The 202,426-nt window shown below is 39.6% G+C and overlaps 2 protein-coding genes across 2 annotated transcripts; both read left to right on the top strand.

The window, feature by feature from the left end:
- Nucleotides 1-20,953: 20,953 nt before the first annotated feature.
- On the top strand, nucleotides 20,954-183,227 carry CHN2 (chimerin 2). Its single transcript, XM_032695241.1, has 13 exons — nucleotides 20,954-21,409; nucleotides 88,639-88,677; nucleotides 95,939-95,994; nucleotides 111,858-111,889; nucleotides 115,019-115,132; nucleotides 116,693-116,981; nucleotides 159,183-159,260; nucleotides 165,344-165,428; nucleotides 167,792-167,965; nucleotides 169,768-169,845; nucleotides 176,672-176,809; nucleotides 177,774-177,879; nucleotides 181,374-183,227. Exons 1-13 carry the CDS (start codon nucleotides 21,361-21,363, stop codon nucleotides 181,543-181,545), a joined length of 1,410 nt encoding a protein of 469 aa, XP_032551132.1. The 5' UTR covers nucleotides 20,954-21,360; the 3' UTR covers nucleotides 181,546-183,227.
- A 7,570-nt stretch (nucleotides 183,228-190,797) lies between these two features.
- On the top strand, nucleotides 190,798-194,538 carry PRR15 (proline rich 15). The gene has a single exon (XM_032694233.1). It carries the CDS (start codon nucleotides 190,807-190,809, stop codon nucleotides 191,170-191,172), a length of 366 nt encoding a protein of 121 aa, XP_032550124.1. The 5' UTR covers nucleotides 190,798-190,806; the 3' UTR covers nucleotides 191,173-194,538.
- The last annotated feature ends 7,888 nt before the right edge of the window (nucleotides 194,539-202,426 follow it).

Below are 202,426 nucleotides of genomic sequence, written 5' to 3'. Positions count from 1 at the left end.
CCCTCTCTGAAATGCAGAAGGAAAGGGAAAAACCATCTAATCCTCCTGATGGAAGCACTTTGCAGGCAGAAAAAGGCTTCCTAAGTGAAAAACGAGTTCTAGTTTCCCATTAAAAAATTTTCCAAAAACGCACCTATCCCTACAGGAGCACAAGCCTTATGAGGAGTGACTGAGGGGAACTGGGGTTGTTTAGGCTGGAGAAAAGGAAGCTCAGAGGAGACCTTCTTGCATTCTACAACTAGCTGAAAGGAGGTCATAACTAGGTGGGTGTCAGCCTCTTCTCCCAGCTAACAAAAGACAGGACAAGAGGAAATGGCCTCAAGCTAAATTGGGAGAGGTTTAGATTGGACATTAGGAAAAATTTCCTCATGGAAAGGGTTGTCAAGCATTGGAACAGGCTGCCCAGGGAAGTGGTGGAGTCACTGTCCCTGGAGGTATTTAAAAGACATGTAGATGTGGCACTTAGGGACACTATTTAGTGGTGGACTTGGCAGTGCTGGGTTACCAGTTTGATTCAATGATCTTAAAGGTCTTTTCCAACCTAAATGATTCTATGATTCACAGACTGAAGCTATTCAGGTCAGAGGTCTTTTTCTTCTGTGTATAAAATGCCCTACAAAGCACTGCTCAGGAGCTTGAGACTAAGACAAAAATACTGAAGAATCATTTTAGCTAGAGAAAATCTCCCAGGGGAAGCCTCATGGACTTGGTAACACCAAAACAATTTTTAATTGTATGTTGGTTTCAAAGAAATATTCACCTAGCACAGCAAAATAAGCTCTATAATTTCTGACATTATCAAAGGGAAAAAAAAACAATTTAGCTTCATCTAAATCTTAAACAGTTTTTGTGACTATTCAAGAATTTCTAGCAAACAAAAGAAAAAGCATATTTTATGGAGTTTGGCTTCAGAAGTTATTTTAACAAAAAGTAGATAGCAAACCTTTCTTGAGGCCTTGTCACATTAGATTTTACAAAGGAAAAGAGGGACAGATTTTTACTAAGTTCATTTATATTTCTATAAGGATTAAAATAGTACAATATAACAAAAGGATACCAGGTTCTGTAGAAGGTTCAGCATTTTCACAGCTCAGGTTTTGCGAAAAGGTAGTCCACAGATGGATGTAGTTCCACAACACCACATGCACATGTCTGGCAACAGAAACTAAAACCTGCTCTTTGTTTGAAGACAGGAACTGTGGCAAGGTACAGCTGCTTGTTTGAGCTAAAACACTGAAAAATAGACCAGTTAACCAGCAGCACAAGTTTACACCCACATCTTAATGTACCCGTTCAAGGCTTTAATTGCATTTATAACACAGACCAGAAAATATGCTACAGGAGGGCTGCAACAAAGACCAGCTTCTGTGACTGAGAGAAAACAGACATATGTGTGCTAATTCAAAGGGCCAAGAAAACTGTGTGAGGTGGAAGAGGATGGGAAGGAGGATAGCAACAGTCTGCAAACAGTATTATTATGGCTCTGTGAATAACTGATAGTCTTCTGGAGACTGTCTGAGTCCTGGGGAGAAAGAGAAGGAAAAGGTATTTGTCATTGATGAAATGAAAATCTGAAAGAACTATTCAGTGAGCAAGGTCACTTGGTGTTTTTGGACACAGGATAGTCTATTCAGCCTCAACCCTTTTGGATCTGAGTCCAGAGAAACAATCTAAAGAAAGGGTTGGAGTCACAAAGTTGTTGGGGCTGTTTAAATGACTCACTAGCTAAAACTCTAAGCCAGCAGAAGAGAGTGCCAGATTTTATTGATTTCTGACTTTCAGAGGCTGAAACCAGTATTGCTTGTTTCTCAGGGATATTTTCCTGCCCATATGAAAGGGCTACAACAGGCTCCATGATAAAATAGTTTACCAGATAATATTTGAGTGAGAAACCAGAAATCAAAGCATCCTCTCTCCACTCCATGGAGCAAACAGACATCCCAAGGAAAACAAAGAAACAGAAGAACTTCTACACTCATCTACAACTCCAGTTGACTGAAAATATTCACAGAGTTACAAAATGTTGTAGATGGAGCCCCATTCATACAAAGGCTGAACTGTATTACAAGCAAAGCTATTTCTTTCATGTTGTTCTTTATAAATTATGCTATAGGCCTAGACAGGTTAGACAGGGGCCTCGGTTAATCAGTGGATTAATTTGGGTCCAGCAATTACGTTGGAAGACAGCTGTTCTGTGTTTCGTAACCTATTGTAGTATTCATTTGGACTGTAAAGGCTGTATCAGAAGTAAGTTGGTGGTTACACCTCCAGATATTTCTCAACCATAAAAGGAATATGAGCTTATACAGTTCACTTGATCTGCCTTTCCATTTTATGCCTTAAAGAAAACATTGCAGGAAAAAGCAGTTGAATTGCAACATCCCTAAAATCTGAGAAAAAGCTGAAGTTTGCTTCTGCATCTGGATTAGTGGAAGTGATTCATTTGAAGATGATACTAGCTATTCATTGTTCACTGCCTGATTTCTTTACAAGGCAGGAATCAGTACGGAGTACTCCATTCACCGAGCACAAATCATTACAATTTAACTTGTGAGCACATTCTGATTTCCTGACATGACCATTCCACAGACTGCTCTGAAAAGATTTCATGCAAGTCAGCCTTTACTATTGGCTGAATGCTAATTATACAGATCATGGGAAGAAGACAGTTGAGAGCAAATCCTTGTGTTAGCACTTCTTGTAGCACAGCCGTAAGAAAACACGGCTGGGAATCAGTCTCTTGGAATTTCAGATGCATGTTAAAGCTTAAAGAAACATCCACTTTCTGATTAAGGTTCTTATAGTGCTAAGACTGATTTAGCCTGCTTATGAAAATTAATGCCCATTGGATAATTAACTGATATTAAAGGAATTTGGTAGAAAAAGCAACCTGCTGGGTTCCTCTTGACCACAGTCCAAAGATATACTGCTCTGCTTGGTGTAATTAGTAAGACATCATTACCCTACAGCTATACTGCAGAACCATTAGTCCATATTGTTGCCTCTCTCCTGGAGCAGCTGTAAGCAGGTGATATGGATGAATGCTATCAGTTAATATCAATTATTATGATCTCACAACAAAATCACACATGGCAGGGTGGATTTTTTTAATGTAATCACTTTCATATTATCATAGAAGGTTAAAGTCACACTTCTAATGCAAAAATAGGTGCTAAAGTTCTTAGTAAATTAATCTCTTTTCAGATGCCCAAGGAAGTTCAAGTGTGCAATAAAAAGACTGGTTTTTTTCTTCTGATAAATCCATGTAAAAACTGAATATGGTGGAACTAAGTATTTAGTATTCTAGGCCATATTCCTCAAATCAGAGCAGCTACTTACTACTCTGCTGCCAGTGTAATCTATTAAGCAGTCTTAATCTGACAAATGAAGGACAATAGCACTTTAGTAAAGGGCTTTCTATCTGCTTAGGAAGCCTGCAAAGGGGCTCTGAGGACTGTCACTCTCATCACACCCCAGAAGCAGCCATACAGCTCTCCCTCCCTGAGCTCTTTGCAGCTGGGTGTGCAGGACAAGAGCAGAAGATCTGGCAAAGCTGTGCTTCCCACCAGCTCAACCACACACTGAGAGCAGAGTGCTGCCTTGCTCGGCTACACATCAGCATCCAGCTATTGCTTTTCCCTGTGATTTGGCTCTTGGAAAGACCAAACTGGCAACGTGACTTTCTTACACTGGCAAGGCTAAAATTCATTTATCCTGCTGATTTCAGAGAGGGTGTTAGTCACTCTGTCAGGACTGTTGCCAGCCCTCAGGCATTCTTCCTGTATGAGTTACCCAAAGAATGATTTTTAGACTGTGTGTATGTGGGTCCAGTGCTTATTTTTTGTTCTTCTAAGAATTTTTTAAATTCCTCCCTAGCTCAGCATGATGATACCTGATAAAAAGCAGGGGGTCAGGAGGCCATTCAAATGCCCCTTGCCCAGCTGTGCAGCAAGACTGTGCTACTTTCAGTCTTCTGCGGGTAAAGCAGATGAATCAGAAAATAATGCTAACATTTTTGCAGCAGTATGAGAAGCACATTAGTTTCACTCATACAAAACCAACCAACCTTTAGCAAGCAGACTACCCATAACTGGGCGGTTTTCAATGGATTTAAAGAAGGGAACAGGTAGCAGGAAGGCTTGATCTTAAAAACACAAATTAGAGACTAGACAACCAGGGTGTCCCAGGCCCACTTCTGATACAAAATAACAGCGAAACACTTCTCGAATATTCTTGATTTAATCCTGTGTGTGGCAATACAGTCATCTTGCAGTGTTTCAGTCATCACTCTGTGTTGTTCTGGGTGCAGCACTCTGAAAAGACTGGGATGCTTTTATTTCACGGCCTTTGCTTTTTTGGAGGCTGGGGTGGCTGGGAGGGTCTTTCAAATTCACACCTGTGGAAGGTCTAGTTGAAAACACAGGAGCACACAGAGCAGTGAATGAATGCACCAAATCAAAAATCAGGTGCAGTATATAGCTGGATTATCACAAGTTATACAGCTCCTTCTTTTTAATCCATTTGAAACTGCTGCAACCTTTTGACTTAGGAAAGAAAGTTGCAGCAAGATGTTTCTGCTGAAGATGTTAACTTTGATAAAGTTAAGTCCCTGATGCCAAGTTAGGGAGACAAGTGGAGTTCACATCAAAATGGGAGCCCTTGGTTCAGCAGTATGCCTAAAGACAAGCTTTCTCAAGTGGGCAAAATGTGCATCTAATATGTTAGCTAGATGTTTTGACAGCGTGGTGTTCATGCGTTGCTTGTGTTCTAACCATCTGGTGAGCACATTAATTCCTCCAGAGAAGGGAGAGACAGCAAGCAACAAGCACGGCAGAGGTTTGCACAGTTTACATTACAGCTTTACACCCAGCCGTGAGGTCGCAGCACTGCACCCCTAGAGCAGAGTTTGGCAGCAACCAGCACCACGTCAGAAGAGACCAGACACAACCCTTGCACTCAGAGGGACCACATTTCTTCCTCTCTTGGCAACTGACACAGATTTCCGAGAGCACAAATATGAGAAAAATAACCCTGAGCAGACTGTCTGTGGGAGGTGCCATCAAGGCTTTTGCAAGTGCTACCACAGCACACCATGATGTGCCAGTCTGGTTCAATCACTGTTTTCACAACATAGTAGGAGCAAGTCACAGGAAATTGTGTGAAAGGAGTAACAGCATGGAGAGGACACTAAAACCTACTCTAACATGGGTTAGGGGAAACCAGTACAAATAAAAGCTGGCAGGCTGTAACCAGCAGGGTGGAAGATCTGCTTTCAGAAAACAGGCAGGAAAGGTGTGAGGGAATTTAACTTCCTTTCATAATTGTTGGTTCTCCTACCTTGGCACAAAAAGAAAGCACACAGATTTTATCCTCTGACTGACTCTGACTGGAACAAAACACTTCCTTTAATTTTAAACACAACTGCTAAACAAAATTTTGATACTCCTACAAGAGGTACTCATAGGTAAATTTTCCCCTTGTCAGCTCTCAGATGCTCATAGAGGAATGCATCAGTTAGCCTGGCTGGGGATGATACAGTTTCAATTTTTTTTTGGCAATGGATATTTCTGTCATACCCTGGTAACTTCATTTAAGGTTTTGCATGAGGCAGAATGGTCACTCCCTTAACTAATGTCATCCACATCTCCTCATTAGCTTCCACTACTTGCAGCCTAGAATGTTAAACAGGTTCAGCAGGTTCAGGTATAAAGAAAGGTGTATCTAAAATCCTTCACTGTGGTTTGTCATTACTTGCAGTTAAGGCAATTTTTTGTTTTGGCAGTGTCATCTTTAAGTCATTAGATATGTCACCTCATTTCATTAAAAGCAGTCAAGTTTTTTTGATAAGGTGCACCAAGATGACTAAACTATTGATATTCAGGACTTCACATCTCAAAGCGCATGTGCCAGATGAATATCATAGAAGGATCAACTAACTGACTTTAAGAAAAAAAATTTGGGTCTTTCTTATTGCCATTAAGAAGCATGGAAATGCTCAAAGCTTTGGGGGATACCAAGTTACAGTTTTGAAAAAAAAAGATAAAATTCCTCTAGCATAGGTCTTTCAGATTAGTGCAAACCAATATATTGTTGAGAGAGTAGGTAATAGACATTGGACATAGATCCTCCACACAAACCTTTGTATTCTCAAAACTTTACACTTAAAAAAAGTTATTTTCACTGTTGGTTTTATGTGACTATGTAGAGGGGATAGAAAGACAACCCTAAGTGATATGTTTCATGAGCACTTCTGCAAAGGTGAAGAGGATAAGAATTTGGCATCGAAAACTTCTAACTTTACAGTGTGTCTCATGATAAGGACAAGGCAAGACACTTCTTATGTCAAAGTTGTTTCTCAGGAAGCGAATAAAAGCAGAGATCTTGCAAGAAGCTAGTTTAAGAAGCTTCAGATTTTCTATATATTTTATGCACAAATAATCAGCTCACTGAGGAGTCCTTGGTTTTTCATGTGAATGACAGACTGTGAACTTTTAAAATGAAAGTTCTGTGCAGAGTGGATGTGACACAGTGAAAAATGAGTAGTCACGGTGCATTGCCATCGGTTCACAGCTCTGACATAAATGCTATTTCATTCACTTCCTTCTGCAACCCTAAATAATACACAGAATCCAGCTTACAGAAATTAAATTTCTATATAATTAAATCCATAAACATGGAATTTGATACTGCACTCAAAACCAATTTATTTCCTTTATTTTCCTGGGCAAAAGCAGAGTATGAAATTTCATCATACATGTTCGTTCCTGCAAAACTATTACTATAATTAAGGAAGGATCTTGTGGTTAAGACATGAATAAAAGGCAGCAGTGATAGGGGGTGAGTACAACCGCACTACAGCTTACAGAAGTTCTGGTTTGAATCTGCAGAATGAAGATAATTTAATCATAACAAAAATTAGACATGATAATGTGTATTAAAATCCACCTGCAAAAATAATTCATAACTGTGTTTTATACTATACACAAACTCAGAGCAAGAAGCCATATTTTCTTTTATTGAAAATGCATTTTACACATTTTAATGAATATTAAAGGCATTAAGAAGTTCAAGGCACTGCACTGGGACTTGATTGCAAAACTTTCCTCTAACATTGAGAGTATTTGATTTAGGAGGTGTTTTGATTTTTTTCTACAGTGTAAACTAGAGAAGTTTATGGTCTCAGTGATAGACAATTAATGCATTCAGATTGTTAAAACCTCATGTTCCAATGTATGCTCAATAATCAGAAGTCCAATGTCATCTCTGAACACATTCCAACTGCACTTAATGCAATTAATTGGTTTTTAGAAGAACAGAACTGTAAATCCAAGGATACCTGGTGGACAGAAAGCAAGTATAGATTAATCTCAGTTCAAGGGGGGAAAAAGGAATAATTCTTTGCTGCATAATACACTTGTCATGTAGGCCTCTCCTTTAAATAGCTTTAACCAGAGTAATTCCATATTACTCACATGCATATCAACTGCAGTGAATCAAGACTTGCAAATTGGAATTTTATTAGCCATAACAAAGTTAACAAGTAATCTTCCAGTGTAATACTTCAGCATCACTTACTCTTCCATTTTATCTGACAGCAGCTCCTGATACCCTCAGGAAAGACAAATCATTCACCCTTAGTGACCACCATCAACACAAGTGGCCAATTGGTCTTCGCGAATGAGGAAGACACAGCAGCAAAAAGACCACTCACAAACACAACTGCACAGCTTTGTGTCCTCAGCAGAAACCTGAAAGCTTTAAGCAATGAAATTATTGTATATTTCTGCAGCAAAATTTCCTGATTAGTTTTGAATGAAAGTCACAATAACCAAAAATTTCCCCCCTCAAGGACAACTGATGGTATTCGTTCTTATGTGTTAATATGTTTGAAAAAAAATTGCATTTAAAAGAACAAAAAAGTGCATTGAGTGCTGCTTGTAGGGGCTGGAGCTACATGTGTGGTATTTGTTATCAGCTTGTGAAACATATCCAATATGATAGTGAGAGTTTCAAAGAAAATAGCTAAGAAATGACTACATCGATTTTCTCACAAGATGCCACTATAGATGTGCATTTCTAGAGCATAGATCAGACTTTGACTCTTGTGCAAAGCTCTACATCTCTACCCTGTGTTGCACCCACTTTTCTTTACTAAAGAAGTCATTCTGGATATTGGAGGCTCTTTAACAGGAAAGGGTTTATCAGCCTGCTGTTTATTTTAAAACTGCTCACATTTCACAAAGTACCAGGATTCTTTTCTGAAAAGTATTTTGAGGCAGTGACTTTACTGGAGAGACTTTGTGCCAGCACCAGTTTAACTGGTGTGTTGGCTTCCAGAATGGTTCCAACATATCTTTATGGTAAACTCATTTGCAGGACATTTTTTGCCAGGGCAGACTAAGAGGCAATACTCTCCCCTTGAGTTTGTAATAGATTTGGATTCTGAGATTTATATGAAAAGCAAATTCAACCACGACTTTGGCTGGAAGGATTTGTTTGTCTTCTATTTCATTCTGAGTGCTGAAAATGCTAGAAACTTTTTTTTTCTTAAGGAAAGCTTAAGATTCACTAACTCATTCTTTCATTAAAATGGTATGAAAAAAGCAACAGGGAGAAGGGACTCCAGTATGGTGTGGGCAGAATCTAAGTGGAGAAAAGGAAGTACCTTCTCTCATTACACATACCCAGGCCTGAGAATTCTTTAACCCAGGGAGCTTTGCAAGGCCTGGGGAATACCTGAGAAAGTGCTTAGCAATGTCTACTGCAATGGCATTGAACTGGCCAAGACCATTCTGGTTCCTCAAGTCCAAATGTTTCAGCCACTGAAGGAGTCCTCTTACACTATAAATCATAAATCTCTAAATAAGCAGACTTAAAGAGGTTAAGATTATTCTCAAGCATGGAAAAGGCTCAAATAGAGGAAATAAGTCTGCACATAATATAGCTTACCTCTGTCATACTAAGACCATCACAGGGCAATTGCCTGAAATAAAATGCAGTAAAGAGAATAGATTGGCCTAGTAAAACAAATGCCTCATTCTAATCAACTGGACAAAAATCAGTAAACCAGATCCTTATCTCTGGACTAAATAGCTGGAGTTTAAGATGGGATGTTTAGAAGAACCTCTAATTTTTGTAAAACTCTGTGTAGGACTCATCTACTGAGGGGACTCAGTTGCAGCAGAGCAGAATTAGCTTCCTTCTGTAAAACAGACACCTATTACCTGGGCAGCTGAACGGCTCTTTGAGATCCAGTGATGATATTGACAAAATCTTGATTTACTGTAATGGAACCTAAGTCACTAAAACATTTAGGTGCCTAAATTTAGGTGTCCTCATATTGTGGATCTCACTCACTATGGGGTGACTTAAATGGTTCATGTCAAGCCTTCTCAAGTCACAGTCTCTCAAATTAGAGCATTTGAAGACCTAGAAGATATGTCAAATCCCAGTTAAGCCTGAAAGACATGCAGAGATCAAACCAAAGAGTAAAAATAAATGTAATAAACTATAGTTTGTTTAGTCACAAACTATAGTTTTCTCTTTCCACCATAATTTGAGATATATTACTGCAATCAGAAAGAAAAAAATTAAATAAAATATGGAAAGCAAGTAAAACTAGACATCAAAAAGATTGTATCTCATTTCAAGGTCTCAAAGATATTCTGAGGCATATTGAGTTTATAACAAAAAAGCAAAATCCTATATTTTACGAGCACTAACTATAGTTCTGAGAAAAAAAAATCCAAGTCAAAATGGTTTGTGAATTGCAGTGAAAAACTGCTGTTCATGTTGCTAAACATTATAAGAAATAACACTGAAAAATTATGCTGATTCTGGATTTTGATAAATCTCTGTATAATACAATTTATACTCTGATAATTTGATCATCAGTTTTTATCTGCTAATACTGTCTTGATTGATGGGTCAAGTAACTTCGATGAGTCCTGTTTCTTGGCTCCATCTATGGCATAGGTACAAGTTCTTTTGGCTTCTTCACTTTTTTTAACGGTAGCTTAAAGTTGAGTTTACACAGGTTTTATTCACTAGAGTTCTGTCAAATTATTTTCCAAGAGTGTATCTAAAAGAGGTTTCTGATATTACAGAATCCCCCAGTCTCTCAAGTTGTAGACATTCACCCATCTTATGCCACTTCTGGGACGGTTTGGCAGGCATTACCGACATACTATTCCTCCTCCATTCCTCCTCCATTCCATGCAGCTGCAGCTGCATCTCCACTTCTGTCCTCGGAAGTTATAATGCTTAATCATTCTTTGCTACTGAGCAATCCGTAGGGGATGCAGTTTCTAAGATGGTCCAATTTATTTGATGTCATCAACCCTCAGGGAATTGCTTTTACAGCTGAGTTGAATGTTAATGATCAGTATTCCATATTCTAAAAATGGCAAAAGGTCTATGGAATAATCTCTGTAGCTATTTCTTGGATGCAATGGATAAATATTAATAGGTCTGCTAAAAATATAATCATTTGCCCTACAAAAACACTTCAAAGAGTATAAAGAGTATAAAATCCATCCCTGCATCTTACATATACCAAATCATGCACAATAATGAGTCCCTGTATAATGACGGTATTAAATTGCATCTCAAATTCGTGTCACTGAAAATTCATTTAGCGTTTTTCACTTACAGGCATCAGAAGAAAATGAGTTAAGACAGTCCTGCTACTGGCTGTGACAGAAACATTTGTCTTCCAATGCTTGTAAATAAGGAAAAAGGAAATAAGAATTGATTGATAAAAATTTGACTGGAAAAGAGTTTAGTCATTTATTAGTATGAAAAAACTACTGTCACAGATCTAGTCTGTATAATGCACCATACTGGGAGGAAAGGGTTTCTGTATAGCCCAAGGACGAAATTAATAGTCACAAAATCATACCAAAACCGATGCCTCCCCCAAGTTCAGACTGAAGCTTTTGACAACTAGTTTCTAATTGTAAGAGAAGTAGGATAAGGTCTTTTAAGAGGCCAAATAATTCAGGAGTCATTTAGCGACTAATGATCTCTATTTCCAATACCATGAGAACAACAGTATGTGAGCTAATTTTAACATGTGGAAAGAACATTTAATTTTATCAGAAGGAAACAATGAGGAATCTAATTCATTCTCCACATGTGTGCATAACCCCCATTGATATTAATAAGAGTTAATCAGCCTATGGAGAGGAAAATAGGGCTCCAGATGTGGCAAAATGTTTTAAGAAAATTACACACAGCTTTCTAATGACCACAAAAATTATTTCTTTATCAGTGGAGAGAGAAAAATGGCTTCATATCCAGGCAGTCATGACACGTTTCTGGCTTTCTCAAGGCTATATTTATGTGAGCGGTGGTACACACATAGACACACACACACACTCACAAATGTGTATATGGATGGTGTCTCACAGACACACAAGCATATTCTTCTCAGTTGTTGTCTTTTTCCAACCAAGGTGATCCATGGCACAGGGTTGTCTGAAATTCCACTGCTCTTCCTACTGGCTGCTTTTCACAACTAGGAGTAAAGGAAGAAAAATTTTGCTTAATTCATTAATTTTTTTAACTGAGTGTTTAAAGTGCTGTCAGAGGTAGCCGACAGGACAAATAAAGGCTGGTGAAGAATCTTCTTTGCCCTGTGCTGCGTTTGGCTGTAATTCTACTAACTTTGGTGAGTGAGGAGGGTTAATCTTGATTAGTCATTGGCAAATTTCCTCAGTTGCCTATTGGTATTCTTGAAGCTGGATGTGCTTTGACTTAATCCTTAACATTTGTACCAGTCATTTCCACTTTCTTTTCAGGATGAACTTTGATATAAGAGGTTGATCTTCAGCAAGTCATTCCATCTAATTATTCATTCTTCTGAGGCATTTCCTTCTGAACACATAAAAATACTTTGCTGTTTCTATGGTGGAGATCTTTCCCTTCGTTTTCTGAACTTTTTGAGAGCACAGCGCTCCTAATGCTGTTGGATAAACCAACCATTGCTAAATGGGACCTCTGTAGAGCCTGAAAGGGTCGTCCTTTTATTGGTGTTCACAGCAGAATTTTAACTAAATGACATTCAACTTTCTTTTCACACCACTTCCTGGGGAAGAGCCCAGGCCTTGAAATCCTGCACTGTATGTTCTCTGTAGCCAAGAACCTGCAAACTTGAACTAAATCATCCCCAATGTTTTTACAGTCCCCATTCTGTTAAGCTAAGCTTATGATGTGTTAATGTTATTTGCACGCAGATACTTATTGATGACTCTTTTATATAGCTTTCATCTAATTTTATCTTTAATACAATGTTCAACTTTAGAATCATATAATTTGAAGCCTTTGTCTCTGATAAAATTCCCTAGAATTTGCATTTCACACAACGTTTTTGCATGTTTCAAAATGTCAGGATAATAATAAGAGCAGGACTACTGGGGTTTTGTTTCATTTTACACCTGTGGAATGAAAGGCAGGTTGGGTACAGGCATCTCTGTTTACTTTTCTTTTGAGTCATAGACAATAGGATATTCAGTCACTGATGAGAGCTCATTTGTACTCTCAATGTTTTTCTGTCCACTTAAGCTGATTTTATGTAACACGCAAAATTACTATTCAATATTCATTTAATTATGCACCAAATACAGTAAGCCAAAGAATTAGCTTAATCAAGCTTTTTTCTTCCTCAAAAAATCTCAAACAAACCAATGAAACCAGAAAAAAAAAAAAGAACAAAACCAACAGATAAGAGCTATGACAGGTATTGCAGATAGGCTCCTGACTTGACTATCAGGAAACATTTGTTCCTCTCCTGGTGTGGCTGTTTACCTCTGATGCTGATTTTAAACTGGAGATTTCATTTTGCCTTCGTTTACTTTGTCAGCTTTTTCCATTGGCAGTCTAAGATAGTTACTTAGCAAATTTCTACTTATGGTTCAGGCCATATATATACATATCTATATCTGTATATTAAACTATTTATGGTATAGACATACTCTTTACTAGATTTCATTAAAATGTTCCCTCAGTTGTGCTTTTATGTTTGTAGGTGCATTTGTATATATATATATATATGTATATATAAAAATATATATATATAAATATATATATATATATGTATCTCAAACTATTTATGGAATAGACACCCTCTTTACTACCTATTAAGTTGAGCTTTAATCTTTGCAGGCCAAATATTCCTCCCAAATCACAAACAACAGGTTTAGAAATACAGATCTCATCAAAGTACTACTGAGAGTTTTGGAGGGGGAGGTTTTGATGATAGTGAATTTGGTGAAGGTTTGGTTTTAATGACACTAGGACCAAAATCTGGCCTTCCCTTCAAGGTAAGGGCTGTCACATATTTAAAATGGACCTGACTTAGGAAATTAAAAGGGGCCAACAGCCCAAATTGTGAGTTCCTGTCACTATTGCTCACTTTCTCCATTCATCTGTACTCTATAATCTGCATACAAGATAACTTCATCCAGTTCTGAATGAGAGACAAAGCTTATCCTCTTTTCCTGGGAATTTGGACAAGAGCTGGTTGCAGGATAGAGGCGGTTCTATTTTTATCTTTTTAGTAGAACTTCATCATATTATCCCTTATATATATTTGGTCTGGATGCTTAGAACCACAGCAAAGGATCTCAGGCAGAAGACACATGATTGGGAAAAGTCAACTAAATAAGCAAGGTAATCAATGATGCCATGGATAGCTAAAATCTTACAAAAAAACCTTACTAAACTCTAGGTTTCCTCAGGATAATGGTTCAACACCTAAGATCTGCAGAACTTGTTTGATACTTGCTTCTTTCTCACAAACCTCTTAGAGCTCAAAATCCCATTTCTAACCTTCTTTGAGACTGAGAAACGATAAGAACAGATATTTTGGTAAACCTGTGTTTACCTTGTGGTTACCATTAGTGGAGTGGTACTAGGCAGGTGTATGTGGGGTTTTATTGCTTCAAAGGATGCATTTTCATTTTTAAATGCCACAAAACCCCTGAGTTTTTGAGTAGGAACATATGCTTCTCCTGGTTTATTTCCTCCTCCCACTACTGCATAAAAATATATATTGACAGTGCCTTGTGGCATTACAATTTTTACTGTGGCGCATTATAGTTTCCAAAACACATCACTTTTTATGATATGTGGTAGCTTAAAGGGAAAAGCAGTATCCAGCAGGGAAATGAAGGGTAAAACACTGGCCTCTTTGAAGTCAGTGAGAAAAACTATTACTGCATTCAGTAGAGGCAAGGTTTCAGTCCAAACATTCAGGGAGAAACATGGAGCCATATATATAATTTTATCTCCTGGGCAAAACCATAGAGAAGAGAAGAGCAGTGCATTCATCTGGAATCTAGGATGCTTAATGTCAGTAGGCCTTTCGGAAATTGCGTTACATAGATGAATGGTATGTTGGTCCAATGAAACATCCAAAATCTTATTTGACTTCCAAGTCTATAAAAGAAGAAAAAAGGACCCAAAAACATTATAGCCCGTAAGATTTCTGTTTACATATGTAACACAGAGCCAAACATATCTGAGAATAGAACAACCAAACTTGAGGCTTCCCCAGGCTATATTAGTACATTGCAAAGTATACAGAATTACATTTAGATGGTATTTTATAAAGGGGCAGTAAACGTTTATAAATAAAAACCATATTAATATGGGAATTCTCCTCTAGTAGCTGCCCTTCTATAATTTAAGATATTTGTAGCTAATTAAGAGAATCTAGTAACACAGTTAAACAGGGAAAATATTGAGATAAATAATTCATGAACATCTGAAGTAAAACACTGCTAAAAAGATATTTTGACTAATTTACTTCTGACAAATAAATGAGCAAAGCTTTGTTTTTGCAAGAGCCTAATGAACACAATTTTCACTTCTGTAGCTGAAACAAAACTTATTTTGAACAACTGCCAGTTTAATTTCTAAAGGCTCATAACACACAACTTAGATAACAAATCATGCAGCTCCACCACTATTTGTGAATTTTGAGTATATGAACACATTTTTGCACTGAACAGTTCTCAAATCCATCAGCCAAAATGTCAGTACCAAGAAACAGTAAGAATGCTGGAATAGCAGCTAAATTCATTAATTAAATCTTCATAGGTTGGCATATAATTCACATACAAGGAAGAAAAATGACGGGAGAGTTAAAGCAGTTCTAATCTGAGCCCCACTCTTTTTTCCTTTTTAATGAAACAGTAAAGCTGAGGCTTTGATATCACTGCTTTGTCATGGTAATTGGGAAGCTTGAATTCAACAGGATGACTTTACTGTAGGTTCAAGAAAGAAGAGATGTTGAACTATAAGGAAAAGAATTTATTTAAATGTCAGTCTAGATAAAAGGCCAGAGGTTAATAAAAGCTATGCATTGTACCTTATGGAGCTTCTTTTTTAAGTACAATCTACTTAAAACAATTCTATAAGAAAAGCTCAGTTTAGGCCCAGTAGGTCTATATTTCATATTGAGTTTGTTAATATACAGTAACATAAGACTTAGAATACTTGGGGTAGTGATTATTGTTGTTAAGTTCTTCAGAATTGTTTCTGTCCTTGTTTTTTTCACTTCCTCACCTACATCAAATTCTGTGGTAGTGCAATTGTTTCCAATAATTATAGAAAAGAGGTTGAGAGTAGCTTTTATACAAACATGACCTTCACACTAAAACGGGATCTTTTCTGTTCGGAGAAAGACAGTACAGAAACACGGAGAAACCTCCTCTTTTCCTAGATATGTAGGTCTTGTTTGATACTTGTTGCCTGGACTAACAAAGCGCTTCAATGTTCAAAATTATGAGTGTTTATGGTAAAATAATTAAATATGTGCTTAAACATTCAGTATCTTGTGTTCAATTTCTGGAAAAATTCAAATTAAATGCTGTCATGTTCCAAAGTAAGAGTTTGATCATGATGTAACGGAGAACTATACTGCAAATAGTTTGGACTTTTAAATTCTGTTCTCTAAGGCAAAAGATTTGAAATTTGCTGATTATTATTAAGAAAGGAAAAGCACACTGAAGTTCAATTTCACCAGAAATGTTTCTGTACAATTTATATTTTTATAATCAGGTCTAATGGCAGTTGACTGGTAATTTCAAAATTTTTATCAACTTCCAATTACAAATTAGAGATCCACTGTACAAAAAACTTTGAAAACAACGTAACAAGGAAATTCTCTGCCTCAGTGAACTCTCAATCTGAGATTTAATTAAGCCAGGCTGTATGAGACAGGAAGAAAGAGGAAAGGACAAATAGGATGGATGTTCATAAATTAGTCATAGCAGCAGGTTTAGCACTCTGAAGTGATGACCAGCCCATTTGCTGTATGTTTTTAAAGAGATAATAAAATTCAATAGATGCCTCTAGTTTGTTCACCAATTGAAGGCACAGAGCTAAAAATTGCACCAGGCATTAAGGGTCTCAAACCTTCCTCTGGAGTACGAGGAAAAAAGTGAGAAATCACAGAGAGTCTTGAACTACATCACCACCTGCTGTTGCAACCATTATGACTCACATAATTTATTCATACCCAAATACAGTGTGCATCTGCTATTTATTGATATTTTGGTTTATTTTTTCTTACTATAGCTTCTGCTTATATAGAGTGAAGTTTCCAAGTACTGTGGAGAGTATATAAATATGGATTATATATTGCTTATAAAGGTCTTTCCCTTTCACAACATCAAAGAATGATAAATGCATTTCCTCCCTTTCCAGCTAAGCAACATAAACATCAAAGGAAGGATAAGCATTTTAGGTCTTTGCACACTAAATCTTTGTGTCATATGTCTTGCTGTCTTGCACATACCATTTATATTTCTATACCTATTACATAATCAGAGCAGTGGGCCAAACATCTTTACTTTCCTCTCATTTACATAATTAATTAAATCCCAACATTTTTGCCAAGTTATCTACACTCACACTGAAATAACAACTGCCAGTTTTCATCCTGAAATAAATTTGTTAACTAGGATTCAAACTCCTGTCCTCCCTGTCAGGCAAAAGTTTATGGCACATAGTAAGCCATTACTCCTCTGCTGTAATAGCCCAGCAGTCAGATATAGTGGATTATGCCAGATTCCATAAACTGAGATGCTGTAAAACCAGAAGGGCTTTAAGGATTGTACTGCAGCCACCTACAGGGGCTTGGCTTCTGGAAATCAACACGAAGTGTATTGGATGGAGAGGGCTTAAGGCTGAAGAGACTCAGGACATGCTGGTTTCAGGCCAGATTCTTTTAGGAGGGCTCTTATGAAATGGCTCCTGTATAATGGAGATTTCAACAGCTGAAAGATAGCGACATAAATTATTGTCTGCCTCAGATTAATTTTTTTCAGATGGAGTAAGCCAGGCTGATACAGAGATTCATGTTGCTGCAGGCCCTATCTAGTGACCTTTTTTTTTTCTATCTATACTTATATTTTAGATCTCTTTTTTTGCAGCAGGAAGCATTCTGCCAAGTCAATAAAATAAAAGAAGTTCTAAGCAGAGGCCTTTGCCTCCCCTGTGAAAATACCTAGTATGTCTAAAGTTGAATGAGAGGAAACTAGGATGTTAAATTCCTTGATACTTAGCTATGCAATAATCCATTTGGTCAATAGGGGAAAATCTGGCTTCTTGAAGGAAAGAAGCACAGTTCTGCCCACTTTCCTTTATTTGTTATTTCTAGGTTTTCATCCTGCTGTCCGGGGGAAGAGTGACTTTCTGCTTGCTTTTATCACATGGTAGCATTAAAAATTATATATCAGCTGGGATTTGCCTTCACAAAGTTATTACAAGTTAGCTATGATACTAATGACCAAGCAGCAAGCAGGTGGCCTACCTAATAATCTACCGAGGCTTTGTTTTGAAATAAGGACACAAACCAGTACATACCAGTCGTCTGGGGAACCAAGGCCACACCAGAGGCCGCTCCATAATGCAAAATCAGCACAGTCATGTCCTCAGCTGTCAAAGTCACTATGTTTTGCACTGATGGCTCTCCAAATGCAGGTCCTCATCCTGCTTAGACTCACAATTTCACCAAAATACATTGTTCCATCAGAATTTGTGCGACAATGAAATTGTGCATGTACCCACATGTCAGCAGGTTCAGAATTACACTGTGAAAGTAAGTTACTTCCAAACGCAATTTTACTTATTTTTGTGTTGGGTTCAATAGTTCTTGGGCTGCAACATTTATTGTTTGCTGTAATTCCATGGTATTTACTAATTTTTGGTTATTGGAGAATAAAATGTGTGTAAGTTCTAGCTTGAACAGGAATTCTACCATGCAGAAATATGAGAGGGGATTATTAAGGTACGGAAATAACCTTTAATGTATTTTCTGATATTTCCTTAGAAATATTTTTCTGAGTTCCTCAAAACTTTCAGAAGCTGGGACTTCTCATCAAAGTGCAGACACCATGGAAGCAGGCTACATTTATTTCTATAGGGAGAGTAAAGTGGACTGTTTTTATCAGATTTATATGAAGCACACACTTGTGAAAAGCCCAGGAACAGTTTACATCACAGTATCTAGTTTACAATTTAAAGTTTATTCTTGATATCTGAGTATTCGTACCACTAGTAATGGATGAATCTGGGCTCTGCACAAATTACACTAGGACAGAATCTGCTCACATTTTCTGCAAAATAGAACTGAGATTATATTGGAATCTCTTTACTTTGCACTTTTTACACATAACAAGGCTACTTTTGCGTCCTTTAAATTTGCTTCCCCTTTGATCTAGTAGTTTCCCCTCTAATTTCATGGCGTTTATGTTCTTTGCTCCTAACAAGAAAAAGGCCATCCTGTCTTGAAATGTGCGAGTTTATTTTAATCTACTGTACATTTCACTTAAATTTATTAATTTACCTTTCAGTGTTGTAGAAATTGAGGTTACACAACCTTGTACCTGCAGTTACCACAAAGATTATCAACAGTTGCCTGTCCTTCAAAGGTATACACATTCATAACCAGACACGTACAGACTCACTGGCTTTGGACAAAAAATACTCCATTTGCAATTATTGGAATACCTGGATTAGTTACTCTTTGAAGAAATTCCTCTCTTGATTTATCCAGATTTATGGCTGGAAAGAAAATTTAAAATTAATTATGAAAATTCTTTCTATCTGCAAAGTCTCAGCAGAGTGAGGAAGTTTTCTCTCTTTTAGGTTATTTGCCCTTTTCCCTGCAGATTCTGCTGGTTTTGTTAGCACCAGTCGTGTGGGACACATTTCTGACAGCTGCTGGAGAGACACGAGGGCAAGACAGAGCTACACTAGGGAGGGGGAAAAGAAGATATAACAGACTACAAGGAGGCAAATACTAGAAAGAAAGATATAGCAGGAGGAGCAGGAAAAACGACCACGTAGGAGACAAGCGAATACTATTCAACTATTCAAAACAACACAAACACTGAGTGAACAACTTACTAGTACAATCTTGATGTTTACCATATTATTACAGTATTTTCCTACATCCCAAGCATCAGCCTGTTTTTATGACCTATCTGCCTTTTTCAGTTTGTCCTCAACATTCAATCTTTAAAATGCATGACATGAAATATTTGGCCAAAGACCAAAAAGCAGTGACACGCCTGTGCTGTTTTTATGTCTGTACGTGGCAATTTACAGATTAGTAGGAGTTGCTTTAAAGCTCGTTCCTTCTCGCACGGAGCAAGACGTCATTCCAAAATAAAACCTGGAAAAGCAAGCTGGCTGCAGCCGCGTTCCCACCGCTCCCGTCAGGAACCCCGCGGGCGGTGCGGGACCCAGCGCCCCGCTGCCGCGGCAGCGGGGATCGCTGCCGCTGGTGTCTCCGCCGCTAGAGGGGGTCTCGGGACCTGTTTTCCCGAGATAAAAATGGGAACCGACTGCAGGGTCTAGGGAGCCCGGAGTGGATTTTGGTTGCGGGAGGAAAGGAAAGCGGCTGGGCGCGGGTTACAGAGCGAGCAAGCGGTTTGCACGCTCGTCTGAGACACGGGGTAGCCGGGTGGGTAAGGCTTAGATTACCAAAGGAACTTTAATGGGCTTCCTCGCTCCCGAAGTAACTTTGTCTTACAGACTCCCTGTTACGAAACATGGAAGGCTTTCATAAATCAGCGTCATGGCAAATAGGTTGTAAGCTTCTTACAGATCCCGTGCCAGCGAGACTGTGCCATGCCACTCGGGGGCCCACCTTCCTGTCGTCTTCCCAGCCCCGTTTTATAAATTGAGATGGAAGCTTTGGCTGGCGATAAAGCGCTGCAAAGGGAACAAGAAGGGCAGGAAGAAGCCTCCAAGCGATGCTTTCTTGGCTCTTCCCCTTTCCCACTTGCACACTGAAACACAGGGCAGCGGCCCAACCTGGCTGGCCACAGACCCATCATAGCCCCGTTGGATGCCTGGCAGCCGCCCCCCGTGCACCCCCAGAGCCGCAGGGACCGGGAGTGCTCCGGGAGGACGTGGGGGGACAGATCTTAATTGTAGCCGGGCCGGGACGCCGCAGCACCCGCCGTGCACCTGGAAGGGAAAATCCGGTGTTGGTGTCGGCCGGATTTCTGTGGTGGTTTTTTTTTTTTTTTAACAAAACGGATGCCAGGAGGGAGGAAAAAAAAAATAGAATAAAAAGGAAAAAAGTGAGAGTGGGAGCGTGCCAGGCGGGAGGGGGAGAGCCGCGGGAACGGAGGGCAGCCCGCGGGGGAAGGAGGCGGACAAAGGGCGGCGGGGCGCGGAGCCCACACTGCGGCACGGGCGAGGGGGCGCCAGGCCGAGGCGTTCAACAGGCGCTGCCGCCCCGCCGGGACGGGCGCCGGCACATGGCAGGAGCCGCGCTCGCCGCCAGCCCCGTGCCAGGCGGCGGCGGCGGCCGGGAAGGGGCTTGGCCGCCGCTCGGCGGGGCTGCCGCGCCGCCGGGGCTCGCCCGGCCGGGACCCACCCCGCCCGCTCAGCCGGGGCCGGCAGCCCGGCCGGCAGCGCCGCCGCTTCCTTTGTGTGCGTGAGGGGAGCTGCGGCGGGTCCCCCCGGCGGGCTGTCAGAGCTGCCCGCGAGGAGGCGGGGAAGGGAAGGGACGGGAAGGGAAGGGAGGAGGCGAGGGAAGGCGCTGGCAGGGCGGCTCTCCCGTCCCCGTCACAAGGTAAGCCCTGCTCCCCAGGGCGGAGAGAGGCGCTGGAAGCGCCGCGGGGCCCTTTCCGTGACCTGCTGAACGGCTTCGCCCAGCCCCGGAGAGCGGGTCACGGCCGCCTCCTGCTCCCCGGCGGCGCGGGGGGCCGAGCGCGGGCTGCGGCGGCGGCGCTGCGCGGCTCCGGCACTTTGCGATGGGCAGGCGGCAGCGGCGGCCGGACAGCAGCGGGGGCCGACGCGGGGCTCGCAGCTAAGGGGCGAGGAGGAGGGACCATGGCCGCATCCAGCAACTCCAGTTTGTCCGGCTCGTCGGTTTCCTCCGGTAAGTTTCTCCGGCGAGCGCCGCATTTCTCCGCTCCCTCCATTTTAGCAGGGAGCTACCTGTGTGCAGAGCGCCTCGCCGTCCCGCCCGCCCCGAGCGCCCCCAGCTCCGCGGCTACCGCCGCGGTGCGCCCCGAGCCCCGGGCGGGCGGTCCCCCGGGGAGCGGCGGTGCCCTGCCCGGGGTCGGGTGTCCCTCAGGCGGCGCCGAGGGGGGAAGCCCGGCCAGGGGAGGCACGGCGGGGCCCGGCTCGCCTCCCCGCCGCCCTGCCGTGTCTTTGTGTGGGGCGAGGGAGAGGGAAGCCCTGCTCCCTCTCCAGGGGAGCAGCATACCTCCTGGCTCGGGCAGGGGCGCGCCCGCGTCCCCGGTGCCTCCGCAGCGGGCACGTTACCGCGAGCTCCCGCCTCGGCTTTTGGGCGGGCGAGGGTGTTCAAAGACCACCGCACCCTGCTGACGGGCATCCCCTGCCGTGCTCCCCGCGGGGCGGGACCGGCCCCGTATCGCGCCCCAGCGCATCGTGGTGCCCGAGGTCGGGCGGGGGGGTGCCAGACGTGCCCGTTGCTGGGCGTCGTGGCACACCTCGTGTTTTGAGTACTTCTACAAGACTGGGAACAATTAAATTCCCAATACGGATAAAAAATGCTCCGGGTGACGGACCGCCCCAGGGTTTCCGCCGCGGAGGCCGTGCCGCGGGTGTGCGGAGCCTGTGCCTGCTCTGGGTTTTGGGGGTGCTGGGTTGAGCGGCGGTGCGGTACGGCTCGCTGCCCCGCTGCCCGGGAGAGCTGGCTCCGCTTCAGACCCGCAGGAAGGCAGAAAGTTAGGGTGCATTTTTAAGCAAGGCAGCCTGAAATTGAAAGCTCACAAGCTGTTAATACTTAACTTATGAGAAACTGGCTGAGAATACCATCCTGGCATTTTAGTGGGCTGAAGAAGTAAATAGAAGCATGAACAACTTTGGGGTTCAAGGGACTTGTGACTCAGTGTTTTATTTGAGGTGCCAGATTGAGAATTTGTGAGAGCGCTTCTTAAACATAGCAATATGTGCTGTGAAAAGCAGACAAGCTCCTTTGACTATCAATACAACTCTAGAAGAATATAAATAAATCTAAAAGGCAGCTATGTTTTTTTAAAGATGATGTATGTAACTTGCACAACATATTCTATGTCACTGTTCCAGCCTGCAACACTTACAGTCAGATCCAAAGAAAGAACTAGGTCCTAAAAATAAATATTTATTCCAACACTTTTAACAGAAAACACAAACACTGCAAGCCCTAATCGTCTTAACTAGAAAGTACCTGAAAGAAGTTGGCACGAGAAATTCTGCCTTGTGTTCACATTCACGATGCAAGAGTTGCAAGACTAGAATGAAAATAAGCAAGAGTCAAGCCAACTTCATAGCTTCTTAGTTAAGGTACTCATTTGGGCAATGTGATTTGATTTTATGCATCATTTGTATATTTTTACATCTAAGTTATGTCATAAAACTAGAAACAACTTTAAAAGCCCACACTGGAACCTGGGACTCTCTTCCTTGATACTTTAACCATTAAGCTGCAGAAGGGTGTCCCCAGCTTGGGGCAAGTGTGTATCTTTCTTGTTCCATGAATCTCAAGGTCTTTCTTGCATACTGTTCCAGTGTCTGAGGAAGGATGCTGGGTGCATATCTCTGAATCCCTCTGGCTTTACTTAATCTAGGCTCAAAAATCTGTCTCATGAATTGACAGATGTGTCTCCCTTCCACTCTTGGTTTAAATGCCTGAAGTGCGAGGAAGAGTGGGAGTTCAGGCACATCCTTGGTCTGAGCAGTTGAAGTCATCCAGCTCCAGGTGGCCTGCTGTTCAGCAGGTAAATCTAGCACCAAATTAACATCAAAGCAAAGGAACCGAGCTCTGGGCTTTAGATGTACATCATTAAAAGTCAGGGTGTTTGACACTTGACAGTACCCTGCTTTTGTATGAACCCTTAGCTATGGCTTACAACAATTTATGGTTTATCTTTTGTTTTGTGTTTTTACAAGGATGAGCATAGCTGAGCGTCGGCTCGTGTTTGGGGCTCTTAGATGCCATGGTAGTACAAGTAACAAATATTGTCAAGTACTCCATAAAATAACTGAGTACCCTTGGCTTTCTTAACTTATGACCTTGGAGTGTTTTTTTTTTGTTGTTGTTCCATTACATTCAGCCTATATTTCTTCTGTGAATATACTAATCGGAAGTTAAATTTGCTGCCGCATGATAAAGTTTCCAATATTAGCAGACACACCATATCTGACTGTGTGCAGCTGTATTTTGGCTGGCTGTGGTTTCAGTTCTCAGAACTCAGCAAGTCTTACAGCATTCTATTTACATGATCTAACCAAACAGTCTTGCTTTCAAGTTTAATTTAGTGGAATTTATATGCATGTTTAACTTGCCAATATGAAAATTTACAAATAGTACAATTATTCCTATTCCACAGAAGAGGGAAGGTTATACTACCACAATATATTCTGCTAGTAGAAAAAGGAAGTGAAGTTTGAGGCTGATAGCAGAATACCACACTGCAGAGCTCAGCTCTACCACTGACTTGATGCTTGGCCTTGATCAAACTGTGTTATGTATTGCAATCTTGAAGAGCGCTTCAGAGTTTGTCCATCTCATAGGGAACTTCTGAAGCCAAATTAAAGCATAGCTCATATAATCCTTTCAGATCTTGAAATAATCTAGAAATGATTACCATATTTGCAAATGCGTTTTTAGCTTCAGAAAAAAAGTCTTTTTTTTTAAAAAAAACACATGCCCATATACAAAGATTCTGACAAGTAATTTACCTGTTCATCTTGAGACCATATAAATAATTCAAGTTTGAGACCACTGTTAGGGTTTGCTGGTTTTTTGAGGTAGCAACTGAAGGTATGCGTCGTTTCTATCCTTAAATTAGTGTCTGTAACATCCAAATATATGATTAGAATTCAGCATTAGGACATGGTACTTGAGAAATTATAGGTGTTTTAAGAACTTCTGGGGTTAATAGCTGACTTGTGTATGCATGAGTACAAGTTGAATTGGTTGCTAGCCAGGTTCTGGCCCATCTAAACACAGTATAGTGCAGAGCACCTCCAGATTCCTTCTAGTCTCATCAAGCATTGGGTCAGCTTCTGTTGCCTATAAGGAAAGACAAGGGCTAGCTAGAATCTGTCTTAAAAGAAATAGAAAGTTTTATTGTCTGAGTGCGAGTAGTGGAAATTAGAGTTGAGTGGCAGATGGGAATTTTCATTCACTTTTTAAAGAGATGATTTCTTCTATCTCTGACCCACCATTCTTAAAATACAGATAGTTCTTCTTCCTTAGGCAGTGGCTGTCTCTAATATTCTTTACAGGTGAGCACAGATCATTTCTGAAGTAAGGTTTCTGCTTCAATACTTACCAGTTCATGTCAATAGGAAAAAAACAGTTCAAAGATATTTAATGTGAGGAAGCTTCCCAATAATTTTATGGTGTAGATATTCTGCTTGCCTACTTATGTTTCTGTAAATGTTCAAATGGGATTTATGGTCTTCACTTGAACTTCTGTCTGCATTAAAAACCAGAATTTGGTTCTGTTCTGGAGTGGTCATTTATAAGCACATGAGTGGCACGACAGGGTGGTTAGCTATAGCTTTTGTACAGATTGGGAGCTAGCATGCATGGAGAGCTATGACTTCAGCTATCAGCTAATGGTAAAGCAAGTATTTGTACTTAAGAGTCTGTTGCTCTTTTGATTTCACAGCTGGAGGATCAGTCCCTTCTTCAGAGCTTGTGCCTGTGGTCTGTATACTCATCTCAACAACCACTGTGAGGCTGCTAATTATAGCAGTTCGATAGTATTAGCTACTTGTCATAGGCTCCATCTGAGGGAAGCCTACGAAGGACTTTTTTCAGTAAGCTAGCACTCGCTGGTAACAAAATCTACAGGGGAGCCACGGGTATTTGTATTGTATTTCTTCATATACAGCTCTCTGCTTTTGGTAGCAGAACTTAAGCTGCTCTGACTACCAGCAGTTGTGTTTGAAGGTGGCTGGGGTAGAAAGAGGCATGAAATGCTGGGGGAAGAAGGTGGGCTTGATAAGCAATAAGTTAAGTATTCTTCTTTGGACCTTGGGTAAATCTGCACACCATATGAAAAGCTGAAATTATAATTACTTTCATTGGGAATTCCACTTTCCTGTAATCTCTTTTTTAGTGCATGCCCAGGTGATCTATTAGCTGTATTCCTTGCAAATTCCTAAATTTTGTTCTTCTCCCTAGATGGAGTGCTGATTTAATCACAAGCAGCATCTTTTCTTTCTGCCCTGTCCTCTAAAGAGAACTGTGCATGTTTCTGTGCTTTCTTTCATGCTGTGGTCTCCTTAAAATAGACATTCCCTTGCTGTTCCCCATCTTAGTATTGACCTTTATTCTCACTCATTCTGATCTTTCTTCTTTAAAACTTTGTTGTTGTTGTTGTTGTTGTTGTTGAAACTTTTCAGCTTTTTCCTGGCAAACAATTCACCTCTCCCACTTTGTCGCCAGCTGCCTTCAGTTTCCTCCACCCGGTAGCCAAATACTGATTGTACACGATTGATGAACTTGAGACTCGACTTTCTGGAATGTAAATAGAAGCTTGAGTGAAGAGACCTTTGTGGCTGTGCCTGCTCTGCTTCTCGAAGAAGCAATAAATCCTAGCCCAGCTAGGCTCAGTGCAGTGGTATTCCTAAACATTGAACATCTTGGCCTTCGCACCATCCAACAGTAGTTCAAAGGGGCTGTAATTCCAGCTGCCTTTAAAGCTTCAGTTCTGCTTGAAAAGTCTTGTGCCAGATACCCTCCCTGTAACAGGTGGATAGGTTAGATAGCTTGGGCTATTTATCAGGTAAGGGTCCACACTGAAGGTGAATGAAAAACCAAGTTTGCTAAATGATAGTGTGCAATCAGATTTTCTCTGACAGCAGGACTGAGAATGCGCCAAAACCTTTACATGAGTCTGAGCCTGTCTGCGAGAGTGGTAACACTGCAAGACCTTGGATAAAGACCCAGACCCAAGGCAAATTATGTAAATATATGTGCCAGTGTACCCAGTATTTTGCTTTTTCTGTGAGATCCAAAGACAAATTTGCAGGTGTTAGGCTGAAGGGATATTTCAGCACCTTTCTTGTTCCCATCTGCATTGACGCTTCTTCCTGTGCTGTAAGCATTTTCAGCAATACCTGTCATTAGACCAGGTGATGGAGTTGAAACACATAGGCAAGCTTTCTGCTGGGGGCCTGGAGAAGGGCTTGTGTGTTTTGTTGAGGTACTTTTACTTTTCAGCTGTGTCTGCTGCTCTAATAAAAGATAGCTGCTTCTCCCCAACCTCTTGTTTTTGTAAACTCAGATACCTGTGTAGAAGTCTGCTTTAAGTCTTTTAAAATCACCAATTATTGATGATTTTTTTTAATTGAAAATCAAAAACTTTTTCTGTTTTGAAGCTCAGGGAAAAAGGCCTTTAAGTATCATTTGCACAGTGATCCTCATTTAATTAATATTGAAGTTTATGGTTCATAAACTAATACTTGTAATAACTTGAAAGGCAACAAAATTTTTTTTTAATAAATGAACATATGTTGTTTAAAGGAAGCATAGTTCTCAATTATGTATTTTCACATACACTCTACATTTTGAGAAGGATTGAAAAAACTTACCAAGAGAAGAAGAAAAATCTTTGATAGTTCCAGTTACTTAACAAGGTCAAAATAAAATATTAAAAGCTCATGACTCTCTGGGGGTCATGGAGGTGCTGTGATGTGAAATAGGCAGATATACTATAAAAATGAAAATCAACATAGACTGATTTTAATTAAGATGCAAGCAAGTGAGAAGAAATGAAATTACTATCGTACAGAGATTCAGAGAAATTCTAATTGGGAAAAAAGATTAGTAAATGATTTTTATAGATGTTTATTCTCAATGATTTAATAGAAATAGTGTTGTGAAAATGGCACATGAAAGCTATTTAAATAATGCTGTCATTATGCTGATAAGGTGCTACTTTTGATTTTTAAAAGGGCAGTAAGAGTTCTTTTTATTTCTGTTCCTCATGCCAAGCTTCTGCTGGCCAGGGTGTTCTTGTCTACATTAAAGCTGAAGTCTTTTGTATTTGATGATTATAAAGAACTCACCATTCTTATTAAAAATAATAAAAATTCAAAATGGAAAAATGCCAAAGTACTCCATTAGCTTATACTGGTACTCTGTAAATCAAAAGTCTTATTCTTCTTATGGATCTGCTTGTCTCAAAGACATATGTGAAGGATCAGGCAAACAGTCTTTCATGCTGTCATGCTGATGACCTTTTTGGATATCCGTTCTATTGATGAGTGAGTTCTTGCCTTCTGTTTGATGGTTCTAAGGAGGCTTAGTTATGCCAAATGCCCAGCAATTGTAGGCAGGAGTATTTTACATTAGTGAGTCTTATACTGAGTCCTCTTGCATCCCCATGCCCACAGAGTTTTACGTGTGTCAAATTATAATAATTTGGCTATTATGGCGCACAGGTAAGTCTTAAACCTGGTGTTTTAGACAAATAATAATCTATTTTTTTTTAAGTTACTTTGTTTATATACATGCCTTTGGCTAAAAGGCAGCAGTGGTTGGATTGGCCTCACTTGCAACATTGAATGCTGGCAGAAGGTGTTCCCATGCTGAGGAGCCAGTCTGTTGTCACTGTTTTCTAGAAAAGGAGGAGATTCTTAGGAGATTAAATATTTGGAGAATTGTGTGTTAGGGAATGGCACATCAATATTGCACAAAAAAGCTTTTGTTGCAGGGAAATGCAGCAGGATTTATACAAGAAGCTATAAATATGTAATTCTGTATATATCACATTTTTTACAGGTGTAGTCACAGTTCATCTAAGAATTATATACAGTATCTAGTGTAAATATATAGTTTTAACTGCTATGAATAATAACCCATTCTTGCTTTCTTTTTCTGACCTTTGATTATGAGAATGTAAATTGGAATTTTGCATTTGGAGGTGGTTATTACCAGCAATGAATCATGCAGAATTCAGCAATAATAATTTCATCACCCTGTTTTACTCAGCGATAGTCCGAATCCCAGAGCTGGAGGGTGAGCGTATCTTAGCAGGAGGAAACTGATGTTTGCAATAGTGTTCCCATAACATTAACACACTTTAAAGTTTGCAGATGAAACTTGACAACATAGGATGATGTGTTTGATAAGGTAAAGAGCCTTTTAAGGTTTTTTAAATTCAGAAGAACGCGCGAGTGTCACACACCTTGCTTCTGGTAATATTGATCAAGATTAACACAGAGGAATTAATTTAGTAAATAACACAACTGTTCTGAGGATATCTTTATCAGACAGTCCAGTTCTCCAGAGACAAGGTGTTTCCCATATGGTGTTATTGCTGACAGTGTAGGAAGTACTCGGTGGGCCCTTTCTCATCATCAGTAAATCACGTGTCACCTGCTGTGACCTGTGTGTCAAGTCAGATTTCTCAGTTTCTTCTTACAAGATTGTCGTGTAGCTATTCCTCTCCTTCCTTCTCACCTTCTTGTTGGGTGTTTAAACATTGCTTGTAGCTTTTAGAAAAAAACAATATGAAGTGTGTCTGTGGTGTTACACTTTTTATTAAATTGAAGAAGAAAAATGAATGTTAGAAGAGATGGAGATCTCATTTTTTAAATGAGGCTCAGTTGGTGAGCACATGTTTAATTGGTTAAAATTTGTCTTATCTTGACAGAGCAATTGGTTAAATATTTGGCTTTGCGTATGGCAAGGAAGAAAAATGGCAAGTACACATCAGGTACAGGCATACTAAGAACAGCCACTGCAAAGGCAAGCAGAAGTTCCTTTGGGAAGGTACTTCTTCTCCAGTAGTGTGCTGTGTGCCAGAGGATCTGTGCTGTAGTCAAAAGCAAAAGAAGTCTAAGAGCTCTTTTCAGCATTAAGTTTGCTGTCAAAAGTCATGGAGTATCTGTTGTAATATTTTTCTGCTGTGTGAAGCTGCACTGACTCCACCTCAATTCCCCAATAAACTAGATCAGAGTGCCCCAAAGAAAGAGGAAAGGATGAGGAGATCATGAGAGACTCAGACAAATTCTCTGTTTTCAGCTTTTCTGAGGCATCACTGTGGTTGTTTTTAAAGCCATTGGGGGGTGTGTGTGTGGCTGAACCCTGCCTTTCTGTGCATGTAGCACTGTACTATTTTGGCATATTACATGTGCTGCGGCCCGACCAGCAGTGCCGCACTTCCATTTTTAAGCAGTTATGTTGTGTGTAGGTGTGGGTAGCTTAATAACAACCACATCCTATTCTGGCTGGGAGCTCAGAGTTAGGTTCATCCTAGAACAGAGACATATATAAACTGTGTATCTCTTTGGCATGGGAAATTAGAGATACTGGTGGCTGACTTGGTCTGTTAGGACATTTAGATAACTTTACAGTAGAAAGAACCACCCAATGCTGTGAAGCACAATGATACCACCTCTGCCTAAAGTCCCTGGGCAGGAGACTGGTAAGATATATATGCTATATAGCTCCTGTATCCTTTAACACTTCCTTATGCATCCACTGATAGTCACTTTGGGAGATACAGTGATCTGACCTGTCGTTGCCATTCTTATGTACATAACTGGTAGAGTTACTGCTGAGTCAGCACACCTTTACTTCTAGGCCCTGCTTTCTAAAGCCAAGGGCTTCTAAAAGACAGGAAAAATTTGGGGTGGGTTTGAAACAGGGGATGTTGACATTCTGTATTTCAGGTTAAAAACAAAATCAAAATCCACACCTATGTTACAAGGAGATCTGATAGGAAAATCTTATTAATAATGTGCTGTATTGAACAGTTTATAAATTTGTCTCAACCTCCCTTTCTTCCTTGGATTGAAAAGCTTTTTCCCTCTTTTCCTTTGCCTTATGAATACAAGATCCAGCTGGATTTATTATCCAGCTACAGCTGGATCACATTTCATTCTTTTTGATTCTAGTATTAAGGCTAGCAATTGATGAACTTTCAAGAGCTAGAACAGAATTTTTCATATAAGGTTCCTCAAAGCTCCAAGATTTAGTGCTTTACAAAAAACCCAAATGTTGCAATCAAATTTTTGTAGTGCACAGAATTGTCATAAAGCTGAATTAATGACTTGTAAAATATTTTGGGTTCTTTAAATGAAAAACCCTTTGTGAACACGAGGTGTTAAGTCCTGATCCTTCAAGCTGCCCAGTACCTTCTGTTCCCACTACGCTGAGTTAGTAAATCAGCAGCAACTGGACTGGGTAGTTGCTTATCTGAGTATTTTTATGCAGTTTCTGTTAAAGCAGCATCTGCTGTTATGATGGGGCAAATTATTATAAGCTGTGTAGTAAACCTCCCCTCCACCAAGTACATGACATATTTAATATTCAGTGGACTTACATCATATATATATATATATATATATATAAAACATATCAGTTCATTGGTCATGAATTTCCAAGGATTATGTACAAGACTTAAATTATATCTAATTTGTATAAATACCTGCTTCTTGAGAGAGCATACTCTCCATAACTCCTGATCTCCTGCCAGGCAAACCAACATGATGGACAGCTTTTAGCATCATGCTGTGATAACTCTCTATTTGTTTTATTTTGCAGTCTGAAGCATGTAGTTAGAATGTTCCATGCTGACAAACTTATTTCCTGAAAGAATATTGAGACCTTTGATTTCTTAACAAAAACAGATAGACAAATTTCAGTTCTAAGCTTCCTCATAGTCATTTGTGTCTAACATATTGTGGATGTTAGAAACTGTGCTTAAGTTTAGAGAATAACAGTAAATAATGAAATAGAACTGGTTGTTGTGGATGAAACTTATGGCTGGAAGATAAATCAAGCCGTGGAAATAGTAATTGACAGGCATGCTTTTTTCTCCTATTCCATTCTGATACTAAAACCAGGATTAAATAAGTAAATCACTGATAAATAAAGTTAACTGGAGGATGGAGGTAAGTAGATGTCAGATTGGTGAGAATTTACAAAGTTATGTAGACGAAAAAACAATAGATGTTTTTATTTAGGTTGTACAGAGAGAAGAATAGGATCCTGAACTTCTTTTACAAAGCATGTTGCTGTATCAGACCATGTTATTTAACAGGGGAAAAATTTCATAGGTTTTTAATGTAGAACCTGGTCATCTAAGCATGGGAGAGAGAAAAGCCTTAGGACTGATACATGTTGAACACTGGGTTCAGGCATCTGGTGTTTCAGAGTGAGCACATGAGAAGACAAGCTCTAAGTCACTGGCGATAAAAAATTAGGTTATAACCCCTTTTCCTCCAACTGAACCAACAGTCGACTGTCAAAGTGTATAATCATCCTATGCTGTGGTAGCATTTTAGGTACACATGTGATATGGTAGGATTTGTAGGATAGAAAATTTCAGGTTTTTATGGAACTTCCCAAGAGCTGTGTTTCCATCGATGCAGTGCCTGGAGTGACTGCTGCTGTGGCTTTCCATATTGCAGTTTGACTGATTTCTCCAGCAATTTAAAAAAATATTGTGAATATAAGAGGTTTTCTGGGCATGTTGTTAGGTAACATGGCTATTGCACATTGTTAAACAGTTGTTTTATTTCCTTTCAGAATTGATAGATTAGTACATTGAATAAACTACAAGAAAGAAAACCCATTAAATTCTCCTCCCAAATCCATTAAATTGCCTTATACCATTGATTTTAAAAATAAACCTGAAAAAAATGAGGTGTAAGTCTAAAGCAAAATTAGAGTTGTGTATTATTTTTAATGATCAATGTAACAGTAAACCTTTAAGCGCTGACAGTTTAAGAAATCAACACATAATGTGTGATTTCTTCTAGGACTACAGAATATAGTAGATGTGTACAGGTTATATATGGGCTCATTTGCACATAAAAATTATTTTAAATTATTTTAAAAAAAGGTCATAAGAACTATAATAAAAAAAATGTTCAGACATGGAAATATTATGGAATAGTTATTCTGGAACAGTTATTCCTGTTCAGTTAAGTTATAGTAATGTAGACCATTGACTTGAAAGGTGTAGAAATATAGCATTAATTATATTAATTTGTTGAGTAACACTAAGCTACTCTTCTTTCTTTTTCCTTTCTCCTGGATGTATTCTTAAAAGCTCATTGCTCCCTTTTTTCAGAGGCAGAATGCATTCTTGACATCAGAAATTTAAATCTGAACCTGCTGTTTTCAAGGTTTTTTTCTTCTTTTATTTAATTTTGTGTTGTTTAGCCCAGGAGCTGATCACATGATGGTTTAACTATAAAAGGATAAAACGATGTGAAGATAAAGATAATTCATTTCAGAGTAAAACTTTGCTAAACAAGTCATTATTAGTTAGAAGCATTTAAATCATGCATGTGAGAGGTGCAGTCAGGACTGGAGGCCTACTTTACTGATGTTGTTGAACAGAATATTGCAATCACTGCTGTATCATTTATGCTGACAATACATTTATAGAGAGGTTGGGTGAAAAGGCCACGGGGATGTTGGTACTTATATAAATATAGAATAAATGACAGTTGGGGGCCCAAAAATCTTGTGACTTGAAGAATGCTAAAAATATGATGGTACTGGGTGTAAACTGCGGTGGAAATGGTGAAGAATTGGCACACTATTACTAATGACATGTATCAGAATGTGTGTGTATGTTTAAAAAGTAATTTAAAAAATGAGAATATTTAGGAAAATAGCAGGAATTTGCTCCCCACTCATCATGAGCTGTTTCTTCTTTAATTCTGTTAAATAAGAAGAAGGAAGCACATTGTCTTTAAAGAATCACTGCAGAGAGCTTTGGCTCATGAAGACCTTTTTTGTCTTGTATTTGTTTTAGATCCTTTGATCTCTTTTGGTTTGATGAGTATGTGTCATCACTTGGTATTACAATTGCTTCCACTTGCTCAAATATGACAGTAATAAATATATTCATGGAAAAGTGCAATTTAAAATTTATATTATTCACAGTTATTGGCAAGTACTGTCGCCTAAATGGTGAAAATGAGGGAGAGTCTGGTTCGTGTTGATCTTTTAAAAAATAATTTATTTGACTTATCAATATGCATAATAAGCTAATGAAAATAGACTTTTCAAAAATTAAGTAAGAAAAAACTCAATATAAAATGATTGCATGTATAATTGAGTGGTGTAATTTACTTTCACTTTGCAGGAAAAGGCTTTCAGCTCCACCTTTTAAGCAGCTTTAGAAAACTGCACACTGACTTCTGGCAGTAGTATATTGATTGAAAGCATCCAAAGCATCAAGAAAGCATAAGTGTACATAAATTCGTCTGAAGGGGATGTGTTTTATAGAAACTCCATCACTGTCTAGGGTTTGTAAGAAGTATATAAACTTCAAAAGTATACTATAATATATAATAAAAAACTTAATAATAGTAGGATTTCTTTTAAAAACTGTTTTTCATCACCCTGTAAATACTTAACTAATCTTCACAGTACCTGTTTCACAACTGGGAAGAAATTAGGCAGAAAAATGGAACAACTCAGCTACTGTCATGGAATAAAATTAAAATCAACATGGAATAAAAATAGAAGATTTTTCAGGAAACATTCTCAATTCATTAGAAAATGAACTGAGGTTTCCCCCTTGGACTTCATTGGGAACTTTGGCTCTTATAAGGGATGTATTTTTTCCCCTCTTGGTATGGTTTACCTTACCTTATTTTAGTTTTGTGTAATAGTGTGTCACAAATTTTTTATATACATTTTTGGTTCTTTTTGTTATATCAGTTTAGGACATGCTTTGTCTCAGTAAAATGTAGATAGATTTCTTTTTGTTTGTCCTTCCTTGTGTGTACTCTGTCTCCAAATGTAAAGCTTTGCTGTGCTTAGGCTTGGGGTTGGGTAGACTTATGCTTAAACCAGTTAAGTAACTGCAAGAAATGTCAATGATGTGAACAGTGTTACCCTGGATTTATGTTCTAACAGTTACTTAGCCTGATACTGACTTTCCCCACCCTTGATGATCAGATTGTTCCTAGTAAACATTTCAGAACAGATTTGTTCACTGCTACGTACTTAAAGAAGTTGATGCTGTTCATTTCTGGGGCTGTTGAGCACCATTTGGAACAGCAGCTGCTGAGGTAACGATTTGGACGTGTCCCCTACCATCCCTGAAAGGAGAAACATCGTGGGCGCACAAAACCTTTCCAAAATATCAATGACATGCAAGCCTGAAAACATTTGCATATTTTATTTTAACAGATTTTTTCCTACCATGAATATGTTTTATCTCGCTTGCAGATACTGAGTCGGATTTTGTGATGTCAAGCAGGGCCAAATTCAGGACTTTTTTGTATATCAAAGGCTCCCATAAGTGCATGAGCAAGGGCATTTTCTTTCTCATTACCTGCCAGGTTGTGACAAACTTAAAGAAATACGGTCTTATGGGTAGCACTCAGTAGTCAGCTCAGTTTACTGTATCTTGTGATTTAGTGGAGCCTGCAGTCCATGTAATGGGAGATGCCAGCTCTCATTTGAGGGAACTTTAGGAAAGAATGAGAAACTTGCTTTCAGGCCTGGATCAGCTTTCTGAAATACTGAGAAAAAAAGAGTTTTGTAGTGAAGTTATTACTTGAAACGAAACCAAATTTTAGGCCAGTCTGTCTTCATTGCACTACTCCTCCCAAAATAACCCACACCTCCACCCTTCTACCTAGTAAACACACCAATCTTTATTCCATAATCCTAAAGAATGAAAGCTTTGGCAAATTCAGCTGAGTCCTACAGTCAGAAAGTCTGTAAGTTTTCTATGAGAAGTTAATTCTAGGACTAGCTGACCTATCAGAGTAATGTTAAGTTCACATCAGTACAGATGTGCTACTAAATGGCTGAATCTGTAGTACTGTTGTTGGTTTCATATTGTCAGGGATTTTTCTTTGGACAGGCTTAGTAAGAGGAAAAAAAAAATCAGCCTTTCAATGGCACAAGTATAAGGAGACTGTCTCACTTTGCCAAAATGTCTTGCTCGTGCTGGTCTCTTGCACTCCCTGCCTTTGGAAATAGCAGAATAAATGTAGCAGAAGGTAGGTGAGCTGAAAAAATATGAAATCTGTGGCTTGGAAACTTCCTAAGACAAAGAGGTGGACTCTTAAGTGTAGTATAATCTTTTTATTCTTATATTTGATTTTATGAATTTGGTAAGTTGTTCCGTAGACCCATGTAAACTTGAACATCCTGTGTGGAAGACCTCCAGACTTTGAATATGTTATGCAGAGTTGCCTTTTTCAGTTGTTTTTGAACTTGTCATCGGCTTAATTTCATTCACCTCACCTTACCTCTTTTAGTAGAATAAACAGCGAAAATTAATTTTTTATACAAGTGTGAAATCAGAAAGTGGCATAACGCCTTTTGTCATTGTGCCACAGTCAAGTCTTTTCCAGCCTGAAGAGTCAGAGGGTACTTGACCAATCCTTGTATGGGATAGCCTCCCTGTCTTTGGTCATCCACATTGTCTCCTGTTACTTGTTTTCAGCCCTCAGGTAATCTTGTAAAAATGGACCAGAAATTAAAACAATTGTCAAGGGTTGGATGCATTTTATATTTATTTCACTGAAATTAGGATCTGTTTTCAGTTCCTTAATATATGCTTTTCTTTTTCATTCATGGTATTTTCATGCTTTTAATGAGAGTTGTGTTGACTTGCCCAATAAATATAACATGTTATCATGTGTCTGCTAGTATTGTTCTTTTTAATATTTTTGCCAGTTTGCCCAGTGGAGATATCAGACTACCTGAATTTTTTTGGCTTTCTCTTAGGGACCACCATAAAATTGGTGTGGTTTAAGCCATTTGGCAGTCCTGTGATTCTGAGGCAGTTTTAAAAGAGACGGTTACTCATACTGCTATTTCATCCATGAGTTCCTTAAGAATGCTTTCATGGTATCTTCTGACCTGTGCAAATTGTTATTGTTCATATGTTTGTTCTGTAGCCTCTTCCAGTGAAATCTCTGTTTGAAATGGACGATCCAACCAGTACCTCACAAAGACACAGTTCTCCAAGTTCTGGGTTCTCTGTATCCAGAACTCAAAATACTTGATTATTTTCTACTGTAAGTGCTGCTTTTATCCTTTGATTGTGGCTAGACTGTCAGGCTTTGCATTCAGACATGAAAAAGGGACTGAGGTTAGTTCTTCTGTCTTCTGATAGTCACTTTTCAGGCTGTCTTTTGGCTTGCCTAATTGTGGTTTAGGTTTGCTTTCATTTTGGCTTGGGTATTTTTGTTTGTTTTTATTGATTTAACCTGCAAGAATTAGGAGTCTTTCATGAGCTCATGAGTCTTTATACTTCCTTCATTTGGACATGACTCCAGCTTTCAGAAGGATGTTTTCTTGTTTCTTACAGCCTTTCATACCCTGTTGTTCTGCTACACTGGCTTCCTTTTCCACTTTCTCAAATCTTTGTTTGCTATGTGTCATGTATTTGTGCTCAGCCTCCACCGTGGTATCTCTGTTTACCATATTGCCTGGGAAGGCTTAATTCTCTTAGCTTCTCCATTTAGCTAGCTTCCTTTTAGCAAGATTTAATGTATCCTCCAGGGTGACTTAAAAATCAGATTTTGAAGGTTTTATCAGTCCTGTCAAAATTTCCTGGTATGTGTATATCAACACTAGCTTCAGTTACAAACCCATTAAAAAAGTCCAGACTGTAAAAACTGAGTGCAAATTGGTAAGCACGTGTGTCTGTTCATCATAGATACGGAGCAGATAATCATTCTTGACAAGAAGAGTAATTCTAGGTGTAGAATCTAGGCAATCAAAGCTGGGTTTTGTTGGTTTTTATCAGGCTGTAAATTAGCAGAAACTGTCCCTTTAGATGCAATGCTTCTGGCTCCAGCACCTGTGGCTGCCTGAGGGTCAGCCAAGCTGCCTTTGCACCCAGTGAGTCTGGGAAGTGAGGTCTCAGTTTTGAGCTACTGCAGTTTGGAATTTGGATGGAGATGTTCTAGCATGACAACTGTACAATTAGACATATTTTTTTGGAACCAAAGTGGAAGAATCTGGAGCACTCCTCTAAAATGGCATGTGTTTGGCACAGCTGACTATGATAGATCCAGCTGAGAAGTCAGTAAGTGTTAGTGAAGGGCTTTGATAAGTGTGGATCCATGTGGTCTACACAAGCTTAGTAAAGTCCTGTCACTTAGCTGTGGTATTTTTTTTTTAACAAAAAAGCTTTTTAGAGAGTCAGAAATGTAAGGGTAATTGGATTGCATCATAAGACATCACTGACACGCTGCTGCTTGGAGGGAGGAAAAACTGAGCGGAATTTGTGATTTGTAAATATGGTTCTAGGAGAAAGTAAAAGAATTTCAGAAAATATGAAACAGTGAGCAGACATTCTTTCTGTAAACCAAAATGATGCAGTTTGTTTAAATTTAACAGTAGACTACATATACATGTACTCAGAAACTGTCACATTACCCAGCTGTTAATCTTGATCTGACCTGTTCCAGGCAAGAAGCGCTTGCTCTGTGAACTTTTTTCTTTAAACTTCAAAGGTGAGCTCTCTTAATGATAATATAATATTTTCCATCCTGTCTTTCTGAACCCTCCTCTGTGTGTTTGAAATTTACAACACTGAGCTTTATCTGAAAGTGAATTTATTTTTAGACCTTGCAAGAGAATAGTTCAGCTGTGTGAGTAATGTGCAAAGACTGAACAGCCTAGAAATATCCCTCTCTGAGAAGCAACTCTTCTTGTCTGGTCACACCTACTTTCAGTTTGCCCATGACATGAAGAGGTACAGGGTACTTGCCAAAGTACTTATTTCATTTCAGGTCGCTTATTTATGGTTTATTAATATTTTTTCATACGATTTTAAGGGGTGGGGCTCTGTGTTGATAAAGGAAAAGCTTATACTGAAATGTGCTGCTGTTAATGGTTATGGGAGGTCTGTTTCTGAAGCAGCAGAGGTACCACACCAGAGGCTTTCCTCTGACTGGATGATGTGTCCTCACCTCTCCCTTTCCACAGGCATCTCCCTGGGGAGTATGTTCCTCCTGAGTGCACCTGCCCTGCTTTGTGCAGCTCCCCTCCGCCTTAGCAAGCCCTGTGCCCTTGCTCATTTTCACCTTGATTATGGTAAACCTTTTCACCTTGCTTATTTTCACCTTGATTATGGTAAACCTTTTCACCTTGCTCATAGTAATCCCTAGCACTAGAGAAGATGTGTAGGAAAACAGAGGAAGGGTTTTTTAAGCCTAACTTAAATCACTGTGGAATCACAGTGTGAAGATCTAGGAGGCAGCTTGAACAGACCAAACATCTTGATGCTGCCAGAGAGAGGGGGTGTCCCAGCCTGCTGCCTGCTCCTGGTCTCTGCTCTTCCTGCCGTCGTGCGAGGCTCTGGCACTCATCTTGTCCTTCTGTGAGCTGGCAGCCAGCATGACTTGAGAAACAGGGCTGACAGTGAAAAGCAGAAATCTCATTCTAGCATTTGCTTAGCAATGGTCTCCTCTCCTTAAATATGCTTTTTTCTTCTCATCATACACTTTATGTGACATGTTGAAAATTTCCAACAGCTTTGCTTTTCAGAGGCTTTTCAAAATGCCCATGCCTTTCTCTTCAGTTCTTCCACTTGCTCCCCCTCCTTTCCTGTGCCCCTCATTCATGACTGTAAAATCTTTTGGTGCCTGTATAATTCCTTTCATGTAAGAAGCAATATTAACCTTATCGACTGTACATGGATTTTGCTAATTCCTTAGCATCTGAGCCATTCTTAGAATTTAGTAGAGCATCTTTGAATATTTTTTTAAATTTTAGCACAGCTGATCATACTTGGAGCCTTCTGAGAAAGAAAAAAAAAGGACAATATTCTGTATTACAAACAAAGCAAAAATGGTGCTGAGGAGTGTCTATTACCAAGTGAAAATAAGCCATAAGATTCCAAAGTTGAGAGTCTAGGTGCACATTTTCATGGGCTACTGTCGACATCAATATTAAAATGTAATTATCAGCCATATGATGTAATATTACTTTGCAAAAAATAAAATACACAGTTTATGCTTAGGATATTGTCAAATCTCTGAAACACTGCATTTTATTAGGTGGGTGAGCTGTAACTCAAGAAAACTATTTAAATTAAATGTGCTTATTAAAAAGAGAGAACAATACTCCTATAGCACCAAAGGATTAAAAAACAAAAAAAAAGGAAAGGGGGGAGAAGTGTACTCATGCATGAACATTTTAGAGTCCTGTTTTGCTGCCTACATGAAAAGACTTAATTTTTTTTTTCTTCTAAGAAGCAGGTTTTTTTCTATCATCTTTTTCCCCTGTTCCTTTGAAACAGTGGACTAGGAACGATGATATTCTGTGACCTATTGTATTAACCTGGGCTAGTGCCAAGGAAACTTTCCTACCTGGAGAAATAGTGCCAATTTTCAGGTTCAATATTTCATACTACCTGGGTGATAAAAATATTGTGAATTTCTGTGCAGCTGACAGTTTTTCTTTCCAATTCAATAAAGCTGTTACTAGCAACTGGTTAATTATTAATCGTTGCATCATTGCTTTCTTTTTTTAATCCAAACTTTCTCTTGAGCAGCTTTAGATAAATAACATCTACTGGGGGTGTATTTTGCCTAAGATTTTTCAAACCACAGATTTTAAATGCTGAATGAATAACTGCTTTCATATATAAAATATTTTACAACTGAGACTTGGATCACTTTAAAAGCAGAGAGATTATCAGTCATGTAATTTTAGGAAACAGATTCCTCTAACTTAAACACATTCCTCTAACTTAAACACATTCTGCAACCCTTTTTTTTTTTAATCTGTCAGTAACATAGAGTATGATGACTTGGAAGGGTCCAATAAGGATAATCAGGATCATCAAGTCCAACTCCTGGCCCTGTGCAGGACACCCCAAGAAACACACCATGTGCCTGAGAGGGTTGTCCAAATGCTTCTTGAACTCTGTCAGGCTTGGTGCTGTGACCACTTCCCTGGGGAGCCTGTTCCAGTGCCCAACCACCCTTTGGGTGAAAAACTTTTTCATGATATCTAACCTAAACCTCCCCCAACTCGGCTTCATGCTGTTTCCTTGAGTCCTATCACTGGTCACCAGAGTGAAGAGATCAGTACCTGCCACTTCCCCTCACGAGGATGTTGAAGGTGAGGTCTCCCCTCAGTCTCCTCTTCTCCAGGTGGAACAAACCAAGTGACCTCAGCCACTCCTCATACAGCTTCCCCTCCAGACCCTTCACCATCCTCATTGCCCTCCTTTGGACGCTCTCCAATAGCTTAATAACTTTCTTAAAGATATTAAACTGCACACAATATTCAAGGTGAGGCCACACCAGTGCAGAGCAGAGTGGGACAATCCCCTCCCTGGAGTGGCTGATGATGCTTTGATTGATGCCCCCCAGGGCATGGTTGGCCCTCCAGGGCACATTGCTGACCTATACTCAGGTTGCCATAAACCAGGACTCCACAAGTCTCTTTCCACAGTGCTTCTCTCCAGCCTCTTGTTCCCCAGTCTATACACACAGCCAGGGTTGCCGCATCCCAGGTGCAGAATCCAGCACTTGCCCTTGTTAACTTTATACAGTTGGTGATTGCCCATCTCTTTAATTTGCCGAGGTCTCTGCAGGGTCTCTCTGCCCTCAAGGGAGTTGACAGCTCCTCCCAGTTTAGTGTCATCAGCAAACTTACTTGGTATTCCTTTGAGTCCTGTGTCCAAGTCATTTATAAAGTTGCTGAAGAGAACTGGGCCAAGGATGGAGCCCTGTGGAACCCCACTAGTGACTGGACACCAGCCTCATGCCACCCTATTCAGTCTTTGTGCCCAACCTGTGAGCCAGTTGCTGACCCATCATGTAACTTGATAAGTTAAAATTTTCAGATGCACAATGATCTTAAGTGACATGATAATAAAATAAGGAACATAAAATCTTTATTTGCACAAAACACTTTGATCCCATTGAATCTTGGGAAACAACTCATTATACAGCCAATAGCCATGTAGCGAATTTGAGAGATGACACAGATGTTAGTTTAAACTTTGGGAAAACAGTTTAAAAACATAAAACTTTTAAATCTTTTCAACAGGGACTAAATACCACTTATACTTAAATCTCTGAAATATCTTCAGTGAAGCAGTAGAAATGCTTTGGAGAGCAGTAAAAGTGGAATTGGCTCCCTTGTTCAGAATATTAGATCCATGCAAATGCTCAATAACAGATAATGAGGATATGTGAGAAATTCAAGCAGGAGTGTAAAGAGGGGCTCGTTCTTGCAATGAGCTCCATATGGCTACACATTTCTGCCTTTGCAGAACATCGCTTTTATCAGCAGGTCCCCACATAGTACATGGATCAGCTGTGTAGAGTTGATTGCATCATCAAAATGAAGTGACAGCATGTCTCAATTGGTCAGCTAAATGTTGTGTGATATTTTTCATCACAGGGATAAAGCCTGTGGTTATTTTGTTTCCCTTAAGTGTTTCAATTGTATGTTTCATCCATTTATTCTTACAGTCTTTGTTTACTGTCTGGGATAACGCAGGCCTAGACTTTGATTTGAATTGAAACTGTTTAGTCCTAACAGCAATTACTGTGGAGTTTCTGGTGGACAGTTTGGGGAATGGGGACTAAAATAAGGAATTCTGTGAATAGATTAGTATCTTAATGCCCTTTATCCCAAGTCCTCTACGCACTACCATGACAGCAGGTCCCAGTTAGATACAATGTCAGACTCCAGCTGTAATGCTCCAGGCACTCTCACTATCTGCCTTCCCCTCACATGTGCTCATTTTTCCCCTCTATCCATCTCTTTGCAGCCTCGCTGGTTTCTTCCACCTCCTCCTAAATCTGTAAGCTCCTTCTTGCAGTACCCTATAGAGTTTGGTTGACCAAAAATCACCCTGTCCTTTTGTTAGTCTCTAGTTATATATACACTTACTCGTTGGGAAATGTGTGCGTACCTGTCGGGTGAGCAGCAGAGGGGTTGTCTGTCTGTCTGCAGAATGATGTCCCCACTGGGGTTCTGCCCTCTAACACTATCAGTGGTGTTAAAGCATTTGAGTTCTCCCCATCTTTTACTGAGTTTCTGTCCAGGTGTGGATTTTCATTAAACCTACAGACACTTCATGTCTTTAAAATGTGTCACTCTCTGTTAAACTGAATAGTAACTGGGCGATGAGTTACAGTGAGTCTCATTTGCCTGTGGGAAAAACAGGGACTGTCATTTTGGAAGTGATACTAAGTCGAAACTAAGTTTCTAGAGATGTGAAAGCTGCTTTATTGTATCTGCACGAGTGACTGAATGTGATGCCTTTCAGTCTGATTAGATACATGCATTAAAAAAGGGAAAAATGCATTTATTAGCATTTGAAGTATGTCTGTGAATGAAACAATATCAGTATTAATAAACCTGGTGATTAATTAAAACATTGAGAAACTTCAGCTTCCTGTAACTTCAAGTCAGAATTTTCCCCCTTCATCTTGAGACTTATGCTAGCAATAATAAGTAACTATATTTTAGATAGATCTAAATTGAAGTGTCTATAATTCAAATTATCTTTAAATTGTATCTATTTAGAAAAGTGATTTGTTGTTAAAGCCATTCATTCATTTCTGTGAGAGTTCCAGTTTTGGGGCCAGGTAAACACTACCAGCTGTTTTGACTGATGATGCTGATACCTTATGTTCATGGAACACATTTAATCAGTTGGGAAATTAAGGCATCTCACTGCCTCGAATACACTAAAAGAAGAATCTGGGGGTTAAGTGCTGCCATAACCTTCCAGCACAGAGCAAAGTCAACAGTCGATGGTTGAAGTCAGAAAGCATCTGCTGTTGCAAAAGAGTTTGCAGGGGAGCAGAATGCAAGCACCCCAAAGGGGAACTTAGCATCAATACTGAAAGCGTTGCCACCACTGGTGTAAAATGAGTCATAAAGCAAACAATCCAGTGTGCTGGTTTGTTTCTAAAAGCTGACACTGCAGGCGTCACGTGCAGTTTGCACACTGTGCTGAGAGATCAGGCCAGTGCAAATGCAGAGGATGACATTATCGTCACCTTCAAACTGAAGACACAGACTTGGCACTTCCCACTCCAGATGTTTCATGAGCAGCTGTGATTATCATCAAAGTCTGTCACACAGTAGTTACATTTTAAGACTTAAGAATGCATTGACTTAAACAGCAGAGGTAGAATCTGCCACATTTTTCTGTCTAGACATGCGTTCAGCTGCAGCATCTGGAAATAACAGCACATAGATTTGTAAGAATTGAAATACAGCAGATAGTGTCTTGATATCATGGTTGGAAGGGACTGCATAACCATTTGATCATAATGGGGACACATGAAAACAGAACCTGGTAGCTGATGCTAGGGCATGGGCTGACAACTTCTTCCCCCACAGCAAAACTGTCCTTTTACTTCTTGGGTTGAGTGATAAATGCTCTTACTGAAGCTCCTGGTTAATTTTTTTACATACGTTTCTGAACTCTTTATTAATATTTTGCAAATACACTCAAAGCATGAAGAGTGATTTATAAACTACTAGCCTTTGACAATTGTAAGATCCACATTGAAAAAAATACCATTCAGTTTCCAAGCTAAAAAAGATACAAAGGAATGATGGCTGCATTGTACTATAGAATTTATTTTTACTCCATTGCAGTGATTGTAGCAAGGCTGAGGTAGCTCTCTACTTTAGTTTTTCCTGTTTGCAAATGTTAAGAGAAGCATATCTGACAAGGACAGGTTCAAACTGGTAATAAGAACTACATACAATCTCGAGGGAGAACATCTGTCAGGAACCAGGATTTCTACAAATTTTGGGTGAGACACTCTTGACACTTTTGCACTGGAGATATTAGAATCAAAGTGTGATCAGACAGGAGAGAGATCAATCCTTTTAAGGGTGGAAAAATGTTGGTATCTTTTCCAAGGAACAAGGGATAGGACAAGAGGAAATGGCCTCAAGTTGCACCAGGGGAGTTTAGATGGGATGTTAGGAAAAGTTTCTTCACTGAAAGGGTTGTCAAGCCTTGGAACAGGCTGTTCAGGGAAGAGGTGGAGTCACCATCCCTGGAGGTATTTAAAACCTGTGCAGACGTGGTACTTAAGTTGACCTGGCAGTGCTGGGTTAATGTTTGGACTTGATGATCTTAGAGGTCTTTTACAAACTAAACAATTCTATGATTCTATGTAATATATTCCAAAGAGGTATTATTTATTCTGAAAGGAATTTGGCACACATTAGGATTTTTCCTTCCTTTCTCCCTCCCCCCACCCCCCTGCCTAGTTTCTTGTAAAGCACTCTGGAAGTTTTCACTAACAACTTCTGTCTTCTTAACTGACATATGGAGAAGACACGATGTTGGCATGAAGTTATCTCCTGGTAACAGTGCCAGGAGAGTGTTATTTTGCAGCATTGTTTAATACAGGGAACTGCTTTGCCTTTTGTCTATAATTTCAGTTTTTCTGAATGTTTGTTTTTATATTGATAATGTTAATATTGACAGTTTCTTCTGCATTTTGAAATGTCTAATAAAAAGGATAATGGTATCAGGAAACATTTTTTGTTGATCTTGTATTTCTTTTTTAATTCTCTCTCTTTTATGTGTCTTTAATGAGTTCTCTGGGGCAGATATTGAAGAATAGCTATTCTAGGAAAAATTGCAATATAGACATGGCAGCTTTTTATGTCTGAAAACCTTCTATTAGTACTAACATTAACATCCATTTTAGCTGTGTAACAATGAACTGGGTGCTTCTCTGTTAACACAGAAGTCAAAACTCAGTTCAGGTCAAATCCTGATTCTTTGCTCACAACAGCAATAGGCAAGTCAGGAAGATGGGAGTGGGATTTCCACATCCCTGCTTGTTTCCTGACTTACAGACTGAACAATTTTGATTTGGGAAGTAACTGAGCCTAAGCATAAAGGCTTCAAAATCCTTTTAAATAATAACAGCCAACATTTTTGATAGCAAATTGTAGATAAAAATCCTGGCTCTGTTGAAGTCAGCATTAAAACATCCCACTGGCTTGAGCAGAGCCAGGATTTCACACCGGTGTTCGAAGCACTATGAGGACATTGATTGATTCTCTCTTGCCCTGTCTAAGAGGTGGGTTGTCTTTAATTTGCAGACCAAGATAGCAAAATGAAAGAACTTGGTCCTTCCTTCACAGGGAGTTGGTAAGTGCTAGGTCAGGAATTTGGGGTTCATGTTTGTCAGTTCATGCCTGACACCGTCTTTTACAGAGAACTTTTGCATGGTATCCCTCCATGTTATGTTGATACTCCATTCTTTAATCTTGTTTTCACTTGACCATCTTTTTACTGACCGTTTCATTTATTGTTTGCTTCTCTAGCACTTTTTCCCTCTAGTTAATTTACAGTGGTTCTATTTCTGGCCATTAGATTTCCTCTCCTCCTTTTACGGTTATAGCAGAGCAAACACATGCAAATCATCCTTTGGACTGCATGTACTGGCTGTTTTCTTGCTGCAAAATATGAGCAACTCTGCCCTGTCACAGTTATGCACTGACATGTAGCAGATGTATTACTGTTGTTCCAAAAGTACTATTTTCTTACCACTTTTAAATGATTTTAAAATAATTTCACTAGCCTTCAGTCTCTCTTCATGAACTTAATAGATGCATTCTAAAATGTGTAAATATTTGTTGAAGCATTTGGAAGTAATCTGTACAAGCTTAATTTTTATATTCCTGCTGGTTGCTGACTATTAGTTGGGTGATGTGAAATTCATTTATCTGTCCTTGTTGTATATTGTATTCTACACAAAAACTTAAATTACTTCTATAACAAAGACATCATATGAACAATGGTGGACATGCCTGCTGTATCCAACATCTTATGCTGTGCTTCTGGGAACAAATAATACACTATCTTTTTATATTTCCTATTCATTTCCCCAGTCCATTCGTTGTTGTACTTGTTCTCAGTTTAATGCTGGCTTCTTTCCTCTATCAAATGAGATCTTTTGGAGTACCTTGGCATGTATTGTGATTTAATAGTTGTTAACTGGGTTTTCTCTGTGGACAAAGAAAGGCTGGCACAGCTAGAACTCCCTGGGTCCCTCCCTCCTTTCTCTTCTACCCCGGCACCTTAAGCTCCAGCTTTTTAACAGCTGAGGTCTTATCTGTGTTCCCTGATATTTGACATGAGGGTTCATCACTTGGAAAAAGACAATACTCAGTTGTTTAAGAGTTGTGTTCAAAGATTTTGTAACAGCGTCAGATGGCTCAGACTAAGTGAGCTGAATCTGAGTTTGAACACAAATTTTCTATGGTTGGTAGTCCTTATCGTTTTGTTTTTCACTTGTAGAGCAAAGCCATGCTGAAATTTGCAAGTTTAATTCTTTATAACAAAATGTTGAAATGTGGCAGCTTCATAATTGAATTGCCACTTGCTTTCTGCTAAGCATTATAATCAGTTTTGGCTCCAAACTGAAACCTGTTCTCAAGTACTCCTACATTTTGATCTGGGACAAGTCCAAAATGCACAGAGTTCTTGTTGGTTCTTGTTGGGAAGGCATCAGGCTCTGCCAAGAGCGGTGATTTTTACCAGATATCAATGTAAGAAGGAATGATGTCTTTGTAACAAATAATTCTGTGAGATTTCTACTAATTTGGTCCAGCTATTTTTCAGAGATTCTGCCTTTCCCATCAGCTTGGGTTGCTATTACTGCCAAAGCAGTTGCTTGATCCAGCCTAAACTCTAGTGTAAAACTTACCGAAGTCTGTACCCAAACTAGTGCTTCTCAGTATACCTTTGCCTGTGTCAGTGATGTCACATCACTGTTGACATCATATATTTCCAAAGTGGAGGGGAGGGAAGGGCAGAGGAGGAACTGCCATCTGTGTGACCAGCTTCATTCATTATATGCTCAGTAACACATTCTGTGACTGTGGTGGGCTATTCATTTTAAATGGTATTATTGCTGTTCATGGAGGCATAGCTGAAATGCTAGTTGAGCGTTAGATCGTGTATATTTAAATGCTAACAGTTGTAAAAAATGGTAAGCACTTCCTAGCTCTGTAATTTTTTACTGAAATGATCGCATGGATTGGTACTATTTTCTTATGTGTTTGAATAATCCATATGTTGCTTCGACTCAAAAATAGGAATATACATTTGTATGTATATACCTGGGTATGCCTAGGAGAATGCAAGTCTCTAGAAATTTTGGAAATCCATCCAGATAGATACAAATTCAGTGATTCTTCAGGTCCCTGAAATATTGACTGATATGTAACAGAAGATGATAGCAGGGTTCATTCAAAAATTTTTGAGTATTCATTGACATCTAAGAGTGCTTGATTCTGTGGGTAATTATTGAAATACAAGTGCTTTTTATGAAGGAATTCAGTATTACTGGAAAACCATTTACATCATTGCTCACTCTTCCTGCATTGTGAACAGGCCAGATGGTGCTTTGCTGCATGTGAGCACAGTAATAATTGCAGTTCTCAAAGAGAATGACTACGTTTTGCAGCATGACACCAATTTTAGATGAAAATGAGGCCTGGTGTATTGACAGGCACAAGCAGAGAGAAGCCATGGCCCACAGAGGGGGAGTGGACTTGCTTTCTGGCTATTCCCTCTTATTATTCCTTATATACATTAACAAATGTCTATGTAAATTAGGGCCATTTGAAGAGATGTTTGAGTGGGGTGAAGTTTCAGAAATTATTCCTTGTCTTCCCCAAGGCTGTGTGTTTCAGGATCCTGACAAATTTCTTACAGTATTGTTTAAAGGAATTAAGCGTAATAGAAGTTAATATGTATTTTGAAATGCAAGTTTTGATTGGTAGAGCTGGAGAACATTTTGCTGCCAATTACCTATTATCATGTACTCAAAAACATTTGTTTCTTAGCTCTACACCAAGTAGTTTTCATTCTCCAAATAATTTGACCAACTTAACTGTTAAATGCATTTTTGCTCCCCTATTCTGCCCAAAGTTTCATCACTAGTCTCCTGGTCTGCTCAGAAATTAGTAAGCATCCATCCTTGCCTCCCATTCCTGCTCTTCTCTTTTCACTTTATGCCTCTTCCAGGACACCTTTTCTCTCCTCTCCCTTCTGTTTGAAGTTGCAGTGTTCAGCTACCTGGTCCCTCTGCTTCCCTTGTCCTCTTTTGAAGTCCCAGACTTGCCTGGCCTTTTTGGGTGGGAGGGGAGGGGATGTTGGAGGCAAGTTGTCAGCTTCAGCAGGTCTTAATAGGAGAGAGAGGTGGGAAATTGGGAAAGGGAAGGGGGCTGGGGTGGAAGAAGGTTGCTAGGGATTAGGTTTCCATCTGCCAGTCTCTCATCTGTCCTTACCCAGGTCGTGGACTGCTAGTGCTCCCCTCCTTTTTCTACTGTTGAAAAGAAGGAAGAAAGCATGGGCTTTTGTTTGTTTAAAAGCATAAAAGAAAGAGGGAATTAAGCTCATTAGGCCTCCTTATTAGTCAGCATTGAATGTAGAAAGTAAGCTTGAGTAAATGCAGGCTTGGAAAATGGTGTAAAATCATTCAATAGCAGCATTTAAGGGGAAGCTGAAAGTCCTTTTTTTTTCTGCAAATTTGAAAAATTCTGAAAGTAATGATTTACATCAGAGTACAAAAATTAAAATCTGACTTATGAATTGTATCAACAGTTGATTGTTTCTCTCTTACTGATCATCTAAAGAATCTTTTGAAGCAAAAATTTTAATTCATACTTCAGTTGTTTCTGCAGTACGCACTACAGACTTGGGTTGTGTATTGCTGTATGAATTATAAGAGCAGATTTGTTACTTTAAATAAGTGCTCTGAGGTAATGTATATGAATACATATGTCTAAAGTACATGAATATTCTCAAATAACTATTTATGTTTAGTAGGATGTTGTTTTACTTGCAAGGCAATTTTCTGTTTTCCTGCTCTTGACTTTATCTTTGATCGATGCTATGCTGGAAAATAGACCAAATTCTGTGTTATCTGCTCTGATAAAAAATGTTTTCTTGATTTTAATCATGGAAAGAGAATTCCTGTTGACAAGTTACTGGATTTACCATAATTAGAAATTAGCTGGGTGCTGAGAGTGCTTAGTTAACTTAATATTTATGATATAGAATGTCTAAATGCATTATGCAGGTTATTTGCTAAGATATTTTGAATGTAACAAATAGGCAGCATTTGACAGTGAAATAGTACAAAGTTTCAAAAAAATGCAAAAACCAGCTGGGGTGCTGCATCACCATCATGGATAGCTCAAGTGCTGCCAATAAGTGTCTGATGGTCTCTTCCAAGCTACTGGCAAGGTTTTTCTCTGGTATGTGTGTGTGGGAATCCAATTTTCATCGAAAATTCTGTTAACTTAGTGTGGCGGTGGCAGGTGGAGGTGGTCTCTTGCAAGCAGGACATGTAGAAAAGGGAAATGGGCACTATTTTCACTTCGTAGACAGTACAACTGTTTTCTTCTTGTTTTGTTTTGAAAGTAGTTACTTTTAAAGATTTAGTATAAATGAGGTAGTTGCTCCTGGCAGTCTTTGAAATTCTGAGTGTGCATCATTAGTATGTCTCCATGAGCTACATGGCTCCATTGTATTTTTCCATGATTTGCTTGCTTTTGAAGGAACCAGTTTTAGTGAAGACATTTTCACACAGGGCTTTAAGAAAATAAGAGAAAACAGACAGTTGTTTACAGTACTTGTAACTACACCTTCATTGACGTGTCTCATTTTTTGGTATCCTTTTATCTACATGTCTAAAATTAAATTAGGTCTCCATTACTAAAATTAGAAGAGTCATTGGATTAGAAGTGCTCTCTTTCTGATCCTCAACTGAATGAAAGGAGCTTCTTTTCATAAAACTGTAATAGAATTAAATGCTCTACATCTCACGTCCCGAAATCTTATGGATGGAGTATTAAGTTTATTATATCCATCAGACTAAAAACACCTTAAAAGGTGGGACAGAATTCTCTGAACAGGGAAGTAAGGGTTTTGTGAGTAAGAGAGAGTAGTCATTCAGCCCAAGTATTACCCTCACATACTGGATTTTTGTTTGAGGTAGCTTTTCTACCTTGCACAAACAGAACTCCTGTTGTATTCAACACAAGTTTTACTTGTTTGAGACGGCATGCTTTTCATAGGTTTCATTGGATTACACTGAGGCTTAATACAAAGCTTGTGCATACGTATTTCTACTAATTGGGACCACAACATCCAACATAATTTAGCTCTGGCATCTTTAATCTTCAGGATTAAATCTGCTTCTTGGCGCTATTACTCAATATATGGGTTTTGTATGATTTAAGTATTTGTATATTTCTAAAATAATTTCTTTTCCACTCCAGAAATTATTTATTGTTGAACCCCGTCCAGGTTATTTTCTACTGAAGTTTCTGGCTCAGAGGCATTGAGTGAATCTTCACTAAAAGTGGTGTAGGGGAAAAGCAACAATCCCAAAAGCAACAATCCCAACAATACCTTTAACAGGTCCGAGCTTGAGAATTGAATGGAAGCGTAAGAAAATAGGTTCCAAACTTCACATTTCTCGATAAGATATACCCTGTTACCTGACCAGAAAATAGTATTAAAAGCCAATATCATCTGTCAACAAATGGCTACATTTTTCCATGATTTAAAAGTAGCAAGATCAAACACCTTCAGAGCAGTTGCCCTTAGGAAGATGTAAATCCTTCAAGGTTGTTGGGGTCTGTGGATTCCTTTGATGTGAAATGGACTCTGGACAAGGCCTTTACCTCCTGCTTCTGAGAGGCCTCGGCGGATGACACTGAGCAGTGGGTGATTGAAAAGTGACCTTTTTTTGAGCACTTTGACTCACAGTCTATGCCAGTCCCACACTGAGGTTATTGGGTGAGCTGGGATGATGCAGCAGGATATAGGATGGGAAAGATTTCTCTTTGGAAACAGTCTAGTTCCTTATGTACAGGAAATGGCATTTTTGGGCCCAGTTGAGTTTCATCTGGACAAGGCATATTCAAGAGGACCCTGAGTTCTGCCCACATTTTTACAAACAGTACTGCAATGGAGTGCCAGCTCTCATTTCAAAACTATTCACCCAATCTTGCCAAAGAGCTAGGGCTCAAGTTAAGAGGACTACATTATAAGCCTACGATGTAGCCATGTGTGCCAAATTTTGCATGTACCCTAACATTCAAAGTAAAGAGAATGAAAAGCCATTTTGGTGACACCATTTCAATTGTTGAATGTCTGTTGGGGTGTGAAATTTATACATCTTTGAATTTATCTATGAACTTGTCTTTGAAATTTATGAGCATAATCAGCATTTGCTCTTCTTATAAACTAAGTGGCATAGGAGGGAAAGTTGGTGTTTAAATTTCTTTCTTATAATTGGGTTATTCTCCACGAAGGAATTTTCTGACTGCACTTAGGTTATTTAGCATGATGCAATGTATTCTGTAATGTGAGCAAGTCTCTTTCATGTCTAATGTGTCACTTTTATAAACAGAACTATAGAGGAGCACCTTTGAAAACTGCTAAGGTGATATTTGCAGTTTTCATCACCTTCTTCTATTAGTGGCTATTCAAGCTGATACATCTTTTATGTGAGCAGTTCCAAAACTTACCTGCTTTGGACTCTTTTCTGCCTTCCAGCCTTGAAGCACCATTTCCAGATGGAAGTTGCACTGCTTCTCTGAAGCTGAGATTATCCTTGAAACCCTTTTTCTGATTGCTGGGATACCACATTCAGACCTGACGCTATGTGCAGAAGTGTTAAAGCCTGACTGGCCTTGCTTTAAACTGCTGTGATATACTGTTGTGTTTGTCACAACAGGTGACAACTGTGAGATTTATCCAGCAGGAGAATGTCCAGGCCTGCATGAAGAAGTCAGTTTGTTGTCATTCAGGGAAACAACAGGCATCTGCTAGAAAGAATGAGAAAATCTAAGGAAAGGTGCATTGGGAGATGCTGACTATGTAATGGTGTCAAGAAGCTCAGAAGAAGCAAGGAGTGGGAGCTTTGAAATTAAAAACTCATCTGCAGCAGGATAAATGAACTATGGTCTGTACATCAGGAACAAGTGAGGCTGTAGAAGTCATGCTTCACAGTTTACATAAGGGGTTTATTCAGAAGGGTTGGTAGGAACATACTTGTGGTGGAAAAATGTGTTTAGTAAGAAAAGCAGACAGACCTAAACATAGATCAAGCAAGTGTAGTACCCAGGTTATGTAGATATAGTCTTAGACTGGGTCTATCTAATTCTAATTTTACATTTGGTTTTAAGAAATAAGGTAGGTTAAGGCTTAAATCTTAGGCAAACTGCTAATTACAGAAAGTGAACTTGCTCCTTTTATTTCTTTTTAGGTTGGAAAAAGCTTGAAGTGGTAAAGGCTAGTCAAGTTCACAGAGGGGCAGGATGTAACTGGAAACATTTCCTTGTGCATAGTGAAGCACTGATCTAAAGAGGAAGTGTTTGAAGGGTGGATAAATGCCTGCATGTATATTTAGCCAAAACCTCTGTGACAAAGGGCAGCAGGGACTGGAAGGATTGCCAGGACCTTGGTGTGCAGCAGCGGTGGTGGAGGAGCCAGCTATCTGGAACAGGCAGCGCCCAACCTTCTGTCCAGGCTGGGTGCTGGCAGCAGGGTCTAACCTCACAAAATTTCCCTTGTGTGCCCAGTATCATTTCAACATCAATATAAATTAACAGTTTAAAGAGTATTATTTTTCACATATATTTATGTGAAGGCTGTGAAAACCTTTGCAAATACAGCATGTTAACTAATTTGCAAAATCTGTGAGGTGTGTACCAATACACATGTTTAACTGGGTTACTGAGGGAAACAAATGTTTTGGGGTTGTGATCAATTTTTTGAAGGAAATGAGTGTTGCAACTGCAGCAGGAATTAAAAATCCAAATTCAGTTTTGTTAATTCAATAAATAGTTAGGTCATTCCAAGACAAAGGGGTTCTAAAAGACAGTCTGTGAACTAAAAACTGTTCATAACTATAATGTTCTGTTTATTATATATGAAATACATTTTTTAAAAAAATTTCTGACTTGGAGATTGTTTATTTGAGGGCAAAAAGCTAACTCTTACCTTTTAGAAAATGCAGTGTTTTCTGGAATGCTTGGTTCAGCAAATATAGAACTATATTTTGAGAAATTTATTCTACTTAACTCCATTATAAGAAACCTGAGCATCTGGCAGTGTAATAATAAAATCTGTAGTGTGTTTCTCTTCAAAATACAGCTGAATACAATCTCCCCCCAATATTTTGATGAGTACGTGATAGCTTTATCAGCTATTTCTACGTTACTTATTGTGACAGGTTAACATTTTGATGGGAATTTTCCATGGAGTGAATCTTTTTGTAAACATGTACTTAATAAATTAGAAGTTGACTAGCAGGTAGTGATGACTAAATCATTATGTAGGAAGTATTAATATTACAAAGATTCATGTATCTTAAGAATTATTTGAGTCTGTGGTCTCTTTGCATATGTTGCTGTTACCAGAAACCAGCCAAGGAACAAACAATCCATCCCCTTGGTATATTTTTGCTAGTTTCCAGAATGATGTCAAGTGAAGAACTGCACACTTTCATCTTCTAAAAGCAGCTTTACCCTCCCATAGAAAAAAAAATTGGAAAAATCTCATTTAATTGACATATCACAAAACACAATTTAAAAAGTTATATCCATCAGTACTTCTTCTATTTCTTGTATTTGGGTCTTTAGTGTTTTGTTGTCTTTCAGGTATCATTTTCCCATATATAGACCATTTCTCCTCTTAGAGCACCAAGAACATACATATGCTGAAGGCAATATTTGGCATATGAAAATCATGTAACAATAAAAACCTTAGGAAATTAAACTAGGGACCAAAAATGCTAAGATATGATAAGATGTTGCATTGCACTTCAAAAAGCAAAGATGTTTGTTGTTTGGGGTTTTTTTTTTAATAATGAGCATATGTCAGACAAGGCTTTTTTCCTGTTAAAACGCATAGTTGGATTAGCAGAAGAGGTGGTGCCATTTGGACAATGTATATGCTAATTTATAAACACTTGAAGTTTATTCCTTTTTCCTCCTTGATATGCCTTCTTAGTTGATGAGTAATAAATCACTTTTAAGCCAGGGCACAGGGGACTATGGCACAGAAGAAAATGCAAGGATGACAGGCTCATTTACTGGCTTAGCACACAAACATGTTGGGCATATTGCCATTACTCATCTTGAGTTTGGAGTTCAGTTCAAAGAGATGCTTGTCAATGCATTTCCAAAAGGATGCGTCATTTCCATAACGATGCTGGTGGTGACTGCACACTCAGTAGAAGCTGTGAAGAAGCTGGAACTTCCTCTTTGTTCTTGTTTTGACATGGGATATATGGTTTATACAAACTAGGTTATAGGGTATTAAAATAAATGAATAATTGTACATTGTTTTCTGACTAGAAGAAAGTTGAAAGCACACTTTTCAAAACAGCAAGCTTTGCCCAGACTTTGTCTGGTACATTACCAAGGAGGACATGCCCTGATTTGTTGGGTGGATCACCTTCATCGAAATGGACTTTCTGGGGCCACAGCTGGTCAGAATACACTGAGGAAAGGAGGATGCTGAGGAAGCACTTGTAGATGGCCCTGTCACATCTGTCCACCATCCTTCCTGCTCTCCTGTTAAAGAAAGGCAGTGTCAATGAACTCTCATTGAATGATAGCTCTGAATAAACCTTATCTGGGTGACAATTCTAGAGAAGTTCTAGCAGAGATTTAGAAATGCATGTAAATGCATGTCATAGGGGAAAAAAATTAAACCCCAGAAAATGAGTCTTATCCTGCACCCCCTAGGAGAAAGTGTTCTAGCTTCTTTTCTGTCCTGCTTGCGAGCATGAGGGGTTCTGGTCATCCTGCAGAATGATAAATCTCCCTTTCAAAGAGCTGTTATGGTCAGTGGCAGGATGTGGTGATGCCATCAGAAAACCTTTACTACATGCTCTTTCAGGAATAAAACACAACTTTAATTTCTCAGAAGAAACATTCTTTGCCAAGCAAGAGGAAGGAGTAACTGTAGGCTGGATAGATGGAGGAGGAAAAATCCTGATAAAGTCCTTGCTATGTTTTGATAAAGGATATTTTAACAGTTCTGATTCAGCAGCTTCTCAGTGGCCATAATACTTATCTGAAGTTTAGTTGTGGGGCCCTAAGTATTGCGATGGCCAAGCCTATATATGCACTTTACCTGACCCATGTGCCATAGATTATACTATAACTGTTTTATTGTACTTGCAAAAAAAATATCTCCCTAGATGAATTAAACTTTCTAATGCTTTTTCAAATGTATAAAGTGAACTATATATAAATCAAACTCTTTTTAGATAAAATTTTATGTCTATGAAGTCTTTCCTCCAAAACATCTGAAAATCAGATCAAATTCTGTCTTCTTCCAATCTTTGTATTTAATAGTTTGTGTTTATTCCTTTGTATCTAAGTTAATTTATTTTAGCATCGACATTTTACTACCTACCACTGAGCCCACAAACATCTGTAACTTCCCTAACAAATTTTTTTTTCTAATAATAAAAAGGGGTGGGGTTTTTCTCTGTAGAAGCATAATCAAAAATTGATTACACCAAACCAACTAAAAATTTCCATGGGAGCTTGAATCTGAAGAATTCCCAATACAGAGAATAGAAATGAAGTGCAGCTAGATAAATGTGACTCCTTTTCATAGTTATTTATATAAGTAACAGGAACTAGGCTATGCTAATAAGCAAGTCAGCCTTTGAAGTACAAAGCATATGCAAATGTGTTAGCCAAAATTTGGAGTTTGGAATGTAATTAAGTGAGCAGAAGAAATACTGAGGGTGCAGAAAAGTTACAGAGCTTTGGCCCACTTTGCAAGTGGAATTTTCTGAACCTTGTGAAGTTTTTCATCATGTCCCACATCTTTTTCATTCTTCTAAGTTTAATTTCAGGTGGTAAGTTATATCGTAAGCTGGCAGTTCATGGATACATGACTTGTATGTTAATGTTCATACATTCTTCCTGTTGTTTATGTAAATAAGGGATTTGTGCATTTACCTTTGTGTTACTTAGATCTTAGCAAGCACTGTGTTTTTGGGAATGCTCAGGCTTAGGTAATTTTGCTCCTTAATTTCTTTTAGCTTCTTTCCAGCATCAGCGTTGAGCCGATATGCTCACCAGCTGTAAGGGGAATTTAAAGGGAAAGGCTGGCCCAGACCTAGGGGAATGGAAAGGTGAAGGATGAACATATGGACTTTGAATATTAGGAAAATGAAAAAAACTACTTGTGAATGGATATAACTATTTGTAGAAGAAAAAGCCAATAGAGAGAGTATAGAAAAGGGAGAAACAGAAGGGCAAGAAGGGAAATTTTGAACACTTGAATAGTAGCAGAAACGAGTAAATTAATTTAAAGAAGAAACGTATCATATTAGTGGTAGGAAGCTAGTGTGTCCTTTCAAAGCAACCCAATGCCTCCTTAAAGGCATTTCCTATCTCTGTTGATTAGCACAGGTCACAGAAGTAGCTGGTGAAGCCCAGCAGGAAACAGTCATGTGTAGCCCCACACGCTTTCACTCCTCTTTTAAATGGTTTGTATCCTGTTTTTTAAGCAGGTAATGATTAAATGTCTCACAGAAAAAAACAGAACTTGGATGGTGTGATATTTTAGCTTTGCTTTAAAATATTTTAACATGCACGTCTCTTTTCTGGAACTGGCAAAGTTTTGACTAACCATGTTTATAGTCTGGTGTTTTATTGCCATACCGCTCTATAATGTTCAAGCTGGGATTAGGAATCTTGTGGGATAATCACTGCGCAAAACACCATTTACCACTTCAGAAAACCTTATTCATTCTTTATCTATGTCCTGTGTAGTACAGAATACTTCTTTTGGCAGAAGTGATGGTAAGTTTCAGGGTGTTAAAACACCATCTTTAAAGAGTATGCTTTTTATGCAAATTCTTGTTCCCATTTGTTCTTTGCTCAGCAAAACCACCTGGGTGTCAACTGTACAGTGTGGCTTCAAAATCATAATTCTTCTGCTGAAGAAAGACATTATTTACCAGACTTTTCAAGAATGTGACTGAAACCAAAAAATATGTTCTGATTTCTGTTCACATGCACAAGCTGTGTATTATTTTCTCACTGAAAATATGATTTTTGTGTGCTACAGCATTATTTAGAAATGGCTCCTTTGTTGCCTGTACTCCAAGAGTGACTGTGAGTGGCAGTAGGAGGTTTGGGAGTGCAAGGAATACACATCAGAACCATTCTGCACAGATCTTATTACAAACCAAGTACATAAAACACTGAATCAGATCTTCACTGAGACAAATCACTGAAGGTCTGCAGAAAGCTGCCATCATCACTGGCATCCTCAGAATTAGAATGAGGTTGGAAATCTGCTGGCTTAGGCAAGCTGTCTAGTCCACTTGGATGGTATTAAGGTTTTGGACTTAGCATTTTTTGGCAAATTTACTCTTGGGAAAAATGTTAGTTGAGCCTGATGTAATTGGGTAATGTCATGTATGAAAAAAATAGAGCGATTTCTGAGAACATTTATACAATAGCAAGTTTAAATGCTCTTAGAAATCAAAAGTTGTTATGACTGTCCAGCCAGAGGTTCTTAGAGCATTGGAGACCCCAGGGTGCTACAGAAATCTTTATGCTGAAGCAGCCTTCCCTCATATTGTCTAGGTAGACTGACAGTTGTTGAATAGATTACCAGTCCAGACAGGAGCTGGTGGGATGTGAAGAACAATTTTTATTTTGTTTTGGAAAGGAGACAACTCTAGAGATGTTGTGAAGAAGTAGCACTGCATGAACACTGATTGGACAAGGGAAGAAACAGAAAGTGCCTCCAGCTTTTTGAACTTAACTGATAGAATGGTGGGTGACACCAGGAAATCACAAAAGGTATAAAGCAGAAGGAGTTTCAGAGGCGAAGGAGTTTTATGTTTAAAAATAGAAAGGTCCTTTTTGAAGATTGTCTTTTAGAACCTATTAGAAATGGATGTGTTAGACTCTATCTTTCTTTTAATGAAATAAGACCTGAGTGTTTTATACAATAACATACATTTGCATGCTGTGGAAAGTGATTTTTATGTTAAACATATTTATTCTGTGAGTTCAGACAAATGCCTTGAGGAATGAAGCTGGTATAATCAACTTCAGTGTGAACAAAATTTTCATCAGGGAGAGGCTGTTAATGCAAGCTTAAAATGAAAATTTTGCAATTTTTTATTAAGAATTCAGAATTCATTGCATATCTCATACTGTCCATGTTGTTTGAAAGATACTTCATATATCCCATTGTACTTAAAAATTGAGCAGAAAGAAATCAGTGGTTTCCCATCTCCAACAAGAAGCCTCAGTACCTCTCCCAGCTTAATCAAGCATTCCAGATTCAATAACCCAACTCAGAACAGTTTGGCACAGCCACATCCTGTGTTAAGGGATGATTTACTGAGTGACTTGCTTACTATGTGGAGTAGTACGTGAAGCCACAACAGTATAACTACCATGGGTCTCCTGCACAAGGTGACAAGATCGTGACAAATCCCCAAGTTCTCTTCAGTGAATGTCTTTATTCGACATGAGAAGTAGAGATAAATGCTTCATTCTTGGTTTAAAATTTAAGATCTGGGTAATCCATACAATACAATACAATAATAATATGCCAAATATTGCTCACACAAATTCTGGGTTCCCCCTTCATGTGGTGTTACTGGAGTAGTGAAGTTTTTGTTTCTCACCCTACTAGCGATGCAGTCAGGAGAACACTTTTTGTAATAGATTGACTTCTAGCTCCATGTCCCAACTCTCATTTACCTTTAAGTCTATAATTTGTTCTCTAATGTCTATTATAAAGAAGGAAAACATGACTAGATGCCTTTGAGAAATCAGATGTGTAAAGTGTTGTGAAATAACCAACCCAGAGCTATTAATTGCATTTTTTTAGTTTAATGCTTCCTGTATTTTTTTGTCTATGTTACACATGAGAATTTTTAATAGGAGGCATGATTCTGAAAGCCATGGAGCATATCAACAATGAAATAATTGTTTTAAGAGACACTGTAAGGCTGATAATCCCCAATTTTACCTATATGTTTTTTGTTTACTTTATGGGCTTGATGCTAGTCTAGACCTGCCACTAATGCTGCTGGCTTCAAAGCCTCTTTGGTACAAGAGGAGCCTCCCTCTGCCTCTTTTACCTCCGGCAGTGTGGTTGTTTGAAGCTGTTCTTTGTTTTCAGTCTGCACATCATAATGTTAGTCTGCATATAACACAGGCATTTAAGTTCTTTCAACTCCGTGTAGTAATCAGATTTATGAGAATGTTGTTAGGGTTGTAGTCAAAATGTTCATTGATAGTGTAAAAGCACATTGTTACCTTACTTGTAACTTTCAAGTCACCTCACTGCAGGAAAGTGGCCCCATTAATTCAAAATGACTGAAATACAAGGATAAAAAGAGTCAAAGCCAAATACAGAATTAATTTTGAAGATTGAAAGTATATTTTGATGATGTGGAGCATGCTGGGTGAGGGCAGTTGGCAAGCCTCTGGTGATTCTGTTGCATGGGTATTTAGAATAACTAAGCAATTGAACTTTTAGGGTCATAAGCATGCAACAGAGAACTTCAGTGCTAAGCACTGAATATATATGGAGATTTTCCCTTGACAAAAAGAAGATGAAAATTTGAGATAAAGCAGTGACTTCAGTAACACCTGATGATTAGTGTATCTAAATTTTAGGTGAGCAGTTTGATACTCTGAGAGCAGCTGGTTGAAAGTTTCTAAAGCTGAAAAACTAGGACTCAGAATCTCTTGAAAACAGGGCCAATGTCCCAGCTAACCTCAAATTTGCAGTGCTAAGTTCCTAGTATTTGAGAAGTATGAGCAGTTGGCATTGTGCTGAGACTGACAGGAAGACAAAACTTGAAGATCTCATTTTTAATACTTGCCACCTGAACACAAATATTTACATGTATTTTGCTAAGTAAACACTCATTGTTTATAACACAGACTTTTTGGTGATAGATTTGCATGTTATTTTTCCTTTTATTTGGTTCCAAAGTTTAATATGTTTTTAAATGTCTTGTAGTATCTAATTCAGATATCCTATTCTCTCATAGGTTGTTGACTTTGAGTGTGATAAGAGTCATTTGCTCTTAATAATCAGGTGTCATCATCATCATGGCTGGGCTTCGTGAACGAAGATTAGGAAAAGGTCTCTACCCACGTTTGTCACAAGCGCACTGTTGGCTAACGAGGCCAATACGAGACAGGCATGACCAGTTGCAAAAGGCACAGCAGAAAAGACTCCTTAGGTGGTAAATTCTGCAAGGCACGATTCTTTCTGCATTGTCTTTTCTCCTCTAGAGTGATCCTGCGTGCGTTCTCAAAGGAAGCAGCAGCGTTATAGATGGTGTGTCTCCAGGCCTCCCGACTGGAGGCCAGAGTAGACCAGTTATGTTGATCAATATGGCCAAGGCTGAGATGTTGTTTCAGGGAGTCCTTGTATCTTCTCTTTGGGGCTCCTCTCTTGTGGCAGCCAGTGGCAAGTTCACCATAAAGCAAGATCTTAGGGAGGCAGTAGTCCTTCATCCTGGAGACGTGCCCTGCCCAGCACAGCTGTGTTCTCAGCAACATGGCCTCAATGCTTGTGACTGCTGCTTGTTCTAGAACAGATGTATTAGTCACATAATCTGACCAGTGAATGTTTAGGATTGTACGAAGGCAGCATTGATACGAAGGCAGCCTTGGTATCAACTCTGCCATCAATCAGGTGTAAGCTAGAGAGTATATGGCGTACCATTTAAATTTATATGTATTTGCTGTATCTTCATCGCCCAAACAAAAATAAATAAATAATAAGAGGGGAACCTGGCAATTCCTACCCATGAGTAACATGGCTGGCAGGTTAATTGCAGGCTTAGGCATGAATATGCAAATGCAGGGATGATTCACAATTGCAGGAATAAAAGGACAATGAATGAAATCTTTGGCTAGATGTAGGGTTGTGCCTGGCACTAGAGAGGATGAATATAATACTTCCTCAATTGGGCAATCATCATGATCAAGAACAAGTTGTTCCATGAGCAGAACAGCAATAAAACCTAGTTTTTTACGGGTTCGTAACAAACCCATTGCACTGTATGACTTCACCTCCTCACCTTGTGCTTCACCCCAGCGTAGACAGCTACAGTTCCCATGGTCTTCAGTTCTCCCTTGCCTCAAAGTAGTCCCCTGTACTCTTTCCCTGGTCCTATTTCCTCCTCCCCTCATGCTCCCTTGACTGTCAGCTATGCAGCTATGTAGCTATGCATTCTTTTAAATTTAACAAACCAAACTCTTAAATCCCTGCTGTGGCCTTTCTTGCACTGGAAAGTCACAAATTTTAAGCTTTGTTTTTGAGAATGCCACTGATACAATGCAAACCTGAAGACACTTGTAGCTTAAGACACTATTTAGTTGGGAAGGAAAAATTTGAGAAGTCTGAAATTCTATTGGACTATAGAATCTCAGTGGCTTTTAAAAATCTCTAGTCCTTAAGATGCAGAGAAACCCTTGACTAACTCCTGATTAACTCTCACCAGCTTAGGAGGAAAGGGAAGATTTAACCTTCACTTTCTATCAGTCATGTATTTGTTCATGGACTTTTAAGTTTTGCCACTTCTTTGGTAACTTCTTACCTGTGCTACATTATGAACTAGAGAAGTTCTTTTAATATGCCTGTTTTGGATAATATGAGTGGTCTGCTCTTGTGGTTTTGTGACTATAAAGATTTGCAAAATGCTTATTTGCAAGGTGCCAGAATAAGATGAATCTGAACAATTTTCCTACACAACATGCTTTTAGCTGCAATAACCCTTCAGAGTTAATCTATCATCAAGGTTATGGCAGTGGCAGGTTTTGCTATTGTTTCAGTGCACCACAGTTATATTTCTCTTTCTCCCTGGTTTTGCTTTATGCTCTGTGACAGTTGAGACACTTGGTGAGTGTCGATGAGCTCTGCTTTTTTTTGTGGCTTTTCAAATAGCCTGAGTGATGAAAAGAGCTGGAATGAAACAGGACTTTGGCCCTATCTGTGCTTCCTTGCTGATTTTCTGAAGATTTTTTTTCAATGTAATTTCAATGTGAAACAGAAGATAGTGTGGTGATCTGAATAGGTTTGAAAATTAATATGACATTTACCAGAAAGTACTTGTGAGGAATAAAAACTGAATTGGGTTTGTGACTGTTTGGGTTGTAGAGGAATGACACTTTGATCAATAGTCTTTCAGTACACAAAATTGCTGCCGATGTTTTTAGTGGATGTACATAATAAGGAGACAAGGCAGGTGTGGAACACTATGATCGTCTGGACGAGCTGAACCAACCTGAAGAAAAAAAACCCTAACGTAGTTTCTGTTTTAAAGGATGGTCTCTGATTGACTGTGTCAGAATGGGGCTACAGTGTCCCAGCAAACAGTGACTGATATTTTTTGAAAATTGATAGTGAAAACACAACTTGAGAGAGGCTTTGACAAAATGAGCTCATAAACACTGAGAACATGTAAGTAGGGCAGTAACTATCAGGAGCAGACAAATGGCTTATGGTATGACTGTCACTGGTGCTAGAGTACTGAGTCAGTCCTCCTCATCTCCTTCAAAAAGGAAGTTGTAAAAGTTAACAGCAAACAAGATAGACACCAGATACAGGTCCTGAGTAATGAATGAGTCTTATACAATAAATGTAAAAAACACATGAGGCTCATTTTGTCATAAAGGAGTTTGAGGGAGAGCTAGATTACAGTGTACAAATTCCTCCACAGAGGAGATATGGAGTGCTAAAGGCTTTTTTAATTTAGTGGAAAATGAGTCATAGTCATAAACAGAAACCAGATAAAGTCAAAGTAGAAATTAGGTACTCGATTAAACCGTGAGAAAGGATGAATGAGCAAGGGAGATGGTGCAGTGTCTATCCCTTGATTTCTTCCAGTCAACACTGAATGCTTTTCAAGAAGGTTCATTTCCATAAAACATTAGGAAAAATAAGGATGTGAAACTTAATAAACTTAATAAAATGACCAGATCACTTTGACTAAAGACAGTAATATAGTGGTTAATCCAAGAAGCCTATATGCAATTAAGGTTAATGTGCCTGTTCTACACACCGACTTGTTGCAGTGCTGAAGTCCTTCAGTGCTCAAGCTCATGGTGAGAATTAGTCACAAACTTATTTCAATCTAACAATTTCTATTTGTCTTTTAAACTACTTATCATCTCACAACACTTTTCTTTGTAAAGCAACATTACTAATTAGTATACACGTGATACACATGAAACCATTAGTAGGAAAACAGTGCTGAAAAGCCGAGAGAGGAACGGTAAAAATACTGTTTTATTTGCAATTCACAATTGCAATTACTTGCTTTTTTAAAATTGAATGAATAGCAATGGCCTTGTGGATGCAGAACAAAGTGCCTGATGCCATTTTACTAAAAGTTTATGGCTCTAGGAGCATCTCAGGATTGGAGAAGGGCAAGTGGGAGGGAGATGGGTTTTTCCAAAGCATTAGACAGAAAAAATTCAGAAGGTATTTTAAGGTTAGATGGTTACAGAATTAGTACTGATGACTGTTAGAGGAATTGCAAGAACTTTTTAAAATGTGACTATTTATTCTGAGTTTATTTTCTTCTGAGGTAGGCTTTCAGGAAAGATTTTAGGACTTAGAGGTATAAATTCATAAAATTTACCGCACAAATTTTAGGAGTGAGGAAGACTTCAGTGACAGTGCAGCAGTCAGAGTGATTTTTAAAGCATAATTTAATGTTTGGTTATTGTTATGAGGGGTTTTTTTCCTTGGCTGTATAGCCTTTGCATTTCTTTAAAAGTAGCTGCCAGGAAAGGTCAATTGAGGGAGTACAGCTGATGCCTGCTGAGAGGGGGACATAGCTTGAAGTACAAAATACCTGGTCTTTAGCACCCTCCCCAGAAGCATCTGAGTACTGTAATTGAAAGCAGTGCTATATTTTTGTATTCAGCTTCAGTGTTGCTAAGTGCTAAATACCCTTACTTTTAACTGTACTCAGATTTGAAAATGATCAGTTGCAGGAGCAATTCATGGTCTTACACATTCTGTACCTTGTCAGCCTTTTAATGACATCTGCTCTGCCTCTTGACCTCTACCCCTTGCACACTGATCTCTACAAAAAGGACTAGAAGACTGTTATATTTAATAGAAGGGACATAGCAGGAAACACTAGATGGGTCTGGAAGAAGAGACCTGTCTGTAATACCTGGGATTTGATTGTAGATCAGGTACAGTCCTCTAGTATTTTATTTTCTGTAGTTCTTTCTTGCTCCAGAAGTTGTACTATGTTAACTGCCAAGGGAAGCAGTAATTCATTGTTCTTATTTTTGCCATCCTAACCATTTAAAGCTAAGTTTGGGTCACGAATTAGAATAATCTTCTGTTTCCTTCCCTATCATTAGTGGGCCTTTGAGTGCTGAATGGTTTTTTAGGAGACTTGCATTTCCTTTTATTTTCCTCCCTGGCAGAGTGGAAGAAGCTACAGGTGGGTGAATTTTATTTCACTGAAGTATTCCTCTTCAGTAAAATGAAAACTGTGCCACAAATCAAGCCCCAGGTATCCAGTCTGGGGCAAGGCCAACATTTGATAATGACTTTATGAGTTCTAATGGGTTGTGTGACAGTTCCTGTTTGCTAGAGCCATCTTTGTGAAGGTAGCCCGACCTTCTATAGACCTGGGAATGAAGAGGAGAGCATGTTCAGTAAATGAGTATGACATGAGAGGAAAAAGTAAAACTTCATTATTGCCACTGTTCAGTTCATTTGAGGAAAAATTGTATTCTGATGTCAGACTTAGTGTTGCTAATTGTCATTTATTGTCACCATTTTCCATTTTCTTTGTTGAAGCGTGTGCCCACTAAAAAATGAGTGAATGTTCCTCATGAGGGGAACTCCTTAAACTCAGGATTTAGAAACTAAAACAGTGATTTCCTGTCTCTCTGTCAGAAGAAATCATTTAAGTTATTTACAATTCTGTTCCCATTTCCTACCTTTGTTTTAAAAATGGTCGAAAGAATTCTTAGGTGAAATAAGTACAGACGGAGATAATTTTTAAGCAGAGCCACACAACAGCCAACATCTAATTTATAAAATAAGATAACGGGTCTGAGCTGCAGGGAGCATGGAGGTCTCCTTTCCTTTAGGTATGTTCAGTTCCTTTAGCATGTTTTGTAGAGGTCCTAATGTTAATAGGAACTACAACAGCAAAATATGAAGCAAAATTTTATGTTATAGATTGGAAATTATTTTTCTGTGGTGTTTTCACATAAATTAAAACGCTTGAGGGGCAAACTTTGCACTCCTCTGAAATAAGTAAGGTGTATATGTATTCATCCAGGGATTAGAACCAATCCTGTGGGTTCTTTTCTCTATCAGCATTCTCTTAATTCACATGGGCAACAACATTTCAGTTTTAGACAATTGAAAGTGCAACTTTGCTCTGAGCTATGTGCATGTATGTGTTGTGCATATCATTTATGTATGGACAAGTTCAGGATCTCTTCATAAGGCTGGATGAGAAATTCTTGATTTCAGAATAATCACCCTTCCAAAAGTCTGAAAAATTTAGTTAAACAATATTTTCGTCTAGTATTTATCTTTTATCTTCTCTTCCAGCACACAGTCACATAAGCAGCAGAATCTGCTGTAGAGGTAGAGATTAAAATCCTCTCAAAACCTCTACCATGATGGACCACTTGTCACAGTGTTCTGAAATGGCTTCTTCTTTATGGTAGAAGTGGAGAGATGTAGCTGCCTCAGTGGGAGGAAAAGGGAACGAAGAGATGATTTATTCCATCCATCTTACACAGGACTCAAACACACCTGGAAGCTTCTCTCTAGACTGATAGTTAAAGTAGCCTAAATGACTAGGTGAGACCTAGTTGCACAACTTCTAGATGTTTAAGTTGGGAAAAGTCCCTAGAAATATTTTGTTATGCTCACTCTGTCCAGACATAGTCTTTGGACAATCTGTGGTCTGACAGGGGGACCAAGCCAGTTTGTCTCAACAGCTTACCAGTAACTAGTGGGTTTGTGTCCAGATGTCTCAATGCACCGGTATGTCTTAAGTGTGGTAGTAGATCAGATTAATCTGTTTTAAATAAGTATAAATGACATGCCAGTCAGAGCCATCATTTAATTGGCAAATTCAGGCAAAAGGTAATGTTGATTTTATCTTCTTTGAAAAGAATATACCAAGGACAGTATCCGTGTGTTGTCCTGATTTATTCTTTGTGATTTTTGACATGGTTTCAGCCACTGGATTATCTCTGCCAGTGCCATGCTATCCGAAGCTATTAGCTAAAGTTTTGGCTGTTCTTGCCTCCTCATCCACTATCATGACAGCATTTTACTAGCTTTGCACTCTGTATACCTACGTTCATTGGATCTTGACAAATCAGTTAATTGGATCTTGTTAATCATCTTTTAACCTGGTTTTATTGGAGATCTTTGGCTGAGATGTCGAGACGGTGTCAGCATGGTTGGCGTTTCTGCTTGTATGTAGCATAATAAATTTTAAACTCCAGATCTGATGAGTTTCACTGTTTGATGAATGTAATCTTTGTCAGTGAGCTGGACCTGCCCGTTTGGCTGGAAATCAGGAAAAAAGAGAACACGACATGAAAGTTCTTGAAGCTGTTTGTAGTGCCACTGCTGGTAGATAATGAAGGTATAGAGTTCTTGGCGTATAGAGAACAATCCTGGCAGAAGCTAAGAAGTGCACAGCTACTTACATAGCAGCTATTCCAACTGTGAAACACGTTGCAGCTTTTTTTCCAGCCCATCTTCAATTGTTTATGGTGGCTGTAGTGCTGGAAGTAACTATTTTCTCAGATCTTCCCACAGATATGCTCATTTAAGATGTTTCCTGACCTTATTCCATCCAAAACAAGCTTGGTTAATTTATGCAGCCTGGAAAACAGGATTTTGTTTAACCCTACTGCTGCATTTTTGTGAGCTGAGACATCTCAGGTTGGACTTGATGATCTTGGAGGTCTTTTCTAACCTTAATGATTCTGTGATTCTGTAGTCTGGCAGGAGGGCTGTGCCAGGGAACTGGTCAATAATCTTTTCATTGTATCAGAGAAAAGTTGGTTGGAAGGGGCCTTTGAGTCAAGAGGTCTTGACTCAAAACTATTTCCCAGCACTAAGTCTGGTGAACCTAGGCTTTGTTCAGCTTAGTCTTGAAAACCTCCGAGAGTAGATGTTGCACCATCTCACTGGACAGCCTGTTCCACTGCTGCCCAGGTTTTGTTAATCACGTTTTGTCAAATCTGAAGTATCTAAGCTGTAGTTTGTGATGTTTGCCACTAGTTGCATTGTCTGCTACTACTGAAGTGAGTTTGTTAGTACTCCAGATGCTCTTTAAACCATTGTGGGCTGCTATTAGATTGCCTCTTGACCTCCCCTTTGCCACAGTAATAAAGCCCAGTCCCTTACTCTCTCATTGTGGGTAATATGCCTTTTGTATGGTGTTTGTATTGTTTGTGAAGAAAGCACACTGTTGGTTCATATTCTCTTTGGAGTGCACCATGACCTACAGGTCATTTCAGCGAGGCTGCAACACAAGCAGTCAATTCCCACCCTTGAGGGATGTATGGAGTTAGTCTGCTCGGAGGTGGAACTTTGCACTTCTAGTTGAACATGTTTCTGTTGTCCCAGGTCTCAGGTTAAGGAGCATTGGGACCTCATTGGATTCTCAACTGAATCTCTCAGGGAGAAATTAAGCTAAAAAGTCATTTACTGTTGTCCACAAAGTTGCTGATAGATCTGTTTTATCACTCAAGTAGTTGATGAAGATATTGAACAATATCAGCCCCCTATTGATATTGGGGTACTCTGCTGATTACCAGCTGCAGAGCAGTTGTAAAGTTTCTTCAGGACTGTCAGTCCAACCAAATAATTTTCAACAGACCTAAGAGTCTGTTCTTCTAGCCCTCACTTCCTCAACTCCCACAAGAGTATGGGAGAGTCACAGTGTCAAAAATCTTAATAAGTAAAGATATATCACATCCACCTCTCTCTCCTCATCCGCAGAGCAGGTCATTTCTGTTACAGAAAGCAGTCAGCTTGATGAAGCATGGTCTGCCTGTGTTGAGTGTTTTTGATTGCCTTCTTGTCCTTCATGTTGGGAAGTAGACTACAAGGAATATGTTCCCTGCCCTGAGGGGGGGACTGAGGGGAGGCTGACCAGCCTGTGTGTTCTCTTGGTCCTCCTCCTTGCCTTTCTTAAAAGAGGCATATCAGCATTTTTCCAACTCTGGGGATTTACCCTGATTTTGTGCGTTTTCTCGGACGTAGTGGCCACACAATCACATCAGCCAACTCTTTTGCACCCTTGGATGAATGCTATCCAGTTCCAGATGTTTGAATAAATACATTGAATTTTGCTAACGAGTCCCTGACGGTTACTTCCCTGCCTAAACTTTTCTAAACTGTAGAGGTCCATGCAGTGGACTGGAAGCAAGCTTTTCCATATTGCTTTTCTGTTCCATTCATCTCTGGGCCTCCATTTTCCCTGAACTTCCTTTTGCCTCTGGCATTGCTTGTGGAAGCCCTTCTTGTTTCCCTTTGCCTAGCTGGCTAATGCAGCTGTAGCTGGCCTTTGACCTTCTTGATGTTAACCCCTAGTGACTGAGCAATGTGTTTATACTCCTTCTCTGTTGCCTTTTAAACCAGCAGAAATGCTTCTTGGAGAGGATGTGTGTCTGCAGCTTGGGTGTTCATTAAAGCACAGGGAAGCTGTAAGTGCACAGACAGTGTTCCCGTCGCTCTCCCTCCAGGGCAGAGGAGTGCCTGCTAAAGATACCATCTTAATATTTACATCATTTCAGTCACTTGCTTTTGTACACATGTAATAGGTCATGAGAAACTATTACTTTCCATATCCCTGATGGCTATTTGCAGTATGCCTAATTTATCTCAGCAGGCACTCTATTATAAATATGTATTATATTAGGATACTGGTGTAAATGGCCATGTTGTTCAGAGGAATTGCTCTGGTTCAACATAATACTTTTACAATTGCACTGCAGTGTTACTGGTTTCGTATACAGTGCAGTTAAAGTGTCATAAAATTGAAATATAGGAAGTGAACCTGTCTGCAGTTTGCGTATTTTTTACTTCAGAGACCAAATAATGGTACTGGTTACAATCTGTATTTTAAAGTTAAAATAAGGTAATGCATACATAAAACTTTTCCCATGGATTTTCTGTATTGGTACTGATGTATGCCATGGGATTGTTTATGTCCAAAGCACTTCAGAGTGAGTGAGTATGATGTAGCTGTGATGCTGTCATGTGGGCAGGAACCTCCTTCAGCTTGGTTGTCATGCTCTCAAATTCTTTGGAAACGTTGGGTGAGATGAGCATTTTGTCTTCCCTTGGTATTGCCACTTGTTTGTTTTCATGACCTTTATGTCTTGATACTTTTAACTTTGTCTTACACATATTTAGTTCAAGGGAATGTGTTTTCTAGTACATTTTGTTAGTAACTAGAATTTATCAGTAGGATGGATAAATAAAGAATGTTGTGAAAGCTTTTCATGTCAAACTTTTGGTGCATGTGTTTGTTTTGTAACGCATTAATGGCAGCAAAAATATCCACTATTTCACTGATTTTATTTCTTATTTAAGCTGAAATGGCTTGTTCCTGGGTTAGTTTCTGGTACCAGACAGCAACAAAATAGCAGTTGACTTTGACCTTAATTAAGTTTACTCAACGAGACATCAGTGTGCAAGGTCTGCTGCATAATTGTGTTTCAAAATTATGTTTCTTTTAAGAAGACATCTCAAAGGTCACAAGAGACACTTCTCCAAAGATTTTCAATAACAGCTTGTTTGCAAGATGAAATTCCAAATCCATAAATGAATAATGAATAGAGTTGGAATTGGGTATATAACAATAACTTTTAGAAGTGGGTAAGGTAAATATGTCCTTGTCCAGTTTGAAGAGGATAAAAAAGTACATGACTTGAAAGAAAAGACACCTGAACTATACAGCCATTTGAGACTTTTTTTCCTGGATAGTTCTGTCTGTCCCGTCATACTTAGAGTTTTCTTTTTTATTTTTTCATTTTGTCTCAGTATTTCTGTTACTTCCTGCACTTTTCTGCTTCTTCATGGAGTTAGGGAGTACTTTGTTATTCATGAGGAACTAAATCAATCATCACTTTCTCATGTCATCTTGCATTGCATCAGCTTCCTTTTTTAGATGAAATGGATGGGTGTAGCTCCCTATGGAGTTTAGCAGTGCTGTTTGCTGGGTTGGTTTTGGGTAGTGGTTACTCAATAGTAGCTTAAGCATTTAAACACTGAAGTTAATTTATGTTTATCCATGCCAGTGCAAGGCTTAGAGTTTAAGCACCATTGAGGTAAATGGGCATTTTTACTGCAGTAATGTTGTACCATTATCCCTACAGTCATAATTGTAAAGATTTGCATTTTCAGTGGAAGTGGGTAAGGATTAAGAGCACAAACAGGAGAGAGGTGGGTTGTAGAGATATAAGTGAGAGAGTAATTTGTCCTGCCAGCATCCTATAATTGCTAATGATGCCTTGGAAGAAATAAAAGAACTTGGGATTGTTGTTTGCAAGATTGCCAATTAATTTGTTTACCGGGGGGTTGATGAAACATTTTATGGGGTATGAGAGCTGCCAGGTAGTAAAAAATACCTTATCATGTCAAGTTTACTTTTCAGTCTGGAGCTGCATTAGGGTTTGAGTAGAATTGAAATTCAATTGAAACAGAAAAACTGAGATTTTCTTCAGTGCATTGTATGACCTGCTCCACTCTGATTTAGTTTCCTTATGGCGTAAGGCTCTGCTACCTAAGTTATTACATTAATATTCATTGGGTAGATCATTATTGCACTGTTGGAGCCAATAAATTTTGGTTTAGTTTAAAATGAGAGATGATATTTTATACATTATGTAAGCATACAATTTTTATTAGCATATCAGACTGTGAAAGAGTGATGCATTGCAGTAAAAAGCCAAGTATTTCAAGTTAATTGCTGTTCTATTAAGTAGAAGTGTGGTTTTGGCTTAAAAGAGTGTAGAGAAATGTTTGGCTAATGAAAGGAACGCTCACAGTGATAAGTGTTTGATGTAGTGAAGCTGCTGGCTGAAAATACTCACCTCAGTAGTCAGAACTGAAGGCCCTCAGAAGGAGGTGGTGAGATGAGACTAGTCCAGCATGTAGAAGCACATTTGGGATGAAGCCAAGAGGCAGTGGTGCCCACCAAGCCCCCATTGAACTTCTAAAGATAAATGAAGAAATAAAGAACCGCCAAGATAAACATTCAGCAGCAAGTTTGTCTGACCTGACCTGCTCTTTTTGTCCACAACATGTAGTGTGAGAGAGCAGAAACCACATTAAAGCACTTGGTTAGAGGGTAGCTGGTAGATGCAGGCATGATCCAGCAGATTCTTCTGCATCCTGCGGTGCTGGTGCACTGCCAGCCCACACAGCCAAGCATCTCCTCTCGCAGGGCCACAAGTGAGGGCAGGGAATCAAGGCAGGTGGTTTTCTTAACCACTTTCCTTCTCTCCTGCTCATCCTCCTGCTGTACTTTGGGCAGGTGTGGAGCCTTGCTTTTTGGACTGTGCTGCCAGTCACTGGCACCTCCTGGCCAGTTCCCCCCAGTTTATATACTGAGCATGATACTCTGTGGCATGGAACATCCCTTTGGCCAGTTCGTGTCAACTGTTCTGGCTCTGTTCCCTCCTGGCTTGTGCATCTCCTCACTCACAGAGCATGAGACACTGAAAAGTCCTTGACTTGGACTAAACACTATGTAGCAACAACTAAAATATCTCATTATTCTCATCCTAAGTCCAAAACACAGCACTGTACAAGCTACTAAGGAAGAAAATTAGTTCTATCCCAGTTCAAGCTCATTCTTGATTTCCTTCCACATCCACACCCTACAACTTCTTACTTCCTCTACCATGGCGGGGGGGGGTGAGGGGGGGGCGGTGTTGCAGCTGAAACCAGAGTGGAGGGAGGGAATTCAGCTTTTGCTGTCTGCTATGGAGGTCTCTGTTTGGAAATGTGATACATTTGGACTCATAATGCAACAGCAGTTTCCTTCCCTGTACCCCTCTTCAGTGATGCTCTCAACAGCTACCATGGATTTCTGTTCCCTCGTTGGAGCACTGCAGCACAACTGGGCTGTTTTTGTCAGAAACATTCAATCCACTGAACTTCGCATTGAAGATTGGATTGTTTACTTTAGTCTTCCTCTCTTTCTACTCTACCACTGTAAAGAGCTGCTTGTTTTTGAAATGTGCCCTTTTATTTGAGGCAGCAGATGTATTTGCAGCTCATTTTGTGATGATGTCAAAAGGCCATATTTGAACAGGAATTCTGCCACTGCACAAGGCTTGGGGTAAGTTGGCTCCATCCCCAGGCAAGCACAGAGAGGTGATTTTTCTCTCTCTTATAGGGATGGAGCATAACACAGACTATTTGGAAGTTAGAAATTAAACTCAAAGTCTGAAGATTCAGTACTATCCTTTAATTGCAAATCCATTCTTTATAATTTCTAGATATCAGGGTGTTCCCTCCTGTTATATCCCTGAACTGTGTCACTGGTTTCTCTTTTGTCTACCTGGAGCCATGAAACTCTGAATAAAACATTGGTAAACCCACAAAATTTATTTAGGAAGTCAGTGCAGAGAGGGAATTATGAAAAATTATGGAAAATCCACTGAAGCCATAAGGATCAAGAGATATTCAGAAAAAAAATTTGGACTTTGATAAACTTTTTCATCTGTATTAGAATGTAGTCACTGGAATTCATCCATTTTTAAATCTGTTTGTATAGTATTGGGGTTTGGTCAGAACTGCTATGTTTTACTTTGGTTATAGGTGAAGATTCAGCTTTCAGTTCTAAAATCTAGTTGTCTTCACAATATTTAAGGATGAAGGAATTGGACTTAAAATGGATATGAATTTAAAAAGTGTTTGATGCTGTTTCTATGTTGAGATTTTGGTAGGTTTTTAGCTTAGCTTTCAAAGAGGTTTTCAATAGGGGTGTTTCTTTTTCATCAGGGTAGATACTTCTTTCAGTGATCGGCAGAATCTCTATTCATCCAGTGGATAGGTCAACAAATATACTTCTGTAGTTCCATATGCCATTTTAATCTTCACTAATTTAGTGGTTCATGCAAATTCTGTCATAGGACAGTACTTCTGTAGATCTGGACATGAAGTCCACACATAAGTCAAGTGCCATTTCAGTGGCAAGAATTTTGGACTGTAAGGGATAAATGAGAGAATAACAAGGTCTAGCTAGTATATAGTACATGAATAAAATTATTATAATTGATAAATATAAGTTCCCGATGCTTCAGAATGAAGTAGGATATGTTGCAGTCACTGGTACTGAGTTTACTGAGAAGAGCCTGAGAACCATCTGCAGTTATAACCACTGGGATTTCTGAGCTCACAATTCTTATATATTGTAGAGGTCAATAACTAATCGATCTCAATTCAGGGGTAGACACTGGAATATTTATTGAACACGCATCTTGCAATTTAAGGGTCTTGGGGGCGGGACGTGTTAATGAGGAGGATGGGTTATGCTAACTAGGGGATGGATTATGCTAACTAGAGGATTACACAATTTCCTGCTACAGTTACACAAGTGGTTAATATTTTCCCTTAGCTAGGACCACATGGGGGGAAGAGAACAAAGGGGTCTCTACATGGTCTGACAACATCCTCACAAAGTCTTTCCATATCTTGCTGAAGGAAACAGGACAACCAACATGGCTAAGTATTAACAGGTCTTGTGATGAAGGTCTGGTCCTCAGGTGATGGGATTTCTCTCAGCCTCTGTTGCCCAAGGCCGGCTACTCAATCCCATCAGACTCCTTCCTGCTGACAGCCGAGTTTCGGTCCTTACAATATATAACTCTGGACAGCTCTTTGGCTAAAATAAATCACTCTCACCCTACTGAAATCAATGGAGAAGTTGTAAGTTTTATAAATCAAAGTTTGGCAATTTATGATATAAAAATTTTTATTGAGTTGAAACACCATGTTTCAACATGGTGTTGAAACACCAGTCATAGGCTGCATTAATTTTTTTTCTTCTAGGAGATGGTTCTTTAGTATCAATTATACTAGTTTAATCCTAATTAAATTCACTTCTTGATAAATTTAAAGTTAATACATATTTTGTGGTACTTTTTAATTAAAACATGCAAGTATTTGTCACCTATTGTTTAGAAGACAATTAAGATAATAATTTAGATGCAGAATAAGTAGTGCAGGAATGTAATGCACCAGTCTACAATATGCAAAAAATAGTATGCCTGCTAGGTTAATGCTTCTGTACACCAGCAGGAGCACACAGGGCACAGCTCTGAAATCCTGATTGGAACTGATACAAAAGGTGCCTGTACTGTGAAGGACATTGCAACTTAAAGTTGAATCTGCTTTAAGAGAAATCATAAGAGCTGCAAAGCCTTTCTTCAGAGATGGCATCAAACCATTTTGACACCTAATCAGTTGTTTCTTTCATTGTTATAAAAACACTGAAGCATTTTCAAGTGAGTACTTTGAGACTAGCATTTGTACAAGGCTCTCCTGCTGTATTAAAAGTGCCTGCAAAGCGTTTCTTGGGGAGGTGTGATTTGCAGCTAATGATCATGAAGCACCACCTCATGTTGATATTCTTCTAGTACTTTTGGGTTGTTAGATGGAAGCTCACATTTCACATCTCCTTTTATCCAAGGGTTATGTCATCCTAAATTGCCTGCAGCAGAACTTGGCATTCTCCTGAATTTCACTGTCTAATGGCACCAACTGGGTACCTCCTGGACCTCATCAGATATACATGACTGCTCTCAAATCTGGCCTCTCTTCCATCAGGGAATGAGTTTTGGACCCTAATGAGTGAGAAGCTGGGAGGAAATGTAGTTCTTCTAGACAATAAATTAGGGTCAGAAAAGAAGCATTTATCTGTTTACTCTTTGGGGACTCTAGACCAGACTTTGCACAGCAGCAGTGTAAGTAAATTGACTGGCATCAGATAAAACAATGCACTGAAATCCAACTGTTGAGCAATAGGCTATAGGCATATTTTAAAAATACAGTGAAGTCAGCTGCTGTTCTCTGATGCACCTTAAGCAGGGAAGGATATGCCCAGGGTGAGCTGCAGTTTGTTTTGGAATAATTCAGTCTTCAGTAGAAATAAATTATTATAAAACCTTGACCCAGAATAATTTTATTATTTATATGATGTGTCACTTCAGTAAAAATGTAACATAGATGTATTGAGGTTGTTTTTTCTCATTCTCTCAGAAGGAACTAAATCTCCACCATGTTTCTTAACATTTGTAAGCAAACCTTCCTCATATAACAATAAATCAGCTTATCCTAAGTTATCCCTAGTGTATTTATGTGATGCTCTGTGCTGCTTAATTTATTTTTTTAACACCATCTTCTTCTGTTTTCTAGTAATCTTTTCATTGCATTCAGATGAAACTACTCTCTTAATAGTTAGGAGAGGATGCTGTGACTGGTACTTATGACTCTAACATGGATAGCAGTCCTGTTGTCCTATTCCTTTTTCATCTCTTTTCCTTTTATCTGTTGGATGCTTGCCACACACTATAATCACAAGCACTTTTAGGTCAGCAACTGCTGTGTTTTATTTTTAAACTGTACTGGTTAGCAGTTGGATGTAACACCAAACCTAATTTTGGGTTCCAAATGCTGCCATAGAGGGAATATTTAATGATAATAAAATGCTTTGCTTCTCTCTCATTTAGAGTTCCACCTAATCTGACTAAGCAATCAGCAGTTAGTAGGTAGATCTAAATGAAATGTTATTACTCTATAAAACTGTTTAAATTTGAATTACCTTTTATTTAAGATGCAGGAGCATTTTTCCAGCATTTGGACTGTTAAGCAAAGTATATGCTGTAAAAGAAGCATTTATTGCTCGCTTGTAAAAATAAAATACAATATTGGTAAGTTAGCTGGAAGCTTGCAGATATCTTAAAAAGATGACAAGGTAAGATAAGCAGTAGAGCTAAGCTGAAATTGCTCTGGAGGTCTTTCTGAATAGCTGTCAGTTTTATGTTCTCCTAGCACAATAATGGGCATTCCCAGGAGGTGGGAGTCTCATGAGATAATTATTCTTCTGAGGTTTAGACTGGTTTTGCTATGCCTTTTCCACAGATTGGTAAGACTGCCTTATAATTATTCTGATCCTCTTACATTAGATTTTTCTAATGTAGAAATTAATAGAATTAATTTTGTATACATACACTGTACTTATGTTACTTCGCCTATTAATGAATTTCAAGCAATATTGAATGCTATCAGATGGCAATAGTAAGTGGTCTGGTTAGCTTTTATCTTGCAAATTGGATTTAAGTCGCACTGCCCTTGCCTCTTGAGATGTGTTTCTTTTTAATATTCAGGTCTATTTTCTGCTATCATAAGCAGGCATATTTACTCTCTCAGACTGGTTTACCTTTAACTATCCTTGAAAATAACAAAAACTAGAAATAAAAGTTTAAAATAAATCTGTATTTTATAGCTGTTGAATATTTTTATAGTTCCTGGTGCACAAAGCTGACACAGTTGTTCACTGTCTCTCTGTGAGCATTAAATAATATTGAGGAAATGAAGAAAAAACCTGGCAAAACCTCAGTTTCATTTGGGGTGAGTTGTAGGGCAGCACACTGTCTCAGTCATTAGCTACAAACCTTTGATGTTGCCAATAAACCACAGACAAATAGCAACCTCAGCCTCTGGATTCTCAAGTAAATCTATATTTTTGGAGGTTTTGCTACTAGGATGATCTGACAAGCTCTGACAGGCTTTCCTGTATGATAAAACAAACATATAGGAAAAACAGGAAAAACTTCTTTTTTAAAAAAAGGTTACACATGGATTGGTGTCTTTACAAGTTGAAATACCCATGCGAGCTGTGGTGATGTTGGACATGAGTGAATTAGATCATATTTTTACCCAGCTTTCCCAGCTCTCAGGATGAGAACAGAACTGTGGTGTAGTGGTTGCTACTAAGACTTGCAATTCTTGCTCGGCACCAACCCTTCCCCTTAGCTTAAAAAAATTGCATCATTTTGCTTTGGAGATTTGCCAGATCTTTCCAAAGGAAAGGCTTGAATTTGTTTTGTTCTCCCCTCTCTGTGCTCCAAAGCAACATTAGTCAGTTTTGAGTCTCTGAGCATGTAGACACATGCTTGTCCTTTGGGAGTAACAAAATACTTAAACATGAACCTTGTTTTGTTAGATGAACATTGGTATGTTATCAGAAGAACAAAGCTCTCCTTGATTTCATTCCTGGGAAGCAATTGATGGAAAACATCTTTTTTGTGTTGATAGTATTGATCTGCCAGAGTACTGGTACCTCCATATGAGACCTGGGAGCTTCGACACAGGGATGAAACAGCTCCTGTAATTCTGCCTTGCATTTAACCAGGTTTCATCGTCAAGGCTGTGGTTATGTTATGGCATTTAAAGAATTCTGACTCGCTGTTTAAAGCTCTGCTGGATCATATGGATCAGCTGCTGATTTTGGCCCACAAAAAAAAATGAGGATATCTGCTGTGTAAACTTTACCACTCAGAATATAAATCACAGCAGAAAGTGTACTTGCTTAATGGTATCGTACTGAATATTGTTTATTATTTAGCTGCTGGAAGATTACAGCAAATACATTTGCAAAACTTCTGATGACTATTGCTTCTTTTCCCTGTGCCTCTGCCATGAAATATATTAAATATTTTTGTGCCAAAACCATAACCTTATTAATAATTAATTGTCCCTACACAAAGTGTTCCAGTGGGATGAATTAGAGGGTTTGCTCGAAATTGCAGCACTTGTGTGTATCTTTAAAAATAACAGGAAAAAAGAGGGTATTTTTTCTTACTGGCTGATTTTATGGCTAAAGATGCGATGGATGTGCTTTTAAGAACTAGCTTGACTGTCTTCTGAGTCTTTCTGAAAGATAAGTGGGGTAAGAAACAAATGTTATTTCTTTATTATTTCTGCAAGGGTGAAGAACAATTCCAGAAAAGTTACTGAGAAAAAATATGCTTTCTCCTTCCTTTGTAATTTATTTATGTAAAAAAACCAGCCTATCTCTCATTACACAGAAGCAAAATCCATTTTTAAATGGGAATTACTGCTTTCACTGTATTTGTTTTGCTTATGGCATGTAAAGAAACTTTATGTATTTTAAAACACATAAATACAGTATTCTTGTGTTAGATGCATATTTAAAATTTGCAAAGTAGCAAACTGGGATAGTAGCCAGGCTGCAGTTGCACTTTCCTTTATACATTAGGGGTGGCTAAATTCTGTCCTCTCACTCAATGCCCCTGGAGGTACTCGTACCTATGAGCACTGTTTTGGAATTGTTTTAATTTGATGATGAAAATGTTAGAGAGACATGGGGTTGGCTTCTTATGACATGCCATTAGCCAGTGTTTCTCTAGGGAAAATGCTGTCAACATTGCAAGTTACAAAGAAAAATTGTCACCTGTGCCCAAGCATCAGGATATTCTGCACAGCCCTGCTGGTTAGTTTTATAAAACTTGTGGAAGACCAAAGTGTACTTTAAATTTTATAGTGTTTCATACAAGGTATTTTGTAAATATATTATACTGTAAGAACTCATTATCAACTGTAAAAGTGCCAGGCTGTAGTAAAAAGCTCTTAGAAGAATTATAGACTTCCACAAGGCACTTAAAATTCCTTCCAAGTAAGAAAGCAATACATAAACCATATTCTTCTAAAGGGAAATAGTCCATGATAGTTTTCTAGTAATTTTAAAAACTGGTAGTAATTCTTTTATGGCTAAGATTGCAGAGAGAAACGTGTAGTTACATAGACCTTTCTGAGACAAAAGACTCTTGTCAGCACAAACATATTATGGAACTGAGTTTTAAGAAAATAAACATTTCTCTAATATTTAGGTCCAAAATAGTTAGTGCGGGAACAGGCCTACTGGGAGAACAGTTCAATGGTGGGTGATGATACAATAGAACAGACTTGTGGAGTGTTGGCCCATTTGTACAACATACCTGAAAAGTCTCAGTAACAGCTGACATTAATCCAAACCATTTTTTAGAAGTGATAAATTGAAGATTCAGAGACTAACTTCACATAAAATAATCATTCAGTTGGCTTTGAATGTAGTTAACACACTTAGATAAAACCGTCCACCAAAGAATGCAATTACAAGTGTCATGTTTCTGTAGTAGACAAAGTAGACAGGTTGCTTCTTATCCTAGGAGCCCTGATTATTCAGAATTTTATCCAAGAGCTGTGGGAATGATAAATATACTTTGCAAGTGGGTGGTGTTTTTCCTGTTTTTCATGTTTTAATGTATAAAAGCAAATACTGCAGCAATACTACAGGACTTGTAAAGGAAGCCAAAGTCAAGTCTATTTGCTCAGCTTTTATTCTTTTGCAGGTCGTTGTGCACGCTCTGAATGACAGGGTAGTTCTCATCTCTGATGTCTGAGGCTTGAATTTGTGTTTAGGCCACAGAGTTCAGTAAGGTCCCTAGGATATGAGTAGCTTGTCTGCCAAGTGCAACACATTCTGTGATTTTTGTAAGTTACCAGTGTAACTTCTCTGATTCCCATGGCTTTGCCACGTGAGATAAATTACTGGATTTCCACTTCATTCTGAGTCTGCAGTTTCAGTCTTTAGAAATACTTTTACTTCTGTATCCAGAGAGGGGCAAGTGTGGGGCGAGAGGAGGAAGATGGAGATGATTTCTGAAAAGCTGATGAACAGCCTCCAGTCAGCTGCAGGACTAGGACCATCTCATATCCTTGAATAGCCAAACACTTGTGCCCTTGCTTAGTGAGATGATAAAATGGCACATGTCAAAAATAACAAAGTTTCCAAAAGCAATGATTTGGACTTTGCTAAATGTTAATAAGTTTTCAGGGGATGTGCTGGCTCTGTTGACAGATAAACAGGTATCATGTCAGTGTATGAGTGCATTTCTGGAACAGGGAATGTGCTGGCACTACTTCAACATAAATGTTCTAATTGAAATACTTCATGGTGATCATTTTAATGCCATTTTTTGTTTTATTGTGGTTATTTCAGTCATATGCTTTTTCCTACAATGCCTGGACTGCTTTGCTGAGTCCGGGGATCATGGGCTAGAGGGTTGAGGGGTGGTGGGTGTTTTTTAGATGCAGTAAGTGAGTGAGTGGAAATGCATTGCCACATCCTGCACACTGGTAAATTATGGTAGCAGATCTATTGTCAGATATGCCAACTGATTATCTGGGTTTGATTTTTAGCCAGGAACTAACTGGTCATTGGGTAGAAGCTAAAGTATACATGTGTAAGATAGGAGGTCCGATAATGGGACTGATATTTTAACTTATGTCATGTGTTTATTCCTACCAAAAAAATGTCCAGTCTCTCAGTCAAGCAGAGCCCTAATTGTCCCATTATGATGCCAGGATACCTCTGGTTTATAGAGTAAACATGTGAAAATGTGAAAATAACTGTTACATTTTAGTTAATTGGCTTTAGTGTTAAAATAGAGAATGGCAACAATCATTCGGGTATAATTTTTAGTGACCAGATTAAATTTAATGGCAGCTAATAACTTAAACAGATTTTTTGACAACGAAGAATGAAAGACATAGTTTGTGATATTTTTTCATTGTCTGTCTTTCTAGTTTTTAGACATAAATCTTTAATGACTTGCATAAGGAAATTCTCCATTGTTGCTCTGTGAAAAAAAACATTTCAGAGCACTTAAAGCATGGAGGTTCTTAAAGGCCATCCAAGGGCAAATAAATTCAGTGTGATTCACCATTATAAAGGACCTACCTGTCAAAGATTAGGTAGTGTGAATACCTCTCTGCACTCTTAAATCTTACACATTTCTCAGGAAATATTTAAAGCATTGAGAATATTTTCATCAGCTTACTTAGCTCCCTGTCAGGCTCTTGGATGTGCACTCTGGAAGAGCCTCTTTAATTCTATTTCTTGGGCCCTAAGAAAGACTAGTCTCCTAAAGAGAGTTCTAAAACTAGAACTGTACAAATACCTTTCCCTTTTACATTTCTGCTATTACTATTGAGAACCTTGATTATTCCTTCTCTCAATTTCCAAATTTAAAATTATATTTTCATCACTTTTAATTCACTTTAAATATGTGCAAAATAGAAAGGGAGATTTTTTAATTAAATGGGATACTGCTCCAATCTGGTGGTCATAGCTGGCTAAACACCACTCACTAACTGCAGAACGCGGCTCCTTAAGATTTTGTTCTACAAATTTAGCTGTGGATTCAAAAATTCAAATCTCCTGTGATCTGTTGGAGTAGGTCCCTAATAATTCACTGACTTCGCAGTCATATTTTATTTGATACTTGGTAACTCTTCTAAATTACTAAATTTACCTATTTGCATGGTCTTTTATCTGGATTCTAGTAAAACAGAAATGTGCATTAAACAAAATTAACCATAGACTGACCACCTGTTTATTAGTGGAAAGATACTGTTTTAAAATCTGAAGCAAAAGCAGGAGAGAGCACAATTGGAATGACCCTGATTCACAGAATGGGCTGAATGAGCTACCTTTACAGCAGTGGCTTCTAATAGCAAGTTTGTGGTAGGCAAAAGGAAAAGATTCAAAATAGCTGTCAGTTTATATTGTGGTTATTAAAAGCTTACTGTCTCAGTCTAATTGCTGTGCAAGAGAGAACTCCACCCCTTTTGTGAGCATTTTTTGACATTTAAATTACACACTATCATTGTTTTTTTGGTTGTTTTTTTTTAAGAGAGAACAGTGCAGCTCCCATCATCTAAATTAATACACCAATTATAAACTGTGTTGCAAGTAAACAATTTGATCATTTCTGTGCCTTACGCTGAAATCTGAGGTGTCTCATTAAGACAAGAACTGAAGTCTCATTCCATATTTTAGCTGTCCATTTACTGATGATGAGAAAGTTCATTGATAAAGCTGGAAACTGCTCGCTCCTCCATGGGCAACTGTGTGTTCTGAATGAAACATTAAACAGAGTTTTTGACATGCTGAAATGTTTCAACAGCTACATTGCTAATTATTAATTGCAACAGACTTAATTTTGTTTTTCAAAGGAGCAGTGATTTTTCAGGAGTTAAAAAGCAGGACTCATTTGAAAATATGATTATTTGCAACTTAAAAAATAAGAATGTTCTTTCTCAAAGTGTACTCAGATGTGCCTACAAGGACAGTTGCTGTATGTAAAGAAGTAATCATAATGCCCAAAATGTATGCCAAATGACTGCAATCAAACATAGACAAAAGTGCTAATTTAAAATAGTTTGCAAAATGACTGCAATGTGACATAGTTGTATATGTGTATATATTAATTGGTGAGAGGGAAAAATAAATGAAAAGGACTAGCCATTAGGGGATCAGACAGGATGAAAATGAGCTTCTATACTTGATATATTTTAAGCACAGAGTGGAAATTAAATAATACAATGATGTTTTACATGCAAAGAAAGAACTGACCCTACCAAAGCAGCCTCTTATTACTCTTTCCCTTTAGTCTCCATCCACCAATATATGCCAAGGACTACCCAGCTAGAGAACAACTTGGCAGAAAAGGACCTGGGGGTCCTGGTGGACACGAAGCTGAAAATGAGCCAGCAATGTATCCTTCTGTTAAGGAAGGCTGAATGGATCCTGGGCTGCATTAGGAAAATGATTGCCAGCAGGTCAAAGGAGAGGTGCATGTTCCCCTCTGCTCAGCACCAGGGAGGCCACACTTGGAGTGCTCTGTGCAGTGCTGGGTTTCTCAGTATGAGAGAGAGATGGAAATGCTGGAGAGATTCCTACAAAGGGCCACAAAGACAATGAAGGACTGGAGGATCCCTCCTATGAGGAAAGGCTGAGAGAGCTGGGACTGTTCAACCTGGAGCAGAAAAGGCTCAGAGGAATCTTATTAAAATGTATAAATATCTGAAGGGAGGATGCCAGGAGGACAAAGTCAGCTCTTTTCAGTGATGCCCAGTGACACTACCAGTGGCAGTGGGCACAAAAATGAAACACAGGAGGCTGTGTCAGAACATTGGGAAGCACCTTTTCCCTGTAAGGGTGACTGAACATTGGCACAGGTTGCCCAGGGAAGTTGTGGGGTCTCCATCCTTAAAGATACTCAGAAGCTGTCTGAACATGGTTGTAGGTGGCCCTGCTTGAGAAGGGGGTTGAACCACATGACCTCCACAGGTACCTTTCAACCTGAAACATTCTGTGATTCTGTAATGGCCATCTGTATTATAGTCAACTGAATAATATAATTCTGTCTGTAGGAAGAAAAACATTAAAAAAATATATGTGCAGGAAGAGCACAAACACTGTTTATCTTTCACAGAGCCTTTTACTCAACAGGTTTATGTTATTGGTCTATATATAATTATCTATACAAAAAGAAGAAAAATGTATTTAATAATATATGCTAACAACGTTTTGGAAACAAAGCAATAAATATGAAAGTGTACGTGGTAAACATGTGAAAAAACTCTTTATGGGAAATATACAAAGGGCATTAAAATACTAATAACTATTAGTCTTGGTCCTAAAATAACAAAGAAGATTAAAAAAATTAGTAACTAGAGTTGTTTATCTGGTGAATCATTTATCTGCACACTGCCAGTAAGCCAGTGGCTTCCAGATTGGCTCTTCTTCACACACAAGGGTCTTTCCTTGCACATGCAGGTCATAGTTTTAAAATTAGTTGTTACTGGAAAGGAAGTCCAAAATTCAGACAATGGTGGCAGAAAATCTAGTCTGAGAAAGTTCTTCCAAGGTGAACTGCAAAATGGTTTTTTATAATCCTTTAGGAAGGAAAAGGCAAAAAAAGAAAATCTTTACTCCTTTTTCATAGTGACTATAAAGAAATTAGCAAATGATGACAGTTCCCATTTGGTAACTGTCCTGCTGCTTGTCTGCATAACTCTTTACTGTCATAGGATTCATTAGTACTTTTTAGCATATCTAGAACTGGACACGGCATATAGCTGCACTATGGATATTTGTTACTGTTCTATTTATGACTAGAAATGCCACTCAGAAATACTTGATTCGGTGACATAATTTGTGGTCTTTCCTGTAAAGCAGAGTTTCCTGTTTCTAGTGCAATTCCCAGTGTTGGTAATCAGAAGAATCAGTTTGAACTTAAGTCAGTTTCTTATTGGACCTGCTTTAGCTGAGTCGGTCCCAGTGCTGGTAGCACAAAACCACACGTGTCAGTACTACATCATCATCTTCAGAAAGTACAAGGAAGCAGTAAAAAGCAACTCAGTCATTCCAGTGTCTTTTACAGCTACATCCAGAAAGGTGTCACTTTGGTACAGAGCCAGGCTCAGTGAAGAACAAGGGCTGAAGTCCATGGATAACTTTACTTACTATATAATTACTGTAAGCCCATTTCCCAGAAATTGCTTAAGAATGGCTCTGAGTAATGTATTAACCCTGTACTGCCCATTATTGGCAGTAACACTGTATTCTGTCTTCATGTTTCTTTGAAAAAAAAATCTTATGCAGTTTTACTTTTTATCTGTCTGCTTAAAGCTTTGCCAACTTTTCAGTAGTCCCTTTACTGTAGTCTTTCTACATTTACTCAGCTTCAAGGGCTCTATCAGCTTTATAAAAGTATTTTATTCCTAAGATCCTTTTCATCCTCTCTACTCTGTGAAGAGTAAAGGAAATAAAGTGAAGAACTAACCTGTTTTTCCTTATTTTCCAATTCTACAGTATCATTTTTGGTTTGACAATTTTCTCCAGTATCTTTTCATATCAATTATGCATTATGAGAAACCTTCTGGTAGCTGTAATATTCCTCAAGAGTCAGCATTCAGCATTCCTTTTCCCTTTCTGTTTAGCATACAACTAACTTTTAGTACTTTTTTAGGTCTAATAAATATTAACTTTCTCAACTGGTATGTTTCAAAGTTTTTAATTAACAGTATTGCCTGTAATATTATTTGAGGAAGTCTCTCATGCTTTATTTCCAGTTCCTAGTCTTTCCAGTGAGTACTCAGGTTTTCTGGTTTTGCCAAGGTCATTTATGATACAGTTTTGATAAGACTCAAAATAATTTTAAAAAATACCTAATCTGGACATTCTATAATTCTTTTACAGTAAATCTCTCTTTTACAGTGGGACTCAGAAAGGTGTATCATAGCTGACCCTGGGACATTTTGTTGAGTTTTTCAGAACTGATTCTCATTTTGTGATCTGAGTTTCTCCTGTGACAACTGCTTTCAACCTTATCTGGCACAGTTTCTGAATCTAAACAAGAAGTCACTGTTGAAAATACAAAACTTTCAAGAAAACAGCAATAGAAGAGACCCTGTCTTATCATATGAGAGTGTCTCAGTGAATCCTTTTTCCAGTGCTGCTAGTCCCAGTTCTGATAGGCATTATGATCAAAGTTCATATTAGGAATATCATTTAATGAGAGATCAACGCAGGGCATTTGTCATTTGTGTGGCTCAAAACCGAGGTGCGTTGTCCTTGCTAAGACCATTACCATGTACAGAACTGAATGCAGAAGGTGTGTGAGTTGAGGTGTCAACTGACCACCCAAACTAGTATTGACAACTTCTGTGAACCAGAACTGCTGTATTAAGTCTAGTGATAGACAAGGAGCATGAGCTCTGTGTAATAAGAAGGACTAATAAAAAATAGCAGAACAGAATTTTCAAAAAGGGCAAATAGTAGTAATCAAGTTTGCTCAGGCAGGAGTTGCCTCATTTGACCTCTGACTTAAGAAGGGTTGAAGTTCAGTCTAATCTAGTCAACCAGGATGAGAGTGCTAAGACTTTATCATGCAAGGATGAGAGTGTCTAAACGGGGGCCCCGCATCCTCCTTCCACAAAGGGTACAAGAGGTTTCCTTCTGAGTTCCATTAAACCTCTCCCTGATCCTCAACTGTGGCCCTTGTCTCCAGGATGTATTTAAACTAATTGTTTTTTATTTCCCTACAAATGGTTGCCATCAAATGCATGATAGCTTGACAATAAACTCTGTTAATACTATCACCTCTATGGCATCCCTGTGATTTAGGGACAGACGTGCTTTCAGCTGAAGGGATCACAGAGGGTGTTGCAGTACTTTGTAAGGGTGAATGTGGAGCCAGTGACTTGTGGTTTTTCTCCGAGTGTACTATCCTTAAGAATTATTTTACCTACTGAAGAATGGTTCTTTCCACTCTTCCTGGGCTGACAGATTCATAACCATGACAAATCAAATGCAATCATTGGGAGTCTTGTTTTATGACTTATCTCCTGGATGATTGCTCTCCACCTAGGCTGCAGTGTTTCCTCACCATCAGTCTGTCTCAAGCTAACAAAGCACTTTACAGCCACTTGTAGATCAGCTTTCACTGTTGAATTTACTGTGCACTTTCTAATTAATTTGGAAGACTAAAGCAACAACTGATATTCACTGGTTTCTCATTGTTTCTCCCTCTGTTATTTCCTTATCTGAAGTCACAAGTATAGATAATAAGATATTTGCATTATCTCAATGTTTTTTCTATTGGAAAAATATAATAAGTGAAGAAGGAAATTCAGAAATTCTCTTGCAGTGGTGCAGAATTATGACAGAGGAACTTAATACACAATATTATGGTGTTATGGTAAACTATATGTGAAGCAACAGATGTATAGGGAAAAAAAAGAGTAATATATTGCTATTATAATGTAAGAAGAGAAAAAATTACTCAGCTCTTGTATGAATAAATTTCAGTGGTCTCATGAATAGCTTCATATAATTTAAAATACGTATTCTGCGTAATGAACTTGCAACCTAATTACTCTTGGATTGCCACAGCAGAGTATAACTCTGTCAGTCGGGGAGCGTTTTGAATTTTGCCAAAGTTGTGAGGTGGATATAATTGAAACTGAGACTGAATGGGTTTTCCAATCGATATATCTACAAATTGCTGCAGAGTATTATTCCAGGGAGTAACTGTGATCATTGCTAGATTTATCCTCTTTTAAAACAATAGAGTTAAAAATGGCAGATGGTAGTTAATGATTAACATTCCTAGTAAACAAACTTTTTGCAGGGTTATATTTAAAGTCGTTGTATGTATGTAAATAGACAAGGAGCATGAGCTATGCAACTATAATTGAATTATATTAGCATAACTTAAGGAGAAGTTCAGTAAATAACAAACACCCCAATTAGCTTGCACAGTATTAGGAGGTTAATGACATACCCTCGGTAAATGACTCCAAAGTGTTTGGGTAGAAGACAGTTCAGAGCCAAAGTAGTACCTGGTGCCCCACCCTCTGTGCTGGTGTATGGTAACTTAACTCTTACCACTCAAGCTTGGCCTCTGTTGTGATTTTTGGAGGTTGCAGCAAATGGCTTTTTTGCAGAGAGCTGGAAGCCCCCCTGTGGAGTGGGACCATACAATCCAGCTGTAAACTTGCTTGTGGAGTGAGCGCTAACAGAAGATACCAACTCTTCATGCCCCTTCAGTCAATAATGGCAATAATTGTCTGCTTGTAATTACAGGGTTTGCAGTCTTTCCTTTTTCTATATTTTCTCATTATTTTTCTTGATGCCATTTCTGGAAAATATGGCAATTGCATATTCCAGTGGGTTCAAGAAGTGTAATTGAATCTCATTGAAACCATCAGATCTGTGCATCGTAGTGCAGCCTGAGCTGGGTGTCTTTTTAGCTCAGATGTATGTTGTTCATTGATACTCATTCTCAAATCTTACTAGTGGAGTTAGAAGGCTGATTGAAAACCAGTAGTGATTTCTCTGTTTATCATCCCAAATAAAGGAAATTAATTCGTTACCAGTCTAGTTAATTATTTTAAAAATACTGGTGAGTCAGGAAACTATATGCAAATTAGTAAACATTAATTTCTGTTACATTTGAGTAAGTTGGAAAAGCACATTGGATTCACAAGTGTTTGAAATTTATATTCTTCTCTCACATACGAAACTGTACTGTAAATAGGCCAGCATCTCTCTGGGGAAAGAAATGTGAATTTTGCTGACAAGTAGAGGTCTCTCAGCAGAAAAATACATGCTGACAGTTTGACTCAGTGGCCAATTGACTGATTTCTTTCCTCCTTTTTGTTTCTATTTTAGATGCTGAAGAATACCAGCCTCCAATATGGAAATCATACTGTAAGTATACAAGAAACTTGAATAATCTTAGTACCTTACTGAGGTGTCAGTCACTGTTAAGTCTTTTCCCTGTCTTTATTTAGAAGGAAGACAAAAATGTACTAGGTGCTTGTAGAAATTAATGTATGGGACAGCAGCTAAACCTGAATCTTTTTGTATTTCCATGAAGCAAGGGCAGCAGGGTTATGTGTGCCAGACTCCCTGGGTTGCCTTACAAATGTGGAAATCCTGGGTTTCATGGTTTCTCTGCTGAGATTTTCAGGAAGGATTTCAGAGGTAGAGGTTAATGCTTCATGTGTTTACTAAAGGTCAGGCTTGAGTATACTTGTCTTTTTATATGGGTCACCAAATCACTTTAAGATAATAATATTTTTTGATCCTTAGCAATAGAAGCTGATTTTTAAAGTGGTGGTTTAGAAGTTGGAGACAGCACTATCAGTTCTTTGAACCTTCCTGTCTGCCTTTAGAAAAATCATTTGCATAGTGTGCAGTGCAGAAGTGCATATTTTATGCTCCCTTGCTTTGTTCCAAATGTATTTTCTAATAGAGTAGCACAGATCTAAGAAAAAATATTGGCTTTTGAATCCCTTGTTAAAGATGGCCTTTAAATTTGATCTTTGTATTTTAAACCCTTACTGGAACTTTAATAAAAAGTGTAGCTTTGGGTATAGAGGCTTGTTTTATTTTTTTGTTTTCAGATACAGAACTGTCTTAAGTGTCTCTTTTATTGTGGCAACTCCAAATTCAGTACAGTGCCATTACCAAAATGGAAGTACAGAAAGACAAGGATAACAGTAGTTACATGCATGTACATGTATAATTTTAAAGACTGGAATAAACTTGCTAACTTCACTAATATGCACATTAAACTACCTTGCTGACTTCAAAGACATCACCTCTGTTTTACCCGAGAATGACATTCTGCCCCAGAATGGACTCAAGAGTTTTTCAACCAAAATTTGAATATGCCATTAAATTACAAAAATTGCTTTTTAGAACACTGTTTTCTGGAGACTTTGTTGTTGCTATTGTAATGTTTTGAATGTGTAACAGAAACCTTCTAAAAAGTCAGCAAGAGTGTATCTGAGTTAGACCATTCATGCGTACTTTGCTGAGTACTTAGAAAGAAGCAGACAGTTGAGTGATTTTTTTTTAAAAAGAGGAACCTGGCTTACTCAAAATCAGTGAAAAAGCTCCCATTGACAAGACCAGTATTTGAAATGACAGATGTTTCCTTGTTAGCAGGAAGTTTCCGTTAAGAAGTCAGGAAACAAGCATATACCTTTACTTACCTGCTCTTAGTTGGCCTAATGGTGCAGCAGACAGATCGCTGCATGCAGTGAAAAGTTTGGTTGCTTTTACGTGATAGCTTACAAATAGTCCAAGAAAACATTTTTTTTAAATTAAAAAAAAAAAAAAGAAAAAGAAAAAAAAATTAATTCATGGTCTATGAATATATTTCCTCTTCTGCTACATGAAGTATGCCAATATTGTGGTAATGACAAAGTCATGGCCTCAGCATCTGAACTCCATGCATGAATGACTTTGGAAGAAGTTACACAGCTCCAAAATGCAGAAAATAGTTTAAGGTTACAAAAATTTACTGCTGAGACTGCTTAGCTACAGATAGACATTTTTCTTTTCAATGTTAGGTAATGTATGCTTCTTTACTCAGCTAGAAAAATCCTAATCTGGTAAATTAATTTTAGAGGTTATGTCTAGCAATAGTGTTCGTTTGTGATTCAATCCATTGTCCTGTCTCATCACAATTTTAACTTAGTGTATGAATTTCATGCTTAGTACTCTGTGTTTACTGCCGATTTAACAATTAGTTTTGGTCTATTTTAGCAAGTAGCTTTTAAAGTTTGCTAACATATAGTAAGATACTTTGCATACAGTTTTGATTTCTGTTTTAAGCCCTGCATAAATTTAGGTGCACTATGTTGCCTCTTATTGACATCATGATCAAGGGTTCAGTCCTTCTAGATTATCAACAAAGGCAGATTTTCCTGTTTATGCCAAGTATTCACATAAACAGTATTGCACATGTCCATGGACAAATGCTAATCAAAGTGGAACAGTTTTCAGAATTGAAGCCTTACTGTTTTGTCATAATGCACAAGTTTGTATTCAGAAAAGATGAACCCTTCTAATCAGAAGATCCTCATCTGCTTATGAAGAATTGTTAGAATTTCACATAAATTTCACAAGTTACAAAGTTTTTCAGACTTTTTCTGATAGCCCTCGGACCCAAAAAATAAAAGAAATGACAAGAATAATTTTGTAATACCAGGAAGGGACTTGGGAAAAGAGATCTAGAAAGTTTCTAGCAGCCAGCAGGGTCTAGGCAGTGGGTTTGATTGCATTTATACCTGAGTAGCAAATCAACAAATAAATATCAGATAACTGATTTCTTTGTGTAGTCTGCTGTGTGTTAGGCGTATTATACAAAATAGCATTTTGCCTTTTTACTATCATTGAGTTAGTAAAGAAAGGAAGATAAGAATCATAGAATGTGGGTTGGAAGGGCTTCTGGAATGAGTTAATCCAGCTTCCCACTCAGAGTATGACTGTTGTCAGGTCTAGAGCAGAACAGCCACGACTTTACATAACAGTCCTGAAAACCTTCAGGGATTGAGCCTCTGCCATCTTTGTGGGTAACATGCTCCAGTGCTGCACTGTCCTCTTAGAGCAGAGACAATGATCTTACCTGCTTCATGGGATGAGTAGGCAATTTGTTTGGCCGTTGAAACAGGGTAGTCACTGGTTTCCAGCTACAGCACGTATGTGCTTGAATTTTGAAGAGACATAAAACCACTCTTTTTCTCCTTTTACCACTGTTGAGATTGGCATGTGCTAAGTCAGTCATGTGTCAATGCCACTTCAATGTCTATTTGCATTATTTAAGATCAGTATGCTGGTGTGAAGCAGTGTGGCAAAGCCCAGAGCATCAGCTGATGTGATGCTTCAGCTCCTCACGAAGTTTCTGTGCCTTCTGCCCTTCATCAAATAATAAGCACAGTGTCCGAGACTCATTTTTGTTAGAAATTAAGTCTTTGTTTCAGCCAAGCACTTAGGTTCCTAATTAAGCATGTGAGTAATCCTGCAGAAATAGGACAGCTCATATTGTTCAAGCTCGGCACATGGATAAATGCCTGACTGAGATGAGGCCGAGGAGGTAAAACTAAGGAACTCTGCGAAACATTCTCAGAAGAAGGCAGTATGTTTCCTTGATGCTTTATAAAACCGATGATAGGAATTTTTCCTCTCTGCTGGAGCATCACTGAACACTCATCATAGGTGAGTTAAAGGAGAAAGCTCGAGGTCCTGACACACTGCAGAATGAAAAAAAAAATATGAAGAAATTGCTGATAGCCCTTCTTTCCTGGCAGAAGAGGAGTAAGTGTTATTTTTTGCATGTCAGCCCTTTGTTTCTTAGACAGATTGGATTTTCGAATTAGACAGTTCTTCCTAAAACATATTGTAGAATTTCCCTTATTCATCCCCTGAGACAACTCACGCTGTAGCAGGAACAAAAGAGAGAAGGATATATTCTAACCAGCTACTTTACATCTCAAAGAAATGTTCCTGTAAAAATTCAATAATAAATTAGAGTTTTGTTAACACTGTAAGTTCGGACGTGATTATGATACTATGAATGCAGGCAAACTCTCTGAAGTCTGAAACTGATAAAGATGTTCAAGAGCCAATTAAAAGCTACAGCATTTTTCTGTAGCAGTGCTGCATTTTTGTCTAATATTTAGTGTGTATTATTACTGTACATTTCATTTGCATCTGATGCTGAACAAAAAGCCACTCCCAGTCTGATGCTCTTCTCTGAGCAGTAATAATACATTTTCTTTTTGCATGACATTGATTTTTTATAAGATTCATTTTCTCAGGGCTAAGATAATAATGCATCATTATGTTCAAGTGTCATCTTTTTTATGATCACAGCGGGTTTGTCTGTAACCTACCTGTCAGTTCTAAATGCTGGAAATAGACTGGGTCAGATGTTAATCACTGCTTACCATTGTATTAAATTAGTGTGTTTTTCTATTATTTCAGTTAACCATATTCTTATACATTGGTTTCTGTTTTGAGATTTTCAGAGGTGGAGTTGGGAAAATGAGGCAGAAAGGCAAGGCTTGTTTGTCATTTGAGCAAGTAGATAGCCATGTACCTTCTGAATCTGACCTTTCCCTGGACTGTGCTGGGGTCTCAGCAATGTCAGCTACAGTGTGAGTGCCCAGCACTTTGGAAAAAGTGTATAATGAAATCGGGCAGAGCTGCAGGATGTTCAGCACTTCTGAAAATGAGGTCACTTAATGAGGTGCCTGTGCTCATTGGAACTTAGCTGTAGGGCACATTTTTCTCAAGTCACCTTAGCCATAATATTGCACTTGTATTCAAAGCCCATTAGCAGGCTTTCACATACCAATCATTTGAAGCAGAAACAGGAGAGACCCTTTCTAAAAGTGAACACAGCTTTTGGTAGGGTCACACTGGCTTTGCTCCCTAATACTTTAGTCTGTGAGATACTGCCTTTCCTTGTTTTCCACTTTTTTTACCTTCTTCACCCTTACATTGCTGTGTGTCTTTTTTGGGCATCCTTGGCAGCTGTGTGTCTGTCTGTCTCTTCTCTGTTGTTTGTCTCCCACTGAACTGCTTCGTGTCCCTTACCACGATACCACTGGTGGTTCTCAGTTCTTTTCTCTGTTCCTGATCTGTCTTCTCTCCCTCCATCTGATGGTTCTCTATCTCTCTCCTCTTGTTGTTCCACTGGCTTGACTTTCTGTCAGCTTAATGCCTACCAATTTAAAGCTAATATGGCCAAATCTGAATTCTTTATGTTTCACAGGAAACCATTTCCCATTCATGACATTTTCTGTGATTACCACCATTCACAACCTCAGTCGTGCTTGGGCCATTTTCTCATCCTGCACACTTAGCATATAATTTATTATTATTTATTTGTATAGTAATAATCTTACCACATTTTCTTCTGATGTATTTCTAAATCAGATATATTTCTCAGTTCATATTATTGTGCAGATTAATTACCCATGTCTCTCTGAGAATGACAGCAACCTTTTCCAATCTATTCAAAATACAGTTGTTAAGAGGATTTGTCTTCCTTGCATTCGTCATGAATCCCTGCACTGATTCATCCCACTACATCCAATCATCATCCAGTTTTTTGTGTTTGCTTTCAAGTCTTTCATGTACCTGCTCTTTCCTGTTAATCATTCCTTCCTTTGTTTTGTAAAATGCCAACTCTTCTCCCCCACCATTGCTTCTCCAGAGTTATCAGCCTCAGAGATTCTTTTGGTTATTTGAGAGACCTCTTTGCTTTTTTCGTTTCTTATAAATGCAGCACATCACAAGATGGGCTTCCTATGTGATCTTCAGACCAACTTGTTTTGCACCACTGCTAACAAATTTTCTTAGAAACAGCCACGAGCTTAATATGCTGTATCAGTTAATGTTTAACAGATTAAATTATTGAAAATAGGATTTTTATGAAGTATTATTTTTCAGTTAAAATTTAAATGAATTAATTGGGATGATTAAATGAGAAGCAATCATATTCTTGCAATGTTTTGAATCCTTAGAGTTCTTTCTCTCCATTGAAAATGTATGTGGGAAAGAAAAAAATTCTTATTTTTTTACTATCTTTAGTATTAAGCACCCCTAGCTTGCTGAATCAGTGGTTATGCTGATTTCAGACATTCAGAAATTAACTCTAAAATTGGGCTCCAGAATAATCAGAGTTTTAAAACATTATCTGTGATTTTTGAACAAAATTTTCATGCTTTCTTTGTCAGTTCATTTGGATACACAAATCATTTGGTCACAAAAGAGTAGAAGTAAGTCCTTAAATCTTAGTTACATAACTGCAAGAGGTAAGAAAGACCAGAAGTTATCTTGTGCAAAAGTAGTGGAAGATCTGACAGTGCTGAATGATGCAGGGTGTATCCAAAGCCTGAGTACAAACTCAGAGCTAGATCACATCCATATGCATTAAAATTGATAGAGAATATAAGAAATCATGAACTCTCTGTGCCCCTCTAAGGAACCAGGGATAAAGCTTAGGCTGGGAAAAGAAGAGGTTGTGGGTTTTTGCACTTTGACATGAGTAGAAGGGAGAAGCCCTCAAAGCTTTCCCATCCCCTGTGTGACAAACTTGGGTGTAGGCTGAAAGACTTCCCCACTTTCCAGATTTCATCACTTCTAGCCCCATTTAAAGAGAAGGTGCACAAGGTGCAAAAAAGTGCTGAGGGCTAACACCTACTCTTTCCATTCACTTTCTGCAACAGGGCTTCTGTGTTTATCAAACCCACAGGCATTTCTATTCCTCCCATAATCTACCACCTTTCAGGGCATAATTCTGAGCTTCACTACTATTATGAAGAAAATCATCCTAGAAACTCAGTCTTTTAAAAAAATTCATAGACACAACATGATCTTTCCAAATACAAGAAGGTCAGCATACAGAAGGCCTTTCTCAAGGGAGGGAATCCAAACCTCTGGGATTTTTACTGGAGTTACAGAGAGACAGTCTGTCTGTGCTGGAATTGATTACTGTCATTGCATGTCAGCTTCTTCTCACGACTCTGGAGTGGAAGGGAGGGAGAGGATCTCATTAAATACATGCAGTGAAGACGCTGGGGCCAGGCAGCAACTACCTCTAGCCTCAGGTCTCTCTGCTCCAGCCCTCAGAAGATTTGCAAAATTGATTCAGGGCCATTTGAATAGGACATAATGGCTCTGAAAGGAATGTTTGCTTGCTCTTCAGTAATTGCCAGCAAATCTTGAAATAAATTATGAGACTGTGATGAGCTCTTTCAAAGGTACTGAACTTTTTCTAGGCCTATCCAAAAAACTGCTGGTGCTACTGGTAAGCAATCTGTTCTTGGGTTGTTGCAACACAGTATATGCAAAAGTGGGATTTTATCCTGAGATACATCTAATAATTGGTATCTGTTTCTCGCTAGTCTTCCCTAGTATAAAAATGTAAAAAACAATACAAAAGGAGATAATACTTCTAAAAGTTAAAGCATTGGTCGCTTTAGTTAGTTTGCAGGTCAACAATCAATTTTCATATAAATTACTTAGACACACTGAAATACCTCATGTTGCTGTCATATTCTTTACATTTGCATTTTTCTCTGCAGCCCCCGGCTAAAAAGGCTCATCTGAATAAAAGTTTGTGTATGTTGCCATCTTCTAATGATCTGTACATTTTTGTGTTTGACAGTGTATCAATTGCAACAAGAGGCACCACGTCCCAAGAGAATCATCTGTCCTCGGGAGGTCAGTTTTTTTCCTCTACCGAGTTATATCTGATGAATTGTCAGCAGCATATGACTACTAAAAAATCTTTTGTGCAGTCTGTGGGTAATATTTGCTTTAATTTTTCTGTGCCATTGTTTTATATAATCATTTTTCTTAAGGTGGATTAATTAAAGCAGATTAATATCTGCTAATTAGGCATGGCAGCCTCATTCTACGACTAGAAGCACCTTCATTAGACAAATGCTTATTAATCATTGGTTAATGTGCTTTTCTGTATACTACCTGAAGTTTTACGTTTCCTTGTCTAAATGAAGGTGTATTTTTCTTCCTGAATCTGCATAATAACATCTGTGTGATATGTTTCACCATGATACATGTAGCTTCAGTTTGTTGAATGCCAAGTATTATGTTCAAGTTAAAATACTGAAGTGATACCCAGAGAGCTCTGTTCTGTCACAGAAACTTTAAAGGTTATAGGATATTTAGAAGTCTCCAGGGCTGCAGGTTTGGCTGAGTTATCTTGTCCCCCTATTTTCTTCTTCTGTATTTCTTCCATTCTACTTACTTTAATATGTCCGTTCCTCAACCTGCATGGCAAAATAGTAATGGAACACATATGTAGATGTCTCTGCTCAATCAATAAGACTGTGATAGCCTTACCTTCTATAATGTCAGGGACGAATTTTGTGCAAATAGACACGTAATACTAGTAACAGAAATACTAAATGCATGAAGTGATTGCATAAGGTATAAAAGATGATGTGCAAGAAGACAGAAACTGCGGCTCATGGCCTGATATGTAGTTGTACTCCCAAACATCATCCTGAGCTCTGTCCTGCTTCCCACACTGTGTACCCATGAAAGCAGAGTCCTGGCATCTGTCAAATATTAAGGTACTGTCTCAAAACACTTTTGTGTGGGGCAGGAGGTTTTGTATCAAGGCACAGGTACTTGCCTCGGTTTGTGAAGAAAATCCATTGCAAAGCCAGGAATTGAGTACAGTTTTCCTGAGTCCACCCAGTGCCTTAACTAAAAGGCCATTGCATTTTTCTCTCAAGTGCCATTTACCAGCTTCAGGGCAGGGAGAGCAGGGTCTTGGCCTCAGACTGGAAGTCTTCAAGCCCTGTCAGTTTGGGATGGTCCCAAAACATATACACAGGATGCTAAGAAGGGCAAGTAAAACACCAGAGTGGGTGAACTCATGTCATTCTTTCTCCCTGTCAAAGACAAGGCTTGGGGAGATAGAGCACGTGCTAGTCCTGTGGGACTTCAGTGCACATGTGCTGAAGGGTTTTATCAAGACCTTGCTCTCTGAAATCCTCATGCAATCTAAAAGACAGTTCGCTGTGGCTGGTATTCTTTGAAGGACAGGACATAGTTGAAAATAGTTAAGATAAAAAATTTATTTATTTCCAGCATGGCCTTAGAGGAGTTTCTCTCTTTGTGCGAGACAATGGTTTATCTAATATTTTATTTATCTATTTCATATTGGAACTACTTTGAGGAAGAACTTGTTTTTAGAAAATCTGATTAGTAAGCACTGAATGCTTAGGAAACCATGTTTGCAATTTAAACTCATCTTTTTGGGGCTACAAGTTAAGCTGAATAAGTTTAATCCAAAATTCATTGTGCTCACTCAAAGCATTTTCTAGTTTGCCTCCATGAGTGAAAATTTAAATCAAGGTAAAATAGTCTGTTGAAGTGGAATAGCAATTGTATTCTTGTTCTAGGAACAAGATTATCTGCACAAGTGGATTAAATGTGCAGCTGTGAACTCTTTACCGGTGTGCTGTATTGAACTTATTTCCTTGAACTCAAGAACATATTACGTACAACTGAAGTTATCCTTTCGCCTGATGCTTAAAGACCATATACATATTTAGTGCCTATTCAGGTCACTTCCAAAGATTTGCATAAAGAAGCTAAGATCATGTTAATTAAATTAATACATCAATGACAAAGCAGTACATAACAAAATAGGTAAAAACCATCTGTTTCACATGATCTACGTTTGGTCCTGAACCATTTTTAGTGGCTCACTTCATAGACTGCAGAGTTCTATTTTGAGTTGTTTTGATTTTGTTTTTAATTTAGTTAAACAGCTGAAAATGCAGACACTTTATTTAGGGGTAGGTATATAAAGCAGTATGAATTCCCACAACTGTGATCTTTGGTTCTTGTTACTTGGACTTTGAATCTTTGTGTAGCTCAGCTGTATGTGTTCACAGACTGATTGCTGGAAACACAGATTCTCTGACTCGAGCCATAAAACCACTAAAACACTGCTGATGTGCTTTACTTTTGCATATAGTTGGAGGAGTGGGGCAGATGGGGTGTCCTGATACCTAGATTGCTCCTTGTAGTTCATATTATTGGTTTATTAGAAAGCAGAACTACATAGTGGTTTCATAGAGCATCACAGATTATTTTAGAGAGAAAATTCATTTATTTTAGAGAGAAAATTCATCACTATTTTCCTATGGCACCTATTAGCTTTTTTTTAGCACACAGTCTCAGTCTGTAAGAAGGGTGTTTTGGGGTTGTTTTCTTGATTCTAGCTTGACTTCAGTGTGATCTGATGACTGTGTAGGCTTGCTTCACTGAAGACGATGTCTTATTAATCTTTAATTTGTCAGTTACATAGAAAGATCTCAAAATCTAATTTTGTGTTGTGTGTGAAAATATATTAATTAGAAATACGGTAGTTATTTAGTATGCAACATGATGCTCATCCAACATCTGGAGAGCAGGTGTCAGTGGGATATGTGACTGACAGGAAAGATTTCTCTCTCCATGTGCATATCATAGGAACTGGACCTTGTTGAGAGTGTTCACTTGTTTAATTTAGTATTCAAACTGCTTCAGACAAATCTAAAAATTGCAAATAATTTGAAATCCTTCATGCCTTTGGGACAATGCCTTTCATTCACAGTTGCTAAATTCTACACTGTTTGCAGAGGAGTTGAAGCATCTGCTGCAAACAAAATCTGTACATCAACAGATAAACAAGTGTTGGAGGTTGTTTTTTTTCTCTCACCACTTGGCATTTTCATCATGCCTCCATCTTTTCCATTGCCATCTTTTCAATTCTCTGCATTCATTTGCTCTTCCATTACCTCTCCATAGTCACAGGGGGTTTAGCCTCAGATCTCTGCCCTTCTATCATCTAATTTGTGTGGATTTCTTGATTAAGTATACTGTGGAGACAGAAATCCTGATATGCAAACCACTAGACTAAAAGCTGGGACTGTAAATAAACATGAACATTTATATCTTTTACATTTTTATATTTGTGTCTTTTAGCTTTGCTATGATGATTTTCCTTTTTTTTGCTTGCATAAATATCTTGTCTAGCAAAAGCAGGTTGTTCCTGCAATGGGAATATATTGAATTAACTGTTTTGGCTTCAGGTATCTAATGTCTTTTAATTAATCACCACTGGTAGTGGGACTAATACAAAAATCCTACATTCCCAATAACATTGGATTTCTGCCAATATTCTCATTTGTAACCATATTTCTTCCAGCAGTGTTTTAATGATTTATCTTTTAAGTAGAAAAAGTTCCATTTAAAAGCACAGTTCCAGTGGAGGAGTAGCTTTTAAATATTGAGCAAATTTGATGATAGGCACCAAAGAATTAGATTTGTGTTGTAAGAAAGTCATATTATGAAGCATCTTTTAGGGTGTATTCTACAGAAATGCTGATGAAAAATTATATTCTCAGAAAATAACTCAAGCTTTCAACTTCCTTATTTTATTCAAAAGGATAAAATTCTTAATTTTAAGAAATATTTCAAGAGTAGATTATTCAAAGTTAAAATATCTTTTGAAGAAATGGAGCCTTTAACAAAGTAAAAGAATTAAGAGAGGATGGTGACATCACTCTGGACTATATCTGGTTAAACAACAGGCACATTATAAATTTTCTTCAAAGAGGGAATGAATCTTACCTATGAGTTTTTGGATTATTTGTGTAGAAATATTCATACCTGTGAATGCTATTTCCATTCTGTTCCAAGAAAGCCTTAATTGCTGATGGCAATTTTTGAGGCTGCAAATTTGTCTGCATTAGACCTTCCACACTCCTAACAATGCCTTGGCCAAGCCAGTGTCAGCAACACTGAGAAACTCATCTAAATTTCCCTAGTGTAGGCAAAGCCTTAGGGCCCTAACTTATATTATTATGTAGAAAAATGTCAGTTAATTGCCTTCCTCATCATTCTGAATTCTAAATAGGTTGTGTCAGAAGCGGTAAAAATTATTGTCTCTGCCTTTAAAACATAAAAATTATGGTTTCTTGACTGAAAGCAAATATGATTACAAAAGGAAGACTTCTCTGAAGAAAGAAATCCCTTTTTCTTTTTGCTTAAATAATTATAAGAGACTAAAATAATGGTGACTGTACTGCTCAGGGTTTTTCACTCAAACCATCCGGAGGGTCTGGAACTCTTTTGACCCTCTGGATATCCATTACCTAGACTTATCAAAACAAGAGTGTACATAGTGGCATTTCATAGAACATAACTATTGAAATGGTCACTAGCAGGTTTGTAATGCTGTTGCCATCTCGTACATTACTAGCTGCAAATACACAGGCTTATTGCACAGTTCCCAAACTGAACTGCTGCAATTTACTCTTTACTCAGTTATCATCAAAGTTTCTTCTGAAGCATGGGATTCAAGCTAAGAACATTGCAATTAGAAGCGGATAGTTTAAACAACAGCAATATTAAAAACACTGGTTAAAAAGCTTATGACTAGGTAAGCTTGAGCAAGGTTGTTAAGATTCAGCCTTAGTAAAATGTTTGCCTAGTATATCTGACTGGATAATAAGTATTTAATCATTGCAGTGAGTCTTCCATGAATTCCCTTATTCTGCTCACTTAGTGACCTTTACAAGCGGAATATTTCCTCTTTCTCTCTACCCTCATCTTTCTAAGAACAATGTCTATACTGTGGTGAAGTAGCAGAGAGCTGTAATAGGGCATTAAAATTAGCCATAAAATTGGTGGTAAATAACGGGAGCAAATGGGAATTTTCATGGCACTTGTTCAAATCACTCTACTGCAAAAGTCAGACACTGCTATGAGGTGTCTCTTACTGCCAAGTCGTGAGAGCTTATCTGAGATAATTCAGAATATTATGTTATCTTTCCCTTAGAAAGAAACCTCAGAACACACACAGTGACACACCAAGAGACCCTATTAGCTAGCAATTAAGTGAAAATGAGCAGAATTGTGCTGAAAACTATTTTCATTAATGGAAATGTTTGCACATGTAAGACTTAATGGAGCCCATATTTTCAAATTCTTATAATATTGCTGATGCTTTAATTGTGTTTTCATAAACCTCTTTATGATAGAAACAAAAAGATACAAGGAGGACACAGCAGTAGTCTGTGGGTTGCAAATGAAGTTAAGAGCAATTTTGAATAGACATTGACAGAAAGAGGAAAATTCTTCAGCTGAAATCCATAGCAAATATAGAAAGCCTGGCTGCACTGGTGGTGGCTCAGAGCAGTTGAAAGCCAGGAAGGCTGTTCAGCTAAAGTGGTGCAGAGGACCCATGGAGTGAATGTCAAAAGGTATTGTATCCAGCAGCCCTCAAAACTGGCTATATGCAGGTTTTCCTATATAAATTAAAAATATGGGTTTACACCGAGGTCATTTTTCTGTAGTATCTCCGTAGTGAATTTTGTCCTGCAAAATGCCTGCAGTTTGCAGCAGTGGAGGAAAGAAAGAAGGGAAGATGGAATATTGCTTGCCCAAAATTCCCTTGTATTTATCACATCAGAGAAATTTGCTGGTGGTTTTTTCCAAGGCACTTTAATGACTGACAGGAAAGCTCATCTCTCCTAGAGTCCATGAGTCTTGCAGTCTCACTCTGCTGCAACAGTAAGATGGTGGAGCACTCAGATGAAGCCACATCATTTTCATTTTAACAGTCCATTGACTACTGAACGGAGGAGAAAGCTTTCTAATTATTCTGCAGATGTGATAGTAAATATTTCATTTATGTAGTTACAGCTAAACAAAACTAGAAGAGGTTTGTCTGTTTCACTTGAATTTCCTCAGGTTTGATTTACTAATGTTCTAGGTTATGATTTGCAAATTAGATGAGTGTTGATCAGTGGAATATGGTATGAACCAGTTAGTGTGCTTATTGATCACTGTGAAATGGAAAAGTTAAAACCACCTTTTTGGAAGACATGATGGCAAGCTCTGACTTTTTTTGATACAGTTTGATGAGCACAAACTGTAGGTAGCTGTCTTTAAGGACTGATGAACTTGCTAATTATTCCTATGGATTTGCTTGAAATCTTTGCAAAGTTTCACCCTCCCTTCCATCTCTCTTTGGAAGTGGGTGATGTGTGTGTTTGTGATTTTGCTATTTCCCTAGTTTTTTATTTCCCTTTATCCTTGTTTAATATCACTCTCTTCATCTAGGTTTTTTTTATTTAGACATGGTGTTGAATGTAAGCAGTTTTCAAGCCAAAATAAACAAAAGCCTATTTCATATCTCCACCTAGATAAAGTTTATCTATAAGCCTATGTGTAGGTGTTCTAGAACAAGCAGCAGTCACAAGTATTGAGGCCATGTTGCTGAGAACACAGCTGCGCTGGGCAGGGCACGTCTCAAGGATGAAGGACTACTGCCTCCCTAAGATCTTGCTTTATGGTGAACTTGCCGCCGGCTGCCGCAAGAGAGGAGCCCCGAAGAGAAGATACAAGGACTCCCTGAAACAACATCTCAGCCTTGGCCATATTGATCACCATAACTGGTCTACTCTGGCCTCAAATCGGGAGGTCTGGAGACACATCATCTATAACACTGCTGCTTCCTTTGAGAACGCACGCAGGATCACTCTAGAGGAGAAAAGACAATGCAGAAAGAATCGTGCCTTGCAGAATTTACCACCTAAGGAGTCTTTCTGCTGTGCCTTTTGCAACCGGACATGCCTGTCTCATATTGGCCTTTTTAGCCCCCAACGCGCTTGTGTCAAACGTGGGTAGAGTCCTTTCCCTAATCTTCGTTCTCGAAGCCCAGCCATGATGATGATGATGTGTAGGTGAAAATGCTAAGTGCTTGTACAGATTTACATACCCGCTCAAATTCAGGCTAGTATTCATCATGTCTGGTTAAATAATATGTAGAAAGGGCTCTGGATGTCTCTGCTCTCTTTATGTCTGGTATCTTTTTTCAAGTTTCAAGATGAGGCATTGTTGTGGTTTAACCCCAGCCAACAGCTAAGCACCACTCAGCCACTCGGTCACTTCCCCACCAGCACAATCAGGAAGAGAATTGGAGGGGTAAAAGCCTGAAAAATCATATGTTGAGATCCAGACAGTTTAACAGAGACAGCAAAAGCTATGCACACAAACAAAGCAAAACAGGGAATTTGTTCACTTGCTTCCCATGGGCAGGCAGGTGTTCATCCATCTCGAGGAGACCAAGGCCCCATCACACGTAAGAAGACAAACACCATCACTCCAAATGTCCCTCCCTTCCTCCTTCCTCCCCCCAGCTTTATATATTGAGCATGATGTCATATGGTATGGAATATCCCTTTGGTCAGTTTGGGTAGCTTGTCCCAGCTGTGTCTCCTCCCAACCTCCCATGCACCCTGAACTTCCTCGCCAGCGTGGCAGTACAGAAAGCAGAAAAGGCCTTGGCTCTGTGTAAGCCCTGCTCAGCAATAACAAAAGCATCTCTATACTATCAACCCTGTGTTCAGCACAGATCCAAAACACAGCCCCATACTAACCACTGCAGAGAAAATTACCTCTACTCCAGCCAGAAACAGCAAAGGAACACAGAGTATTGAGCACATGATTAATTTGTATTTCCTAATATGAATAAATATAGAAACTTTACATATCTCTCTATCGTCCTTCCTATACTTCCTGTACATGCATGTATATAGCTACAAACACAGAATGGTCAAATCAGCCAACTACACACATCTTTTTGGAATTGTGGACTGTTGTGGCATGTGTCATAGGAATGTTTTAGTGCTTCTCAGTTGTTACAGAAGAATTCAGAGCATTAATGTGGCTTACTGCATTTATCTGCTGCTGAGGATATTTTTCCTCCTATTTAAATGACTCAACACATCATTCTTGGAAAAAAAGGAGTGCAGTTTAAATGTTATATTCAAATTTTTCACTTGCATTGAGAGTAACATCGATATTCCTTTTACATTTAATGATGCCCTTACTGTGTGAATGGAGGCTGCATAACAAAACAGATGACTCCCACTTTTGTTGTTGAAATTGTTTGAACCTGACCCTGCCTCCTCCAACTATTTAGCAGCAGGCTTCTTGATTAAGATTTATTTCAGTTTATTTTAGCTTATGTTCAGAAGCCCATTATTTTCCTCACTAGGCACGAAAATATTTGGATTTTCCTTTCTTGTTCAATCTTGCTCTTTTCTGTCAGAGCTGTATATATACAGAGAAATATTCTGTTTTTGTAGCAGATGTCCATGTTGGGGGAGATTTTGTAACCTTCTAGTGTTTATGGTGTTTTGTCTGGTATATTGATTATTGGCTGCTGGACAGTTTGCTCAAGGTCATAGAAAGGAAATAAACCTGAGTTAAAATTACCCTCATAAAGGATGGTTTAAAGCAGCTCTTTTGAAAGTTTGGTACAAGCAAGTAAGCAAATAAGCACATTAAATTATTTTTTAAATATTTGTGTTTAAAAATGGTAGAAATAACCTTGATTGAGTGGAAATCAGCCAAGTGCCACAGTAAGTGTCAGAGCTTCTGAGCTTCCTGTGTTTCTTTGTGATTCATTATCCTTCTGCAAAAGGGTCGCTATGCATTTTACTTTCTCCATGGGTTACAACATGCCACCAGAGCAGAGAAGTTGTGCAGCTTTGAACAGCAGTTAATAAAAGCATTCTTTTCATTTTTCCTAGTGGTGAAGAACACTCCTACCTTCTCCCCGGTGCTGTAAATTTTTCCACAGAGTATTTTTTAGAAGATACCAAACACAATTTGGCACTTCGTTATGGTGATGGATTGAAACTGAGTTTTGTTACTTAGTTAAGTGGTGACAAGTTTATCACTTGAATGTTTGGCTTTCTCCTCCAGAACAGTTTACTCAGTCCACTGCCTTCTGGGTGCTGCCTTCCCCCCTGAGAGCCTCATAGAGGTGGGCTGAGTATTATTGTGGTTTTACAGGTGATTTTTACAGCCTATTCAAGTCTGCTCCCTGCTAATCCCTATCTCCTGAGAGCAGTCTAGGCAGAGGTGAGGACTAGGCTGGATGGGGTATCTCAGGGCCAGAAGAAAGTCAAGAGGTTGTCATTCCTGTGTCAAGAAGAGATGTTTTGCATATCCACTTCTTAAAGCCTTGAAAAAGGTTTCATGAAGATTTCTCGACTGCCTCTGCTTATTTATTTAGTGCTTAATTATTTTAACGTTTTTCTAAGTTCTATCTTTTTTTTGCAGTTTAAGCCTGTTTCTTCTTGTCATGTCTAGCAAGCACACAGAGAACAAATTTATTTCCTCTGGAAAGCAGCCTTTTTCATACCTGTTTGCTACAGCCCCTCTCTATCTTGTTTTCTTTGGGCCAGTCTCTTTTCGTGTCTTTTCATGGTTGCTAAATCCCTGCTTACTCCAGTTATTTGCTCCAGTCTTTCTTGAGATGTGGTGCCCCAGCCCACAGTCAGTATTCCATCTAGAGGCTTTCTGAGTAGACATTGCAAGGAGAGGATTACTCTGATGTCTTCTTGGCTGCATACTTGGTTTTATCCTCCGTACAGCCTTCTGGTTTTGGCAGTTTTTGTTACAGACAGAATCAGTGATTCAAGTTCATTTATTGATCTGTAACAATGCCAGGATCCTTTTCTGCAGAGACCTCTCTAGTCAATGCGCCTCTGGTATTTTGAATGATTTTGACATCTTGCTCCCATCTACTTTCTTGGAGGCTGGGAGCCTCCAAGCCTGTAATGCATGGCTGAATATCCATCCCTTAAGTGGTCATAACATGTGCATCTCCATGGTTCTGTGACTGAATGACAAAAGGAGATGCACGCTTCCAAAACTATTCATGTCCCCTTTCTCTCTGGACAGCCTCTGAAACATGGGCAGAGCAGGTGGAATAACTTTTGGGGACTTGGGCATTGCTAGTTTCTTTCTGAGGAATGTCTTTGCTCCTACCTCATCACACAGTCAAAGTACATGAACACTCATGAAGTTATAGGTGCTGGTTAGGCTTGTCATGTGAAGACTGCCAGATCAGTCATGCTGAATGCCATTGACTGAAAATCTTAGGGGAGAAGACCATCTTTTCATTATGTATGTACATAGTAAGTACATACATACTATTATTGGCCTGTCCTTGGCCAGGGACTAGAGATGTTGCATTGCTGCTATTCCTACTAACAAAATTAGCAACAGACTTTATGATATGACACATTTTGCAAAAACAAGAGTTGTTTCTCTTTGAAAACATGGGTGTCAGAAAGCCTGATAAGGTAAGAGAAAGAAAGTGGTTAAAAGGTAAAAAAAGGTTGATAAATATTTCCCATCCAAAAGAATCTTCTCCCAATTTAAATTGCTTAAGAGTCATTGATGTGAAATAATTTGTCCTATTTGGAGGGAATATTAGACATGCTAACAGATCTAAGTAGAATTTTCTTCAAGAAAAATTCCAAGGCAAAAAAAAAATTTTATAGGAGTAATGAAATACAGCGTATTCTTCATTCCGTTTAATGGGGGCTTGCAACTTGCCTTAATCCTTTTTGGTTGTTTTTTTAAGTGTAAAGTTTGCAGTGGGCTTATGATAAGTCTACCAAAAGTTGAACAATACAGACAATAAGCTCCTTTTCTCTACAGTCTGTTTTTACTGGGCTTGTCTTGAAAGCTTCTCTTCAAACTCTTCTATTTCTCTTTATGTCAAACTGAGCTGAAAAACATATTTATATCCAGTCAACCAGAGTTACTGAAAAATAATTAAGATTGTTCCAAACAGAAAATATATCAGATTAAACTTCCTTTGGGAAAATGCCTCGCTGCCTGCTCTGAGTAAACACATCACCATTATTAACTCGTGGATCTTGTTTGTCTGTTCTTTCTGTGTATTGAAGAACAGAGAGCCAGGTGCAGCTCCCCATCTTATTGTTTCCTTCCCCTTTTATATTTTCATCATGGATGTATTAAGGCAGTGGCTGAAGTCCACAGTACACACTGTTATGCTGTGCTGGCCCTTCTGAATTACAGACAGATTGCTGTCCTGGAGGGATTTCTAAACTTTCATTGCAGCATTTCTAGATTTTGGCTTTGGCCACTGGATAAGGAAATATGTCTTGTGCAATGAAGCTGAAGAGAAATCAAATTTTGCTGAAATTAGGGTTATCCTATTTCTGTGGTAGTATTTCTATGCAGAAAGAATTCTTCAGGGTATCTTCAAATCTTTGCTGCAGTGTGGCTTGGATGTCAATGCTTGCAATGAAAATCTGTCACATCAGGGGATGCTCACCTCCTGCTTGCATGATTCCCAGTAGTTTTGTGATGAGTTATCTTGCAGAGTTGTGGGGGATTTTAATACAGTAATCTGTACATTAGCAGGAGTGTGTCATGCCAGGGCTAAACCATCCTGGCCAAAACAGGAGCTGCAAGTCCCAGTGCATTAAATTCAGTAAATTTCAAAATTATGTAAACATAATATATTGAATTAGCTCAGATATCTAGTTTATTAGGCAGAGTTATTTTCTCCTCAGTCTTGACATCAAACCTGAGTGCAACTAACTCCACACCTTGAAAAACATGCTGTAACATTGTAAAAAGTCTTGTAAAACTAGACTAAGTGTACAAGTAAGGATTTTTATTTTTGGACTGGGGAGAGGCAATCAGGTTTGGCAGGCTTGCAGTCAAAGCTGAAATGTGCAGAGTCTCTCAAACGTGAGCTTCCAAAGGCCTCTGTTGAGTGGCAGGAGAGCTGTGCTGGGTTTCATTTCTCTTTGAGCATGCATTAAGATTAGATGTCAATGAATGTTGCTGGCTTTGTAAGATTACTGGATTAGTAGTGATTTAGCTTGTTTTACCATACATCTTATTTCCTGATCAATGTGACTTTAGTTTTAAACAATTTTGGCATTCACTGCTGTTTCACAATTTATACAACTATGAATTTCAGTAGTGATTTTCAGCATTTTCCCTGTGGTTTCTGGAACAACATCCAGAAATGCCTACTCTGCAACAACATTTTTGGTTTGAAATTGGCAATAATACCTTTTTCTAAGCCAGAAAATTACCATCTCACATTTGAATTGAAAGTTGCCACATACTTTTAGTGGAGAAGGCACAACCATTTAATTTATCCTCTATATGGGAGAAGTAAGAGCAAGCTGTGGTGCTCTTTAAGGCAAAATATATTTTCACTAGTGAAGACCTATAATTTGTCATATGTAATTTTCCTCGTTTGTGTACTTTGTTTATGTCTGTTAGCATAAGAGTCCTAAAGGACTCAAGCTGTCTGATCTCCCCCCTTACTCAGTGTCTAGGAAGATGGGCCAGGGATGCATAAAACCAACTGGTCACCTGGGAAAGGTGGCTCTTTTTTCAGCAAGGAAATTGTGAGGGCTATATGGAAAATGATGAAAGTGTGCTTTACAGCCATTACCTATGCAAAAAACCCTAAATGTGTGTGTCTTCAGAATAAGGACTCCTACCACCAGGAAACAGTCACTTTCCTACTTGTGGATTTTCTGTTCTTTCCAGCACTAAGAATTCTCTTAGGTGGATTTGCTTGACTTTGTGTGTGCAAACCCATTGATAGCAGGAGAGGGAAAGCTAATCCCAACTGAATTTCAGTCACCTTTGCCTTCTGGAATATATAGAATTTCCCTTGAAGTTTTTACAGAATCTGCAGTCGCGCAAAACAGACCTACTGGCTCCTTTGATATTTTTAAGCCTCTGCTTCATCAATTGTGCAGGCTTTTGGTTTATTTCCAAGTTCAGACCAACATTCTGGTTTTGATCTGGAGACCCTGATGGTATTTTTGATCTTTTATCTTGCTTTACCTTTGTTTCCTTGTGTTTTCCTAGTGGTGAAGTTGGAGAGAAATAGGAGAGAAATTATTATTTCAGGGTAAAGATTGCAGTGAGGACACGGGGGGATTTTTATATTCTGGGGCACTTGGATGGTCTGACAGATCTGGAGCTTCATTTCAGGAAATGCTACTATATCTTTTCTGTCCAAAGCCAAATACTGAAATTGTGGCTATTTTAGACACACGGATGCTAAAAGATGTTGGAGTGAAGGTTCCTGTTTTATGAAATAGGAGGAAGAATAGAGGAGTAGATGGGCTTTGTGTGGATTCTCAGAAGAGCAAATCTTTTAGTTTGTGAACAGCAGGAAAAGTGAAAATCACATTATCCAGGATGGCTCAGTCAGTTGCTAGTTAAATGATAAAACTTTCACAGATAAATTTGTATTTTTCTATAAATGCCATGAGAAGAATAAAAAAGGTGCCTCCATTTGTTCAAGGAGTTATTTCCAGATTGCTTTTATACTTTATGTGTATATTTAGTTATATGGGGGGGAGTAATTTATATTTGGGGGGAACTTGCACTTAAAGCTAATTTTGAGGGGGGGTGCTACTGCTGTTAATTCATTTTTCTGAGGCAGATTTGAAGTGCTGGGGTTTATTTAGTGTATAAACGCAATCAAGGTAAATCTGTATCTTTAAATAGAAGGAGATTCTGACTACTAAATGAAAGTCATGCTTTACCTTCTATAGTCTAAAGGTTTTATTTGACCTTCTGTGGGAATGAAAGAGCAATTTGTTTGCTCCTTGTCCCAAATTTCAATATACTGAGTGGCCTTTGATTCCATGAAAGAGAAAATTGTATGTGGTGGTCTTACCTAACCCAGCTTCCCATACCCATTTTTTAATTGAGTTCCCAGCTAAATATATGCTTTCAAGGGTTATTAAGGTTTGTAAGGATGACAGGAAGGCTGCTCAGTTCCAAGATAATAAAGTCATATAGTGCTATTGAAGATTAATATATGAACAACGTCCTTTTAGAGGTAATATGTCTTTTTCTTGATATTATTTTTTTTACTTATAAAAATAGAAAATTTAAAAAATTGAATTCATACACTTTCTTCTCTGAGTTCTCATATATGCACATAGAAACATAGAACCTGCACTTGGCAATTCCTTTGATTTTGCTCTCTCTTCACTTCTGTGTTTGCTTCCCCCTCTTATTCCTGCCCCTCAGAACTCAAAAATGTTTGTATCAAGGTATTATTCCTAGGCAGGAGTTTCAAGGGTATGATACTGCTATTGTTAGTGCCGTGCTAGAAAAGAAATGCCGAGCTGGGAAAGAAGCACAGTAAGGACTTGATTGAACTCCCATAGGTCTTCCATTGAAGATTCTCATTATCTTGTACAGACTTTTGTTCATCTTGTGCTGTGTTGTAGCCTCAGTGACTGCAGGGTAGAAATTCAACTGCTTCGCTTTAGTGCATGGCGTGTAGATTATTGAATCAAAAAAAAAAATGTGACAGTTATGCATTTGCTATTCAGGAAAAGAAAAAAAGAAAAAAGGAAAAAAGGAAAACCTTCATCAATTTAAAATTTTTATGAGCGAAATAATGAGATATCATGAAAACAAGAACAAGAGCTCTTGTTTCCAGCCAGATAAAATGGGGTAAAATCACCTAATTTTTTTTTTATGCTAAAGGATGAAACAGTTTTATGCTAAAGGATGAAACAGTCTTGAAACCACAATTTCTCTACGTGTGTGTTAGCATGCATGAAGTAGTAATTCCATTGATATAGACTTCTTTATTGAGATATACAGGCACTCAGATAATCTTTTTCAATAATTTGGAGAATTTATGTGTATCTTCTATGAAGTTCTGTCCTGCTTCTTGTATGAAAGCACTGACTGAAGCTGCAGCGCGGCGAGACGACACCATTGAAAAGTGCTGCAGCCGGGAGAAGGGGCAGCTCTTTATAAAGCCACCTCTATGGGAATACGCCTGAAAAAAAAAACCCCAACCCTGTGAAGTAATTAGCGACGGCCGCGCGCCTGTTAATTGGCCGAGCCCCCGTCAGGGCCCGTGCAAGGCGGGGGAGCGGCGCCCCCTGCCGGCCCCGCCCGGCCCCGCCGCGGGGATGGGGGGACACGGGCCGAGGGGGGACACTGGGAGCCGCTGTTTTGGGAGCGAGTCGCGGTGCCAGGCCTGCCCGGGGCTTCTGGGTGAGGCAGTGACCTCCCTAAAAGTTGGTTCAACGATCTTTGAAATAACTGGGAGGCTTTCCGGCAACTTGGACTGTGCTCTGGGTCCGGCCCGCAAATTCTTGAGACTTCTAGGATTTTGAGGCTTATGTCTAAATAAAGAAACCTTTTTTTCCCCAAGAATATTAAATTTTTTATCTTCCATCTGTAGCCATATATAGGCAACATTTGCAAAAAATGCAAATAAATGGTATCTAAATGTACATAAATATGTATAGTATATGTACATATTGTATATATAACATATATAAATGTATACAAAGTGTATATAACAAAAATAGTCTTACTTTATATTATAAATACTAGATTGGCAAAACTGTAGTAAAATATTCTTTATCTGCTTGGTCAGATTTTATACAATTAGGTGTAGTTCTATTTTTTCACCACTGATACATGTTATTTCTCCCAGAAATCCATCAATAAAACCATCTCCTCTGTATTTCATTTTTTTCTTCTTCTGCATTGTCACACTCCAGTCACCGTTTTAAAACTGCAGAACTTCATCACTTAGATGGGTGCAGTAGTCCTCATTAATATACAAGTATAATTTATTTTTCTGTAGTTGATTTTAAAATGAATATGTTTTTAATATTTTTTTCCTTTCTTTCAAAATTTAGGTGGAGAACAGGCCAAAGTATTATGGAAGAGAGTAAGTATTTTCCTCTTTCATATATTTGTTGGGTGTATCCAAAAGTTATTGTTCTAGAACTAAAAAAGAAAGACACAATAGAGGTCTAATAAAATATTTAATTTTACCTTTCACTTCAACTAGGAGCCAAATATATTGAAAGCCTAATGATTTAGCTATGTTTCAGTCCAGCACTGCTGCTCACAATCCATGGATTATGCTGCTGTGTGAGCCTGCATGTTTATTTTGCTTTTCTCATGAGAGTTTGGGAAAAGAAATATTGTCTGAGGTACTTCATCCTTTTTTGGTTTTGGTTGTCGCTTATACGTCCCAGTGGTCCTGCAATGGCCTAGGGAGGAGAGAAGCACGTGTCTCTCTCACTGCCTTTTTGTGTATGTTCCTATGCTTTCCCCATCCTACACGGCTGTGGAAGTGTGTGTGTATCCTACTGCATGTGTAAATGCTGTTCTCCCTGCTGAAGTTACGAGGTTCAAAATACCCAAAGAAGAGGTGTATTTTTATTGTAAGGAATATAACAAACCACTAGAATATAATTCCTTTGTGCTCAGCAGTCTTCTTGCCCCTAAATAGCTTGGAAGGGGCTGGGTCATGGGTCATGGGTCATAGCATGGAGATTTGGGCCGGTGAAGTTGAGGGGCGTTGCCACCGCAGCAGCCACCCAGACCTGGCATTTGGCCTTTACTAATCTGCTGAGACCCAGCCCTTATCTCTTACTTAGATCCCATGTTCTCCTTTTCCTCCCATCCCAGACCATCTGTGTTTAATGATCCTTTTCTACCATCAGAAACCTCAAGAGCCAGTAGCTTTGCCCCTAATTACCAAAGTTTCATTTTTTAAATATTGTCTTTAGCAGCAAGGAATTCAGATCTAGCCACTGGAGTACAACAGAGCTGAAGACAGTACATAGTTGACTAACACATCACATTTCCTACAGCAGGACTTGTAAAACCATTGCTGGAGTCTCTTATCCAGGGACCCACCTGGGTTTGTGGAGCAGCAGGGCTAGTGGAAGCTGTAAGATATCACCTTGGTGAACCTGCCCATGCGAGATCACATTATTTGTTATCATACAGAAAGAAGATTTCAGAAGCACTGGGGAAGTTCTATAAAAACAACTGACTCAGTGTTTAGTGGTGCTTGGAAAGAGAAACAGGAATTTTTAGGTAAAGAAACTGAAAAAAAATATTACTATATAAATCTGTGATGTGGCTGCATTTTAAATAGGGCATATAGTTCTAGTGCCTCTCTACCCCTTCCTCCTCTATCCTTTTTACAGAGGTTCTACAAGAAATGAAAGGTATGGCGAAGGACAACAATGGTGGAGTAAAGGGATGCAACTAGGGATAGCAGCTCTTACCACAGATAAAAATGAACAGGTCTTCCTCAGTGAGTGTCCAAGAGAGGGACATGCACAGTGTCCTTCTCAAGTTCGTTGCCATGGGCAGCTGCAGAGACCAAAAGCACCAAGATCTTAAAGGGCTTACAAGTGAGATTCTCAAATTCATGAAGGGTAAGGTCACAACTGATCAGACACAATTGTGGCTAAGCCAGTGATGGATGGACAGGGATGTGAAGTGAAAGAAATATGTCACTGCTTCCTACAGTCCTTCTGTAAGCATTTCTTGTCAGCTGCTGTCAGAAGCAGGCATCTGAGTTCAGGGGAACTTGTACCCTGTACAGGCTGTTTTCATGCTCTTAAAAAAATGTACTAAAATATCTATAAGAAAGCTTGGATTACCCAGTGCTTACCACCCATGGATAAAGAAATTTCACAGGTGCCCCAAGTATTTGTGAAATGGATCACAGGGGGAGCTTTTGTCCGAATATCTAACCTACAGCCTGGTATGTTTTATAATACATTTATTTTGGGGAATAGCTTATGCTCATTATTTGTAATTAGAATTATGAATTGCCTTAAGTTTACTCGTAAAGTCATGCTTAAATTATGTCATTTAGGGGATGATCATTTCAATTTGGATGGAACAGTGAGTGTGTTCCCCACCTGTAGAGACAGAAAAGATTAATCAAGTTATGTTACTTTTAATAAAAAGTCACTCTGGAAAGGTCACCTAAACCTAATATTTTCAACATATATTAGTTATGAAAAGACAACATAAAGAGGACGGAACAACAATTGCATTTACATCCAACGTGTTTTTCTTCTCTTTCACTTCCTCCCCAGAGGCAGTGTTAGGGATGTGCCACTTCATATGTATTGTCAGAAAAGATAAAATGCTGAAGGCCAGTACCTTTTAATGCTTTTTTTCAAACAGCAGCAAAAATAGAAACTTTCAAAACTGCTGAAGAGACCCTCAGAGATTTATCAGCTAGCAAAATGTGCGTAGGAGTTAAAACTCAAACTGCTGTCAAGACTGCATTTATACTGATGGAGAAATCACTGCTAAATATTGATTATCATAAGGTTAATTGTGCATCCTAGGCCCTCTTTCTTTCTTAAAATAGCAATGACAAAAGAATCAAAGAAGTATTGCTTTTCTCCAACACTGAATGAGGACCTCATTGGAATGAAGAAAACAGTGTTTTTCTCAGTACTATTCTGTACCTTCCTCCACTTTAATATATGCAGAATGGAATTTTGAATAATTGTTTCCATTTTTGTCTCAGTTTCCCTTACAAATTTGAGGAAGCATTGTTAATATAAAAATTAAGCAAACTGATAATAAGAAAGACCTATAATTTTAATTATATTTAAATATTTATGTATATATATAAAAATAACTACATACTTAAATATAATAATTCAATGTTTTAAAAATGCCTTTGTGCCTAGTTTTCAATTCTGTTGTAAGGCCTCTAGAAAGGAAACAAGGAATAGGAGTATCGACTCGTAGAAGAGAAAAGTTGTGAAAAGACAGGGCATTTACAGAAAATAATCTTTGGGTGCTGTTGATTGTTATATTGACTGAAACTGCATATAGAGTGTAATTTTTGTTTTGTCTCTGTGCTGAACTTGTCCAGGCTGGATGACTGTTCTGCTGCTTGGACACTCTCCTGATGGCTTGGATCACAATGCTCTAGAGTGCTGAAGTTTTTGAATGGTTTCTGGGGTGGAGGAGGAGGTGTTTCTGGTTGGATTGTTGTGTAAGTCACCGGAATGTCTTCCCTTAGGTTTCACGGGATCATTTCTCGGGAGCAAGCAGATGAAATACTTGCTGGCGTAGAAGGAGCATATATTCTTAGAGAAAGCCAGCGGCAACCCGGCTGCTATACTCTTGCTCTCAGGTAAATGGTGTTTTAATAGAGGCTTACAGTTCACATGTAAATGTGTTTAACGGAGGGGATTATATCAGCTTGTTGTAGAAATACATTGTGAAGCATGGAATGCTGCTGCTCGAAGAAGTAAGAGTCTATTATTAAACTGAAGGAAAAATTCAGTTGTAACCCTAGCTACAAACTCACTGCCCCTCACAGGTGCCTTTCCTTGAAAATACGTCCACTCCTTGCTTAGCTGTGTCATTCAAAACCTGCCCACGCAAGTCTTAAAGATGCTGTGGGTTAGTGGCAAGAGGACAAGATACTCAGTTGGGTTTTGACAAATCAAACTCATTGGCAATACTTTGCAATTTTTATAGCATTATTGCTTCTGTGAGACATGCACAAACTAAAAGTCTGCATTTTTACCCTTCTGCTGGTAAACTAGGAGGAAAAATCCTTTGAGGACTTACCCTAAGTGTCTGTGATACAGTGCTGAAATCATGCTTAAAATTTGTATTGATGTGCAGATGGTAAAGCTGGAAAAGCTAGTGAGTCATGCCAACTAAAAAGTGGTGTAAATTAAAACCAACTTCTGTCAGCTGAAAAAGAACAAACACAATTTTTTAGAGTTTTGGAGAGAGGTTTCAAAATAAAATGTTGAAAAAATACTAAAGGAAGAGAATTGTGGCAAAATGCCTATTGTTTTGATGCAACAGCATGATTTCTAAACCCATACGGATAATAATTTGTGGAATCAAAACCTGAATTTGATTATAAATTAGGAATTCATATGAAAAATGTGGGTGAAAAATAAGAGACTTAAACACTTTGATTTAAATTCCTAATAAAGTATGCAGAGATATGCAGTTTTGATGCAATATAAGGACCATTTAACCCAATATCATATCTTTGAATCCTTTAAGCAATAGTGGGATTCCAACCTCGGTGTTGCAAACTGAATGTGCTACTACAGCACTCTGATTTTTAAAACATTTTAAAAAACCCCAATAGATTACACCTGCCATAAATAGGACCAAAGTTTTCCCACATAACTTTAGGTATTTAATTGGGCCCTGAATTAGGAGCTTTGTCTCCCTACCTTCCTCAGAGAGCGTGATTCAGGCCCTTAGAATTTGAATTACTTGCTAGAGATGCCCATCTCTCTTCATTGAGTGTAAATATGCCCATAGTGGTTAAGCATGGGCTTTCTGCACCTCAAAAATGATTCAGGATGGAAAAGCCTTTAACACAGTTATGCATCCCAGTGTAGGGCCTTGTCAGTGCAAACCTGCCTTTCCAATTGCTGTGCTAGTTCCCACAGGAGTTAGATTTAATCACGTACATCTGGGTGACGTAGCTTGTCGTGGAGACTTGGCCTCAGCTCTGTGGTCCAGTCCATGTGATGCAGTCAAGTTTGGGTTCAAACTTGGGTTGGTCTCTCCACAGAGATCCAGTTGCAGCTGTGTGCATGTTCCATATGTAATCCAGACATATAGGTTTGTCAGTGAAATCATCTCCTGAGTGTTTTGCCAGTCTGAATTCTCTCTCTCTTTCTTCTCTCCCTCCACTTTTTTTTGGTATTTGCAGATTTGGTAATCAGACCCTAAACTACAGGCTGTTCTATGATGGGAAGCACTTTGTTGGGGAAAAAAGGTTCGAATCAATCCACGATCTGGTTACAGATGGCTTGATAACATTGTATATAGAAACAAAGGCTTCTGAGTATATTTCCAAAATGACTACAAACCCCATATATGAGCACATTGGATATGCCACTTTGCTTAGAGAAAAAGTGTCCCGGAGGCTGAGCAGAACAAAAAATGAATCCTCAAGAAAAGCAAGTGTAACAAGTGAAGAAAATACTCCAGTTGAAAAGGTAAGTATTCGGTTTCAAATCTGGGGAATTAATACCAGTCTTTCTATCAAATCTAAGAGGAATACTTTGATAAGTATTGCTATCCCACTGAAAAGTTTACATCCTGTTAATATGATATTGGCTCCAAACTCATATTTGACTGGAGCTTATGGTGAAAACTCCAGTAAGTACCAAATGCAAATGTTTTCACCATGAAAATATAATGGTATATACCATTTAACTTAAGAACTGCATCTAAAATTGATCACAAGTTATATTTATCCATGTATGCTCAAGCATTTTCCACAGTAGGATTGTGAATCTGGTTCCCACTGACCCTTCACCACAGCTCAAGTTTGTTACCTTTCTGTACATGGTCCAAAGCTCCTCTTCTCTGCCAAGCCTTTGGTGGATGGGTCTCAAATTGGAATACTGTGTGTTTTCTTCCCTTTCTTCTCATGGATCTTAAATTGGGATGTTATCTGTTTGCTTCCATTTCTTCTTGCTCTTCTCATTTGAAGTGGGCTTTCCTTGATCTCCTTCTCATGCACCTGTATCCCATAGCATTGTATGGACTAGGACTTATTTATATGATGATAAATTGAGAATTCTGTGCAATTAGGAACCATCTGAAGATGTAAAATTAGGAATTATTTTACATATGAGAAACAGCCTTGTAAGCAGTGATGTGGATGTTTTCACTTCCTGGGTGGTAACTTTTTTTTGAGTCTGGTCCTTGTGCTGAATTGACTTACTGACATTTGTTAAGTGCACTTCTGCAGCATGACTGTTGATTTTAGTGTTTGGTATGCTGGCTGGCTAGTTGAGAACTAGAGACAGTTTGGGAAGCAGGGAGTGAATTTGCTGTCATGCAGTCATGAAGAACATGAAAATAGATCAGCTTCTCTGTATGTATCCTCGTCTCTCTTGGACATTTCTGGCAGAATTATCTGTTGGGTTCACATATCTGCATTGGCTGATTATGTACTGGTTTGGATTTCTCAGTAATAATAATTTCTTGAATAATTGATCTGACATGTAAACATCCTCTGTAACAAATTAATTCCATTAACAATGACATTTTTTAGGGAAGGTGTACTGACACAGGGAAGGCCTTTGGAGAGCGGTACAACAACAAGTTCTCCATTCACGTTTTATTTCAAAATTGACCTACTGATGACAATAGCTTTTGTTTCAATTGAATGGTATTTTAGTATTTGAGAGGAGTAGATGCCATTAAAACATCCAATGTTCCTTCAGTTGATTCCTGTGATTGGACACTAATTGATATTTAATTCTGTAACAGGCATAAGAAAGGGAATTTTTGCTTTATTTAAGGCACAATAAGAAGTAGACATAGTGCAGTGTGACAAACTTTTTTTGTGTTGGTGTTTTTGTGTAACAGAATGGTCCAGAGGTCGTTCTGGAACTGGACCATCACTGGGATGATTGTAAATATTATTACATTACTGTAGTGTAATAAAGCAATCCTGACAATCAAAGATCGTGCTACATTCTCTAGGAAATCAGGAGAATTTGTTTTGTGCAAGGAAATATACAGTTTCAAAATTGTTTCATTTTACTTACAGTTCTTGCAGTTGAGGAGCAATGGTCTTTTGTAATTCTCAAAGGCCTCAGAGGGATTTGCTCTAGTACTGTATATTTCACAATAGATTGTCTTTTCTGTTGTGCTCGGGGTTGGACGTCATTCTTAAGGTTGGTACTGTAAAAACTCTTTTAGGCCAACAGAAGGCAAACTGTTGCTGAAGGGCCCTGTGCCCTCTCTCCTTCATCACCGCCTCTTTGCTGACCTACAGTTTTATGCAGCTACACAATAGGTGACACGAAAAAATGGCTCTAGATTAAAACTGACCCAGCTAGAAGAAAAAACACATGAATTTTCAGCCAGATCTGCTACCTGATCCACCTCACATGAGTGGAAATGCAGCACAGAGGAGAAAGTAAGACTCTTCTCTCATAACAGCTCAAAAAAATTATCATCTTGGCTTAAAGTGAGTGGAGTGCTGCATTCTTAGTTCCAGATACCTGTGCTTGAAAATGTTTGGACTTGTAACACACTGTCAATAGTGAAAACACATCTCTGGACCTCATTAGTGATTGTATTAGGTCTTCTTTTGTATTGTAGCTGAATGAAATTTAAATGTTTAGAGTATTATTTACCTCTGAGGTGGTTCATGATGTGAAAGGCAGTACCCCAGGTCCTTACCCTACAAGGACTGGTGTTCATATAGATTTCTGTATGCGCAGGCAGTAGCAGCCTGCAAGGCTGGGCTGTATGGCTGTGCTGTCATATAAAAATAGCTGGCTTCAGTTAAGCCACTATATTGTTGGCAACCCTTTCTGCCTTCTTCCCACTGAGGGGAAGAGCAGAAGGAGGAATAGCAGCTGTCTCTAACATATTTTCCTTGCCAGGAGAAGTAGGAGCAATCACAGCTATAAGAGGAGTGGGCTAAATAGGCAAGGGAATCTGCTCACAAGCTGAAGACCTGGTGTAGCAACTGAAGCCTGTGTTGATGGTCAGGACTCCCAGTGGGCTTCTCTATTGGTACCAGTACTTTTCTAGTATCTTGTGTGAAAAAAAGATCACATCAACTAAATTATTAGCAACTGTAAAAAAGCTCACAGAAGTCTGTATGGTGAAGCCTACTGTAGCTGCTTTTGATTCATATGTTCCTGGGGAAAGCTCACGATAGGTTTGATAGCAGACAAAGACTCAGGGGTCATCTTCCCATTTGTTCCTTTCAGTAGCCTCAGATAAAGTATGGACTGGGCTTTGGAATAAACTAGTGAATTTTCGAGCATTTGTTAGTACTAACATATAGGGACTAAGGAGGATAAAGGGAACGTAATGTTTGTTTTTATATAAACTTTAGAAGTCCTCAAATACAACAATATTAAGGGGAAGTAATAGTTCAGTGAGAGCTGTATCAGATGTTTTGCTTGAGGTGCCGTGTGTTGTACAGCATTTTAGGCAAAGGCCATGGTTTGCCCACAAATCACAACCTTCACTCACTTCAATTACTGCAATAAATTTCAGACCCCTAGAAGTAAGTGAATGAATATTCAGCATGACGTTTTTCTGCAAAGCAAATTCTTTGCTGCATGTGTGAAAAATCATTGGTTTTTCTTCTCTGGCCAGTTTTACAGGTAAAATGTTGTTTTTCAGTTACTGAGCTGGTTTATTTGAAAGTGCTGCCTAGAGTATTTTGAGTGTTTCAGAAATGGTGGGAGAAAGCCATACATGCAGGACAGAAACTTTCATTGTATCTCAGGAATAAGATGAGAATTCAATGCTTTAAGGTTAAGCATCAGTACTCCTCTTACCGATTAGGCTCTTTACAAGTGAGATTTTGTTTCATACTGAAACAAATTCCAGAGTGTGAAAGTGCAGCTGAAGGCGTTCATCTCCTTAGTGGGTTTGTTAACGCCATCCAGGGAGTCTGTTCTTTCTGTCACCTCCCATGATGACAGCGGAGATGATTCGATGTCTCAGTCACTCCAGTGCCATCGCTCGCCATGGGGTAGGTCGGTGGAGAGGGGCCACCAAGGCACAGGCTGGCAGGAGGAGCCAGCATTCAGATCAGATGTCTTGGTACTGCCTGGGGTACCTGTCTGTTCCCATAATGATAATTTCTTTGAGGTTGTAATTAGTGGAGTCATGCCCATTCCAGAAGGGAGATGCGATAATTGGGCTGGATTAAGCTGTTGTTGTTCATGTCTTCTTATCCAACACTTTTTGCAATAGGCCTAAGAAAACATTTATGCTTTGAAGTATTTAATGCGGGTGTTTCATCCAGAAGTTATTTCTGTCTGACTTTAGGTATCTGCTTGATTTTTAGACACAGATTCCAAATTTTGGTCTGAATAGTTTAACAGATGCTTAATCTGAAAGGAGCCATGATGATTTTAAGGAATGAAGTGTTGTGGGAGAACAGCGTGCTGCAAATACTTTCTTACTGGTGTAGGCACTTGTCATTTTAATGGGATCCAGCTTCAACAAGGATTTTGGATAGAGAAATTGGGGTTTTTTTGCAAAGAACATTTGAAGATCACATGTTGTCTGTTTAGGATTATGATTTAAACTTGGGCAAGTTGTGATCACCTGCTTTATGTTTGTTCTGCTTATGGAATATGCTGTACTTGCGTCAAATAAACACATACTAGAAGATGTAGAGCAGATAAGTACCTGATATTGGTACATACTGTAATTAATTGCCAGTAGTTCAAGTTAATGGTGAATGTAGAAGAAGTGTAACTTGCTGTAAGCAATTAATCTTCACATTTAGGAGAGAAAAAATTGCAGGAGACTGTCAGTAAAATATGTAGTTCTGAAACATTTATCGCTATTACATTTTCCTGCAAATGCTGCTCTTAACTGTGTCAGCGGTCTTTGTGTCCCAGACAAGGGGAAAAAAAAAATCTTCCATTCTAATCTCTAATCCTACCTCAGCAAGTGTAATTTGGGAAAATATATTCAAAGAATTGAAATGTTGGAAGTAAATGCAAGCTGGAGTTTCATGAATGCTCTGATCAGGTAAAATCTGTTGCAGTTGCTGATGAGAAGTCATCGTGGTTCCCTGCTCTTGCACTTTCAATCCCACTCCTGTGACCTGCCCTGTGCACTACTGCAGCCATCCCTTGCCTTGGGTGGGACCTGGATGCCCTGTGTCAGGCAAAGGCTTTGCCCCACACCTTGTTTCTTTGCTAAGCTGGTCTGATGAGAACAGTAGGCTGGAGTTAAAGAAAACCTTTGGCAGCATTTGAGCTTAATGTGTTTGCAAAAAGAATGATCTTAACCTATCTGACAGGGGACAAACTGTTGAGAAATGCAGTAAAGATTAAGGAAGGCTTTTTCAGTGCCAGGTCTCTGCTTACATGGATCCTGGCAAAGCTCCCATCAACTTCTCTCCTAGTCAGATCTGGCTCAAACATACCAGCTCAAAAATACTGGCTCAGTTCAAACATACCGGTTGTACATGAAATATGAGTTTGCTTGAAGCCTGAGCTGGAGTGTTTGTTCTGCTCTCTGGATGAAAGTACATGCCAGAAGCAGCACGAGACATTTAATGATGATGGTCTGTACAGAACAGTGTAGCAGTTCGAGCTAAACCAAGAGCGAGGTGTATGTGGAGTCTACACTTCACAGAAGGACAATGCAGAAAACTGTTGCTGTTTGACATGGTAACCTCTCTGTATCTGTTTTGCTGTAACTCATAACTGGACCTTGAAGTGCGAATGACAGAGCCCATAGTTAATACTGCAGCTAGAACTAAAGAGCTGAAATGATAAGCATATTATGGAGTCTGGGAGGCTGTAGATTTCCTTGGCAGAAAATCCAACACCAGTAATAGACAGATAAGAAAGCTATTCCTGTTAAGGCAAAGGTGACAGAAAAGGAAGAATAACTTTGCTAGCAGTTGTAGTTGATATTACTGTCCTCATTAGTTATGCTGCTCACACACAGTTTCCCATAGAAGAAAATGCAGGACTTCCAGGAAAAAATATTTTCTAACATCTCCTAATTGAAGATGTAATCTGGTTTGGAAACTATATTTTAGGGGCACTGCAGTTTTTCTTACATCAAAACTCTACAAGAGACAGTCAATTTTAAGACAACCTCTGGTTTCATTCAATTTTTGTAAGTATTTGCACTTCTACATTGTTATTCACACCACGTTCCTTTCTGAAGGGTTTTTAGCCTCATACTTGCCACTCCAATTGAAAATTGGAGTGAAAATTCAATTCTTCATTGAATTTTCTAACTGCTGTTAGCCAATAATAAAGAAATCTTTTCAGTCTTCCATTTATTCATTATTCTTCCAATTCTGCAGCTCCTCTAAACCTCTCATGGTCCTATTACAGGTTGCTAGATAGTGTTTAATTCTCTGCTGGGATGTCTATCCAGATGCTGAGCATTTCCTTCCACAGGAGGGCTGCAGGGTACTGCGCTGTCCCAGCAGCAGATCTTGGGGTTAAGAAGATAATGAGCAGAAACATCTGTTCCTGCAGACTCTGGGCTAGAAACACACTGATAATTTGACGTGGTGTGTTTTACATTGCTTTCAACTCCCTGCTTTTTGCAGCATGCTTGGTCAGAACAAATTAAAATGCTCACTTCTACATGGTCATTAACAACTGACCATCGTCTTTTATTAGAGGCTATAATCTCACTCCTGTATGCACAACCACAGAATTCACAAGGGACTTCTCCCTGGCTGTACTGATTTTGCCTAGAAGATGCTCAGACACCACACTGATAAAAGCAACATAAAGCCTGTTCACAGAGGTGGCCTTTATCTGCAGAGTTAAGTAATACATGCAGGGATAAAAGGTGTGTGGCACTTTTGCTGCTAGAAGCAACAAACTAATACATCAAAATGACTTTGGGAGTAATGAATTCCTCTCATCAGTCACTCGGGCTTGTCCTGCAAAAGTAGTATTCTACACACAGGTTACTTACATGTACATACTTAATTGCAGCGTGTCATGACATGAGTACTTAACTACATACCTGACTGTCTTCTTTAAATGTTAGCAATTCAACAGTGATTCCATCCAGAATATTCTTTGGTATTATACCACAGCGAGGAGGAGTTTATATTAATACAGTAGATCTACTAGCATATGTATTTTAGTAAACAGTGTTGTATTTCAAATGACAAATATCATCACACTGAAAATATAGTCAGCTGATCGTTTTCTTTTGCCCTTCAATATTGGCATTCTGTTGTGTTTTCCAGCTGTGTCTCTTTACAGCTTTTTGTTTGTTTAAAGCATCGTAAATATAAAATGGGCAATATATAAGATATAAAAATAAGAAAGCTACCATAGTACAATCATGGAAAGCATCTTTCAATTCCTTCCCTCTAGCTGTCTATGTTTCTGCACAATATAAGGGACACTGCTTTGTAGTTGACTGCGGCACTCCTATTACCTAATATTTTGCCTCATTGAGCAAGGATTTCTGAAAGGAATAATTTGGATTAATTTTAACAGTCGTCGAAATTGAGGGATTCAAGAGAAAGAGAGGTTCCATTGCAAAGTATTTGCTTACTTTGCTTCCCTGAACTGTTAACATCTCTCCAGGTTCCTGGTTTATGTTATGTTATTACTGTCAGCTTAGAATTCATTTTTGCCTTAAGCATATAAGTGATATGATTATGCCTGAAGAGAGCTTGTAAGTTGGAGACAATACTGATTTACACAAATGACATGATGCAGTGGGTATAATCTGATCCAAATACTTCTGAATTAAGGGGAAGACCCCCAAGGATTTCACTGAGTCTTGGAGCAATTCAGGGCATCGCTAAGCATATGGAGCAAAGGTAAATATGAAGTTTGTTACCACCAAAGTGCTTCCCAATCCAGAGTTTTTGAAAGGTAGCCAAGTGGAGGTGATGTGAAACCTTCATGTCTGAATACCACAACTGTAGATTGAAATTTTCTTGAATGAGAATGTCAGTTTAGTACTAAAAAATTATTCGATACACCAGAAGCACTTATAATAGTCTTAAGGCAAATGCCACTTGGCTCTTCAAGTACAGTACTATATCTGCAGCTAGGCTTTGCTGAATACATAAATTAATCTTTTTCTCCTGGGTATTTTCCTGTTATGAGCATGTTAATAATTCTACCAAAGCTAAATGTTTGTTGCATAAAACTCATGCTTGCTTCAATGTATTAAAAATAAAAGCTTACATGAGGGTATTTTATCTTAGCTTTTATATTCTTTACACAGTTTGATGGCATTAAATTCGTACAAACAAACTTCCATAGGGATTGGGATGGAGCCTTCAGCATAAACATTTCATTTGTCTAGCCACTGGAAAATGAAAAGACATTTTTTAAGTAAAAATCTGTACTTGATTATCTTGCATGAATCTTGAGACACTGTGTAGGAATAGGCACTAAAATTTTACAAGCACCTTTGAACTGCCATGTTTTGATCTTGGAAGACAAGTGTTCCACTTCTTAAGTATAAGAGAGGTATTAATTTCTGTTGGTGGAGGACTTTGAATTAGTGTCAAAAGGAAAGTATTTAAATAATGACTAGTATTTTTTCTTTATATTTTGTTTAGAAAATTTTTTGTCACTTGCATGTTTAGGTTATACATTTTCTTGGCTAATCATAAAGAAAAAATAATCTGTCCTCTGTGTTCCTGATGGACATGACAAGAGATGATAGAACTGAAATACAGTGATGGACATTGCAGATTAGCTATTAAGGGGGGGCAAAAAAAACAACAGTGAAACACTGGGATAGAGTGCCTGGTAGGGGCTGACAAAATCACCCTCATTGTAAGGCATAGAAACATGTTAGAAAACATCTGGAAGAAATGGCATGGATAGCATGTATACCTGAGGCAGACAGGAGAAAAACTGCCTACAGTGTCTTCTAGTCCTTTTCTCTCTGTTTTTTTGGATCTGAAAATACATTATTTAGGCTCTGATTCATCTTGGCTAGATCAAGACATCTTACTAATAAAGCTAAGGAGCAGTTATTTGATTCCTCCCAATGCGAGAAGGGTACATCCCACCTTCAATTCAGAATTGCCACTGCACTAGAGAGGAATTAACGGCAGCCACAACCCTAATGTCCAAGGCTTCCACAAAAGGCTTAATGCTACCCACGATACACTAAGTTCTTCCTCTTCTATATCCTCTACAGACCTGCCAAGGAAAGCCTGGTTTTCTATGTCCCTATGTGCTGACTAGCACTTGTTCCATCATGCTCTAGATATTATCCTTTCTGACCATAAAATGTGTATGTCATATTCACAGAGTGTCTTCTTCCATACCCCAGGTGCAGTAGGTTTCATCCCTGAGGCATGTGGGTACTTGACTGAACTCAGGTGCAGAGCCCCAGCAAATGCACTCTTTTTGTCTGGGCTCTCACCACAGAGAGCCAGGTTAGCAGCCTGCACTCACACCCTGCAGCTGGGATACTGGGAATCCAGGTGCAGGTATCTCCCTGGTCACCTTCAGGCTGGGTCAGCAGCTGTCAGTCGGGCACGGTCTCAGGTAGTAGAACTCGACAGCGCTGCGGGGCAGGAGAAGGCAGCAGCCTCAGCAGAATGACAGCTAGTACTGGCCATAGAGAAACATGTGTTGTTGACTGTTCTCAGCAGAGTTTTGACTACAAAGGTCGGGAACCACCAGTACTTTTTATAACTGCTCATATTTGGAGAAGAGGACTCTGTGGTGTGAAAAATACAAATCGTAACAGTGGGCTCTTTCTTGTAATGTATTCTCAGCCCTGGAGAACAGTGGGACTGCTCACAGTCATCAGCATGGCTTATAAAGAATGAATACTGCCAGTTAGACTTGATTGCCTTTTGGTAGATTTACAAAAGTACAGAATGAAAAGAATGCAGCAGATGCAGAATAATTGGATTTTTAGCAAAGTAGTACAATGTCTCATGAAATCGCACTCTTGACATTAATTCAAATTGGTTGGCTCATGAACATGGTTTCATGGACCAAAAATAGGTAGAGGAATTTCAAGCAAAGAATAGAGATAGACAACAACGTGATAAGCTGGGGAAAGGTGGCTGATGAAGTACTGCAGGGACAGGAGCTTCATTTAAGATTTTTATTGATCTGGAAAAAGTGCAAATAAGATATTACCAAAAACTCAGGATGGGTTGGGCTATGATGTCACTCAGTATAAGAATTTAATCCCTAGGAACATAATGCGTGTATATGACAGAAATATCAAGAGAATCTCAATTAGAATTCGTAAGCAGACAATTTGGCATGTTTTAAGCACATAGAAAGGAGCCAAGCCACATACCTGCAGTAGCTCTTCTTTGGGGAGAGTCATTTGCATTTGAGCCAGGTGTGCCACTATTAAGCAGGGGCTGGAGGTGACAAAGGGGAACACTGCCATACCTTCAGGAGAAATTGTCTCCACTGCTTGTGGAGATGTTACACTTTGAAAGCCTCTTTCCCTGATTTTCTACTGGTTCATCCATCCATCAAAACAGTACCTATTGCTGTGGTAACTCATCCCCTTTTGGCAAGCTGTAAGGCAGAAATAGTGCTTCACCTTCTCAGGTTAATTGTGCTCAGTTAATTGTGCAGGGAGAGGTGGAAAGTCCAGGCCAGGTGCCATTTGACTGATGGTACAAGGCAGCTTTTCTGAAGTCTCTAAGGCTTCTTTGGGACCTTGACAGCAGGAGTGACTCTCCAGGGTCAATTTTCAGTGCCTTTTGGATTTCTCATGGCAGTCTGAGCTGTGGGCTCCTCGAAAAAGAAAGACGGGCTGGGAGTGTAGCTTGGCCATTTGTCAGAGTCCTTCAGGAACAAAATATTCCCTCAACAAGAAGTTGAGATGGAGCTTTTTGGGGAGGGGAGGGATGGGACAAATCTGAAGAAGGCTTCTGCATATAACTCTGCTATACTCTATACAACCTAGACTTGCAGGGAACAGCTTGGGAGGAATCAATCAAGATGATTTGTGAATGAAATTGTTCCAATTAAACACTAGGTGGCATATTTACGTTAGGGTTTCCAGGGACTGAATTAGGTGCTGACACCCATTTGTGCTTGTGCAATGAGTGGTTTCATGGGAACATGACCATCTGATGCCTTTTTTTAACAACAAGTATTCATCTTGTTCTTAAAAAATGTGACATGAAGACACCATTGCTTACTTCAGCCTTAAAGTTAGTCTTTAGCTTCTCAAAGTCACTTTTGTTTTAAAACACAGATTATGAAATGTGCAATTGGGAATAGGTATGTACACGGCAACAGTCGACAGAAGGGCCCAGTCTGAAAGGACTTGTGTAAATAGTGAGGGGGTTAATATGCAAAGACATAGTATGATTTACTTGTTTTGCTTGTCTGAAAGGCTGGATATATAATGCATATATAATGCATTTAAAAATTCAAATGAAGAAAACCTAATATTAATCCTTATGTGAATGAAAAGCACAGCTTTTGATTTCACGGCTGGTGTTTTAAGGTAATGGCATCTAGTGGTTAGGGCTAAATGCTCATTGGCAGAAAATATGCCTTTATTCAGCATGTCTGTGTGAAACTTGCTACATCAACCAGGCTGCAGTTTTATGTACGTTATTGCTTCTCCATCAGTGAAAGAATAAAAGCAGCTCTCTTTTGTTGTGTGAAGAAATGCCTTTTCACAAAGTTCATTGTTGAGAAAAGCCAATGTCACAGCCATCACCAGCGCAGAGCACTTAGCCTCTATCAAAAAAATCCTATATTTAGTATGTCTGGTCTGAAAATTCTTATTTCTTGCTATGGATATTTTAAGAAGACAAATAGATACTTTGAACTAATTGCAGATACTGTGTAGTTAAACTTCCTTAGTACAAGAGGTATCTGTAATGCTGGTTGCACAGGTTATTGCAACTCTCCCTGGAAGGGAGTTGTAGGTTGCTGACCCACATCCCCCACCAGCCAGAATTCTGGGATGAACCCTGCCGTCTGTCAGCCTGCTTTGCCATAACTCATGTATGGATCTCTGAGTTGACAGAACTGGTTATAGCTATTTAGTGTGAGCTCTTACAAACAAAATTGGCCATGTAAAAAGGGGGCTAAATATATAGGTCTGAGCTGGGGTATGCTCATGCCAGTGCTGAGGAGTGTGGCAAATAGACCTTGCCATGGGAACAGGATTATGAGGATACATCCTTTCCTTGCTAACACTAATTGTACCCCAGACATGCCTGTCCCCTTCAAAGGTAAAACTTTTCCATCCTCTCCTCATGCGCAATAAGTCTGTAGCTAGTACACTATATGATGCCAGAGAATGTGGTAGGGCAAAAGCTGGACCTAATTGCAGCCTGCCAGTACCTGAAGAAAGCCTACAAGAAAGATGGAGAGAGACTATAAGGGCATGTAGTGACAGGATGAGGGGGAATGGCTTCAAACTGATTAGATATTAGGAAGAAATTCTGTACTGTGAGGGTGTTGAGACACTGATAGAGGTTGCCAAGAGAAATTGTGGCTGCCACATCCCTTGAAGTATTCAAGGCCGAGTTGGATGTAGCTCTGAGCAACATGGTCTAGTGAAAGGTGTCCCTGCCCATGACAGGGGGCTTGGAATTAGATGATTTTCAAAGTCCTCTCCAACTCAAACCATTCTATGATTCTGTGATTCTACGATTTTAACAGCTTGCCTTAGGACATCAAAACTGTGTCCAAAACATCTGTGCTCTGGCATCAGGAGAGTCTGGTCAGGTTTGTACCACAAAAATTAATTGATGCCTATTTCATTTTCAGTAGTTTTGATGCCAGTGTTCTCTAAGGTTTTTATGGCTGTTGTTTTTGCAGGTCTCAGAAAAATACTAGTAGACCAGCATGTAGTTTGGGCAGTGAACAGCTGTCCTACATGCAGTGGCTGGATCCCTGGCTGCTGCTGGGCTGCATTCACAAAGCTGTGGTTTACAACCTAGGTACATAGAGAAACACCTGGGCAACTCTTTCAAATAAATTAATTCTTTTTATTGATATATTTTAGGAAGTAGGTGAAAAATAATTTCCCTTTATTTCCCTCTTTCCCTCCCTTTAATTTGATCAATCCAACCAATGCACTTTCCTAAATCCATCTGGTCTATAATGCATTGCCGAATGTGAGGCCAAGTGAATTTACAGACAGAGCTTAAGGCACTTCCAGAATGACTGAAAATGAAGTATACTGCCAGTGACTGGACTAAAGAGAGTGTATTTTCAAGGACATTGTTCATATGATTTGGTTTCTTGTAGACCTCAAAGTACTAGGAATTAAGGGAAAAGTCTGGATTGTGGTTTCTTTGTGGGCTGGCAGAATCCCAGTTGAATAAAGTCAAGTCATCATGTGATATAACTTGCTTTTTATGAGACACTGCATGCAATGTGGGATTTCATATAACTTCAACATGATACTTTGTAGGGAATTTTTCCATGTGTGGTTTTTTTAATGAGCTCTCAATTCAGTGGCTTGTTTTCCTTCTCCACATGCGAGCAGTGCACAAGCTCTGTATCATCCGCCTATAGACAGTGAATTTTGTGAGAAAATACAAAACCTTCTGTAATTTCCTTTGTTCTATTTCTCACTAAATTTTATGTAGCAAATTTAAAAAAAAAAAAAAAGAAAAAAAAGTAGCTAGGGTACATGTAGCATTTTTTTCCTTTGCAGGTCACAGCATATGCTCTCCAACAGAGGTGCGATACTGCCCCAGTTGAAATGAGAGCAAGCCTGCATAGCCATGGGTCGAGGCACATTGCTGTCCCATTAGAGCTGCCCAGAACTAGAAATGTGGACAAGTATGTTGTGATATACACCCACAGAGTCCAGCCTGTTAAGCAGTTACAGCATAGGCAGCTCGTACAGCCATTCCAGGCAGCTTGTTCAATCCATCAGCTCAAGTGCAGTTCACAGAGCATGTGGGTTAATGCTCTGACCAGGTTACCTGGAGATTTTGGCACATGCATCTTACTGGATGACAGTAATGGAGAGATTAAAGCACTGCACATTAGAAGTGTCTTTTAAGTAGAATTTTGTACTGGGAATAAATCAGTCCATTTAGTTCCATTTAGTATCTAGAGTTTCTACTACACAAGCAGAACATCTCGCTTACAGTAATATTCAAGATTGGACTTGGGAATGAACTGCTATATCAGCTAGTTGCCTGAGCTATCTATGGAATAACAAATATTCATATCTTCTCAAACTCAGAAGAACCCTCTTTGTGCTAACAGATGGAGATGGCGAGCTTGATTCTTCTGCAAATTATATTTGAAGTAGAAGATTGCAAATAAAGGGACAGTGACTGAAATGTTAATATTTTTCCATTTTATTGCCCGTCTATTTTCCTTTTACATGAGTTCAAATAGTTGAATAAATATAAGAATCATGACATTAATAAGAAAAAGGAGATTAAAAATTTCAGCCATCAGCAGCCTTTCTGAGTGTATATAAATTGGGTTAACAGTTGTGGAGGTTTGCACTCTAACACCACCACCTACTTTTATCTTGTCAGGTGCTGCTAAGAATAATGTAGTATTTTGAATAGTTGTACTTTTAGAGATGTGTGCAAGAATCTAGGAAATGTCCTTGAATATTTAATATTCCAATAAACAGATGAAAAAATAAGTTAATTCAGTATTTGATAGCACTTCCAATCCATCATAACATACTCAGAGCTAACTGAGAAAAGAATATATTCCTATAAGTTTTTGTTATTTTTTCCTTCCATAAAAATTTAAAAGATAAATTTGTGCATAGAAAATAAGTCTTGATTTTTGCATCTTCATATTACTTTAAAGAACACAAGTTCTGCATTATCTTCAAGGGAAAAAAACAAATACAGTAGAATTCAGCAAAACTGAGTATTTATTGCAACAGGGAAGATGCATTTTTCACAAGACTTAAAAAAGAGCTGAGGAAGTAGGAGAGGGTTACTTGTCTCCCTGCAAGAGAGAAATTGGCAAATAGGAAACAGTTCTATAATAACTCATGTGGGACTGTGGAGCATTTTGGATTAGCTATGCACCACAGGTAATACTAGTTTATCTTTTTATTATTGTTGTTTTGTTCGCAATTCAGTGTATTTCAAGATGCTATCCATGGCCTTTTGGGGTATAATTACATTTTTCACTTGATCTGTAATTTAGTAGCTGGAACAAGAAGACAAAAGGTTATTTGGAATCAGACCTGACAGCCAGGAGGCCGAAGTGCTTACATTAGTCTGCCTTCTGACAGGTCTATGCCTCATGTTTCGCCTATGCATGTGTTTGTGATATATCTAAAAAGCAAGAAACTTAGTAAAAAGGATTCTCAGCCCACACATAGGTACAGGCAAAACACACAATAATGAGCATTGAACTGCCTTATTTTCAGCAGGATACCTGTTGGTTTTTTTTTTGGCTTGCTTTCACTGAACCTGATGAAAACAAATGTCACACAGAGCATCAAAGGATGCCTTTTTCCTTCCATTAGCAGTGCATATTCTGTTGAACTTGAATCCATGTTATTGAGCTGGTTGTCTGCCTTACCATTTTTATACAGCCCAGTTGGTGGGTTCGTCCTGTTGCCTGGTGTATTGAAAATCTGTTGTGTTGATGTGTTTGGCATTTGATAGCCAAAATAGTGGGAAGTTCTTCACTATCCACCCTTCACCACTGTAGAGTTAAATGCTGTACCCAGATGGATTAATGTTTGCATCTCAGCAGTAGGAGAGATCCCTTCTCCTGGCTTCCACTGAGTCCTTATCTCCTCTGCTATTGCACAAATGGCTTTACATGTTGACACTTCCTTCGATTTCCAGAAAGGAAGGCAAAGATACACAAACAGAGACTTTAGGACAGAAATGCAGATCTGTCTTGTTCAAGAGTCATGTGTCAGTGGCTGTGGTAATTAGGGTTGTTTTGTAAATATGGTCTCATGATGGTTTATTTGTAATAGTGATATTGATGCACAATGTATTTTGTATACCTAACTGCCCTCAGAAGTCAGTTTGTAGAGGAGTGGGCTTGGTGAGAGGATGTTAAGGAGACACACTTGTGCTAGTGGAACTGCCACTGAAGGTCAGGGTTGTACCGAAGCGTGTGTCCGTGACAAGACAAGACAAGATCAGGCCTATTTTTGCATAGTAGTCAGGGCCAGTGAGGTGTTGCAGCCAAAGCCTCGGATAAATCCCAAAAGAAAAGTACAGCCTCTAGCAGATTTTCCTTTCATTAACATCTCTTTATTGATCTCAGTGGCAAACACAGAAAAGACAGCTATTGGGAAAAAACTACAGAGCCATGAGAGACAGAAACAATAGCAGAAATGGCATTAAAAAGGTTTAAAAAAATTATTTAGTGTTCTCAATCATCAGCCTTTTTTCCTTGAACATTCTTCTGTGGCACAATGTCAAAGTCAAAACATTTTTCCTTAATTAGACTTTTACAGAGGTCTTGATAGTTGAGACTTCTGGATCTAAAAACTGCAGAATTTTTAAAACATCTGTATAGGCAAGAGTAAAACAAATGCAGAAAAGATAGTGCTAGAAATTTCATCAGATTTAGTTGCCAAAGCCTGAATTTCCAAATTCCGCTGACTTTAAGGAATCTTCACTCAGGTGAGTAGATAAGCATGTGATTTACATTTAAACATAGCAACACAGGGATGTGGTGAGACACTGACTGTGGACAGTGAGGTAGAAGCAAAGCACAGGTTTGAACGTAGCAGCTTTTGGCTCTTAGTTCATCCCTTGGTTCAAAAGGTCCCACTACGTCAGCTTTGCAGCTCTGAGTAAGATTTCGCAGTGTGTGCTTAGGAGGGACTTACTAAGTAGAGTGTCCTTTTTCTAGTTAAATATTTTGCAGCTTTCTCATCTTTGACTTTGCTAAGGCCTCATGGGTGTATCTCCGGCAATGGTGCTTTGAGCTTTACCTTCTTTAGCTTTGGGCCCTTCCATTCAGTCTAATTACTTGCTTTTACAGGGCTTTACTTTTTCCTCTCAAAATCAAGCTTGAGAACTTCTGGTGGTGTAATAAAGGAGTCCAGGGAACTTGTTCTGGCAAAGGACACTGTCCAAGCCAGAAGCTGAGGAGAGTGGTTTTGAAATACAGTCTCTGAAAAGAATTACAAACATGAATGTGGTTAGATTCCACATCTTCTGAAGGAGATACTTCAAAACAAGGAACTATTGTTGAATCTGAACATGTGGTTTGTATATGTTCAGCCTCAGTAATCAATTTTTTCTCTATTTTAAATCTTTTTAAAAATGCAAGAGCTGTACTGTCACTTCAGGGGAAGTTCTGCTGCTCTGTTCAGAGCAGCAATAAAATTGAACATTGTCTTCCAATAGCGCAGTCACCTCAGGCTGTGCTTCAGCCTCTTCCACCAGGCAAGACGGACAGGAGAGGCAGTGATTTGCAACCAGCCTGTCTGCACTCCTGAGCTGATGAGCAACAGGAATATTAAACCACTGGGTTGTTAGAAAGCCCCATATACTAAATGCTACAAAGAGTCACCATCAGTTTGCCCCAGAAGACGAGACATTGAATTACTTCCATTGCCACCCTTCAGTGAAGGGGAAGTTTCAGCAATTGGCCGTCACTGATAGAAGAAGAAATTCAGATGTCTGGACCTTAGGAAGAGGCAACACCAAGTTCTGACATACTGTTCCAGCCTTTGCTTGTCCATGGGATGACCAAACTTGATAAAAATCGTAGCTGTGTTGTGGCTAGTGTAATCCCAGAGAAGGAAGAGGGTGTTAGCACCAGCTCTTATTTTTACCTCTTCCCATTGGATATTTGCAAATCTTTCCCACTGTTTAGATGCCACCATGAAGGGCAGGAGGTCAGCTTCAGTCCCACTTCTGAAACTTGCATCTCTCACATGGGATGAAATGACAAGTAATTTTGGCACAAAAGGGACTTGAGGTTTATCCAGATTCTGTTGCAAAGAGAAGCACATGATCAGAAATGTGACTTCCTGTTGCTGCTGCTAAGGAACAGAGCATTAATAATTTCTTCTGACAAGTGACATCACTTCCAGAGAAGCAGTAAGAGAAAAAGTAAACATCAAAAATATGAAATAAATAAATATCTGTCTATTGATAGATCTTAGTATCCATTGACTTCTCTTTTTGTTTAAACAATGTAGACACATTTTTAAACAAGCTATCAAGGATCAAACGTGAATTATGGGAGGATTTACAGAAATTGCCTTCTTATCTGTCTTTAGTCTTAAGTGGTGATATTGAAGGCACAGCAACAAGTAGAAAGAAGTCTTCCAAATTCAGAAAAAAATGGCTGTATCTTACAGATATATACATAATATATAATGAAGCTAATATATAATAACAGCTAATATGTAATATTAAGCTACAGTATTTATTTTCAGGAACAGCCCTTTAAAATATCTGGGAATGTTGATAAATGCTGTGCTTACCATCATTTAAAGGAACAAGATTATTAAGAAATAAAACTAATTATTTTTGGCCTCAAATGTATACCATAACTATTATATGGATATTGAATATCACTAATATGTGAATGTGAAAATTACAGGAAGCAAAAGAAATTCTGTATTAAGGTACTGTTGGAGCACGTTCTCCGGCAGCTTCCATGAGCTAGAGGCTAGTGTAAGATCTGCCTGCCAAAACCAGACATTCCATTGGAAGCATTATTTTTGTGGAATATATAAAATTTTTTTTACTTCTTACAATAACTTTTAAGGAATTCTCTGTCCATAACATCTCTCTTTTTTCTAGAAAACCAACACTTTTTTTTTAGTGTGTATTCATACACACGAATAGAGAAAAAAGCATTGGCGCTGTTGTCATTGCCCTTTTTTAACTTCCTTAACAAGCTCACCCAGTCTGGTTGTGGAAAACCCTCACTGGGGAGTATTTTAATATTTTGCTTTAGGTGTGTGGCAATCTCAGCTTTTCCCTTATTAACTAAGGGAATTATGGGCATCGCAACGTGTTGGTCATTGTAGGATTAATCAGAGCAACATCAGAACTGACAGTTTCTACAAGGTTGCTCAGCCCTTGCTGCCTTGTTTCAGAAGTCAAAGTGGAAATGGGGACACTCCTGAAGATCTGGAGAGAAGAATGCTCAGGAAACATATATGAAAATCTTTTTAACCCAGTACATCACTGGGTTTCCTTCCCTAAAGCACATGCATATGAGGAGGCATGCTCTTTTATGTGTAACTTTTTTTGGAAGAGGAGCATGGAAGGAAGAGGAAAAAAACCTGGTGACAGCAGAGATCCAGACTGGAAAAAAAGGCAATTCAGAACTGCTCCATGAAAAAAAAAATAAATGCACCGTTTCTTTGGGAGCCAAAAAAATCAGAATTACTGAAAACACGGGTTGCTTTGTGTTTTTCTCAGCCTTCTTCATTCACTGGCAGCAAGCAAACATGCTGAGCCTCAACATTTCAGGTCTCGGACTGGGGTTCTATGCTGGGATTCTGCCTGCAAAGTTCTCAGGTGTTGCTCTGAGTAATCTTGGAGTAAATGACATTGAAGACAACTTTTGCCCCAGTCAACTGTGATAAAGTGCAGCAAAGGTTCCAAATTCAATTCCTATATAAAATTGTCTCTCTAAAGCATCCTCCAGTAGGGATTTTGCCTTTACACACTAAGAATTTAAAGACAGAGATCTTCTTGGAAAAATGTCACTTGAGAAACCAACAGATTTGTCTCCAATCTGAGGCACTGAAATATCTCCCCCCTTATCTTGTGGTTTTTCCTTTAATCATTTTTATTTCTTTTATTTAAGCTATCACCATAAAAACCACGCTATGCCACCCTTAGTTTTCCTCATTATTTCCCCTCTTGCCTTCCCAGGACAAGAAAAAGTCTTTCTTTTGGCTTTTTCCCACTCTATGCTTCAGAAACCCCAACACAGATACCCTGGTTTCCACCTATGGAGCACCGGCACAGCAAAGGAAAACGGTCACCTTCTGCCGCAGCACAGAAGATGCAAGAAGGACCAGCAGCAAAGGGGTTAAAGGGAGTCCCATAGCAAAGATATGCAATGCCTTGAAATTTTAAGTACTAAAATCTATGAATATATTAAAGAATAAATCTCTGAAATTCCAGATACTTCTTGTTGACACAAAGCACTTGGAGCCAGTTACATAGAGGGTTTTTTTCTGTGAGCCTGGTTTCCTATTCACTAGTGTTCTGTCCTTCTGCACACCTTACTCCCACTTCAGTAAGCCCAGTCGTCCCTCCAGACCTTTCACACATCCATCCCTCACCCCCATTTCTCCTCCTTTACCCTCTTCTCTCCTTATTTCTTTTCACTACCTGTGAAGGAGGCAGAAGACACTGCTGCCAGACTAGTCAGGAGAGAGAGATCATAGCAGCTCAGATTGCATCTCACCTCAGTCCAGCTACCAGATTTCATGGTACTTATACTCTTGCTCCATCAACTTCAGCTAGAATCAGTCAGCAGGTTCAAAAGTTAGTCAGGGCAAGTGGCAAAAAAGATTGACATACACTTCAATCATGCTTCTAAGGCAACCTGGCTAATTTGAGGCTGATATTACTTTTTAGTTTTAAAAATATTTTTTTAAAGCTCCATAGGTACTGTTTCCAGGCATATTTTTTATCTTCCTGAAAGTGTAAACGTAGTGATAGAATACACCTCTACCTTTTTTTTTTACCCTGTCTTTGTAAACATACTGCAAAATACGTGGCTGCAGGGGCTCCACTGGTTTCCACTACTGCTATACAGTCTGCTTTTGGATGTTTGTGACTTACCAACTTATTATATCCCACAGACTGGCTTCAAGTGGCTTAAAAAGAAAAAAAAAATCCAAATTTTGCTTTTCCCTGAATACCACAGCTGTAGCTGACTGCAATTCTCACTACTTGATAGCTGCTGGGAGAAAATGTGCCTGTGTGTGAGCTGAGCACCTCACCAACTGTCTGAGACCTGCTCATTTGAAATTGTGAGGTGGCTGACTCCTTCCTGTCCAAAAAGTTTCTGGTGTTTTTATATGGCGGGGGAGGCTTTGTTCTAGCTGTTCCTTGCGCTGTTGAGTAACATAGAGCTCTCAGACTCCTCCTCTCTTTTTGAGTGGACTGAAAGGAAAAGAACAATTACTCCCACCTTTGGCACCTGGGAATAGCAGCTTTCAAAGGGCCAAAGAGCCCCTGCCTTTACCAACAGAGGATAAAATTGAGAGAATCTCTTTCCTTTTCCTTTTCTATGAGAGATCACTGAGAAACTTCTCATTTTTACCTCCTTCAGTCAAAATGGGGACTCGGGATAGATGGGTCATCACCCTTCTGTGATGGAGTTAGGTCCCTAGCTGAGGAGCACACACTGCATCCTCACAAAAACAGTAAGAAGGGACTCCAGAGTAGATCTTTCTTTTGTACCTGAGTAGACCCTGTAACATTCAAGACAATCTGTTTTGAACCACTTTGCAACATCCAGTTCCCCTCTGAGTTCCATGTGCTCAGCCATATGAAAAAAATATCTCACAAAAACATGCATCAAGTGCTTCCAGTTTGGTTTGCTTTAATTCTCCAATTAGGCAACTTCTAAAACTTGTTCTCCATTTTTCTGACTACTCTGATTCCAAGATAGATTGAGCTTCCTTCTCTTTTTTAATGAGACTGTTCTCCCAGTGAGTTACTGTCTTGGTTGTTCAGAGGGGTAAATGCCTGATCTTCTCCATTTGAAAAATGCTTCTGCTCAGCCTCAGCCATTTGGCTAGGAGGTTTCCACATCACATGTCAAGCTGGCTTTTCTTCTCTGACTGCAGAAAATTGCATACATGAGGTTGAGGGAAAGTACAAGATTTTGACAGCACATAGAAGATTCCAGCTAATTTAGTTCATTGGGAATTTTTCTACACAGCACTTTTCTGTTGGAAAATGCCAACTCCTTGTGGAGGAGGCTCACTTCCAACAAATTGCTCACTTTAACAGATACAGCCTGAAGGAGCCCAAGGTCAAAGAGGCCACACTCAGGCTGATGCCCAACATGGTGGTATTTGTACCCCACAACTCTCTCCCTTACAGGGCTTAAAAATTCTGCATCCTAGAGTCTCATCATTGCCCAGCTGTCAGCAAAAAAATTGTGAAAATTCATTGATGCCTTCATGCTCTTCTTATGATTCACCCATTCACAAAGTTATTGCCTGCTCCTTGCTGAGCTGTGCTGGCTCATACTACAGATGTCTGTCATTTTTTTAAGCTTTGGTCCAGTCTGGGCAATTAACTATATTGGGGTCATTGGGGTTCCCCAGTTCATATTTTCAGCTAGAGAAAGAGGTTCACATTGTTGCAGGAGTTGAAAGAAAACAGATGAAAGAGTCAACATTAAAAGAGCTTTGAAGGCACAAAATTAAGTTAAGGAATGCCAAACAGGGGGTCACCAGTACAACCTCAGCTGTACCTTTACATGACAGTAGAGGTTTTAGTTACAGAATCTCGTTTCTTTCATGTGGGGTTCCTGCTTCGCTCAGTGAACTGGAGAACCTTTACTCAGCTAAAGCAGCATGGTTATATAGTTAAACATGCTGTAGTCCTTGGGTTGGATTCAAGGAGTTTAAATGCAAGAAGAATTTCCACATTTTGCCTTCCTCTGAATGCCACAGCTATAACTGACTGCTATTTCTACTGTTTCCACTTCTTGGTGATTATTAAGTCATGGCTGTGGGTGAGTGGGTGACTGTGGGTGAGCAGTTTTGCATTGCTATTTATGGAAGTGAAAGGCATGTGATTAAAAGAAAAAAAGTCTACTGCAGTGATGAAACTGGTTGAAAGTTGCACAATGGGCTGGATTACATTCCTGCCCAGAGCCCTCATTTTGTTTTGGCAAGTAGCTCAAACATGTTCAGAGGCTAATGAGGCTACTTCTACTACTGAGTGCACAAATTAGATTCTGCAGAAGTATTGAGTAAATGCAGGTGAAACTAATGAGATCTGTTGTCTAAATATAGGAAATAATATGCCCTATTAAATGTTATTTAAAAAATGCAAGCTGCAACTCCAATTAGGTGCCAAAAATGAGAAAATATTAATTTAATGAGTCAGCCTCTTGTCAATGAAACAGGAATAATACCAGCCTTTTGATGAAAACTGTTGTGCAGCATCCAGACTCCATGGCTTCCCAATTCCCCATTGACCCAGAAGGCAAAGAAGGGTCGTCAACCTTCAGGATTCAGAAGAGTTTGAGAGGAATGTGCATGATGTGAACTAGCTTGGAAAAAAATAGTCTGCTCTCATGTAAACACAGACAGCATCGTAAGACTTCAAGAGCCATAGCTCAGCTTGAATTAAGACAGATCTCTCTTATTTAATATTTAGTGTTAGGAGGATGAAAGAAGAATTGCCCTAGAAAAATCAGTTTTAAAATTTTGCTGGATGCTGGGATTTCACTTTAGAGATAAATAGGGATGTTCTTTTCTTTGCTTTGCACTTCAAAGATTTACATACGTGACCGGGAGTAATCAGCTGTTTGCTGATTGCAAGTCAGTGTGATGGAAAAATAGCCACCAGTTTGCTCCATAAAGTCATGGGAAGAAACAAATAAAACAAATGACACAGGGAATGTTTGATGTTTTTTAAGAGCACGATGTGGCTGAGTAGAGCATTTCTTACCACTAAGGGTAAGACAGTGGTCTGCCAGCTTTGTGGTTGCTATATGTAAAATTTTTTAGTCAGAATATTGTAAGAAAAAGAAAGGAAAATTAAGCAGTTTTTTCAAAAAATGCTTTGGAGGGTTTGTCCCTAGTCCATGCTTAACTCCCTCAGTTTGTCACTTCCTATCATCCAGAAGCAAGTCTCTACTCATCTCATAGATATCCCAAGGATTACTATTACTATTTTCTTCTCTTACTAATATCTCTTTTCTATAAAAGCATTGATGTGTACTAGGCACTTTACATACAAATAAGGAAGCAAGTTACTTTTCCTGGAAACTTGCAATCAATTGGGGTTTGCCTGAAGTGGGGTAAAATGAATCTATCTAGGCTGTACTTATTTATCTATTACTTGTAACAATTTATCTTTCATGCCCAGCTGTGACAGGTCTTGTTTTACAAAAACTAAAAATGTAGTAGGTGATCCACAGCAGAATCTAAGCATGACCTGCAGCTGGAATGGTATTTTCAGGGAGAAAAAAACAACCAACCAACCAAACTATAAACCCCCCCCCCCAAAAAAAGATGTTGATAGATCAGTCTTGCTTGGTACTTTTTCTTGCCATTCACCCTCCAAAATCCAGCCATCTCAGAAACCCATCCAAGTAGATGTTTCTAGAGCCTGCCAGATGTATATGTTAGAAGGAAGTGGAAGAAGCAAAATTCCCGGTGCTGATGGAGAACCAGTGGGAAGAAGTGAATCGCAGAGAACCCTGCACAGATGCTGGGTGCTCTGAGCATCCCATCCCCACCAAGAAGGCTGGTGGCTACAGCCTGTCATCTAGAGCCTCTGTTGGATGCTCCAGGTTTGCTCCTAAATGGTGTGGAAGTTGGTTCACCCTGAAGGTGGTAAAACAAGACTCTTGCAAAGTCTACATGAGAGAAAAAAAGTTCACATCCTCACTGGCATTACTCTTCCCTGATGGCTGAGCAGGAATACTAGCTCTAATAAATTCCTCTAATTGCTGATTCATTTTAGGGAAAGGTGATTTATCTTCCTTGGGTAGACAGCTTAGGTTCTTATTTACCAAACACTCTTGCTGACACAGCTGCTTGAGACAGCTATTTGAATAGTATAATTCCTAGCACAATCTTTTTTCAAGCAATAACATTTGAAAAGTATGCAGGAAGAATAGGTGACATGTTTTGCTAGAAAAAAATCCAGCTTTCTTTTTATTTGACTATGAACTTAAATCCATATGAAAAAAAGTCAGTCTTTCTAACTGCTGTCCTTTTCCCCTATATATCCACTACTACAAAATACAGTTGTGTGGGACTGTAATATCCAAAATTGGAAGTCCAAAAATCTAAATATTTGCATATTTCTGTGAAACATCCTGATAACTATATTTTACCTGTACACAATTTAGCACAATGACATCTGGTTGAGAGACAGACTGGGGGTATGTGAGGGTGGTATTTACTGTGCATGGTTCTGGTTGACCTGCCAAGTCTTTATTTTGTCTTTAATACATTTTTCAAATATGGAAAACTAATTAAATTTAGATATAGGGATTTTTCTCTATTGATATGCATATTATATGCATATATAGTATGTGCATACGATTTGAAAAGATATATACATATGCAGACACACTAAAGACAAATAGTTAATGTTATATTACATGTGCATAATAGATTCATAAATATAAAATCCTCTCACTATTCTTTGGTTTCTGTGCAGATTTACAGTCTATCAAATGGATTAAAGCCTGTGGCTGTGGCATAGTGAAGTAGGCAGCTGCTCAATATTTATTTTTATCTTCATTGCTGAAAAAGTAGAACCACTGCTCATTAAATTAGTCCTGGTTCTTCCAGTAAGCACAGTCTTTCTCCTTCAGCAGGAGTTAAGGTTAGAGATATTTGGAAGCTTTCCAGCAACACCTAGGGGTTTTTTCTTTTTTATTTTTCAGAAAGTGTATGTAAGAGCCTGAAATGTTTCATTCAAAAGAAAAAAAAAATACTGAGTTAAGAGACCATATGTATTCACACCTCACACCTCCACCCTCAGCATTCACACCTCACCACTTCCTTGGATTTCTTTGGGTGTCCTCAGCCTTGGTTTAATCTGCCTGATAGATGGCTAATTATGTTGAAAGCTAATGATGCCTGGGCCTTAGGCAGTCTGCCATTAAGCTGAGAACCCAAACCACAGTCTGGCTGGCAGATCTTCCCCAGGCGCAGCAGACCTGAAACTGGACCATTTTTGCCAGAAAACTCCTTCCATCCAAAGCTCACCATTTCCCCAGTGGTTTGAAATTTTGGAAAAAAGACAAATTTTACACAAAACAAATCCCTTGGTTTTTAGCCAAGTGTAGTCCATTCACCCTCTGATAAATCATCATATTAATCCACAACACGTTTATAATAACATTTGCCTTTTTCTGTTATGTTCATGGAATGACAGACTCTATGAATACATACATATATATATGTATATATGTGTGTGTGTGTGTGTATATACATACGCACACAAAATTAGACAAAAATATGTTGTCTGTAAGTAGGTAGATTTCTGTTGTGCCCAGAAGGGTGGGGAGGGAATTCTTCAGATAGTTGTTAGCTTTGGTATCTCTTGGCTTCTAAATGTTTTAGTTTGCAATCTATTTATAAAGTTAAAAAGTTATTTTAAAGATGTATTTTAATGGAAAGTCTAAGAACTAAACTACTTGTGATTTTTCAGTAGATATTCTAAAAATATTTTAGTTGTGTATGTGATATGGACTGCAGAGTTTTGCAATAGCAAGGGTTGGTTCTCGAGTAGATTGGGGTTTGTTAGGAATTACAAAATGGAGTATCAGGTTATAAAATAATCTGCATCCCATATTAATACTGAAGGAGAACTCTAGATTCTTATAACCATTGAATACTTTGACTGGCCTTTGTTGTACACATTTCTCTCTTGAAATTGTGCTGGTTTATTCTCTAAAGAAATAAGGGATCTGGTTATTCTGGGCAAAACAGGGACAGCAAGGAGAAAAACCTTTAAATTAAAACAGGATTTCTACTTCTATCTTCTGCTTCATTTGCGTATTAATCAGAAATTCAGCACTTAAGCACAGACAGGAACTTTATTACTTGGGTTATTACATATAGTGCACTTTTAAAATACTCAATTTACTGTTGGGTCCTTACTCTGATATTTGAAAATTCTTTACAGTCTTCTTTACAGATTCTTACAATCTCTTGTGGTTATGTTTCATTTCATATTTTTTCTTTTGTGAAAAAAAGTCCCTGTTACCAAGGTGGGGCAGCTCTCTAGAGTGTAAGCTCTTCAGGGCAGGGAACAGTCTCTTACTCCATGGTTGTACAACATCACTGTTGCCTTGACCTGGTGAAAGGCTCAAGCTCCTGTGCACTATTGCAATGCAAATAATAAACATTACTGAAAAATAAAGAGTCTGTTCGGTCAATTGGCGCCTTACCCAAGTATGAACAGAGGGAAATTAGGTGTCAAAGTCAATGCTCTGCGTTAACGGGTTGTTCAGCACACAGTGACAATTTAAAATAGTAATGAGTTTTATAAATTATCTGTGCAGCTTCTTGGTAATTTGCAGACTTTAGAAGATTTGCTGATGATAAATATGATGACATTTCTTGTTAACCATAAACAGTGAGACTGTACAGATTTACCAAACAAAGGAAAATTCTTACTCTCTGAGCCTGCCCTAAAGGGCTTCTGTAAGTATAAATCACTGTAAACTGCAGAATTGCTAAAGCATACAGTGACATACTTCTGTAAATGCAGAGCATCTAATCATTCAATTCACTACATGAATTCCCATACAGGAAACTGAAGAGGGCATTTTTTTTCCCTAAAAAAATAAGAAGTTTTTCTAGGCAATGATTTATGTGTAGTAGTGATTCCAGACATCGCAGAGAATAAAAATGAAAGTTTACGAGCCAAATTAGCTCAGCAAGTATTTTTCTCATTTGATGCTTCTTATGGTTATGGGACCAGAGTCATCTCAGCTGCATATGAACAAGAAATTGTGGGAATATTGATAATATGGATAGCATATGTAAAACTGCATTGAGAATAGCGGTCCAGATGTGTTCGGTGGGATGGATGGCCCATTTCTAATGTGAGACAGGCAATTACACAAGGGCAGAAGCAGAAGGTGAAAAATATACAGGGTAGAAGTCTGTCATAATGAGATGGTAGAGATCACTGTTTAGAGCTGGTGCCAAACTACAAAAGAGTCTCAACTGAACATTCACTGAATCCTTCTTCCTTCCAAGTGGAATTTTTTTGTCATTCAAAAGTAGGAAATAAAAGAACGGCTGTTGTAAGTTGTCTTTGACATTCTGCTTTTGGAGGAGGAGTGTTTTAGGCATTACTCTGTCTACCCAGAACAACTTTCTGATTACCTAGATAATCTGATACGGAAAAGGCTTCCAGAATTGCTACTGTTCTTCACTTGTAGGTTAAACTTCACACAGCATTGGTCCATGTGAAACCAAGGAGCTAATCTCCTTATCACTGATTGATCTCCAAGGTTCATCTGATCTAATTTGTGCTTTTTAAGTGATGCCTCTCCACCCTCGTCCCTTTCCCTTGCACATGATGTACCAAATCCTGGTACTTGGCCCTCACTGTCTAGATATAAAGAGGTGCTACCTGGATGGTTCCTAACTCTTGCACTTATCAGTAAACACGTATGTTTTTCACACTGCTGAGATCGTCATTGATGAGACTGTCAGTGTAAACAGCTGGGGGAACACTATAATTGCTTTTCAGTGGCTTTGTTGTTAGCTGAGGAACCACTTGTTCATTTCCAGGTGTTATTTCTTTGTCCCAGGGCTCCCTGGGACAGGTGTTCCCCCTTGTCTCTGACCTGCAGAGCCCATGCAGCTGCAGCAGTACAGAGATGTAGGGCTTTATTTCACCCACATCTGCTTTATTTGGATCTTGTAGATGGAGGCAGTGATGTGGAAGTCAGTGGCACAGGCAAGTTGTAGATAACTTGGAGCTAAATCTGAGTGATGTGGTGAAGCCACCTGGAAGTCTATTGGGGATCTTAGCTGCTCCTTCCAAGTCCCAGTGTTTGTCTGCAGAGTGTTACTAGGGCCTGCAGCTGAGGGTATTGCTACACCCTCCACTGCTCTTCAGCATTTATAGGCACTTAAGGGCTCTTGTTTGTTTACCCTGCATCTACCTGGGGATTGCAGTGGTTCTCGTTAGAAACATTTGTTGCCACCACAATCTGCCCCATTGCTCCTACCAGCTGCTTGTCCCTAAAAACCAAGATAGAAACCAGTTTTAAAAGCAACAGCCTCTTCAGTGGCTTGTGCATTGCAGAGCAAGTGGTACATGTGTTGTAGGGCATGTTTTGCCTGTTGGTTTGCAAACAAATTTGCGATGTTAAGTCTTAAAAGGCTTAAACCTGTAAAGCTTGAGGCAATTTTTGAGTTGTTGCCTGGGGAAGTAACCTTTCTCTTCACAACATTTTGCCACTGCTGAAGTTAATGAAGATTAGTTTAAAAAAAACAACACCCAACTGGGAAGAAAAGTCTCCAGCTCTGGTGCCCTGCAAGTACCATGCAGCATGGAAGCCTGTGAAACTGGGATGCAAATGAAATGTGGAGCACAGGGAAAACGGAAGCAACTAGCTTGCTTTCCATGCCATTCTTGTAATTCTGTGAAATTACTAAGAACCCAAGTTGGCAAGTAGCAAAAAATTGCTATAAATTAAAATAAAACAAGGGCAGCATGCAGTCATGATGATGCTGATAGAAGTTGGCAGGTCATTTAATGAAATCTCCCTGTATTACAGCAATAGTAAACCAACTTGTTAAACTACTGAAAGCAAATTAGATGGTTTTTAAATGAAGTGAAAATGCATTTAAGTGATAAATTAACTTACTTTGTTTGAATGGACGATACAGTGCTCAGCTTATTTTTCAAAATGTAGAACCAGTGAGCTGTTATTTTTAGTGTTGCAATAACAAAATTAAAGTTTTGTCTAATTTGGAAATTATTGCAATATAAATGGAGACAATTAGTGTGGTGTGAAAATGTAGCACCCAAAAGGATGTACATGAAACTATGGTTTTCTCTCAGTGCGGTGAAGTCTGATTTTAGTTGTCTTGTGCTCTGGCAAGTTTTTTGACTGGTTTGTGTAAATACAAGGTTTAAAATGCTGCGTTGTTGGCTCCTGGCTGAGTAAATTCTTCATTAATGCCTTCTATTTTAAGTGTGTCTGTGCCCCCCACGGGGGCTGAAGTGCTATACTTTGCAAACAGCTGAGAGCCTTTCGAAGGCATTCCTTCAGGGACACTTCTCGTCCATCAGCCTTCACAAGGGCATGGCTGTGGTGTGGCTCCTTCTTCCCTCACTGGCTAGGTTAAGGCTGTATTTCAGCTGAAGTCCCAAAAGAGCAAAAATTAAAGCAGAAAATGGCCATGATTCACATCAGCCTTCTAAGGACACAAGTCTTTTGTTGTGCTTTTCAAACAGGAGAACGAGATTCTTTTCTGCTTGGAATTATAAAGTATTTAGAGATGTGCCTTTTGTTTTAATAGCATAAAAGGCATTCTTGGTGGGACTGAGGCTGTCACAGCAGATTAAAAGAGCCCAGGGGAGCAGCTGATTAACAGAAAGAAAATTAATGTAAAACCCTTGTGTCTCTCTATTGAGCTCCTACAGAGGAATACAACTTGCTCAGCAGTCATTGTTAGAAGATCACCTTTGAAACTAACATTTTATCAAAGTGGAGGGTTATAACACTAATGGGTAATTTCTGCTCATTTGTTTTTACTTGCTTCTGAATTGTGATAAAAGCAGAACACACAACTTTTCATGGCCAAGCATGGAGGAAGCAGGATAAAAGGCAGAAAAGGATTTAAGTTCAGTTGACTGAAACTGTTCCAACTACTTTTAATGTTTTATTAACTGCTTTTAAAAAAATGTTTCAAACTTGAAGCAGAATATTGCTTTTTAAAATATTTCAAACTTGAATGTTTCCACATTTTAAAAAAAATGTAATTTGGGTCTTGGTCAGAACTTCCCTGTGCAAAGTTTCCGGTCTGATGAGTCACATATTCTGCAACGAAGTATTTCCCTGAAAAATCCAACCCCAGGTTCAAGCATACTGACTGATAAGATGTTCTACTCTTCAGATTAGCAAATAAAACATGATAGTACTTTATAAAGCAAATGAGTCATCACTCTTTTTAATCATCATCTCTGGTCTAACTCTACGGTTTGCTGAATGCCTTCAGCTCTGAATTAGTGGCAGTGGAAGATGTGCAGCATGTTTTCAGTTCAAGGCCTTCCACTTTATGCTGGTGTTGCCATCATCATTGCTGAGAGAGTAAAACAGTTTGCTGGCTACAGCTGTGCAAACCAACTGAAAGCCACAGGTTTCAGTTCTAGAACTCTCCCAGACAGAACTGATTTGTACAACTGTGGCTGAGGGAATAATCTTCCTCTGGATGGTTTTATGCAAGAAGAAAAGGCTTCACTTGGTTCTTTGGGCAAAACCACAAACAGACAGTGACATCTCCCTCAGATGCTGATCTACACTTCAGAATAAAACCATCCTCAGTTCTGAGCCTGGTTCAGCTGCTGGGGCTGGGGCAGGAGCTGCACTGGGCCACTGTCAGGTGGCAGGTCCCAGCCCCAGTTCAGCCTGCATGGAGTGCATCTCTGCTGTTTGTAGATACTCAAGGAAAGAGGAAATTGCTTGTTTGGGAAAAAATAAAAACAAAAACAAAAAGAAACTGGAAGGAGCTTTTTATTCTTTATATTCTTTGTGGAAGGCTTCATCTTCACGTAGCAGCATTTCTGCACATCTAGTGCCTGCCAGTAATATAAAGGGGGTGGTAGCAGCTACGTGGCCACTTAGACAAGTGTCTTCAATGAGACATCTGTTGCAAAGCAAAAATCCCTGCTCTGCAGAAAAACATTGGAGCAGATGGCACCAAGTACCACACATACACAGAGGTCAAATTCCCCTGTCCCAAACAGTAAGCAGGTAATGTACTTAAGATAATATATAAATTCAGATAAACACCTTTGGTGTCTGGTGATCACAAAAAGAAGAATTCAGTGATTTCATAGATCCGGAGCTGAATTCAAGGCAGAAAATTGACTACAAAGCTAACTACCAGAACTAAAGATTTGGTTTGTTTTGACTTAAGTGGGGCTATGAGATATGGATGAAATCTTTTACCTACAAAATGTCATAGCAAAATTGACCCTAATAGTGAAAATCATTTACTCTGATTTTTGTTTCCCAACTATATCTTATGAACTCCTAATTACAAGTGAAGCAAAATTAATAAGCTTTAAACTGGGTTACTGCAGTTGAACAACAGGCATGGATAGAGGTAGGGCACAGTACCAGTCTTTCTTTTAGAGTACTTTAGAAATGCTGCTGCTGATAGGACAGTATCTATTCAGATTTACTAAACAGCTGTTGAAGAATATAAATATTAGAGTGATGGTAACTATATATTTCAAAAGAAATGTCTTTCACTCTGCAAATGCAAACTTTTTCCTTTCTTGGGCAGAGTCAACTACAGTCTGAGTTCATGCCAGTCGTAGCCCTGCAGGTCCCATGAATAAAATCCCAGCCTGGGGAGTGATGTCATTCCCTCAGTTCTTTTTTAATCTCCTTTTTGTGCTGAGAGCAGCCATCTGTCCCCCTCCAGACAATGACAGAAGCAGCTGTGCACGGTGTGCCATCAGGAACAAAAGCCTTTGCTTCATACCAGAGGGCAGTGGGCTGCAGGTCAAAGGGGGTTATAAGGATATCAGGGTCAAATGACACCTGTACAGAAAAATAAAATGAGGATTATATGGCCTTTATTCACTAGCAGAAAAGTGGGGTCAGTCTTTGTCTGAGTGTTTCTCTAATGGCCATGGGAATGTGTATGTGTTTTCAAGGATAGCCGCACCACAATTTACCCTCAGAGTAATCGAGTAACGAAGACAGCTTCAAGCAAAGGGCAAAGCAAACACAATACAAAACAATTATTTTGAAGGGAAAACAAAACAGCTTGGATACATTCTGGTACTTTTTGCAAGTTCAAAGAGTGTGATTTCAAGTGGTTTGCGTATCCTATAACATGCCCTTATAAAAAAGCACAGTGAACCGTGCTTTTCATGTGCAGTCCGTAGCACACAGTAGTTCCCTTGCTGCTTTATGGGAAAAGGGAAGCTGAGCGAGGGCCAGGCTGCTCAGAAGCCTCATTCAGGAGAAGAAGTTGGTTATGCTTTGAGTGGCTTTTTCTGCAGGGTGAGCGAGAAGGAGCTAGAGGAGGGTACATACTCCATAGAATGAAATTGCCCATTCCTGCTTGTGCCTTTCTACTTTTCCATACGTGGTGCTAGTTGTAATCCTAATCCTGTCCCAGATATTCTCTCTCTGTGCTGGGTCCATTACAGAACAGAAGCTGATACAGGTGTAAACTATAGGAACCCTTTTTAGATAACAAGGAATGTAAAACTGGGGTAAAGTCCAGGCATATAATGAAATAGGTAAATGAATTTAGCAGAGTACAGAGTCTTCTGTATTTTGTTTAAGCCCTGTTCACATGGATTCCTTTCTGTTTCTAAGCAAACACGCATTTTGAAGCCAGAGATATAGCAGGAGTCAGGCAGCCTTACCGCTTCTTTTGGGATGACAGTCCAGAATTTGGCCCTGTCTGTAATTAACAGGGTGACGTTCCAAGAAGTTGATGGGACAGAAGGACGTATTTCACAAACGGGTAAGCTGTAAACGCTGTATGCTCCCATCTCCAGGGAGCACATCCTGGGACATTCATGGATATGCATTTGAGCTCAGGCAAGCCATGAGACAGCCATGACTGGGCCATCACCAAAAACAGTGATCCCTTCCATGCCACAGTTCCACTTACGGATGTAGAAAATGGTTCCCTATTGCCTTCCTTGTTTTTTTGCAATGCAATTCAAAAAGGATACTGAAATAAAAATTCAGTCATAAAGAACATCATTTTTATAAAACTAGCATTTCTCCCTTTTTTTTCGTTAAGGGCTGTTGGTTCAGGCTTGTTAAAAAGTATTCTTTCAACCTGAAAACCTTATTAAAAAGTATTCTTTCAACCTGTTTTGTTCTTATTTGCTAATTGCCTACTTTGTTTCCTAAATGGCATGAATAAGTCCTTTCACCTTACATTTTCTACCTAGTTTATGCTTTTTTTAGGGGAAAAAAGTCACAAGATGCTGCAGTAAAACAGGACAGAAATATTACTAATGATGGAAAACACATGACTACATTTCTAGGTCATTGTACTGTGTAGTTTATCTGAAGGTGTTGTGACTGCTGAGCAGCAGTGTAATTCAGTCATGCGAATTAAGTTTAAGACTGAAGCTTTAGAGTTCTTTTATGCCACCAAGAAACTGCTAAAACTTGAGAAAAATCCTGTTTGTCACTTGATGCTGATGTTGGCACTCTCCTGCCTGCAAATTGCTTATCATTCCCATCTCCCTGTGAGTGCTAAATGAGCAGAGCAACACACCATAGAGAATCCACTCCTGAACATTACTGTCCAGGAAGAATTTTATAGATTTCCAGGTTTTTAAACAAGACGATCACCAGTTCATGAATCACTGTTTCACAAATTATTTGTTCTCTTTCAACTTTACATAAACCTCTATTTAACCCACAATAAAGTCTCTTATTTTAAGCTGTCTTAAGCTGGGGCAAAACTTAGGGCGCTGTTGTTGGTTCCTGAGACTGCCACAGCATACTTTACATTCTGGCAGCTCTGTCGGCGTCGCTTTACAGCTCCTCCAGAGATCAGCCGGCTCTGCTGAGCGGTTAGTGACTCCGGACATACATGCCATTGCTGTCTGACTCTGTTCTTTCTGGGAAACTTTCCTGAAGTCTGTTTTCCTCTGTGTTTCATCATAATCCCAGGAGGGGCAGATTTTTCTTTCTCTATATGAACAGTCACTTTGACTGCAGTCTGTACGACCCAGCCTGGAGCATGTGCTGCAAGGCTGAGTTGGTCTTACTCTGAGAGAAGTTTACTCTCACCAACATCTAGTATCAGAACTCAAAGTGAGAAACAGAAGAACTTTCAGGCTTTAAATTTTTATATTGTGTTTATTTTTGTTGTGTTAAGTTTTACTGTGTAAGGAGAAGATAGCCAGTTATTGTGCTGCCTCGAGATAACACCTGGCTGTAGGGGTAGTAGTGTTTGAGACAAAGAGATAACAATCATCCCAAAAGTGAAGGTATAGGTGTTAGTGTAGAGTGCTGTGTATATATTTATATATTTGGGAGTGTAACAAGGCATATGGTCAAACATCCCGGCCTTGTGCCCACCATACAATACAGTAGCTGTATAGCACAGGGATTTATTATCAAGCTGACGTTAAACAGACTTAATGCAGTCTCACGAAACATGGTCCCCAGTGTAACCCTGTGATTGAGCATGTCATCCAACCAGCTCCTTTGAGCAGTTATGGTTAATAACAAGCAGTTATAGTTAATGAAATCCCCACATGAGCAAGCCAGATGGGCCCCAAGAGAAGGACCACTGTTGGCTACAGTGCCTCCAGCCCTTTTGCCATCTCTTCCTTTTCCTCTAATCACATCCTTTCAAGGGCACTGTGCCACACTCACAGGAGTCACCTTTTTCACAAGGGACATTCTTGTCTCCTGCCCTCTCCCCAGACAGGGAAGTAAGTGCGTTAACTTCTCCACTTCTCTTTGTGGCAGCTCAGTGGGTTTGGCTCTGGTTCAGGCTCTGCAGTCTCCTTGCAGAGCAGTGACGGTTTTAATCAATGGCAAGCTGACTTTCCTAAACAAAGTACTGTTTCTTCAGAAAGCAAGAGCTTTATAGTGAAAAAGTGAAAATATGAGCAGGTCATATAGTTGTATAGCTTACATAGTGCTGACCCAGCATCCGGGGGGGGTCTGGATAAAAACTGTAATGTTTACGCTATTTTTTTAAATCTCTGTCTCTTGACTAATAGTCCCATGTATTGCAGACAGCATGAGTCACTTCCTTCTTAACTCATGGAGACCAATGTATGTCCTATTAAGTTCATTATGTTGCTAGGCTATTTCCTCTGTGGGTGAAATGTCAAAATACTGGCTACCTACATAGTCAGTGTTAGGAATCTCTATCAATTACAGACTGATCCCTCTACAGTTATACTTCTTGAAAAAGTTGATTCAATGAGCCCAGATAAACCCATAAAGGTGCATGAAACTGTAACAAATTATATAGTAAACTGGGTATTCCATGTTTCCAGATCATGAGTCTTAGCCAGACTAAAGTATGGGAAGTATTGATAGCCAAAACAAAGTACAGTTATTATACTGGTTGAGCTGGTAAAATAAATTATCCCTTATTTAATTTATTCTAAAATTATATAGATAACAGAAGAATAGATATAGAAATAGATATAGAAAATAGTTCAAAGAGATAATAATTTTACCTGTTTCTATCTGAGCCATTGAATTTTCTTATATGATCCATAAATGTGCAGCAAGAAGGCAATTCTAAAAGCAAATCTAAAAGCTTACACATTTTAGATTTGGCCTGTCACAGAAGAGGATGAATCACTGTCTGGAGGTTTCTGTTTTTCTCCTTTGGTTGTAAAGCAAGAATAGGGTACTGGTTTAGATTGGATGCCTGCCTGCCATCCATCCATCCATCCATCCTGTTCTTAAGTATCTATTTGTTAGAAAAATACTCTGTTAGTTTTGTTGTCAAAAAAAAAATCATCATTGAAAGAATAAGAGTATCACTGCAGATTTTTTACAAATATCAGGTTAAATATTATGTTTGAATTTTGTTTGCCTACAGACCAGATGTTATCATAGAGACAAGTTAATTTATAGATGTGATAACAGTATTCATTCATGTACATTGCAGGCAGTCAAATTCAGTCAGTTACGTGTGTTGTGTCCATACAGTGAACAAGAAGTAATTCAGAAATCAATTCAGTGCAGTTACCCTGAGAAAGTCCTATTTGCAGATGAAGTGGCTCCTGCCAGCCCCACCGTGGGGGACCTGGTGTTCCTCTTCCTCTGTGGCAGCAGCAATGGCAGTAGTATCCAGCTCTGCTCTCATCTGCCCCTCTTAGCCCTCATGCCTCCCCTCGTTCATCCCTCTGCTACTGTTTTGGTCATGAATATTAAGCACAGAGGAGAGGATCACGAACTTGGCCAGAAAAAAGTCATTAATAACCTTGACAAGTATGGAGATGGATTGGGAAGGATAAAGGAGAGAGTGGGAGGAAAGGAAGTTGAGACAATAAATAGGCTAGACCTGCTGTTACCATGTTAATCTCTACAGGGTTATTCAAGGGAATTGCTGTGTTACTTCATACTATACCTAGATCCTTTCCTTATTTCTGCACTATTTCTTCCTTGATATTGACATTGTATTTGTAACATAATGTATATTTATTATAGTTTACAAAATTAAGAAATCAAAACACAATTTCAAACATATTCAATACAATGGTGGAGGGGAAATACACAACTTAACTCGTTAAGTGATACAATTGCCTGATAATATAAAAGTTTTTAGTCCACTCACTTTTTTAATTGAAGATGATTATGTAATTGCATATCACTTAATGTGACCTCCAGTTTTTGTTCCAAAATAGACCATAGTTTATTATATTAATACTCTATAAGAGGCTTACAGCAGCTATTATTTTTAATAATAGTCTCACTAGTGCCTTCCTGATTCTACAGTATTTCACCTTTGGCTGTTGTATTGTTTGGTTCACTACATTGTTTTGAGAAATATAATCATGATGCATACAAAAAAATCTGTTTGAGGAGGATTTATAAAGGGGATCTGAATTTAAGGGAGATTATATTTCCATTTGCTGTATATAAATTGTGTCTTTTATCTGTGGGGGTGGGGACTGAATACCCTGTCAGAAAGAATTGCATATATATAAGAACTGGTTGCTGTGATGCTAATAAATAATCAATCACATTAATTTAGAAGAGGTAAATATTACAATTTTAATAACTTTAACGTCAGAGCATGTACTGCAGGAGTCCTCCTAAATGAGCAGTTCCTTTTGCTCTGAAGTGGGTTATCTGCAAAAGATAGGTGTGATTGCTGGTGATGGAAATGCAACCAGGCTTTCCAGAATAGGAGCCCAGTGTAGATAATCTGCTGCCATAAACACTTATGCATGTTGTTGACAGCTGCTCAGTCATAATTTGCAGAGTTACTGGTGGTTATTAAAAAAAAATATATATATTGAAATTCCAAATAGTAAAAAGCAAAACTGTGGATAAATCTTAATCCTTTAAAAAAACATCGTGGTTCTTTGTTTTTTTAATAAGTGTCCAGTTTACCAAGGAACAGCTCACCTGAAAGGAAGTTTTATGTTGGAAACAAAAGACTGTTGCGTTTGCAGTAGGGAAGAGACACCCTTGAGAAGTCCCAACAGACCTACCTTTGGGGAAACTCTCAGCAGTTGCTGTTAGAGCTCTATTGAACAGAGGAGTTTGGCAGCCGATTAATTCTAATTAGATTTTTTCTGGGTTCAGTTCCCTGCGAGCAAGTTGATGGTGTTCCCCCCAAAAGCAAACTGGAGAGCAGCAGCAGCCTGGTTGCTATGTGGTCTGTCTCCCTCCTAGGATAAGCTGCTGGCCTCCTTTTGTGTGTCTTCCCAGCCCTGCTCACCTAACTGACATCAGGAGTCTTCCTGCCAGAGGGAGGGTTTCTTAGGAAAGAGGGTTTTAAAAGATCAGGTTGGCAAGCTCTGCAGGCATTGTGCTTGGCCTTGTGTTCAGCAGGTTTTCTGCTTGGAGCTTATTTCCTCCCACAGTTTCAGCAGCACAGAAGCCTTTTAATGGCAGCTCCCAGTGCCATGGCAGTGGGAAGCATGGACTGGCAGCATTGTGGTATGGCAAAGGCCTTTGGCTGACTGGCTTCCACCACCATTTCCCCTCAATGTCCTGTGTTTTGCTAAGAGGTGACTTCTTTGACGTGTTCTGAGCATGTCGTGGGAAGAGCTCCATGGGAGAAAACTAGGAAAAACCCAATAGCTGCAAGATTCTTACACTGTGTGTCATCTCCACCACGTGTTTGCAATTGTGCAAACATAATCAGTCTGGCAGATTACCAAATACGCCGTGCCTGCAAGGAAATAGGCCTCTCTTTGACCTATGACCGTATCTATGTGCAGTGTTCAGTGTATTTAGTTAGAGATCAGTCATGGATTTGTCACAGTTCCTCATCACGGAGCAATCTCCTTTTCACTTGTGGTGTCATCCAAGGAGACATGCCTTGTGCTTCTCCTCTTCTCATCATAGTTGTGTCCACCGGTGGGCAGAGCAGCGAGCCAAGAACCTGCCACTTGATACCTCCTCCCTGCCAGCCATGGGTGGGCATGGTGGCAGCTCAGGGAGAGGAGCCATCACCCACAGCGTCTCTTCCCATCACAGTGAAGCTGGCACAGATGAGCTGGGCGGCATGCAGAGTTCTCCCACCGCTTGCTTCCAGCACGTCCTCTGTGCTGCCCACATGACTGGAATAGAAATCATGCCACATGTACAAAACTGAAAACTTTTCATACTGCAATTTGTTCTTTCCTACCCCCAAGGCCTTTGTTAGCTAACAAGATGCTAGTCTTTGAGGGGAGAGACAATGGTGTGTGGTTCAGCTCGTGCTGTGGAGGCGCGCTAGAAATGGCGCAACAGCTGAGTCACCCTGTGACCCCCAGCCCCCCTCCTTAATTTTATTATTCTGGTTCAGTGATATTTATTTTGCTGTAAATGCCCAATTTCCTATACAGTACATGTGTTTTACAAAGGAACTAGTAAACTAAAATTATATGTTATGCAGAAATTCTTTGGTCTGCAAACACAGATAACCCATATTTGCCTTTCAGCCTTCATGAGCTTAGATATTCAGTGACAACCAGCTATAATATTTTTAGCCACTGGCATTCTCTTCAGCTTCAGGCTAACTCACTAACTTGAACAAGAGATGCTCCTTAAATGAACTGACACCATGTACAGTAAATTATGCATTAAGGAAAAGAAAACGGATAAAAGAGAGCTCTGGGGTGAGTCTGTGGTATCACTACATTGGAACTGATTGTGGCTGAGAATTTGTCATTGCTGAAGTTTGCATTATATTTCGAGAGGGAAGGGGTGGTATATGTTGTCCAGCTCATCTCAGTTTTACAGTACCATTTTTGACACCAAACCTGATTAAGCTTCTTTAGAGGACATACTCACTGCTGGCCTTCTGTACATATCCTGTGTATGCAAGGGATCCCACTAAACAACTGTCTAAAGGGGGTGCAAGGAAGGCTGATACCCAACAGATAAATAAAATTTCATATATGATAAGCAGTAAATACTGCTCTGTCTTAGTCATATGAACTCGTTTGGCTGAGTTGTCCTCCCCCAAGTTGATTAAGTTTAATACTTCTGTGTGAACACTCAGAGTTTCCATTAAATATGTCTGTATGTCTGATCCCAGGCTGAAACTCTGATATTCCAAAAATAGTTTAATAAATTGAAATTCCAAGATGTATCATCATAAGCCTGTCACTTGAGTATCAAATCTGCCACGTTATGTAAAAAATATTGGTTATATAATGGGATTTTTATCAGTCGAGTGACATAAATGCAAATATTAGAGCATTATTAGGAAAACAACCTCTCTCTGACTTTGGATCTGTTATGCTGGAAGTCAGAGAAAAAGTAGATTATATATATATGAGGATTTAGGTGCTGTAGCTTCAGAGGTGTCTGACAACTCTGAGTTACTTTGGGGGTTTTCTTCCAGATAAATGTAAATACATTTTAAATGGCACTGAGGAAAGAAACTGGAGTGTGAAAAGAACTTTGAGCAACTCTAAGGTTTCCTTTGTGATACCCGAACTGAAGCCATTGCTGCTGGTGGGGTCAGAGATTTCCCAAAACCCAGTACTTCTTACCTCTTGAAATAGGTGGAGAGAAAGCTGGGGAGCTATAGTCTGTCTATCTGCTGGAAAGCAGATAAAGGTCCTGAGCTAGCAGAAACTGGGACTCACTAGCAGGAGGACATATGGAACAGCAGCAGGGATTTCCTGTAGGCAGAGCAATGTTCATACATGCATCACAGCCAGTTGTCACCAGTGGTCAGATAACAGTGCCAAGCCCTGGAGAAAGGCTGAATGGGCAGCAACTGCTCAGGGAGCACAGGCATTGTGTGGAAATCCACACTGTTGGGGAGCAGAAGCTTTGGAGTATGGGAGCATGTAAAGAGTGGTGTTGTGAGTTACCTGAAAAAGAAAGGAATTAAGTATGCTATACATAGAATTAAGTGCATCGTTTTATAACTGATAAGCTGATTTTGCAGTTTGCACAACTTCTTGAAAACCCTAAGTAGGGTACTATCTGAAATTGCACAGCCTGATGTTACTGGTGGACAACCATCTGTCCCCATGGACTTTCAAATTAGGAGAGCATCACTTTTACTAAGAACAGACAGTCTGTATGGTGGAGGATTTAGTAAGTGAATTAGATGAGTCTTCTGCCTTTTCAGCCTGAGGTAAAAGCAGAGTGAAAAAAAATAGAGGCAAGGTCAACTTGGCAAGTTAATATAAGTGAAATAAATATTTTAATTTCACATATTTTCTAGGTTAGTTGAAGTGGAGCAGACTGTAAAAGGCTGATGTGCTCTTTAGTGTTTCTAGTTCAAAGAGGTAGTTTTCCCAGTAGCACTGGTATCCCCCCAGTTGGCTCTGTCACAGCACCTCGAGCATTCGGCACACTTTAGAAAATTAAATCTCACAGTGCTCTGCCGAGCAGGTAACTACTATCCTCCTCTTATGGATGGAAAATTGGCATATTCAGTAGAGGAGTAGAAGCTGGAGGGAAGGAAACTAGTGGGAAGAGAACACTGAATGTGCTTCCCGGGGAATTCTCAATATCACACATCTGTGTCCTGAGATGGGGAACTACCTGCCTTTAAAGAAGTGGATCACATGTCCAAAGTAACGCTGAAAGGTGTGGCACAGACTGGTCAGGCTTCTGATACCTCCTGTGCCTAGGCTTTAACTAGAAATCAGTTCCCCCCAAAATCTATAGATTCAGGTAACAAGAGAAAGTACGACCTTGTTCTGCTAGCAGGGCTGTGCATGTGGGCTTCCTACATCAGTGTGAAGTTCCTCTGCTACCTTCACAGAAGCCACAGGGCTCCAGGGCTTCTGAGCCTGCATAGTCCCAGCTGAGCTTTCACCTTTCCCTGACAGTGAGCTACCTCAGTGCTACTAAAGTGCACGCTGACAAAATGCTTAGTTTAAAACATGGCATAAAAGTGCTATTAATGTGTTACTGGATTTTTCCCCTTGTATGGGATATGAAAAGGAAAAAGAAAAAAAAAAGATTTTTTTTTTTGCCCTGTAAGATTAAACAGTCATCATGGTTTTAAAGGCTTAATCTGCTGGCATGCAGACTGCTGGCTGATAAGTCTCAGAGTCTGAGTGTAATTGGATGCAGCATCAGATTCAGTTGTGTGGGCTTTCCAGGGGCTTTTTGTTTGTTTGTTTGTTCATTTTTAACACACTGCAGAGTTGAAGTGATCTGTCTCTGGAAATGCCTTTCGGGGTGAAGCTGTAATGCTGTGTCCCCCCAGCTGGTAGCACCTGGTTGGAGACCACCGCTCGGGCAGGGCAGCGGGGGAGGCTGCTCAGTGTATGAATTCGTGCTATTGTTCGAGAGACACATCTGCCTTAAGAAATCACACGGCACAGGCCGTTACTTATTCAGATGCAGAAGCTCCTTCCGTCCCCCAAGACGGCCCATTCAAGTCACATGCCAGAGGTCTCTGCAGAATGGGCTGCAGCTGCTTCAAATCTGCTGTCTAACATCAGAAGCAGTTGGACAAACTGTACTGTGCTGACTACAGTCAGGCTCCCTGGCGCCAAGGAAGACAGGGAAAAGATTTGGGATCCCAGCGCTATGTTCTCAGAGGATCTGTGGCTGGAAAATGAGAAAAACTGTGCTGTTGTTCACAAGTCGAAACGAGGAAGGAAGCGCCAAGAGCTCCTGGCCGTGGCCCTGGGGGTGAAGGTGGGAGTAAAGGGGGCACTTTTGTGGCAACCTCTGAAACTCTTTGCCTATTCACAGATCACCTCCTTGGTCAGAAGAGCAGCCTTAACTCAAAACGACAACCACTTCAACTATGAAAAAGCACACAATTTTAAGGTAAGCATGCCTTCCTATCATTTTCAGTTAAAAAGTTCTGTTGAGATGCCTCACATTTTGGTTTTTTGCTGTGATGAGTTTTGCACGCACCTATTTATACTAGCTCTAAGAAAGGTGTTGAAAAAATGCATTTTTCTTTTTATTTTAAGTTCTCTTAACTGCATTCTTAGTATGCTTTATATAGGGACTTAATCCAAATAATAGTTTTGCTGCTCACTGTACTACTTGACCGGCAATTTAGTTCTTTTCCCAGATTTGGGGTTCTTTTTTATTCAGAAACAAAGTACTTCATGTTGGTTGTCTTTATCTTAAATGTGTATGTACTTTTCATTAAGAAAAAGGCCCCTTTTAAAAATCTAGCTATTATCAGAAACCAGTAGCATTTTATCAAAAAGCATTTTGGACCATTTCTATTTTCAGAAGTTGAGGGGGCTTGGGTGCTCCTAACAGTGAAGCAAAACACAGCAGTGGGTATTGTCTCCCAGCTTTTGTTCCACCACCATATACTAAGGAAATGCTCTCAGAGTCTCACTGAGCTATATGATGTGAGCTTGTGTTTGCTTGTCAGACTAAAACAAATCTCTGGACAAACACAGGGATGTTTAAATGGATCATCTTTTTGCTGTCTTATACATACAAAATCAGATTCTTAGGGATCTTTTCCCCAACGGCTGTCTCTGGCAGACTGCAGCAGGGAAGTGACTCAGCTTTGGAAACAGACTTTCCAGGCAGCTTGTATTAAAATGTTTTGCCAAAAGGACTGTGATGGTTTCAGAGTGTGCCAGCCAGTTACCGTATCTAATGCTGTCAAATTGCGGTTTGATGCTTATCGGGATAAGCATCGAGAATAAGAGGCAGTAACAACACAAGAAAGGAATGTATCTCAGCTTTGAAACCTCAGTTTAGTTAAAGCTCCTTGAGGATGCTGATCTGGGTCACTGTCAGAATAGTTCCACTCATTAGCAAAACAATAATTTTCTGATATTCGTCTAGAGCCTGTCAAAAATGAAGAAACACTGATTAAAATTATTTCAGTTAGCAAAAAGAGTTTCACTTCTTATTTTTCTACATATTCTGCTGTGCATACATGGCTCTCCTCTGCAGTACTTCTGCTGTAGTTGGCAAATCAATAATTTAATATTAGTGGGCAAAGCGAATCATAGCATCCCTTTTCTCATTCCCCTTCCTTGACCCAAGCTACAGAAAAGTCAATATTTATCTCTCTGATCGGCACTGAAGGAAATAGAGGAAATACTCTGTGTTTTCTTGCTTGATTAAGCCAGATTTCATTCTTTCTGGGTTTTGCCCTCATTATCATTTTAATATCAAAACTATTTTAGTTTAACTAGAAAGTATTTTCTCATGACTGAGACTTTTTTCCACTTTGACCCATGCATTCTTTCCTCTTCAAAATTTCCCTTGTTTTGGCTTTGATTTATAACTGGACATGTGCCCAGTTAACTTTGCATTTGCACAATCTAACTGTTGTACAGTCTCTGTTCCTTTCTGTTTCAAGAGAGTCATAGTTTAAATGGAAAATCACATGATTAAAATAGAAATGTATTCAAAGGCTTGACAGCAGCCTAGTAAGGGCAATAACAAACCTTAGGGAACAAGCATTTTTAAAATAATTGCCCAGAAAGGTCAATCAAAAGTGTTACATTTGCTTAATGAACAAATATGTTCACTATGCAAATACAGTTAGTTTTCCAAAGGAATATATTAGAGCATGTCTAGTTGTTGAACAAAAAATGTGGATAGTATATTCAGAATAGAGTATTTAGATTTAAAACGTCTAAATTGAAGGCTAATATCTTTTATATATTCCATATTCATTGCATAAAAGAGTTAAGAAATTATTTAGAAAAGAATGGCTTTATGGGTCTTGGGGCAAAGTTCTTAATGGCTTTTGCCAGCACTCAAGCTATAATGGTATAGGATTTATCTGAAGGACAGTGCTATTTTGCAGACATTCAAAAAGTTGTCTTCCCCATTTTTAGGTGAATACTGACATGTATTGTATCATTCATCTCAGTTCCTAGAGATAAAGGTTACATGTCAGACTGTCCCTCATAATCTTGTCATAGGCAATTCTTCATGAATTGTCCTTTAGCCTTGAAGAATCTTAAAAATGAAGGGCACATTTTTAGTGAAGTTGATGAGATTTTTGTAGATCTTACACCTACTGGAAGAGAGAAGGAACAAAAGGAAGAACAGATTAAAGGCACAAATTCAGTGCAAGAACGGCTCTCCCTCCATCCTTGCCAAACTAATACAAAAATTGTAAAGTGGTGTTGAAGTTTGGAGCATGGGGGCACCAGGTTATGCCCTTCTGAGTATCCATGCTTTCTCATTCAGCCTCTTCCAAATTTCAAGACACTCACAGCAAATGACCAAAAAAAGATTAAGTATCCAGGCTGATTTGTTAAGCTGGGTTCATCCTGAGCACACCACATGGATTTAGGTTTGGAGCTGGCGTCTGTCTGGCGGGACAACTTTGCATAAGCCAGTGTAGACATACCGTAATTCAGGAAAGAGAATAAATCTCTGAAGCCCTGTTTAGAAAAACACAGAGGTATTTCTCTAGCTATGTGGGTATCAGCCTAACTGGATCACAAAGTCCTCATGTGTTAGGATCCAGGAGGCTCTTTCAGATGAGCTTTACCTGCCAACTTCAGTGGGGTCCCAGCTGGTGGTGAAGTCAACCTTCTGCCTGAGGGCAGCAGCATGGAGTTTGGGGATGCTCCACGCTCTTTGTTCTATGCTGGGAATTCATGAGAGGGCTTCTGTGCTGCTTTAAGTGAGCGAATACAGCAGCATAATGTGCATTTTCCACAATGCTGTGCCTGTTTGCCACTATAGAATGGGCAAATCCCATTTGCAGGCAGGCTAGTAGAGCAAAGGCAGCTGATTACAGACAAGTCAGATCTGCTGGGAGAGAGTAGGCTCTGGGATAAATTTCCCCTTGTGTTAAGCACTGCAGATAATACTGCTTCTGTGAGACAAAGGGTTTGGGGAGACATTTTTTACATACATCATGAAAATTATGTGTATTCATTTAAACAAAAATAACAGCAGAGTTAGCTTTTCTTCCCTGCAAATGGCAGGAGTCCACAGGAGAGTGCAAATGTGCCTATATTCAGGCGAAAGTCTGTAAAAAAATCTTCTCTGGAGGCAAATAGAAAAGTCTTCAAACCCAACCACATAAACAACAAAATTTTCTCAGAAACAACACTATATAATGCCAATAAAAAACGTGTTTCAATTCAAGGCAATTTTTTCGTCCATTTCTGCAATATTGCTTAAGGTATAACTTTGTTTTGCCACCGTACTAGCACTCCTTAAATTTGGTCTCAGTTTCTCCCTCTGTGAAGACAACTCAGACACAAACTAGAAGTCAATATGGTAGCACCCACTGGGGGAATGCCACCATTTAAAAAAAAAGAGCACCAGATGGGTGAAGGGGCAAAAGTGAGAGTACAGGAAGGAAACAAGAAGAGACATGCAATGTAGTGTCGTGTGAGACTGACCAGCAGAGAAGAGACATGGATGTAAGAAACAACTTTTTATTGAAAGAGGCTGAAAGATGGAACAAGAAAATTTCAGTGTATCATCTGAAACATCATGATTTTAGCTTATTTGTAGAAATAGTTCCATGTAAATTCTTTTAAAAATTGGAATTATGTGTCAACTGTAGCTCAAGCAGCCCAAGCCTATGTTTTCCGTGCACCTCAGGAGAGAGGTCTCCTGAGATGGCAGGATGGGGTTGGGACCAGCAATAAATAACTCTTGATCATATTTCAAAAAAATCTAAGCCCAGTCCATTCATAATGATGCAGCTACAAAGGATGGGGCAAAACCTAAAACCGCATCTCAAAAACCTAAGACCTGCTGTTACATCTCACTGTTTAAAACAGAAATAAGGCCAATCTTGCAGGCAAAATTCCCATTTACCATTCAAAAGTGTACCTAAGAACAGAATTCCTCCATTATTTCTTTAAAATTAACGTCAAACCATAAGAGACTTACTTCAAAACTGCATCTTAAGAGACTTTTTGCACCTTCATCTAGAAACTTTTGAAATTCTCCCTTTTTTTCAGTTAGTTTCAACTTGGCCAGAAACCACCAAGCTTTTCACAGGGTATTTCAGCTGGAGACTTGCCATTTGAGCTAAAATGCAGATCCGTGAAAAATTGAAGTGAATGAATAAAGAGAACTCAACCTTTGAGGGCCACCAAGCTGAACGGAACAAGGGAAGGGCGCGCTGTCAGCACTTCTGAAATGGAGCCCTCAGCCAGCATTGATGACTTTCCAGTTAATGACAGGAGAGATCAAGGAATAATCAGCTACCATTTTCGAAATAAGCCACAGCAAGATCAGCTGAAATAAGCTTTATGTAAAGTGTGCAAGTAGGCCCCAAATATCCTAGCAACTGCAATGGACTTTATATTTGAAATGGTGTGTTTTTAGAAGCCCTGACTGAGCTTTTACAGCCCTTCTCACAAGGTTAGCTTTTGTATGCTGCTGCAAAGCAGAAGGCACAGTTAGCTATCTTCCCACAGCAGATGATTTTCGCCCACAATTAAGTGCAGGTGCAGACCTACTAATTATGTGGCTTTCAGTCTAAAAATGGTAAAGATGCAAGCATAATTAGTAGTATCTGTAGTTTTGTATCCACTGAAGGTCACACAGTGCATGTGACTGAAACTCAGGTCACCAGCTGATGTTATGTACAGCTGTTTACCACCACAAAAAGCCATGTCTGAAATTCATGCTACCCACTCTGCAAAATAAAAATGAAATGAGAAAGTAGTATATGGCTATATTTAGTAATATATCTATCTCAAACTTTGTTGCAAAGTCTTGCTTCACAGATATACACATTTTTCTGAGAGGTAAAATACCACTTCAAAAAATAATCATGACCAGTCAGACATTCCAGTTTTGACCTTTCACTGCCAAAAGGGAGGAAGAATTACTATTGCTTTAAGTTTATTCACGCAATCATTTGACTGAGTAGTTGGTCAGAAGCCATTTGTAGTCAGGCTCATGTTTTTATCTCAAAATCAAAAAGAGATAAAAACATCTGTATTAAAATCGCAATACTTCATCTTCCTGGACTCAAGAGTACAGGCTTGTGTAAGTGTGATTCTGCACACAAATGGAGCAAAAACGTTAGCAAGCCAAATGCTTGGCCTAAAACTTCACAGTTTATCTGAAAAGGGCAATGACCATTTTTTTACTCTATGGAAAGCAGAGAGCATCTTTCCCCATCCCAGGGGGTGGAAGTGGCCTTTCAGCCATTCACCCAATGGGTAAACAAGAGCAGAGAGAAATAAAAGGACACGTTAGCAGCCAGAGTGTGCATGATTTATGTTTTGTTAGGCTCAATTAAGTCTCTGGCTAGAACTAGCTCATATTGTGTCCATTCACATGGGCATGGACCTCACTATTTACTCTTTGTTTCAATGAAAATGAAATGCTTACTTTACCAGAACACACATCTTAAATAAAAAGGTCTTCCGCTATAGCCTTTAGAAAAGCAGTGTTGGAAGCAGCGGTGGTGTGCAAAACCCGGCTGTGGGTTCTGTCAGCACACAGGTCATTTTATTCCTCCTTATTTACTCACATGTGGACTGTAGCAAAATGAATTTTGGTCTGCTGAAAAAGAGTCTACTGACATCTTTTCCCTATGTGAGTTCAATTTACTTACTCAAGTGAGGAAGGGTGTCATTTGCTTTTATCTACAGTTCCTTGGATTATTAGTTTTACTTTTTTAATCCTGGCTTCCTCACCTCCCCTATAGTTAGAATGTCAGCTAGCAAAAATGATTTGTTTTCAGTGTCATACACAGCCCAGTTCTCTTTAATGTTAAGCCTATTGAAAGATAAACTACAAGATCAAAGCAAATTTCTGTTCCCATGGTTTATTTCATCTAGACTTTGGAAGGATGTGGGCACTGTGTGCTAAAGATTTACTCCTACTGAGTCTTCTGTTGTTTATCCATTTCAGTTGTTCCATCTGTCAGACCATCTGCCTCCCAATGACCCCGTTTCTTTCTCCCACTCCCATTTGTGTTACAGGTCCATACATTTCGAGGTCCGCACTGGTGTGAATACTGCGCCAACTTCATGTGGGGTCTCATCGCTCAGGGAGTGAGATGTTCAGGTAGCCCTTCAGCATTTTCTGTCATTCTCTTGAACTGCTCAGACATCTGTCCCATCCCAGCTTGCACTCCCTGCAGGAATGGGGGCCAGGATTTCTGTACAGAACAAGGCAAGAAATCCTCCTGCAGAAGTTAGAACATTTTCATTTGCCTCATTAGCTCATTTAGAAATGAAGCCATAAGGCCTTGGTTGCTGAGAGTGACATCCTTTTGGTAGTACCTTGGTCCTGTCTGTGCCTTAGTGTATACTTTAAAACTTGTTCTATGGTTAAGTTATCCCTTAATGTTTTTATGTCTTAAGAAAAAAGCACTGTAAATGGCAAATCCAGCCAGCAATTAGGCTTCATAACTCATCTTTTTGCCACCAATTGCTGATAAGTGCCCTTGTCTGAAAAAAAGACTGCCACCTGTTTCCCATAAAAAACCATGCATTGCTGCAAGCCTGAAGTATCCCACCTCAAGATAAAACCAAAAAATACAACCTTCATTTTCCAAGGGGGATTAGTTTTCTGGTGCCTCTATAGCTGTATTGGCATTTTAATAGTGCCTTAATTATTTTAAATTTGTTTGTTCTTTTGTGAGAAAAATGATCTTGGAAAAATTCAATAATCATCACATCATGAGCTTTTGTAGTAGCAGTAGTGTATTGGTGTAGTGCAAATGGGTTTTCATATCTTCTTTCTCCACATCTAGAATCACTTCCAAAAGTTGTTTGTTTTACCTCTGTCTTACCTCTCCCTGCCTGACCTCCAGGCATTCCTGATCTCCGACTGGCACCAAACACATCCAACCCTGACATCTGCCTTCCATCAGTGGAGGAGGTGGTTTTTACCTAAAATTTAGACTGCAGTTTGAAGGATCAAAATACCTTTCTCAAATGCACTTTTAATAAGTGCAGTCTCAGCTACTGCTATATCTTGTCTGCCTGTAGATGAATAAGGGTAACACAAAGAATATGAAAAGGACATTAAAAAGGAGGAGTAGTAGATTGCTTCTCAAGCTGTTTGATCTTAAACACAAGTGTGCAAAACCTGGTCTCACTAATGCATAACACTGTATTTGTTCACATACATAAAGTATTAAACTTATGAAAAGCCTTGTTTATTTAGCATGAAACATAATACAGTTCCTCATTAAATTACGAACGTTTAACTCTAAGTAGACAGACACATTTGGATTTAACTTCACATGCTTGGAGAACAGTACTGAAAACAATGCAGGGAGGATCCTAACTACAGCACTCACATTTGTTTAGATTTCACAGAACAACAATGTATTGTGCAGTAATAACTTTATGGAGAAACCCAAAAAAACCCACCCAATTCCATGAAATGTTGAGGTTTTGTATATGTTTGTTGAGGTGTTTGTATATGATTTTGCTTGATTAATATTTTATAGAGTATAATACTGAAACGTGCTGCAAGTAATAGGGTCATGTTTACATTTTTAACAGATTAATGTTAACTCAAAGGGTACCATCAGTGATGGGCATGACTGGGAAGGCATTAAAACAGGAATCACCACAACTCAGGATGGTGGTGTTTACTGAGGCTTATAAATTCATTTGGCTGAATATTTGAGTTTATTAGAAACATTCAATTTGTGGAGATGAAAAAGTGATGTGTAAGTTAATAGAAACCCACCCGTGCAACTGAGAGTAGGATTTAACTCTGGAGTAAGACAACAAGAGCTATTTGTAAAATGAGTCACTTTTTACATCATGCCTTTCACAGCATTTTATATGCCTAAACTGACCTACAGACTAAACACAGGGGAGACTTTAGTCACCAGTGAAGTGATGAGCCAGAGATGAGGAGTCTGCTGATGTGGCAGAGAGAGCCAAAATGTGATACTGCAGGAATGTGGAAGGCAGAGTGAGGCATGCTAGCTCGAGGCACTGTCCCAGTTTGAGGGTTCAGGTGAATCTTAGGTTCTTCAACCGTGACCAGTGCTAAGCCTCACGACAACCAGCAGAAGACAGTCATTACTGTGCCAGTTTTATTCAAGGCTAATCTAAAATACCCAGAAGTTAAGCCTCACATGTTCAAATGCAACACCTTGAGCTATGTGTCCAGTAATGAACCAATCCAGACTGCATCAGCAGTCACCTACAGCTCAGAGGGATGTGAGGGACATCCAGAGTCTTTATACCTTTTTAACAACTCTGCTGGAGTTCACTTCTCCCACTGTAAGATTTTTACACATTTCCATGCTCATCTTTCTCATCTGCATCGTATTTATTTTATCTTCGCTGACTGATGGGGAAGTTGTGCCCCTTGCTTAGCGTGGACCGAGGAAATAAATTGCCAGGGAAGGCCCATCAGCATCATTATTAATTAATTAACCTGGCTAACTTTGCTTACAGACTGTGGGTTGAACGTACACAAGCAGTGCTCCAAATACGTGCCCAACGACTGTCAACCAGACCTCAAGAGGATAAAACGAGTCTACTGCTGTGATCTCACCACACTCGTGAAAGCCCACAATACCCAGAGGCCCATGGTTGTGGATTCATGCATTCGGGAGATTGAAGCAAGAGGTTCGTACGCTTAGGAAAGCAGCAGACGCAATGAAATGAAGATGACTTGAATTACCTGCTAAGCTCAAACAGGGTAGTATGCTCATGCACACTGAGGACAGGATGAGAGAAGGGTTCTTTTAGTGCAGGTGATACATTGCTTTGTATTAGCTAGTAAAATTAAATCATGGCATTCCTTAATGCAATTTCCTGAAATGCTTTCTGAAACATGTCAAAACATGTATTATGTTTCACTTCTGAAAGGGGTGAACTTTAAAGTGAACTTTTAAGTTCATATTTATGTGTCTTTTTTCATTACTTTATTTTAACATACCTAGGGACACGTCCAATTTTGGAGTAATCAGTTTAAATCAAATCTGTTCTTAATAACCTTTACAGACATTGTGGGCAAGAGAACACAAGTGACTGAAAGTGACTCAGACAAGTGAGGTCACAAGCTGTGGTGTTTTGTGGTAGGACACTAACTGCTCACGGTTTCACATGATGCTCAGTTACTGACTGATGGATCCCGTGGCACAGGCAGCATGTCACAGCCAAAACTCAAGCTTGTGACAGGTTTTTGGTAAACAGACCTGCGCCAGATTGAAGGAAAAACATGTCCCCTCCAATAATCATGTATCCCCTCTGTAATAATCATGCATTTTTGCTTTGGATAGCAAATGTGTATGTTTAATATGCTGCCCAATAAGCCAAATTTTCCTGTTAGTCTCAGCTTCAGCACAGGAATCTCATAATGTGGAATTCATAGCATCCCAGTAATCTGCATAGCAACACACTGATACTAGCCACAGGGATTTCAAAGCCACGCATCATCTGCTGAATTGAATCAAAGACTTACTAGTAAATCCTCTGCACTGCTCCATAAAGCTCTACCAGGATTATATCATCATTGCAGGGACAAATAAAAAGAATAATATAGACTAAGACAGAAGAGCTTTACTCCAATGATATAGCAGGAAGCTACATTGCATTTGAGATCTAATCACTTACTTGTACATGTATTGATTAAGATAAAATCTGTTGCCTGCTCTCAGTTTTTTCAATATCTTTGTTTTCTTAAGAACAAAATCAGAATCTTTCATAGTTCTGTGGCAAGTAAAGAAAAAATACAAAGAGTATTGGAACTTATAAGTAGGTTAACAAGGTGCACAGTTACAATAAGGAATTCTAGGATTAAAGTAAATAACCTGTGTGTAACTCAGCATGCTATGCTGGGCTGCCCTGCATTTCGTGTTGGCACGGAGCAATGTGGGGAGAGCTGTGCGAGTGAGCAGACTGCTTGTGTGAAAGAACTGTAGAAGGGATGTACTGATGGTGAGAAGAACTGTATCCATTGCATCTTTCAGCTGTGTATAAGTAAAAGTTGACAGCAAAACAGGGAAGAAATGTGCTCACAGGAAAGGCAGTCTTTTACTTGAATTGCTATTTATCATTAAGCAACTGGTAAAAGGAAGGGAGACCTCTAAAGCTTTATTAATTATAGCCAAATCCAGGAAAATCTCCTACATAAAAGGAATAAATTGTAATAATATCACATGCCTCACCATTAGCAAATTGCAGTATTTTCCTCTAACATAATCAAATCAACCATGTACCTAACAAAATCACAAAGTAAAAATTCTAAAATTCTTTAATCCTTTTAAGAAACAATTTAACATCATCTTCCTTAAATGCTCTGGAGTTTCACATTGCAAATAATATTTTGCTACACTTAGTAGGTTCGTTGTTCTTGCTTTACTGTTTTTAAGCCTAAATATTTGTTGGTTACTGTAGCTAAGTTAAACAAGAATTTTTTGTTTCAGGTTTGAAGTCTGAGGGCCTCTATAGAGTCTCAGGCTTCACTGAGCACATTGAAGATGTGAAAATGGCCTTTGATCGAGGTACACCATTTTTTAATTTTGTACAGTTTTAATCTAAGCTTTCAGTTCTAGGACCTTTCAGTTCTTTTGGGGGTTATATAGGTACCATGGTAATGAAACTGGCATATAAACAGAAGTAGAGAAAGCAATCTGTCTTTTCTAAGTCCTTAAATTCATCTGCAGTCCTTTTCATAAGAAGAAACATGTTTCATAGTTGGAAGGAATAATTAAACACTAAGAATTGATGGGTAGAAGGCTAAGCAGGTGACTGGATGATTGCTCAGCCTAGCAGTACAGCCTCAGCCCCTAGCTGAAGTACAAGCCTAGATGGTGCCAGGGAAAAGTTCTTAGTCCTGTCTTTGATAGACTCAATGCTTTACAATATGATAGTCTGTTTATGAGTTTAAGGACCAGGAACTCCAACTGGGAAGTCATTCTGCATGTAGCCTTGTAGGAAACATTGCACCACTGTGCATGTGATTCCATCCGTGCAACAAACGTGAGGAGCATTGAGGAGATTGGTTGTACAGCATATTGAAAAATTAATTATTAAAACACTGCCTGATTACCATCCTCATAGCCCTTCTGAATTGATTGAGCTGATTATGTTGGTTCTGGTTGCGCACACGATCTTTGCACACAGGACTAATTTAAAGTGGTTATGTAAGCGAGTGCAGGGTTAGAGCCTTCATCAATGGAAAACACCTTTTCAAGTACATTTAAGAAGTTACATGAATATTCTTCTCCTTTCCCATAAATAGTGTTTCCCTTCCTACTTAATTTTTTCAGGTATTACTCTGCCATATTAGGGAATGGGACCAGGCACAGTCCAGTGGTCACAAGCCCCTGGGGGACAAGGCGGGTCCAGGTTAAGCCAGAAAGTCATCCTGTGGGTCAGGGTTGCGACCAGAAGGGTGCATGGCCACACACCAGCATGGCCATGATGCAGCTGGAGACGGCTGGGATGTCACTCAGGCAGGGACTGAGGGCCCTGGCGGCCTGTGGGCAGGAGGTCTGAGGGCTCCAGGGGAGGCTGCACAGGCCAGCAAGGTCTGTGGGTGCCACATCTTACTGCGCCTGAACAGTTTGTGTTTGGAGGCAGTTTATCATACAGATATCACCGTAAAGAAAGTCCAACTAGCAATTTCTAAATTGACTGTTTTCATGCTGAAATATCCTTAAAATATAATACATATTTTAAAATATGTTTCGGGCTGTAGTTGTGAACATATGCACATACAGACATAGGCCAGGCATTATTTGGGCAAGAGAGATGCACAATGGTATGACTGCTATCATAGGAAGGTAGTGTTGCAGATGTGCCACAGGAATCAATGCTACTGAGAGGATCATGGTCCTCACAAGTCCCTGAAGGTAGATCTGTCCCTTTTGTTCTGTGTGTTATTTCTCCTCTAAGTGTACCAAGCTGAATGAAACCCAGAAGGAGAGGCACAGGTTGTAGAATTGGAAGAAAGCAGATGTAAATTTATGTCTGAGCATGACTTCAACACTGCTGCAGCTGTAGTTCCTTTGCAGATGCTTTGAACCACTGGAGCCACTTCAGTTTATCGCCTATTAATTGCCTATGTTCACAGCTTAATTGATGGCAATACACACTTGAATTAGATCCACAGCAAGGAAGAAAGTGTGATTTACTGGCAAAGGCAGCAGCATCTAGAAACAGGAAGAGTAAGGTTACTAGCAGTTTTGGATTTCCAAAGGAAAAAAAGCATGGATAAACATGGAAGCAGAGAAAGCAAGAACTGAGTTTGTATACAAAGGCTGTGGGGAAGACCATTGGCCATAAATTCAGAAGGAGGAGAAAAGGCTAACAAAGGAAAGAGAGAGTGTTGCCATGAATAAAAAAAAAGCATAAATAAAAGCAGCAGAACAATGAACAAAACCTTGTTATGAGAATTATAGGACTACAGAATTGCGGAGACCAGAAGCTGAGAACTTCCAAAACTTTCCAGGTTTGAAAATGTTTTCTCCCTGAACTGAGATGGAAGGGCAGGAGGAGTTGAGATTTTTTGCAGGAAGGGATTTAAAGAAAAACAAAATAGGTTTTTTTTGTTCTGACTTGTGGGCTGTGCAGCTAGAAGGTGGTTGTCAGCTGGCAGAAGTTTGAATTGGCAAGATACTTCCAACATGACAGCTCAGGGCTAGCTTCCCTGTCAGATTAAAGTTTACAGAGGCAGGGACGCCACCCTCTCTTTTGCATCCCAGCCCCATAGGTAGGAACATTGCTTTTTTGCTGCCCTGTTACCCCTGCTTAGCACTAGAAGCTAGAGCAGCATGGAGTGAACCATCTGAGGATGAGGAATATCCCAGTTTTCACCTGGAATATACCAGGTGACAGAGCTGGGAGAGAAAGGACCTGAGAGCCAGGTGGCAGGTCTTGCCTCCAACACTACCTGGAAGTTTTCTGTTCAAAGTTAATTTTCTGCCCAGAATGTGAAGTTTGTGGGAGTTTTACAGAATTCATATTTCCACGTTCACTACAGGAAATTAACTTTTTTTTTTTAAAGTTAAAAAAAAAAAAAAAAAAAAAAGAGAAAATTTGTGTGTGAAATATAAAGTGGAAAATTCCTGATCAGTTCTGGTTAATAGAAAGGTGTTACAGCAGAAACAGCTTTATCTGTGGTCACATCACTATCTCAGATATCTCTGGAGCACACTGCATAGCAGAAGGTAAATGTGTTTTAAAATAGCTTGGGATATTCAAAGGAGATGCTTATAGCAGAGATATGAACCAGAGAAGAGAACTCTTGAGTCTTGACACCGTACTAGAGGATGTACACTGGCCAGGAATAAAGTTTGTTTGACAATTTAAAGACCATTTTTTAACCATCTGAAAGGAAGTCTTTGAAACAACCTTCTTGTAAGAGCAGGGATAAAAAACCTTAACTAGTTTTGGAAGTGGAAGTTGCAGGGTTTACCAGAAGGGTTATATGGCATGGTGCCTTCAGTAGCAGAACACTGCACTTGGTCATTACAGAGGTCACTCCCTGCCCATCATTTCTGAGTCAGCCCCCCAACTCGCTAAAATGCCAGTACTTTTGCATCTCCAGAAATACAGCTTTTAATAAATGGGGTTGAAAATAGAGAGGCCATTTTAATGCAGGATGCATCCTTGAAATAATGCCATCAGGCTTTTTGGTTCCCATGCTCTTCATCAAGCCACAGGGGCCAGAAGACAATATGATACAGGGATGAGGCGTGGGGGCTGACTTGGCTCTAGGATACCTCTCCTGCTGATCCCTTGTGCAGCTGAAGGGGTGCAATGAAGAGAAGCCAGCCCTCCCTCTGACTAATTCTGCTTTGACAAAGAGACACTTGTTGCTTCCAAAGAATTAGAGCAAGAACAGAAAAGCAAAGGCACGTTTGCAAAGTTAAAATCTTGGGAAGAGAATAGCATCCCACATAATATTACTTGGGCCCAATGAATCTGTGATAGTCGGTTTTAAAACAGGGTGAAGTTGGTCCTCATCTGATTTAAACTAAGACTGCCTTCCAAAGCCAAAGCAGTGTAAATACCCTACTGTAAATTAGCATTAGGCTCTCTGAGGCACTGACAATGTTCCATTTTAGTGATTTTTGTAATGAGAAGGAGGGGAATAATGTGGATTTATTTAATCTGGTGAATGTTGGTGCTATAGAATGACAGTTGCTCTCTGTCAGCATTGTTGAGCTGTGGCGTTGTGGCATCCAGAAAACACCCACTGTGTGCTTAATCCACAGAGCTGCCATTGTCACCACTGCATTCTGTCCTCCCACTTGTTTGTATGACTGGCTGGTACAATACACTTGCTAAAAATATTATGCTGTTAAATATTACATGAGTACTTAGAGGCATCCTAAATTCATACTCACCCTTTTGGCAGCGTAGATGAAAACCTGTCAAATGCCAAATCCAAGAAAAACCACAAAGAAGCATGTTAGAATGGTAAAGTTTGTGCAGTAAAACCAAAGCATTTAGGAAAAAGGAACTTAAGAAAAATCTAATTCAGTATTCAGAAGGCATAGCTGAGGCTTTAAGAATGTAACACTTATTCTATTTCATTCCCTAATAAAGTATTGATATATTTCTATAGCATCCAAAGTCAGCTGAAACCTTTAAGGAAAAGAATAAAGACCTTCTTTGTCTTGAGATATTGAAACTTCAACATAATGCAACAAAATACATTGAGAGTCAAAGTAACAAGGAAAGATAAGGGATGGGGTTTGGGTAGGATTAGGTTTGTACAGCTGAAATGAACTACGTGTTTGTAAGCCAAAATTTATGAAAAACAAATACTGTATTAACATATGGCCACTGCAATGATACAATCTGATGAGAATTCCCATACTGAAGAGTGAAAAAAAAATTATGGTGGTAATGCAGAAGGTAGTATATAAATCACATGTAGTTCATAGTCTGCTACTGCAGAGGATCCTCTGTGAAATATGTGTCATGACTTTTCTGGCAATGAATTAACTTTTCTTTCTTAGTGCTTTGAATTTTAAGTGTGTTTAAAGTGTGCTCTAAAAAAAATACAAATCCAGGAATTTGATGAGGGTAAGAAATAACTGCCAAAGGCCTTCAATTGCTGAAAACAAAAGGAAAAAAAATTCCAAAATCTATGAAAGGAAAACAAAAATCCATCTCCCCCTACACATCCATTGCAGAAGTGCGTAGGGTATATATTATAGCAGATGTATTGTTGTGCTCACTTTAAAATAAACTTCAGTGCATTTCTAATGGATGTGTATTTGTCTCTGAAGTGAAGAGAAAAATCTTTGACTCAGGAATTCATGCATTTTTCCTAGAGTAAGCAAATATGTAAATAAGAGGTATGTTTGAAGTACATTGTAGTTCGAAGTACCTCAATCTGTAGAGCCCCTTTAAGGAAGCTTGTTGGGTTGCTTTGTAAAAGTATTAAATAAATAACACTTCCATTTAGTGTACTGGTGACCTGGATAATAGATGTAAGCTTCTGCTTTGCTGTATCTGTTCTGATGCAGCTGCTGGCTCCTTGGAGGTATCTGTTTTCAGTGGAGCATTTTGCGTGCTCGGTGTCCATCAATTAAATAGAGGTCTCCACACAAAGCTTTACAAGACTAATGCTACCGTGCCTGGAACGTGTGGATTAAACAAAAGATTGGGGCAGTGTAAACATCCTCCTAGGGCTTATTGATGCTGTATTAAATTAAATGCTGATGGATGTATTCAGACTGTTCAGCTGCATCAAGAAAGGCTGTTTGTTTTAAACACTTAAGCATATAATCTCCTCTTGATGAGAACATGTAGTGCTATTAGTCTTAATGAGAATTATGTGCATATATTGGACAGGACGTATCCCGGCAAGATTAGTGCCATAGGTTTGTATAAAATGTCTACAATCAATATAAACTCTTTTACTCTGCTATGAAAGCCTTTATCTCCATCTTAGATGCTGTGTATCAAGCACACCCATTCATCTGTCTGTATCAGGGCATGTCTACAAGCACTTGTTATTGCAAGACAAGCAAGGCAATGGCTTTACAACATGTCAGCGCCTCAGTGGTAACAGCCCAAGCTTGTGCTTGCATCTCCTGGCAGACACAAGCAAACCCTTCTCTGCCTTTCAAGCAAGCATAACCCTGCATCACCCCACTCACAGTATGGTCCTAATCTTCACCACCTGCTGCCAGGGAAGCACTGGTATCCTTAGCTGAATGGTGGGAAATAAGGACTATGGGTTATAGCTAATCTCAAAGAAGCCTGAGGTAAAGCTGGGGGTTAAATCCAGACAGCCACAGCTACTTGACCAGTGTCCTACCCATCTTTCTACTGGAAGACCACCAAGGGCAGGTCCCAGGGAAGAAGGACAGCAGCATTTCTCAATCTGGAGAAAAATGTGGGTACAAGGGTTCTAAGTAGTACAGAACGGATGTAGTAATTTGAACTTGAAAAATGCCAGTGATTCAACCTTGCTGCTACTTCTTGCAATTTCACTCATTGCAAGCCATGCATTAGTCAAGGATTTACCAGCAACACTTGTAAACTTCAGGCTCATGTGTTTAAAAGTGCTCTGTAACAGAGTTCTGACTAACTGTGTTATAATGTGGCAAACAAAAAGTATGCCATTTCAGTTGCATAATTCATCTGTTTAGCTGTTCATCCATTACAAGTATCCATATTCATTTAACAAATTGCAATCCGCATTTCAGAATAAATTGTATAGCTAAATGCCTTGGCATGCCTATTTAAATTCAGATCTTTGCTATAAATAAATAAGTCAAATATTAAGACATTAAAGGTTATCCAGGCAATAATGCAGCTTCCTTACTAGCTAATCACTATAGATACATTTGGATCTTTACTCTGATTTTTCCTACTGGTCTCCTGATGGTCATTGGAAATTTATATTATTTCTCTGTGCCTCTGGTTCCCCAAGTGGAGATGAAAAAAATGGTTCATACTCCTGGGCACTGATCTATTGATAGAAAATTCAACATCAGAACAAGTTATTAATAGCTTCTTTTCAGTGAATAAATGGGCCAAATGCAAGAAATATGTTATTAACATGGTTTGTCATCCAACATTAAAACAGTAAGTTTGAGATGGTACACTGCAGATATAGATGATGTAATGACCAGCCCCTCCAAAAGATGTAAACAAATAAATTGCTTACTAAAACATATAGAAACTACCATTCCTCATTCATATATTGTAAAGTTGGTAGCAATATATTCTCATTTAAGCCTTCCAAATGCTTTCAGGTTGTTTTTTCCTGTCAGGTTGCATACAATAAATCTGAATTAGAAGTCTAGCCTTGCTTCAAAATTAGTGTGGTTTCAAAAAGATTTCTTCCTCCTTTTCTAGACGGTGACAAGGCTGATATTTCTGCCAGTATTTATCCAGACATAAACATCATTGCCGGAGCACTGAAGCTATACTTCAGAGACTTACCAATTCCCGTTATCACCTATGACACCTATTCCAAGTTCATAGAGGCAGCAAGTAAGTATTGCATAGTAGTTTGTACCAATCTTTAATTACATTTCCCATCCACAATGTATATCGATAAGCAGCAGGAAGAGTAATCTGTCTGTGTGATTGTGCTGCCTTCCCTTTCCCTCTGGCTTACTCCAGCTTTCACTCCCCATGCAACCACAGATACCTCCTCTCTTGCATTCTCCTCTTCCTAATTCCTGCTGGGCAGAGAAATTATTCTTGCTTGTAAAGAGTGTGGCCAGGGGAAGCAGTTCCAATCCATGCACCAATCTCTTAAGAGCAGGCCATAGAGATTCTTAATCTTCTAATATTTTGGGCTCCTGATGCCATTTGAATGAAGAGCCATGTAGCAAATATGACTGATTTAGTTCACAGCTTGGGAATCTATACTTCTCTTGTAAAATATGTGTAAATCCTGCTCAGATTTTTAGAGAGATTGTCAAACAGTTTTAAATGAGTGCTGATACTCAGTATATGTAGGTATCACTGATACCTACATACTTAAATATGTTCAGAAATCTTGAAGTAATTCCATGTCACTTGAACCTCTAGCTAAACTTACATATTCAAGCATAGGTTCTAAGGGCATATATCCACAGTCCCATCTGGTTTTGAAGAGTAATGGAAGTAGTCTTATGTAAGATTTTAGTGAGAGAGTTCTGGGCAGAGTAATATTATGAAGCACTTAACAAAGCTCGGGTACTGTACCTAAACAGACCTGTAGATAGAGCTACAGACCATGGAGATAACTCCTGGGTGGTCTTTTTTGCTGATTTCTTTGTAAAGCCATTTTTTTTTTGAGGATGTAGAACTTGCTGATAAGCTCCACGTTTATGAGTTTAATATTTATCCCTCCAAGCACAGCCAAGGGCTTGTAAATGATTCCATAATAATAAGTTATCTTCCTGATTTATTGCTGTTTACACATGGAAGGCCCTATTAACATTAATCCTGTTTGGTGCTTTTACAGAAATCTCCAATCCTGATGAACGACTAGAAGCAATACATGAAGTGTTGATGTTACTCCCTGCTGCTCACTACGAGACACTTAGATACCTAATGATTCATCTCAAGAAGTGAGTTAATTGACATGCAGGATAATTCTTGAAGAACTTAACAATTTTCTGCTTTGAAAGACAAATATTACAGAAAATACCAATAAAGCTCCCATTAGGACACTGCCACTAAACCAGTAACATTACAGATAATCAGACAAGCTGTTTGTATAAGTGCATATAAGCTATGCACATATATAGCATAGGTCCTTTTGCTGGCATATTATTGCAAACCTTTGAAGAGTTAATTGAAAATTGTCACAGTTCTCTGAAGCAGATAATATCTGAAAAATACTGAATGGTAGGTACTTGAGAGATATGCTAGATGTGCTGCTGCTGTAAGGCACTTGAACATGCTTTGCTTCTGCCCCCCCTTACCTCCTGATTTGTCTTCTTGAACAATAACCCTATAAGGAAAGAACTGTCTCTTACGAGTTGTTTGCTCACATCAGAGTAAGCCAAGAATCAAGCAGGGCCTATTTTTATATGACTAGTAAAAGCAATACAGGCCCCAGTTATATCTCTTTTGGTTTTAAACACATTGCCTCATTTCCTTTTCAAAGCTTCTCTAGGCATACATAAGACACTCATAAGGGGCTTCATAAGGCAAACATAAAGCCTCACGAGGCATACAAAATTTTCTAAAGTGCCTAAATTTCGTTTTTGAAAGTTACTTGGGAGTGTACTGCCAAGTTTTCCAAGTTTTCAGCTAGGTATCTAGGAGGACTAAGGAGTGCTGCAAAGAGGGTGCCTCACTTCCACTGATTTCAGGCAAAACTGTATTTCAAAAGCATGCTAACTCCACTTTGCTGCTTTGGGTATTTACATGCCTCAGGAAGTCTTCTTTCTACATATTTAAAAACCGAAGCTGAGTACAGACTGGCACAGTCATCTCAAAGCAGGTCTTCATTTATGGATATATTGCACAAGATATTCCTTGTCTTTGATTAAAGTTTGCTACTTGGAAACAACAGAAAAGGGGATAAGGGAGGAATAAAGCTACCAACCTTTTTATACAGCAAAACCTTGATCTCTTCTTAGTTCTCCGACTTCTTGCAACACAATTACAAACGTGGAGTATTTTCTGGGTTTGATCTTCACTATTCTGTACTATTAATGCCAACTAAAAAAGAAAAATACCTCAACTCATGTAAAATTGCATCAGAGAACTTGTGTGAAATGTATTTCATGCTCAGTCAGGTTCTCATTATGCAGAGACTTTTCTTCATTTTGAATCAGCTCAGGTCATTACAAGTGAGTAATTTTTCCCTTTGATGAGACATTACCTGGGCATGTGAGAACTTCTTTGGACTCTGCAGAAATGAGACATTTAAGTATCCACCCTTGTCAGCACATAGGCATGGACAAATCATGATGAACCATATTGGCTGTGGGCAAGTGAGCTGCACACAGAATCAGTACTTTCACATCCCAGCAGGAAATTTTTAATACACATGTATTGACTTGCCTTCTTTCTTCTCCCAAATGGCAGTCCAGGCTTTGGTTCAGCTGTTGAGCTGAACTACTGATGAGACAAAAATAGTCCAAAGAGCTGATTAAGCTTTCTCTCTCGAATACCTGCAAATCATGCAATGAATTTCATCTTCTTTCCCATATCATAGCTTTTGGCATCTGCATGGAAATCAACCATGTCAGTTCCTATGGAGAATCTATTGGAGAGATCTGAGTGTGAAAGAGGAAAGAATCCTTTAAGCTCAAACTATGCTGTTCTGTAGATTAAACACAGAGTTCCAACTTCAACTCTCTAGGACTCTTCCTCCATGGACAAAACATGCACCAGTATAAGAGAGTCTATGTAAAGACTGCAGGATCACGGCCTCTACACCACCACTGCTTCTCAACAGAAAAAAAACTACACTGAGTTGTTCTTAAAAGCACAGGAAAATCCAGCGGAGGCCAATGTCAGCAACAAAAAATGAGTTTGTCGGTCAATTCATTGTTTTCTTCAGTTACCTTTCTGATAACTTTTTGCTCAAAATTAGAGGAAATGCAATAGCATGAGCAGTCCCCCCTGTGGTGAAATACATACAACTCCTTCGTGCTGATGTTGCAATGAAGCTGTGAATCTTCTTTGTGTTTTTTCACCCCTGGCTGGCAGCATACATGCACAGTGCTAAACATACACTTGCACAGAGGTGGTTTGGGCTACACAGCCTGGGTGTGTCTTTGCTCCTTGCAAAGCACAGCTAGTATATCTGTGCTAGATAATGATGTATCTGTGAGTAGGGGCACTAATGGACTTCTGTCCTGAAAGCAAAGAGGAACAGCATTTTTCTGTGACAGAGCCATTCTTGGCAGAGAGACAATAACAGAAGCAAAACTGAGTCATATAAGTACCTTACAAACAAGGGAAGACCAAACTCCTGGTTTCAGCCACTTTGTACTCCCTTGATGGCATGAATGAATCCACTCACAATGCCCAGCTGGGAATTGCCATGCTAGGGAAGGTCTCAGCTGTTGCCAGGAGACCTGTCTCCAAAACCAGATGTGCTCCACTCCAGCAGAGGATTTGTATGAAGGAGATGTGAAACTTCATCCATGCTGTACTTGTCACAGCAAATGTCTGGTCCATGAGGGACCGTGACCCATCAAGGGACTGTGGCTGTCCTACACTGCAGTGCATGAGCACTCTCAGGACTGAACTCAATATGCCACTCAGACAGGATGACACTTGTGTGATCCAGCTCTATTACCTGGAGGGAAACCTTGAGCACACCTTGCATTTTCCGGCAGGTTTGACTGATTTTCCAGTCAGGGCTGACTTCTACACAGCTTGGCCAGTCCTTGGTGGTGTTTGCTCCAGCCACAAAGAGTCTCTCTCTTCTTCTATTTACATTATATGACCTATGTCAGTAAACAAAAGAGCCTGGGCTCCTTCCTAGAAGTGCCTCTGTTCTCTGTCAAGAACAGATGGCATTTATAGCAACCTGATTTTAGCAAGCCACTTCTCCAGGCTGCTCCAGGATTCAGCCTGCTCCTGAAGTATAACAACTAATTGGAATCACTGAGCTGTTGGTTGGCCTGAGGCAGCCAGCAAGTCAGCTATGTGTGAAAGGGTGGGTTCCTGCAGACTGGAAGCATGTCTGGAAACATCGGCAGTCTAAAGAAAATCCAGATTTGCATTTGTGGAGCACACCCCCACTGCCAGAGTGATGCACACCAAGCACAATGTGCCGGAGAACTGTAGTTACTGTAGCATAGAGAACTGTTCCATACATCATCATTTAAATCATGATTATGCTTTTAAAAAAGCAATTGCCACTAATTCTTATACCCTAACAGATAGTCATGTGGAAAAATCACTTAAGGATCACATGAGAGTTGTTTAAAGGCACTAGAAATCACAGCCCCATCATAGCTGCATTGTATTTGTTGTGGAAGCAGTTACTATGTAAAAATTGTTACTGAAAAATGTCATTATCTACCAATGTTTGATGTGAAGCAAGACAACAGATAAAGCAACCAATTGCTTTTTTTTTTTTTTTCTATTTTAGGGTTACCTTGCATGAAAAGGAGAATTTTATGAATGCTGAAAACCTGGGAATAGTGTTTGGACCTACTTTAATGAGACCTCCAGAGGACAGTACCCTTGCTACACTGAATGACATGCGGTACCAGAAGTTAATTGTGCAGGTTTTAATAGAAAATGAAGATGTTCTCTTTTAGACAGAGAGGCGTATCTTCAAAGCCATTGATTTTTAAATAATTAGTTTGAAGGAAAAACAATATTCTTTAATTTTTTTTTTAAACAGAAAGGAAGAGTTCCTTGACTGCACTTCGATTTCTGCAAAGTTGCAGATGGATGCCAAAATGTTTAGGGAAAGCATATGTCTCATAGACATATGCCTCTTTGTAGAAGAGAAAAAGAAGGTCAGAAAAAAATCCTCTTACCTTGTATCTTTTGCCTTGCCTCAGATGTATATTTGTTTTGAGAAGTTTCAAACAATTTTATTGTTAACTTATTAAGAAACACAAAACGTATTTTAATATGGCTAGAGAAGCAAAAAGGTACTTAATCAGTGTTACTTGTATACGCCTATACATTTCCTTCTTCATGAGACATAATTATATATGTCAATTGTGAAACAGAACCTATATTATAAAGATATTTTTACTTTACCTGGCTGAAAGAATGGCATTTTATTTTAGCAAACTATAAATCAATGCGGTGCATTGATTATTTTCCATGTAATTCTTTCCTGCATTTTTGCTATGATATATTGAAAACAATTGCCACTAATGCAGTATTATCCCGACATACCTCTTTCATTGCAAGTGTTTTAAAGGAGAATAATTTTCTTGTGCGTATTGCAGCTTTCCTTAGGTTTCTTTGCATTTAGGCACTAGCATCCTAAGATTGTACACTTTTAGCCATTTGCCATTTCCAAAACCATAGTATTTTCTTTTTTTTGTTTTTTTTTTTCTCCCATGTAAGATATGGTCTTGAGAATTTTTCAAAAGTCCTGGTGGTAGTATCAGTTTCACATGCCAGATTTTTCTTAGATCACAGAAGTTAAGTGATGCTGGGACACTGGATATTTTCTGGCCTTGTTGAAAAGTCAGCACTTTTTTGGGTGAATGATGAAGGATTTGGTTTTTCTGTAAAAATTGAGTTATGTTTTGTCATGTTTCTGTATTTATAAATGTACAGTAAATCTGCTAAAAATGTAGGTATTTATCTTGAATGTGTTTCCTGATGGTTTGTTTAAAAAAAAAAAAAAAGAAAAAAGAAAGAATGTGTAGGACATGTGGGAGCTGGTAAATTTAATTATTACCAAATTTTAATATTTTTCTCCCCTCACAAACATTGACCTACAGAGTTCATAGTCTAACTGCAACTTATTCCTAATGTTAAAACTGTTTCTCAGCATGAGATGTTTCTGCAAGCATAGAAAATCAACATACTTTACTACCAAACTCAGTTTTCAATACAAAAAATATTCTAATACTCCTTCATCTTGATCATTTATATCATATGCTTGGTAACTCAGTGATGCAGTTTCCTGAATTATTTCAGGGAGCACATTTCTATTCAAACTGAAAACTATCTGTAACTGTGATAATGAAGAGAGGTAGAGGGTATGACTGTAAATTTGTTGTCTTCTAGAGAAATAATTAAGGGCTAGATAGATTAATCCAAGTTGCAGAACAAATGCTAAATAGTCCGAGTTCCAAATACTTCCATAGATCCTCCTGTCTTGTACAGGACTATTTGTTGTAGCTTATGTATTACTTAATACTGTCATAAAAATGATCTGGAAATGGTTTTATTTTGTGAAGTGAAATATGCTTTGTAATTTATGATAGTGTAAATGGAAGGAAAAATCCCATTAAATGTGTTAAAAGAGCTCTGGTGTCTGTCACTGACTACATGGCAAGCTGCCAAGTGAAAATCAATCGCTAATTATCATCCTGACATTGCTGGAAACTTTCCTACTCAAAAATTTAGAACAGTTTTACTGAGTGTCAGCAGTTTCAGATTGGCACTTGGATGCCCATACCACAGCCAAGCCCATGCAAATATTTATTTTCGGAGAACACCCTGAACCACCGCTGTGCAAAACTTCAAGGAAGCAACGAATCACAATATCAATCCGATCAGTGTCCAAGAATCAATACCATCAAAACACTTCTCCACTCTCTTGAACACAGACATTTGACTAACAACGATTTTCTTTTTTTTTTTTATGATCAGTAATGAGTTATTTTTTTAAGGCAGCACACTGGTAGCTTTAGCATGTCTCACTGTCTGGAGTCTTCAACACATGTCCCATCCTAAGGATTTGATGACAGTACAAGGCAGTGTGCTTAGAAAGACCCATGCTTAGTGCCTGGAGAGCAGGAGTTTCTGATCTGTTGGACAGAGGAATGGGTATGATTCTGCATCTTAAAACGCAAATATCTAGTGAATTGTCCGTGTTTCACTTGGCTAACTGATCACCTGACATCCAGCGTCCTCAGGGGCATAGTGAGCATGGAGGTAAAAGGACTCTGTCCCCTCCACACCTCATTAGTGCCACCTGGTGCTGTGCCTGCTTCATCTCTTATGTCAGACTTTCGGTGCCCATCACCGCTGCACCTGGGGCTGAGCTGCACCGCTGAGATCGGATCATTGCCGTTCCAGATTCACCATTCGAGGAAGTAAAAACACAGCAGACTTTCCTCTGCAAAACTGACTGCTAAGGCAGTAGAAAAATTCGTATTTACCTTTAATGGAAACCAATACCTAATACACAGAAAAAAAAAATGGGCTTGAGCAGATTACACCAAATCCTTCCCTTCGCTTCAAAGGATTAAACAAAAGCACGATGGCTTATCTCACATGAGGCACTACTAGAGAGTAGTAGGACTCATTTGGAAGATGCTTCATGAGGCTGTGTTTGAGCTGATGTAACTTCCCTGCTGGGTCATTTCATCTTGAGTGGAACACAGTTCTGCACCTCTGGAAGCAGGTGAGATACCAGTGTCTGCCTGCAGCCAGGTGTTCAGCAGAAACCTTGTTCCGCTCCAGCTGTTGGAGAAGGCCTTCGATGAAGCAGCAGTCCCCTCCTGCAGCCATCCACTCCCCATTCCCATATGCCATTCAGCTAGCCCCATCTTCTGGTGTAATGGGTGCCACTCTGTACCCCCTCACAGCTGCTGGGGTGAGACAACTTGCCTTCCATAAACCACCCACAATCAGTAAAATGTTAAATCAAGTCATGTTAATGGATTGTAAGGTGATAGCTTTCCAAAGTGCTGTGGAACAGTTACTGAGGAAGGAGAAGAACTTGCAGGAAAAAAAAGAGAAACAAAGTGTATATAGAAAACTTTTTTTTAAAAAAAATGAAGTTACAGAGGAGACAGAGCTTTGTGCTCAGCTCTCCTCTCTGTGTCAGTTTAAGCTACAGAATGGGTCAAACAGAGCACAAAGCAGGGTGAACTGGTACCATATCCATTTTATTTCTAAAGAAGAGGTAAGACTACACTTTCCTCCACACTTAGCATTCTCAAAGCTCACACAACATTTGAGCTTAATTGATGGAGCCAGTACTGCAGGGGCACTTGGCCTAAGACTCGGGGAAGGAAGATATCAGGTTGGGGATCTCTTTTGAAACAAGGTTTTTGAAAGGCCTAAGCTGTGCATTACTGTCAAATTCAGCACACAGGAGGGAGGAGTGATGGTGGGTGTGATATTAGGCTAAACTCTGGTCTTGGTGAGATCTTGGAGAGGTGCCAGGAATGCCTCGGGTAATAATAGCTGGGCTAAACCACAGAATCACAGAGTAGTTTGGGTTGGAAGATTATCTATTCCAACCTCCCTGCAATGATGAGGGACATCTTCAACTAAGTCAGGTTGCTCAGAGCCCTGTCCAGCCTGACCTTGAACATTTCCAGGGATGGGGAGGCTTAAATCCCATTGTGAAGAGGCAAAAGTGAACATAGGTACTGAGAGTGGTTTGCAGAGCATGTGGAGCAACTGTGTCATTTATGATAAGCTCAAACACTGCACAGGACACATCTGTGCAAATGATACACTGTGAAATGATTAACTGTGTTTGCACAAGGTCGGCCTGCACTCACATGTTTGGAGGGAGAGCATTTTCCTAACCCAACTAGGCTGCTGCTCTCTCCCCCTTCTTCTCACATGGAGATGTAGACAGTGACAACCTCTTCAGCTGCTGCCAGTATCATGCTCCCTCACACAGAATACTGATCAGAGCCTGAGCAGTGTTGGGCCCAGTTCTGTTTAATATCTTTATCGATGATTTAGATGAGGGGATTGAGTGTACCATTAACAAATTTGCAGATGACACTAAGTTGGGAGGGAGTGTCGACCTGCTGGAAGGCAGGAGGGCTCTGCAGAGGGACCTGGACAGGCTGGACAGTTGGGCTGATTCCAACGGGATGAGGTTCAACAAGGCCAAGTGCCAGGTCCTGCACTTTGGCCACAACAACCCCCTGCAGTGCTACAGGCTGGGGACAGAGTGGCTGGAGAGCAGCCAGGCAGAAAGGGACCTGGGAGTTTGGATTGCCAGGAAGCTGAACATGAGCCAGAGTATGCCCAGGTGGCCAAGAAGGCCAATGGCATCCTGGCCTGGATCAGGAACAGCGTGGCCAACAGGACCAGGGAAGTGATTCTTCCCCTGGACTCAGCGCTGGTGAGGCCACACCTGGAGTACTGTGTCCAGTTCTGGGCCCCTCAGTTCAGGAAGGATATTGAGGTGCTGGAGCAGGTCCAGAGAAGAGCAATGAAGCTGGTGAAGGGACTTGAGCACAAGTCCTATGAGGAGAGGCTGAGGGAGCTGGAGTTGTTCAGCCTGGAGAAGAGGAGGCTCAGGGGAGACCTTATCACTCTCTACAACTACCTGAAAGGAGGTTGTAGCCAGGTGGGGGTTGGTCTCTTCTCCCAGACAGCTATCAGTAAGACAAGAGGGCATGGTCTTAAGCTCTGCCAGGGGAGGCTTAGGTTAGATATTAGGAAGAAATTCTTTACAGAGAGGGTAATCAGGCATTGGAATGGGCTGCCCAGGGAAGTGGTGGATTCTCTGTCCCTGAAGATTTTTAAAAAGAGACTGGATGTGGCACTTAGTGCCATGGTCTAAGAACCACGGTGGTAGTGGATCAAGGGTTGGACTTGATGATCTCAGAGGTCTTTTCCAACCCAGCTGATTCTTTGATTCTATGAAGAGGCTGGAGAGGGCAGAAAAAGAGATGGGGCTGGGAGGAAGGGTCCACAAGTGGGCACTTCTCTAGCTGTTCAAGTTCCTCAAACCGGCAGTAGCTGGAGAGACTATGATATTTTGCCTCAATGCTGCACTCTCCCCAAACCTTGCTCAAAGGCACAAGCTGCAGGAGCCTGTCTGGACACCTTCTTATTTCTTTATTGACTAGTAGAGAGTCAAAGTCTGAAGTGAAGGGAGGAAGAAGATTCCAGTGCCAACAGACCCCCTGCTCATACCAGGGACCGAAACCAGGAAAACTCTGAGTAGGAAGGTAATGCACAAACACACAAGAATGTCATCTAACTGGATCTTCAAAGCAGAATTATATTGCTATGTCCCCTACAGCTATCTAAAGGGAATGGAGAGACTCTAGGGCTCATGGAGATAAGAGAGCATAAATACCCTTCATATTCTTTAGCTGTAGAGATTAATTCCTTGATTAAAGATAATGGTTAAGACTCAGAAATCTGAACCTTAGGGAACTATGATTATTGTTGAATGCTCTAGGGCTTGCAGATTCAGGACATCAATGGGGGCCATACTTTACATTATCTTTCTCTGAAGGCATGGTATTCTGGATATAATTATGCTGATGCTACAGCTAGAGCCAGGACTGGGAGTTCAAAGCCTGAAGGACATAGATTACTGCAGGATGTTGTAAGGACTGCAGTTAGGAAGAAAGCTTGTGTCAGTCAGAGAAAGTGTTTTGTAAGCTACAGTAGAAGTGAACAGCTTATTATAAGTAGAGAAACTGTCAGGGTTCAGTTTGCAGTGGACCTAGGGATGGCACGAACCAAGCTTGCCACTGGAAGCTGCCTTCATTGCAGGGCTCTGGAAGGCCTGACAAAGTGGAGGAGTCAAAGTATTCTCTTTTCTTGAAAGCATGAGCCATTTGTTACCATTAAAATGAAGGCTAGAATGAGGAGTAGGGTTAGCCATATGTTTTGGAACTGTAGATCTTGAAGAACATGAATTGCTGCCAGCCACATTTGAAGATACTTTATTTTCTGTTCTACTATAGGGCATGTATGGGTTCCATATTATTCACCACATGCTGCTGCCCAAGAACTTTAGGAGTCTGGAGTCCATAGGTATTCATAATAAGGTAACACTTAGGGCTGAGTTAGGAATCCAAATGCCAAGGAACTGGTACTGTTACTGCTTGCTGCACAGCCCTCAGTATTAGGAATAGGGAGGATGTCAATAAGAGACTGTTATTCATGGTAGGGTTTTTTAATATACATGAGTCTCAGAGTTGCAATTGAAGTAGGAATTAGGGACAGACTTTGGAAATCCAAAGCCTGAACAAGTGAGTTGTTACTGAAGTTGCAAAAACTGGAGCATGTTGTGTCAACCAACTCTGTCTTTCTATTGACTGTTTGGATTTTCTGGTTAAGAATAGGGATATTGGATGAACAGATTTTTTTGCAATGCCTGCAGAGCTAGGAAGGGTACTGGTGCCAAAAGTCACAACTATCTATATTTTTCTGTTCTGACATAGGAACAGGACTTTGGTTTTATGTCCAGGTACTCAGTTGATTCAAGCATGGTGTTAATAATGACAAGGCTGTGGTTCGATCCTGCATGGGCCATTCATTTAACAGTTGGACTTGATGATCCTTGTGGTCTCTTCCAGCTCAGAATATTGTGTGATTCCATGATTCTGTGAAGGGTGAAAGAGAAGACAAGTTTTAGAGTTTGGGATTCAAAGAATCAGACTGAGTTTGCTGCTGGATATACTAACGTAAGGAAAGGACTGGTGTCAGAGGTCTATACCCTTCTGCTTGCTTCTGTTGTGAGGACTAATTCATGGGATAAAAGGAAGGGCTGGCAGCTGGCTGGGAACTGAAAATTTGAGGAGCTGTGTTTACAGTCTGTTTTGATAAAGTTTTGGACCTTCCTTATAGTTATGGAGTTTTTAGGTAAAGTTTCAGAATCTGTTGTGTTCTGAGACAGATTTATTTGTGCAGCTGAACTTCCCATTGAATGAGGATGAGCACTAGCACTGAAGGAATGCAACAAGTACTGTTGCAGCAAGAAAGGGAGAGCGCATACATTTTCACTTTCAGAATTGTTTTTATATAAACATGAACCTTAGTGACAATCTTGTGGAACAGCATGCTGTGGCTTTCAAAAGCAGAGCAGGTTTTGCTGTCCTCCTGTACCACCACATACACATACAGGCAGCACCCTCCCACTCACACATCTCTTACAAAGCTTTCCAACCTGCCTCTCTCTTTTCAGTAGACCCTGCTTTCAGCACAGTGTCAAAAAGGGCAAAACTCTTCCTTTGGATAATTCTTTGAAATGGGTTTAACTGAAAAAAACACACTGATTTGAAGTAAGTTTGGCATTTTGTGAGCCCTTTTGTGAAAAGGGCTTTTACAAATAAAAAATATCTTTATTTCAACATAAATTCCCTTTTTCCCAGGCACTTCCCTGGGACACAAGATGAGCAGACATGCTGGTGTTCTCTTTCTCTACAAGTGAGTAGCAAAGCAGTAAGTCATATTCACATGGAGAAACTTGACCCTATGGTCTGTTGCTGTCCTTGGCCCAAAAAAGCCTGATGCCCTGGTGCTATGCATCTCAGAAAATGTTAGTTGCTTACTTGTTAGGAGGGAATGTAAAGGCCATATTTTGTTACTGTTTTATTCCATAGGAGAAAGGTTTTGCTGCTGATATCAGTTAGTATGATAAGACAGTTTGAAGTACTTCAAGTGTGTGCACACATGCTTTCCTATCCAAAAGCCTTTGGATTTGTAGATCCCAATCTACAGAGTAAAGTGCATGCCCTAGGCTCCTCTCCCTCAGTAACCTGCATTGACCAATTTCCATACTTATCTGTATGGGCTTTTCAGGGGAGCTTCAAGTAGTAGAAGTTAATCTGCAGGAGAAGATGAGGCTGAAATATGATGCTTTCATGAACTCCTCCACACCATCATAGTCAACTTCGAGTAACTGATTGTGTAGCTGATGGGAAGAGTACTGTGGATCAAATGCATATTACATGGCATAGTTCTCCAAAGAACAAATCACTACTTTTAACACATGGCGTGGCACAAGCAAATCTTTTTTCTCCTTTCTGGATGAATAAAAACAGGTAAAGCTGTATGGCCATATGTCCATTATCACAAAGAAATTCAAAGTCCCGGTCCTAAACCAGTTCAAATACAAATGTCAGACTGCACGGTCTAACCTACAGCTCCGTTCATTTTTTAAAGATGGGCAGTTAAACACAATTCTATTTTCTTCAAGGCTACCCACCCACGCACATCCATCACGTGCACAAACAAAAAGTAGTGATATTTTGTTTCAGCCATTCACACTGGCAGCACCGCGGCCGTCCACGCTCGGCAGCCCTGGATATCATTACGCGCTCACGGTGCTGCCTCACCTGCGCTGAGGGGCCCAGCTCCTTCTCCTTTTCCTCTTCTCCCCTGTCTCTCCACTCCGGCAGGGTACACCGACCTTTCCCCGCCCCACGGAGCCGAGCCCGACTCCTCCTCCGCGGCCGCTCCCCGCCCCGCACGGAGGGAGCCGGGCAGGTGAGCGGGAGCCGCCCCTCGCCCCGCCCCGCCCACGGGGTCGAGCCGCGGGGCCGGCCGGCACCTGCCGCCGCACCGCAGCGCAGTGCACTGTGTACAGCTTCGCTCCTTCCCTCCTCCCCTGCTGCGGCGGCGGTGGAGGCGGTTGCGCTTCCCCGTGGGGCAGGAGAGCGCTCCCGCAGCGGCGGGCGGGCGCCGCAGGTCAGTGTCACCTCCCGCACCTGCTGCGCCGGCAGCCGGCGGGGCGGTGGGAGGAAGGAGGGAGGGAGGGAGGGAGCGAGCGGTGCCTCATCGCAGGAGCCTCAGGACGTGCCGGGCTCCCGGCCCCGTCCCGCGGGGCGGCAGCAGCCCCAAGGTACCGGACTTTGGGTCAACTTCTGGGGACGGGGTTGGCGAGTCCAGGCAGCGGGTCTGGCCGCTCGGCTCCCGTCGCTCTGCCGGCTGCGCACGGGGGCGGGCGGCGCTCCGGAGCCACTCTCCGGGGCGCAGAACGCTCTCCCCGCGCCCGCCTCGCTGTCCCCGCAGGTCCCGTCAGTCGCTCCCCGCGGGGCCGCTCCCGGGGTGCCGGGCGGGCAGCGCTGCTGGAGAAGAGGGGTCCCGACGCCGCCCGAGCTGGGTGGCAGTGCCCGGCTGCCAACCCGCCCTCGCCTGCTTCCTCCCCGCAGGAGCCCGAGATGGCGGACAGCGCCGCGGCCACCGCCGCTCCCCGCGCCGCCGTGAAGGGCGGCTCGGCGGCGCCCTGGTGGAAATCGCTGACCAGCAAGAAGAAGCACAAGGAAGCGGCGGCAGCCCCGCCGCCCCCCGCCGCCAGCGAGACCTCCGCCGACCCTCCCAGCCCCGACGACCGGGAGGAGCAGCCTACCCCCTTCGGCAGCGGAGACGCCGCGGGGACGGGCGGCGGGAGCCGGCGGAGCCTCCGGGTGTCCCACTCGGGCCGCTTCAAGGAGCGGCGGAAGGTGCGCACCTCGCTGCTCGGCGACGGCCCCGAGGTCTTCGACGGCGGCGGTGCCCCAGGCCATGCTGCCCAAGGGGACGAGTAGCCCAGCAGGACCTTGCCGAGGAGCTGCCACTGGACGGGTGGCCGGAGGACTGGCAGGACAGGTAGCCGGAGTCAGTGACTGCCCCACAGCTGGGCATGGTCCCATGAGCGACACGGGGGCGTGTGGCCGCGGCCTCCCCAACCCCGACGAGATGCTGCGGGGAATCCGGCATCTCCGCCAGATGAGGGAATCGTGTGCTGTCTTACATGAACACCGCCAAGACCAAACCCCTAGATGATGGGACGATGTGATTGTCTTAAAAAAAAAATAAATACCCCACTCCCTCTATTGTGGTGAGCGGACTCAAGGTGCTATCCCAGGGCCGACACTGGGGGTCTCTGAACCTTCCCCCAGCCCTTGTCAGGAGCCAACAAGGCCTGACTTCTCAGGCCTATGACCCAGCTCCTTTTGGCTCTCAAGCCGAGGAGGTGCTTTGCTGCTTTCATCTCACACGCTGTCTTATCGAAGGAAGGGGGGAACAAAGTGCTCTTATCTAGTTTCAGGGCCAAGGACCTCCGGCGGTGCTGTAAGTGCTCCTGCCCTGTGCTAGCTGGCACGCCGTGAACCCATCCTCCTTCCCCTGTGGGGGTCAAAAGAGAGGTATTGCGAAGGGCCGGCTCCTGAATTCACCCATGCCCCACATCACATCGCATTTAAATATGCAAAAGGCAGGACCATGCTGGTTTTCTCCCTTTTCTTACTGTGTAATGATAAGCAGGTTTTTCACAGGCTGGTCTCTCATAGTTCTGTTACAGAGGGAGGCCTGTGTTGTGTAGGAATTTGCACTATTTACCCAGGGGATACATGATTTTTGCATAATTGGTGGTAACTGGCATAATGAAGTTCCAATGAAGAAATTGTGTAATAAAATGTAAACACCCTTTGGGGAGATGAGACCAGCCCTGGAGAGCACAAGCAGGGTTGCACTCCTAATGTGGAATAGTCTTGGGCACCACTGAAAATGTTCTTTGCTATTTACCATCTCCAAGGCTTGTGAACCAAGGTTAAGTGTCCCAGGATTTCTTCTGATAGCAAGATAATGTGCTTTAACTCAAGCAGCTCCCTCTAACAGCTCCTATATTTTTGGACAAAGTAAATATAAGCCAGATTTGTACTGGTGGTGTGCCTTACAGAGCAAATGTAGCTAAAGGTTCTTAGCAATTTCCCATTTCTTGATAGTAGGTGATGTAGCAACAGCTGATTTATTTATTTTAAATGCATTCACAATATAGTTTATATTGTTAAAATAGTTTTAGACATTTTCTGAATGTGATATATTACACAGTAGTAGGGACTGAAAATTATTTCCTAGCAGTAAGGTTATGATTTTGTTTGGTTGTAACTAATCATATAAGGTCAATTAAAAATAAAAACAGACTGGAAAGGAAACAAGAGCTGAGATCCAAGTGAATATATGGATTAAACCAGTCACTGACAATCACTGAAATGGTACACTAGATGCTGGGCAAGTGCCCTGTGGTTCAATGTGTGTAATAATACTTCAAAAGCTCCTGTGCAATAAACTCAGACAACATAGCTGCAGAGGTGATCACTGGTGCTTCACTCAGCTACCCCTTCAAACTCTGGAACTCAAGGATGAAGGGACTGTAGCATTAAATCTATTTCCATAAAAGCTTTTTTCCCACCCCATGTTTAGCTATATGCTTTTTTTTATTTCATTTAGTAAAACTACAAGGTACTGGGTTTGGACTGCCTTTTTATGTTGCTGACTACGTGCTGACCAAGCAAAGAGCTGGGGGATTGTGGGACAAGCTCTGAAAAGTTTCTCCTCAAAGATGCTTTTCTTGAGGCCTCTTCAGTCAAGGGGCATCTGAAATCCTTCTCTAGAGAAGAAGCAATTGGAGCAAACCTAGCCTTGGAAAAAGGGTGTGAGAGAGAAGGAGGAAAGTTTAAAAGCTGGGAATGGAGAGAGGGATGAACTGTATTTCAGCTCCAGTTAGCCTGGAGTGGGGGGAAAGGAGGCAGAAAGGGGTGGCTTTTCTGCCAGAGTTGTCATACTACCTTTAGAAGGCAACATGTTCATGTTTATTACAGGCTAAAATAGTTGGTCTGTATTTATGTATTCTAGGGTCCAAAGAAACTTTTTTGTATTTGTACATCCAAAATGGAAGAATGAGTAAGCAGATACTGCAGTGATGCATTTCTTAACTCCTGTGTCTGGTTTAGTCTGAGTTCTGTGAGAGTCAGATCCTCAGAACTATCCAGAGGCTGGAGAATGAATGCAGACTAGTGTTTTATACATCTCATGTGGATGCTTTTCTGCATTTTGAATCCTTACACTGTGAAAGGATTTGTATTTGTATTTGTGAAAATACAGTTTCCTCCTCTCTTCTTTACCTCGAAGCTGACTTGTTCTGCAGTGAACCTCTATTTGCTCTTTGGAAACATCTCAGGTTTATTAGTTGCAAGTCTTTACCTAGACACAAGAAATCTCCAATTTGGGTTTTATTTGAGAAGTCTGGTATGCTGTTCAGATGTGCTGTTCAGATGGCTGCTGCTAAGATTCAATATCAGTGCTGGTTAATATGTGACTAAATATTATGTCTTAATCCATGTGTATGGTACTTTCAGTTTGGAAATTTAGTCAGAATACAAAGTCAATAAATGCACATAAAATGCCTCACAGCCCTCCTCCATCTTTATCCTGACCTTGAGCTGTGGGAAGGAGACGTAATTCTATCTTCCTGCTCAGTCAAATCCTTGCTTCAATGAATTTGATAGCAGCCACTGAAAAACTAGATCCATGAGAAAACAGGGTGACTGCCTCGTCTCACTTTCCCCACCCTCTGCGCACAGGCCACACAGCAATATCTTCAGGGTAGTGCTGACCTGTGTACCATGGTGAGGAGGGAGAAGTCCTGTGGCCCTAACCAGCCTGTAGCACAGAAATGGTCCTCTTGTTTCTCTGCCTCAGCATCAGATAAAGCTTAAGTAATCTATACACATGTAAATGAATTAAGCTGAGGCAGAAAAAACCCAGCATTTTACGGAGCACCTGAATATTTTTTTTAATCCTTGAAGTGGAGAAAGTTCAGCCTTTCTTATGTATTGGAGAATGCTTGCTCTGTTACAAGCATAGTGTATTTCTGTGCAAGGATAGTGGATTCTGTGCGTTCTTAGTATAGGTATTTTTCTCATCTCCTTTCTGATTATGCATCAGAAATTAAGTTTAGGAAATAGGGTGACTGAGAAAGTACTTGCTGTTTATTTTTAAAAGCAAACAGTGACATATTGACAAAATAAATGGAAATAAGCAGATGAGGTGAACGACAGCTGAGTCAGTTGTAGTGAAATTTTCTTAATATTATCCCAGATGCTAAGGATGCAGATTTGAGGCAAAAAAAAATAAATATTTAGCAAATAGAGTGAATTTTTCAAATAAACTTGCAAAGTATATGCTTGCTTATTCCTGCTTTTGCCAAAACTAAAAATAAATCTTGGAGTATTTGCCTGGTGAATCATTCCCTGCTATTGTAGGCTGGTCAGTCTGGACCTCAGCAAAGATTATAGGGAGCACCTGCAGAAAATGATCCTGAATTGGAAACGCTGGAATGAATGCCTTGTAAGCCTCAAGACTTCTAACCTTAGATGTTATGTCAGAGTATGACTTAAACTGAACTGAACGAATGGAGAGGGAGCCTTACTGTTTAGGAGAGGAAATGGATCTTCACTGTTGGGTTTTTTGCATTGTGTTTTTTGTTTGTTTTTTATTATTATTTGGGGGGAGGTTAGTTCTCTTCACTGTAGTGTTACCAATGATAATTTTATATTCGAAATAACATCACTGGTCGGACTATGTGACCAACACGTCTGTTCTAGAACAAGCAGCAGTCACACGTATTGAGGCCATGTTGCTGAGAACACAGCTGTGCGGGGCAGGGCACTTTCAAGGATGAAGGACCACTGCCTCCCTAAGATCTTGCTTTATGGTGAACTTGCCACCGGCTGCCGCATGAGAGGAGCCTCGAAGAGAAGATACAAGGACTCCCTGAAACAACATCTCAGCCTTGGCCACATTGATCAACATAACTGGTCTACTCTGGCCTCCAACCGGGAGGTCTGGAGACACACCATCTGTAACGCTGCTGATGCTTTTGAGAAAGCACGCAGGATCACTCTAGAGGAGAAAAGACAATGCAGAAAGAATCGTGCCTTGCAGAATTTACCACCTAAGGAGGTATATTCTGCTGTGCCTTTTGCAACCAGACGTGCCTGTCTCATATTGGCCTTTTCAGCCGCCAACGTGCTTGTAACAAACGTGGGTAGAGCCCTTCCCAAATCTTTGTTCGCGAAGCCCAGCCATGATGATTTGAAATATCAAGTCTGTTGTCCATAGGCAAGATAACTTCGTATGAAGGCTAAAATCTGAAGGATAGAACTCCCAGCCTTGGCCTGGCCAGTGCAGCTGGATGCTCCACTTAAAGCCCATGTTTAATTTGGCTCATTTAAACAGCTGATATCTAGTTGGAAGACAAGCTGTTTCAAGTGTGGGTACAAACTGGAAGCTCATTTTGCTGCCTTTTGGGATTCTGTCTGGTATGGCAAAACAACCCCAAACCTGATATTTTTTATGATGTCTTTTAAAAACTGGGACAAGAGACATTTGGTTATAGAATGATATTTGAGACCATATAATTACACCCTTTTGAAAAACAAACCTTTCCCCTTCATCACTAATTTATTGTAAATAAGATGGGAGGCCTGACGACTGAGATTTTTCATTTCAGAATAAAACAAGAGATAAAGTTGCTCAATTTTATAGACATCAGAAGTAGTGTAGTTTATCAGTTTTGTCCTTAATGATACATCTGAAATTCACAAATAGCTCTAAGAATCAGTACGTGGATGTAGTCTTCAACTAAAGCATATTGATTAGCAGCTGCAGCATACAAATTTGATTTACTGCCCACTTTATCTAGATAAAGCAATATAACATCAGATAATACATGTTTTGAGGATAGCAAATAGCTTTCCTTGATAGCTGTAAGGCATGATTTTAAATGAAAAATTTACTCTGGTGAGTAATCCTCATCAGATCTAAACATCATGTTTCATGTGAGTAAAGTGAGTTAGAATGTTTTTTCAGGGTATTAGTTGCCAGATTATCAGATGTTTTGGGATGTGTAAAAGAGGCTTGATTCTCAGACATAAGCCCGTGTGTACTGTGAATCTTCTGCTGCCTGTTTGCAATGCCTCAGGTCTTTCCCCTGATGAAAAGTTACTGTTCATCATGTTAGTTCCTTTTACACCAAGGAGGTAAAAAGCATGACTCTTCTTGTTACTGGAAATAAGAGCCATACCTTTGTATGCCTGTTGAAGTGAAAATAAGAGGTACTGTGCACTTGAACTTTGGTGACTCACTTGGTTTTTTTCACTGCTGACTTAAGTACATTTTGCTTTCCAGGTCTTTGTTTTATCCTCAGTCTGTAAATGTTTGAGCAGATAAACTGTCCGCTGATCTCACAAGAGCCTGCCCAGTGACAGGAGAGTGGGCAGCACTTCAGTGGCCAAAGGAAAATGAAAGATCTGTTGCCAGACTCATTCCCACTCAATTTTATGAACAGGAGCAGAACTGAGCCTTAGACTAGATGCTGGAACTATGACTACTTGTGAAAGAGAAGGAGATTCATAGTCTGTGCATTCTGGGTTGTGTTTATCTTGGCATGTGCTTTCAGTGACAGAAGTTTCTAAAAATCAGAGTTGGTTTACCAGTCCTGTTTAACATCGTTGGGTTCAGGTCTAGAAGCATGGTGTAAACTTCAGAGAGAAACCCTGCCAACCATACTACCTCGAAATGCTGTAGCTCAGACCTCTCTGCAAGGAGGAGGAGGAAAAAAAACACATATTTTATGGCTTCTTTATTCTTGGGTTCTTTTCTTGGTATACTAGTGCTATAACAATCTCCTTGTTGGACCCTGAAACAGCTAGAGAAGTAGAATTTATGAAATAGGCAGATGTATGGAATATACATTTTGCACTGCCATACATTTGAGGTAGAGACAAACCAGCAACTAGATATTACACTGGGTATTTAAAGGTAGTTTATTTCTTCCTGCAAGGCTAGGAAGCTATGGTTTGTTCCTGGCTCAGTTCTCAACTGGCTAACAGTAGATATGAAAATGCCTCCAGGTAACATATTAGTTATCACAGGTGTTAATTAACATCTACTTAATTGCATCTGAAATGGAAAACAGTGGGAAAGTGAAGAATCACATTAGAACAGCAAACATTGCTGACCATGATTGAAATCACATAAGCTCTGAAAGCTGAGGTCCCATTTTAAATGATCAGTTGAAGCACATAAAATATTACCTGTTTTTATTGATCACAGCAATTTTTCCTTAATCCATATGTTTTTATTTTTCCTCTGTAGTACTTTGCCGTAAGTTACCTTTTTAAGGAGTATTCATATGCACTATATATTACCTCTCTAGTTTTATTTATTGGTTTTCACTCTTTCGTGCTGGAACAGAAATTAGGCTGAGCTTGTCCCCTGCAAACCCTTTCCACAAAATTTGAAGATACATCTATGGCTTATGCCTAAACCTAAACTCAAATTCGTAACAATACATTGCAGTTGTGGAGAGCTCTGGAGTAGTGAGTTCACCTGAAGAGTGATCCTTTCATCTTCTTTAAAAAAAAACATGCACCATGCCTACTTTATAGGAAGGAAATTCAAGATATAGGACTAAAGTAAAGCTCATAAGTACCTGAACAAAATTATGCATATAGGTGGAGACCAGGAATCAGGCTATGCCAAAACTACCTAATAAAGCTAAGGTATAATAACTGATGGCAAGAGGTTCAAATGGGCTTTCTAAAGTTTTAGATCCATAAGAGGAACTTTTGGATATGTGGGAGTTTTAGCATGACTTAAACTTTATACATCATTGTGCAGTGACTTCCAGTACAGTTACTGGTACTGTGCATTGTAATCTGCAGCTGGGACTTCAACAAGAACCACAGAAACAGGCAGAAGTGGAATTGCATTTGTGGCATTGGCATCCCACTTGCACATGTAGGAAAAACAATTTAGTTATATCCTAAGATGTCTATTTAAACCAGTGTGATTGTGTGGGTATGTATCTCTCCTTGTGCAGCTGCAGATTTCCAATGTGGTCAAAGGGTCGCATTGACAAAAGCATTGAGGTGTCTGATTCCATTTACCTTAGTGGTGTCTCAGTACCCTCGTGGATCTAAGCTTCAGTAAAATCTCATAAGAGAGGGAGTGTAGTTATACAAAACTGTCAAAACTGTACTAAGGTGAGAAAGTTAAAAAGGAAAATTTCTGGTTTATTTACCAATGCAAATGGAGTTAACAATGCAAAAGAGCTGCCTAGTAACACATGTATTTTTTATTCTGTATTTTCATCTGTTTGAGCCAAAGGAGTGTAGCTCCTTTCTCCCCTTCTCCCTGGTATATTCTTGCTTTCCAGCTGCTATTTGATCTTTCTCAGTCTTGACTTGAAATTATTCCTCAGGCCCGTGTAGCATTTCGGCAGAGCTATTGTCCTTTTGTCTGGTGCCTGTAGATCAGCTTTTAATGCTAAACAGCTTCTTTATAAACCCCAATGAAACCTTCTCTCTTGCTTTTTGTTTGTGTTGAGAACAATACCAAAGATTGAAGAGCGTTTTAAGTCCTGAGGTGTGCAGAGCCCCCCCATCCCGCCCTGTGTTTCAGTGTTAGTTACAGCTTTGGCCTTTACCTGTTTTGCTTTGCCAGCCAGAATGGGGCACACCCTCACACAGCACAATACAAACCCATTTAATTAAGAGCTATTCAAGCTCTTTTTTTAAATATTTGCATCAATAAATGCCCAAGCAGCAGCCATACGACACCTTTTGAAACTCTGCAATCCAGAGCAGAAACCAGCAGTACAATTTTAACCTGTTTTGGGGTCTGAACCATCAGTGTAAAGAGTCTCAGCTTGTTCCCAAGGCTGGAGAAAGGTCAGTTGCCAAGGCTTTGCTGGTCCTTTATGGCATGTGTATGCTCTGTAATAGTTTTTACAAGTGATACCAAAAAGTGTCTGCTATCTGGGGAGAGGCAAAAATGGCAGCACAAATATGGCTTTTTGAGACTGGTAACTTCTGCATGCAAATACCCAGTGTGCATAGCAGGTGGGATATTTTCAGGATATATGTCACACCTAGCCTTTGGTATCTTCAGATAAGATTCCACCTGTGTACATGTGAAGGATTTGCTTTTAGACGTGGACCTGTGCAAATCAGCATGCAGGAAGCATTTTGAAATTGTTGTCCCTCCTGTCTTGCTTGGGGATTGTAGCATTGGCTGGAGCACCCCTGCACACCCCATGTGACTCTTCAGTGGCACCAAACCTGAGGAGGCTCTGAGTCTTCCACACCTCTCTTAGAGCACCTTGGTAGTCCCTTGAGAGGAAAGGGGGCTTGCTCAGCCAGCAAAATGAAAACTAAAAGCTACTACTGGCAGACAATGATACAGAGATCCTGGAGAAGCTCATCTTAATCATCTTTGCCAAATCAAAGCTACTTGTGGGAACTGTGTTGCTGCTGCCTATTGCTGTAGCAACTCTACCACCTGCTTTCATCTGCCTTTAAGTATCATGGTAATATCATTTGGAAATGTTTGACAGATTTGAGAAGCAGCATGGTTCACTGAAAGCTTGACTAAGGAAAGAATCTGCAGAAAAGTCATTTTTATGTGGTAGAGCAGCTAATTTTTTGGGGAGGGATCCCCCTGTCTAAGGTCCATATCTGTTGATGAACACAACCATGGAATTCTTACAAATGTGAGTGGCAGGATCTTATCTGAAGATGTAGCTGACTGTGAGGATGAGTCTAGGTGTCCTTACACTCCAGTAGGAAGAGGTGCATGCTCTGAAGCATTTTAAGCCTCAGGCTCGTCATCCTTTCTGATGAATGAGATCCCAACATGTAGAAAATGTGCAGACTCATATAATTGGTTTAAGAAAGGCACACTTACAGTCCTTTTTTTACACTGATGGCAGTGTATCATCACTGTGCCATTTTAATCAGTCTTACAGCTGCTCTGTTACCCTGCACTGTTAATCTTCACTCTAAACCTACCCAGAGGCTATTAAATATATGCCTGAAGATGAAGATGCCTTGAGGTATCAGGTAGTTAGAGAAACCTGCCCATCCAATAGACTGGGAAGATTTGTGGCCCCAAGTCTCTCTCCTGACAGATGTAGGTCTGAGTCCCCTCAGGCATGAGGGAAACAAAATTGTGGGAGCCACCTTCCTTGTAAGTGCTTTAAATGTTAGATTAGGTATCTCAATGCTGTTGATGGGCCTCAAAAATGATTAAGCAAATTCCAGTGAGAAAAGTCCATGGAGAACTATTACCCAGAAATGGGATTATAACCCCCCAATGGATATTCCTCAACCAGCGTTGATCTCTTGTCACAAGTGGGAGAGCATAGCAGTAGAGTAATCCCATGTTCATCCTATTCAGGCATATTTGCTATTAATTACTGTCACAGAGTGCTGGACTAGATGAATGTTTGGTCTGACCTGCTAAAAACCTGTCCCTTGTTAAGAAAAAATAAAAGCAAGCCCTATGTGGCTTTGTGGAAGAAATGGTGCTGGCTCTTGAGCTCTACAAGGTATCCTAGGCTCTGGATGTGGCCTTGATGAAAGCATGTCCCAGCAGAAAGATAGGACACAAAATGCTCAGGACTTTCACCTGAACCCAGTATCTGAGCTTTGAGGAGTCCCAGCCTAGAGTGGAGTTGAAAAACTGAAGCTCCTTAGTGAACCTGGCTTTGCTGTCATGTCAAAAATAATTTGCACCTGAGCAGTGACCCTTTACAAAAAAAGTACAGTAAAGGCCAAATTTGTCAGTGCTGGTTCCTCTGTGATTCAAACCTAACAGGAACCTTTTGCAATTGCTACAGCAAGCTATAACTTTGCTATATTTTATCTAATTGTGGCTGTACTTTTGCACATCATGTACTCATTTATAGCCAGATAGTATTTGCTAAATGCTTTTGAATTCCTCTGCATGGGAGCTTCATGAACAGAAGGGATGGCTTTCTGCTCCTAGGGGTGAATGAGTACTTGGCAGGAGTTCCTGTGCGTGCACTAAAACATGATGTATCTTTAAAATACCTTGTCATATTCAGCATTTAAAAAACCCCAAAAACCAACAAACACAAAAGGCAGCTCCAGGCATGTGCAGGATGACATGACATGCTGGGTTTTATAGCAGTTAAACTGTCCAATGTTCAAACAATAAAATATTCACAATTACACAGCAATAGACAATGTCCTTCCTGTTACAGGGAGAGGCTGATCTGAAAAACTTTTCACCCACATCCTTTGAGAGGTACTCGCCTCTTTCCAAGTGGAGACACCCAAGTCTATCATCTCCAGGAGCTTTCCCTTTGCAGTAGATGACAGCTTTTACACTCACATACTCATTCTAGTGACTCCAGATTTTAAACTTACCTACCAAGAAAAATATTTTTTAAATTAGTTATGTTGTAACTTTAAGATGACCTAGAGTGCCCTGGTAAAAGTTTAATCTGCAAGAAGAGTGAGAATTTTACCTGTACAACTCCAGCTGTGTGAGGCTGACCCTTTTGTCTGTACGTAAAATTGCTTAACATTGATCATTTCCTGAGCTGGTATATAGTAGCTTCTTACAGTTTATGTTCTTAGATGAGCTCAGTTGGCTCAAGCATGGTGCTAACAATGCCAAAGGTGTGGGTTTGATCCCCATCATATGGGCCATTCACTTAAGAGTTGGACTTGATGACCCTAGTGGGTCCCTTCCAAGCCAGGACATTCTGTGATTTTGTGTGATTCTTCAGCAATAGCCTCAGTCTTATAGAGACTGGCTGTCTTTTTACACTGCTGTAATAAGCCCAAGGAAAAAAAATCACTAAAAATGTTTCTTTTGTCATAGGTACTTCACAAACTGTTTAAAAAAAGGAAAAAAAAATCCAAGTTTTTTTTCTGAGGGAACTAATTTCCTGTGTAGCAGGGACTGCTACAAGTTGTATCACCAAGTTGAGGCAGGGAAATCAGACATCTAACTTTTAGTAAATACTGAGATTTTAACCTATAGGAATTGTGACTTCCAGGTGCAGTCTACTGCTCACACAAGTGTTTTCTCACCCTCCTGTGAGTTTGAAAATATGCAGTTTACAAGCTGTATTTGTTGGGCACTAACAATAGCTGCTGTTATTGATTCTGATTCTCTGTCAGAAGCAATCCTTTTTGGGGG

Source organism: Chiroxiphia lanceolata, chromosome 1, assembly GCF_009829145.1.
Source record: "Chiroxiphia lanceolata isolate bChiLan1 chromosome 1, bChiLan1.pri, whole genome shotgun sequence".
Lineage (NCBI taxonomy): Eukaryota > Metazoa > Chordata > Aves > Passeriformes > Pipridae > Chiroxiphia > Chiroxiphia lanceolata.
The sequence above is the reverse complement of the archived record's forward strand: the minus strand, read 5'-3'. Positions and strand labels throughout refer to the sequence as shown.

Bases quoted from the DNA above. Each gene is read 5' to 3' on its own strand.
- CHN2 (XM_032695241.1), top strand. From the start codon at position 21,361: ATGGCCGCATCCAGCAACTCCAGTTTGTCCGGCTCGTCGGTTTCCTCC. The intron at 21,410-88,638 runs GTAAGTTTCTCC...TTTCTATTTTAG, and splicing joins CGGCTCGTCGGTTTCCTCCG to ATGCTGAAGAATACCAGCCT. The intron at 177,880-181,373 runs GTGAGTTAATTG...TTTCTATTTTAG, and splicing joins CTAATGATTCATCTCAAGAA to GGTTACCTTGCATGAAAAGG.
- PRR15 (XM_032694233.1), top strand. From the start codon at position 190,807: ATGGCGGACAGCGCCGCGGCCACCGCCGCTCCCCGCGCCGCCGTGAAG.